The sequence below is a fragment of the Salmo salar genome, chromosome 07 (assembly GCF_965601325.2).
Source record: "Salmo salar chromosome 07, fSalSal1, whole genome shotgun sequence".
NCBI classification, from domain to species: domain Eukaryota; kingdom Metazoa; phylum Chordata; class Actinopteri; order Salmoniformes; family Salmonidae; genus Salmo; species Salmo salar.
In genome coordinates this window covers 928,972-1,150,000 of record NC_138297.1, presented here as the reverse complement: position 1 = coordinate 1,150,000, position 221,029 = coordinate 928,972, and the positions used below count along the sequence as shown (strand labels likewise).

At 39.7% G+C, this 221,029-nt stretch overlaps 1 protein-coding gene and 112 non-coding genes across 113 annotated transcripts in view; 2 read left to right on the top strand and 111 right to left on the bottom strand.

Annotated features, from left to right (window-relative positions):
* asgr1a (asialoglycoprotein receptor 1a) overlaps positions 1 to 14,372 on the top strand; it is a 19,842-nt gene extending 5,470 nt beyond the window's left edge. Inside the window, exons 4-8 of the mRNA XM_045721398.2 lie at positions 2,731 to 2,802; positions 3,034 to 3,126; positions 12,151 to 12,305; positions 12,409 to 12,518; positions 12,932 to 14,372. Coding sequence (XP_045577354.2) covers positions 2,731 to 2,802; positions 3,034 to 3,126; positions 12,151 to 12,305; positions 12,409 to 12,518; positions 12,932 to 13,088 — 587 coding nt within the window. The 3' untranslated portion in view covers positions 13,089 to 14,372. The remainder of the gene's footprint in view (positions 1 to 2,730; positions 2,803 to 3,033; positions 3,127 to 12,150; positions 12,306 to 12,408; positions 12,519 to 12,931) is intronic.
* A 32,288-nt stretch (positions 14,373 to 46,660) lies between these two features.
* trnav-aac (transfer RNA valine (anticodon AAC)) lies at positions 46,661 to 46,733 on the top strand. The gene has a single exon. It is a non-coding gene; the product is annotated as a tRNA-Glu (tRNA).
* Positions 46,734 to 60,834: 14,101 nt separating this feature from the next.
* trnat-cgu (transfer RNA threonine (anticodon CGU)) lies at positions 60,835 to 60,906 on the bottom strand. Its single transcript has one exon. It is a non-coding gene; the product is annotated as a tRNA-Thr (tRNA).
* Positions 60,907 to 61,373: 467 nt separating this feature from the next.
* Positions 61,374 to 61,445, bottom strand: trnaa-cgc (transfer RNA alanine (anticodon CGC)). Its single transcript has one exon. It is a non-coding gene; the product is annotated as a tRNA-Ala (tRNA).
* Positions 61,446 to 62,585: 1,140 nt separating this feature from the next.
* Positions 62,586 to 62,657, bottom strand: trnat-cgu (transfer RNA threonine (anticodon CGU)). The gene has a single exon. It is a non-coding gene; the product is annotated as a tRNA-Thr (tRNA).
* A 467-nt stretch (positions 62,658 to 63,124) lies between these two features.
* Positions 63,125 to 63,196, bottom strand: trnaa-cgc (transfer RNA alanine (anticodon CGC)). The gene has a single exon. It is a non-coding gene; the product is annotated as a tRNA-Ala (tRNA).
* Positions 63,197 to 64,335: 1,139 nt separating this feature from the next.
* On the bottom strand, positions 64,336 to 64,407 carry trnat-ugu (transfer RNA threonine (anticodon UGU)). Its single transcript has one exon. It is a non-coding gene; the product is annotated as a tRNA-Thr (tRNA).
* A 467-nt stretch (positions 64,408 to 64,874) lies between these two features.
* trnaa-agc (transfer RNA alanine (anticodon AGC)) lies at positions 64,875 to 64,946 on the bottom strand. The gene has a single exon. It is a non-coding gene; the product is annotated as a tRNA-Ala (tRNA).
* A 1,679-nt stretch (positions 64,947 to 66,625) lies between these two features.
* On the bottom strand, positions 66,626 to 66,697 carry trnaa-cgc (transfer RNA alanine (anticodon CGC)). The gene has a single exon. It is a non-coding gene; the product is annotated as a tRNA-Ala (tRNA).
* Positions 66,698 to 67,837: 1,140 nt separating this feature from the next.
* trnat-ugu (transfer RNA threonine (anticodon UGU)) lies at positions 67,838 to 67,909 on the bottom strand. Its single transcript has one exon. It is a non-coding gene; the product is annotated as a tRNA-Thr (tRNA).
* A 467-nt stretch (positions 67,910 to 68,376) lies between these two features.
* trnaa-ugc (transfer RNA alanine (anticodon UGC)) lies at positions 68,377 to 68,448 on the bottom strand. The gene has a single exon. It is a non-coding gene; the product is annotated as a tRNA-Ala (tRNA).
* Positions 68,449 to 70,127: 1,679 nt separating this feature from the next.
* trnaa-cgc (transfer RNA alanine (anticodon CGC)) lies at positions 70,128 to 70,199 on the bottom strand. The gene has a single exon. It is a non-coding gene; the product is annotated as a tRNA-Ala (tRNA).
* A 1,140-nt stretch (positions 70,200 to 71,339) lies between these two features.
* On the bottom strand, positions 71,340 to 71,411 carry trnat-ugu (transfer RNA threonine (anticodon UGU)). The gene has a single exon. It is a non-coding gene; the product is annotated as a tRNA-Thr (tRNA).
* Positions 71,412 to 71,878: 467 nt separating this feature from the next.
* trnaa-ugc (transfer RNA alanine (anticodon UGC)) lies at positions 71,879 to 71,950 on the bottom strand. The gene has a single exon. It is a non-coding gene; the product is annotated as a tRNA-Ala (tRNA).
* Positions 71,951 to 73,629: 1,679 nt separating this feature from the next.
* Positions 73,630 to 73,701, bottom strand: trnaa-cgc (transfer RNA alanine (anticodon CGC)). The gene has a single exon. It is a non-coding gene; the product is annotated as a tRNA-Ala (tRNA).
* A 1,140-nt stretch (positions 73,702 to 74,841) lies between these two features.
* trnat-ugu (transfer RNA threonine (anticodon UGU)) lies at positions 74,842 to 74,913 on the bottom strand. Its single transcript has one exon. It is a non-coding gene; the product is annotated as a tRNA-Thr (tRNA).
* Positions 74,914 to 75,380: 467 nt separating this feature from the next.
* On the bottom strand, positions 75,381 to 75,452 carry trnaa-ugc (transfer RNA alanine (anticodon UGC)). The gene has a single exon. It is a non-coding gene; the product is annotated as a tRNA-Ala (tRNA).
* A 1,138-nt stretch (positions 75,453 to 76,590) lies between these two features.
* Positions 76,591 to 76,662, bottom strand: trnat-ugu (transfer RNA threonine (anticodon UGU)). The gene has a single exon. It is a non-coding gene; the product is annotated as a tRNA-Thr (tRNA).
* Positions 76,663 to 77,129: 467 nt separating this feature from the next.
* trnaa-ugc (transfer RNA alanine (anticodon UGC)) lies at positions 77,130 to 77,201 on the bottom strand. The gene has a single exon. It is a non-coding gene; the product is annotated as a tRNA-Ala (tRNA).
* A 3,424-nt stretch (positions 77,202 to 80,625) lies between these two features.
* On the bottom strand, positions 80,626 to 80,697 carry trnaa-ugc (transfer RNA alanine (anticodon UGC)). The gene has a single exon. It is a non-coding gene; the product is annotated as a tRNA-Ala (tRNA).
* A 1,138-nt stretch (positions 80,698 to 81,835) lies between these two features.
* On the bottom strand, positions 81,836 to 81,907 carry trnat-ugu (transfer RNA threonine (anticodon UGU)). The gene has a single exon. It is a non-coding gene; the product is annotated as a tRNA-Thr (tRNA).
* A 467-nt stretch (positions 81,908 to 82,374) lies between these two features.
* On the bottom strand, positions 82,375 to 82,446 carry trnaa-ugc (transfer RNA alanine (anticodon UGC)). The gene has a single exon. It is a non-coding gene; the product is annotated as a tRNA-Ala (tRNA).
* Positions 82,447 to 88,508: 6,062 nt separating this feature from the next.
* On the bottom strand, positions 88,509 to 88,581 carry trnav-cac (transfer RNA valine (anticodon CAC)). Its single transcript has one exon. It is a non-coding gene; the product is annotated as a tRNA-Val (tRNA).
* Positions 88,582 to 88,722: 141 nt separating this feature from the next.
* trnav-uac (transfer RNA valine (anticodon UAC)) lies at positions 88,723 to 88,795 on the bottom strand. The gene has a single exon. It is a non-coding gene; the product is annotated as a tRNA-Val (tRNA).
* A 355-nt stretch (positions 88,796 to 89,150) lies between these two features.
* trnav-uac (transfer RNA valine (anticodon UAC)) lies at positions 89,151 to 89,223 on the bottom strand. Its single transcript has one exon. It is a non-coding gene; the product is annotated as a tRNA-Val (tRNA).
* Positions 89,224 to 89,979: 756 nt separating this feature from the next.
* Positions 89,980 to 90,052, bottom strand: trnav-cac (transfer RNA valine (anticodon CAC)). The gene has a single exon. It is a non-coding gene; the product is annotated as a tRNA-Val (tRNA).
* Positions 90,053 to 90,193: 141 nt separating this feature from the next.
* Positions 90,194 to 90,266, bottom strand: trnav-aac (transfer RNA valine (anticodon AAC)). The gene has a single exon. It is a non-coding gene; the product is annotated as a tRNA-Val (tRNA).
* Positions 90,267 to 90,613: 347 nt separating this feature from the next.
* Positions 90,614 to 90,686, bottom strand: trnav-cac (transfer RNA valine (anticodon CAC)). The gene has a single exon. It is a non-coding gene; the product is annotated as a tRNA-Val (tRNA).
* Positions 90,687 to 90,827: 141 nt separating this feature from the next.
* trnav-uac (transfer RNA valine (anticodon UAC)) lies at positions 90,828 to 90,900 on the bottom strand. The gene has a single exon. It is a non-coding gene; the product is annotated as a tRNA-Val (tRNA).
* Positions 90,901 to 91,889: 989 nt separating this feature from the next.
* trnav-uac (transfer RNA valine (anticodon UAC)) lies at positions 91,890 to 91,962 on the bottom strand. Its single transcript has one exon. It is a non-coding gene; the product is annotated as a tRNA-Val (tRNA).
* A 6,035-nt stretch (positions 91,963 to 97,997) lies between these two features.
* trnav-cac (transfer RNA valine (anticodon CAC)) lies at positions 97,998 to 98,070 on the bottom strand. The gene has a single exon. It is a non-coding gene; the product is annotated as a tRNA-Val (tRNA).
* A 141-nt stretch (positions 98,071 to 98,211) lies between these two features.
* Positions 98,212 to 98,284, bottom strand: trnav-uac (transfer RNA valine (anticodon UAC)). Its single transcript has one exon. It is a non-coding gene; the product is annotated as a tRNA-Val (tRNA).
* Positions 98,285 to 99,273: 989 nt separating this feature from the next.
* On the bottom strand, positions 99,274 to 99,346 carry trnav-aac (transfer RNA valine (anticodon AAC)). Its single transcript has one exon. It is a non-coding gene; the product is annotated as a tRNA-Val (tRNA).
* A 12,952-nt stretch (positions 99,347 to 112,298) lies between these two features.
* Positions 112,299 to 112,371, bottom strand: trnav-cac (transfer RNA valine (anticodon CAC)). Its single transcript has one exon. It is a non-coding gene; the product is annotated as a tRNA-Val (tRNA).
* A 5,800-nt stretch (positions 112,372 to 118,171) lies between these two features.
* trnav-cac (transfer RNA valine (anticodon CAC)) lies at positions 118,172 to 118,244 on the bottom strand. Its single transcript has one exon. It is a non-coding gene; the product is annotated as a tRNA-Val (tRNA).
* A 141-nt stretch (positions 118,245 to 118,385) lies between these two features.
* On the bottom strand, positions 118,386 to 118,458 carry trnav-aac (transfer RNA valine (anticodon AAC)). The gene has a single exon. It is a non-coding gene; the product is annotated as a tRNA-Val (tRNA).
* A 347-nt stretch (positions 118,459 to 118,805) lies between these two features.
* trnav-cac (transfer RNA valine (anticodon CAC)) lies at positions 118,806 to 118,878 on the bottom strand. The gene has a single exon. It is a non-coding gene; the product is annotated as a tRNA-Val (tRNA).
* A 141-nt stretch (positions 118,879 to 119,019) lies between these two features.
* trnav-uac (transfer RNA valine (anticodon UAC)) lies at positions 119,020 to 119,092 on the bottom strand. Its single transcript has one exon. It is a non-coding gene; the product is annotated as a tRNA-Val (tRNA).
* A 355-nt stretch (positions 119,093 to 119,447) lies between these two features.
* On the bottom strand, positions 119,448 to 119,520 carry trnav-uac (transfer RNA valine (anticodon UAC)). Its single transcript has one exon. It is a non-coding gene; the product is annotated as a tRNA-Val (tRNA).
* A 6,258-nt stretch (positions 119,521 to 125,778) lies between these two features.
* On the bottom strand, positions 125,779 to 125,851 carry trnav-uac (transfer RNA valine (anticodon UAC)). Its single transcript has one exon. It is a non-coding gene; the product is annotated as a tRNA-Val (tRNA).
* Positions 125,852 to 125,984: 133 nt separating this feature from the next.
* trnav-cac (transfer RNA valine (anticodon CAC)) lies at positions 125,985 to 126,057 on the bottom strand. The gene has a single exon. It is a non-coding gene; the product is annotated as a tRNA-Val (tRNA).
* Positions 126,058 to 126,198: 141 nt separating this feature from the next.
* trnav-aac (transfer RNA valine (anticodon AAC)) lies at positions 126,199 to 126,271 on the bottom strand. Its single transcript has one exon. It is a non-coding gene; the product is annotated as a tRNA-Val (tRNA).
* Positions 126,272 to 127,260: 989 nt separating this feature from the next.
* trnav-uac (transfer RNA valine (anticodon UAC)) lies at positions 127,261 to 127,333 on the bottom strand. Its single transcript has one exon. It is a non-coding gene; the product is annotated as a tRNA-Val (tRNA).
* Positions 127,334 to 127,466: 133 nt separating this feature from the next.
* Positions 127,467 to 127,539, bottom strand: trnav-cac (transfer RNA valine (anticodon CAC)). Its single transcript has one exon. It is a non-coding gene; the product is annotated as a tRNA-Val (tRNA).
* A 141-nt stretch (positions 127,540 to 127,680) lies between these two features.
* Positions 127,681 to 127,753, bottom strand: trnav-aac (transfer RNA valine (anticodon AAC)). The gene has a single exon. It is a non-coding gene; the product is annotated as a tRNA-Val (tRNA).
* Positions 127,754 to 128,734: 981 nt separating this feature from the next.
* On the bottom strand, positions 128,735 to 128,807 carry trnav-cac (transfer RNA valine (anticodon CAC)). The gene has a single exon. It is a non-coding gene; the product is annotated as a tRNA-Val (tRNA).
* A 355-nt stretch (positions 128,808 to 129,162) lies between these two features.
* On the bottom strand, positions 129,163 to 129,235 carry trnav-uac (transfer RNA valine (anticodon UAC)). Its single transcript has one exon. It is a non-coding gene; the product is annotated as a tRNA-Val (tRNA).
* Positions 129,236 to 135,693: 6,458 nt separating this feature from the next.
* On the bottom strand, positions 135,694 to 135,766 carry trnav-uac (transfer RNA valine (anticodon UAC)). The gene has a single exon. It is a non-coding gene; the product is annotated as a tRNA-Val (tRNA).
* Positions 135,767 to 136,113: 347 nt separating this feature from the next.
* trnav-aac (transfer RNA valine (anticodon AAC)) lies at positions 136,114 to 136,186 on the bottom strand. The gene has a single exon. It is a non-coding gene; the product is annotated as a tRNA-Val (tRNA).
* A 6,689-nt stretch (positions 136,187 to 142,875) lies between these two features.
* trnav-uac (transfer RNA valine (anticodon UAC)) lies at positions 142,876 to 142,948 on the bottom strand. Its single transcript has one exon. It is a non-coding gene; the product is annotated as a tRNA-Val (tRNA).
* Positions 142,949 to 143,295: 347 nt separating this feature from the next.
* trnav-aac (transfer RNA valine (anticodon AAC)) lies at positions 143,296 to 143,368 on the bottom strand. The gene has a single exon. It is a non-coding gene; the product is annotated as a tRNA-Val (tRNA).
* Positions 143,369 to 143,929: 561 nt separating this feature from the next.
* On the bottom strand, positions 143,930 to 144,002 carry trnav-uac (transfer RNA valine (anticodon UAC)). The gene has a single exon. It is a non-coding gene; the product is annotated as a tRNA-Val (tRNA).
* A 347-nt stretch (positions 144,003 to 144,349) lies between these two features.
* On the bottom strand, positions 144,350 to 144,422 carry trnav-cac (transfer RNA valine (anticodon CAC)). Its single transcript has one exon. It is a non-coding gene; the product is annotated as a tRNA-Val (tRNA).
* Positions 144,423 to 144,563: 141 nt separating this feature from the next.
* Positions 144,564 to 144,636, bottom strand: trnav-aac (transfer RNA valine (anticodon AAC)). Its single transcript has one exon. It is a non-coding gene; the product is annotated as a tRNA-Val (tRNA).
* A 989-nt stretch (positions 144,637 to 145,625) lies between these two features.
* Positions 145,626 to 145,698, bottom strand: trnav-uac (transfer RNA valine (anticodon UAC)). Its single transcript has one exon. It is a non-coding gene; the product is annotated as a tRNA-Val (tRNA).
* Positions 145,699 to 145,831: 133 nt separating this feature from the next.
* Positions 145,832 to 145,904, bottom strand: trnav-cac (transfer RNA valine (anticodon CAC)). Its single transcript has one exon. It is a non-coding gene; the product is annotated as a tRNA-Val (tRNA).
* A 141-nt stretch (positions 145,905 to 146,045) lies between these two features.
* trnav-aac (transfer RNA valine (anticodon AAC)) lies at positions 146,046 to 146,118 on the bottom strand. Its single transcript has one exon. It is a non-coding gene; the product is annotated as a tRNA-Val (tRNA).
* Positions 146,119 to 147,108: 990 nt separating this feature from the next.
* trnav-uac (transfer RNA valine (anticodon UAC)) lies at positions 147,109 to 147,181 on the bottom strand. Its single transcript has one exon. It is a non-coding gene; the product is annotated as a tRNA-Val (tRNA).
* A 133-nt stretch (positions 147,182 to 147,314) lies between these two features.
* trnav-cac (transfer RNA valine (anticodon CAC)) lies at positions 147,315 to 147,387 on the bottom strand. Its single transcript has one exon. It is a non-coding gene; the product is annotated as a tRNA-Val (tRNA).
* Positions 147,388 to 147,528: 141 nt separating this feature from the next.
* trnav-aac (transfer RNA valine (anticodon AAC)) lies at positions 147,529 to 147,601 on the bottom strand. Its single transcript has one exon. It is a non-coding gene; the product is annotated as a tRNA-Val (tRNA).
* A 989-nt stretch (positions 147,602 to 148,590) lies between these two features.
* Positions 148,591 to 148,663, bottom strand: trnav-uac (transfer RNA valine (anticodon UAC)). The gene has a single exon. It is a non-coding gene; the product is annotated as a tRNA-Val (tRNA).
* A 133-nt stretch (positions 148,664 to 148,796) lies between these two features.
* trnav-cac (transfer RNA valine (anticodon CAC)) lies at positions 148,797 to 148,869 on the bottom strand. Its single transcript has one exon. It is a non-coding gene; the product is annotated as a tRNA-Val (tRNA).
* Positions 148,870 to 149,010: 141 nt separating this feature from the next.
* Positions 149,011 to 149,083, bottom strand: trnav-aac (transfer RNA valine (anticodon AAC)). Its single transcript has one exon. It is a non-coding gene; the product is annotated as a tRNA-Val (tRNA).
* A 989-nt stretch (positions 149,084 to 150,072) lies between these two features.
* On the bottom strand, positions 150,073 to 150,145 carry trnav-uac (transfer RNA valine (anticodon UAC)). Its single transcript has one exon. It is a non-coding gene; the product is annotated as a tRNA-Val (tRNA).
* A 355-nt stretch (positions 150,146 to 150,500) lies between these two features.
* trnav-uac (transfer RNA valine (anticodon UAC)) lies at positions 150,501 to 150,573 on the bottom strand. Its single transcript has one exon. It is a non-coding gene; the product is annotated as a tRNA-Val (tRNA).
* Positions 150,574 to 150,706: 133 nt separating this feature from the next.
* Positions 150,707 to 150,779, bottom strand: trnav-cac (transfer RNA valine (anticodon CAC)). The gene has a single exon. It is a non-coding gene; the product is annotated as a tRNA-Val (tRNA).
* A 141-nt stretch (positions 150,780 to 150,920) lies between these two features.
* Positions 150,921 to 150,993, bottom strand: trnav-aac (transfer RNA valine (anticodon AAC)). The gene has a single exon. It is a non-coding gene; the product is annotated as a tRNA-Val (tRNA).
* Positions 150,994 to 151,982: 989 nt separating this feature from the next.
* Positions 151,983 to 152,055, bottom strand: trnav-uac (transfer RNA valine (anticodon UAC)). The gene has a single exon. It is a non-coding gene; the product is annotated as a tRNA-Val (tRNA).
* A 756-nt stretch (positions 152,056 to 152,811) lies between these two features.
* Positions 152,812 to 152,884, bottom strand: trnav-cac (transfer RNA valine (anticodon CAC)). The gene has a single exon. It is a non-coding gene; the product is annotated as a tRNA-Val (tRNA).
* Positions 152,885 to 153,025: 141 nt separating this feature from the next.
* Positions 153,026 to 153,098, bottom strand: trnav-aac (transfer RNA valine (anticodon AAC)). The gene has a single exon. It is a non-coding gene; the product is annotated as a tRNA-Val (tRNA).
* Positions 153,099 to 153,445: 347 nt separating this feature from the next.
* Positions 153,446 to 153,518, bottom strand: trnav-cac (transfer RNA valine (anticodon CAC)). Its single transcript has one exon. It is a non-coding gene; the product is annotated as a tRNA-Val (tRNA).
* A 141-nt stretch (positions 153,519 to 153,659) lies between these two features.
* On the bottom strand, positions 153,660 to 153,732 carry trnav-uac (transfer RNA valine (anticodon UAC)). The gene has a single exon. It is a non-coding gene; the product is annotated as a tRNA-Val (tRNA).
* Positions 153,733 to 154,721: 989 nt separating this feature from the next.
* Positions 154,722 to 154,794, bottom strand: trnav-uac (transfer RNA valine (anticodon UAC)). Its single transcript has one exon. It is a non-coding gene; the product is annotated as a tRNA-Val (tRNA).
* Positions 154,795 to 154,927: 133 nt separating this feature from the next.
* trnav-cac (transfer RNA valine (anticodon CAC)) lies at positions 154,928 to 155,000 on the bottom strand. The gene has a single exon. It is a non-coding gene; the product is annotated as a tRNA-Val (tRNA).
* A 141-nt stretch (positions 155,001 to 155,141) lies between these two features.
* trnav-uac (transfer RNA valine (anticodon UAC)) lies at positions 155,142 to 155,214 on the bottom strand. The gene has a single exon. It is a non-coding gene; the product is annotated as a tRNA-Val (tRNA).
* A 989-nt stretch (positions 155,215 to 156,203) lies between these two features.
* trnav-uac (transfer RNA valine (anticodon UAC)) lies at positions 156,204 to 156,276 on the bottom strand. Its single transcript has one exon. It is a non-coding gene; the product is annotated as a tRNA-Val (tRNA).
* A 5,708-nt stretch (positions 156,277 to 161,984) lies between these two features.
* trnav-uac (transfer RNA valine (anticodon UAC)) lies at positions 161,985 to 162,057 on the bottom strand. The gene has a single exon. It is a non-coding gene; the product is annotated as a tRNA-Val (tRNA).
* Positions 162,058 to 162,190: 133 nt separating this feature from the next.
* On the bottom strand, positions 162,191 to 162,263 carry trnav-cac (transfer RNA valine (anticodon CAC)). The gene has a single exon. It is a non-coding gene; the product is annotated as a tRNA-Val (tRNA).
* Positions 162,264 to 162,404: 141 nt separating this feature from the next.
* Positions 162,405 to 162,477, bottom strand: trnav-aac (transfer RNA valine (anticodon AAC)). The gene has a single exon. It is a non-coding gene; the product is annotated as a tRNA-Val (tRNA).
* A 989-nt stretch (positions 162,478 to 163,466) lies between these two features.
* On the bottom strand, positions 163,467 to 163,539 carry trnav-uac (transfer RNA valine (anticodon UAC)). Its single transcript has one exon. It is a non-coding gene; the product is annotated as a tRNA-Val (tRNA).
* Positions 163,540 to 169,954: 6,415 nt separating this feature from the next.
* trnav-uac (transfer RNA valine (anticodon UAC)) lies at positions 169,955 to 170,027 on the bottom strand. Its single transcript has one exon. It is a non-coding gene; the product is annotated as a tRNA-Val (tRNA).
* A 133-nt stretch (positions 170,028 to 170,160) lies between these two features.
* Positions 170,161 to 170,233, bottom strand: trnav-cac (transfer RNA valine (anticodon CAC)). Its single transcript has one exon. It is a non-coding gene; the product is annotated as a tRNA-Val (tRNA).
* Positions 170,234 to 170,374: 141 nt separating this feature from the next.
* trnav-aac (transfer RNA valine (anticodon AAC)) lies at positions 170,375 to 170,447 on the bottom strand. Its single transcript has one exon. It is a non-coding gene; the product is annotated as a tRNA-Val (tRNA).
* A 561-nt stretch (positions 170,448 to 171,008) lies between these two features.
* Positions 171,009 to 171,081, bottom strand: trnai-aau (transfer RNA isoleucine (anticodon AAU)). Its single transcript has one exon. It is a non-coding gene; the product is annotated as a tRNA-Ile (tRNA).
* A 355-nt stretch (positions 171,082 to 171,436) lies between these two features.
* trnav-uac (transfer RNA valine (anticodon UAC)) lies at positions 171,437 to 171,509 on the bottom strand. Its single transcript has one exon. It is a non-coding gene; the product is annotated as a tRNA-Val (tRNA).
* A 5,829-nt stretch (positions 171,510 to 177,338) lies between these two features.
* trnav-uac (transfer RNA valine (anticodon UAC)) lies at positions 177,339 to 177,411 on the bottom strand. The gene has a single exon. It is a non-coding gene; the product is annotated as a tRNA-Val (tRNA).
* A 133-nt stretch (positions 177,412 to 177,544) lies between these two features.
* Positions 177,545 to 177,617, bottom strand: trnav-cac (transfer RNA valine (anticodon CAC)). The gene has a single exon. It is a non-coding gene; the product is annotated as a tRNA-Val (tRNA).
* Positions 177,618 to 177,972: 355 nt separating this feature from the next.
* On the bottom strand, positions 177,973 to 178,045 carry trnav-uac (transfer RNA valine (anticodon UAC)). The gene has a single exon. It is a non-coding gene; the product is annotated as a tRNA-Val (tRNA).
* Positions 178,046 to 178,400: 355 nt separating this feature from the next.
* trnav-aac (transfer RNA valine (anticodon AAC)) lies at positions 178,401 to 178,473 on the bottom strand. The gene has a single exon. It is a non-coding gene; the product is annotated as a tRNA-Val (tRNA).
* Positions 178,474 to 178,614: 141 nt separating this feature from the next.
* Positions 178,615 to 178,687, bottom strand: trnav-aac (transfer RNA valine (anticodon AAC)). Its single transcript has one exon. It is a non-coding gene; the product is annotated as a tRNA-Val (tRNA).
* Positions 178,688 to 178,820: 133 nt separating this feature from the next.
* On the bottom strand, positions 178,821 to 178,893 carry trnav-cac (transfer RNA valine (anticodon CAC)). The gene has a single exon. It is a non-coding gene; the product is annotated as a tRNA-Val (tRNA).
* Positions 178,894 to 179,034: 141 nt separating this feature from the next.
* On the bottom strand, positions 179,035 to 179,107 carry trnav-aac (transfer RNA valine (anticodon AAC)). The gene has a single exon. It is a non-coding gene; the product is annotated as a tRNA-Val (tRNA).
* Positions 179,108 to 179,668: 561 nt separating this feature from the next.
* trnav-uac (transfer RNA valine (anticodon UAC)) lies at positions 179,669 to 179,741 on the bottom strand. The gene has a single exon. It is a non-coding gene; the product is annotated as a tRNA-Val (tRNA).
* A 347-nt stretch (positions 179,742 to 180,088) lies between these two features.
* Positions 180,089 to 180,161, bottom strand: trnav-cac (transfer RNA valine (anticodon CAC)). The gene has a single exon. It is a non-coding gene; the product is annotated as a tRNA-Val (tRNA).
* A 141-nt stretch (positions 180,162 to 180,302) lies between these two features.
* Positions 180,303 to 180,375, bottom strand: trnav-aac (transfer RNA valine (anticodon AAC)). The gene has a single exon. It is a non-coding gene; the product is annotated as a tRNA-Val (tRNA).
* Positions 180,376 to 180,936: 561 nt separating this feature from the next.
* On the bottom strand, positions 180,937 to 181,009 carry trnav-uac (transfer RNA valine (anticodon UAC)). The gene has a single exon. It is a non-coding gene; the product is annotated as a tRNA-Val (tRNA).
* Positions 181,010 to 181,356: 347 nt separating this feature from the next.
* Positions 181,357 to 181,429, bottom strand: trnav-cac (transfer RNA valine (anticodon CAC)). Its single transcript has one exon. It is a non-coding gene; the product is annotated as a tRNA-Val (tRNA).
* A 569-nt stretch (positions 181,430 to 181,998) lies between these two features.
* On the bottom strand, positions 181,999 to 182,071 carry trnav-uac (transfer RNA valine (anticodon UAC)). Its single transcript has one exon. It is a non-coding gene; the product is annotated as a tRNA-Val (tRNA).
* A 5,823-nt stretch (positions 182,072 to 187,894) lies between these two features.
* Positions 187,895 to 187,967, bottom strand: trnav-uac (transfer RNA valine (anticodon UAC)). Its single transcript has one exon. It is a non-coding gene; the product is annotated as a tRNA-Val (tRNA).
* A 347-nt stretch (positions 187,968 to 188,314) lies between these two features.
* Positions 188,315 to 188,387, bottom strand: trnav-aac (transfer RNA valine (anticodon AAC)). Its single transcript has one exon. It is a non-coding gene; the product is annotated as a tRNA-Val (tRNA).
* A 1,623-nt stretch (positions 188,388 to 190,010) lies between these two features.
* trnav-uac (transfer RNA valine (anticodon UAC)) lies at positions 190,011 to 190,083 on the bottom strand. Its single transcript has one exon. It is a non-coding gene; the product is annotated as a tRNA-Val (tRNA).
* Positions 190,084 to 190,216: 133 nt separating this feature from the next.
* Positions 190,217 to 190,289, bottom strand: trnav-cac (transfer RNA valine (anticodon CAC)). The gene has a single exon. It is a non-coding gene; the product is annotated as a tRNA-Val (tRNA).
* A 141-nt stretch (positions 190,290 to 190,430) lies between these two features.
* trnav-aac (transfer RNA valine (anticodon AAC)) lies at positions 190,431 to 190,503 on the bottom strand. Its single transcript has one exon. It is a non-coding gene; the product is annotated as a tRNA-Val (tRNA).
* Positions 190,504 to 196,547: 6,044 nt separating this feature from the next.
* trnav-uac (transfer RNA valine (anticodon UAC)) lies at positions 196,548 to 196,620 on the bottom strand. Its single transcript has one exon. It is a non-coding gene; the product is annotated as a tRNA-Val (tRNA).
* A 133-nt stretch (positions 196,621 to 196,753) lies between these two features.
* Positions 196,754 to 196,826, bottom strand: trnav-cac (transfer RNA valine (anticodon CAC)). The gene has a single exon. It is a non-coding gene; the product is annotated as a tRNA-Val (tRNA).
* Positions 196,827 to 197,181: 355 nt separating this feature from the next.
* Positions 197,182 to 197,254, bottom strand: trnav-uac (transfer RNA valine (anticodon UAC)). The gene has a single exon. It is a non-coding gene; the product is annotated as a tRNA-Val (tRNA).
* Positions 197,255 to 197,609: 355 nt separating this feature from the next.
* Positions 197,610 to 197,682, bottom strand: trnav-aac (transfer RNA valine (anticodon AAC)). The gene has a single exon. It is a non-coding gene; the product is annotated as a tRNA-Val (tRNA).
* A 141-nt stretch (positions 197,683 to 197,823) lies between these two features.
* On the bottom strand, positions 197,824 to 197,896 carry trnav-aac (transfer RNA valine (anticodon AAC)). Its single transcript has one exon. It is a non-coding gene; the product is annotated as a tRNA-Val (tRNA).
* A 133-nt stretch (positions 197,897 to 198,029) lies between these two features.
* trnav-cac (transfer RNA valine (anticodon CAC)) lies at positions 198,030 to 198,102 on the bottom strand. The gene has a single exon. It is a non-coding gene; the product is annotated as a tRNA-Val (tRNA).
* Positions 198,103 to 198,243: 141 nt separating this feature from the next.
* trnav-aac (transfer RNA valine (anticodon AAC)) lies at positions 198,244 to 198,316 on the bottom strand. The gene has a single exon. It is a non-coding gene; the product is annotated as a tRNA-Val (tRNA).
* Positions 198,317 to 198,663: 347 nt separating this feature from the next.
* Positions 198,664 to 198,736, bottom strand: trnav-cac (transfer RNA valine (anticodon CAC)). Its single transcript has one exon. It is a non-coding gene; the product is annotated as a tRNA-Val (tRNA).
* A 1,184-nt stretch (positions 198,737 to 199,920) lies between these two features.
* trnav-aac (transfer RNA valine (anticodon AAC)) lies at positions 199,921 to 199,993 on the bottom strand. Its single transcript has one exon. It is a non-coding gene; the product is annotated as a tRNA-Val (tRNA).
* A 4,100-nt stretch (positions 199,994 to 204,093) lies between these two features.
* Positions 204,094 to 204,166, bottom strand: trnav-cac (transfer RNA valine (anticodon CAC)). The gene has a single exon. It is a non-coding gene; the product is annotated as a tRNA-Val (tRNA).
* Positions 204,167 to 221,029: the final 16,863 nt, after the last annotated feature.

The following is a 221,029-nucleotide window of genomic DNA, read 5'->3' as shown; positions in this document are numbered from 1 at the left end:
GACACATAAACTACTGCAGCATAAATACTGGAGGCTGAGACAGGAGGGGTCAGGAGACACTGTGGCCCCATCTGATGATACCCTCGGACAGGGCCAAACAGGCAGGATATAACCCCACCCACTTTGCCAAAGCACAGCCCCCACACCACTAGAGGGATATCTCCAACCACCAACTTACCATCCTGAGACAAGGCCGAGTATAGCCCACAAAGATCTCCCCCACACCACTAGAGGGATGTCTTCAACCACCAACTTACCATCCTGAGACAATGCCGAGTATAGCCCACAACGATCTCCCCCACCCCACTAGAGGGATGTCTTCAACCACCAACTTACCATCCTGAGACAAGGCCGAGTATAGCCCACAAAGATCTCCCCCACCCCACTAGAGGGATGTCTTCAACCACCAACTTACCATCCTGAGACAAGGCCGAGTATAGCCCACAAAGATCTCCCCCACACCACTAGAGGGATGTCTTCAACCACCAACTTACCATCCTGAGACAAGGCCGAGTTGTGCAGACTCAGGACAACTGAGCTTTGGAGTAATTTGCTTTCTAATGATCATGATCTTTCCCTCAAAGAAGTTCATGAATTCATCACTGCTGAAGTGAAAGCCATCCTCTCTTGGGGAATGCTGCTTTTTAGTTAGCTTTGCGACAGTATCAAAAACACATTTTGGATTGTTCTTATTTTCCTCAATTAAGTTGGACTAATAGGATGATGGAGCAGCAGTGAGGGCTCTTCGATACTGCACGGTACTGTCTTTCCAAGCTAGTCGGAAGACTTCCAGTTTGGTGTAGCGCCATTTCCGTTCCTATTTTCTGGAAGCTTCAGAGCTCGTGTATTTTCTGTATACCAGGGAGCTAGTTTCTTATGACAGATGTTTTTAGTTTTTAGGGGTGCAACTGCATCTAGGGTATTGCACAAGGTTAAATTGAGTTCCTCGGTTAGGTGGTTAACTGATTTTTGTCCTCTGACGTCCTTGGGTAGGCAGAGGGAGTCTGGAAGGGCATCAAGGAATCTTTGGGGTGTCTGAGAATTTATAGCACGACTTTTAATGCTCCTTGGTTGGGGTCTGAGCAGATTATTTGTTGCGATTGCAAACGTAATAAAATGGTGGTCCGATAGTCCAGGATTATGAGGAAAAACATTAAGATCCACAACATTTATTCCACGGGACAAAACTAGGTCCAGAGTATGACTGTGGCAGTGAGTAGGTCCAGAGACATGTTGGACAAAACCCACTGAGTCGATGATGGCTCCGAAAGCCTTTTGGAGTGGGTCTGTGGACTTTTCCATGTGAATATTAAAGTCACCAAAAATTAGAATATTATCTGCTATGACTACAAGGTCAAATAGGAATTCAGGGAACTCAGTGAGGAACACTGCATATGGCCCAGGAGGCCTGTAAACAGGTGCTATAAAAAGTGATTGGCTGCAAAGATTTCATGACTAGAAGCTCAAAAGACGAAAACATCGGGGTTTCTTTGGTAAAATTGAAATTTGCTATCGTAAATGTTAGCAACACCTCTGCCTTTGCGGGATGCGCGGGGGATATGTGCAACCACTAGTGTAACCAGGGGGTGAGGCCTCATTTAACACAGTAAATTCATCAGGCTTAAGCCATGTTTCAGTCAGGCCAATCACATCAAGATTATGATCAGTGATTAGTTCATTGACTATAACTGCCTTGGAAGTGAGGGATCTAACATTAAGTAACCCAATTTTGAGATGTGAGGTATCACAATCTCTTTCAATAATGTCAGGAATGGAGGAGGTCTTTATTCCAGTGAGATTGCTAAGGCGAACACCGCCATGTTTAGTTTTGCCCAACCTAGATCGAGGCACAGACACGGTCTCAATGGGGAAAGCTGAGCTGACTACACTGACTGTGCTAGTGGCAGACTCCACTAAGCTGGCAGGCTGGCTAACAGCCTGCTGCCTGACCTGCACCCTATTTCATTGTGGTGCTAGAGGAGTTAGAGCCCTGTCTATGTTCGTAGATAAGATGAGAGCACCCCTCCAGCTAGGATGGAGTCCGTCACTCCTCAACAGGCCAGGCTTGGTCCTGTTTGTGGGTGAGTCCCAGAAAGAGGGCCAATTATCTACAAATTCTAGATAATTTTGGGAGGGGCAGAAAACAGTTTTCAACCAGCGATTGAGTTGTGAGACTCTGCTGTAGAGCTCATCACTCCCCCTAACTGGGAGGGGGCCAGAGACTCTCTGCTGTAGAGCTCATCACTCCCCCTAACTGGGAGGGGGCCAGAGACAATTACTCGATGCCGACACACACACACCCACATACGATGAATACACACCCACATACATACACACACACCCACATACACACACACCCACATACATACACACCCACATACATACACACCCACATACACACACACCCACATACATACACACCCACATACACACACACACACCCACATACATACACACCCACATACATACACACCCACCCACATACACACCCACATACCACCCTGTTTTCACTGTTAAGGGTTAAACCAATCCCAAAATGCACTAATTATTTACCACTGCACAAATACCATGCACACACACACACACAAACACACCACACACACACCACACAAACACACCACACACACACCACACAAACACACCACACACACAAACACACCACACACACATCACACAAACACACCACACACACACCACACACACACACATTGTATCTCTCTATGCCTCCAGAGGCGGAGTTGCAGAAGGAGATTGTAAGGCAGAAGATCACCATGGAAATGACAGAACGAAAGCTGGATTCAGGTATATATTATATATTATATATAGATATATTGTCTGCTGATCCCTCAAACTGAACTATCACATCATTGATGAGACATGAACAATATGACTGTTAGATACAGCACATCATGTAACATTCATTGGTACGATCTGTGTGGTGTGGTGTGTGTGTGTGTGTGTGTGTGTGTGTGTGTGTGTGTGTGTGTGTGTGTGGTGTATGTGGTGTGTGTGTGTGTGTTCTGTGTGTGATAGTGTCTGAGTCGGTGAAGGAATTGGATCAGGTGGAGTCTCTTCGTTCTGCTGTAGCCGTATTGAAGTGTTCCATAAACAGAGTCCTGCACAATGGTAAACACACTCACTATGTTTACAGACTGGAAGAGTCAACATGGGTTAGGGTTACATGGGTTAGGGTTAGGGTTACATGGGTTACATGGGTTAGGGTTACATGGGTTACATGGGTTAGGGTTACATGGGTTACATGGGTTAGGGTTACATGGGTTACATGGGTTAGGGTTAGGGTTAGGGTTACATGGGTTAGGGTTATATGGGTTACATGGGTTAGGGTTACATGGGTTAGGGTTAGGGTTACATGGGTTAGGGTTACATGGGTTAGGGTTAGGGTTATATGGGTTACATGGGTTAGGGTTACATGGGTTAGGGTTAGGGTTACATGGGTTAGGGTTACATGGGTTACATGGGTTACATGGGTTACATGGGTTACATGGGTTAGGGTTACATGGGTTAGGGTTAGGGTTACATGGGTTACATGGGTTAGGGTTACATGGGTTACATGGGTTAGGGTTACATGGGTTACATGGGTTAGGGTTACATGGGTTAGGGTTACATGGGTTAGGGTTAGGGTTACATGGGTTACATGGGTTAGGGTTACATGGGTTACATGGGTTAGGGTTACATGGGTTACATGGGTTAGGGTTACATGGGTTACATGGGTTAGGGTTACATGGGTTACATGGGTTAGGGTTACATGGGTTACATGGGTTAGGGTTAGATGGGTTAAGGTTAGGGTTACATGGGTTAGGGTTACATGGGTTAGGGTTAAGGTTAGGGTTAGGGTTAGATGGGTTAGGGTTAGGGTTACATGGGTTAGGGTTACATGGGTTACATGGGTTAGGGTTACATGGGTTACATGGGTTAGGGTTACATGGGTTAGGGTTACATGGGTTAGGGTTAGGGTTACATGGGTTACATGGGTTAGGGTTACATGGGTTACATGGGTTAGGGTTACATGGGTTAGGGTTAGATGGGTTACATGGGTTAGGGTTACATGGGTTACATGGGTTAGGGTTACATGGGTTAGGGTTACATGGGTTAGGGTTAGGGTTACATGGGTTAGGGTTACATGGGTTAGGGTTAAGGTTAGGGTTAGGGTTAGATGGGTTAGGGTTAGGGTTACATGGGTTAGGGTTACATGGGTTACATGGGTTAGGGTTAGGGTTACATGGGTTAGGGTTAGGGTTACATGGGTTAGGGTTACATGGGTTACATGGGTTAGGGTTACATGGGTTAGGGTTAGGGTTACATGGGTTAGGGTTACATGGGTTACATGGGTTAGGGTTACATGGGTTAGGGTTACATGGGTTAGGGTTACATGGGTTAGGGTTAGGGTTAGATGGGTTAGGGTTACATGGGTTAGGGTTACATGGGTTAGGGTTACATGGGTTAGGGTTAGGGTTACATGGGTTAGGGTTACATGGGTTAGGGTTACATGGGTTAAGGTTAGGGTTACATGGGTTAAGGTTAGGGTTACATGGGTTAGGGTTACATGGGTTACATGGGTTAGGGTTACATGGGTTAGGGTTACATGGGTTAGGGTTACATGGGTTAGGGTTAGGGTTAGGGTTACATGGGTTAGGGTTAGGGTTACATGGGTTACATGGGTTACATGGGTTAGGGTTAGGGTTACATGGGTTAGGGTTAGGGTTACATGGGTTAGGGTTACATGGGTTAGGGTTACATGGGTTACATGGGTTACATGGGTTAGGGTTAGGGTTACATGGGTTAGGGTTAGGGTTACATGGGTTACATGGGTTACATGGGTTAGGGTTAGGGTTACATGGGTTAGGGTTAGGGTTACATGGGTTACATGGGTTAGGGTTACATGGGTTAGGGTTAGGGTTACATGGGTTAGGGTTAGATGGGTTAGGGTTAGGGTTAAGGTTAGGGTTTCATGGGTTAGGGTTACATGGGTTAGGGTTAGGGTTAAGGTTAGGGTTACATGGGTTAGATGGGTTAGGGTTACATGGGTTAGGGTTAGGGTTAAGGTTAGGGTTACATGGGTTACATGGGTTAGGGTTACATGGGTTAGGGTTACATGGGTTAAGGTTACATGAGTTAGGGTTAGGGTTACATGGGTTAGGGTTAGGGTTACATGGGTTAGGGTTACATGGGTTAGGGTTACATGGGTTAAGGTTACATGAGTTAGGGTTAGGGTTACATGGGTTACATGGGTTAGGGTTACATGGGTTAGGGTTACATGGGTTAGGGTTACATGTATTAAAACTACAGTGGGGGGGAAAAGTATTTGATCCCCTGCTGATTTTGTACGTTTGCCCACTGACAAAGAAAGGATCAGTCTATAATTTTAATGGTTGGTTTATTTGAACAGTGAGAGACAGAATAACAACAAAAAAATCCAGAAAAACACATGTCAAAATTTTTATGAAATGATTTGCATTTTAATGAGGGAAATAAGTATTTGACCCCTTTGCAAAACATGACTAAGTACTTGGTGGCAAAACCCTTGTTGGCAATCACAGAGGTCAGACGTTTCTTGTAGTTGGCCACCAGGTTTGCACACATCTCAGGAGGGATTTTGTCCCACTCCTCTTTGCAGATCTTCTCCAAGTCATTAAGGTTTCGATGCTGACGTTTGGCAACTCGAACCTTCAGCTCCCTCCACAGATTTTCTATGGGATTAAGGTCTGGAGACTAGCTAGGCCACTCCAGGACCTTAATGTGCTTCTTCTTGAGCCACTCCTTTGTTGCCTTGGCCGTGTGTTTTGGGTCATTGTCATGCTGGAATACCCATCCACGACCCATTTTCAATGCCCTGGCTGAGGGAAGGAGGTTCTCACCCAAGATTTGACGGCACATGGCCCCGTCCATCGTCCCTTTGATGCGGTGAAGTTGTCCTGTCCCCTTAGCAGAAAAACCCCCCCAAAGCATAATGTTTCCACCTCCATGTTTGACGGTGGGGATGGTGTTCTTGGGGTCATAGGCAGCATTCCTCCTCCTCCAAACATGGTGAGTTGAGTTGATGCCAAAGAGCTCCACTTTGGTCTCATCTGACCACAACACTTTCACCAGTTGTCCTCTGAATCATTCAGATGTTCATTGGCAAACTTCAGACGGGAATGTATATGTATTCTTGAGCAGGGGGACCTTGCGGGCGCTGCAGGATTTCAGTCCTTCACAGCGTAGTGTGTTACCAATTGTTTTCTTGGTGACTATGGTCCCAGCCGCCTTGAGATCATTGACAAGATCCTCCCGTGTAGTTCTGGGCTGATTCCTCACCGTTCTCATGATCATTGCAACTCCACGAGGTGAGATCTTGCATGGAGCCCCCGGCCGAGGGAGATTGACAGTTCTTTTGTGTTTCTTCCATTTGCGAATAATCGCACCAACTGTTGTCACCTTCTCACCAAGCTGCTTGGCGATGGTCTTGTAGCCCATTCCAGCCTTGTGTAGGTCTACAATCTTGTCCTTGACATCCTTGGAGAGCTCTTTGGTCTTGGCCATGGTGGAGAGTTTGGAATCTGATTGATTGATTGCTTCTGTGAACAGGTGTCTTTTATACAGGTAACAAACTGAGATTAGGAGCACTCCTTTAAGAGTGTGCTCCTAATCTCAGTTTGTTACCTGTATAAAAGACACCTGGGAGCCAGAAATCTTTCTGATTGAGAGGGGGTCAAATACTTATTTCCATCATTAAAATGCAAATCAATTTATAACATTTTTGACATTCGTTTTTCTGGATATTTTTGTTGTTATTCTGTCTCTCACTGTTCAAATAAACCTACCATTAAAATGATAGACTGATCATTTCTTTGTAAGTGGGAAAACGGACAAAATCAGCCCTTTATATCAACACTAGCAAGGGTAAAAAAACTTTACCCTGAGGTGTGTCCCTGTGTCTATGTGTATGGTGTGTCTGTGTGTCTGTGTGTCTATGTGTATGGTGTGTCTGTGTGTCTATGTGTATAGTGTGTCTGTGTGTCTGTGTGTCCCTGTGTATGGTGTGTCTGTGTGTCTGTGTGTCTATGTGTATGGTGTGTCTGTGTGTCTATGTGTATGGTGTGTCTGTGTGTCTATGTGTATGGTGTGTCTGTGTGTCTGTGTGTCTGTGTGTCTATGTGTATGGTGTGTCTGTGTGTCTATGTGTATGGTGTGTCTGTGTGTCTGTGTGTCTATGTGTATGGTGTGTCTGTGTGTCTGTGTGTCTATGTGTATGGTGTGTCTGTGTGTCTATGTGTATGGTGTGTCTGTGTGTCTGTGTGTCCCTGTGTATGGTGTGTCTGTGTGTCTGTGTGTCTATGTGTATGGTGTGTATGGTGTGTATGGTGTGTCTATGTGTATGGTGTGTCTGTGTGTCTGTGTGTCTATGTGTATGGTGTGTCTATGTGTATGGTGTGTATGGTGTGTCTGTGTGTCTATGTGTATGGTGTGTATGTGTGTCTGTGTGTCTGTGTGTCTATGTGTATGGTGTGTATGTGTGTCTGTGTGTCTGTGTGTCTATGTGTATGGTGTGTCTGTGTGTCTGTGTGTCTATGTGTATGGTGTGTCTGTGTGTCTATGTGTATGGTGTGTCTGTGTGTCTGTGTGTCCCTGTGTATGGTGTGTCTGTGTGTCTGGTGTGTATGGTGTGTCTATGTGTATGGTGTGTCTGTGTGTCTGTGTGTCTATGTGTATGGTGTGTCTATGTGTATGGTGTGTATGGTGTGTCTGTGTGTCTATGTGTATGGTGTGTCTGTGTGTCTGTGTGTCTATGTGTATGGTGTGTCTATGTGTATGGTGTGTCTGTGTGTCTGTGTGTCTATGTGTATGGTGTGTCTGTGTGTCTATGTGTATGGTGTGTCTGTGTGTCTATGTGTATGGTGTGTCTGTGTGTCTATGTGTATGGTGTGTCTGTGTGTCCCTGTGTATGGTGTGTCTGTGTGTCTGTGTGTCTATGTGTATGGTGTGTCTGTGTGTCTATGTGTATAGTGTGTCTGTGTGTCTGTGTGTCCCTGTGTATGGTGTGTCTGTGTGTCTATGTGTATGGTGTGTCTGTGTGTCTGTGTGTCTATGTGTATGGTGTGTCTGTGTGTCTATGTGTATGGTGTGTCTGTGTGTCTATGTGTATGGTGTGTCTGTGTGTCTGTGTGTCTGTGTGTCTGTGTGTCTATGTGTATGGTGTGTCTGTGTGTCTGTGTGTCCCTGTGTATGGTGTGTCTGTGTGTCTGTGTGTCTATGTGTATAGTGTGTCTGTGTGTCCCTGTGTATGGTGTGTCTGTGTGTCTGTGTGTCTATGTGTATGGTGTGTCTGTGTGTCTGTGTGTCTATGTGTGTCTATGTGTGTAGTGTGTCTGTCTGTCTATTTGTAGGGTGTGTCTATTGTCCACTAGGCTGGGTGTTGTCTGGTCCCTCATCCTGCTACTATTGTAATCTGTGTTTGTGTAGTCACAGCGTCAGGGTGCTGTCCACTAGGCTGGGTGTTGTCTGGTCCCTCATCCTGCTACTATTGTAATCTGTGTTTGTGTAGTCACAGCGTCAGGGTGCTGTCCACTAGGCTGGGTGTTGTCTGGTCCCTCATCCTGCTACTATTGTAATCTGTGTTTGTGTAGTCACAGCGTCAGGGTGCTGTCCACTAGGCTGGGTGTTGTCTGGTCCCTCATCCTGCTACTATTGTAATCTGTGTTTGTGTAGTCACAGCGTCAGGGTGCTGTCCACTAGGCTGGGTGTTGTCTGGTCCCTCATCCTGCTACTATTGTAATCTGTGTTTGTGTAGTCACAGCGTCAGGGTGCTGTCCACTAGGCTGGGTGTTGTCTGGTCCCTCATCCTGCTACTATTGTAATCTGTGTTTGTGTAGTCACAGCGTCAGGGTGCTGTCCACTAGGCTGGGTGTTGTCTGGTCCCTCATCCTGCTACTATTGTAATCTGTGTTTGTGTAGTCACAGCGTCAGGGTGCTGTCCACTAGGCTGGGTGTTGTCTGGTCCCTCATCCTGCTACTATTGTAATCTGTGTTTGTGTAGTCACAGCGTCAGGGTGCTGTCCACTAGGCTGGGTGTTGTCTGGTCCCTCATCCTGCTACTATTGTAATCTGTGTTTGTGTAGTCACAGCGTCAGGGTGCTGTCCACTAGGCTGGGTGTTGTCTGGTCCCTCATCCTGCTACTATTGTAATCTGTGTTTGTGTAGTCACAGCGTCAGGGTGCTGTCCACTAGGCTGGGTGTTGTCTGGTCCCTCATCCTGCTACTATTGTAATCTGTGTTTGTGTAGTCACAGCGTCAGGGTGCTGTCCACTAGGCTGGGTGTTGTCTGGTCCCTCATCCTGCTACTATTGTAATCTGTGTTTGTGTAGTCACAGCGTCAGGGTGCTGTCCACTAGGCTGGGTGTTGTCTGGTCCCTCATCCTGCTACTATTGTAATCTGTGTTTGTGTAGTCACAGCGTCAGGGTGCTGTCCACTAGGCTGGGTGTTGTCTGGTCCCTCATCCTGCTACTATTGTAATCTGTGTTTGTGTAGTCACAGCGTCAGGGTGCTGTCCACTAGGCTGGGTGTTGTCTGGTCCCTCATCCTGCTACTATTGTAATCTGTGTTTGTGTAGTCACAGCGTCAGGGTGCTGTCCACTAGGCTGGGTGTTGTCTGGTCCCTCATCCTGCTACTATTGTAATCTGTGTTTGTGTAGTCACAGCGTCAGGGTGCTGTCCACTAGGCTGGGTGTTGTCTGGTCCCTCATCCTGCTACTATTGTAATCTGTGTTTGTGTAGTCACAGCGTCAGGGTGCTGTCCACTAGGCTGGGTGTTGTCTGGTCCCTCATCCTGCTACTATTGTAATCTGTGTTTGTGTAGTCACAGCGTCAGGGTGCTGTCCACTAGGCTGGGTGTTGTCTGGTCCCTCATCCTGCTACTATTGTAATCTGTGTTTGTGTAGTCACAGCGTCAGGGTGCTGTCCACTAGGCTGGGTGTTGTCTGGTCCCTCATCCTGCTACTATTGTAATCTGTGTTTGTGTAGTCACAGCGTCAGGGTGCTGTCCACTAGGCTGGGTGTTGTCTGGTCCCTCATCCTGCTACTATTGTAATCTGTGTTTGTGTAGTCACAGCGTCAGGGTGCTGTCCACTAGGCTGGGTGTTGTCTGGTCCCTCATCCTGCTACTATTGTAATCTGTGTTTGTGTAGTCACAGCGTCAGGGTGCTGTCCACTAGGCTGGGTGTTGTCTGGTCCCTCATCCTGCTACTATTGTAATCTGTGTTTGTGTAGTCACAGCGTCAGGGTGCTGTCCACTAGGCTGGGTGTTGTCTGGTCCCTCATCCTGCTACTATTGTAATCTGTGTTTGTGTAGTCACAGCGTCAGGGTGCTGTCCACTAGGCTGGGTGTTGTCTGGTCCCTCATCCTGCTACTATTGTAATCTGTGTTTGTGTAGTCACAGCGTCAGGGTGCTGTCCACTAGGCTGGGTGTTGTCTGGTCCCTCATCCTGCTACTATTGTAATCTGTGTTTGTGTAGTCACAGCGTCAGGGTGCTGTCCACTAGGCTGGGTGTTGTCTGGTCCCTCATCCTGCTACTATTGTAATCTGTGTTTGTGTAGTCACAGCGTCAGGGTGCTGTCCACTAGGCTGGGTGTTGTCTGGTCCCTCATCCTGCTACTATTGTAATCTGTGTTTGTGTAGTCACAGCGTCAGGGTGCTGTCCACTAGGCTGGGTGTTGTCTGGTCCCTCATCCTGCTACTATTGTAATCTGTGTTTGTGTAGTCACAGCGTCAGGGTGCTGTCCACTAGGCTGGGTGTTGTCTGGTCCCTCATCCTGCTACTATTGTAATCTGTGTTTGTGTAGTCACAGCGTCAGGGTGCTGTCCACTAGGCTGGGTGTTGTCTGGTCCCTCATCCTGCTACTATTGTAATCTGTGTTTGTGTAGTCACAGCGTCAGGGTGCTGTCCACTAGGCTGGGTGTTGTCTGGTCCCTCATCCTGCTACTATTGTAATCTGTGTTTGTGTAGTCACAGCGTCAGGGTGCTGTCCACTAGGCTGGGTGTTGTCTGGTCCCTCATCCTGCTACTATTGTAATCTGTGTTTGTGTAGTCACAGCGTCAGGGTGCTGTCCACTAGGCTGGGTGTTGTCTGGTCCCTCATCCTGCTACTATTGTAATCTGTGTTTGTGTAGTCACAGCGTCAGGGTGCTGTCCACTAGGCTGGGTGTTGTCTGGTCCCTCATCCTGCTACTATTGTAATCTGTGTTTGTGTAGTCACAGCGTCAGGGTGCTGTCCACTAGGCTGGGTGTTGTCTGGTCCCTCATCCTGCTACTATTGTAATCTGTGTTTGTGTAGTCACAGCGTCAGGGTGCTGTCCACTAGGCTGGGTGTTGTCTGGTCCCTCATCCTGCTACTATTGTAATCTGTGTTTGTGTAGTCACAGCGTCAGGGTGCTGTCCACTAGGCTGGGTGTTGTCTGGTCCCTCATCCTGCTACTATTGTAATCTGTGTTTGTGTAGTCACAGCGTCAGGGTGCTGTCCACTAGGCTGGGTGTTGTCTGGTCCCTCATCCTGCTACTATTGTAATCTGTGTTTGTGTAGTCACAGCGTCAGGGTGCTGTCCACTAGGCTGGGTGTTGTCTGGTCCCTCATCCTGCTACTATTGTAATCTGTGTTTGTGTAGTCACAGCGTCAGGGTGCTGTCCACTAGGCTGGGTGTTGTCTGGTCCCTCATCCTGCTACTATTGTAATCTGTGTTTGTGTAGTCACAGCGTCAGGGTGCTGTCCACTAGGCTGGGTGTTGTCTGGTCCCTCATCCTGCTACTATTGTAATCTGTGTTTGTGTAGTCACAGCGTCAGGGTGCTGTCCACTAGGCTGGGTGTTGTCTGGTCCCTCATCCTGCTACTATTGTAATCTGTGTTTGTGTAGTCACAGCGTCAGGGTGCTGTCCACTAGGCTGGGTGTTGTCTGGTCCCTCATCCTGCTACTATTGTAATCTGTGTTTGTGTAGTCACAGCGTCAGGGTGCTGTCCACTAGGCTGGGTGTTGTCTGGTCCCTCATCCTGCTACTATTGTAATCTGTGTTTGTGTAGTCACAGCGTCAGGGTGCTGTCCACTAGGCTGGGTGTTGTCTGGTCCCTCATCCTGCTACTATTGTAATCTGTGTTTGTGTAGTCACAGCGTCAGGGTGCTGTCCACTAGGCTGGGTGTTGTCTGGTTCCTCCTCCTGCTACTTCTTCTCCTCTGACGGGTTGCCATGGAACCAGGCTAGAGATTTCTGCACTAACTACAACGCCCATCTGGCTGTACTGAAGACTAAACAGGACTGGGTAAGACACACGTAGGCACATACACAAACACCACACGCGGGCACATGTCCTAACTCTGTGTGTGTGTGTGTGTGTGTGTGTGTGTGTGTGTGTGTGTTGCCAGGACTTTGTGACAGGCGGTACCAAGCCGCTGTTCTTCTGGATTGGACTGTCAGATGAGAGAACAGGAGACTGGGAGTGGGTGGATGGATCACCTTACATCATGGACCGCAGGTACCACCACCACTGTGTTCTGGTAACGTGTGTGTGTTCTGGTAGTGTGTGTGTTCTGGTAGCGTGTGTGTGTTCTGGTAGTGTGTGTGTGTTCTGGTAGTGTGTGTGTGTTCTGGTAGTGTGTGTGTGTTCTGGTAGTGTGTGTGTGTTCTGGTAGTGTGTGTGTGTTCTGGTAGTGTGTGTGTGTTCTGGTAGTGTGTGTGTGTTCTGGTAGTGTGTGTTCTGGTAGTGTGTGTGTGTGTGTATCATAACTCTTTATGGTATGTTTTGGACCCGTAAGTGTCCATTTATCTGTGTTCTTTGAAATGTGTGAATCCTTCTTGACTGTAATGTGATTTGTACAAAGGTCTGTGTGCCTGTGTTTTCTGACCGTGTGTGTGTGTGTGTGTGTGTGTGTGTGTGTGTGTGTTTAGCCAGTGGAAGCCGGGCCAGCCTGATAACTGGAAAGGTCATGGCCTGGGCGGGACAGAGGACTGTGCGATGATACACGCCAACGGACAACTGAATGATGATCACTGTTCCCGTAGTTACCGCTACGTCTGTCAGGGACACACACTCACACACACATAACTCCACACACACACACACTCACACACTGACACACACATAACTCATACACACACACTGATACACACACAACTCACACACTGACACACACATAACTCACACACACACACTGACACACACACACTGATACACACTGACACACACATAACTCACACACACACACTGATACACACACACACTGATACACACACACACTGACACACACACACACACTGATACACACATAACTCACACACTGATACACACTGATACACACACACTGATACACACTCACACACTGATACACACTCACACACACACTGATACACACTCACACACTGATACACACATGACTCACACACACTCACACACTGATACACACATAACTCACACACACACACACACACACACACACACACACACACACCCACACACACACACACTGATACACACATAACTCACACACTGACACACACTCACACACTGATACACACATAACTCACACACACACCCACACACACACACACATAACTCACACACTGATACACACACACACACTGATAGACACATACTCTCACACACACACACACACACACACACACACACACACACACACACACACACACACACACTGATACACACATAACTCACACACTGATACACATACACACACACACTGATACACACACACACTGATACACACACACTGATACATAACTCACACACTGATACACATACACACTGATACACACACACACACACACCTGATACATAACTCACACACTGATACACACACACTGATACACACACACACACTGATACACACACACCTGATACACACATAACTCACACACTGATACACACACACGGATACACACATAACTCACACACTGATACACACACACACACACACACACACTGATACACACATAACTCACACACTGATACACACTGATACACACACACTGATACACACTCACACACTGATACACACTCACACACACACTGATACACACTCACACACTGATACACACTCACACACTGATACACACATGACTCACACACACTCACACACTGATACACACATAACTCACACACACACACACACACACACACACACACACACACACACCCACACACTGATACACACATAACTCACACACTGACACACACTCACACACTGATACACACATAACTCACACACACACCCACACACACACACACACTGATACACACATAACTCACACACTGATACACACACACACACACACACACACACACACACACACACACACACACACACACACACTGATACACACATAACTCACACACTGATACACATACACACACACACTGATACACACACACACTGATACACACACACTGATACATAACTCACACACTGATACACATACACACTGATACACACACACACACACACTGATACACACACACACACACTGATACACACACACACTGATACACACACACACACACACTGATACACACACACACACACACTGATACACACACACACCCACTGATACACACACACACTGATACACACACACTGATACACACATTACTCACACACTGATACACACACACGGATACACACATAACTCACACACTGATACACACACACACACACACACACACTGATATACACATTGTAACTCACACACTGACACACACACACACCAACAAGCTCTCACAGTCTCACTGTAGAATTAGACTTTTATCCACTTTCTCCAAACGTTACATTTCGAAGTGTTTTTGACACCCTGGGTTGACTCCTGCTCAGTATCGTTTAGTTTCACCAAACGTCAAATATATAAGATTAAGGGTTAAAGTTTGGGGTAAAAAAAGATATATACTGAACAAAAATATTAACGCAACATGTAAAGTGTTGGTCCGAGTTTTCATGAGCTGAAATAAAAAATTGTAGAAATGTTCGATAAGCACAAAAAGCTGATTTCTCTCACATTTATTACACAACTGTGTTTTACATCCCTGTTAGTGAGCATTTCTCCTTTGCCAAGATAATTCACCCACCTGACAGGTGTGGCATATCAAGAAGTTAATTACACAGCATGATCATTACACAGGTGCACCTTGTGCTGGGGACAATAAAAGGCACCTAAAATGTGCAGTTTTGTTCCACAATGCAATGCCACAACTCAAGTTTTGAGGGAGCGTGTAATTGGCATGCTGACTGCAGGAATGTCCACCAGAGCTGTTGTCAGAGTGTTGAATGTGAATTTCTATACCATAACCAACATCATTTTTGAGATTTTTGCAGTACATTCCACCGGCCTCATAACCTACACGTGTAACCACGCCAGCTCAGGATCTCCACATCTGGCTTCTTCACCTGCGGGATCATCATCTGCGGATGGGGAGGGGTGCACAGGAGTATTTCTGTGTGTAATAAAACCCTTTTGTGGGGGAAAAATAATTCTGATTGGCTGGGAATGCCTCCCCAGTGGGTAGACCCGGCTCCCAAGTGGGTGGGCCTATGCCCTCCCAGGGCCACTCATTGCTGAGCCCCTGCCCAGTCATGTGAAATCCATAGATTAGGACCTCATTTATTTATTTCAACTGATGGATTTCCTTCTATGAACTGTAACTCAGTAAAATCTTTGATATTGTTGCATGTTGCGTTTATATTTTTGTTCAGTATAAATTAAAAAAATACTGGGATCAGACACCCAACCTTCTGATCCAGAGTAATGCCCATCAACCTGCCCAACCAAAACCCAACCTTCTGATCCAGAGTAATGCCCATCCACCTCCCCAACCAAAACCCAACCTTCTGATCCAGAGTAATGCCCATCAACCTCCCCAACCAAAACCCAACCTTCTGATCCAGAGTAATGCCCATCCACCTCCCCAACCAAAACCCAACCTTCTGATCCAGAGTAATGCCCATCCACCTCCCCAACCAAAACCCAACCTTCTGATCCAGAGTAATGCCCATCCACCTCCCCAACCAAAACCCAACCTTCTGATCCAGAGTAATGCCCATCCACCTCCCCAACCAAAACCCAACCTTCTGATCCAGAGTAATGCCCATCCACCTCCCCAACCAAAACCCAACCTTCTGATCCAGAGTAATGCCCATCCACCTCCCCAACCAAAACCCAACCTTCTGATCCAGAGTAATGCCCATCCACCTCCCCAACCAAAACCCAACCTTCTGATCCAGAGTAATGCCCATCCACCTCCCCAACCAAAACCCAACCTTCTGATCCAGAGTAATGCCCATCCACCTCCCCAACCAAAACCCAACCTTCTGATCCAGAGTAATGCCCATCCACCTCCCCAACCAAAACCCAACCTTCTGATCCAGAGTAATGCCCATCCACCTCCCCAACCAAAACCCAACCTTCTGATCCAGAGTAATGCCCATCCACCTCCCCAACCAAAACCCAACCTTCTGATCCAGAGTAATGCCCATCAACCTCCCCAACCAAAACCCAACCTTCTGATCCAGAGTAATGCCCATCCACCTCCCCAACCAAAACCCAACCTTCTGATCCAGAGTAATGCCCATCCACATATTAACATGTCTGATATTCTGATATTATTAAACCACTACAACACATATTAACATGTCTGATGTTCTGATATTATTAAACCACTACAACACATATTAACATGTCTGATGTTCTGATATTATTAAACCACTACAACACATATTAACATGTCTGATGTTCTGATATTACGTTTACATTTACACATACGTCATTTAGCAGACGCTCTTATCCAGAGCGACTTACAGATTGGTGCATTCACCTTATGATATCCAGTGGAACAACCACTTTACAATAGTGCATCTAAATCTTTTAGGGGGGTGGGGGGTTAGAAGGATTACTTTATCCTATCCCAGGTATTCCTTAAAGAGGTGGGGTTTCAGGTGTCTCCGGGAGGTGGTGATTGACTCCGCTGTCCTGGCGTCGTGAGGGAGCTTGTTCCACCATTGGGGTGCCAGAGCAGCGAACAGTTTTGACTGGGCTGAGCGGGAACTGTGCTTCCTCGGAGGTAGGGAGGCGAGCAGGCCAGAGGTGGATGAACGCAGTGCCCTTGTTTGGGTGTAGGGTCTGATCAGAGCCTGAAGGTACGGAGGTGCCGTTCCCCTCACAGCTCCGTAGGCAAGCACCATGGTCTTGTAGCGGATGCGAGCTTCAACTGGAAGCCAGTGGAGAGAGCGGAGGAGCGGGGTGACGTGAGAGAACTTGGGAAGGTTGAACACCAGACGGGCTGCGGCGTTCTGGATGAGTTGTAGGGTTTAATGGCACAGGCAGGGAGCCCAGCCAACAGCGAGTTGCAGTAATCCAGACGGGAGATGACAAGTGCCTGGATTAGGGTTAGGTTTAAGAGGGTTTATGTTTGTGTTGGTGTCAAACCTTGGGTTGCACGGGCCTATTGCACCCCCTACCGGTCTGGAGAAAGTGGGAGGACATGGGAGACTGAGAGCTCCGAGGGGCCATCCACAACAATTCAAAAGTAGGAGGAGGACAATCATCCAAAAACAACCTGGGAGTAAAATGTTTAACCTTAAACCAAATTTCATATAAAATCACATTAAAACACGCCCACCAGATCAATTAGATAACTAAAAAATAAACATTTGATTTCTTTTAAAAGTTGAATAAATAATCAAGTAAATAAGATGAAGGAATCACCTGTCGTGTTAAAATGTATAATATAGTAAAATTCAGCACCAACTACAAAAAAAGACACCACCAGGTTCAGCAATCAAATGCTTCTTTTTTATTATTTTAACCTCCTCCTCGTTCCAGTGGCCCCTCCAGCCCCCTTAATTAGGTCCCCACCCCCTCCCACTATTAGTGTTTTCTATTATTCTTTCATGTTCATGCCCAGTGGAGCCAAAGCATTACGTTTTGAAATCCACCTGGATTCGGCCGCCTTCCTCTGGCCTGTGGTCCAGGTGGATTTCATCTCCAGACCGGTAATACGGAGGGAGGTGGTTGGGTGGGTTTGAAAATGTTGGACCAGGTGTGTTTGTAAAATTTTTTTTTCAAATGTGTAGAGGTGCTGTTTGAGGCGTGTCAAGACTGTGTGACCGGTTTCTCCTATATAAATGTTATGGCATAGTGTGCATGTTATGGCATAGACAATATTAGTGCTTTGAATGGTCATGAGTTGTGAGATAGGACTGGAGGTTTGTGCATGTGGATTTTGAATGTGTGAGAGTTGTCTATAATACTGTTGTTCAATGGGTAGTTTAGGAGTGGGTTTATTGGAAAATTTTGCAAAAATTAAGAGATCCCTTAAGTTGGGGTTTCTGCGGAAAGCTGATATGGGTCTGAATTCCTGAAGTGGGGGAAATGTGCGTTGTGTTTGGGTGAAAGCGGCTTTCAGTCTAGAGTGAAGGAGTCTGTTTACGTCAGAGAAGGTGCTGATAATTGGTATAATGTGGGGTTCTGTGTCTGTTGGGGGAATGGGAACAGGGGGTCTGGGAAAGGTCTGAGGGTGGAGGACAGGGATAGGATGGGGGGGATAGGGATACGGACCCAGAATCGGGAAAGGGTTAGGGTTAGGGTTAAGGTTAAGGTTCAGGTTAAGGTTAGGTTAAGGGATGGTTAAGGTTAGGTTTAAGGTAAGAGTAGGTGTTAGAGTGGTTAAGGTTAGGGTTAAGGTTAGGTTAAGGGTTAGGGGCTACAGGTTAGCAATGAACCCCGAGTCGGGATTGCTAACAAGGCTGGAAATTCAAAACATCAAAAATCTAATAATTTCAATTTCTCAAACAATCAACTATTTTACACAATTTAAAAGATAAACATCTCCTTAATCTAACCACATTGTTCGATTTTCAAAGAGGCTTTACGGCAAAAGCATAAAGTTAGATTATGTTAGGACAGTACATAGCCACAAAAGTACAAACATCAATTTTCAATTCAAGGTCAGGCGTCACCAAAAGCAGAAACCAGCTAGAATTATGCACTAACCTTTGTCAATCTCCATCAGATGACACTCCTAGGACATTATGTTATACAATAATGCATTTTTTGTTCCATCAAGTTCATATTTATATCCAAAAACAGCATTTTACAGTAGCGTGAAATTCAGATTTTTTTCTTCTCTGAAATGCTTCCGGTGAACATAACAAAATTACTATTCGAAAACATTGGTAAATTATAATATTGTCATTCAAAGAATAATATATTATCATCTCGTAATTGCTACAGAATGGCCAGATCTCAAAATAACTTTACTGGGAAATCACATTTTGCAATAAACGGGGTGCTATGCTAAGAACAATAAGCTATGCTATACAGTTAGCATCATCTAATATCGATAATAACATTGTAAATATCCCCTTACCTTTGATTATCACCATCAGAAGGCACTGCCAGGAATTCCAGGTCCGGAACAAATGTGGTTTCTTTTGACAAAGTTCATAATTTATGTCCAAATAACACCAAGTAGTTAGCGTTCATTATGCTCCCACAAAACGTGGTGGGGGGGTTGTAAAATCACGCCGAAAAGCTAAAAAAACCTAGTAAATAATCTATTTACGTTCGTTCAAACATGTCAAACGTTGTTTAGCATTAATCTTTTGGTCCATTTTTAACGTTAAACATCAGTAATATTTTCACACAACCTATCCTATGTCTTGATAAACAATTAATGACAAACTCACGCTTCTCAGATTTATGCGCAGGCGCAAAAAATTAAGTGACGACATGTCAACTTCCTTGCATTCTAATTTGCTCTCTGTTTATCATAGACGCTTCAAACAACTTTATAAAGATCGTTGACATCTAGTGGAAGCTGTAGGTGTTGCGAAATGAATCCTTTCTCACTATGGTATCTATAAAACAATGACACTAAATAGTACAGTCACAAAATTCACATTTTTTTTAAATCTATTTTTCACAGGTTTTTGCCTGCAATATGAGTTTTGTTATACTTACAGACACCATTCAAACTGTTTTAGAAAATTCAGAGTGTTTTCTATCCGAATGTGTTAATAATATGCATATCCTAGCTTCTGAGTTGGTGTAGGAGGCAGTTATAAATGGGCACATATTTTTTTCAAAATTTCTCAATACTGCCCCCGAGCCCCAACAGGTTAAGGGTTAGGGTAAGGGTTAGGGTTAGGTTAAGGGTATATATATATATATTTTTTTTTTATATATATTTTTTTAATATAACTACGGGTTAGGTTAAGGTGAGTCTTGTCAAGGTCTGTTTGTCCACGGAAGTGGAAAGCATAGTTCAACCTAGGAGTTACTCCCCATCTGATCCTTCTTTTTTTCTCCACGTTGTCTATGTATTTACTTCCGTGTCCGTCTGTCTTTTAGTCCTGGATGTTTTCAATCATTGGTATAATTAAGAGTTATTCCCTTCCAGGATCCTAACTCCCAATCAACCCATGTCTAGTAGAATCCAGCTGGTCTGTTTGGGTATACTCGGCGTAGGATCAGGCAAAGGCCCTTGAGTAGCGTGCCTTAGTAGGTCCGGTCCTCAGTTGGATGCCATGTGTCCCTGTCGAGTGGTAAGTCATGGAACTTCCGATGGTTTGAGCAGACAAAAACCCAAAGGGCAACCCCTCTTTACGGTTGTCATGCATTCGCCCTTGGAGTTCCGTCCAGCGTCCTTGTAGATACATGTCAGGTTAAGGATTAGGCAAAACCCCACAGTGGTATACTGTATGAGGGTCCGGTTTCTCGGATTGGTTGCCATGTTTCCATACCAGTCATGTCACTCTGTCATACTTGTGAGTTTCAGCAGACAAAGAAACCCTCAAGGAGGAAACCTCCCAGTTGTCGTGCATCCGCCTCAAGTGTAGTCCTTGGTCATCCGGTGGTTCGGGTGGCAGTGACCAATTGGGCTACTCCCTTTCAGGATCGTAGTGTGCCAGTGGTATGTCATCCCTAGACAGTGGATTTTGTCGTAGTCCGAGAGGTCAAAAAGTGTTTCGGTTGTCCAGGCTGAGTGCGGCGGGGCGAGGTCTCCCTCAGTGAAAAATTGTTCTGTGGGATGAACTGCTCCGCCAGACATCATCTGGGCACCCCAGGGATCTCCCGGCCCGGGGATAATTCCAGTGGCACCGCCCACCTCCCAAAGCACCATTTTACCTTAACTTAAAAGAACTCACCCACACAAAGTAAACACGCGCTACTGGACATACTACCAATCCAATTCTAAACTGGGGTAGGTAGTCGTCCAGCGCGGTACGTGAGCCCTCATTTGGCGGGGTTGAGATTGTTGGCCTGTCGGTCTGCACAACGGGTCTCGGAGAGGTCCCGAAGGAGTCCAGTCTATCCACTGGACCCTGTGATGTCCTACAGGTAGTGGAAGGGCCTATTTGCTTAGAAGAGCAATAGCTGCGGGGGAGTCCCCAAGGTCGGGGTCCCCAGAGTTGTTGGAGAAAAAATACTTCTCGTCCGTTGGGGGTGTAGGTGGGTATATCCAAAAAGAAGTAAAAATGTTTTCTGAAGATGGTAGGTTGGTGAGAGGATGTTTTTAGGTTAATATTTAACCTATTTATCCAGGGGTCCATGGTCATGGTAACCCCAGGTAGAGAGACTGAAAAGTAATTATATATATATATATAAATAAATAAATTGTGTATATAAATGAATTGTTTTTATAAAGATCCAAGTGATCAATAAGAACTATTCTTTTTGAGAGTCCGTGGTCACGGTAACTCTGGCTATTTACAGATCTGTTGTTATGGTCCTAATGACCCCCTTTCTTTTTTATGAGGTGTGGAGTATGGGTTCTGTAGGTGTAGTGTGTTTCCAGGAGGCTTTGTTGTTTAGGAATTTTTAGGAGGACCCCCCTAGGCCTGTAGGTCCCGGTGAGATTCTTTGGTTTCTTGTCGGAGCTTTAGAGGTGGCTGCCTATATTTGCTGTGGAGTCCTGTTGCCAACTGGGGAGGTCTTTTCTTCTCTCATCCACTTTTTAGATGATGTTGGGATGTTTGTAATAGGATTGCTCAGTCTCATCAGTCTCAGTAGGTTGGTGAAATATTTGTCACCCGGTGAGCTTCTTTGGTTCGTTGTGAGAGCTTTGGAAACGGTTGCGTACCTAGGAGTCCCTTAAGTTGGTATTTCTTTATGAAGGTCAGGATGGGTGTGTGGAGAGGAAGTAGTTGCTATCAGAGTAGCCTCTTCTTAATTCTGTACTTCATCCGGCGGCTTAATGAGTTGTAGGTCATAATGATTGTTATGTTTTTTGTTAGCTTTGAAGAGTATATGGAAGTAGATGGTTGGGGAGTTGAAACCTGCTCCTGCTGATTTTCACTCCATATCATCCTGGTCTGTGATGGAGATGAAAGTTCAGCGGCCACCTTAACATTCAACCTCTGCTCCTCTCCCTCAATCACCCTTGTCAGGGTATGATGTGGGGTAGGTTTAGGAGGGTTTGTTTTTCCCAAAGGGAGCCCTCCCTGTGCCACCCTGGTCGGGGTATGGCCGGGTCTCTGGGTCCCCGGGTATGGTGGGGGTTTGCCGCTTTCTTGGAGAGGTTTCGTTTTGTTGTTGAGATGTTTTTCCATGCTGTGTGTCCCTGTGTAAAACTCAAAGTAAGGGGAGAGAAAAGTACAAAGTAAAATAAGTAGCCAAAAGGAGATACCTCCGACGTCCGTGTGGATCCTGCCTTCCTTACAGCTGCACAACAGATCTAGAGGTATCCCAGCCACGACGCGTTTCTGCCTTACTCGGCTTCATCAGGTAGCAGGGAGGTAAAAAGTAAAAATGTGCCAAAAATGTGCACTCGGTCGTAGTACGGAAAAAAGCCGTTCTTTCGACCGGAAAAATGGTATGTGTGTGTGTGTGTGTGTGTGTGTGTGTGTATGTGGATGAGTGTCTTGGAGGTTGAGACACTATGGTCTGAAGTTCGATGAAGTTCCGTGATGAGTGCAGAAGGGCGTTGATTCGTTGGAATATAGGCTTTGTGATGTAGGGATCCCCCCAAGAGATTGGTGGTCGCAATGATTAAAGCGGGTTGAAGATATCAAAGTTCCAGGTGTAGCATGAGGCTGAGGCTTTGGTGGTTTAGTAAGAAGTGATGGTCCGAAGTGAAGTGTATTCGTTGGAGGTTGAGAGATCGAAGTTGCTTGTTTGTTCAGGTGGAAGTGTCTTCAAGAAGGTTTTCGACCAAATGGTGCTGAGACTGAGAGATTTTTCTTATTTTATAGGGAAGGAGGGGGGTGTGGTCACCAGGTAGGTAGAATCCTATTGGTGCATGCAGTGTGCATGTGAGGGGTATGGCCGTGATCATCCAATGGGATTGCTCTGCTGTTTTTAGATGCAAGGTTTTTTTTACCCATTTGTGTTGGTAGAGGCCTTCTCCATTGATTCCTATGGGGATTTTACATGGGGTGTAGCCCCTTGTATTTTGAGGTACCGTTTGCTTTGATATTCCATGTAGGTTCATCCAATATGCATTTTTCAGGCTCTCCTGGTTAGGCTCGTAATTTGGGTTTGTGTAGTGAGGGTTGGAGTGTTCCTAGGTAATTTGTTTGGTTATGTGTGGTGTAGCGGTGTCGGTAGAGTTAATTTTATTATTTATAATTATTTAATTTTGGTCCTAAGGTGAAGTCCCGATCGCTTGGTGGTTATCTCCCAGGTGTAGAGGGAAAAGAGCTTGTTTTCAGATGGAGTGTAGAGTATTGAAACATTGAGAATTGTCTTGTTAGGTTGTTGAATCAGGGATCCGTGGTGAAGCTTTAAGGTTTGTGTCCGAGGTTTTTAGAATTGGTGAGCTTGAAGAATAGGCAGTGCTTGGAGTTTCATCTGTTGTAGTAGATTTCCCGGTGAGAAGATATATTTTTTTTGTGTGATGTCCTGTAGCGTAGAAAGGAGGTATGTGGTGGTTGACTGAAGGGCCTTTAGTGAAGATGTAGAAATACTGTTTCCAGGGTTTTCGGGAGTAGTGGAGTCTTTGGGAGTAAGTAGATTTTGAAGGTATCATCCGTTGTTGTAGAGTTTCAGGTCAAGAGTAGAGTTGAGGTCAAATCGTTGTGGTGGTTGACTGAAGGGCCTTTAGTGAAGATGTAGAAATACTGTTTTCAAGAGGTTTTGGAGTGGTGAAGGCTTGAGAGTGGGTGGATCCAGAAGTGTCGTCCGCTTTAGTTGATTTCCAGGTTGAAGAAGTAGAGGTTTTTAAGATTCCAGAGGTGATGTCCTGAGGAGTCCGTATGTAGTTATTTTTAGGTTGCCTTTTTTATATGATAAACCTAATGACTAATGAACCTTTTCACCAACCCTTCATTCCTAAAATTGGTGGATAAAAATACACCCTAATAAGACGGTCAGATGAATTTGTCTAAAAGGATAAAAAAGGTTTAAAAAGGTCCCGGATAAAATACCAGGATAAAAAGTCAATGGCTTGATGCGTCCAGACCCAGCGGCCAGCAACGTCACGGTGACTGGCTATGGTTTGGTTTCTATTTATTGTTCAGGTTGATCCACTTCCATCTCTGACACGTGGAAACCGTCATGGGTGCACTCCACTGCTCTGACGCGTCAGCCAGAGGGGTCGAGGCGCACCCGGCCAAAGTTGTAGACCCCATAGTTGCCCACTGGTAGAAGTGCCCTGGGTTGCGTTGGTTGGGCTTAGAACCGTCCGTCGGGTAAGGGATGGTTAAGGTTAGGGTTAAGGTTAGAGTAGGTGTTTAGAGTGGTTAAGGTTAGGGTTAAGGTTAGGTTAAGGGATGGTTAAGATTAGGTTTAAGGTAAGAGTAGGTGTTAGAGTGGTTAGGGTTAGGGTTAGGGTTAGGGTTGAAAAAAAACAGACGAATCTGATATGCACTGGCAAAACTTTAAATAAATGGTAAAAACCTAGTATAAAATACCTTAATTAAGAACAGGGGAGGGAAAAAAGAAAAAAAGAGGGGGGGGGGGAAGAAGGAAAAGAAAAAATATTTATAAACAGATTACCCGGAAGATAAAACCTAGGTTTGCAACCCAAGATGCAATCCCTAAGGGATAGAAGCCAAAACCCAAGGTCAAGACCACCAGTCTGAAATTAGGATGGTCATAGACATACAGGGGTTGAAGTTCGGCACACCAGCTCCAAGAGTTAGGGCCAAACGGGGTGATATAAGGGTCAAGAGGGTATAAGGGTTAGGATTAGATGAGGGGGTATGAAAGTTAGATAAGGGGGTATAAGGGTTAGGGTTAGATAAGAAGGTATAAAGGTTAAGGTTAGATAAAAGGGTATAAGGGTTAAGGTTAGAACTAAGGGGATGTAAATGTTTAATAAAGAAATATAAAGGGTAAACTGAGGGTTAGATAAGGGGATGTAAAGGTTTGGGTAGGTAAGGGGGTATCAAGGTTAGGGTTAGATAAGCAGGTATAAGGGTTAGGGTTAGATAAGGGGTATAAGGTTAAGGTTAAAGCTAAGGGGATATAAAGGTTACATAAAGGGATACAAAAGGTTAAGGTTAGGATTATAAGGGAGTATAAGGGTTAGGGTTAGATAACGGGGTATCAAGGTTAGGATTAGGTAAGCAGGTGTAAAGGTTAGGGTTAGATAAGGGGATATAAAGGTTAAGATTAGAACCAGAGGGGTATGAGGATTAGATAAAGGGATATGAGGGTTCGGGTAGGGGTTAGGTAAGAAAGGTGCAGAGATTGAGGTGAAAATGGAAAAATAAGGGTTGGGACCTAATAACCAGGGGTTGGGGTTAAAGTTAGGATCAATCCAAGAATCAGGTTTAGATCTAGGGTCTAGGGGTTAAGGTTAGGCATGAGGATCTATAAATTAGGGTAGATAATTAGGATTTTAGAATTAGGGTTGAATATAAGGGTCTAGGATAGGGAATCAGGATTTCGAGGAGTAGAATTTCAGGAGTGGGGAACCGCCCGACAAACACACAAATAAAAGGTACCGATACAGGGCAATAATAAGTGCTACTACACAAAGGCAAGACCACAATAGACGGATCAACGTCCCACACTGAGTGTAAAAATAAGTGCTATTGAATTAAGATAAGTGCTCAAAAAATATATACCAAAGAAAGTCAAATAAAACCACGCCACACTAAAAGATGCAGAAAATTAATGTACATAAAATAAATATCATCATAAATGTTAAAAAAACATATAAAAATAAACGTAAATCATAAATAAACAATTAAAAAAAGACGTACATATAAAAATAAGTGCTTTGATAAATAAATAAATAAATAAGATAGATAAACAAACATACCCCACTAAATATGCAAGTGCTTTAAACTCAAAATAAGTGCTATGGGGGTATATATAGAAAGATAAAACCACACCACACTAAATAAATAATAATAACATAAATATAATCCTATGAATAAAATAAGTGCCATAATATTGATCATAAGTGCTAGAAAATATATGTAAAAATAAATAAATTATTAAATTATTTGATAAACGAACATTTATCTTGGGCGGTTCTCCCACAGCCCCCCACCATCCTATCCCTAAGCGAAACCCCACTCATCCAATCCCACTGGAGATGGCACCTCTCATCAGGTAAGTAAGCCAGAATAAATTTAATATTTTTCATTCAGGCCCTTGGGATCTATTGTTTGGAGGCGCCCAATCCAAATTCTTTCCATCCCCTGTCGTTGTTTCCTAGACCAGCCCCCGTTTGTCTCCAGACCAAAGATTTTCAAATTATCACTGGCATGAAGGCTAAAATGTAAATACAACCCCGTGCTCTTATTACCTTTTGCCATATTGTATAGGTGTTGTTTTAGTCTAGCCTGTAGTGCATTCTTGGTTTCTCCTATATACATTTTTTGGCACAATTTGCACTTGATTACATAAATCAAGTTTGTCGTTGACAATTCGATTCTCTGTCTTATAGGAAACCCCAAACCCGAGAAGGCATTAGTAATATATTTTGGTCTCTCCAGGTATTTTTCCAATTTGTTAGGTACCTCTTTCTGCCGGAAGGCAGAGTGGACTAATTTATCCCCAAGGTTTTTATTTTTCCTATATGCTGAGATTATTCTACAATTCAACAGCCCCTCCACCGCTTGTTGCGCTTCCCGGAAGTTAGACCTCAACGTCCTGCTAAGTCCACCCAGACTCCCAGAGTATGTAGCAATAAATGGTATCAGATTATGTGTTTCTGCTGTTTTGTTGTAACCCTCTTCCCTTCCAAATAATTCTCCTACCTCTGCTTTTATCTCCCTAAGGAAACGTTTTGAATATCCCCGTGGCCCCAAAGCTCCAAAGAGAATGGTTGTTGCCTCCTCCACATGCTCACCCAATGTACAAATTCTGTTGAACCGGATCAACTGGGATTTAATTATCCCTCTAAAGGTATGTTTTGGATGATAACTTGCCTTATGTAGCAAAGCATGCCTATCTGTCTCCTTAAAGAAGACTTTAGTAGCCAATGATTTAGTCTGCCCCTCCGAAGGTACAAAGAAAACCTGAGTGTCTAAAAACTCTAGTTTTTCTCTTTGTATATTGTGGGATATTGTAATTGCAGGATGATGTGTATTTAGGGATTCCAAGAAACACTCAAACTCCCTCATAGAATTCACCCAAATCCCAAAGATGTCATCCAAATACCTAAGATACAAAGAGGGAAGGGTCTGACACTTCACAAACACTGTCTCTTCCCAAAAACACATATATAGGTTGGCAAAGGCTGGAGCAAACTTCTTCCCCATGGCCGTTCCATGGATCTGAAGGTAAAACTTATCATTAAAATTAAAATCATTCCTCAATAAACTCAACTCCAGCAACTCTAAGATTTCTTTATCCGGGCGCTGAGGGTCAGGAAACCTATCAAAGGCCCGTTTAACTGCCCGCAGTCCCAAAGGGGTATCAATATTTGTATATAGTGAGTTGATGTCTATTGAAAATAAGAACGCCCCCAATGGTAGTTCAAGACCTTTAAGTTTACCAACAAAATCATATGTGTCTTTTACATAGGAAGCATGCTTCTGTGATAGTGGATTGATGAAATAATCAATATATTCAGCAATTCGGTATGATTCCGATCCACAGTCACTAACAATTGGGCGTCCACTCGGGATCTGAAATGGCACCGACCACTCTTCCAAAGGTTTATGGATTTTTGGGAGGAGATAGAATTGTCGCGGTCTTGGTACATCTGGGCCTAGAAGATAGGTATATTGCTTTGGAATAATAAACTTTTTTTCAAGCAATTCCAACAATATCATCTTAATCATGTTTTTGGTCTCAGATTGAATAGAGTGATCTAATGCGACATAATTTTTGGGGTTATTCAGTTGTCTATTAGCCTCCAATAAGTACTGTACTCTATCCATGATTACAATCTGTGATCCTTTATCTGCCGGCTTAATAACTATATTCCGGTTTGACCCCAACAATTTGATGGTTTCTGACTCCAATACCGTCATATTCCCCCCAGTTACCTGCCCAGGTCAGAAGCACCTAAATGCCTCGAGATCCTTCCTAATCAATGTTTGGATGGATTGAGATATTGATTGTATTCTGGGTTCCCAAACTGAGGGATCTGTAAACGGTACAAAAGGAATGTCAGTATCATAATTAAAATGATCCAACAATTTCAGCCTTCTATGATATGTGTGTAGGTCCCTACGAAGCTCCATCCGGTCTAAAATTCCGGGAGTGGGGATAAAAGACAATCCCCGTTCCAATACATTTCTTTCTATCTCAGAAAGCATATATGAGTGTGAGAGATTAGTAATATTTGAATATGGAGCTGTATCAAAGCACTGTTCTCCCCTTACATGTTTAAATTATCCAACCAAAAGTTTAAGATGGTATTTCCTGTTTCCGGTGTCCAATGTACTGGGTCCCGTGGCAATGTGTGAAACCTAAGTTTACTGATCTCAGGTAAGTAATTACATTGCTCTAAAATCTTTCGATTAAGTTGATCCAAGAGTGACTGTTGCTGTTTTTCCAATCTATCTGAGTAGTTAATAATAGGCACATAGAGTGTAGCATTAGGAAATGTACTTTCTGCCACTTTCAGCAGTTGTTGTAGTTGCTTCCAGGAGGTCAACGCCAGCTGTTTCAACAGGCAGTTGTTTAGCCCTCCTGATAACACCACCTTCTCCACTGTTGGATGTTGTTCTAGTTTTTCTACTACTCCTTTTAGATGGTGGAACGTAGCGCCAGGGAAGCTATCTGCTTGCACTCTAGAATCGGTAAACCCAGGTATCCGTGAAATATTGGAGTCTCCAATTATAACAATTGGTTTTGTAATTGTAAGTTCCCAATCCAAAATTTTCCTGGTAGAATTTGGGTGCCTAACTGTTTCAAGGCAGGTGGATATAGGCCTCCTGACAGGTAAATTAATCACCGGGGTAGAAAAGGAAACCCCCGTGTAGGCCTCAGCTGGTATAAATCCCACTGTTTTACTCCGACCTGAACCAAGAGGGGAAGTCCCACGAAGGGAGTAGCAGCCGGGGAAACTGGAGCGGCGGCAACGTGGGGCCCTCCTGGGGGCTCAGACAAGGACGTATTCAGGAAAAGTTCCGTTTTGTCGTCACTTATCATTTCTCCCCCCCCCCTCTCGGGTCCCAAGGGCAGCCGCACATGGGTCCCGCTCCCCTCCAACTCCGGGTTCCTCCTGGCCAGAGTCAGAAGCAATAGTATTACTACATTGTAGGACAACATTACTGTATAAGGACCTCTTAGGACTATGAACAAGAGCAGGCCTCACCTGTGTTTGTTTCCAAATATCCACCCCCCCTGAGACCAACTCTGTGGTTAATGGATCTCCAGCAAGAGCTTGGGGTCTAGGGGAATGTGTTTCAGCCGTAACCAAAATAGTTTCCCCCCCCCGGGGGACCAAATCCAGCTCTAGAGCTGATAGACTTGGAGACCTCCTAGGGGGGCTCCTCTTAGGTCTGTTTTTAAACCCACCCTTAACTAACCCACTGGCCGGACTGCTGTTTCCCACTCCCACCACATTACTGGGAGCTGGAGACAGGACACCCGACAAGAGCGGGAAAAGCCTCCATGGTCAATTGGCCTGGACCTACCACCTCACTAGCACTTGCCTTTGGAAGCATAGCCTGTAACGTTGCCACTGATGATTGGGTAAACTTACGTCTATATCTTGCCCTTGCCCAAGCAACAGCTCGATCAAAGGAATTAATATCAAATCTCCCCACCTCCTATAACCCTGCTGCCAGAACTGAATCATAGTGGTCCACTAAGATGCACATAGTGTCCATCCAGTGGTCCGTTTTCTGCTTAACCAGCTCCAAAACGGTGGGATTGGGTGAGGAAGGTTTGATAAAAGCCGTAAGTCTCACAACCTGTTTCATCATGCCAGGCGGGAAAGACCTTTTCATTTGCAATTCTGCTAGAATTTCTGCATGGTGAATGGCTTGTAATAATTTGAAGTACTGCTTAGTCAGTTTAAGATCAAGAGGTTTTAGGGCTATCCAAACTTAGTGAGTATATTCCCCCAGGGCTATCGGCTGCACCAAAGGCTCAAACCAATTTTCTCCTGGGAAGCGTCATTTTCTCCTACCATAAAAGAGTTTTAATCCACAATATTATACCAACTGAATCTCCACCGCCCCACAGTCGTTCTGGAGTCAAAAACAAAAAAGAAAGGGGGAGAGAAAGAAGAAATTTAAAAGAAAATCACAACATTTTCATAAAAGACAACATAAACAATTAAAATCATGAAAGTCCCTTAATATTGTCCTACCAAAGAATTATTTGGTGATGGTTCACTAACCAGAACAGTTTGTCCAGTGCATCAGCAATATTCAGGGGTAAGAAAAAAAAATCCTTCACCTTAGTCTTTTTCCAGGCATCTTGTTCTCATTGGAGCTTCTTTGAGTGAGTTTTATAATCCAAGATGCCTTCATATGCTAGATTCCATGGTGTTGTTGCATTCAAATAGTCAGTGAACCAAAAAAAGGGGTTTCAAACAATTTCAAATCCTTCAATCCAAAAAAGGAATTAAAACAGTTTAAGAACCCATTAAGGGAACTTTCAGAAATTTAAAACAAGGAACAAACAAAAGACCTGACGTTTCAGCCTGATAGCTTTCTTCAGAGGTAATGAGTAGTCACTAACACCTGTGTTAATATGGGGAGCTGAGAGGGCGGCTCCATACCTCCCAGAACATGTCTATTGCTCAGTCCTCCGTCAATCTTCCCATTCTCCTCCAATCCACAGTCCCGATAGGGGTTGGTGTTCAATCATTATGTGCTGCTCAACAAACCAGTTAATGAGTAGTCAATGACACCTGTGTTAATCTGGATAATTAAAGGGGCGGAACCATCCTTCCCAAACCATGTCAATTACTTAGTCCTCCATCAGTCCGCTCATTCTCCTCCAACAGTCCCAATTGGGTTTGGTGTTCAATTGTTGTGAACTACTCAACAAACAAATTAAAACAACGAACACACTAAAACAATCAAGTCTAAGAAGTCTTTTAAAACCCAAATACTGTATAAAATGCCAGGCACGGGCTAGGTTAGGTTTGGGGATAACAGATGAATCTGATATGCACTGGCAACTTTTTTAAATAAATGGTAAAACCATGGTATAAAATACCTTAACCTCTTGGGGCTAGGTGGGACGCTAGCGTGCCACCTGTGGTGCACTCCATCAACAGCAGGTGCATTTCAAGAGCGGCAAATTTGAATCCAAATAAATGTCAAAATTCAAATTTTTCAAAAATACAACTATGTTACACCATTTGAAAGATAAACATCTCCTTAATCTAACCACGTTTTACGATTTCAAAAAGGTTTTACGGCGAAAGCATAAATTTAGAGTATGTTAGGACAGTACATTTACAAGAGTTGTGTGTAATGTTTTGTCAAGTCAAAGACAGGGTCACCAAAACCATAAAACCAGCTAAAATGATACACTAACCTTTTACAATCTCCATCAGATGACACTCCTAGGACATTATGTTAGACAATGCATGCATTTTTAGTTCTATCAAGTTCATATTTATATACAAAAACAGCGTTTTACTATGGCATTGATGTTGAGGAAATCGTTTCCCTCCAATAACCGGCAGTCAAGTCAGCGTCACAAATTAAATAATTAAAATTAGAAAACATTGGTAAAATATTATATTGTCATTTAAAGAATTATAGATTTACATCTTTTGAACGCAATCAACTTGCCAGATTTAAAAATAACCTTACTGGGAAATCACACTTTGCAATAATCTGAGCACTGTGCCCAGAAAAATACGCGTTGCGATACAGACTAGACGTCATGTTGGGGAGATCTAAAATCGAAAATACTATGTAAATAATCCATTACCTTTGATTCTCTTCATCAGATGTCACTTCCAGGTATCACAGGTCCATAACGAATGTAGTTTTGTTCAAAAAAGCTCATCATTTATGTCCAAAAATCTCCGTCTCGTTAGCACATGATGTAAGCCAGCCGGACTTCTCGTCATGAACGAGGGGAAAAAATATATTTCCGTTCGTTCAAACATGTCAAACGTTGTATAGCATAAATCATTAGGGCCTTTTTTAACCAGAACATGAATAATATTCAAGGTGGACGAATGCATAGCCTTTTATAACGTATTGGAACGAGGGTACCCAACATGAAGTAGCGCGCCAGGTGTCTAATGGGACATCACCGTTCCATGGCTCTTGTTCGGTCAGATCTCCCTCCAGAAGACTCAAAACACTTTGTAAAGGCTGGTGACATCTAGTGGAAGCAATAGGAAGTGCCAAAATATTCCTAAACCCCTGTGTTTTTCAATGGGATAGGTTTAAAATCAATACAACACATCAGGTATCCACTTCCTGTCAGAAAATGTCTCAGGGTTTTGCCTGCCAAATGAGTTCTGTTATACTCACAGACACCATTCAAACAGTTTTGGAAACTTTAGAGTGTTTTCTATCCATATATAATAAGTATATGCATATTCTAGTTACTGGGTAGGATTAGTAACCAGATTAAATCGGGTACATTTTTTTTATCCAGACGTGCAAATGCTGCCCCCTAGACCCAACAGGTTAATTACTAAAAAAAGAAAAGGGGGGGGGGGGGAGGAATAATAAAAAGAGGACCCGGATCATCATATAAAATATAAACCCTGGGTTAACAACCAGGGATACAATCCAAAGGAATAAAAGCCAGGAGGTCAAAATAATAGACCAGAAATTAGGGTTGGGTATGAGAGTCTAGGGGTGGAGTGAGGTATGTTGGCTCCAAGTGTTAGGGTTAGATAAGGGGGTATGAGGGTTAGATAAGGGGGTATGAGGGTTGGGGTTGGATACGGGGGTATAAGGGTTAGGGTTATGATAAATTCCGTTTGTGGTTTTTCACCTTGCATTGCACTGGCCTATTGTGGTCTCTTATTGTTTCCAGTCTGGTGTTTATTGGGAGGGTTGTGTGTGTGAATATGTGAAATGTATGAATAGTTTCCCTACTTATATTTTGCCATTTAATCCAAGTGGAGCCAGAGATCTAAGGTTGGCTATCCACTTGGATTCTGTGGCCTTTCTCTGGGCTATGGTCCAGGTAGAGTGTCACGGTTGTCGTAGGGTAGAGTGGACAAAAACACAGCAGGAATATGTGCACTCATCTTCTTTTATTAAATGGACAAAGAAGGTAAACCAAAACAAACACATACACAACGACGAATAACAGGCCGGTAAGGCACAAAGCTATACACAGCACAATCTCCCACAAAAAACCCATGAAAACTAACTCCTACTTATAGGACCTTCAATCAGAAGCAACGATAACCAGCTGCTTCCAATTGAAGGTCCAACCCCAGTAAACTAAACATAGAAATAGACTAGACTAGACAGAACATAGAAATACACTAACATAGAACAGTGCCCAAAAACCCTGGAATACATAAATCAAACACCCCTCTACATAGACACACACCCTGAACCACATAAACCAAATACCCCCTGTCACGTCCTGACCAAACTACAATATCAAATAACCCCTATACTGGTCAGGACGTGACATAGAGACAGTTTCTAGCCCAGTGATGTTGAGGTGTATAATATGGTGTGTTTGGAAGTGTGTAACTAAATGTCTGGACAGTTTATTATTGGTAATTGTATATAGATGTTGTTTGAGACATGTTAAAATTGTCGATCCAGTTTCCCCCACATAGATTTTTTTGCATAATGCACAGGTGATTGCATAAACTGTTAGTGCTGTTTATGTTCATCAGTTGTGTGATTTGGCTACCGGTGTGTGCGTATGGGTTGTGTATGTTTGTCAGTTGTCTGTAGTAGTGGCTTTCAGTGGGTACTGGGGGAGAGGGCCTGTTTGAAAATGTTGCATTGACTAGGAGGTCCTTCAGATTGGGGTTCCTCCTGTATGCTGAAATGGGTCGGAATGGTTGTAGTGGGGGGAAGGTATGTTGTGTGTTTAGAAAATGCGCTTTTCAGTCTTGAGTGTATGCGTTGGTTTATGTGGGAATAGGTGCTGATGATTGGTAGCCTCTTGGGTTCCGGCCCCATACCCAATGTGGGAATAGGGTTTCTAGGGAAAGTCTGGAGGTTAGGATTAGGGTTGTGGTTAGGGTTGGGGTTGGGGTTGTGGTTAGGGTTAAGAGAAAATTGCCCTTCAGGAGGACCAAATACACGGGCACATGTTCTCTAATTCTATTTCTCCTATTGATACATCATAATCCTACAGGAAATTGGGAGATGTTATGGTTTGTACCTGGAAAAAGAACAGATAAGAGTAACATTATCCTCTAAGAGGATAAACACCCAGACACTACCCAAACAATACATACTTTCTAATTCCCAGGCTCCTCAGAATACATCTTTACGAAGCCAGGGTTATAATTTAAAGTACCGATTTAAGATTGTCAGTGTCAAGGTTAAAATTAGGCTCTCATACTTTTGTTTCAGGCCTGTGGGATTCCTGATATCCACTTTTTGAGTCCCAGGGGGTTAGGCTTAGGGTTAAGATTAGATTTGAGGCTTGAGTTCAACTTAGGGTTGGTATCGGGGTCAAGGTTCAGGGATTGAGTTGGGGTCAAGGTTCAGGGATTACGGTTGGGTTCAAGGTTCAGGGATTAGGGTTGGGTTAAGGTTCAGGGATTAGGGTTGGGTTGGGTTTGGGGTTAGGTTTCTAGTTTTGAGTCGGTTGATCCACTTCCATCTCTGACACGTGGAAGCCGAAGGGGGGCAAAGGGAATGGGTGCACTCCACAGCATTGACGCGCTGGCCAGAGGGGTCTGGGCGCACCCGGCCAAAGTTGTAGACCACATGGTTGCCCACTTGTAGAAGTGCCCTGGGTTGCGTTGGTTGGGCTTAGAACCGTCCGTCCGTCGGGTTAAGGGATGGTTAAGGTTAGGGTTAAGGTTAGGGTAGGGGTTAGAGTGGTTAAGGTTAGGGTTAAGGTTAGGGTTAAGGTTAGGGTTAAGGTTAGGGTTAGGGTTAGGGTTAGGGTAAGGATAAGGGTTAAGGTTAGGGTTAGTTAAGGTGAGTCTTCAAGGTCTGTTTGTCCACGGAAGTGGAAAGCATAGTTCAACCTAGGAGTTACTCCCCATCTGATCCTTCTTTTTTTCTCCACGTTGTCTATGTATTTACTTCCGTGTCCGTCTGTCTTTTTGTCCTGGATGTTTTCAATCATTGGTATAATTAAGAGTTATTCCCTTCCAGGATCCTCACTCCCAATCAACCCATGTCTAGTCAAATCCAGCTGGTCTGTTTTGGGTATACTCGGTGTAGGATCAGGCAAAGGCCCTCGAGTTGCGTACCTTATGTAGGTCCGGCCCTCAGTTGGTTGCCATGTGTCCCTGTCGAGTGGTAAGTCATTGAACTTCCAATGGTTTGAGCAGACAAAAACCCAAAGGGCAAGCCCTCTTTACGGTTGTCATGCATCCGCCCTTGGAGTTCCGTCCAGCGTCCTTGTAGATACATGATAGGTTAAGGATCAGGCAAAACCCCATAGTCGCGTACTGTATGAGGGTCCGGTTTCTCGGATTGGTTGCCATGTTTCCATACCAGCCATGTCAGTTTGTCATACTTGTGAGTTTCAGCAGACAAAGAAACCCTCAAGGAGGAAACCTCCCAGTTGTCGTGCATCCGCCCCAATTGTAGTCCTGGGTCATCCGGTGGTTCGGGTGGCAGTGACCAATTGGGCTACTCCCTTCCAGGATCGTAGTGTGCCAGTGGTATGTCATCCCTAGACAGTGAATTTTATCGGAGTCAAAAAGGTCAAAAAGTGTTTCGGTTGTCCAGGCTGAGTACGGCGGGGCGAGGTCTCCCCCAGTGAAAAATTGTTTTGTGGGATGAAACGCTCCGCCAGACATCTGGGCACCCCAGGGATCTCCCGGCCCGGGGATAATTCCAGCGGCACCGCCCACCTCCCAAAGCACCATTTTACCTTAACTTCTCTAGGGCCAGTGGGATGATTTCGTCCCACCTACGTAACAGCCAGTGGAATCCCGTGGCGCGTTATTCAAATACCTTAGAAATGCTATTACTTCCATTTCTCAAACATATGACTATTTTACAGCATTTTAAGGACAAGACTCTCGTTAATCTAACCACACTGCCCGATTTCAAAAAGGCTTTACAACGAAAGCAAAACATTAAATTATGTCAGCAGAGTACCAAGCCAGAAATAATCAGACACCCATTTTTCAAGCTAGCATATAATGTCACATAAACCCAGACCACAGCTAAATGCAGCACTAACCTTTGATGATCTTCATCAGATGACAATCTTAGGACATTATGTTATACAATACATGCATGTTTTGTTCAATCAAGTTCATATTTATATCAAAAACCAGCTTTTTACATTAGCATGTGACGTTCAGAACTAGCATACCCCCCCGCAAACTTCCGGTGAATTTACTAAATTACTCACAATAAACGTTCACAAAAAACATAACAATTATTTTAAGAATTATAGATACAGAACTCCTCTATGCACTCGCTATGTCCGATTTTAAAATAGCTTTTCGGTGAAAGCACATTTTGCAATATTCTCAGTAGATAGCCCGGCATCACAGGGCTAGCTATTTAGACACCCAGCAAGTTTAGCACTCACCAAAGTCAGATTTACTATAAGAAAAATGTTATTACCTTTGCTGTTCTTCGTCAGAATGCACTCCCAGGACTTCTACTTCAATAACAAATGTTGGTTTGGTCCCAAATAATCCATTGTTATATCCAAATAGCGGCGTTTTGTTTGTGCGTTCAAGACACTATCCGAAAGGGTAAAGAAGGGTGACGCGCCCGACGCGTTTCGTGACAAGAAATTTCTAAATATTCCATTACCGTACTTCGAAGCATGTCAACTGCTGTTTAAAATCAATTTTTATGCCATTTTTCTCGTAAAAAAAGCGATAATATTCCAACCGGGAATCTGTGTTTTAGTACAAAGAGAGAGAAAATAAAAACATGGGGTCGCCTCGTGCACGCGCCTCAGTCTCATTGTCCTCTGATAGACCACTTACCAAAGGCGCTAATGTTTTTCAGCCAGGGGCTGGAATTACATCATTCAGCTTTTTCCCGGGTTCTGAGAGCCTATGGGAGCCGTAGGAAGTGTCATGTTACAGCAAGGATCCTCAGTTTTCAATAAAGAGAGTCAAGAAGAACAAGAACTTGTCAGACAGGCCACTTCCTGTAAGGAATCTTCTCAGGTTTTTGCCTGCCATAATAGTTCTGTTATACTCAGACACCATTCAAACAGTTTTAGAAACTTTAGGGTGTTTTCTATCCAAAGCCAATAATTATATGCATATTCTAGTTTCTGGGCAGTAGTAATAACCAGATTAAATCGGGTACGTTTTTTTATCCGGCCGTGTAAATACTGCCCCCTAGCCCTAAAAGGTTAACTTAAAAGAACTCTACCCACACGAAGTAAACACGCGCTACTGGACATACTACCAATCAAATTCTAAACTGGGGTAGGTAGTCGTCCAGCGCGGTACGTGAGCCCTCATTTGGCGGGGTTGAGATTGTTGGCCTGTCGGTCTGCACAATGGGTTAGGGTTAGGTTGTAGTTTGGTGGAGCACACAAAGAGACACACACGCACTCGGGAAGGCAGGAGAGAGAAGCTATGAGCAGCAGACTAAGACGTGATTGTGGGTTATGTTCCAAGCTGAAAATCGTGCAGATAGACCGACATTTCAAGTCTGTCCATGCACTTAAGCCTGCTACTATTAAATGGAAGCGTGCCATGCAATCTTGCCGGCTTTCAACTGAGAGACATCAGCCCGAATCATGGCAGTGTATGCAGGCTAACAGCGGTGTTGCACCGCGGCTGGAGCCCTGTGAGAACCCTGTGTATTTGCAGTGTGTTGAAAGTGAGTTGTCCATGGATCAGCAGCTGTTGGACAAGAGTGAGCAGGCGGTGGCGACTGCGCCGGTGCAGTCAACCAGTCAGATCGGTGGTGAACCATACTCGGAACCGAGGGAGCAAGGCTGCGTGGTGGCGACTTCCACGGAGAGCGAGAGTGATGAAGGCGGCGGTGTGGAGTCCAGAATTGAAGGTTGGAGGAATGTAATTTTGACTGAATATGAACACTTTGCTATGGGTAAAAACCCTTCAGTTAAACGAATTGAGAATAGTCGCACCAGTCTATCCCGAATACGGCAATTCCTCCGCTATATGTCAGAGGGCAAGGCCGATGAAGGACTGTGTTCTCTGGATAACTACAGACGTGTGTCTGAGTGGTACGGTCAATGTGAAGACCGTTGTTTGGCACCATCCACATTAAAAATATACCGATCCGATGTTCGAAGTTTCTTGAATTATCTTATTCATTTCCGGCCAAAAGGTCTTTAGGCTAAAGCCAGTGGAATTCGAAAGGTGTTACTCTGCTTGGCAAAGATGGACAGGGATTCGCGGCAGAGCCAGGCAACACACAGGGCAAAATTCCGCAAACGGTGCAGGGACGAGGTGCTCAGCGCTGCGGAGTTAAGCCGGTTTGTTGAGCTAAGTAATCAAGCTATTCCTTCGGTTCTCAGTAGGCTGGAGGTCCGAGCCACCTGCGCTGATAGACGTAGGTTTGCGGCTCTCATGTCCAGCCGGTTGGCCATCTTTAATGGCACTCGACGATCCCCAGTCACCATCTTCAGTGAGAGGGATTTTACTGAAATAACCCTGGAAAGTGGGGGTTATCAGATGTCTATTTCAAGCCACAAAACGAACTATAGCTTCGGTGAGTGCAGAATTGTTCTATCTGGGCAGGAATACACTTGGCTTAAACGATTCCATCAGATCAGGCCTAATCTGAGTGGAATCACCTCAGACACAACACTCTTCTTTTTCACGTCCTGCGGTCAACCGTACGGCAATCTCTGTGAGTATGTGGGCCAGCTATTTGAAGAATTTGACATTGGAAGTAAAGTTACCTTCGGTACAATTCGACAAAGCGTTGCTACATTGAACTTTAATCAAGGCTCGGTTACAGACCGGGGAACTGTGGCTGACCATATGTGTCATTCTCTGGAAACGCAGGCACGGTACTACCGGTACCATAATTTGCCTCGTAACGCCAGCCGAGCGCGGACACTAATTGAGGGACAAATCAACCCATGATTCACTGATAAATAAAGAATTTTTATTTGAAACTCACCCATGTCTTTGTGTGTCATTTGGTCATGGTTGAGAATGTATGATAGAGGGCAGGCAGGTGGGCAGGCAGGGTAGAGAGAGTAAGCCCAGAGGAATGGAGATATGGAGCTCCCCTGGTAACCCAAAAATAAAACAGTGCAATTTCTGAGAAGTGAAACATAGCCGATATTCAGAGATTTTTGGACTTAGTCATTTTACTGAGAATTTTTTTGAACTTCCATAAATCAGCCAGGCCGGCCCCCATTGAGTTGGGCCTGTAGTAGGGTGCTCTCAGGGTGGGTATGTAGGTCTGTATACCCTTTAAGTATTTAAAACAGTTTTTAAAATTTAGACCTGGTAACCCAAAATAAAACCAGGTGCACGTTTGGACTTAGTCTCTGGAGCAAAATGAAAAGTGGGCACTTTGTAACTTTTACGACCAATTTCTGAAATGTTCTAATAATGATTAAAAATACTTCCTGAGGGGCTAGAGTTCCCAAATTTTGGCTCATACCCTCTCTCGTGATGGGTAACAATTAGCCCCTGTTTATAAAATTTTGCATGCATAGGAAATAATTTTTTCGGTTCCGGGAACTCTTTTTCAAAAACTTAACTCGCTTTTCTATTATACATTTTGATGGAAAAACGGTTTAAATTATATGGAAATGTTCATTTATGTGCCCTTTCGTGCAAAAAAAACCCCATCCGGATTGGAGTTGTACTTTTCGATTTATTCAAGTTTTTAGTTTTTTTTTGTGGTCCGGATTTTCATACGGGGGAAAAAATATACTGTGTGAGTAACACAGTGGAGATCGGTAGTTTCTGTATTCCCGTCTTTACACAGTCATGCCCGTGTGGGGCAGACAGGTACCGGCGCGAAATCAGAAACCTGGTTTTTGACAAGAAGACTTCCATGGCCTAGAAGCTCAGGGATAGTGGCAAACTACTAGTCCGATATAATAAATGCGAAACGGACACTTCTGAGTAGTAGTGTGGTAGCATGGTAGTTCGGTCCATATCCCTTCGGCGACCGATTGATGGCTACTACTCATACCGAATAGGGAGAGCTTTATGGACACTTTTGAGGGTTACAATCCCTCCGGCGCCCAATTGGTCCTAAGTATTGCTCCAATTTTCCCAGCTTGGTGGTGGGAGGATATTGAGCTCTGTCCTGGGCAGGTGCTCTATCCCAGCTATCACCTTGTGGGTTTGGGTCCTCCATGACCATGGTTCTTGTCCCAGCTTGCCACACGTTGCGTATCCATGGTTGTCCTCTGTTGTCGAGCCTGTTTTACATCTTCTGACCAATTTGCATTCTATTTCCACCTGGGAGGGCCCCTGTCGGCCGGCCTTTGGTCGGTGTTCAGACGGACGGTTCCTCCCGCCCCACGTGGAATTGCCTCTATCGGGGGAGCCCCTGTCGGAGACGGTTATCCCCGCCTTGATGACAAGCTTCAGCCACGCTCCATTCGTGCGAGATCTAGCCGACCCATCTGTCTCAGTGGCCCTACATTGGTGTCCTGGTTCGGGGAGTGGAGTACCCAGGTAGCGATGCCTGCGGATGACGTTCAACCATGCCGTACCGGCGCCAGAAACGCATGTATTTCTCAAACCCTGTCTTTTATCCACGTTGATGGCGTTCCGAATAAACCCTCCAGCTAAGACAAGATACCTGATTAAGCGGTGCCCCGGCACCTGTGGCTCCGGCCACAGGCAATTCAGGGCCTCCCGCTGGGCGCACGGTGGATTGACCTAGGGCCTCCTCCCCTCACGGGATAGGAGTGGTCCCTGGCTGTTCTCCGCTTAGTGTGCCCGGGTACAACCTCTATGTTGTGAGTGGCTACCTGGTTGATCCTGCCAGTAGCATATGCTTGTCTGCAAGATTAAGCCATGCAAGTCTAAGTACACACGGCCGGTATGGATAGAAAACACTCTAAAGTTTCTAAAACTGTTTGAATGGTGTCTGTGAGTATAACAGAACTCATTTGGCAGGCAAAACCCTGAGACATTTTCTGACAGGAAGTGGATACCTGATGTGTTGTATTGACTTTAAACCTATCCCATTGAAAAACACAGGGGCTGAGGAATATTTTGGCACTTCCTATTGCTTCCACTAGATATCACCAGCCTTTACAAAGTGTTTTGAGTCTTCTGGAGGGAGATCTGACCGAACAAGAGCCATGGAACGATGATGTCCCATTAGACACCTGGCGCGCGAGTTCATGTTGGGTACCCTCGTTCCAATACGTTATAAAAGAGTATGCATTCGTCCACCTTGAATATTATTCATGTTCTGGTTAAAAAAGGCCCTAATGATTTATGCTATACAACGTTTGACATGTTTGAACGAACGTAAATATATTTTTTCCCCTCGTTCATGACGAGAAGTCCGGCTGGCTTAGATCATGTGCAACAAGACGGAGATTTTTGGACATAAATGATGAGCTTTTTTGAACAAAACTACATTCGTTATGGACCTGTGATACCTGGAAGTGACATCTGATGAAGAGAATCAAAGGTAATGGATTATTTACATAGTATTTTCGATTTTAGATCTCCCCAACATGACGTCTAGTCTGTATCGCAACGCGTATTTTTCTGGGCGCAGTGCTCAGATTATTGCAAAGTGTGATTTCCCAGTAAGGTTATTTTTAAATCTGGCAAGTTGATTGCGTTCAAGAGATGTAAATCTATAATTCTTTAAATGACAATATAATATTTTACCAATGTTTTCTAATTTTAATTATTTAATTTGTGACGCTGACTTGACTGCCGGTTATTGGAGGGAAACCATTTCCTCAACATCAATGCCATAGTAAAACGCTGTTTTTGGATATAAATATGAACTTGATAGAACTAAAAATGCATGCATTGTCTAACATAATGTCCTAGGAGTGTCATCTGATGGAGATTGTAAAAGGTTAGTGCATCATTTTAGCTGGTTTTATGGTTTTGGTGACCCTGTCTTTGACTTGACAAAACATTACACACAACTCTTGTAAATGTACTGTCCTAACATACTCTAAATTTATGCTTTCGCCGTAAAACCTTTTTGAAATCGTAAAACGTGGTTAGATTAAGGAGATGTTTATCTTTCAAATGGTGTAAAATAGTTGTATTTTTGAAAAATTTGAATTTTGACATTTATTTGGATTCAAATTTGCCGCTCTTGAAATGCACCTGCTGTTGATGGAGTGCACCACGGGTGGCACGCTAGCGTCCCACCTAGCCCATAGAGGTTAATGACGTCAGACCGAGGCTCTGCATCTGTCCTCGTGCTCCTAGATCTTAGTGCCGCTTTTGATACCATCGATCACCACATTCTTTTGGAGAGATTGGAAACCCAAATTGGTCTACATGGACAAGTTCTGGCCTGGTTTAGATCTTATCTGTCGGAAAGATATCAGTTTGTCTCTGTGAATGGTTTGTCCTCTGACAAATCAATTGTAAATTTCGGTGTTCCTCAAGGTTCCGTTTTAGGACCACTATTGTTTTCACTATATATTTTACCTCTTGGGGATGTCATTCGAAAACATAATGTTAAATTTCACTGCTATGCGGACGACACACAGCTGTACATTTCAATGAAACATGGTGAAGCCCCAAAATTGCCCTCGCTAGAAGCCTGTGTTTCAGACATAAAGAAGTGGATGGCTGCAAACTTTCTACTTTTAACTTCTTGGGGCTATGTGGGACGCTAGCGTGCCACCCGTGGTGCACCCTATCAACAGCAGGTGCATTTCAAGAGCGGCAAATTTGAAACCAAATAAATGTCAAAATTCAAATTTTTCAAACATACAACTATCTTACACCCTTTGAAAGATAAACATCTCCTTAATCTAACCACGTTGTCCGATTTCAAAAAGGTTTTACGGCGAAAGCATAAAGTTAGATTATGTTAGGAGAGTACATTGACAATAGCTGTGTGTAATGTTTTGTCAATTCAAAGACAGGCGTCACCAAAACCATAAAACCAGCTAAAATGATGCACTAACCATTAACAATCTCCATCAGATGACACTCCTAGGACATTATGTTAGACAATAAATGCATTTTTAGTTCTATCAAGTTCATATTTATATCCAAAAACAGCGGTTTACTATGGCATTGATGTTCAGGAAATTGTTTCCCTCCAATAACCGGCAGTCAAGTCAGCACCACAAATTAAATAATTAAAATTAGAAAACATTGGTAAAATATTATATTGTCATTTAAAGAATTATAGATTTACATCTCTTGAACGCAATCAACTTGCCAGATTTAAAAATAACCTTACTGGGAAATCACACTTTGCAATAATCTAAGCACTGCGCCCAGAAAAATACGCTTTGCAATACAGACAAACGGCCATGTTGGAGAGATCTAAAATCGAAAATACTATGTAAATAATCCATTACCTTTGATTCTCTTCATCAGATGTCACTTCCAGGAATCCCAGGTCCATAACGAATGTAGTTTTGTTCAAAAAAGCTCATCATTTATGTCCAAAAAGCTCCGTGTTGTTAGCACATGATCTAAGCCAGCCGGACTTCTCGTCATGAACGAGGGGAAAAAATATATTTACGTTCATTCAAACATGTCAAACGTTGTATAGCATAAATCATTAGTGGCTTTTTTAACCAGAACATGAATAATATTCAAGGTGGACGAATGCATTCTCTTTTATAACGTATTGGAACGAGGGTACCCAACATGAACTCGCGCGCCAAAGTCTAATCGGCCATCACCGTTCCAAGGCTCTTGTTCGGTCAGATCTCACAGTAAAAGACTCAAAACACTTTGTAAAGGCTGGTGACATCTAGTGGAAGCAATAGGAAGTGCCAAAACATTAATCAACCCCTGTGTGTTTCAATGGCATAGGCTTAAAGGTAATTCAACACATCAGGTATCCACTTCCTGTCAGAAAATGTCTCAGGGTTTTGCCTGCCAAATGAGTTCTGTTATACTCACAGACACCATTCAAACAGTTTTAGAAACTTTAGGGTGTTTTCGATCCATATATAATAAGTATATGCATATTCTAGTTACTGGGTAGGATTAGTAACCAGATTAAATCGGGTACGTTTTTTTTATCCAGCCGTGAAAATACTGCCCCCTAGCCCCAACAGGTTAACAGAGAATAGTTATTTTCATAAATGCCTAATTTTGGAAATTTGAACACGTGCCATGAATATCTGTAAAATTCGATTTACTCCTTGCAGATAATTGTTGAAGCAGTTTCTGTAGTGTAGTGGTTATCACGTTCGCTTAACATGCGAAAGGTCCTCGTTTCGAAACCGGGTGGAAACAGTGCTCTTTGACACGTGCAGTAGGTACAGTACTTTTAAAAGAGAATAGTTATTTTCATAAATGCCTAATTTTGGAAATTTGAACACGTGCCATGAATATCAGTAAAATTCGTTTTACTCCTTGCAGTTAAGTGTTACAGCAGTTTCTGTAGTGTAGTGGTTATCAAGTTTGCTTCACACGCGAAAGGTCCCTGGTTCGAAACCAGGCGGAAACAACGCTCATTGACACATTCAAGAACTACCATAGTGTTAACAAAGAATTTCATTAATCCCTTGTTTTGGAAATTTGAATACGTGACATGAATATTTTTAAAATTCGGTTTACTCCTTGCAGCTAATTGTAGCAGTAGTTTCTGATGTGTAGTGGTTATCACGTTCGCTTCACACGCGAAAGGTCCCTGGTTCGAAACCGGGCGGAAACAACGCTCATTGACACATTCTGAAGTACCATAGTGGTAACAGAAAATTTCATGAATGCCTTATTTTGGAAATTCGAATATGTGCCATGAATATCTGTAAAATTCGGTTTACTTCTTGCAAGAAAATCAAGCAGCAGTTTCTGTAGTGTAGTGGTTATCGCTTTACACGTGAAAGGTCCTCAGTTTGAAACCGGGAGGAAACAGTGCTCTTTGACATGTGCAGTAGGTAGTGTACTAATAACAGAGAATAGTTATTTTCATAAATGCCTAATTTTGGAAATTTGAACACGTGCCATGAATATCTGTAAAATTCGATTTATTCCTTGCAGATAATTGTTGAAGCAGTTTCTGTAGTGTAGTGGTTATCACGTACGCTTAACACGCGAAAGGTCCTTGGTTCGAAACCGGGCGGAAACAGTGCTCTTTGACACGTACAGTACTTTTAAAAGAGAATAGTTATTTTCATAAATGCCTAATTTTGGAAATTTGAACACGTCCCATGAATATCAGTAAAATTCGTTTTACTCCTTGCAGATAAGTGTTACAGCAGTTTCTGTAGTGTAGTGGTTATCACGTTCGCTTTACACGTGAAAGGTCCTCAGTTTGAAACCGGGAGGAAACAGTGCGCTTTGACATGTGCGGTGGGTACTGTACTATTAACAGAGAATAGATATTTTCATAAATGCCTAATTTTGGAAATTTGAACACGTGCCATGAATATCTGTAAAATTCGATTTATTCCTTGCAGATAATTGTTGAAGCAGTTTCTGTAGTGTAGTGGTTATCACGTACGCTTAACACGCGAAAGGTCCTTGGTTCGAAACCGGGCGGAAACAGTGCTCTTTGACACGTACAGTACTTTTAAAAGAGAATAGTTATTTTCATAAATGCCTAATTTTGGAAATTTGAACACGTCCCATGAATATCAGTAAAATTCGTTTTACTCCTTGCAGATAAGTGTTACAGCAGTTTCTGTAGTGTAGTGGTTATCACGTTCGCTTTACACGTGAAAGGTCCTCAGTTTGAAACCGGGAGGAAACAGTGCGCTTTGACATGTGCGGTGGGTACTGTACTATTAACAGAGAATAGATATTTTCATAAATGCCTAATTTTGGAAATTTGAACACGTGCCATGAATATCTGTAAAATTCGATTTACTCCTTGCAGATAATTGTTGAAGCAGTGTCTGTAGTGTAGTGGTTATCACGTTCGCTTAACACGCGAAAGGTCCTCGGTTCGAAACCGGGCGGAAACAGTGCTCTTTGACACGTGCAGTAGGTACAGTACTTTTAAAAGAGAATAGTTATTTTCATAAATGCCTAATTTTGGAAATTTGAACACGTGCCATGAATATCAGTAAAATTCGTTTTACTCCTTGCAGATAAGTGTTACAGCAGTTTCTGTAGTGTAGTGGTTATCAAGTTCGCTTCTCACGCGAAAGGTCCCTGGTTCGAAACCAGGCGGAAACAACGCTCATTGACACATTCTGAAGTACCATAGTGGTAACAGAAAATTTAATTAATTCTTTATTTTGGAAATTCGAATACGTGCCATGAATATCGGTAAAATTCGGTTTACTCCTTGCAGAAAAATCAAGCAGCAGTTTCTGTAGTGTAGTGGTTATCACGTTCGCTTTACACGTGAAAGGTCCTCAGTTTGAAACCGGGAGGAAACAGTGCTCTTTGACATGTGCAATAGGTACTGTACTATTAACAGAGAATAGTTATTTTCATAAATGCCTTATTTTGGAAATTCGAACACGTGCCATGAATATCTGTAAAATTCGATTTACTCCTTGCAGATAATTGTGGAAGCAGTTTCTGTAGTGTAGTGGTTATCACGTACGCTTAACACGCGAAAGGTCCTTGGTTCGAAACCGGGCGGAAACAGTGCTCTTTGACACGTACAGTACTTTTAAAAGAGAATAGTTATTTTCATAAATGCCTAATTTTGGAAATTTGAACACGTGCCATGAATATCAGTAAAATTCGTTTTACTCCTTGCAGATAAGTGTTACAGCAGTTTCTGTAGTGTAGTGGTTATCACGTTCGCTTTACACGTGAAAGGTCCTCAGTTTGAAACCGGGAGGAAACAGTGCGCTTTGACATGTGCGTTGGGTACTGTACTATTAACAGAGAATAGATATTTTCATAAATGCCTAATTTTGGAAATTTGAACACGTGCCATGAATATCTGTAAAATTCGATTTACTCCTTGCAGATAATTGTTGAAGCAGTGTCTGTAGTGTAGTGGTTATCACGTTCGCTTAACACGCGAAAGGTCCTCGGTTCGAAACCGGGCGGAAACAGTGCTCTTTGACACGTGCAGTAGGTACAGTACTTTTAAAAGAGAATAGTTATTTTCATAAATGCCTAATTTTGGAAATTTGAACACGTGCCATGAATATCAGTAAAATTCGTTTTACTCCTTGCAGATAAGTGTTACAGCAGTTTCTGTAGTGTAGTGGTTATCAAGTTCGCTTCACACGCGAAAGGTCCCTGGTTCGAAACCAGGCGGAAACAACGCTCATTGACACATTCTGAAGTACCATAGTGGTAACAGAAAATTTAATTAATTCTTTATTTTGGAAATTCGAATACGTGCCATGAATATCGGTAAAATTCGGTTTACTCCTTGCAGAAAAATCAAGCAGCAGTTTCTGTAGTGTAGTGGTTATCACGTTCGCTTTACACGTGAAAGGTCCTCAGTTTGAAACCGGGAGGAAACAGTGCTCTTTGACATGTGCAATAGGTACTGTACTATTAACAGAGAATAGTTATTTTCATAAATGCCTTATTTTGGAAATTCGAACACGTGCCATGAATATCTGTAAAATTCGATTTACTCCTTGCAGATAATTGTTGAAGCAGTTTCTGTAGTGTAGTGGTTATCACGTACGTTTAACACGCGAAAGGTCCTTGGTTCGAAACCGGGCGGAAACAGTGCTCTTTGACACGTACAGTACTTTTAAAAGAGAATAGTTATTTTCATAAATGCCTAATTTTGGAAATTTGAACACGTGACATGAATATCAGTAAAATTCGTTTTACTCCTTGCAGTTAAGTGTTACAGCAGTTTCTTTAGTGTAGTGGTTATCAAGTTCGCTTCACACGCGAAAGGTCCCTGGTACGAAACCAGGCGGAAACAACGCTCATTGACACATTCAAGAAGTACCATAGTGTTAACAAAGAATTTCATTAATCCCTTGTTTTGGAAATTTGAATACGTGACATGAATATTTTTAACATTTGGTTTACTCCTTGCAGCTAATTGTAGCAGTAGTTTCTGATGTGTAGTGGTTATCACGTTCGCTTCACACGCGAAAGGTCCCTGGTTCGAAACCGGGCGGAAACAACGCTCATTGACACATTCTGAAGTACCATAGTGGTAACAGAAAATTTCATGAATGCCTTATTTTGGAAATTCGAATACGTGCCATGAATATCTGTAAAATTCGGTTTACTTCTTGCAGGAAAATCAAGCAGCAGTTTCTGTAGTGTAGTGGTTATCACGTTCGCTTTACACGTGAAAGGTCCTCAGTTTGAAACCGGGAGGAAACAGTGCTCTTTGACATGTGCGGTAGGTACTGTACTATTAACAGAGAATAGTTATTTTCATAAATGCCTAATTTTGGAAATTTGAACACGTGCCATGAATATCTGTAAAATTCGATTTACTCCTTGCAGATAATTGTTGAAGCAGTTTCTGTAGTGTAGTGGTTATCACGTTCGCTTAACACACAAAAGGTCCTCGGTTCGAAACCGGGCGGAAACAGTGCTCTTTGAAACAGTGCTCTTTGACACGTGCAGTAGGTACAGTACTTTTAAAAGAGAATAGTTATTTTCATAAATGCCTAATTTTGGAAATTTGAACACGTGCCATGAATATCAGTAAAATTCGTTTTACTCCTTGCAGATAAGTGTTACGGCAGTTTCTGTAGTGTAGTGGTTATCACGTTCGCTTCACACGCGAAAGGTCCCTTGTTCGAAACCAGTCGGAAACAACGCTCATTGACACATTCAAGAAATACCATAGTGTTAACAAAGAATTTCATTAATCCCTTATTTTGGAAATTCGAATACGTGACATGAATATTTTTAAAATTCGGTTTACTCCTTGCAGCTAATTGTAGCAGTAGTTTCTGTGGTGTAGTGGTTATCACATTCGCTTCACACGCGAAAGGTCCCTCGTTTGAAACCGGGCGGAAACAACGCTTATTGACACATTCTGAAGTACCATAGTGGTAACAGAAAATTTCATGAATTCTTTATTTTGGAAATTCAAATACGTGCCATGAATATCTGTAAAATTCGGTTTACTTCTTGCAGGAAAATCAAGCAGCAGTTTCTGTAGTGTAGTGGTTATCACGTTCGCTTTACACGTGAAAGGTCCTCAGTTTGAAACCGGGAGGAAACAGTGCTCTTTGACATGTGCGGTAGGTACTGTACTATTAACAGAGAATAGTTATTTTCATAAATGCCTAATTTTGGAAATTTGAACACGTGCCATGAATATCTGTAAAATTCGATTTGCTCCTTGCAGATAATTGTTGAAGCAGTTTCTGTAGTGTAGTGGTTATCACGTTCGCTTAACATGCGAAAGGTCCTCGGTTCGAAACTGGGTGGAAACAGTGCTCTTTGACACGTACAGTACTTTTAAAAGAGAATAGTTATTTTCATAAATGCCTAATTTTGGAAATTTGAACACGTGCCATGAATATCAGTAAAATTCGTTTTACTCCTTGCAGATAAGTGTTACAGCAGTTTCTGTAGTGTAGTGGTTATCACATTCGCTTCACACGCGAAAGGTCCCTGGTTCGAAACCAGTCGGAAACAACGCTCATTGACACATTCAAGAAGTACCATAGTGTTAACAAAGAATTTCATTAATCCCTTATTTTGGAAATTCGAATACGTGACATGAATATTTTTAAAATTCGGTTTACTCCTTGCAGCTAATTGTAGCAGTAGGTTCTGTGGTGTAGTGGTTATCACGTTCGCTTCACACGCCCCTTTTTGGAGTTTCAGGAAGTGGAAGAGAAGCAGGTGTCTGAGTGCTTGAGAGAGAATATCGTTTTTTTTGGAGGTCTAGTTGACTTATAAGTTTGAAAGTTTGTGAGTGACTGTAGTGAAGTTTCTGTGAAACGTTTTTGCTATTGTCCCCCATCAGCGTGAGCTGTTTGGGGGATATTGCTTAAAATAACCGGACGGACAACATGGCTTCGACATCAAGAATACAAACGACGACGAGAAAGGACAACAGTGAAATCAGAATGTTAAACGAAGAACTGAAAAAAAGAACATATGAGAAGGAACTGACGGTGAACGTGGAAATAAGTGGAGAAGGGAAAATAACAACGATGGAATTGCTGAGAGGAATAAAGGAAGTTTGCGGAACAATACTGGGATGTCGAATGAAAGACGGGAATAAGTATGAAGTAACAATGTCTCATGTAAATGGAAAAGAAAGACTAATAGACGGGCTAAAGATAAAGAACTGTCAAATCATGGCTAAAGAACTAGGGAACGATGAGCTGGTGGTGTCCTTTTTGAACTTGCCCGCATACATTACGGATGAGGAGATAGAAGAGAAACTAAAAGGCTGGAAGGTGAAGGCGACCACGCCAATCAAGAGGAGGATGTGGCCAGGAACGGACATTGTAGATGGGACAAGATTTTGCAAGGTAAAGTTTACAGACAATGTGCAATCCTTGCCATATTCTACTAAATTTAACACTGTCGAGGGATTTGAATATTTTCGTGTAATCCACGACAATCAAGTGAAGGTATGTAGATTATGTATTCAGCCGGGGCACATACTTAAGGAATGTCCGGAATTCACATGCCACAAATGTAGTGAACAAGGGCATTATGCCAGAGAATGTCGGAACATAGGAAATGTGTGCAAAATGTGTGACAGACCTAAAGTTAGATGTAGCTGTAATAAGGGAGAAAATCACTTACTTTTGCAAACAATGGACCTCACGTCTGAGGAAGAGGGGAGTGTGCCTATGGAGAGGGAGGATGAGAGTGACATGGAGAGTGTGACTCCAGAGACAGTGGCAGATAAGCTTGAAGAGCCTGTAATGTCTCCTGGCAAAGCACGAGACGCCGTTTTAGTCTCTGCTGCTGACAAGGTGGAACAGCAGCACATGATGGGTGAAAGACATACACAGGTAGAGATGGTGCAAGGTGCTTCTCAGGTGCCTGAGCCAGCTTTAAGCCTGTGTAAAAATTACACCAAAGAGTGGGCTGGGTCCACTGAAGTCACGGGCACTGTTAAAGCGCACTTTTCAAAAGGCTTCCCCGCCGCTCCCCCCCAAAAATCCAAATAAAGAGACGGATGATGAAATAGATAGTGAGGATCTTCAGTTGTTTGTAAAAAATAAGAGGTCATTGTCGAAAACCAGGGAGATGATGGGTTTTGGAAAAAAGAAAAAGTAGGATTTTTAAGGACTTGTTTGGCTCTGATTATACTTCTGCACACATTCATAATGATTACAGTCGCATCCCTAAATGGTAACAGTTTGAGAAACATGAGCAAATTTGAGCAGGTATTAGTGTCTGTTAAGGCAGACATGTTGTGTTTTCAAGAGACCAATTGGACAGACTCCAAAATGCAGGAGATTAAGAGTAAATGGTCAGATTTAATTTTTTGTAGTCATGGAGGGGATAAAACATGTGGTGTGGCTATTTTGATAAAAAATGATGTGGTGCAAAATGTAAAATAAATATATGCTGACAATGATGGCAGACTTATTGTAATTGAATTTGAAGTTCAAAATGTAGTTTTTCGTTTAATTAATGTTTATGCTTCAAACATTGAATCTGAAAGGAGAGAAATGTTTCACAAATTAAAAACACTGTGCTCAGAAAACTGTATACTGATAGGAGATTTTAATGTGAGGTGTAGTAGAATGGATGCCTCTAGTTGTGCTAAATTCAGATATGACTCTTCTAGAAATGCATTATGGAAACTTATGAATGAGGAGAATCTAGTAGATATATGGAGGGCTGAAAATCCAAACAGAAGAGTATTCTCTAGAAGGCAGGTGGTTCTAAAGGAATTAAAACAAAGCAGAATTGATTTATGTCTAGCAAAACAAGAATTGGTGCAGAATGTTAAGAAGGTGTCATATACCTTTACAGCATATAGTGATCATGCAGTAATGTCATTTCAAATGGGTTTTGGTGTGGAGAGGAGAGGGGGAGGTGTCTGGTGTTTAAATGCCAGTCTGTTAAAGGAGGAAGGATATAGAAATGAAATTGTTGAATGTATTAATGATGAAATGTCTAATGTACTGTTAAAAGAGAATGTGTGTTTATGGTGGGAGGAAGTGAAAGTAAAAGTAAAAAATAGGAGTATTAGGTATGCAAAAAATCATAACCGTTTAGATAAGCAGAAAGAAATAATGCTTAGGAATAGGATGTTGCATGAACTTGAAAAGGCTGATACGGATCCAGACTATGATGTTGTGAATTATTTGAAAATCCATGCAGAGCTGGGTCCTTATGAAAAAAATAAATGTTTGGGTGCTATTGTTAGGAGCAGGGCACAGTACGCTTTGGAGGGAGAGAAATGTACATCCTTTTTTTGGGGTCTGGAAAAAAGAAAACAAACTAAGAGTTACATTGTAGAGTTGGAAGATGAAAGAGGTGTAAAGGTAAACGATTTTGTTGGGATCTTAGAGACAGTTGAAACCTTTTACAGAAATCTTTACAAAAAGAATGATGTAGATAAAGTGTGTGTTGTAAAAGTGTTGGATACAATTAGTGCCAAAGTATCGCAGGCAGATAGAATGATGTGTGATGAAGAGATTTCGATTATGGAAATCAAGGAAGCAATTGTTAGCACGCAAGGTAATAAAAGTCCGGGTTTGGATGGTTTAACAAATGAGTTCTATAAAGTCTTTGTAGATATTTTGGCACCCATTTTAGTGAGGGTGTTTCATTATATGGAAGAGAATAAGGAAATCCCTGAGTCTATGTCAACTGGAATGTTAACGATCTTATTCAAAAATAGGGGCAGTAGATTAAAGTTAGAAAATTATAGGCCTATTAGCCTTCTAAATTCGGATTATAAGATACTGACTAAAGTGTTAGCGAATAGGATGAAAAAGGTGATTGGGAGTATTATTGAATCAACACAAGCCTACGGCATACCTGGAAGAGATATTTCAGATGTAATTTGTACAATTAGGGATGTTGTTAATCAAATGAAAAATGAAGGTGGTATAGTTTTAAGTTTGGACTTTAACAAAGCTTTCGATAGAGTGGAGCACAGCTTTTTATTACAGACTTTGGAGAGGTTTGGGTTTGGGCCAAAGTTTGTATCTTGGATCAACCTGTTGTATAGTGGGGCTAAAAGTTGTGTTAAATGTAACGGAGTGTTAACAGATACTTTCCCTGTGGAGAGGTCAGTAAGGCAGGGCTGTCCTTTGTCAGCTCTGCTGTACAGTGTTTCTACAGAACCGTTAGCTACATTGATAAATAGTAATAAAGAAGTAAGGGGTGTTGGAATCCCAGGTGGTGGTGTCAGTGTTGTACATCAGTACGCTGATGACACTACTTGTACTGTGAAGGATATAGAAAGTATTGGAAGCATTATGGGGATCATAGATATATATGGCAAGGCATCGGGTGCTAAAGTTAATATAGAGAAGACTGAAATAATGTTTGTTGGGGATATCAATGTAAACGGGTGTGAGATTCCATTCAAGAGCGCAAAGGATTTTATTAAAGTGCTGGGAGTAAACAAAAGTGCTGGGAGTAAACAGCACTAACCTTTGATGATCTTCATCAGATGACAACCCTAGGACATGATGTTATACAATGCATGCATGTTTTGTTCAATCAAGTTCATATTTATATCAAATACCAGCTTTTTACATCTACTGAGAATATTGCAAAATGTGCTTTCACCGAAAAGCTATTTTAAAATCGGACACCTCGATTGCACAAAGGAGTTCTGTATCTATAATTCTTAAAATAATTGTTATGTTTTTTGTGAACGTTTATCGTGAGTCATTTAGTAAATTCACCGGAAGTGTTCGGTGGGAATGCTAGTTCTGAACGTCACATGCTAATGTAAAAAGCTGGTTTTTGATATAAATATGAACTTGATTGAACAAAACATGCATGTATTGTATAACATAATGTCGTAGGCGTGTCATCTGATGAAGATCATCAAAGGTTAGTGCTGCATTTAGCTGTGGTTTTGTTTTATGTGACATTATATGCTAGCTTGAAAAATGGGTGTCTGATTATTTCTGGCTTGGTACTCTGCTGACATAATCTAATGTTTTGCTTTCGCTGTAAAGCCTTGTTGAAATCGGACAGTGTGGTTAGATAAAGGAGAGTCTTGTCTTTAAAATGGTGTAAAATAGTCATATGTTTGAAAAATGGAAGTTTGGTTTTTTTTGAGGAATTTGTAATTCGCGCCACGCCTATCATTGGATATTGGAGCAGGTGTTCCGCTAGCGGAACGTCTAGATGTAAGAGGTTAAGGAAGTAACTCCCGGACCCTGTTGGTACTCGGTTCTTCTCCTAACTCTGTGTGTGATCAGCAGTGCTCATATGTGTACATACCTTCTTGCAGTGGATAACGTGGACCCAAGTGACTCTCTCAGCTTTTCTAATGGCAAAGGCAATGGTTTAACAGAACCTGGTATGGGCCTTCCCAACAGGGCTGCTTCCCGTCTTTTCTCCTCAGGGACTGGATCCACACCCAGTCTCCTGGTTGGATTGAGTGAATCACCTTCTCCTCTAATTCACCTGTTGGACACAAATTCTTGGACATACGGGTTTGGTTAAGAAACAGTATTCTCATGTGTTCTGTTAGTATTACTTCAACGTCTATGTCTACCTGTTCTGGTATCTCTAACTCTGGCATTCTATAGGCTCTACCTGATTAGCTAAAATGTCATCCATCCTTTAAAGAGATAGATCCTAGTAAACCAACTCTAGGGATAATATCTTGACCTAATATTCTAGCTACCATAATCATGTCCACCAAGTAAGTTGGGAATGCTTCTACCCATTTGCTATACTTATCTATTATTGTTAAACACCCCTTCTTCCCCTCAATTTGGAATAGTTCACTAAGTCCATTTCCAAATATTGGAATGGATATTCTACAAAAAATGTTTTTGTTTAAGTAATTATCCTAACATGTTCTATCGTCTGCTCTACCATACTCCCCCTATTTATACATGGCTCAAGCCATGTATCAATATTGCTGCATATCTAAACAAATTATCCTTATGTCAGCCCTTCTCTTGTAGGATTGCCCCCTTTTATTTTCCACATGTCCAATTCTCCCTGGGGCCTTCATCCTCGGCTATTCTGTAACAATTCTCTGTCAAGTGTTTTATCTTCTTTAAGATGTATCTGTGCTGTTTTGTATGGTTTTAAATGTCTATGTGCTTGTCTGTGTAAATAGTAACTTTTCTCTCCTTTCTTATTTCACCGGTTCGAGTCAATGCTACTATTTCGGCCTACTGTGCAGAATAGTGTCTGGGCAATGGTTCAGTGTCTAACACCTGAAACCAACTAAGCTTTCATTGTCCTTTTAGTTAGGGTAACAATTACTTTCAACAAAATGATCATATCTCCTCCTAGCGAATTTACCAAACATAAACTTAAAATCAAAACTAAAATACATGCCTGCCAACGGAGCCGATAGTCTCTCCATGAATTAATATCCTAAAGCTAAGTGAACCAAATTCTCTTCCTATCTACTCCTGCTGGCCCCCCTTCTTTCTTCCTGCTACTCCCCAACACTCAAGGTTTCAGCAGTGCAGGGGAGGATCTCTCCGTCTGCCCTTCTATCTGTCTCCAGCTTTTTCTCATAACAGAAAGTATCAAATCTGGGTTGTTTCCAAATATTGACTAAATGTCTCATTGTCTCCTTGGTTGCACTCCTGAACTTTAGAAAAATCTACCTGTCTAGATATTGCATATCTACTTAAATGTATCACAATACCCTCAATGATCCTAGATCACCTACAGATGTCATATATCCCTGTCCTGTTGACCTAAGTCTACCATTATTAAACTTATTCACAACAAAATATAATACTATTATATCAATTCCACAGCCTTGTTTTGTTAAATCTCTTACACTGCTTTCAACCACAGCTGACTTCCTAAGGAAAAATAAACGTATCTAGATCATGTAAATAATACCCCTGCTACTGGTCAAAATATTTTCAAATAACATAATCAGATCAAAATGACTAATCTGATTTACTCCACCAAGAAACATTATTGTACCCTTATTGTTCTACGGAAATAGACTTAAGGAAGCCTACCCTTAGTCTAAGGCTTTGCCCTTTTAGTCTTCTCATTGGTTCAAATGATCAATTGTGTCTAAGAACTTTAACTCCATCATAATTATCAGTTCTACAAATTCCCTTACAATCAATATCACCAATGACCTTAAATTCACCATCCAAATGGCTTTTCAATGTGGCTGATCAGACCACACAGGAAAAGTCACCAGAGGGGTCAAAAGTCATACCACCCTTTCAGAACCGTGTTTCTTACTACATTAAACAAATTAAAGCTAAGAACTGTATCTACATTTTGTATCCCAGGTTCCCAGAACATTCCCTATCAAAATAATTTCATGTGTTTATTAAAACTCAGAAAACCAAACTTCCAAAATGCCATGTGTGTATACCCCTTTAAGATATCCTGTCCCTAGGTATTTTTCCCAAAAAGCTAAGCGCTCCTTTTTCCATAAAATAACCACGAACATTTGGTCATCATTCCTTATACTACACCGATTCAGAAACCCAAACGTTAGCCACAAACAAAACCTAATAATAACTCCACTGTACTTCCTCAAATCATTAATAATTTGTTTTAAACTTCCTCAACGGTTCTGGGTACTTTAATTGAACATACACTACCCTTGGATAAAATATTTTACTTCCAATCTATGAAACCCCATATTTTAATGTACTATTTGACTAATTTGACCCAAGATTGCTTAAAACCTTAAAACCCCTTCAGTTTGTCTGCAAACAGGCCCATTCTGTTTGCTAGGAATACCCTGCCATTATACACAACTGTGTTTAATGTGCATCGTCCCTGTAAAATAAAATTAACTCCATGTATCGCTCATCTCCCGTAAATTCCTGCACCTCCTTTACGCGCTTCCCCCTCCTGCTTCCACTCGGAACAGGTTGTGTATGTTTTTCGTTTTAGCGTTTCCAATATTCTACCGGGCTCCCCGTCGACTGGGAGTCCATTGGGTGCATTAATACTACCTTATTTTAGCCATCCCTTATATCATTTTTTGCCTCTCCTCTTCCATTCTTTCCCATCGCGACCACCATTCCTTTCGAGAGTCGCTTTCAAAGTTTTCAACACCTGTTCTGGTTCAATATCCCCCATTCTCACGTTACCTTTTCCACAGAGGAATTATGTCTCCCTTCCTATGATCTATTTTACCCCGCTAATTTCTAGACCTGTTTTAACAATGTATTATGCCCACCCGGTAAAACCCAATATAACCTGGAACCTAGCCTAGAACCTAGCCCATACCCTTTTTGTATAGGACCTCGTAAAGGACCTCGTCCAGGGAATCAAAATACACTCACACGGTAAACCCCCAAATATAACCTGGAACCTAGCCTAAAACCTAGCCTATACCTCTTTGTATAGGAGCTCGTAAAGGACCTCGTCCTGGGAATCGAACTAATCCTGAACCTTCTCTATAAGATGATCAACCCTGTAAAGCATTACTGGATAACCGATATATTAAACACTCAAACCAGATATTCAGACCGCTGTCTAATATCCAATGTACTACATTCACACGATTGGGTTGGCCTCCCAAACTTCACATAGTCCCGTTGATAGTCAGATTTATCAACCACATTCAAACCGATACCTAGTATCTAGTACCCGAACCCTAGCCTGAAATATGATCAATATCTACAGGTCCTCGTAAGGGTCCTTGTAAGAGGTTAACCACACACACACATCATATTACCTAATACATATCATTCATCACAGTTCTTAATAGGTCACGTGCATTACTGTTTAACCGGTTGTCAACAATGCATTTATCACTTAATCAAACTCCAAATGTTTAATACATACTTCAACCAATTTGTATATGTTAAAATAAAAATTGGTCACTTACATCAAACAGGTGTCTCACAAAAATAAATTTGGAAATAGCCAATGTGCAGAACTTCAGTTATTCACAATAGGTGTCTGCTTACCTTTTTAGTTGACCGGTCAGGATTTGTGAAACACACCGTCCGACGACAGCGATGGCCAATTGGCCGGACAAGTTCCAGCGAAGTCCCTACAGCAGATCACGTCGGGGTCATCATGTTAGGTTGCGTCAATTCGAATCTGGTGTCAGGACAAAGAGAAACTCTGGTCTCTAGTACTGTTTCACAGCTGTTTATTAAGCTAAGTAAATAGTGATAAATGCAATGTTCGTATATACGGGTTTACTGTAACACCTCGCAGGGCAGACAGAGAACTGAAATGACATCATAAGTTCTTCCTTAAATACTTCTTGACAGACATAGTTCCCTCTCCCTGAGGGCCTGTCATAGTAGAGGCTTGGGTGTGGTTTAGACTTACTCCAGCCTATTGTTGGCGTGCAGGCTGGTCCCAGCCTCTAGACGCATCTTTGTTGCCAAGCATAGTTGTCTTCTAGCTTATCTTCGTGTGTGTACCCGAGAGTCAAACACCCAAGGACAGTGCCTGTTCTTGTGCCACAGCCATTCTCCCCTCTATCAGTTCCTCACATGTCCATGAGCGGCCCCACAACCAGGCATTGTGTGTGTGTGTCACGAGTCTACTCAGCCTACACTACTAGCCAGCAACCCTCCAGTTAGTCATGTCTATTATATGTCGCTCAATCTATGTTAATACAATATAAACCTCTCATGTTTAGCATTAGTATTCATAAGTTATGCACCACAACTAATTTTATTATATAGGTTATGCAAACAAATAGTTGGTTAAACCCTAACAATATTTTGCATGCACTCCCCCTCTGAGCTTCCATCCCATTTCATTTGCAGATAAAATGCAATATCAATACAATGTACTTTTTAGATACACCACTCCATTGAAACTACAATGAAATGATAGCAGCAATTCTTAAACCAGGTACAGACAGGGATCGAACCCATGAACTTCAGTTTTTGAAAATGACGCTATAAAAGTTGGCAACAATGCCACTTCTGTTCTATAAATGTACGAACAGGGATTGAACGCATGTTCTTCAGATAACAAGACCAAATTATTTAGCACATCTCTGTTTCCTGCTTAGAATTTCAACATTCTGTAAAGTAGGAGTTGGGTCAGTGCAAAAATGTCAAATGGAGATGCTGGGGATTGAACCAAGGACCTCATACATGTGAAGCATGCACTCTACCACTGAGCTCCATCCCTGTTCTGGGAGAGAGAAAAAAAAAATCTTATTTTATTTTATTTCACCTTTATTTAACCGGGTAAGCAAGTGGAGAACAAGTTCTCATTGAGAACTGCAACCTGGCCAAGATAAAGCAAAGCAGTGCAACACAAACAACAACACAGAGTTACAAATGGAATAAACAAGCATACAGTCAATAACACAATAGAAAAAAAGAAAGTCAAAATACAATGTGTGCAAATGGCATGAGGAGGTAAGGTAATAAATAGGCCATGGTAGTGAGGTAATTACAATTTAGCAAATTAACACTGGAGTGACAGATGAGCAGATGATGATGTGCAAGTACAAATACTGGTGTGCAAAAGAGCAGAAAGTAAATAAAAACAATATGGGGATGAGGTAGGTAGATTGGGTGGGCTATTTACAGATGGCCTATGTACAGCTGCAGCGATCGGTTAGCTGCTCAGATAGCTGATGTTTAAAGATAGTGAGGGAAATATAAGTGTCCAGGTTCAGCGATTTTTGCAATTCGTTCCAGTCATTGGCAGCAGAGAACTGGAAGGAAAGATGGCCAAAGGAGGTGTTGGCTTTGAGGATGACCAGTGAGATATTATCTGCTGGAGTGCGTGCTATGGGTGGGTTTTGTTATCGTGACCAGTGAGCTGAGATAAGACGAAGCTTTACCTAGCATAGACTTATAGATGACCTGGAGCCAGTGGGTCTGGTGACGAATAGGTAGCGAGGGCCAGCCGACTAGAGCATACAGGTCGCAGTGGTCATATCAATACAATTGACCTTTTCTTTACACTGTTCTAATGAAAGTACATTTACATAATATCAGCTATCTTCCATAAACGTCGAACAAGGATTGAACCCATGCGCTTCAGTTTACAGAAACAGATGATTTAGCATATCTATTTCCTTCTTAGAATGTCAACATTCTGGAAAGTGGGAGTTGTGCAAAAGCTAATTTAACAAGTAAATACAGTCAACAGAGAAGTTGAGGATTAACGTTGGACCGCATACATGTAAAGTACTGGCTCTACCATAGAGATACATCCCCTTACTATAATAACTGTGTTGCCATATTGACACAACTTGCTTTTTCTGCAAAGTCCTCCAATAAGAACACAGGTCCATGATATCCGATGTCTGTCATAAAGGCACGGATGGGATTTGAACCCATGATCTTCGGTTTACGAGCCCGACACCTTACCACTTGGCCACCATGCCACTCTACACTGTTAATGATATATCAACATTCTGGAAAGTAGTAGTTGTGTAAATGTGAATTTGGCACACAAATAAACTCAGTGGAGAATCTTGGGATTGAACCGAGGACCTCATACATATTTTGCATGCACTCCCCCTCTGAGCTTCCATCCCATTTCATTTGCAGATAAAATGCAATATCAATACAATGTACTTTTTATATACACCACTCCATTGAAACTACAAGGAAATGATAGCAGCAATTCTTAAACCAGGTACAGACTGGGATCGAACCCATAAACTTCAGTTTTTGAAAATGACGCCATAAAAGATGGCAATCCTGCCACTTCTGTTCTATAATTGTACGAACAGGGATTGAAGGAATGTTCTTCAGATTACAAAACCAAATTATTTAGCAGGTCTCTTTTTCCTGCTTAGAATTACAACATTCTGTAAAGTAGGAGTTGGGTCAATGCAATAATTTTAAATGGAGAAGCTGGGGATTGAACCCAGGACCTCATACATGCGAAGCATGCGCTCTACCACTGAGCTACATCCCCGTTATGGGAGAGATAAAAAATGTTTCTTATTTTATTTTATTTCACCTTTATTTAACCAGGTAAGTTAGTGGAGAACAAGTTCTCATTGAGAACTGCAACCTGGCCAAGATAAAGCAAAGCAGTGCGACACAAACAACAACATAGAGTTACAAATGGAATAAACAAGCGTACAGTCAATAACACAATAGAAAAAAAGAAAGTCTATATTCAGTGTGTGCAAATGGCATGAGGAGGTAAGGTAATAAATAGGACATGGTAGTGAGGTAATTACAATTTAGCAAATTAACACTGGAGTGATAGATGAGCAGATGATGATGTGCAAGTACAAATACTGGTGTGCAAAAGAGCAGAAAGTAAATAAAAACAATATGGGGATGAGGTAGGTAGATTGGGTGGGCTATTTACAGATGGCCTATGTACAGCTGCAGCGATCGGTTAGCTGCTCAGATAGCTGATGTTTAAAGTTAGTGAGGGAAATATAAGTGTCCAGGTTCAGCGATTTTTGCAATTCGTTCCAGTCATTGGCAGCAGAGAACTGGAAGGAAAGATGGCCAAAGGAGGTGTTGGCTTTGAGGATGACCAGTGAGATATATCTGCTGGAGTGCATGCTACGGGTGGGTTTTGTTATCGTGACCAGTGAGCTGAGATAAGACGAAGCTTTACCTAGCATAGACTTATAGATGACCTGGAGCCAGTGGGTCTGGTGACGAATAGGTAGCGAGGGCCAGCCGACTAGAGCATACAGGTCGCAGCGGTCATATCAATACAATTTACCTTTTCTTTACACTGTTTTAATGAAAGTACATTTACATAATATCAGCTATCTTCCATAAACGTCGAACAAGGATTGAACCCATGCGCTTCAGTTTACAGAAACAGATGATTTAGCATATCTATTTCCTTCTTAGAATGTCAACATTCTGGAAAGTGGGAGTTGTGCAAAAGCTAATTTAACAAGTAAATACAGTCAACAGAGAAGTTGAGGATTAACGTTGGACCGCATACATGTAAAGTACTGGCTCTACCATAGAGATACATCCCCTTACTATAATAACTGTGTTGCCATATTGACACAACTTGCTTTTTCTGCAAAGTCCTCCAATAAGAACACAGGTCCATGATATCCGATGTCTGTCATAAAGGCACGGATGGGATTTGAACCCATGATCTTCGGTTTACGAGCCCGACACCTTACCACTTGGCCACCATGCCACTCTACACTGTTAATGATATATCAACATTCTGGAAAGTAGTAGTTGTGTAAATGTGAATTTGGCACACAAATAAACTCAGTGGAGAATCTTGGGATTGAACCGAGGACCTCATACATATTTTGCATGCACTCCCCCTCTGAGCTTCCATCCCATTTCATTTGCAGATAAAATGCAATATCAATACAATGTACTTTTTATATACACCACTCCATTGAAACTACAAGGAAATGATAGCAGCAATTCTTAAACCAGGTACAGACTGGGATCGAACCCATAAACTTCAGTTTTTGAAAATGACGCCATAAAAGATGGCAATCCTGCCACTTCTGTTCTATAATTGTACGAACAGGGATTGAAGGAATGTTCTTCAGATTACAAAACCAAATTATTTAGCAGGTCTCTTTTTCCTGCTTAGAATTACAACATTCTGTAAAGTAGGAGTTGGGTCAATGCAATAATTTTAAATGGAGAAGCTGGGGATTGAACCCAGGACCTCATACATGCGAAGCATGCGCTCTACCACTGAGCTACATCCCCGTTATGGGAGACATAAAAAATGTTTCTTATTTTATTTTATTTCACCTTTATTTAACCAGGTAAGTTAGTGGAGAACAAGTTCTCATTGAGAACTGCAACCTGGCCATGATAAAGCAAAGCAGTGCGACACAAACAACAACATAGAGTTACAAATGGAATAAACAAGCGTACAGTCAATAACACAATAGAAAAAAAGAAAGTCTATATTCAGTGTGTGCAAATGGCATGAGGAGGTAAGGTAATAAATAGGCCATGGTAGTGAGGTAATTACAATTTAGCAAATTAACACTGGAGTGATAGATGAGCAGATGATGATGTGCAAGTACAAATACTGGTGTGCAAAAGAGCAGAAAGTCAATAAAAACAATATGGGGATGAGGTAGGTAGATTGGGTGGGCTATTTACAGATGGCCTATGTACAGCTGCAGCGATCGGTTAGCTGCTCAGATAGCTGATGTTTAAAGTTAGTGAGGGAAATATAAGTGTCCAGGTTCAGCGATTTTTGCAATTCGTTCCAGTCATTGGCAGCAGAGAACTGGAAGGAAAGGCAGCCAAAGGAGGTGTTGGCTTTGGGGATGACCAGTGAGATATACCTGCTGGAGCGCGTGCTACGGGTGGGTGTTGTTATCGTGACCAGTGAGCTGAGATAAGACGAAGCTTTACCTAGCATAGACTTATAGATGACCTGGAGCCAGTGGGTCTGGTGACGAATAGGTAGCGAGGGCCTGCCGACTAGACCATACAGGTCGCAGTGGTCATATCAATACAATTTACCTTTTCTTTACACTGTTCTAATGAAAGTACATTTACATAATATCAGCTATCTTCCATAAACGTCGAACAAGGATTGAACCCATGTGCTTCAGTTTACAGAAACAGATGATTTAGCATATCTATTTCCTTCTTAGAATGTCAACATTCTGGAAAGTGGGAGTTGTGCAAAAGCTAATTTAACAACTAATTACACTCAACAGAGAAGTTGGGGATGAACGTTGGACCGCATTCATGTAAAGTACTGGCTCTACCATAGAGATTCATCCACTTACTATAATAGCTGTGTTGCAATATTGATACAACTTGATTTTCTGCAAAGTCCTCCAATTAATGCACAGGTCCATGATATCAGATGTCTTTCATAAAGGTACAGAAGGGATTTGAACCCATGATCTTCGGTTTACAAGACCAACGCCTTACCACTTGGCCACCATGCCACTCTACGTTCTGAATTATATATCAACATTCAGGAAAGTAGTAGTTGTGTAAATGTGAATTTGGCACACAAATAAACTCAGTGGAGAATCTTGGGATTGAACCGAGGACCTCATCCATATTTTGCATGCACTCCCCCTCTGAGCTTCCATCCCATTTCATTTGCAGATAAAATGCAATATCAATACAATGTACTTTTTATATACACCACTCCATTGAAACTACAAGGAAATGATAGCAGCAATTCTTAAACCAGGTACAGACTGGGATCGAACCCATAAACTTCAGTTTTTGAAAATGACGCCATAAAAGATGGCAATCATGCCACTTCTGTTCTATAATTGTACGAACAGGGATTGAAGGAATGTTCTTCAGATTACAAAACCAAATTATTTAGCACGTCTCTGTTTCCTGCTTAGAATTACAACATTCTGTAAAGTAGGAGTTGGGTCAATGCAATAATTTTAAATGGAGATGCTGGGGATTGAACCCAGGACCTCATACATGCTAAGCATGCGCTCTACCACTGAGCTACATCCCCGTTCTGGGAAAGATTAAAAATGTATCTTATTTTATTTTATTTAACCTTTATTTAACCAGGTAAGCTAGTGGAGAACAAGTTCTCATTGAGAACTGCAACCTGGCCAAGATAAAGCAAAGCAGTGCGACACAAACAACAACATAGAGTTACAAATGGAATAAACAAGCGTACAGTCAATAACACAATAGAAAAAAAGAAAGTCTATATTCAGTGTGTGCAAATGGCATGAGGAGGTAAGGTAATAAATAGGCCATGGTAGTGAGGTAATTACAATTTTGCAAATTAACACTGGAGTGATAGATGAGCAGATGATGATGTGCAAGTACAAATACTGGTGTGCAAAAGAGCAGAAAGTAAATAAAAACAATATGGGGATGAGGTAGGTAGATTGGGTGGGCTATTTACAGATGGCCTATATACAGCTGCAGCGATCGGTTAGCAGCTCAGATAGCTGATGTTTAAAGTTAGTAAGGGAAATATAAGTGTCCAGCTTCAGCGATTTTTGCAATTCGTTCCAGTCATTGGCGGCAGAGAACTGGAAGGAAAGGCAGCCAAAGGAGGTGTTGGCTTTGGGGATGACCAGTGAGATATATCTGCTGGAGCGAGTGCTACGGGTGGGTGTTTTTATCGTGACCAGTGAGCTGAGATAAGGCGGAGCTTTACCTAGCATAGACTTATAGATGACCTGGAGCCAGTGGGTCTGGTGACGAATAGGTAGCGAGGGCCAGCCGACAAGAGCATACAGGTCGCAGTGGTCATATCAATACAATTTACCTTTTCTTTATACTGTTCTAATGAAAGTACATTTCCATAATATCAGCTATCTTCCATAAACGTCAAACAAGGTTTGAACCCATGTGCTTCAGTTTACAGAAACAGATGATTTAGCATATCTATTTCCTTCTTAGAATGTCAACATTCTGGAAAGTGGGAGTTGTGCAAAAGCTAATTTAACAACTAATTACACTCAACAGAGAAGTTGGGGATTAACGTTGGACCGCATTCATGTAAAGTACTGGCTCTTCCATAGAGATTCATCCCCTTACTATAATAGCTGTGTTGCAATATTGATACAACTTGCTTTTTCTGCAATGTCCTCCAAAAAAAGCACAGGTCTATGATATCAGATGTCTTTCATAAAGGCACAGAAGGGATTTGAACCCATGATCTTCGGTTTACAAGACCAACACCTTACCACTTGGACACCATGCCACTCTACATTCTGAATTATATATCAACATTCTGGAAAGTAGTAGTTGTGTAAATGTGAATTTGGCGCACAAATAAACTCAGTGGAGAATCTTGGGATTGAACCGAGGACCTCATACATATTTTGCATGCACTCCCCCTCTGAGCTTCCATCGCATTTCATTTGCAGATAAAATGCAACATCAATACAATGTACTTTTTATATACACCACTCCATTGAAACAACAATGAAATGATAGCAGCAATTCTTAAACCAGGTACAGACTGGGATCGAACCCATGAACTTCAGTTTTTGAAAATGACGCCATAAAAGATGGCAACCATGCCACTTCTGTTCTATAATTGTACGAACAGGGATTGAAGGAATGTTCTTCAGATTACAAAACCAAATTATTTAGCACGTCTCTGTTTCCTGCTTAGAATTACAACATTCTGTAAAGTAGGAGTTGGGTCAATGCAATAATTTTAAATGGAGATGCTGGGGATTGAACCCAGGACCTCATACATGCGAAGCATGCGCTCTACCACTGAGCTACATCCCCGTTCTGGGAGAGATAAAAAATGTTTCTTATTTGATTTTATTTCACCTTTATTTAACCAGGTAAGCAAGTGGAGAACAAGTTCTCATTGAGAACTGCAACCTGGCCAAGATAAAGCAAAGCAGTGCGACACAAACAACAACATAGAGTTACAAATGGAATAAACAAGCGTACAGTCAATAACACAATAGAAAAAAAGAAAGTCTATATTCAGTGTGTGCAAATGGCATGAGGAGGTAAGGTAATAAATAGGCCATGGTAGTGAGGTAATTACAATTTAGCAAATTAACACTGGAGTGATAGATGAGCAGATGATGATGTGCAAGTACAAATACTGGTGTGCAAAAGAGCAGAAAGTAAATAAAAACAATATGGGGATGAGGTAGGTAGATTGGGTGGGCTATTTACAGATGGCCTATGTACAGCTGCAGCGATCGGTTAGCTGCTCAGATAGCTGATGTTTAAAGTTAGTGAGGGAAATATAAGTGTCCAGGTTCAGCGATTTTTGCAATTCGTTCCAGTCATTGGCAGCAGAGAACTGGAAGGAAAGGCAGCCAAAGGAGGTGTTGGCTTTGGGGATGACCAGTGAGATATATCTGCTGGAGCGAGTGCTACGGGTGGGTGTTTTTATCGTGACCAGTGAGCTGAGATAAGGCGGAGCTTTACCTAGCATAGACTTATAGATGACCTGGAGCCAGTGGGTCTGGTGACGAATAGGTAGCGAGGGCCAGCCGACAAGAGCATACAGGTCGCAGTGGTCATATCAATACAATTTACCTTTTCTTTACACTGTTCTAATGAAAGTACATTTCCATAATATCAGCTATCTTCCATAAACGTCAAACAAGGTTTGAACCCATGTGCTTCAGTTTACAGAAACAGATGATTTAGCATATCTATTTCCTTCTTAGAATGTCAACATTCTGGAAAGTGGGAGTTGTGCAAAAGCTAATTTAACAACTAATTACACTCAACAGAGAAGTTGGGGATTAACGTTGGACCGCATTCATGTAAAGTACTGGCTCTACCATAGAGATTCATCCCCTTACTATAATAGCTGAGTTGCCATAATGATACAACTTGCTTTTTCTGCAAAGTCCTCCAAAAAAAGCTGAGGTCTATGATATCAGATGTCTTTCATAAAGGCACAGAAGGGATTTGAACCCATGATCTTCGGTTTACAAGACCAACACCTTACCACTTGGCCACCATGCCACTCTACATTCTGAATTATATATCAACATTCTGGAAAGTAGTAGTTGTGTAAATGTGAATTTGGCGCACAAATAAACTCAGTGGAGAATCTTGGGATTGAACCGAGGACCTCATACATATTTTGCATGCACTCCCCCTCTGAGCTTCCATCGCATTTCATTTGCAGATAAAATGCAACATCAATACAATGTACTTTTTATATACACCACTCCATTGAAACTACAAGGAAATGATAGCAGCAATTCTTAAACCAGGTACAGACTGGGATCGAACCCATGAACTTCAGTTTTTGAAAATGACGCCATAAAAGATGGCAACCATGCCACTTCTGTTCTATAATTGTACGAACAGGGATTGAACGCATGTTCTTCAGATAACAAGACCAAATTATTTAGCACATCTCTGTTTCCTGCTTAGAATTTCAACAGTCTGTAAAGTAGGAGTTGGGTCAATGCAATAATTATAAATGGAGAAGCTGGGGTTTGAACCCAGGACCTCATACATGCAAAGCATGCGCTCTACCACTGAGCTACATCCCCGTTCCAGAAAAGATAAAAAATGTTTCTTATTTCATTTTATTTCACCTATATTTAACCAGGTAAGCTAATGGAGAACAAGTTCTCATTGAGAACTGCGACCTGGCCAAGATAAAGCAAAGCAGTGCGACACAAACAACAACACAGAGTTACAAATGGAATAAACAAGCGTACAGTCAATAACACAATAGAAAAAAAGAAAGTCTATATTCAGTGTGTGCAAATGGCATGAGGAGGTAAGGTAATAAATAGGCCATGGTAGTGAGGTAATTACAATTTTGCAAATTAACACTGGAGTGATAGATGAGCAGATGATGATGTGCAAGTACAAATACTGGTGTGCAAAAGAGCAGAAAGTAAATAAAAACAATATGGGGATGAGGTAGGTAGATTGGGTGGGCTATTTACAGATGGCCTATATACAGCTGCAGCGATCGGTTAGCAGCTCAGATAGCTGATGTTTAAAGTTAGTAAGGGAAATATAAGTGTCCAGCTTCAGCGATTTTTGCAATTCGTTCCAGTCATTGGCGGCAGAGAACTGGAAGGAAAGGCAGCCAAAGGAGGTGTTGGCTTTGGGGATGACCAGTGAGATATATCTGCTGGAGCGAGTGCTACGGGTGGGTGTTTTTATCGTGACCAGTGAGCTGAGATAAGGCGGAGCTTTACCTAGCATAGACTTATAGATGACCTGGAGCCAGTGGGTCTGGTGACGAATAGGTAGCGAGGGCCAGCCGACAAGAGCATACAGGTCGCAGTGGTCATATCAATACAATTTACCTTTTCTTTATACTGTTCTAATGAAAGTACATTTCCATAATATCAGCTATCTTCCATAAACGTCAAACAAGGTTTGAACCCATGTGCTTCAGTTTACAGAAACAGATGATTTAGCATATCTATTTCCTTCTTAGAATGTCAACATTCTGGAAAGTGGGAGTTGTGCAAAAGCTAATTTAACAACTAATTACACTCAACAGAGAAGTTGGGGATTAACGTTGGACCGCATTCATGTAAAGTACTGGCTCTTCCATAGAGATTCATCCCCTTACTATAATAGCTGTGTTGCAATATTGATACAACTTGCTTTTTCTGCAATGTCCTCCAAAAAAAGCACAGGTCTATGATATCAGATGTCTTTCATAAAGGCACAGAAGGGATTTGAACCCATGATCTTCGGTTTACAAGACCAACACCTTACCACTTGGACACCATGCCACTCTACATTCTGAATTATATATCAACATTCTGGAAAGTAGTAGTTGTGTAAATGTGAATTTGGCGCACAAATAAACTCAGTGGAGAATCTTGGGATTGAACCGAGGACCTCATACATATTTTGCATGCACTCCCCCTCTGAGCTTCCATCGCATTTCATTTGCAGATAAAATGCAACATCAATACAATGTACTTTTTATATACACCACTCCATTGAAACAACAATGAAATGATAGCAGCAATTCTTAAACCAGGTACAGACTGGGATCGAACCCATGAACTTCAGTTTTTGAAAATGACGCCATAAAAGATGGCAACCATGCCACTTCTGTTCTATAATTGTACGAACAGGGATTGAAGGAATGTTCTTCAGATTACAAAACCAAATTATTTAGCACGTCTCTGTTTCCTGCTTAGAATTACAACATTCTGTAAAGTAGGAGTTGGGTCAATGCAATAATTTTAAATGGAGATGCTGGGGATTGAACCCAGGACCTCATACATGCGAAGCATGCGCTCTACCACTGAGCTACATCCCCGTTCTGGGAGAGATAAAAAATGTTTCTTATTTGATTTTATTTCACCTTTATTTAACCAGGTAAGCAAGTGGAGAACAAGTTCTCATTGAGAACTGCAACCTGGCCAAGATAAAGCAAAGCAGTGCGACACAAACAACAACATAGAGTTACAAATGGAATAAACAAGCGTACAGTCAATAACACAATAGAAAAAAAGAAAGTCTATATTCAGTGTGTGCAAATGGCATGAGGAGGTAAGGTAATAAATAGGCCATGGTAGTGAGGTAATTACAATTTAGCAAATTAACACTGGAGTGATAGATGAGCAGATGATGATGTGCAAGTACAAATACTGGTGTGCAAAAGAGCAGAAAGTAAATAAAAACAATATGGGGATGAGGTAGGTAGATTGGGTGGGCTATTTACAGATGGCCTATGTACAGCTGCAGCGATCGGTTAGCTGCTCAGATAGCTGATGTTTAAAGTTAGTGAGGGAAATATAAGTGTCCAGGTTCAGCGATTTTTGCAATTCGTTCCAGTCATTGGCAGCAGAGAACTGGAAGGAAAGGCAGCCAAAGGAGGTGTTGGCTTTGGGGATGACCAGTGAGATATATCTGCTGGAGCGAGTGCTACGGGTGGGTGTTTTTATCGTGACCAGTGAGCTGAGATAAGGCGGAGCTTTACCTAGCATAGACTTATAGATGACCTGGAGCCAGTGGGTCTGGTGACGAATAGGTAGCGAGGGCCAGCCGACAAGAGCATACAGGTCGCAGTGGTCATATCAATACAATTTACCTTTTCTTTACACTGTTCTAATGAAAGTACATTTCCATAATATCAGCTATCTTCCATAAACGTCAAACAAGGTTTGAACCCATGTGCTTCAGTTTACAGAAACAGATGATTTAGCATATCTATTTCCTTCTTAGAATGTCAACATTCTGGAAAGTGGGAGTTGTGCAAAAGCTAATTTAACAACTAATTACACTCAACAGAGAAGTTGGGGATTAACGTTGGACCGCATTCATGTAAAGTACTGGCTCTACCATAGAGATTCATCCCCTTACTATAATAGCTGAGTTGCCATAATGATACAACTTGCTTTTTCTGCAAAGTCCTCCAAAAAAAGCTGAGGTCTATGATATCAGATGTCTTTCATAAAGGCACAGAAGGGATTTGAACCCATGATCTTCGGTTTACAAGACCAACACCTTACCACTTGGCCACCATGCCACTCTACATTCTGAATTATATATCAACATTCTGGAAAGTAGTAGTTGTGTAAATGTGAATTTGGCGCACAAATAAACTCAGTGGAGAATCTTGGGATTGAACCGAGGACCTCATACATATTTTGCATGCACTCCCCCTCTGAGCTTCCATCGCATTTCATTTGCAGATAAAATGCAACATCAATACAATGTACTTTTTATATACACCACTCCATTGAAACTACAAGGAAATGATAGCAGCAATTCTTAAACCAGGTACAGACTGGGATCGAACCCATGAACTTCAGTTTTTGAAAATGACGCCATAAAAGATGGCAACCATGCCACTTCTGTTCTATAATTGTACGAACAGGGATTGAACGCATGTTCTTCAGATAACAAGACCAAATTATTTAGCACATCTCTGTTTCCTGCTTAGAATTTCAACAGTCTGTAAAGTAGGAGTTGGGTCAATGCAATAATTATAAATGGAGAAGCTGGGGTTTGAACCCAGGACCTCATACATGCAAAGCATGCGCTCTACCACTGAGCTACATCCCCGTTCCAGAAAAGATAAAAAATGTTTCTTATTTCATTTTATTTCACCTATATTTAACCAGGTAAGCTAATGGAGAACAAGTTCTCATTGAGAACTGCGACCTGGCCAAGATAAAGCAAAGCAGTGCGACACAAACAACAACACAGAGTTACAAATGGAATAAACAAGCATACAGTCAATAACACAATAGAAAAAAAGAAAGTCTATATTCAGTGTGTGCAAATGGCATGAGGAGGTAAGGTAATAAATAGGCCATGGTAGTGAGGTAATTACAATTTTGCAAATTAACACTGGAGTGATAGATGAGCAGATGATGATGTGCAAGTACAAATACTGGTGTGCAAAAGAGCAGAAAGTAAATAAAAACAATATGGGGATGAGGTAGGTAGATTGGGTGGGCTATTTACAGATGGCCTATATACAGCTGCAGCGATCGGTTAGCAGCTCAGATAGCTGATGTTTAAAGTTAGTAAGGGAAATATAAGTGTCCAGCTTCAGCGATTTTTGCAATTCGTTCCAGTCATTGGCGGCAGAGAACTGGAAGGAAAGGCAGCCAAAGGAGGTGTTGGCTTTGGGGATGACCAGTGAGATATATCTGCTGGAGCGAGTGCTACGGGTGGGTGTTTTTATCGTGACCAGTGAGCTGAGATAAGGCGGAGCTTTACCTAGCATAGACTTATAGATGACCTGGAGCCAGTGGGTCTGGTGACGAATAGGTAGCGAGGGCCAGCCGACAAGAGCATACAGGTCGCAGTGGTCATATCAATACAATTTACCTTTTCTTTATACTGTTCTAATGAAAGTACATTTCCATAATATCAGCTATCTTCCATAAACGTCAAACAAGGTTTGAACCCATGTGCTTCAGTTTACAGAAACAGATGATTTAGCATATCTATTTCCTTCTTAGAATGTCAACATTCTGGAAAGTGGGAGTTGTGCAAAAGCTAATTTAACAACTAATTACACTCAACAGAGAAGTTGGGGATTAACGTTGGACCGCATTCATGTAAAGTACTGGCTCTTCCATAGAGATTCATCCCCTTACTATAATAGCTGTGTTGCAATATTGATACAACTTGCTTTTTCTGCAATGTCCTCCAAAAAAAGCACAGGTCTATGATATCAGATGTCTTTCATAAAGGCACAGAAGGGATTTGAACCCATGATCTTCGGTTTACAAGACCAACACCTTACCACTTGGACACCATGCCACTCTACATTCTGAATTATATATCAACATTCTGGAAAGTAGTAGTTGTGTAAATGTGAATTTGGCGCACAAATAAACTCAGTGGAGAATCTTGGGATTGAACCGAGGACCTCATACATATTTTGCATGCACTCCCCCTCTGAGCTTCCATCGCATTTCATTTGCAGATAAAATGCAACATCAATACAATGTACTTTTTATATACACCACTCCATTGAAACAACAATGAAATGATAGCAGCAATTCTTAAACCAGGTACAGACTGGGATCGAACCCATGAACTTCAGTTTTTGAAAATGACGCCATAAAAGATGGCAACCATGCCACTTCTGTTCTATAATTGTACGAACAGGGATTGAAGGAATGTTCTTCAGATTACAAAACCAAATTATTTAGCACGTCTCTGTTTCCTGCTTAGAATTACAACATTCTGTAAAGTAGGAGTTGGGTCAATGCAATAATTTTAAATGGAGATGCTGGGGATTGAACCCAGGACCTCATACATGCGAAGCATGCGCTCTACCACTGAGCTACATCCCCGTTCTGGGAGAGATAAAAAATGTTTCTTATTTGATTTTATTTCACCTTTATTTAACCAGGTAAGCAAGTGGAGAACAAGTTCTCATTGAGAACTGCAACCTGGCCAAGATAAAGCAAAGCAGTGCGACACAAACAACAACATAGAGTTACAAATGGAATAAACAAGCGTACAGTCAATAACACAATAGAAAAAAAGAAAGTCTATATTCAGTGTGTGCAAATGGCATGAGGAGGTAAGGTAATAAATAGGCCATGGTAGTGAGGTAATTACAATTTAGCAAATTAACACTGGAGTGATAGATGAGCAGATGATGATGTGCAAGTACAAATACTGGTGTGCAAAAGAGCAGAAAGTAAATAAAAACAATATGGGGATGAGGTAGGTAGATTGGGTGGGCTATTTACAGATGGCCTATGTACAGCTGCAGCGATCGGTTAGCTGCTCAGATAGCTGATGTTTAAAGTTAGTGAGGGAAATATAAGTGTCCAGGTTCAGCGATTTTTGCAATTCGTTCCAGTCATTGGCAGCAGAGAACTGGAAGGAAAGGCAGCCAAAGGAGGTGTTGGCTTTGGGGATGACCAGTGAGATATATCTGCTGGAGCGAGTGCTACGGGTGGGTGTTTTTATCGTGACCAGTGAGCTGAGATAAGGCGGAGCTTTACCTAGCATAGACTTATAGATGACCTGGAGCCAGTGGGTCTGGTGACGAATAGGTAGCGAGGGCCAGCCGACAAGAGCATACAGGTCGCAGTGGTCATATCAATACAATTTACCTTTTCTTTACACTGTTCTAATGAAAGTACATTTCCATAATATCAGCTATCTTCCATAAACGTCAAACAAGGTTTGAACCCATGTGCTTCAGTTTACAGAAACAGATGATTTAGCATATCTATTTCCTTCTTAGAATGTCAACATTCTGGAAAGTGGGAGTTGTGCAAAAGCTAATTTAACAACTAATTACACTCAACAGAGAAGTTGGGGATTAACGTTGGACCGCATTCATGTAAAGTACTGGCTCTACCATAGAGATTCATCCCCTTACTATAATAGCTGAGTTGCCATAATGATACAACTTGCTTTTTCTGCAAAGTCCTCCAAAAAAAGCTGAGGTCTATGATATCAGATGTCTTTCATAAAGGCACAGAAGGGATTTGAACCCATGATCTTCGGTTTACAAGACCAACACCTTACCACTTGGCCACCATGCCACTCTACATTCTGAATTATATATCAACATTCTGGAAAGTAGTAGTTGTGTAAATGTGAATTTGGCGCACAAATAAACTCAGTGGAGAATCTTGGGATTGAACCGAGGACCTCATACATATTTTGCATGCACTCCCCCTCTGAGCTTCCATCGCATTTCATTTGCAGATAAAATGCAACATCAATACAATGTACTTTTTATATACACCACTCCATTGAAACTACAAGGAAATGATAGCAGCAATTCTTAAACCAGGTACAGACTGGGATCGAACCCATGAACTTCAGTTTTTGAAAATGACGCCATAAAAGATGGCAACCATGCCACTTCTGTTCTATAATTGTACGAACAGGGATTGAACGCATGTTCTTCAGATAACAAGACCAAATTATTTAGCACATCTCTGTTTCCTGCTTAGAATTTCAACAGTCTGTAAAGTAGGAGTTGGGTCAATGCAATAATTATAAATGGAGAAGCTGGGGTTTGAACCCAGGACCTCATACATGCAAAGCATGCGCTCTACCACTGAGCTACATCCCCGTTCCAGAAAAGATAAAAAATGTTTCTTATTTCATTTTATTTCACCTATATTTAACCAGGTAAGCTAATGGAGAACAAGTTCTCATTGAGAACTGCGACCTGGCCAAGATAAAGCAAAGCAGTGCGACACAAACAACAACACAGAGTTACAAATGGAATAAACAAGCATACAGTCAATAACACAATAGAAAAAAAGAAAGTCTATATTCAGTGTGTGCAAATGGCATGAGGAGGTAAGGCAATAAATAGGCCATAGTAGCGAAGTAATTACAATTTAGCAAATTAACACTGGAGTGATAGATGAGCAGATGGTGATGTGCAAGTACAAATACTGGTGTGCAAAAGAGCAGAAAGTAAATAAAAACAATATGGGGATGAGGTAGGTAGATTGGGTGGGCTATTTACAGATGGCCTATGTACAGCTGCAGCGATCGGTTAGCTGCTCAGATAGCTGATGTTTAAAGTTAGTTAGGGAAATATAAGTGTCCAGGTTCAGCGATTTTTGCAATTCGTTCCAGTCATTGGCAGCAGAGAACTGGAAGGAAAGGTGGCCAAAGGAGGTGTTGGCTTTGAGGATGACCAGTGAGATATATCTGCTGGAGCGAGTGCTACGGGTGGGTGTTTTTATCGTGACCAGTGAGTTGAGATAAGGCGGAGCTTTACCTAGCATAGACTTATAGATGACCTGGAGCCAGTGGGTCTGGTGACGAATAGGTAGCGAGGGCCAGCGGACTAGAGCATACAGGTCGCAGTGGTCATATCAATACAATTTACCTTTTCTTTACACTGTTCTAATGAAAGTACATTTCCATAATATCAGCTATCTTCCATAAACGTCGAACAAGGATGAACCCATGTGCTTCAGTTTACAGAAACAGATGATTTAGCATATCTATTTCCTTCTTAGAATGTCAACATTCTGGAAAGTGGGAGTTGTACAAAAGCTAATTTAACAACTAATTACAATCAACAGAGAAGTTGGGGATTAACGTTGGACCGCATTCATGTAAAATACTGGCTCTAGCATAGAGATTCATCCCCTTACTATAATAGCTGTGTTGCAATATTGATAGAACTTAATTTTCTGCAAAGTCCTCCAATTAATGCACAGGTCCATGATATCAGATGTTTTTCATAAAGGGACAGAAGGGATTTGAACCCATGATCTTCGGTTTACAAGACCAACGCCTTACCACTTGGCCACCATGCCACTCTACGTTCTGAATTATATATCAACATTCAGGAAAGTAGTAGTTGTGTAAATGTGAATTTGGAACACAAATAAACTCAGTGGAGAATCTTGGGATTGAACCGAGGACCTCATACATATTTTGCATGCACTCCCCCTCTGAGCTTCCATCCCATTTCATTTGCAGATAAAATGCAATATCAATACAATGTACTTTTTATATACACCACTCCATTGAAACTACAAGGAAATGATAGCAGCAATTCTTAAACCAGGTACAGACTGGGATCGAACCCATAAACTTCAGTTTTTGAAAATGACGCCATAAAAGATGGCAATCATGCCACTTCTGTTCTATAATTGTACGAACAGGGATTGAAGGAATGTTCGTCAGATTACAAAACCAAATTTTTTAGCACCCCTCTGTTTCCTGCTTAGAATTACAACATTCTGTAAAGTAGGAGTTGGGTCAACGCAATAATTTTAAATGGAGAAGCTGGGGATTGAACCCAGGACCTCATACATGCAAAGCATGCGCTCTACCACTGAGCTACATCCCCGTTCTGGGAGAGATAAAAAATGTTTCTTATTTTATTTTATTTCACCTTTATTTAACCAGGTAAGCAAGTGGAGAACAAGTTCTCATTGAGAACTGCAACCTGGCCAAGATAAAGCAAAGCAGTGCGACACAAACAACAACATAGAGTTACAAATGGAATAAACAAGCGTACAGTCAATAACACAATAGAAAAAAAGAAAGTCTATATTCAGTGTGTGCAAATGGCATGAGGAGGTAAGGTAATAAATAGGCCATGGTAGTGAGGTAATTACAATTTAGCAAATTAACACTGGAGTGATAGATGAGCAGATGATGATGTGCAAGTACAAATACTGGTGTGCAAAAGAGCAGAAAGTAAATAAAAACAATATGGGGATGAGGTAGGTAGATTGGGTGGGCTATTTACAGATGGCCTATGTACAGCTGCAGCGATCGGTTAGCTGCTCAGATAGCTGATGTTTAAAGTTAGTGAGGGAAATATAAGTGTCCAGGTTCAGCGATTTTTGCAATTCGTTCCAGTCATTGGCAGCAGAGAACTGGAAGGAAAGGCAGCCAAAGGAGGTGTTGGCTTTGGGGATGACCAGTGAGATATATCTGCTGGAGCGAGTGCTACGGGTGGGTGTTTTTATCGTGACCAGTGAGCTGAGATAAGGCGGAGCTTTACCTAGCATAGACTTATAGATGACCTGGAGCCAGTGGGTCTGGTGACGAATAGGTAGCGAGGGCCAGCCGACTAGAGCATACAGGTCGCAGCGGTCATATCAATACAATTTACCTTTTCTTTACACTGTTCTAATGAAAGTACATTTCCATAATATCAGCTATCTTCCATAAACGTCAAACAAGGATTGAACCCATGTGCTTCAGTTTACAGAAACAGATGATTTAGCATATCTATTTCCTTCTTAGAATGTCAACATTCTGGAAAGTGGGAGTTGTGCAAAAGCTAATTTAACAACTAATTACACTCAACAGAAAGTTGGGGATTAACGTTGGACCGCATTCATGTAAAGTACTGGCTCTACCATAGAGATTCATCCCCTTACTATAATAGCTGAGTTGCCATAATGATACAACCTGATTTTCTGCAAAGTCCTCCAAGTAAAGCACAGGTCCATGATATCAGATGTCTTTCATAAAGGCACAGAAGGGATTTGAACCCATGATCTTCTTTTTACAAGACCAACACCTTACCACTTGGCCACCATGCCACTCTACGTTCTGAATTATATATCAACATTCAGGAAAGTAGTAGTTGTGTAAATGTGAATTTGGCACACAAATAAACTCAGTGGAGAATCTTGGGATTGAACCGAGGACCTCATACATATTTTGCATGCACTCCCCCTCTGAGCTTCCATCCCATTTCATTTGCAGATAAAATGCAATATCAATACAATGTACTTTTTATATACACCACTCCATTGAAACTACAAGGAAATGATAGCAGCAATTCTTAAACCAGGTACAGACTGGGATCGAACCCATAAACTTCAGTTTTTGAAAATGACGCCATAAAAGATGGCAATAATGCCACTTCTGTTCTATAATTGTACGAACAGGGATTGAAGGAATGTTCTTCAGATTACAAAACCAAATTATTTAGCACGTCTCTGTTTCCTGCTTAGAATTACAACATTCTGTAAAGTAGGAGTTGGGTCAATGCAATAATTTTAAATGGAGAAGCTGGGGAATGAACCCAGGACCTCATACATGCAAAGCATGCACTCTACCACTGAGCTACATCCCCGTTCTGGGAGAGATAAAAAATGTTTCTTATTTTATTTTATTTCACCTTTATTTAACCAGGTAAGCAAGTGGAGAACAAGTTCTCATTGAGAACTGCAACCTGGCCAAGATAAAGCAAAGCAGTGCGACACAAACAACAACATAGAGTTACAAATGGAATAAACAAGCATACAGTCAATAACACAATAGAAAGCAAGAAAGTCTATATTCAGTGTGTGCAAATGGCATGAGGAGGTAAGGTAATAAATAGGCCATGGTAGTGAGGTAATTACAATTTAGCAAATTAACACTGGAGTGATAGATGACCGGTTGATGATGTGCAAGTACAAATACTGGTGTGCAAAAGAGCAGAAAGTAAATAAAAACAATATGGGGATGAGGTAGGTAGATTGGGTGGGCTATTTACAGATGGCCTATGTACAGCTGCAGCGATCGGTTAGCTGCTCAGATAGCTGATGTTTAAAGTTAGTGAGGGAAATATAAGTGTCCAGGTTCAGCGATTTTTGCAATTCGTTCCAGTCATTGGCATCAGAGAACTGGAAGGAAAGGCAGCCAAAGGAGGTGTTGGCTTTGGGGATGACCAGTGAGATATATCTGCTGGAGCGCGTGCTACGGGTGGGTGTTTTTATCGTGACCAGTGAGTTGAGATAAGGCGGAGCTTTACCTAGCATAGACTTATAGATGACCTGGAGCCAGTGGGTCTGGTGACGAATAGGTAGCGAGGGCCAGCCGACTAGAGCATACAGGTCGCAGTGGTCATATCAATACAATTTACCTTTTCTTTACACTGTTCTAATGAAAGTACATTTCCATAATATCAGCTATCTTCCATAAACGTCAAACAAGGATTGAACCCATGTGCTTCAGTTTACAGAAACAGATGATTTAGCATATCTATTTCCTTCTTAGAATGTCAACATTCTGGAAAGTGGGAGTTGTGCAAAAGCTAATTTAACAACTAATTACACTCAACAGAGAAGTTGGGGATTAACGTTGGACCGCATTCATGTAATGTACTGGCTCTACCATAGAGATTCATCCCCTTACTATAATAGCTGAGTTGCCATAATGATACAACTTGATTTTCTGCAAAGTCCTCCAATTAAAGCACAGGTCCATGATATCAGATGTCATTCATAAAGGGACAGAAGGGATTTGAACCCATGATGTTCAGTTTACAAGACCAACACCTTACCACTTGGCCACTATGCCACTGTACACTCTGAACTATATATCAACATTCAGGAAAGTAGTAGTGTAAATGTGAATTTGGCACACAAATAAACTCAGTGGAGAATCTTGGGATTGAACCGAGGACCTCATACATATTTTGCATGCACTCCCCCTCTGAGCTTCCATCCCATTTCATTTGCAGATAAAATGCAATATCAATACAATGTACATTTTATATACACCACTCCATTGAAACTACAAGGAAATGATAGCAGCAATTCTTAAACCAGGTACAGAATGGGATCGAACTCATAAACTTCAGTTTTTGAAAATGACGCCATAAAAGATGGCAATCATGCCACTTCTGTTCTATAATTGTACGAACAGGGATTGAAGGAATGTTCTTCAGATTACAAAACCAAATTATTTAGCACATCTCTGTTTCCTGCTTAGAATTTCAACATTCTGGAAAGTAGGAGTTGGGTCAATGCAATAATTTTAAATGGAGAAGCTGGGGATTGAACCCAGGACCTCATACATGCAAAGCATGCGCTCTACCACTGAGCTACATCCCCGTTCTAGGAGAGATAAAAAATGTTTCTTATTTTATTTTATTTCACCTTTATTTAACCAGGTAAGCTGGTGGAGAACAAGTTCTCATTGAGAACTGCAACCTGGCCAAGATAAAGCAAAGCAGTGCGACACAAACAACAACATAGAGTTACAAATGGAATAAACAAGCGTACAGTCAATAACACAATAGAAAAAAAGAAAGTCTATATTCAGTGTGTGCAAATGGCATGAGGAGGTAAGGTAATAAATAGGCCATGGTAGTGAGGTAATTACAATTTAGCAAATTAACACTGGAGTGACAGATGAGCAGATGATGATGTGCAAGTACAAATACTGGTGTGCAAAAGAGCAGAAAGTAAATAAAAACAATATGGGGATGAGGTAGGTAGATTGGGTGGGCTATTTACAGATGGCCTATGTACAGCTGCAGCGATCGGTTAGCTGCTCAGATAGCTGATGTTTAAAGTTAGTGAGGGAAATATAAGTGTCCAGGTTCAGCGATTTTTTCAATTCGTTCCAGTCATTGGCAGCAGAGAACTGGAAGGAAAGGCAGCCAAAGGAGGTGTTGGCTTTGGGGATGACCAGTGAGATATATCTGCTGGAGCGAGTGCTACGGGTGGGTGTTTTTATCGTGACCAGTGAGTTGAGATAAGGCGGAGCTTTACCTAGCATAGACTTATAGATGACCTGGAGCCAGTGGGTCTGGTGACGAATAGGTAGCGAGGGCCTGCCGACTAGAGCATACAGGTCGCAGTGGTCATATCAATACAATTGACCTTTTCTTTACACTGTTCTAATGAAAGTACATTTCCATAATATCAGCTATCTTCCATAATCGTCGAACAAGGATGAACCCATGTGCTTCAGTTTACAGAAACAGATGATTTAGCATATCTATTTCCTTCTTAGAATGTCAACATTCTGGAAAGTGGGAGTTGTGCAAAAGCTAATTTAACAACTAATTACACTCAACAGAGAAGTTGGGGATTAACGTTGGACCGCATTCATATAAAATACTGGCTCTAGCATAGAGATTCATCCCCTTACTATAATAGCTGAGTTGCAATATTGATACAACTTGATTTTCTGCAAAGTCCTCCAATTAATACACAGGTCCATGATATCAGATGTCTTTCATAAAGGCACAGAAGGGATTTGAACCCATGATCTTCGGTTTACAAGACCAACGCCTTACCACTTAGCCACCATGCCACTCTACGTTCTGAATTATATATCAACATTCAGGAAAGTAGTAGTTGTGTAAATGTGAATTTGGCACACAAATAAACTCAGTGGAGAATCTTGGGATTGAACCGAGGACCTCATCCATATTTTGCATGCACTCCCCCACTGAGCTTCCATCCCATTTCATTTGCAGATAAAATGCAATATCAATACAATGTACTTTTTATATACACCACTCCATTGAAACTACAAGGAAATGATAGCAGCAATTCTTAAACCAGGTACAGACTGGGATCAAACCCATAAACTTCAGTTTTTGAAAATGACGCCATAAAAGATGGCAATCATGCCACTTCTGTTCTATAATTGTACGAACAGGGATTGAAGGAATGTTCTTCAGATTACAAAACCAAATTATTTAGCACGTCTCTGTTTCCTGCTTAGAATTACAACATTCTGTAAAGTAGGAGTTTGGTCAATGCAGTAATTTCAAACGGAGATGCTGGGGATTGAACCCAGGACCTCATACATGCAAAGCATTCGCTCTACCACTGAGCTACATCCCCGTTCTGGGAAAGACTAAAAATGTATCTTATTTCATTTTATTTCACCTTTATTTAACCAGGTAAGCAAGTGGAGAACAAGTTCTCATTGAGAACTGCAACCTGGCCAAGATAAAGCAAAGCAGTTCGACACAAACAACAACATAGAGTTACAAATGGAATAAACAAGCGTACAGTCAATAACACAATAGAAAAAAAGAAAGTCTATATTCAGTGTGTGCAAATGGCATGAGGAGGTAAGGTAATAAATAGGCCATAGTAGTGAGGTAATTACAATTTAGCAAATTAACACTGGAGTGACAGATGAGCAGATGATGATGTGCAAGTACAAATACTGGTGTGCAAAAGAGCAGAAAGTAAATAAAAACAATATGGGGATGAGGTAGGTAGATTGGGTGGGCTATTTACAGATGGCCTATGTACAGCTGCAGCGATCGGTTAGCTGCTCAGATAGCTGATGTTTAAAGTTATTGAGGGAAATATAAATATAAGATATTCATGGCTCGTATTCGAATTTCCAAAATAATGCATTTATGAAAATAACTATTCTCTGTTAATAGTACAGTACCTACTGCACATGTCAAAGAGCTCTGTTTCCTCCCGGTTTCAAACCGAAGACCTTTCGCGTGTTAAGCGAACGTGATGACCACTACACTACAGAAACTGCTTCAAGAGTTATCTGCAAGGAGTAAACCGAATTTTACGAATTTTAGTTTCTACATAACATTTCCTTAACTTTACAAAAAAAATATTTTAAATCCTCACATTCTATAAACAAATGCATAAGAGTTTCCGGGAAACGTCCACATACGTCGCATTCCCTTTCTATCTCACAATTAATTTTCTTTAGCACCACCTTTGTAAATATTCTATTATGTCTTAGTTTGAAATCATTATTTTCACACTCCTTACTATTATATTTTACATTTAAATTTCCCCATATCTTTTTTTCATCCAATTCCGGAAAAACTACTTTCCAAAATTTCTCAGCAGCCGGCCTTCTACACACTTTTCCTACCATTATTCTATACAATCTTTTCACTGGTATACTAGATAAATGTACTTTCTTCTTACTGCTACCAATGAACAAATTAGGAAATACAAATAAATCTTCTCTTTCAACTTCACTATTTATTAAATCAACCCATGCTCTTGGTATACTATTCTTTATCTTGTCATACATATTATTCACTGTTCCCCTTCCCACCTCTTCATCCCATTCATTGATTATGTCAAAAATAGCTTCCCCAGGTAAAAACCCTGGAATTACCTCATATGTATAATCTTTTATTTGCCGTAGACCTGCACTCATAAATACTTTATTATACAAAACTTTTTCTTTGTTCTTGATTTTCTCATTCAGAAATATAGGTTGATTCATAATCAGGTCAATATGTCCACATTCATAATATACATTAGGCAACAACTCTGCCCATGCATTTAGCACCTCTTTATAAAAATCTGGTACCTTTTCAAACATTGCCCTTTTAAGCCCCATCAATAAACCATTATCCTCACAAGCAACACTCTCCTCTAAGTAGACTCTAAAGAAGTGTTTCCAGCCATAATCTTCACTGTCATACAAATATTTCTTTACTGTTTTTATCCTAATAGCTTTTCTTTTGACACCTAAATCTACAAGTTTTAAACCTCCATCCACATAGTCAGCAATCAATGTTTTCTGAGATATTCTCACTCCTTTACCATCCCATATAAAATTTGACACCACATTATTCAATTCATTTAGGACCCACTCCGGCATGTCCAGGACTCCCAAAACATACACAAATTTGGATAATACCAAAGCATTTGCAACAATTACTTTCCCTTGTAACTTTAGTTTTCTATTTTTCCAGAAATTCAACGTTAGCTTGACTTTATTAAGGATCCCAGTCCAAGTTATATCTTTTGCCTCTTTCTCCTTTACACCAATGTTTACTCCCAGCACTTTAATAAAATCCTTTGCGCTCTTGAATGGAATCTCACACCCGTTTACATTGATATCCCCAACAAACATTATTTCAGTCTTCTCTATATTAACTTTAGCACCCGATGCCTTGCCATATATATCTATGATCCCCATAATGCTTCCAATACTTTCTATATCCTTCACAGTACAAGTAGTGTCATCAGCGTACTGATGTACAACACTGACACCACCACCTGGGATTCCAACACCCCTTACTTCTTTATTACTATTTATCAATGTAGCTAACGGTTCTGTAGAAACACTGTACAGCAGAGCTGACAAAGGACAGCCCTGCCTTACTGACCTCTCCACAGGGAAAGTATCTGTTAACACTCCGTTACATTTAACACAACTTTTAGCCCCACTATACAACAGGTTGATCCAAGATACAAACTTTGGCCCAAACCCAAACCTCTCCAAAGTCTGTAATAAAAAGCTGTGCTCCACTCTATCGAAAGCTTTGTTAAAGTCCAAACTTAAAACTATACCACCTTCATTTTTCATTTGATTAACAACATCCCTAATTGTACAAATGACATCTGCAATATCTCTTCCAGGTATGCCGTAGGCTTGTGTTGATTCAATAATACTCCCAATCACCTTTTTCATCCTATTCGCTAACACTTTAGTCAGTATCTTATAATCCGAATTTAGAAGGCTAATAGGCCTATAATTTTCTAACTTTAATCTACTGCCCCTATTTTTGAATAAGATCGTTAACATTCCAGTTGACATAGACTCAGGGATTTCCTTATTCTCTTCCATATAATGAAACACCCTCACTAAAATGGGTGCCAAAATATCTACAAAGACTTTATAGAACTCATTTGTTAAACCATCCAAACCCGGACTTTTATTACCTTGCGTGCTAACAATTGCTTCCTTGATTTCCATAATCGAAATCTCTTCATCACACATCATTCTATCTGCCTGCGATACTTTGGCACTAATTGTATCCAACACTTTTACAACACACACTTTATCTACATCATTCTTTTTGTAAAGATTTCTGTAAAAGGTTTCAACTGTCTCTAAGATCCCAACAAAATCGTTTACCTTTACACCTCTTTCATCTTCCAACTCTACAATGTAACTCTTAGTTTGTTTTCTTTTTTCCAGACCCCAAAAAAAGGATGTACATTTCTCTCCCTCCAAAGCGTACTGTGCCCTGCTCCTAACAATAGCACCCAAACATTTATTTTTTTCATAACGACCCAGCTCTGCATGGATTTTCAAATAATTCACAACATCATAGTCTGGATCCGTATCAGCCTTTTCAAGTTCATGCAACATCCTATTCCTAAGCATTATTTCTTTCTGCTTATCTAAACGGTTATGATTTTTTGCGTACCTAATACTCCTATTTTTTACTTTTACTTTCACTTCCTCCCACCATAAACACACATTCTCTTTTAACAGTACATTAGACATTTCATCATTAATACATTCAACAATTTCATTTCTATATCCTTCCTCCTTTAACAGACTGGCATTTAAACACCAGACACCTCCCCCTCTCCTCTCCACACCAAAACCCATTTGAAATGACATTACTGCATGATCACTATATGCTGTAAAGGTATATGACACCTTCTTAACATTCTGCACCAATTCTTGTTTTGCTAGACATAAATCAATTCTGCTTTGTTTTAATTCCTTTAGAACCACCTGCCTTCTAGAGAATACTCTTCTGTTTGGATTTTCAGCCCTCCATATATCTACTAGATTCTCCTCATTCATAAGTTTCCATAATGCATTTCTAGAAGAGTCATATCTGAATTTAGCACAACTAGAGGCATCCATTCTACTACACCTCACATTAAAATCTCCTATCAGTATACAGTTTTCTGAGCACAGTGTTTTTAATTTGTGAAACATTTCTCTCCTTTCAGATTCAATGTTTGAAGCATAAACATTAATTAAACGAAAAACTACATTTTGAACTTCAAATTCAATTACAATAAGTCTGCCATCATTGTCAGCATATATTTCTTTTACATTTTGCACCACATCATTTTTTATCAAAATTGCCACACCACATGTTTTATCCCCTCCATGACTACAAAAAATTAAATCTGACCATTTACTCTTAATCTCCTGCATTTTGGAGTCTGTCCAATTGGTCTCTTGAAAACACAACATGTCTGCCTTAACAGACACTAATACCTGCTCAAATTTGCTCATGTTTCTCAAACTGTTACCATTTAGGGATGCGACTGTAATCATTATGAATGTGTGCAGAAGTATAATCAGAGCCAAACAAGTCCTTAAAAATCCTACTTTTTCTTTTTTCCAAAACCCATCATCTCCCTGGTTTTCGACAATGACCTCTTATTTTTTACAAACAACTGAAGATCCTCACTATCTATTTCATCATCCGTCTCTTTATTTGGATTTTTGGGGGGATCGGCGGGGAAGCCTTTTGAAAAGTGCGCTTTAACAGTGCCCGTGACTTCAGTGGACCCAGCCCACTCTTTGGTGTAATTTTTACACAGGCTTAAAGCTGGCTCAGGCACCTGAGAAGCACCTTGCACCATCTCTACCTGTGTATGTCTTTCACCCATCATGTGCTGCTGTTCCACCTTGTCAGCAGCAGAGACTAAAACGGCGTCTCGTGCTTTGCCAGGAGACATTACAGGCTCTTCAAGCTTATCTGCCACTGTCTCTGGAGTCACACTCTCCATGTCACTCTCATCCTCCCTCTCCATAGGCACACTCCCCTCTTCCTCAGACGTGAGGTCCATTGTTTGCAAAAGTAAGTGATTTTCTCCCTTATTACAGCTACATCTAACTTTAGGTCTGTCACACATTTTGCACACATTTCCTATGTTCCGACATTCTCTGGCATAATGCCCTTGTTCACTACATTTGTGGCATGTGAATTCCGGACATTCCTTAAGTATGTGCCCCGGCTGAATACATAATCTACATACCTTCACTTGATTGTCGTGGATTACACGAAAATATTCAAATCCCTCGACAGTGTTAAATTTAGTAGAATATGGCAAGGATTGCACATTGTCTGTAAACTTTACCTTGCAAAATCTTGTCCCATCTACAATGTCCGTTCCTGGCCACATCCTCCTCTTGATTGGCGTGGTCGCCTTCACCTTCCAGCCTTTTAGTTTCTCTTCTATCTCCTCATCCGTAATGTATGCGGGCAAGTTCAAAAAGGACACCACCAGCTCATCGTTCCCTAGTTCTTTAGCCATGATTTGACAGTTCTTTATCTTTAGCCCGTCTATTAGTCTTTCTTTTCCATTTACATGAGACATTGTTACTTCATACTTATTCCCGTCTTTCATTCGACATCCCAGTATTGTTCCGCAAACTTCCTTTATTCCTCTCAGCAATTCCATCGTTGTTATTTTCCCTTCTCCACTTATTTCCACGTTCACCGTCAGTTCCTTCTCATATGTTCTTTTTTTCAGTTCTTCGTTTAACATTCTGATTTCACTGTTGTCCTTTCTCGTCGTCGTTTGTATTCTTGATGTCGAAGCCATGTTGTCCGTCCGGTTATTTTAAGCAATATCCCCCAAACAGCTCACGCTGATGGGGGACAATAGCAAAAACGTTTCACAGAAACTTCACTACAGTCACTCACAAACTTTCAAACTTATAAGTCAACTAGACCTCCAAAAAAAACGATATTCTCTCTCAAGCACTCAGACACCTGCTTCTCTTCCACTTCCTGAAACTCCAAAAAGGGGCGTGTGAAGCGAACGTGATAACCACTACACTACAGAAACTTCTGCAACAATTATCTGCAAGGAGTAAACCGAATTTTACAGATATTCATGGCACGTGTTCAAATTTCCAAAATTAGGCATTTATGAAAATAACTATTCTCTGTTAATAGTAGAGTACCTACTGCACGTGTCAAAGAGCACTGTTTCCGCCCGGTTTCGAACCGAGGACCTTTTGCGTGTAAAGCGAACGCGATAGCCACTACACTACAGAAACTGCTGCTTGATTTTCCTGCAAGGAGTAAACCGAATTTTAAAAATATTCATGGCACGTATTCGAATTTCCAAAATAAAGAATTCATGAAATTTTCTGTTACCACTATGGTACTTCAGAATGTGTCAATGAGTGTTGTTTCCGCCCGGTTTCGAACCAGGGACCTTTCGCGTGTGAAGCAAACGTGATAACCACTACACCACAGAAACTACTGCTACAATTAGCTGCAAGGAGTAAACCGAATTTTAAAAATATTCATGGCACGTATTCGAATTTCCAAAATACAGAATTCATGAAAATAACAATTCTTTGTTGAAAGTACAGTACCTACTGCACTTGTCAAAGAGTACTGTTTCCGCCCGGTTTCGAACCGAGGACCTTTCGCGTGTAAAGCGAACGCGATAACCACTACACTACAGAAACTGCTGCTTGATTTTCCTGCAAGAAGTAAACCGAATTTTACAGATATTCATGGCACGTGTTCAAATTTCCAAAAGTAGGCATTTATGAAAATAACTATTCTCTGTTAATAGTACAGTACCTACTGCACGTGTCAAAGAGCACTGTTTCCTCCCAGTTTCAAACTGAGGACCTTTCACGTGTAAAGCGAAGGTGATAACCACTACACTACAGACACTGCTGCTACATTCAGCTGCAAGGAGTAAACCGAATTTTACAGATATTCATGGCACGTGTTGAAATTTCCAAATTTAGGCATTTATGAAAATAACTATTCTCTTTTAAAAGTTCTGTACCTACTGCAGGTGTCAAAGAGCACTGTTTCCGCCCGGTTTCGAACCGAGGACCTTTCGCGTGTAAAGCGAACGTGATAACCACTACACTACAGAAACTTCTGCTTGATTTTCCTGCAAGAAGTAAACCGAATTTTACAGATATTCAGGGCACGTATTCGAATTTCCAAAAGTAGGCATTTATGAAAATAACTATTCTCTGTTAATAGTACAGTACCTACTGCACATGTCAAAGAGCAGTGTTTCCTCCTGGTTTCAAACTGAGGACTTTTCACGTGTAAAGCTAACGTGATAACCACTACACTACAGAAACTGCTGCTACATTTAGCTGCAAGGAGTAAACCGAATTTTACAGATATTCATGGCACGTGTTGAAATTTCCAAATTTAGGCATTTATGAAAATAACTATTCTCTTTTAAAAGTACTGTACCTACTGCAGGTGTCAAAGAGCACTGTTTCCGCCCGAGGACCTTTCGCGTGTAAAGCGAACGTGATAACCACTACACTACAGAAACTTCTGCTTGATTTTCCTGCAAGAAGTAAACCGAATTTTAAAAATATTCATGGCACGTATTCGAATTTCCAAAATAAAGAATTCATGAAATTTTCTGTTACCACTATGGTACTTCAGAATGTGTCAATGAGTTTTGTTTCCGCCCGGTTTCGAACCAGGGACCTTTCGCGTGTGAAGCAAACGTGATAACCACTAGACCACAGAAACTACTGCTTGATTTTCCTGCAACAAGTAAACCGAATTTTACAGATATTCAGGGCACGTATTCGAATTTCCAAAATAAAGAATTCATGAAATTTTCTGTTACCACTACGGTAAATCAGAACATGTCAATGAGCGTTGTTTCCGCCCGGTTTCGAACCAGGGATCTTTCGCGTGTGAAGCAAACGTGATAACCACTACACTACAGAAACTGCTGCTACATTTCGCAGCGAGGAGTAAACAAAATTTTACAGATATTCATGGCACGTATTCGAATTTCCAAAATACAGAATTCATGAAAATAACAATTCTTTGTTGAAAGTACAGGACCTACTGCATGTGTCAAAGAGCGCTGTTTCCGCCCGGTTTTGAACCGAGGACCTTTCGCGTGTTAAGCGAACGTGATAACCACTACACTACAGAAACTTCTGCAACAATTATCTGCAAGGAGTAAACCGAATTTTACAGATATTCATGGCACGTGTTCAAATTTCCAAAATTAGGCATTTATGAAAATAACTATTCTCTGTTAATAGTAGAGTACCTACTGCACGTGTCAAAGAGCACTGTTTCCGCCCGGTTTCGAACCGAGGACCTTTTGCGTGTAAAGCGAACGCGATAGCCACTACACTACAGAAACTGCTGCTTGATTTTCCTGCAAGGAGTAAACCGAATTTTAAAAATATTCATGGCACGTATTCGAATTTCCAAAATAAAGAATTCATGAAATTTTCTGTTACCACTATGGTACTTCAGAATGTGTCAATGAGTGTTGTTTCCGCCCGGTTTCGAACCAGGGACCTTTCGCGTGTGAAGCAAACGTGATAACCACTACACCACAGAAACTACTGCTACAATTAGCTGCAAGGAGTAAACCGAATTTTAAAAATATTCATGGCACGTATTCGAATTTCCAAAATACAGAATTCATGAAAATAACAATTCTTTGTTGAAAGTACAGTACCTACTGCACTTGTCAAAGAGTACTGTTTCCGCCCGGTTTCGAACCGAGGACCTTTCGCGTGTAAAGCGAACGCGATAACCACTACACTACAGAAACTGCTGCTTGATTTTCCTGCAAGAAGTAAACCGAATTTTACAGATATTCATGGCACGTGTTCAAATTTCCAAAAGTAGGCATTTATGAAAATAACTATTCTCTGTTAATAGTACAGTACCTACTGCACGTGTCAAAGAGCACTGTTTCCTCCCAGTTTCAAACTGAGGACCTTTCACGTGTAAAGCTAACGTGATAACGACTACACTACAGAAACTGCTGCTTGATTTTTCTGCAAGGAGTAAACCGAATTTTAAAAATATTCATGGCACGTATTCGAATTTCCAAAATAAAGAATTCATGAAATTTTCTGTTACCACTATGGTACTTCAGAATGTGTCAATGAGCGTTGTTTCCGCCCGGTTTCGAACCAGGGACCTTTCGCGTGTGAAGCAAACGTGATAACCACTAGACCACAGAAACTACTGCTACAATTAGCTGCGAGGAGTAAATCGAATTTTACAGATATTCATGGCACGTATTCGAATTTCCAAAATACAGAATTCATGAAAATAACAATTCTTTGTTGAAAGTACAGTACCTACTGCACGTGTCAAAGAGCTCTGTTTCCGCCCGGTTTCAAACCGAGGACCTTTCGCGTGTTAAGCAAACGTGATAACCGCTACACTACAGAAACTGCTTCAACAATTATCTGCAAGGAGTAAACCGAATTTTACAGATATTCATGGCACGTGTTCAAATTTCCAAAATTAGGCATTTATGAAAATAACTATTCTCTGTTAATAGTACAGTACCTACTGCACATGTCAAAGAGCACTGTTTCCTCCCGGTTTCAAACTGAGGACCTTTCACGTGTAAAGCGAACGTGATAACCACTACACTACAGACACTGCTGCTACATTCAGCTGCAAGGAGTAAACTGAATTTTACAGATATTCATGGCACGTGTTGAAATTTCCAAATTTAGGCATTTATGAAAATAACTATTCTCTTTTAAAAGTACTGTACCTACTGCAGGTGTCAAAGAGCACTGTTTCCGCCCGGTTTCGAACCGAGGACCTTTCGCGTGTAAAGCGAACGTGATAACCACTACACTACAGAAACTTCTGCTTGATTTTCCTGCAAGAAGTAAACCGAATTTTACAGATATTCAGGGCACGTATTCGAATTTCCAAAATAAAGAATTCATGAAATTTTCTGTTACCACTACGGTAAATCACAATGTGTCAATGAGTGTTGTTTCCGCCCGGTTTCGAACCAGGGACCTTTCGCGTGTGAAGCAAACGTGATTTTTTTTTTTTTTTTTTTTTTTTTTATTATCAAAAATGTTTGTTTACAATATTTACAGTACAATCTACTGTTTACAGTACAATCCACAGAGAACAATACAGAAGACACTAGACTAACAGAGGCAGGTGAACAATTCACCCCCTATCAAATTATCAACAAAGAAAATATCAAAACAGTGCTTTCAAAAATTATAAGTGATACCTCCACTCTCCTCTCGTGAAATTAACCCACTCCCTTCAACAAAAGACTCATCAAAATGTTCCATCCCATAATTAAACAACATATCTATGTGTTTACTGAACAGTGCTATAAAGATACTCCACACCTGAACCCTCTTTCTGTCAAAAGAAACATAATTCCTCCTACAAAAAATAGCATACCTCACAAAACTCAAAACCATATTCAACAAACACACATTAGCACCCTCACATTTACCAGACACTCCAAATAACAAAAGTTCCTCCCACGCATACTTTTTCACGAAATCTCCCCCCCAGTTTCTACATAACATTTCCTTAACTTTACAAAAAAAATATTTTAAATCCTCACATTCTATAAACAAATGCATAAGAGTTTCCGGGAAACGTCCACATACGTCGCATTCCCTTTCTATCTCACAATTAATTTTCTTTAGCACCACCTTTGTAAATATTCTATTATGTCTTAGTTTGAAATCATTATTTTCACACTCCTTACTATTATATTTTACATTTAAATTTCCCCATATCTTTTTTTCATCCAATTCCGGAAAAACTACTTTCCAAAATTTCTCAGCAGCCGGCCTTCTACACACTTTTCCTACCATTATTCTATACAATCTTTTCACTGGTATACTAGATAAATGTACTTTCTTCTTACTGCTACCAATGAACAAATTAGGAAATACAAATAAATCTTCTCTTTCAACTTCACTATTTATTAAATCAACCCATGCTCTTGGTATACTATTCTTTATCTTGTCATACATATTATTCACTGTTCCCCTTCCCACCTCTTCATCCCATTCATTGATTATGTCAAAAATAGCTTCCCCAGGTAAAAACCCTGGAATTACCTCATATGTATAATCTTTTATTTGCCGTAGACCTGCACTCATAAATACTTTATTATACAAAACTTTTTCTTTGTTCTTGATTTTCTCATTCAGAAATATAGGTTGATTCATAATCAGGTCAATATGTCCACATTCATAATATACATTAGGCAACAACTCTGCCCATGCATTTAGCACCTCTTTATAAAAATCTGGTACCTTTTCAAACATTGCCCTTTTAAGCCCCATCAATAAACCATTATCCTCACAACCACCACTCTCCTCTAAGTAGACTCTAAAGAAGTGTTTCCAGCCATAATCTTCACTGTCATACAAATATTTCTTTACTGTTTTTATCCTAATAGCTTTTCTTTTGACATCTAAATCTACAAGTTTTAAACCTCCATCCACATAGTCAGCAATCAATGTTTTCTGAGATATTCTCACTCCTTTACCATCCCATATAAAATTTGACACCACATTATTCAATTCATTTAGGACCCACTCCGGCATGTCCAGGACTCCCAAAACATACACAAATTTGGATAATACCAAAGCATTTGCAACAATTACTTTCCCTTGTAACTTTAGTTTTCTATTTTTCCAGAAATTCAACGTTAGCTTGACTTTATTAAGGATCCCAGTCCAAGTTATATCTTTTGCCTCTTTCTCCTTTACACCAATGTTTACTCCCAGCACTTTAATAAAATCCTTTGCGCTCTTGAATGGAATCTCACACCCGTTTACATTGATATCCCCAACAAACATTATTTCAGTCTTCTCTATATTAACTTTAGCACCCGATGCCTTGCCATATATATCTATGATCCCCATAATGCTTCCAATACTTTCTATATCCTTCACAGTACAAGTAGTGTCATCAGCGTACTGATGTACAACACTGACACCACCACCTGGGATTCCAACACCCCTTACTTCTTTATTACTATTTATCAATGTAGCTAACGGTTCTGTAGAAACACTGTACAGCAGAGCTGACAAAGGACAGCCCTGCCTTACTGACCTCTCCACAGGGAAAGTATCTGTTAACACTCCGTTACATTTAACACAACTTTTAGCCCCACTATACAACAGGTTGATCCAAGATACAAACTTTGGCCCAAACCCAAACCTCTCCAAAGTCTGTAATAAAAAGCTGTGCTCCACTCTATCGAAAGCTTTGTTAAAGTCCAAACTTAAAACTATACCACCTTCATTTTTCATTTGATTAACAACATCCCTAATTGTACAAATTACATCTGCAATATCTCTTCCAGGTATGCCGTAGGCTTGTGTTGATTCAATAATGCTCCCAATCACCTTTTTCATCCTATTCGCTAACACTTTAGTCAGTATCTTATAATCCGAATTTAGAAGGCTAATAGGCCTATAATTTTCTAACTTTAATCTACTGCCCCTATTTTTGAATAAGATCGTTAACATTCCAGTTGACATAGACTCAGGGATTTCCTTATTCTCTTCCATATAATGAAACACCCTCACTAAAATGGGTGCCAAAATATCTACAAAGACTTTATAGAACTCATTTGTTAAACCATCCAAACCCGGACTTTTATTACCTTGCGTGCTAACAATTGCTTCCTTGATTTCCATAATCGAAATCTCTTCATCACACATCATTCTATCTGCCTGCGATACTTTGGCACTAATTGTATCCAACACTTTTACAACACACACTTTATCTACATCATTCTTTTTGTAAAGATTTCTGTAAAAGGTTTCAACTGTCTCTAAGATCCCAACAAAATCGTTTACCTTTACACCTCTTTCATCTTCCAACTCTACAATGTAACTCTTAGTTTGTTTTCTTTTTTCCAGACCCAAAAAAAAGGATGTACATTTCTCTCCCTCCAAAGCGTACTGTGCCCTGCTCCTAACAATAGCACCCAAACATTTATTTTTTTCATAACGACCAAGCTCTGCATGGATTTTCAAATAATTCACAACATCATAGTCTGGATCCGTATCAGCCTTTTCAAGTTCATGCAACATCCTATTCCTAAGCATTATTTCTTTCTGCTTATCTAAACGGTTATGATTTTTTGCGTACCTAATACTCCTATTTTTTACTTTTACTTTCACTTCCTCCCACCATAAACACACATTCTCTTTTAACAGTACATTAGACATTTCATCATTAATACATTCAACAATTTCATTTCTATATCCTTCCTCCTTTAACAGACTGGCATTTAAACACCAGACACCTCCCCCTCTCCTCTCCACACCAAAACCCATTTGAAATGACATTACTGCATGATCACTATATGCTGTAAAGGTATATGCCACCTTCTTAACATTCTGCACCAATTCTTGTTTTGCTAGACATAAATCAATTCTGCTTTGTTTTAATTCCTTTAGAACCACCTGCCTTCTAGAGAATACTCTTCTGTTTGGATTTTCAGCCCTCCATATATCTACTAGATTCTCCTCATTCATAAGTTTCCATAATGCATTTCTAGAAGAGTCATATCTGAATTTAGCACAACTAGAGGCATCCATTCTACTACACCTCACATTAAAATCTCCTATCAGTATACAGTTTTCTGAGCACAGTGTTTTTAATTTGTGAAACATTTCTCTCCTTTCAGATTCAATGTTTGAAGCATAAACATTAATTAAACGAAAAACTACATTTTGAACTTCAAATTCAATTACAATAAGTCTGCCATCATTGTCAGCATATATTTCTTTTACATTTTGCACCACATCATTTTTTATCAAAATAGCCACACCACATGTTTTATCCCCTCCATGACTACAAAAAATTAAATCTGACCATTTACTCTTAATCTCCTGCATTTTGGAGTCTGTCCAATTGGTCTCTTGAAAACACAACATGTCTGCCTTAACAGACACTAATACCTGCTCAAATTTGCTCATGTTTCTCAAACTGTTACCATTTAGGGATGCGACTGTAATCATTATGAATGTGTGCAGAAGTATAATCAGAGCCAAACAAGTCCTTAAAAATCCTACTTTTTCTTTTTTCCAAAACCCATCATCTCCCTGGTTTTCGACAATGACCTCTTATTTTTTACAAACAACTGAAGATCCTCACTATCTATTTCATCATCCGTCTCTTTATTTGGATTTTTGGGGGGATCGGCGGGGAAGCCTTTTGAAAAGTGCGCTTTAACAGTGCCCGTGACTTCAGTGGACCCAGCCCACTCTTTGGTGTAATTTTTACACAGGCTTAAAGCTGGCTCAGGCACCTGAGAAGCACCTTGCACCATCTCTACCTGTGTATGTCTTTCACCCATCATGTGCTGCTGTTCCACCTTGTCAGCAGCAGAGACTAAAACGGCGTCTCGTGCTTTGCCAGGAGACATTACAGGCTCTTCAAGCTTATCTGCCACTGTCTCTGGAGTCACACTCTCCATGTCACTCTCATCCTCCCTCTCCATAGGCACACTCCCCTCTTCCTCAGACGTGAGGTCCATTGTTTGCAAAAGTAAGTGATTTTCTCCCTTATTACAGCTACATCTAACTTTAGGTCTGTCACACATTTTGCACACATTTCCTATGTTCCGACATTCTCTGGCATAATGCCCTTGTTCACTACATTTGTGGCATGTGAATTCCGGACATTCCTTAAGTATGTGCCCCGGCTGAATACATAATCTACATACCTTCACTTGATTGTCGTGGATTACACGAAAATATTCAAATCCCTCGACAGTGTTAAATTTTGTAGAATATGGCAAGGATTGCACATTGTCTGTAAACTTTACCTTGCAAAATCTTGTCCCATCTACAATGTCCGTTCCTGGCCACATCCTCCTCTTGATTGGCGTGGTCGCCTTCACCTTCCAGCCTTTTAGTTTCTCTTCTATCTCCTCATCCGTAATGTATGCGGGCAAGTTCAAAAAGGACACCACCAGCTCATCGTTCCCTAGTTCTTTAGCCATGATTTGACAGTTCTTTATCTTTAGCCCGTCTATTAGTCTTTCTTTTCCATTTACATGAGACATTGTTACTTCATACTTATTCCCGTCTTTCATTCGACATCCCAGTATTGTTCCGCAAACTTCCTTTATTCCTCTCAGCAATTCCATCGTTGTTATTTTCCCTTCTCCACTTATTTCCACGTTCACCGTCAGTTCCTTCTCATATGTTCTTTTTTTCAGTTCTTCGTTTAACATTCTGATTTCACTGTTGTCCTTTCTCGTCGTCGTTTGTATTCTTGATGTCGAAGCCATGTTGTCCGTCCGGTTATTTTAAGCAATATCCCCCAAACAGCTCACGCTGATGGGGGACAATAGCAAAAACGTTTCACAGAAACTTCACTACAGTCACTCACAAACTTTCAAACTTATAAGTCAACTAGACCTCCAAAAAAAACGATATTCTCTCTCAAGCACTCAGACACCTGCTTCTCTTCCACTTCCTGAAACTCCAAAAAGGGGCGTGTGAAGCGAACGTGATAACCACTACACTACAGAAACTTCTGCAACAATTATCTGCAAGGAGTAAACCGAATTTTACAGATATTCATGGCACGTGTTCAAATTTCCAAAATTAGGCATTTATGAAAATAACTATTCTCTGTTAATAGTAGAGTACCTACTGCACGTGTCAAAGAGCACTGTTTCCGCCCGGTTTCGAACCGAGGACCTTTTGCGTGTAAAGCGAACGCGATAGCCACTACACTACAGAAACTGCTGCTTGATTTTCCTGCAAGGAGTAAACCGAATTTAAAAAATATTCATGGCACGTATTCGAATTTCCAAAATAAAGAATTCATGAAATTTTCTGTTACCACTATGGTACTTCAGAATGTGTCAATGAGTGTTGTTTCCGCCCGGTTTCGAACCAGGGACCTTTCGCGTGTGAAGCAAACGTGATAACCACTACACCACAGAAACTACTGCTACAATTAGCTGCAAGGAGTAAACCGAATTTTAAAAATATTCATGGCACGTATTCGAATTTCCAAAATACAGAATTCATGAAAATAACAATTCTTTGTTGAAAGTACAGTACCTACTGCACTTGTCAAAGAGTACTGTTTCCGCCCGGTTTCGAACCGAGGACCTTTCGCGTGTAAAGCGAACGCGATAACCACTACACTACAGAAACTGCTGCTTGATTTTCCTGCAAGAAGTAAACCGAATTTTACAGATATTCATGGCACGTGTTCAAATTTCCAAAAGTAGGCATTTATGAAAATAACTATTCTCTGTTAATAGTACAGTACCTACTGCACGTGTCAAAGAGCACTGTTTCCTCCCAGTTTCAAACTGAGGACCTTTCACGTGTAAAGCTAACGTGATAACGACTACACTACAGAAACTGCTGCTTGATTTTTCTGCAAGGAGTAAACCGAATTTTAAAAATATTCATGGCACGTATTCGAATTTCCAAAATAAAGAATTCATGAAATTTTCTGTTACCACTATGGTACTTCAGAATGTGTCAATGAGCGTTGTTTCCGCCCGGTTTCGAACCAGGGACCTTTCGCGTGTGAAGCAAACGTGATAACCACTAGACCACAGAAACTACTGCTACAATTAGCTGCGAGGAGTAAATCGAATTTTACAGATATTCATGGCACGTATTCGAATTTCCAAAATACAGAATTCATGAAAATAACAATTCTTTGTTGAAAGTACAGTACCTACTGCACGTGTCAAAGAGCTCTGTTTCCGCCCGGTTTCAAACCGAGGACCTTTCGCGTGTTAAGCAAACGTGATAACCGCTACACTACAGAAACTGCTTCAACAATTATCTGCAAGGAGTAAACCGAATTTTACAGATATTCATGGCACGTGTTCAAATTTCCAAAATTAGGCATTTATGAAAATAACTATTCTCTGTTAATAGTACAGTACCTACTGCACATGTCAAAGAGCACTGTTTCCTCCCGGTTTCAAACTGAGGACCTTTCACGTGTAAAGCGAACGTGATAACCACTACACTACAGACACTGCTGCTACATTCAGCTGCAAGGAGTAAACCGAATTTTACAGATATTCATGGCACGTGTTGAAATTTCCAAATTTAGGCATTTATGAAAATAACTATTCTCTTTTAAAAGTACTGTACCTACTGCAGGTGTCAAAGAGCACTGTTTCCGCCCGGTTTCGAACCGAGGACCTTTCGCTTGTTAAGCGAACGTGATAACCACTACACTACAGAAACTTCTGCTTGATTTTCCTGCAAGAAGTAAACCGAATTTTACAGATATTCAGGGCACGTATTCGAATTTCCAAAATAAAGAATTCATGAAATTTTCTGTTACCACTACGGTAAATCACAATGTGTCAATGAGTGTTGTTTCCGCCCGGTTTCGAACCAGGGACCTTTCGCGTGTGAAGCGAACCTGATAACCACTACACTACAGAAACTGCTGCTTGATTTTCCTGCAAGAAGTAAACAGAATTTTACAGATATTCATGGCACGTGTTCAAATTTCCAAAAGTAGGCATTTATGAAAATAACTATTCTCTGTTAATAGTACAGTACCTACTGCACATGTCAAAGAGCAGTGTTTCCTCCTGGTTTCAAACTGAGGACCTTTCACGTGTAAAGCTAACGTGATAACCACTACACTACAGAAACTGCTGCTACATTTAGCTGCAAGGAGTAAACCGAATTTTACAGATATTCATGGCACGTGTTGAAATTTCCAAATTTAGGCATTTATGAAAATAACTATTCTCTTTTAAAAGTACTGTACCTACTGCAGGTGTCAAAGAGCACTGTTTCCGCCCGAGGACCTTTCGCGTGTAAAGCGAACGTGATAACCACTACACTACAGAAACTTCTGCTTGATTTTCCTGCAAGAAGTAAACCGAATTTTACAGATATTCATGGCACGTATTCGAATTTCCAAAATAAAGAATTCATGAAATTTTCTGTTACCACTATGGTACTTCAGAATGTGTCAATGAGTTTTGTTTCCGCCCGGTTTCGAACCAGGGACCTTTCGCGTGTGAAGCAAACGTGATTTTTTTTATTTTTTTTTTTTTTTATTATCAAAAATGTTTGTTTACAATATTTACAGTACAATCTACTGTTTACAGTACAATCCACAGAGAACAATACAGAAGACACTAGACTAACAGAGGCAGGTGAACAATTCACCCCCTATCAAATTATCAAAACAGTGCTTTCAAAAATTATAAGTGATACCTCCACTCTCCTCTCGTGAAATTAACCCACTCCCTTCAACAAAAGACTCATCAAAATGTTCCATCCCATAATTAAACAACATATCTATGTGTTTACTGAACAGTGCTATAAAGATACTCCACACCTGAACCCTCTTTCTGTCAAAAGAAACATAATTCCTCCTACAAAAAATAGCATACCTCACAAAACTCAAAACCATATTCAACAAACACACATTAGCACCCTCACATTTACCAGACACTCCAAATAACAAAAGTTCCTCCCACGCATACTTTTTCACGAAATCTCCCCCCCAGTTTCTACATAACATTTCCTTAACTTTACAAAAAAAATATTTTAAATCCTCACATTCTATAAACAAATGCATAAGAGTTTCCGGGAAACGTCCACATACGTCGCATTCCCTTTCTATCTCACAATTAATTTTCTTTAGCACCACCTTTGTAAATATTCTATTATGTCTTAGTTTGAAATCATTATTTTCACACTCCTTACTATTATATTTTACATTTAAATTTCCCCATATCTTTTTTTCATCCAATTCCGGAAAAACTACTTTCCAAAATTTCTCAGCAGCCGGCCTTCTACACACTTTTCCTACCATTATTCTATACAATCTTTTCACTGGTATACTAGATAAATGTACTTTCTTCTTACTGCTACCAATGAACAAATTAGGAAATACAAATAAATCTTCTCTTTCAACTTCACTATTTATTAAATCAACCCATGCTCTTGGTATACTATTCTTTATCTTGTCATACATATTATTCACTGTTCCCCTTCCCACCTCTTCATCCCATTCATTGATTATGTCAAAAATAGCTTCCCCAGGTAAAAACCCTGGAATTACCTCATAAGTATAATCTTTTATTTGCCGTAGACCTGCACTCATAAATACTTTATTATACAAAACTTTTTCTTTGTTCTTGATTTTCTCATTCAGAAATATAGGTTGATTCATAATCAGGTCAATATGTCCACATTTATAATATACATTAGGCAACAACTCTGCCCATGCATTTAGCACCTCTTTATAAAAATCTGGTACCTTTTCAAACATTGCCCTTTTAAGCCCCATCAATAAACCATTATCCTCACAACCACCACTCTCCTCTAAGTAGACTCTAAAGAAGTGTTTCCAGCCATAATCTTCACTGTCATACAAATATTTCTTTACTGTTTTTATCCTAATAGCTTTTCTTTTGACATCTAAATCTACAAGTTTTAAACCTCCATCCACATAGTCAGCAATCAATGTTTTCTGAGATATTCTCACTCCTTTACCATCCCAAATAAAATTTGACACCACATTATTCAATTCATTTAGGACCCACTCCGGCATGTCCAGGACTCCCAAAACATACACAAATTTGGATAATACCAAAGCATTTGCAACAATTACTTTCCCTTGTAACTTTAGTTTTCTATTTTTCCAGAAATTCAACGTTAGCTTGACTTTATTAAGTATCCCAGTCCAAGTTATATCTTTTGCCTCTTTCTCCTTTACACCAATGTTTACTCCCAGCACTTTAATAAAATCCTTTGCGCTCTTGAATGGAATCTCACACCCGTTTACATTGATATCCCCAACAAACATTATTTCAGTCTTCTCTATATTAACTTTAGCACCCGATGCCTTGCCATATATATCTATGATCCCCATAATGCTTCCAATACTTTCTATATCCTTCACAGTACAAGTAGTGTCATCAGCGTACTGATGTACAACACTGACACCACCACCTGGGATTCCAACACCCCTTACTTCTTTATTACTATTTATCAATGTAGCTAACGGTTCTGTAGAAACACTGTACAGCAGAGCTGACAAAGGACAGCCCTGCCTTACTGACCTCTCCACAGGGAAAGTATCTGTTAACACTCCGTTACATTTAACACAACTTTTAGCCCCACTATACAACAGGTTGATCCAAGATACAAACTTTGGCCCAAACCCAAACCTCTCCAAAGTCTGTAATAAAAAGCTGTGCTCCACTCTATCGAAAGCTTTGTTAAAGTCCAAACTTAAAACTATACCACCTTCATTTTTCATTTGATTAACAACATCCCTAATTGTACAAATTACATCTGAAATATCTCTTCCAGGTATGCCGTAGGCTTGTGTTGATTCAATAATACTCCCAATCACCTTTTTCATCCTATTCGCTAACACTTTAGTCAGTATCTTATAATCCGAATTTAGAAGGCTAATAGGCCTATAATTTTCTAACTTTAATCTACTGCCCCTATTTTTGAATAAGATCGTTAACATTCCAGTTGACATAGACTCAGGGATTTCCTTATTCTCTTCCATATAATGAAACACCCTCACTAAAATGGGTGCCAAAATATCTACAAAGACTTTATAGAACTCATTTGTTAAACCATCCAAACCCGGACTTTTATTACCTTGCGTGCTAACAATTGCTTCCTTGATTTCCATAATCGAAATCTCTTCATCACACATCATTCTATCTGCCTGCGATACTTTGGCACTAATTGTATCCAACACTTTTACAACACACACTTTATCTACATCATTCTTTTTGTAAAGATTTCTGTAAAAGGTTTCAACTGTCTCTAAGATCCCAACAAAATCGTTTACCTTTACACCTCTTTCATCTTCCAACTCTACAATGTAACTCTTAGTTTGTTTTCTTTTTTCCAGACCCCAAAAAAAGGATGTACATTTCTCTCCCTCCAAAGCGTACTGTGCCCTGCTCCTAACAATAGCACCCAAACATTTATTTTTTTCATAACGACCCAGCTCTGCATGGATTTTCAAATAATTCACAACATCATAGTCTGGATCCGTATCAGCCTTTTCAAGTTCATGCAACATCCTATTCCTAAGCATTATTTCTTTCTGCTTATCTAAACGGTTATGATTTTTTGCGTACCTAATACTCCTATTTTTTACTTTTACTTTCACTTCCTCCCACCATAAACACACATTCTCTTTTAACAGTACATTAGACATTTCATCATTAATACATTCAACAATTTCATTTCTATATCCTTCCTCCTTTAACAGACTGGCATTTAAACACCAGACACCTCCCCCTCTCCTCTCCACACCAAAACCCATTTGAAATGACATTACTGCATGATCACTATATGCTGTAAAGGTATATGACACCTTCTTAACATTCTGCACCAATTCTTGTTTTGCTAGACATAAATCAATTCTGCTTTGTTTTAATTCCTTTAGAACCACCTGCCTTCTAGAGAATACTCTTCTGTTTGGATTTTCAGCCCTCCATATATCTACTAGATTCTCCTCATTCATAAGTTTCCATAATGCATTTCTAGAAGAGTCATATCTGAATTTAGCACAACTAGAGGCATCCATTCTACTACACCTCACATTAAAATCTCCTATCAGTATACAGTTTTCTGAGCACAGTGTTTTTAATTTGTGAAACATTTCTCTCCTTTCAGATTCAATGTTTGAAGCATAAACATTAATTAAACGAAAAACTACATTTTGAACTTCAAATTCAATTACAATAAGTCTGCCATCATTGTCAGCATATATTTCTTTTACATTTTGCACCACATCATTTTTTATCAAAATAGCCACACCACATGTTTTATCCCCTCCATGACTACAAAAAATTTAATCTGACCATTTACTCTTAATCTCCTGCATTTTGGAGTCTGTCCAATTGGTCTCTTGAAAACACAACATGTCTGCCTTAACAGACACTAATACCTGCTCAAATTTGCTCATGTTTCTCAAACTGTTACCATTTAGGGATGCGACTGTAATCATTATGAATGTGTGCAGAAGTATAATCAGAGCCAAACAAGTCCTTAAAAATCCTACTTTTTCTTTTTTCCAAAACCCATCATCTCCCTGGTTTTCGACAATGACCTCTTATTTTTTACAAACAACTGAAGATCCTCACTATCTATTTCATCATCCGTCTCTTTATTTGGATTTTTGGGGGGATCGGCGGGGAAGCCTTTTGAAAAGTGCGCTTTAACAGTGCCCGTGACTTCAGTGGACCCAGCCCACTCTTTGGTGTAATTTTTACACAGGCTTAAAGCTGGCTCAGGCACCTGAGAAGCACCTTGCACCATCTCTACCTGTGTATGTCTTTCACCCATCATGTGCTGCTGTTCCACCTTGTCAGCAGCAGAGACTAAAACGGCGTCTCGTGCTTTGCCAGGAGACATTACAGGCTCTTCAAGCTTATCTGCCACTGTCTCTGGAGTCACACTCTCCATGTCACTCTCATCCTCCCTCTCCATAGGCACACTCCCCTCTTCCTCAGACGTGAGGTCCATTGTTTGCAAAAGTAAGTGATTTTCTCCCTTATTACAGCTACATCTAACTTTAGGTCTGTCACACATTTTGCACACATTTCCTATGTTCCGACATTCTCTGGCATAATGCCCTTGTTCACTACATTTGTGGCATGTGAATTCCGGACATTCCTTAAGTATGTGCCCCGGCTGAATACATAATCTACATACCTTCACTTGATTGTCGTGGATTACACGAAAATATTCAAATCCCTCGACAGTGTTAAATTTTGTAGAATATGGCAAGGATTGCACATTGTCTGTAAACTTTACCTTGCAAAATCTTGTCCCATCTACAATGTCCGTTCCTGGCCACATCCTCCTCTTGATTGGCGTGGTCGCCTTCACCTTCCAGCCTTTTAGTTTCTCTTCTATCTCCTCATCCGTAATGTATGCGGGCAAGTTCAAAAAGGACACCACCAGCTCATCGTTCCCTAGTTCTTTAGCCATGATTTGACAGTTCTTTATCTTTAGCCCGTCTATTAGTCTTTCTTTTCCATTTACATGAGACATTGTTACTTCATACTTATTCCCGTCTTTCATTCGACATCCCAGTATTGTTCCGCAAACTTCCTTTATTCCTCTCAGCAATTCCATCGTTGTTATTTTCCCTTCTCCACTTATTTCCACGTTCACCGTCAGTTCCTTCTCATATGTTCTTTTTTTCAGTTCTTCGTTTAACATTCTGATTTCACTGTTGTCCTTTCTCGTCGTCGTTTGTATTCTTGATGTCGAAGCCATGTTGTCCGTCCGGTTATTTTAAGCAATATCCCCCAAACAGCTCACGCTGATGGGGGACAATAGCAAAAACGTTTCACAGAAACTTCACTACAGTCACTCACAAACTTTCAAACTTATAAGTCAACTAGACCTCCAAAAAAAACGATATTCTCTCTCAAGCACTCAGACGCCTGCTTCTCTTCCACTTCCTGAAACTCCAAAAAGGGGCGTGTGAAGCAAACGTGATAACCACTAGACCACAGAAACTACTGCTTGATTTTCCTGCAAGAAGTAAACCGAATTTTACAGATATTCAGGGCACGTATTCGAATTTCCAAAATAAAGAATTCATGAAATTTTCTGTTACCACTACGGTAAATCAGAACATGTCAATGAGCGTTGTTTCCGCCCGGTTTCGAACCAGGGATCTTTCGCGTCTGAAGCAAACGTGATTTTTTTTTTTTTTTTTTTTTTTTTTATCAAAAATGTTTGTTTACAATATTTACAGTACAATCTACTGTTTACAGTACAATCCACAGAGAACAATACAGAAGACACTAGACTAACAGAGGCAGGTGAACAATTCACCCCCTATCAAATTATCAACAAAGAAAATATCAAAACAGTGCTTTCAAAAATTATAAGTGATACCTCCACTCTCCTCTCGTGAAATTAACCCACTCCCTTCAACAAAAGACTCATCAAAATGTTCCATCCCATAATTAAACAACATATCTATGTGTTTACTGAACAGTGCTATAAAGATACTCCACACCTGAACCCTCTTTCTGTCAAAAGAAACATAATTCCTCCTACAAAAAATAGCATACCTCACAAAACTCAAAACCATATTCAACAAACACACATTAGCACCCTCACATTTACCAGACACTCCAAATAACAAAAGTTCCTCCCACGCATACTTTTTCACTAAATCTCCCCCCCAGTTTCTACATAACATTCCCTTAACTTTACAAAAAAAATATTTTAAATCCTCACATTCTATAAACAAATGCATAAGAGTTTCCGGGAAACGTCCACATACGTCGCATTCCCTTTCTATCTCACAATTAATTTTCTTTAGCACCACCTTTGTAAATATTCTATTATGTCTTAGTTTGAAATCATTATTTTCACACTCCTTACTATTATATTTTACATTCAAATTTCCCCATATCTTTTTTTCATCCAATTCCGGAAAAACTACTTTCCAAAATTTCTCAGCAGCCGGCCTTCTACACACTTTTCCTACCATTATTCTATACAATCTTTTCACTGGTATACTAGATAAATGTACTTTCTTTTTACTGCTACCAATGAACAAATTAGGAAATACAAATAAATCTTCTCTTTCAACTTCACTATTTATTAAATCAACCCATGCTCTTGGTATACTATTCTTTATCTTGTCATACATATTATTCACTGTTCCCCTTCCCACCTCTTCATCCCATTCATTGATTATGTCAAAAATAGCTTCCCCAGGTAAAAACCCTGGAATTACCTCATATGTATAATCTTTTATTTGACGTAGACCTGCACTCATAAATACTTTATTATACAAAACTTTTTCTTTGTTCTTGATTTTCTCATTCAGAAATATAGGTTGATTCATAATCAGGTCAATATGTCCACATTCATAATATACATTAGGCAACAACTCTGCCCATGCATTTAGCACCTCTTTATAAAAATCTGGTACCTTTTCAAACATTGCCCTTTTAAGCCCCATCAATAAACCATTATCCTCACAACCACCACTCTCCTCTAAGTAGACTCTAAAGAAGTGTTTCCAGCCATAATCTTCACTGTCATACAAATATTTCTTTACTGTTTTTATCCTAATAGCTTTTCTTTTGACACCTAAATCTACAAGTTTTAAACCTCCATCCACATAGTCAGCAATCAATGTTTTCTGAGATATTCTCACTCCTTTACCATCCCATATAAAATTTGACACCACATTATTCAATTCATTTAGGACCCACTCCGGCATGTCCAGGACTCCCAAAACATACACAAATTTGGATAATACCAAAGCATTTGCAACAATTACTTTCCCTTGTAACTTTAGTTTTCTATTTTTCCAGAAATTCAACGTTAGCTTGACTTTATTAAGGATCCCAGTCCAAGTTATATCTTTTGCCTCTTTCTCCTTTACACCAATGTTTACTCCCAGCACTTTAATAAAATCCTTTGCGCTCTTGAATGGAATCTCACACCCGTTTACATTGATATCCCCAACAAACATTATTTCAGTCTTCTCTATATTAACTTTAGCACCCGATGCCTTGCCATATATATCTATGATCCCCATAATGCTTCCAATACTTTCTATATCCTTCACAGTACAAGTAGTGTCATCAGCGTACTGATGTACAACACTGACACCACCACCTGGGATTCCAACACCCCTTACTTCTTCTTTATTACTATTTATCAATGTAGCTAACGGTTCTGTAGAAACACTGTACAGCAGAGCTGACAAAGGACAGCCCTGCCTTACTGACCTCTCCACAGGGAAAGTATCTGTTAACACTCCGTTACATTTAACACAACTTTTAGCCCCACTATACAACAGGTTGATCCAAGATACAAACTTTGGCCCAAACCCAAACCTCTCCAAAGTCTGTAATAAAAAGCTGTGCTCCACTCTATCGAAAGCTTTGTTAAAGTCCAAACTTAAAACTATACCACCTTCATTTTTCATTTGATTAACAACATCCCTAATTGTACAAATTACATCTGCAATATCTCTTCCAGGTATGCCGTAGGCTTGTGTTGATTCAATAATGCTCCCAATCACCTTTTTCATCCTATTCGCTAACACTTTAGTCAGTATCTTATAATCCGAATTTAGAAGGCTAATAGGCCTATAATTTTCTAACTTTAATCTACTGCCCCTATTTTTGAATAAGATCGTTAACATTCCAGTTGACATAGACTCAGGGATTTCCTTATTCTCTTCCATATAATGAAACACCCTCACTAAAATGGGTGCCAAAATATCTACAAAGACTTTATAGAACTCATTTGTTAAACCATCCAAACCCGGACTTTTATTACCTTGCGTGCTAACAATTGCTTCCTTGATTTCCATAATCGAAATCTCTTCATCACACATCATTCTATCTGCCTGCGATACTTTGGCACTAATTGTATCCAACACTTTTACAACACAGACTTTATCTACATCATTCTTTTTGTAAAGATTTCTGTAAAAGGTTTCAACTGTCTCTAAGATCCCAACAAAATCGTTTACCTTTACACCTCTTTCATCTTCCAACTCTACAATGTAACTCTTAGTTTGTTTTCTTTTTTCCAGACCCAAAAAAAAGGATGTACATTTCTCTCCCTCCAAAGCGTACTGTGCCCTGCTCCTAACAATAGCACCCAAACATTTATTTTTTTCATAACGACCAAGCTCTGCATGGATTTTCAAATAATTCACAACATCATAGTCTGGATCCGTATCAGCCTTTTCAAGTTCATGCAACATCCTATTCCTAAGCATTATTTCTTTCTGCTTATCTAAACGGTTATGATTTTTTGCGTACCTAATACTCCTATTTTTTACTTTTACTTTCACTTCCTCCCACCATAAACACACATTCTCTTTTAACAGTACATTAGACATTTCATCATTAATACATTCAACAATTTCATTTCTATATCCTTCCTCCTTTAACAGACTGGCATTTAAACACCAGACACCTCCCCCTCTCCTCTCCACACCAAAACCCATTTGAAATGACATTACTGCATGATCACTATATGCTGTAAAGGTATATGACACCTTCTTAACATTCTGCACCAATTCTTGTTTTGCTAGACATAAATCAATTCTGCTTTGTTTTAATTCCTTTAGAACCACCTGCCTTCTAGAGAATACTCTTCTGTTTGGATTTTCAGCCCTCCATATATCTACTAGATTCTCCTCATTCATAAGTTTCCATAATGCATTTCTAGAAGAGTCATATCTGAATTTAGCACAACTAGAGGCATCCATTCTACTACACCTCACATTAAAATCTCCTATCAGTATACAGTTTTCTGAGCACAGTGTTTTTAATTTGTGAAACATTTCTCTCCTTTCAGATTCAATGTTTGAAGCATAAACATTAATTAAACGAAAAACTACATTTTGAACTTCAAATTCAATTACAATAAGTCTGCCATCATTGTCAGCATATATTTCTTTTACATTTTGCACCACATCATTTTTTATCAAAATAGCCACACCACATGTTTTATCCCCTCCATGACTACAAAAAATTAAATCTGACCATTTACTCTTAATCTCCTGCATTTTGGAGTCTGTCCAATTGGTCTCTTGAAAACACAACATGTCTGCCTTAACAGACACTAATACCTGCTCAAATTTGCTCATGTTTCTCAAACTGTTACCATTTAGGGATGCGACTGTAATCATTATGAATGTGTGCAGAAGTATAATCAGAGCCAAACAAGTCCTTAAAAATCCTACTTTTTCTTTTTTCCAAAACCCATCATCTCCCTGGTTTTCGACAATGACCTCTTATTTTTTACAAACAACTGAAGATCCTCACTATCTATTTCATCATCCGTCTCTTTATTTGGATTTTTGGGGGGATCGGCGGGGAAGCCTTTTGAAAAGTGCGCTTTAACAGTGCCCGTGACTTCAGTGGACCCAGCCCACTCTTTGGTGTAATTTTTACACAGGCTTAAAGCTGGCTCAGGCACCTGAGAAGCACCTTGCACCATCTCTACCTGTGTATGTCTTTCACCCATCATGTGCTGCTGTTCCACCTTGTCAGCAGCAGAGACTAAAACGGCGTCTCGTGCTTTGCCAGGAGACATTACAGGCTCTTCAAGCTTATCTGCCACTGTCTCTGGAGTCACACTCTCCATGTCACTCTCATCCTCCCTCTCCATAGGCACACTCCCCTCTTCCTCAGACGTGAGGTCCATTGTTTGCAAAAGTAAGTGATTTTCTCCCTTATTACAGCTACATCTAACTTTAGGTCTGTCACACATTTTGCACACATTTCCTATGTTCCGACATTCTCTGGCATAATGCCCTTGTTCACTACATTTGTGGCATGTGAATTCCGGACATTCCTTAAGTATGTGCCCCGGCTGAATACATAATCTACATACCTTCACTTGATTGTCGTGGATTACACGAAAATATTCAAATCCCTCGACAGTGTTAAATTTAGTAGAATATGGCAAGGATTGCACATTGTCTGTAAACTTTACCTTGCAAAATCTTGTCCCATCTACAATGTCCGTTCCTGGCCACATCCTCCTCTTGATTGGCGTGGTCGCCTTCACCTTCCAGCCTTTTAGTTTCTCTTCTATCTCCTCATCCGTAATGTATGCGGGCAACTTCAAAAAGGACACCACCAGCTCATCGTTCCCTAGTTCTTTAGCCATGATTTGACAGTTCTTTATCTTTAGCCCGTCTATTAGTCTTTCTTTTCCATTTACATGAGACATTGTTACTTCATACTTATTCCCGTCTTTCATTCGACATCCCAGAATTGTTCCGCAAACTTCCTTTATTCCTCTCAGCAATTCCATCGTTGTTATTTTCCCTTCTCCACTTATTTCCACGTTCACCGTCAGTTCCTTCTCATATGTTCTTTTTTTCAGTTCTTCGTTTAACATTCTGATTTCACTGTTGTCCTTTCTCGTCGTCGTTTGTATTCTTGATGTCGAAGCCATGTTGTCCGTCCGGTTATTTTAAGCAATATCCCCCAAACAGCTCACGCTGATGGGGGACAATAGCAAAAACGTTTCACAGAAACTTCACTACAGTCACTCACAAACTTTCAAACTTATAAGTCAACTAGACCTCCAAAAACAACGATATTCTCTCTCAAGCACTCAGACACCTGCTTCTCTTACACTTCCTGAAACTCCAAAAAAGGGCGTGTGAAGCAAACGTGATAACCACTACACTACAGAAACTGCTGCTACATTTCGCAGCGAGGAGTAAACCGAATTTTACAGATATTCATGGCACGTATTCGAATTTCCAAAATACAGAATTCATGAAAATAACAATTCTTTGTTGAAAGTACAGGACCTACTGCATGTGTCAAAGAGCTCTGTTTCCGCCCGGTTTTGAGCCGAAGACCTTTCGCGTGTTAAGCGAACGTGATAACCACTACACTACAGAAACTTCTGCAACAATTATCTGCAAGGAGTAAACCGAATTTTACAGATATTCATGGCACGTGTTCAAATTTCCAAAATTAGGCATTTATGAAAATAACTATTCTCTGTTAATAGTAGAGTACCTACTGCACGTGTCAAAGAGCACTGTTTCCGCCCGGTTTCAAACTGAGGACCTTTCACGTGTAAAGCTAACGTGATAACCACTACACTACAGAAACTGCTGCTACATTTAGCTGCAAGGAGTAAACCGAATTTTACAGATATTCATGGCACGTGTTGAAATTTCCAAATTTAGGCATTTATGAAAATAACTATTCTCTTTTAAAAGTACTGTACCTACTGCAGGTGTCAAAGAGCACTGTTTCCGCCCGAGGACCTTTCGCGTGTAAAGCGAACGTGATAACCACTACACTACAGAAACTTCTGCTTGATTTTCCTGCAAGAAGTAAACCGAATTTTAAAAATATTCATGGCACGTATTCGAATTTCCAAAATAAAGAATTCATGAAATTTTCTGTTACCACTATGGTACTTCAGAATGTGTCAATGAGTTTTGTTTCCGCCCGGTTTCGAACCAGGGACCTTTCGCGTGTGAAGCAAACGTGATAACCACTAGACCACAGAAACTACTGCTTGATTTTCCTGCAAGAAGTAAACCGAATTTTACAGATATTCAGGGCACGTATTCGAATTTCCAAAATAAAGAATTCATGAAATTTTCTGTTACCACTACGGTAAATCAGAACATGTCAATGAGCGTTGTTTCCGCCCGGTTTCGAACCAGGGATCTTTCGCGTGTGAAGCAAACGTGATAACCACTACACTACAGAAACTGCTGCTACATTTCGCAGCGAGGAGTAAACAAAATTTTACAGATATTCATGGCACGTATTCGAATTTCCAAAATACAGAATTCATGAAAATAACAATTCTTTGTTGAAAGTACAGGACCTACTGCATGTGTCAAAGAGCTCTGTTTCCGCCCGGTTTTGAACCGAGGACCTTTCGCGTGTTAAGCGAACGTGATTTTTTTTTTTTTTTTATTATCAAAAATGTTTGTTTACAATATTTACAGTACAATCCACAGAGAACAATACAGAAGACACTAGACTAACAGAGGCAGGTGAACAATTCACCCCCTATCAAATTATCAACAAAGAAAATATCAAAACAGTGCTTTCAAAAATTATAAGTGATACCTCCACTCTCCTCTCGTGAAATTAACCCACTCCCTTCAACAAAAGACTCATCAAAATGTTCCATCCCATAATTAAACAACATATCTATGTGTTTACTGAACAGTGCTATAAAGATACTCCACACCTGAACCCTCTTTCTGTCAAAAGAAACATAATTCCTCCTACAAAAAATAGCATACCTCACAAAACTCAAAACCATATTCAACAAACACACATTAGCACCCTCACATTTACCAGACACTCCAAATAACAAAAGTTCCTCCCACGCATACTTTTTCACGAAATCTCCCCCCCAGTTTCTACATAACATTTCCTTAACTTTACAAAAAAAATATTTTAAATCCTCACATTCTATAAACAAATGCATAAGAGTTTCCGGGAAACGTCCACATACGTCGCATTCCCTTTCTATCTCACAATTAATTTTCTTTAGCACCACCTTTGTAAATATTCTATTATGTCTTAGTTTGAAATCATTATTTTCACACTCCTTACTATTATATTTTACATTTAAATTTCCCCATATCTTTTTTTCATCCAATTCCGGAAAAACTACTTTCCAAAATTTCTCAGCAGCCGGCCTTCTACACACTTTTCCTACCATTATTCTATACAATCTTTTCACTGGTATACTAGATAAATGTACTTTCTTCTTACTGCTACCAATGAACAAATTAGGAAATACAAATAAATCTTCTCTTTCAACTTCACTATTTATTAAATCAACCCATGCTCTTGGTATACTATTCTTTATCTTGTCATACATATTATTCACTGTTCCCCTTCCCACCTCTTCATCCCATTCATTGATTATGTCAAAAATAGCTTCCCCAGGTAAAAACCCTGGAATTACCTCATAAGTATAATCTTTTATTTGCCGTAGACCTGCACTCATAAATACTTTATTATACAAAACTTTTTCTTTGTTCTTGATTTTCTCATTCAGAAATATAGGTTGATTCATAATCAGGTCAATATGTCCACATTCATAATATACATTAGGCAACAACTCTGCCCATGCATTTAGCACCTCTTTATAAAAATCTGGTACCTTTTCAAACATTGCCCTTTTAAGCCCCATCAATAAACCATTATCCTCACAACCACCACTCTCCTCTAAGTAGACTCTAAAGAAGTGTTTCCAGCCATAATCTTCACTGTCATACAAATATTTCTTTACTGTTTTTATCCTAATAGCTTTTCTTTTGACATCTAAATCTACAAGTTTTAAACCTCCATCCACATAGTCAGCAATCAATGTTTTCTGAGATATTCTCACTCCTTTACCATCCCAAATAAAATTTGACACCACATTATTCAATTCATTTAGGACCCACTCCGGCATGTCCAGGACTCCCAAAACATACACAAATTTGGATAATACCAAAGCATTTGCAACAATTACTTTCCCTTGTAACTTTAGTTTTCTATTTTTCCAGAAATTCAACGTTAGCTTGACTTTATTAAGTATCCCAGTCCAAGTTATATCTTTTGCCTCTTTCTCCTTTACACCAATGTTTACTCCCAGCACTTTAATAAAATCCTTTGCGCTCTTGAATGGAATCTCACACCCGTTTACATTGATATCCCCAACAAACATTATTTCAGTCTTCTCTATATTAACTTTAGCACCCGATGCCTTGCCATATATATCTATGATCCCCATAATGCTTCCAATACTTTCTATATCCTTCACAGTACAAGTAGTGTCATCAGCGTACTGATGTACAACACTGACACCACCACCTGGGATTCCAACACCCCTTACTTCTTTATTACTATTTATCAATGTAGCTAACGGTTCTGTAGAAACACTGTACAGCAGAGCTGACAAAGGACAGCCCTGCCTTACTGACCTCTCCACAGGGAAAGTATCTGTTAACACTCCGTTACATTTAACACAACTTTTAGCCCCACTATACAACAGGTTGATCCAAGATACAAACTTTGGCCCAAACCCAAACCTCTCCAAAGTCTGTAATAAAAAGCTGTGCTCCACTCTATCGAAAGCTTTGTTAAAGTCCAAACTTAAAACTATACCACCTTCATTTTTCATTTGATTAACAACATCCCTAATTGTACAAATTACATCTGCAATATCTCTTCCAGGTATGCCGTAGGCTTGTGTTGATTCAATAATACTCCCAATCACCTTTTTCATCCTATTCGCTAACACTTTAGTCAGTATCTTATAATCCGAATTTAGAAGGCTAATAGGCCTATAATTTTCTAACTTTAATCTACTGCCCCTATTTTTGAATAAGATCGTTAACATTCCAGTTGACATAGACTCAGGGATTTCCTTATTCTCTTCCATATAATGAAACACCCTCACTAAAATGGGTGCCAAAATATCTACAAAGACTTTATAGAACTCATTTGTTAAACCATCCAAACCCGGACTTTTATTACCTTGCGTGCTAACAATTGCTTCCTTGATTTCCATAATCGAAATCTCTTCATCACACATCATTCTATCTGCCTGCGATACTTTGGCACTAATTGTATCCAACACTTTTACAACACACACTTTATCTACATCATTCTTTTTGTAAAGATTTCTGTAAAAGGTTTCAACTGTCTCTAAGATCCCAACAAAATCGTTTACCTTTACACCTCTTTCATCTTCCAACTCTACAATGTAACTCTTAGTTTGTTTTCTTTTTTCCAGACCCAAAAAAAAGGATGTACATTTCTCTCCCTCCAAAGCGTACTGTGCCCTGCTCCTAACAATAGCACCCAAACATTTATTTTTTTCATAACGACCCAGCTCTGCATGGATTTTCAAATAATTCACAACATCATAGTCTGGATCCGTATCAGCCTTTTCAAGTTCATGCAACATCCTATTCCTAAGCATTATTTCTTTCTGCTTATCTAAACGGTTATGATTTTTTGCGTACCTAATACTCCTATTTTTTACTTTTACTTTCACTTCCTCCCACCATAAACACACATTCTCTTTTAACAGTACATTAGACATTTCATCATTAATACATTCAACAATTTCATTTCTATATCCTTCCTCCTTTAACAGACTGGCATTTAAACACCAGACACCTCCCCCTCTCCTCTCCACACCAAAACCCATTTGAAATGACATTACTGCATGATCACTATATGCTGTAAAGGTATATGACACCTTCTTAACATTCTGCACCAATTCTTGTTTTGCTAGACATAAATCAATTCTGCTTTGTTTTAATTCCTTTAGAACCACCTGCCTTCTAGAGAATACTCTTCTGTTTGGATTTTCAGCCCTCCATATATCTACTAGATTCTCCTCATTCATAAGTTTCCATAATGCATTTCTAGAAGAGTCATATCTGAATTTAGCACAACTAGAGGCATCCATTCTACTACACCTCACATTAAAATCTCCTATCAGTATACAGTTTTCTGAGCACAGTGTTTTTAATTTGTGAAACATTTCTCTCCTTTCAGATTCAATGTTTGAAGCATAAACATTAATTAAACGAAAAACTACATTTTGAACTTCAAATTCAATTACAATAAGTCTGCCATCATTGTCAGCATATATTTCTTTTACATTTTGCACCACATCATTTTTTATCAAAATAGCCACACCACATGTTTTATCCCCTCCATGACTACAAAAAATTAAATCTGACCATTTACTCTTAATCTCCTGCATTTTGGAGTCTGTCCAATTGGTCTCTTGAAAACACAACATGTCTGCCTTAACAGACACTAATACCTGCTCAAATTTGCTCATGTTTCTCAAACTGTTACCATTTAGGGATGCGACTGTAATCATTATGAATGTGTGCAGAAGTATAATCAGAGCCAAACAAGTCCTTAAAAATCCTACTTTTTCTTTTTTCCAAAACCCATCATCTCCCTGGTTTTCGACAATGACCTCTTATTTTTTACAAACAACTGAAGATCCTCACTATCTATTTCATCATCCGTCTCTTTATTTGGATTTTTGGGGGGATCGGCGGGGAAGCCTTTTGAAAAGTGCGCTTTAACAGTGCCCGTGACTTCAGTGGACCCAGCCCACTCTTTGGTGTAATTTTTACACAGGCTTAAAGCTGGCTCAGGCACCTGAGAAGCACCTTGCACCATCTCTACCTGTGTATGTCTTTCACCCATCATGTGCTGCTGTTCCACCTTGTCAGCAGCAGAGACTAAAACGGCGTCTCGTGCTTTGCCAGGAGACATTACAGGCTCTTCAAGCTTATCTGCCACTGTCTCTGGAGTCACACTCTCCATGTCACTCTCATCCTCCCTCTCCATAGGCACACTCCCCTCTTCCTCAGACGTGAGGTCCATTGTTTGCAAAAGTAAGTGATTTTCTCCCTTATTACAGCTACATCTAACTTTAGGTCTGTCACACATTTTGCACACATTTCCTATGTTCCGACATTCTCTGGCATAATGCCCTTGTTCACTACATTTGTGGCATGTGAATTCCGGACATTCCTTAAGTATGTGCCCCGGCTGAATACATAATCTACATACCTTCACTTGATTGTCGTGGATTACACGAAAATATTCAAATCCCTCGACAGTGTTAAATTTTGTAGAATATGGCAAGGATTGCACATTGTCTGTAAACTTTACCTTGCAAAATCTTGTCCCATCTACAATGTCCGTTCCTGGCCACATCCTCCTCTTGATTGGCGTGGTCGCCTTCACCTTCCAGCCTTTTAGTTTCTCTTCTATCTCCTCATCCGTAATGTATGCGGGCAAGTTCAAAAAGGACACCACCAGCTCATCGTTCCCTAGTTCTTTAGCCATGATTTGACAGTTCTTTATCTTTAGCCCGTCTATTAGTCTTTCTTTTCCATTTACATGAGACATTGTTACTTCATACTTATTCCCGTCTTTCATTCGACATCCCAGTATTGTTCCGCAAACTTCCTTTATTCCTCTCAGCAATTCCATCGTTGTTATTTTCCCTTCTCCACTTATTTCCACGTTCACCGTCAGTTCCTTCTCATATGTTCTTTTTTTCAGTTCTTCGTTTAACATTCTGATTTCACTGTTGTCCTTTCTCGTCGTCGTTTGTATTCTTGATGTCGAAGCCATGTTGTCCGTCCGGTTATTTTAAGCAATATCCCCCAAACAGCTCACGCTGATGGGGGACAATAGCAAAAACGTTTCACAGAAACTTCACTACAGTCACTCACAAACTTTCAAACTTATAAGTCAACTAGACCTCCAAAAAAAACGATATTCTCTCTCAAGCACTCAGACGCCTGCTTCTCTTCCACTTCCTGAAACTCCAAAAAGGGGCGTGTGAAGCAAACGTGATAACCACTAGACCACAGAAACTACTGCTTGATTTTCCTGCAAGAAGTAAACCGAATTTTACAGATATTCAGGGCACGTATTCGAATTTCCAAAATAAAGAATTCATGAAATTTTCTGTTACCACTACGGTAAATCAGAACATGTCAATGAGCGTTGTTTCCGCCCGGTTTCGAACCAGGGATCTTTCGCGTGTGAAGCAAACGTGATAACCACTACACTACAGAAACTGCTGCTACATTTCGCAGCGAGGAGTAAACAAAATTTTACAGATATTCATGGCACGTATTCGAATTTCCAAAATACAGAATTCATGAAAATAACAATTCTTTGTTGAAAGTACAGGACCTACTGCATGTGTCAAAGAGCTCTGTTTCCGCCCGGTTTTGAACCGAGGACCTTTCGCGTGTTAAGCGAACGTGATAACCACTACACTACAGAAACTTCTGCAACAATTATCTGCAAGGAGTAAACCGAATTTTACAGATATTCATGGCACGTGTTCAAATTTCCAAAATTAGGCATTTATGAAAATAACTATTCTCTGTTAATAGTAGAGTACCTACTGCACGTGTCAAAGAGCACTGTTTCCGCCCGGTTTCGAACCGAGGACCTTTTGCGTGTAAAGCGAACGCGATAGCCACTACACTACAGAAACTGCTGCTTAATTTTCCTGCAAGGAGTAAACCGAATTTTAAAAATATTCATGGCACGTATTCGAATTTCCAAAATAAAGAATTCATGAAATTTTCTGTTACCACTATGGTACTTCAGAATGTGTCAATGAGTGTTGTTTCCGCCCGGTTTCGAACCAGGGACCTTTCGCGTGTGAAGCAAACGTGATAACCACTACACCACAGAAACTACTGCTACAATTAGCTGCAAGGAGTAAACCGAATTTTAAAAATATTCATGGCACGTATTCGAATTTCCAAAATACAGAATTCATGAAAATAACAATTCTTTGTTGAAAGTACAGTACCTACTGCACTTGTCAAAGAGTACTGTTTCCGCCCGGTTTCGAACCGAGGACCTTTCGCGTGTAAAGCAAACGCGATAACCACTACACTACAGAAACTGCTGCTTGATTTTCCTGCAAGAAGTAAACCGAATTTTACAGATATTCATGGCACGTGTTCAAATTTCCAAAATTAGGCATTTATGAAAATAACTATTCTCTGTTAATAGTACAGTACCTACTGCACATGTCAAAGAGCACTGTTTCCTCCCAGTTTCAAACTGAGGACCTTTCACGTGTAAAGCGAACGTGATAACCACTACACTACAGACACTGCTGCTACATTCAGCTGCAAGGAGTAAACCGAATTTTACAGATATTCATGGCACGTGTTGAAATTTCCAAATTTAAGCATTTATGAAAATAACTATTCTCTTTTAAAAGTACTGTACCTACTGCAGGTGTCAAAGAGCACTGTTTCCGCCCGGTTTCGAACCGAGGACCTTTCGCGTGTAAAGCGAACGTGATAACCACTACACTACAGAAACTTCTGCTTGATTTTCCTGCAAGAAGTAAACCGAATTTTACAGATATTCAGGGCACGTATTCGAATTTCCAAAATAAAGAATTCATGAAATTTTCTGTTACCACTACGGTAAATCACAATGTGTCAATGAGTGTTGTTTCCGCCCGGTTTCGAACCAGGGACCTTTCGCGTGTGAAGCAAACGTGATTTTTTTTTTTTTTTTTTTTTTTTTTATTATCAAAAATGTTTGTTTACAATATTTACAGTACAATCTACTGTTTACAGTACAATCCACAGAGAACAATACAGAAGACACTAGACTAACAGAGGCAGGTGAACAATTCACCCCCTATCAAATTATCAACAAAGAAAATATCAAAACAGTGCTTTCAAAAATTATAAGTGATACCTCCACTCTCCTCTCGTGAAATTAACCCACTCCCTTCAACAAAAGACTCATCAAAATGTTCCATCCCATAATTAAACAACATATCTATGTGTTTACTGAACAGTGCTATAAAGATACTCCACACCTGAACCCTCTTTCTGTCAAAAGAAACATAATTACTCCTACAAAAAATAGCATACCTCACAAAACTCAAAACCATATTCAACAAACACACATTAGCACCCTCACATTTACCAGACACTCCAAATAACAAAAGTTCCTCCCACGCATACTTTTTCACGAAATCTCCCCCCCAGTTTCTACATAACATTTCCTTAACTTTACAAAAAAAATATTTTAAATCCTCACATTCTATAAACAAATGCATAAGAGTTTCCGGGAAACGTCCACATACGTCGCATTCCCTTTCTATCTCACAATTAATTTTCTTTAGCACCACCTTTGTAAATATTCTATTATGTCTTAGTTTGAAATCATTATTTTCACACTCCTTACTATTATATTTTACATTTAAATTTCCCCATATCTTTTTTTCATCCAATTCCGGAAAAACTACTTTCCAAAATTTCTCAGCAGCCGGCCTTCTACACACTTTTCCTACCATTATTCTATACAATCTTTTCACTGGTATACTAGATAAATGTACTTTCTTCTTACTGCTACCAATGAACAAATTAGGAAATACAAATAAATCTTCTCTTTCAACTTCACTATTTATTAAATCAACCCATGCTCTTGGTATACTATTCTTTATCTTGTCATACATATTATTCACTGTTCCCCTTCCCACCTCTTCATCCCATTCATTGATTATGTCAAAAATAGCTTCCCCAGGTAAAAACCCTGGAATTACCTCATAAGTATAATCTTTTATTTGCCGTAGACCTGCACTCATAAATACTTTATTATACAAAACTTTTTCTTTGTTCTTGATTTTCTCATTCAGAAATATAGGTTGATTCATAATCAGGTCAATATGTCCACATTCATAATATACATTAGGCAACAACTCTGCCCATGCATTTAGCACCTCTTTATAAAAATCTGGTACCTTTTCAAACATTGCCCTTTTAAGCCCCATCAATAAACCATTATCCTCACAACCACCACTCTCCTCTAAGTAGACTCTAAAGAAGTGTTTCCAGCCATAATCTTCACTGTCATACAAATATTTCTTTACTGTTTTTATCCTAATAGCTTTTCTTTTGACATCTAAATCTACAAGTTTTAAACCTCCATCCACATAGTCAGCAATCAATGTTTTCTGAGATATTCTCACTCCTTTACCATCCCATATAAAATTTGACACCACATTATTCAATTCATTTAGGACCCACTCCGGCATGTCCAGGACTCCCAAAACATACACAAATTTGGATAATACCAAAGCATTTGCAACAATTACTTTCCCTTGTAACTTTAGTTTTCTATTTTTCCAGAAATTCAACGTTAGCTTGACTTTATTAAGGATCCCAGTCCAAGTTATATATTTTGCCTCTTTCTCCTTTACACCAATGTTTACTCCCAGCACTTTAATAAAATCCTTTGCGCTCTTGAATGGAATCTCACACCCGTTTACATTGATATCCCCAACAAACATTATTTCAGTCTTCTCTATATTAACTTTAGCACCCGATGCCTTGCCATATATATCTATGATCCCCATAATGCTTCCAATACTTTCTATATCCTTCACAGTACAAGTAGTGTCATCAGCGTACTGATGTACAACACTGACACCACCACCTGGGATTCCAACACACCTTACTTCTTTATTACTATTTATCAATGTAGCTAACGGTTCTGTAGAAACACTGTACAGCAGAGCTGACAAAGGACAGCCCTGCCTTACTGACCTCTCCACAGGGAAAGTATCTGTTAACACTCCGTTACATTTAACACAACTTTTAGCCCCACTATACAACAGGTTGATCCAAGATACAAACTTTGGCCCAAACCCAAACCTCTCCAAAGTCTGTAATAAAAAGCTGTGCTCCACTCTATCGAAAGCTTTGTTAAAGTCCAAACTTAAAACTATACCACCTTCATTTTTCATTTGATTAACAACATCCCTAATTGTACAAATTACATCTGCAATATCTCTTCCAGGTATGCCGTAGGCTTGTGTTGATTCAATAATGCTCCCAATCACCTTTTTCATCCTATTCGCTAACACTTTAGTCAGTATTTTATAATCCGAATTTAGAAGGCTAATAGGCCTATAATTTTCTAACTTTAATCTACTGCCCCTATTTTTGAATAAGATCGTTAACATTCCAGTTGACATAGACTCAGGGATTTCCTTATTCTCTTCCATATAATGAAACACCCTCACTAAAATGGGTGCCAAAATATCTACAAAGACTTTATAGAACTCATTTGTTAAACCATCCAAACCCGGACTTTTATTACCTTGCGTGCTAACAATTGCTTCCTTGATTTCCATAATCGAAATCTCTTCATCACACATCATTCTATCTGCCTGCGATACTTTGGCACTAATTGTATCCAACACTTTTACAACACACACTTTATCTACATCATTCTTTTTGTAAAGATTTCTGTAAAAGGTTTCAACTGTCTCTAAGATCCCAACAAAATCGTTTACCTTTACACCTCTTTCATCTTCCAACTCTACAATGTAACTCTTAGTTTGTTTTCTTTTTTCCAGACCCAAAAAAAAGGATGTACATTTCTCTCCCTCCAAAGCGTACTGTGCCCTGCTCCTAACAATAGCACCCAAACATTTATTTTTTTCATAACGACCAAGCTCTGCATGGATTTTCAAATAATTCACAACATCATAGTCTGGATCCGTATCAGCCTTTTCAAGTTCATGCAACATCCTATTCCTAAGCATTATTTCTTTCTGCTTATCTAAACGGTTATGATTTTTTGCGTACCTAATACTCCTATTTTTTACTTTTACTTTCACTTCCTCCCACCATAAACACACATTCTCTTTTAACAGTACATTAGACATTTCATCATTAATACATTCAACAATTTCATTTCTATATCCTTCCTCCTTTAACAGACTGGCATTTAAACACCAGACACCTCCCCCTCTCCTCTCCACACCAAAACCCATTTGAAATGACATTACTGCATGATCACTATATGCTGTAAAGGTATATGCCACCTTCTTAACATTCTGCACCAATTCTTGTTTTGCTAGACATAAATCAATTCTGCTTTGTTTTAATTCCTTTAGAACCACCTGCCTTCTAGAGAATACTCTTCTGTTTGGATTTTCAGCCCTCCATATATCTACTAGATTCTCCTCATTCATAAGTTTCCATAATGCATTTCTAGAAGAGTCATATCTGAATTTAGCACAACTAGAGGCATCCATTCTACTACACCTCACATTAAAATCTCCTATCAGTATACAGTTTTCTGAGCACAGTGTTTTTAATTTGTGAAACATTTCTCTCCTTTCAGATTCAATGTTTGAAGCATAAACATTAATTAAACGAAAAACTACATTTTGAACTTCAAATTCAATTACAATAAGTCTGCCATCATTGTCAGCATATATTTCTTTTACATTTTGCACCACATCATTTTTTATCAAAATAGCCACACCACATGTTTTATCCCCTCCATGACTACAAAAAATTTAATCTGACCATTTACTCTTAATCTCCTGCATTTTGGAGTCTGTCCAATTGGTCTCTTGAAAACACAACATGTCTGCCTTAACAGACACTAATACCTGCTCAAATTTGCTCATGTTTCTCAAACTGTTACCATTTAGGGATGCGACTGTAATCATTATGAATGTGTGCAGAAGTATAATCAGAGCCAAACAAGTCCTTAAAAATCCTACTTTTTCTTTTTTCCAAAACCCATCATCTCCCTGGTTTTCGACAATGACCTCTTATTTTTTACAAACAACTGAAGATCCTCACTATCTATTTCATCATCCGTCTCTTTATTTGGATTTTTGGGGGGATCGGCGGGGAAGCCTTTTGAAAAGTGCGCTTTAACAGTGCCCGTGACTTCAGTGGACCCAGCCCACTCTTTGGTGTAATTTTTACACAGGCTTAAAGCTGGCTCAGGCACCTGAGAAGCACCTTGCACCATCTCTACCTGTGTATGTCTTTCACCCATCATGTGCTGCTGTTCCACCTTGTCAGCAGCAGAGACTAAAACGGCGTCTCGTGCTTTGCCAGGAGACATTACAGGCTCTTCAAGCTTATCTGCCACTGTCTCTGGAGTCACACTCTCCATGTCACTCTCATCCTCCCTCTCCATAGGCACACTCCCCTCTTCCTCAGACGTGAGGTCCATTGTTTGCAAAAGTAAGTGATTTTCTCCCTTATTACAGCTACATCTAACTTTAGGTCTGTCACACATTTTGCACACATTTCCTATGTTCCGACATTCTCTGGCATAATGCCCTTGTTCACTACATTTGTGGCATGTGAATTCCGGACATTCCTTAAGTATGTGCCCCGGCTGAATACATAATCTACATACCTTCACTTGATTGTCGTGGATTACACGAAAATATTCAAATCCCTCGACAGTGTTAAATTTTGTAGAATATGGCAAGGATTGCACATTGTCTGTAAACTTTACCTTGCAAAATCTTGTCCCATCTACAATGTCCGTTCCTGGCCACATCCTCCTCTTGATTGGCGTGGTCGCCTTCACCTTCCAGCCTTTTAGTTTCTCTTCTATCTCCTCATCCGTAATGTATGCGGGCAAGTTCAAAAAGGACACCACCAGCTCATCGTTCCCTAGTTCTTTAGCCATGATTTGACAGTTCTTTATCTTTAGCCCGTCTATTAGTCTTTCTTTTCCATTTACATGAGACATTGTTACTTCATACTTATTCCCGTCTTTCATTCGACATCCCAGTATTGTTCCGCAAACTTCCTTTATTCCTCTCAGCAATTCCATCGTTGTTATTTTCCCTTCTCCACTTATTTCCACGTTCACCGTCAGTTCCTTCTCATATGTTCTTTTTTTCAGTTCTTCGTTTAACATTCTGATTTCACTGTTGTCCTTTCTCGTCGTCGTTTGTATTCTTGATGTCGAAGCCATGTTGTCCGTCCGGTTATTTTAAGCAATATCCCCCAAACAGCTCACGCTGATGGGGGACAATAGCAAAAACGTTTCACAGAAACTTCACTACAGTCACTCACAAACTTTCAAACTTATAAGTCAACTAGACCTCCAAAAAAAACGATATTCTCTCTCAAGCACTCAGACGCCTGCTTCTCTTCCACTTCCTGAAACTCCAAAAAGGGGCGTGTGAAGCAAACGTGATAACCACTAGACCACAGAAACTACTGCTACAATTAGCTGCGAGGAGTAAATCGAATTTTACAGATATTCATGGCACGTATTCGAATTTCCAAAATACAGAATTCATGAAAAGAACAATTCTTTGTTGAAAGTACAGTACCTACTGCACGTGTCAAAGAGCTCTGTTTCCGCCCGGTTTCAAACCGAGGACCTTTCGCGTGTTAAGCAAACATGATAACCGCTACACTACAGAAACTGCTTCAACAATTATCTGCAAGGAGTAAACCGAATTTTACAGATATTCATGGCACGTGTTCAAATTTCCAAAATTAGGCATTTATGAAAATAACTATTCTCTGTTAATAGTACAGTACCTACTGCACATGTCAAAGAGCACTGTTTCCTCCCGGTTTCAAACTGAGGACCTTTCACGTGTAAAGCGAACGTGATAACCACTACACTACAGACACTGCTGCTACATTCAGCTGCAAGGAGTAAACCGAATTTTACAGATATTCATGGCACGTGTTGAAATTTCCAAATTTTATGCATTTATGAAAATAACTATTCTCTTTTAAAAGTACTGTACCTACTGCAGGTGTCAAAGAGCACTGTTTCCGCCCGGTTTCGAACCGAGGACCTTTCGCGTGTAAAGCGAACGTGATAACCACTACACTACAGAAACTTCTGCTTGATTTTCCTGCAAGAAGTAAACCGAATTTTACAGATATTCAGGGCACGTATTCGAATTTCCAAAATAAAGAATTCATGAAATTTTCTGTTACCACTACGGTAAATCACAATGTGTCAATGAGTGTTGTTTCCGCCCGGTTTCGAACCAGGGACCTTTCGCGTGTGAAGCAAACGTGATAACCACTACACTACAGAAACTGCTGCTACATTTAGCTGCGAGGAGTAAACCGAATTTTACAGATATTCATGGCACGTATTCGAATTTCCAAAATACAGAATTCATGAAAATAACAATTCTTTGTTGAAAGTACAGTACCTACTGCACGTGTCAAAGAGCTCTGTTTCCGCCCGGTTTCGAACCGAGGACCTTTCGCGTGTTAAGCGAACGTGATAACCACTACACTACAGAAACTTCTGCGACAATTATCTGCAAGGAGTAAACCGAATTTTACAGATATTCATGGCACGCGTTCAAATTTCCAAAATTAGGCATTTATGAAAATAACTATTCTCTGTTAATAGTACAGTACCTACTGCACGTGTCAAAGAGCACTGTTTCCTCCCAGTTTCAAACTGAGGACCTTTCACGTGTAAAGAGAACGTGATAACCACTACACTACAGAAACTGCTGCTTGATTTTTCTGCAAGGAGTAAACCGAATTTTAAAAATATTCATGGCACGTATTCGAATTTCCAAAATAAAGAATTCATGAAATTTTCTGTTACCACTATGGTACTTCAGAATGTGTCAATGAGCGTTGTTTCCGCCCGGTTTCGAACCAGGGACCTTTCGCGTGTGAAGCAAACGTGATAACCACTAGACCACAGAAACTACTGCTACAATTAGCTGCGAGGAGTAAATCGAATTTTACAGATATTCATGGCACATATTCGAATTTCCAAAATACAGAATTCATGAAAATAACAATTCTTTGTTGAAAGTACAGTACCTACTGCACGTGTCAAAGAGCTCTGTTTCCGCCCGGTTTCAAACCGAGGACCTTTCGCGTGTTAAGCAAACGTGATAACCGCTACACTACAGAAACTGCTTCAACAATTATCTGCAAGGAGTAAACCGAATTTTACAGATATTCATGGCACGTGTTCAAATTTCCAAAATTAGGCATTTATGAAAATAACTATTCTCTGTTAATAGTACAGTACCTACTGCACATGTCAAAGAGCACTGTTTCCTCCCGGTTTCAAACTGAGGACCTTTCACGTGTAAAGCGAACGTGATAACCACTACACTACAGACACTGCTGCTACATTCCGCTGCAAGGAGTAAACCGAATTTTACAGATATTCATGGCACGTGTTGAAATTTCCAAATTTAGGCATTTATGAAAATAACTATTCTCTTTTAAAAGTTCTGTACCTACTGCAGATGTCAAAGAGCACTGTTTCCGCCCGGTTTCGAACCGAGGACCTTTCGCGTGTAAAGCGAACGTGATAACCACTACACTACAGAAACTTCTGCTTGATTTTCCTGCAAGAAGTAAACCGAATTTTACAGATATTCAGGGCACGTATTCGAATTTCCAAAATAAAGAATTCATGAAATTTTCTGTTACCACTACGGTAAATCACAATGTGTCAATGAGTGTTGTTTCCGCCCGGTTTCGAACCAGGGACCTTTCGCGTGTGAAGCAAACGTGATAACCACTACACTACAGAAACTGCTGCTACATTTAGCTGCGAGGAGTAAACCGAATTTTACAGATATTCATGGCACGTATTCGAATTTCCAAAATACAGAATTCATGAAAATAACAATTCTTTGTTGAAAGTACAGTACCTACTGCACGTGTCAAAGAGCTCTGTTTCCGCCCGGTTTCGAACCGAGGACCTTTCGCGTGTTAAGCGAACGTGATAACCACTACACTACAGAAACTTCTGCAACAATTATCTGCAAGGAGTAAACCGAATTTTACAGATATTCATGGCACGCGTTCAAATTTCCAAAATTAGGCATTTATGAAAATAACTATTCTCTGTTAATAGTACAGTACCTACTGCACGTGTCAAAGAGCACTGTTTCCTCCCAGTTTCAAACTGAGGACCTTTCACGTGTAAAGAGAACGTGATAACCACTACACTACAGAAACTGCTGCTTGATTTTTCTGCAAGGAGTAAACCGAATTTTAAAAATATTCATGGCACGTATTCGAATTTCCAAAATAAAGAATTCATGAAATTTTCTGTTACCACTATGGTACTTCAGAATGTGTCAATGAGCGTTGTTTCCGCCCGGTTTCGAACCAGGGACCTTTCGCGTGTGAAGCAAACGTGATAACCACTAGACCACAGAAACTACTGCTACAATTAGCTGCGAGGAGTAAATCGAATTTTACAGATATTCATGGCACGTATTCAAATTTCCAAAATACAGAATTCATGAAAATAACAATTCTTTGTTGAAAGTACAGTACCTACTGCACGTGTCAAAGAGCTCTGTTTCCGCCCGGTTTCAAACCGAGGACCTTTCGCGTGTTAAGCAAACGTGATAACCGCTACACTACAGAAACTGCTTCAACAATTATCTGCAAGGAGTAAACCGAATTTTACAGATATTCATGGCACGTGTTCAAATTTCCAAAATTAGGCATTTATGAAAATAACTATTCTCTGTTAATAGTACAGTACCTACTGCACATGTCAAAGAGCACTGTTTCCTCCCGGTTTCAAACTGAGGACCTTTCACGTGTAAAGCGAACGTGATAACCACTACACTACAGAAACTTCTGCTTGATTTTCCTGCAAGAAGTAAACCGAATTTTACAGATATTCAGGGCACGTATTCGAATTTCCAAAATAAAGAATTCATGAAATTTTCTGTTACCACTACGGTAAATCACAATGTGTCAATGAGTGTTGTTTCCGCCCGGTTTCGAACCAGGGACCTTTCGCGTGTGAAGCAAACGTGATAACCACTACACTACAGAAACTGCTGCTACATTTAGCTGCGAGGAGTAAACCGAATTTTACAGATATTCATGGCACGTATTCGAATTTCCAAAATACAGAATTCATGAAAATAACAATTCTTTGTTGAAAGTACAGTACCTACTGCACGTGTCAAAGAGCTCTGTTTCCGCCGGGTTTCGAACCGAGGACCTTTCGCGTGTTAAGCGAACCTGATAACCACTACACTACAGAAACTTCTGCAACAATTATCTGCAAGGAGTAAACCGAATTTTACAGATATTCATGGCACGTGATCAAATTTCCAAAATTAGGCATTTATGAAAAAAACTATTCTCTGTTAATAGTAGAGTACCTACTGCACTTGTCAAAGAGCACTGTTTCCGCCCGGTTTCGAACCGAGGACCTTTCGCGTGTAAAGCGAACGCGATAACCACTACACTACAGAATCTGCTGCTTGATTTTCCTGCAAGAAGTAAACAGAATTTTACAGATATTCATGGCACGTGTTCAAATTTCCAAAAGTAGGCATTTATGAAAATAACTATTCTCTGTTAATAGTACAGTACCTACTGCACATGTCAAAGAGCAGTGTTTCCTCCTGGTTTCAAACTGAGGACCTTTCACGTGTAAAGCTAACGTGATAACCACTACACTACAGAAACTGCTGCTACATTTAGCTGCAAGGTGTAAACCGAATTATTCAGATATTCATGGCACGTGTTGAAATTTCCAAATTTAGGCATTTATGAAAATAACTATTCTCTTTTAAAAGTACTGTACCTACTGCAGGTGTCAAAGAGCACTGTTTCCGCCCGAGGACCTTTCGCGTGTAAAGCGAACGTGATAACCACTACACTACAGAAACTTCTGCTTGATTTTCCTGCAAGAAGTAAACCGAATTTTAAAAATATTCATGGCACGTATTCGAATTTCCAAAATAAAGAATTCATGAAATTTTCTGTTACCACTATGGTACTTCAGAATGTGTCAATGAGTTTTGTTTCCGCCCGGTTTCGAACCAGGGACCTTTCGCGTGTGAAGCAAACGTGATAACCACTAGACCACAGAAACTACTGCTTGATTTTCCTGCAAGAAGTAAACCGAATTTTACAGATATTCAGGGCACGTATTCGAATTTCCAAAATAAAGAATTCATGAAATTTTCTGTTACCACTACGGTAAATCAGAACATGTCAATGAGCGTTGTTTCCGCCCGGTTTCGAACCAGGGATCTTTTGCGTGTGAAGCAAACGTGATTTTTTTTTTTTTTTTTATTATTATTTTTATTATCAAAAATGTTTGTTTACAATATTTACAGTACAATCTACTGTTTACAGTACAATCCACAGAGAACAATACAGAAGACACTAGACTAACAGAGGCAGGTGAACAATTCACCCCCTATCAAATTATCAACAAAGAAAATATCAAAACAGTGCTTTCAAAAATTATAAGTGATACCTCCACTCTCCTCTCGTGAAATTAACCCACTCCCTTCAACAAAAGACTCATCAAAATGTTCCATCCCATAATTAAACAACATATCTATGTGTTTACTGAACAGTGCTATAAAGATACTCCACACCTGAACCCTCTTTCTGTCAAAAGAAACATAATTCCTCCTACAAAAAATAGCATACCTCACAAAACTCAAAACCATATTCAACAAACACACATTAGCACCCTCACATTTACCAGACACTCCAAATAACAAAAGTTCCTCCCACGCATACTTTTTCACAAAATCTCCCCCCCAGTTTCTACATAACATTTCCTTAACTTTACAAAAAAAATATTTTAAATCCTCACATTCTATAAACAAATGCATAAGAGTTTCCGGGAAACGTCCACATACGTCGCATTCCCTTTCTATCTCACAATTAATTTTCTTTAGCACCACCTTTGTAAATATTCTATTATGTCTTAGTTTGAAATCATTATTTTCACACTCCTTACTATTATATTTTACATTTAAATTTCCCCATATCTTTTTTTCATCCAATTCCGGAAAAACTACTTTCCAAAATTTCTCAGCAGCCGGCCTTCTACACACTTTTCCTACCATTATTCTATACAATCTTTTCACTGGTATACTAGATAATTGTACTTTCTTCTTACTGCTACCAATGAACAAATTAGGAAATACAAATAAATCTTCTCTTTCAACTTCACTATTTATTAAATCAACCCATGCTCTTGGTATACTATTCTTTATCTTGTCATACATATTATTCACTGTTCCCCTTCCCACCTCTTCATCCCATTCATTGATTATGTCAAAAATAGCTTCCCCAGGTAAAAACCCTGGAATTACCTCATAAGTATAATCTTTTATTTGCCGTAGACCTGCACTCATAAATACTTTATTATACAAAACTTTTTCTTTGTTCTTGATTTTCTCATTCAGAAATATAGGTTGATTCATAATCAGGTCAATATGTCCACATTCATAATATACATTAGGCAACAACTCTGCCCATGCATTTAGCACCTCTTTATAAAAATCTGGTACCTTTTCAAACATTGCCCTTTTAAGCCCCATCAATAAACCATTATCCTCACAACCACCACTCTCCTCTAAGTAGACTCTAAAGAAGTGTTTCCAGCCATAATCTTCACTGTCATACAAATATTTCTTTACTGTTTTTATCCTAATAGCTTTTCTTTTGACATCTAAATCTACAAGTTTTAAACCTCCATCCACATAGTCAGCAATCAATGTTTTCTGAGATATTCTCACTCCTTTACCATCCCAAATAAAATTTGACACCACATTATTCAATTCATTTAGGACCCACTCCGGCATGTCCAGGACTCCCAAAACATACACAAATTTGGATAATACCAAAGCATTTGCAACAATTACTTTCCCTTGTAACTTTAGTTTTCTATTTTTCCAGAAATTCAACGTTAGCTTGACTTTATTAAGGATCCCAGTCCAAGTTATATCTTTTGCCTCTTTCTCCTTTACACCAATGTTTACTCCCAGCACTTTAATAAAATCCTTTGCGCTCTTGAATGGAATCTCACACCCGTTTACATTGATATCCCCAACAAACATTATTTCAGTCTTCTCTATATTAACTTTAGCACCCGATGCCTTGCCATATATATCTATGATCCCCATAATGCTTCCAATACTTTCTATATCCTTCACAGTACAAGTAGTGTCATCAGCGTACTGATGTACAACACTGACACCACCACCTGGGATTCCAACACCCCTTACTTCTTTATTACTATTTATCAATGTAGCTAACGGTTCTGTAGAAACACTGTACAGCAGAGCTGACAAAGGACAGCCCTGCCTTACTGACCTCTCCACAGGGAAAGTATCTGTTAACACTCCGTTACATTTAACACAACTTTTAGCCCCACTATACAACAGGTTGATCCAAGATACAAACTTTGGCCCAAACCCAAACCTCTCCAAAGTCTGTAATAAAAAGCTGTGCTCCACTCTATCGAAAGCTTTGTTAAAGTCCAAACTTAAAACTATACCACCTTCATTTTTCATTTGATTAACAACATCCCTAATTGTACAAATTACATCTGCAATATCTCTTCCAGGTATGCCGTAGGCTTGTGTTGATTCAATAATGCTCCCAATCACCTTTTTCATCCTATTCGCTAACACTTTAGTCAGTATCTTATAATCCGAATTTAGAAGGCTAATAGGCCTATAATTTTCTAACTTTAATCTACTGCCCCTATTTTTGAATAAGATCGTTAACATTCCAGTTGACATAGACTCAGGGATTTCCTTATTCTCTTCCATATAATGAAACACCCTCACTAAAATGGGTGCCAAAATATCTACAAAGACTTTATAGAACTCATTTGTTAAAGCATCCAAACCCGGACTTTTATTACCTTGCGTGCTAACAATTGCTTCCTTGATTTCCATAATCGAAATCTCTTCATCACACATCATTCTATCTGCCTGCGATACTTTGGCACTAATTGTATCCAACACTTTTACAACACACACTTTATCTACATCATTCTTTTTGTAAAGATTTCTGTAAAAGGTTTCAACTGTCTCTAAGATCCCAACAAAATCGTTTACCTTTACACCTCTTTCATCTTCCAACTCTACAATGTAACTCTTAGTTTGTTTTCTTTTTTCCAGACCCAAAAAAAAGGATGTACATTTCTCTCCCTCCAAAGCATACTGTGCCCTGCTCCTAACAATAGCACCCAAACATTTATTTTTTTCATAACGACCAAGCTCTGCATGGATTTTCAAATAATTCACAACATCATAGTCTGGATCCGTATCAGCCTTTTCAAGTTCATGCAACATCCTATTCCTAAGCATTATTTCTTTCTGCTTATCTAAACGGTTATGATTTTTTGCGTACCTAATACTCCTATTTTTTACTTTTACTTTCACTTCCTCCCACCATAAACACACATTCTCTTTTAACAGTACATTAGACATTTCATCATTAATACATTCAACAATTTCATTTCTATATCCTTCCTCCTTTAACAGACTGGCATTTAAACACCAGACACCTCCCCCTCTCCTCTCCACACCAAAACCCATTTGAAATGACATTACTGCATGATCACTATATGCTGTAAAGGTATATGCCACCTTCTTAACATTCTGCACCAATTCTTGTTTTGCTAGACATAAATCAATTCTGCTTTGTTTTAATTCCTTTAGAACCACCTGCCTTCTAGAGAATACTCTTCTGTTTGGATTTTCAGCCCTCCATATATCTACTAGATTCTCCTCATTCATAAGTTTCCATAATGCATTTCTAGAAGAGTCATATCTGAATTTAGCACAACTAGAGGCATCCATTCTACTACACCTCACATTAAAATCTCCTATCAGTATACAGTTTTCTGAGCACAGTGTTTTTAATTTGTGAAACATTTCTCTCCTTTCAGATTCAATGTTTGAAGCATAAACATTAATTAAACGAAAAACTACATTTTGAACTTCAAATTCAATTACAATAAGTCTGCCATCATTGTCAGCATATATTTCTTTTACATTTTGCACCACATCATTTTTTTTATCAAAATAGCCACACCACATGTTTTATCCCCTCCATGACTACAAAAAATTAAATCTGACCATTTACTCTTAATCTCCTGCATTTTGGAGTCTGTCCAATTGGTCTCTTGAAAACACAACATGTCTGCCTTAACAGACACTAATACCTGCTCAAATTTGCTCATGTTTCTCAAACTGTTACCATTTAGGGATGCGACTGTAATCATTATGAATGTGTGCAGAAGTATAATCAGAGCCAAACAAGTCCTTAAAAATCCTACTTTTTCTTTTTTCCAAAACCCATCATCTCCCTGGTTTTCGACAATGACCTCTTATTTTTTACAAACAACTGAAGATCCTCACTATCTATTTCATCATCCGTCTCTTTATTTGGATTTTTGGGGGGAGCGGCGGGGAAGCCTTTTGAAAAGTGCGCTTTAACAGTGCCCGTGACTTCAGTGGACCCAGCCCACTCTTTGGTGTAATTTTTACACAGGCTTAAAGCTGGCTCAGGCACCTGAGAAGCACCTTGCACCATCTCTACCTGTGTATGTCTTTCACCCATCATGTGCTGCTGTTCCACCTTGTCAGCAGCAGAGACTAAAACGGCGTCTCGTGCTTTGCCAGGAGACATTACAGGCTCTTCAAGCTTATCTGCCACTGTCTCTGGAGTCACACTCTCCATGTCACTCTCATCCTCCCTCTCCATAGGCACACTCCCCTCTTCCTCAGACGTGAGGTCCATTGTTTGCAAAAGTAAGTGATTTTCTCCCTTATTACAGCTACATCTAACTTTAGGTCTGTCACACATTTTGCACACATTTCCTATGTTCCGACATTCTCTGGCATAATGCCCTTGTTCACTACATTTGTGGCATGTGAATTCCGGACATTCCTTAAGTATGTGCCCCGGCTGAATACATAATCTACATACCTTCACTTGATTGTCGTGGATTACACGAAAATATTCAAATCCCTCGACAGTGTTAAATTTTGTAGAATATGGCAAGGATTGCACATTGTCTGTAAACTTTACCTTGCAAAATCTTGTCCCATCTACAATGTCCGTTCCTGGCCACATCCTCCTCTTGATTGGCGTGGTCGCCTTCACCTTCCAGCCTTTTAGTTTCTCTTCTATCTCCTCATCCGTAATGTATGCGGGCAAGTTCAAAAAGGACACCACCAGCTCATCGTTCCCTAGTTCTTTAGCCATGATTTGACAGTTCTTTATCTTTAGCCCGTCTATTAGTCTTTCTTTTCCATTTACATGAGACATTGTTACTTCATACTTATTCCCGTCTTTCATTCGACATCCCAGTATTGTTCCGCAAACTTCCTTTATTCCTCTCAGCAATTCCATCGTTGTTATTTTCCCTTCTCCACTTATTTCCACGTTCACCGTCAGTTCCTTCTCATATGTTCTTTTTTTCAGTTCTTCGTTTAACATTCTGATTTCACTGTTGTCCTTTCTCGTCGTCGTTTGTATTCTTGATGTCGAAGCCATGTTGTCCGTCCGGTTATTTTAAGCAATATCCCCCAAACAGCTCACGCTGATGGGGGACAATAGCAAAAACGTTTCACAGAAACTTCACTACAGTCACTCACAAACTTTCAAACTTATAAGTCAACTAGACCTCCAAAAAAAAACGATATTCTCTCTCAAGCACTCAGACACCTGCTTCTCTTCCACTTCCTGAAACTCCAAAAAGGGGCGTGTAAAGCGAACGTGATAACCGCTACACTACAGAAACTGCTTCAACAATTATCTTCAAGGAGTAAACCGAATTTTACAGATATTCATGGCACGTGTTGAAATTTCCAAATTTAGGAATTTATGAAAATAACTATTCTCTTTTAAAAGTACTGTACCTACTGCACGTGTTTAAGAGCACTGTTTCAGCCCGGTTTCGAACCAAGGACCTTTCGCGTGTAAAGCGAACGTGATATCCACTACACTATAGAAACTGCTGCTTGATTTTCCTGCAAGAAGTAAACCGAATTTTACAGATATTCAGGGCACGTATTCGAATTTCCAAAATAAAGAATTCATGAAATTTTTTGTTACCACTATGGTACTTCAGAATGTGTCAATGAGCGTTGTTTCCGCCCGGTTTCGAACCAGGGACCTTTCGCGTGTGAAGCAAAAGTGATAACCACTATACCACAGAAACTACTGCTACAATTAGCTGCGAGGAGTAAACCGAATTTTACAGATATTCATGGCACGTATTCGAATTTCCAAAATACAGAATTCATGAAAATAACAATTCTTTGTTGAAAGTACAGTACCTACTGCACGTGTCAAAGAGCTCTGTTTCCGCCCGGTTTCGAACCGAGGACCTTTCGCGTGTTAAGCGAACGTGATAACCGCTACACTACAGAAACTGCTTCAACAATTATCTGCTAGGAGTAAACCGAATTTTACAGATATTCATGGCACGTGTTCAAATTTCCAAAATTAGGCATTTATGAAAATAACTATTCTCTGTTAATAGTACAGTACCTACTGCACGTGTCAAAGAGCACTGTTTCCTCCCAGTTTCAAACTGAGGACCTTTCACGTGTAAAGAGAACGTGATAACCACTACACTACAGAAACTGCTGCTTGATTTTTCTGCAAGGAGTAAACCGAATTTTAAAAATATTCATGGCACGTATTCGAATTTCCAAAATAAAGAATTCATGAAATTTTCTGTTACCACTATGGTACTTCAGAATGTGTCAATGAGCGTTGTTTCCGCCCGGTTTCGAACCAGGGACCTTTCGCGTGTGAAGCAAACGTGATAACCACTAGACCACAGAAACTACTGCTACAATTAGCTGCGAGGAGTAAATCGAATTTTACAGATATTCATGGCACGTATTCGAATTTCCAAAATACAGAATTCATGAAAATAACAATTCTTTGTTGAAAGTACAGTACCTACTGCACGTGTCAAAGAGCTCTGTTTCCGCCCGGTTTCAAACCGAGGACCTTTCGCATGTTAAGCAAACGTGATAACCGCTACACTACAGAAACTGCTTCAACAATTATCTGCAAGGAGTAAACCGAATTTTACAGATATTCATGGCACGTGTTCAAATTTCCAAAATTAGGCATTTATGAAAGTAACTATTCTCTGTTAATAGTACAGTACCTACTGCACATGTCAAAGAGCACTGTTTCCTCCCGGTTTCAAACTGAGGACCTTTCACGTGTAAAGCGAACGTGATAACCACTACACTACAGACACTGCTGCTACATTCAGCTGCAAGGAGTAAACCGAATTTTACAGATATTCATGGCACGTGTTGAAATTTCCAAATTTAGGCATTTATGAAAATAACTATTCTCTTTTAAAAGTACTGTACCTACTGCAGGTGTCAAAGAGCACTGTTTCCGCCCGGTTTCGAACCGAGGACCTTTCGCGTGTGAAGCAAACGTGATTTTTTTTTTTGTTTTTTTTATTTTTTATTATCAAAAATGTTTGTTTACAATATTTACAGTACAATCTACTGTTTACAGTACAATCCACAGAGAACAATACAGAAGACACTAGACTAACAGAGGCAGGTGAACAATTCACCCCCTATCAAATTATCAACAAAGAAAATATCAAAACAGTGCTTTCAAAAATTATAAGTGATACCTCCACTCTCCTCTCGTGAAATTAACCCACTCCCTTCAACAAAAGACTCATCAAAATGTTCCATCCCATAATTAAACAACATATCTATGTGTTTACTGAACAGTGCTATAAAGATACTCCACACCTGAACCCTCTTTCTGTCAAAAGAAACATAATTCCTCCTACAAAAAATAGCATACCTCACAAAACTCAAAACCATATTCAACAAACACACATTAGCACCCTCACATTTACCAGACACTCCAAATAACAAAAGTTCCTCCCACGCATACTTTTTCACGAAATCTCCCCCCCAGTTTCTACATAACATTTCCTTAACTTTACAAAAAAAATATTTTAAATCCTCACATTCTATAAACAAATGCATAAGAGTTTCCGGGAAACGTCCACATACGTCGCATTCCCTTTCTATCTCACAATTAATTTTCTTTAGCACCACCTTTGTAAATATTCTATTATGTCTTAGTTTGAAATCATTATTTTCACACTCCTTACTATTATATTTTACATTTAAATTTCCCCATATCTTTTTTTCATCCAATTCCGGAAAAACTACTTTCCAAAATTTCTCAGCAGCCGGCCTTCTACACACTTTTCCTACAATTATTCTATACAATCTTTTCACTGGTATACTAGATAAATGTACTTTCTTCTTACTGCTACCAATGAACAAATTAGGAAATACAAATAAATCTTCTCTTTCAACTTCACTATTTATTAAATCAACCCATGCTCTTGGTATACTATTCTTTATCTTGTCATACATATTATTCACTGTTCCCCTTCCCACCTCTTCATCCCATTCATTGATTATGTCAAAAATAGCTTCCCCAGGTAAAAACCCTGGAATTACCTCATATGTATAATCTTTTATTTGCCGTAGACCTGCACTCATAAATACTTTATTATACAAAACTTTTTCTTTGTTCTTGATTTTCTCATTCAGAAATATAGGTTGATTCATAATCAGGTCAATATGTCCACATTCATAATATACATTAGGCAACAACTCTGCCCATGCATTTAGCACCTCTTTATAAAAATCTGGTACCTTTTCAAACATTGCCCTTTTAAGCCCCATCAATAAACCATTATCCTCACAACCACCACTCTCCTCTAAGTAGACTCTAAAGAAGTGTTTCCAGCCATAATCTTCACTGTCATACAAATATTTCTTTACTGTTTTTATCCTAATAGCTTTTCTTTTGACACCTAAATCTACAAGTTTTAAACCTCCATCCACATAGTCAGCAATCAATGTTTTCTGAGATATTCTCACTCCTTTACCATCCCAAATAAAATTTGACACCACATTATTCAATTCATTTAGGACCCACTCCGGCATGTCCAGGACTCCCAAAACATACACAAATTTGGATAATACCAAAGCATTTGCAACAATTACTTTCCCTTGTAACTTTAGTTTTCTATTTTTCCAGAAATTCAACGTTAGCTTGACTTTATTAAGGATCCCAGTCCAAGTTATATCTTTTGCCTCTTTCTCCTTTACACCAATGTTTACTCCCAGCACTTTAATAAAATCCTTTGCGCTCTTGAATGGAATCTCACACCCGTTTACATTGATATCCCCAACAAACATTATTTCAGTCTTCTCTATATTAACTTTAGCACCCGATGCCTTGCCATATATATCTATGATCCCCATAATGCTTCCAATACTTTCTATATCCTTCACAGTACAAGTAGTGTCATCAGCGTACTGATGTACAACACTGACACCACCACCTGGGATTCCAACACCCCTTACTTCTTTATTACTATTTATCAATGTAGCTAACGGTTCTGTAGAAACACTGTACAGCAGAGCTGACAAAGGACAGCCCTGCCTTACTGACCTCTCCACAGGGAAAGTATCTGTTAACACTCCGTTACATTTAACACAACTTTTAGCCCCACTATACAACAGGTTGATCCAAGATACAAACTTTGGCCCAAACCCAAACCTCTCCAAAGTCTGTAATAAAAAGCTGTGCTCCACTCTATCGAAAGCTTTGTTAAAGTCCAAACTTAAAACTATACCACCTTCATTTTTCATTTGATTAACAACATCCCTAATTGTACAAATTACATCTGAAATATCTCTTCCAGGTATGCCGTAGGCTTGTGTTGATTCAATAATACTCCCAATCACCTTTTTCATCCTATTCGCTAACACTTTAGTCAGTATCTTATAATCCGAATTTAGAAGGCTAATAGGCCTATAATTTTCTAACTTTAATCTACTGCCCCTATTTTTGAATAAGATCGTTAACATTCCAGTTGACATAGACTCAGGGATTTCCTTATTCTCTTCCATATAATGAAACACCCTCACTAAAATGGGTGCCAAAATATCTACAAAGACTTTATAGAACTCATTTGTTAAACCATCCAAACCCGGACTTTTATTACCTTGCGTGCTAACAATTGCTTCCTTGATTTCCATAATCGAAATCTCTTCATCACACATCATTCTATCTGCCTGCGATACTTTGGCACTAATTGTATCCAACACTTTTACAACACACACTTTATCTACATCATTCTTTTTGTAAAGATTTCTGTAAAAGGTTTCAACTGTCTCTAAGATCCCAACAAAATCGTTTACCTTTACACCTCTTTCATCTTCCAACTCTACAATGTAACTCTTAGTTTGTTTTCTTTTTTCCAGACCCCAAAAAAAGGATGTACATTTCTCTCCCTCCAAAGCGTACTGTGCCCTGCTCCTAACAATAGCACCCAAACATTTATTTTTTTCATAACGACCCAGCTCTGCATGGATTTTCAAATAATTCACAACATCATAGTCTGGATCCGTATCAGCCTTTTCAAGTTCATGCAACATCCTATTCCTAAGCATTATTTCTTTCTGCTTATCTAAACGGTTATGATTTTTTGCGTACCTAATACTCCTATTTTTTACTTTTACTTTCACTTCCTCCCACCATAAACACACATTCTCTTTTAACAGTACATTAGACATTTCATCATTAATACATTCAACAATTTCATTTCTATATCCTTCCTCCTTTAACAGACTGGCATTTAAACACCAGACACCTCCCCCTCTCCTCTCCACACCAAAACCCATTTGAAATGACATTACTGCATGATCACTATATGCTGTAAAGGTATATGACACCTTCTTAACATTCTGCACCAATTCTTGTTTTGCTAGACATAAATCAATTCTGCTTTGTTTTAATTCCTTTAGAACCACCTGCCTTCTAGAGAATACTCTTCTGTTTGGATTTTCAGCCCTCCATATATCTACTAGATTCTCCTCATTCATAAGTTTCCATAATGCATTTCTAGAAGAGTCATATCTGAATTTAGCACAACTAGAGGCATCCATTCTACTACACCTCACATTAAAATCTCCTATCAGTATACAGTTTTCTGAGCACAGTGTTTTTAATTTGTGAAACATTTCTCTCCTTTCAGATTCAATGTTTGAAGCATAAACATTAATTAAACGAAAAACTACATTTTGAACTTCAAATTCAATTACAATAAGTCTGCCATCATTGTCAGCATATATTTCTTTTACATTTTGCACCACATCATTTTTTTTATCAAAATAGCCACACCACATGTTTTATCCCCTCCATGACTACAAAAAATTAAATCTGACCATTTACTCTTAATCTCCTGCATTTTGGAGTCTGTCCAATTGGTCTCTTGAAAACACAACATGTCTGCCTTAACAGACACTAATACCTGCTCAAATTTGCTCATGTTTCTCAAACTGTTACCATTTAGGGATGCGACTGTAATCATTATGAATGTGTGCAGAAGTATAATCAGAGCCAAACAAGTCCTTAAAAATCCTACTTTTTCTTTTTTCCAAAACCCATCATCTCCCTGGTTTTCGACAATGACCTCTTATTTTTTACAAACAACTGAAGATCCTCACTATCTATTTCATCATCCGTCTCTTTATTTGGATTTTTGGGGGGAGCGGCGGGGAAGCCTTTTGAAAAGTGCGCTTTAACAGTGCCCGTGACTTCAGTGGACCCAGCCCACTCTTTGGTGTAATTTTTACACAGGCTTAAAGCTGGCTCAGGCACCTGAGAAGCACCTTGCACCATCTCTACCTGTGTATGTCTTTCACCCATCATGTGCTGCTGTTCCACCTTGTCAGCAGCAGAGACTAAAACGGCGTCTCGTGCTTTGCCAGGAGACATTACAGGCTCTTCAAGCTTATCTGCCACTGTCTCTGGAGTCACACTCTCCATGTCACTCTCATCCTCCCTCTCCATAGGCACACTCCCCTCTTCCTCAGACGTGAGGTCCATTGTTTGCAAAAGTAAGTGATTTTCTCCCTTATTACAGCTACATCTAACTTTAGGTCTGTCACACATTTTGCACACATTTCCTATGTTCCGACATTCTCTGGCATAATGCCCTTGTTCACTACATTTGTGGCATGTGAATTCCGGACATTCCTTAAGTATGTGCCCCGGCTGAATACATAATCTACATACCTTCACTTGATTGTCGTGGATTACACGAAAATATTCAAATCCCTCGACAGTGTTAAATTTTGTAGAATATGGCAAGGATTGCACATTGTCTGTAAACTTTACCTTGCAAAATCTTGTTCCATCTACAATGTCCGTTCCTGGCCACATCCTCCTCTTGATTGGCGTGGTCGCCTTCACCTTCCAGCCTTTTAGTTTCTCTTCTATCTCCTCATCCGTAATGTATGCGGGCAAGTTCAAAAAGGACACCACCAGCTCATCGTTCCCTAGTTCTTTAGCCATGATTTGACAGTTCTTTATCTTTAGCCCGTCTATTAGTCTTTCTTTTCCATTTACATGAGACATTGTTACTTCGTACTTATTCCCGTCTTTCATTCGACATCCCAGTATTGTTCCGCAAACTTCCTTTATTCCTCTCAGCAATTCCATCGTTGTTATTTTCCCTTCTCCACTTATTTCCACGTTCACCGTCAGTTCCTTCTCATATGTTCTTTTTTTCAGTTCTTCGTTTAACATTCTGATTTCACTGTTGTCCTTTCTCGTCGTCGTTTGTATTCTTGATGTCGAAGCCATGTTGTCCGTCCGGTTATTTTAAGCAATATCCCCCAAACAGCTCACGCTGATGGGGGACAATAGCAAAAACGTTTCACAGAAACTTCACTACAGTCACTCACAAACTTTCAAACTTATAAGTCAACTAGACCTCCAAAAAAAAACGATATTCTCTCTCAAGCACTCAGACACCTGCTTCTCTTCCACTTCCTGAAACTCCAAAAAGGGGCGTGTGAAGCGAACGTGATAACCACTACACTACAGAAACTGCTTCAACAATTATCTTCAAGGAGTAAACCGAATTTTACAGATATTCATGGCACGTGTTGAAATTTCCAAATTTAGGAATTTATGAAAATAACTATTCTCTTTTAAAAGTACTGTACCTACTGCACGTGTTTAAGAGCACTGTTTCAGCCCGGTTTCGAACCAAGGACCTTTCGCGTGTAAAGCGAACGTGATATCCACTACACTATAGAAACTGCTGCTTGATTTTCCTGCAAGAAGTAAACCGAATTTTACAGATATTCAGGGCACGTATTCGAATTTCCAAAATAAAGAATTCATGAAATTTTTTGTTACCACTATGGTACTTCAGAATGTGTCAATGAGCGTTGTTTCCGCCCGGTTTCGAACCAGGGACCTTTCGCGTGTGAAGCAAAAGTGATAACCACTATACCACAGAAACTACTGCTACAATTAGCTGCGAGGAGTAAACCGAATTTTACAGATATTCATGGCACGTATTCGAATTTCCAAAATACAGAATTCATGAAAATAACAATTCTTTGTTGAAAGTACAGTACATACTGCACGTGTCAAAGAGCTCTGTTTCCGCCCGGTTTCGAACCGAGGACCTTTCGCGTGTTAAGCGAACGTGATAACCGCTACACTACAGAAACTGCTTCAACAATTATCTGCTAGGAGTAAACCGAATTTTACAGATATTCATGGCACGTGTTCAAATTTCCAAAATTAGGCATTTATGAAAATAACTATTCTCTGTTAATAGTACAGTACCTACTGCACGTGTCAAAGAGCACTGTTTCCTCCCAGTTTCAAACTGAGGACCTTTCACGTGTAAAGAGAACGTGATAACCACTACACTACAGAAACTGCTGCTTGATTTTTCTGCAAGGAGTAAACCGAATTTTAAAAATATTCATGGCACGTATTCGAATTTCCAAAATAAAGAATTCATGAAATTTTCTGTTACCACTATGGTACTTCAGAATGTGTCAATGAGTGTTGTTTCCGCCCGGTTTCGAACCAGGGACCTTTCGCGTGTGAAGCAATCGTGATAACCACTAGACCACAGAAACTACTGCTACAATTAGCTGCAAGGAGTAAACCGAATTTTAAAAATATTCATGGCACGTATTCGAATTTCCAAAATACAGAATTCATGAAAATAACAATTCTTTGTTGAAAGTACAGTACCTACTGCACTTGTCAAAGAGCACTGTTTCCGCCCGGTTTCGAACCGAGGACCTTTCGCGTGTAAAGCGAACGCGATAACAACTACACTACAGAAACTGCTGCTTGATTTTCCTGCAAGAAGTAAACCGAATTTTACAGATATTCATGGCACGTGTTCAAATTTCCAAAAGTAGGCATTTATGAAAATAACTATTCTCTGTTAATAGTACAGTACCTACTGCACGTGTCAAAGAGCACTGTTTCCTCCCAGTTTCAAACTGAGGACCTTTCACGTGTAAAGCTAACGTGATAACCACTACACTACAGAAACTGCTGCTTGATTTTTCTGCAAGGAGTAAACCGAATTTTAAAAATATTCATGGCACGTATTCGAATTTCCAAAATAAAGAATTCATGAAATTTTCTGTTACCACTACGGTAAATCAGAATGTGTCAATGAGCGTTGTTTCCGCCCGGTTTCGAACCAGGGACCTTTCGCGTGTGAAGCAAACGTGATAACCACTACACTACAGAAACTGCTGCTACATTTAGCTGCGAGGAATAAACCGAATTTTACAGATATTCATGGCACGTATTCGAATTTCCAAAAAACAGAATTCAATAAAATAACAATTCTTTGTTGAAAGTACAGTACCTACTGCACGTGTCAAAGAGCTCTGTTTCCGCCCGGTTTCGAACCGAGGACCTTTCGCGTGTTAAGCGAACGTGATAACCACTACACTACAGAAACTTCTGCAACAATTATCTGCAAGGAGTAAACCGAATTTTACAGATATTCATGGCACGCGTTCAAATTTCCAAAATTAGGCATTTATGAAAATAACTATTCTCTGTTAATAGTACAGTACCTACTGCACGTGTCAAAGAGCACTGTTTCCTCCCAGTTTCAAACTGAGGACCTTTCACGTGTAAAGAGAACGTGATAACCACTACACTACAGAAACTGCTGCTTGATTTTTCTGCAAGGAGTAAACCGAATTTTAAAAATATTCATGGCACGTATTCGAATTTCCAAAATAAAGAATTCATGAAATTTTCTGTTACCACTATGGTACTTCAGAATGTGTCAATGAGCGTTGTTTCCGCCCGGTTTCGAACCAGGGACCTTTCGCGTGTGAAGCAAACGTGATAACCACTAGACCACAGAAACTACTGCTACAATTAGCTGCGAGGAGTAAATCGAATTTTACAGATATTCATGGCACGTATTCGAATTTCCAAAATACAGAATTCATGAAAATAACAATTCTTTGTTGAAAGTACAGTACCTACTGCACGTGTCAAAGAGCTCTGTTTCCGCCCGGTTTCAAACCGAGGACCTTTCGCGTGTTAAGCAAACGTGATAACCGCTACACTACAGAAACTGCTTCAACAATTATCTGCAAGGAGTAAACCGAATTTTACAGATATTCATGGCACGTGTTCAAATTTCCAAAATTAGGCATTTATGAAAATAACTATTCTCTGTTAATAGTACAGTACCTACTGCACATGTCAAAGAGCACTGTTTCCTCCCGGTTTCAAACTGAGGACCTTTCACGTGTAAAGCGAACGTGATAACCACTACACTACAGACACTGCTGCTACATTCCGCTGCAAGGAGTAAACCGAATTTTACAGATATTCATGGCACGTGTTGAAATTTCCAAATTTAGGCATTTATGAAAATAACTATTCTCTTTTAAAAGTTCTGTACCTACTGCAGGTGTCAAAGAGCACTGTTTCCGCCCGGTTTCGAACCGAGGACCTTTCGCGTGTAAAGCGAACGTGATAACCACTACACTACAGAAACTTCTGCTTGATTTTCCTGCAAGAAGTAAACCGAATTTTACAGATATTCAGGGCACGTATTCGAATTTCCAAAATAAAGAATTCATGAAATTTTCTGTTACCACTACGGTAAATCACAATGTGTCAATGAGTGTTGTTTCCGCCCGGTTTCGAACCAGGGACCTTTCGCGTGTGAAGCAAACGTGATAACCACTACACTACAGAAACTGCTGCTACATTTAGCTGCGAGGAGTAAACCGAATTTTACAGATATTCATGGCACGTATTCGAATTTCCAAAATACAGAATTCATGAAAATAACAATTCTTTGTTGAAAGTACAGTACCTACTGCACGTGTCAAAGAGCTCTGTTTCCGCCCGGTTTCGAACCGAGGACCTTTCGCGTGTTAAGCGAAAGTGATAACCACTACACTACAGAAACTTCTGCAACAATTATCTGCAAGGAGTAAACCGAATTTTACAGATATTCATGGCACGCGTTCAAATTTCCAAAATTAGGCATTTATGAAAATAACTATTCTCTGTTAATAGTACAGTACCTACTGCACGTGTCAAAGAGCACTGTTTCCTCCCAGTTTCAAACTGAGGACCTTTCACGTGTAAAGAGAACGTGATAACCACTACACTACAGAAACTGCTGCTTGATTTTTCTGCAAGGAGTAAACCGAATTTTAAAAATATTCATGGCACGTATTCGAATTTCCAAAATAAAGAATTCATGAAATTTTCTGTTACCACTATGGTACTTCAGAATGTGTCAATGAGCGTTGTTTCCGCCCGGTTTCGAACCAGGGACCTTTCGCGTGTGAAGCAAACGTGATAACCACTAGACCACAGAAACTACTGCTACAATTAGCTGCGAGGAGTAAATCGAATTTTACAGATATTCATGGCACGTATTCGAATTTCCAAAATACAGAATTCATGAAAATAACAATTCTTTGTTGAAAGTACAGTACCTACTGCACGTGTCAAAGAGCTCTGTTTCCGCCCGGTTTCAAACCGAGGACCTTTCGCGTGTTAAGCAAACGTGATAACCGCTACACTACAGAAACTGCTTCAACAATTATCTGCAAGGAGTAAACCGAATTTTACAGATATTCATGGCACGTGTTCAAATTTCCAAAATTAGGCATTTATGAAAATAACTATTCTCTGTTAATAGTACAGTACCTACTGCACATGTCAAAGAGCACTGTTTCCTCCCGGTTTCAAACTGAGGACCTTTCACGTGTAAAGCGAACGTGATAACCACTACACCTACAGACACTGCTGCTACATTCCGCTGCAAGGAGTAAACCGAATTTTACAGATATTCATGGCACGTGTTGAAATTTCCAAATTTAGGCATTTATGAAAATAACTATTCTCTTTTAAAAGTACTGTACCTACTGCAGGTGTCAAAGAGCACTGTTTCCGCCCGGTTTCGAACCGAGGACCTTTCGCGTGTAAAGCGAACGTGATAACCACTACACTACAGAAACTTCTGCTTGATTTTCCTGCAAGAAGTAAACCGAATTTTACAGATATTCAGGGCACGTATTCGAATTTCCAAAATAAAGAATTCATGAAATTTTCTGTTACCACTACGGTAAATCACAATGTGTCAATGAGTGTTGTTTCCGCCCGGTTTCGAACCAGGGACCTTTCGCGTGTGAAGCAAACGTGATAACCACTACACTACAGAAACTGCTGCTACATTTAGCTGCGAGGAGTAAACCGAATTTTACAGATATTCATGGCACGTATTCGAATTTCCAAAATACAGAATTCATGAAAATAACAATTCTTTGTTGAAAGTACAGTACCTACTGCACGTGTCAAAGAGCTCTGTTTCCGCCCGGTTTCGAACCGAGGACCTTTCGCGTGTTAAGCGAACGTGATAACCACTACACTACAGAAACTTCTGCAACAATTATCTGCAAGGAGTAAACCGAATTTTACAGATATTCATGGCACGAGTTCAAATTTCCAAAATTAGGCATTTATGAAAATAACTATTCTCTGTTAATAGTACAGTACCTACTGCACGTGTCAAAGAGCACTGTTTCCTCCCAGTTTCAAACTGAGGACCTTTCACGTGTAAAGAGAACGTGATAACCACTACACTACAGAAACTGCTGCTTGATTTTTCTGCAAGGAGTAAACCGAATTTTAAAAATATTCATGGCACGTATTCGAATTTCCAAAATAAAGAATTCATGAATTTTTCTGTTACCACTATGGTACTTCAGAATGTGTCAATGAGCGTTGTTTCCGCCCGGTTTCGAACCAGGGACCTTTCGCGTGTGAAGCAAACGTGATAACCACTAGACCACAGAAACTACTGCTACAATTAGCTGCGAGGAGTAAATCGAATTTTACAGATATTCATGGCACGTATTCGAATTTCCAAAATACAGAATTCATGAAAATAACAATTCTTTGTTGAAAGTACAGTACCTACTGCACGTGTCAAAGAGCTCTGTTTCCGCCCGGTTTCAAACCGAGGACCTTTCGCGTGTTAAGCAAACGTGATAACCGCTACACTACAGAAACTGCTTCAACAATTATCTGCAAGGAGTAAACCGAATTTTACAGATATTCATGGCACGTGTTCAAATTTCCAAAATTAGGCATTTATGAAAATAACTATTCTCTGTTAATAGTACAGTACCTACTGCACATGTCAAAGAGCACTGTTTCCTCCCGGTTTCAAACTGAGGACCTTTCACGTGTAAAGCGAAGGTGATAACCACTACACTACAGACACTGCTGCTACATTCAGCTGCAAGGAGTAAACCGAATTTTACAGATATTCATGGCACGTGTTGAAATTTCCAAATTTAGGCATTTATGAAAATAACTATTCTTTTTTAAAAGTTCTGTACCTACTGCAGGTGTCAAAGAGCACTGTTTCCGCCCGGTTTCGAACCGAGGACCTTTCGCGTGTAAAGCGAACGTGATAACCACTACACTACAGAAACTTCTGCTTGATTTTCCTGCAAGAAGTAAACCGAATTTTACAGATATTCAGGGCACGTATTCGAATTTCCAAAATAAAGAATTCATGAAATTTTCTGTTACCACTACGGTAAATCACAATGTGTCAATGAGTGTTGTTTCCGCCCGGTTTCGAACCAGGGACCTTTCGCGTGTGAAGCAAACGTGATAACCACTACACTACAGAAACTGCTGCTACATTTAGCTGCGAGGAGTAAACCGAATTTTACAGATATTCATGGCACGTATTCGAATTTCCAAAATACAGAATTCATGAAAATAACAATTCTTTGTTGAAAGTACAGTACCTACTGCACGTGTCAAAGAGCTCTGTTTCCGCCCGGTTTCGAACCGAGGACCTTTCGCGTGTTAAGCGAACGTGATAACCACTACACTACAGAAACTTCTGCAACAATTATCTGCAAGGAGTAAACCGAATTTTACAGATATTCATGGCACGCGTTCAAATTTCCAAAATTAGGCATTTATGAAAATAACTATTCTCTGTTAATAGTACAGTACCTACTGCACGTGTCAAAGAGCACTGTTTCCTCCCAGTTTCAAACTGAGGACCTTTCACGTGTAAAGAGAACGTGATAACCACTACACTACAGAAACTGCTGCTTGATTTTTCTGCAAGGAGTAAACCGAATTTTAAAAATATTCATGGCACGTATTCGAATTTCCAAAATAAAGAATTCATGAAATTTTCTGTTACCACTATGGTACTTCAGAATGTGTCAATGAGCGTTGTTTCCGCCCGGTTTCGAACCAGGGACCTTTCGCGTGTGAAGCAAACGTGATAACCACTAGACCACAGAAACTACTGCTACAATTAGCTGCGAGGAGTAAATCGAATTTTACAGATATTCATGGCACGTATTCGAATTTCCAAAATACAGAATTCATGAAAATAACAATTCTTTGTTGAAAGTACAGTACCTACTGCACGTGTCAAAGAGCTCTGTTTCCGCCCGGTTTCAAACCGAGGACCTTTCGCGTGTTAAGCAAACGTGATAACCGCTACACTACAGAAACTGCTTCAACAATTATCTGCAAGGAGTAAACCGAATTTTACAGATATTCATGGCACGTGTTCAAATTTCCAAAATTAGGCATTTATGAAAATAACTATTCTCTGTTAATAGTACAGTACCTACTGCACATGTCAAAGAGCACTGTTTCCTCCCGGTTTCAAACTGAGGACCTTTCACGTGTAAAGCGAAGGTGATAACCACTACACTACAGACACTGCTGCTACATTCAGCTGCAAGGAGTAAACCGAATTTTACAGATATTCATGGCACGTGTTGAAATTTCCAAATTTAGGCATTTATGAAAATAACAATTCTTTTTTAAAAGTTCTGTACCTACTGCAGGTGTCAAAGAGCACTGTTTCCGCCCGGTTTCGAACCGAGGACCTTCCGCGTGTAAAGCGAACGTGATAACCACTACACTACAGAAACTTCTGCTTGATTTTCCTGCAAGAAGTAAACCGAATTTTACAGATATTCAGGGCACGTATTCGAATTTCCAAAAGTAGGCATTTATGAAAATAACTATTCTCTGTTAATAGTACAGTACCTACTGCACATGTCAAAGAGCAGTGTTTCCTCCTGGTTTCAAACTGAGGACCTTTCACGTGTAAAGCTAACGTGATAACCACTACACTACAGAAACTGCTGCTACATTTAGCTGCAAGGAGTAAACCGAATTTTACAGATATTCATGGCACGTGTTGAAATTTCCAAATTTAGGCATTTATGAAAATAACTATTCTTTTTTAAAAGTTCTGTACCTACTGCAGGTGTCAAAGAGCACTGTTTCCGCCCGGTTTCGAACCGAGGACCTTTCGCGTGTAAAGCGAACGTGATAACCACTACACTACAGAAACTTCTGCTTGATTTTCCTGCAAGAAGTAAACCGAATTTTACAGATATTCAGGGCACGTATTCGAATTTCCAAAATAAAGAATTCATGAAATTTTCTGTTACCACTACGGTAAATCACAATGTGTCAATGAGTGTTGTTTCCGCCCGGTTTCGAACCAGGGACCTTTCGCGTGTGAAGCAAACGTGATAACCACTACACTACAGAAACTGCTGCTACATTTAGCTGCGAGGAGTAAACCGAATTTTACAGATATTCATGGCACGTATTCGAATTTCCAAAATACAGAATTCATGAAAATAACAATTCTTTGTTGAAAGTACAGTACCTACTGCACGTGTCAAAGAGCTCTGTTTCCGCCCGGTTTCGAACCGAGGACCTTTCGCGTGTTAAGCGAACGTGATAACCACTACACTACAGAAACTTCTGCAACAATTATCTGCAAGGAGTAAACCGAATTTTACAGATATTCATGGCACGCGTTCAAATTTCCAAAATTAGGCATTTATGAAAATAACTATTCTCTGTTAATAGTACAGTACCTACTGCACGTGTCAAAGAGCACTGTTTCCTCCCAGTTTCAAACTGAGGACCTTTCACGTGTAAAGAGAACGTGATAACCACTACACTACAGAAACTGCTGCTTGATTTTTCTGCAAGGAGTAAACCGAATTTTAAAAATATTCATGGCACGTATTCGAATTTCCAAAATAAAGAATTCATGAAATTTTCTGTTACCACTATGGTACTTCAGAATGTGTCAATGAGCGTTGTTTCCGCCCGGTTTCGAACCAGGGACCTTTCGCGTGTGAAGCAAACGTGATAACCACTAGACCACAGAAACTACTGCTACAATTAGCTGCGAGGAGTAAATCGAATTTTACAGATATTCATGGCACGTATTCGAATTTCCAAAATACAGAATTCATGAAAATAACAATTCTTTGTTGAAAGTACAGTACCTACTGCACGTGTCAAAGAGCTCTGTTTCCGCCCGGTTTCAAACCGAGGACCTTTCGCGTGTTAAGCAAACGTGATAACCGCTACACTACAGAAACTGCTTCAACAATTATCTGCAAGGAGTAAACCGAATTTTACAGATATTCATGGCACGTGTTCAAATTTCCAAAATTAGGCATTTATGAAAATAACTATTCTCTGTTAATAGTACAGTACCTACTGCACATGTCAAAGAGCACTGTTTCCTCCCGGTTTCAAACTGAGGACCTTTCACGTGTAAAGCGAAGGTGATAACCACTACACTACAGACACTGCTGCTACATTCAGCTGCAAGGAGTAAACCGAATTTTACAGATATTCATGGCACGTGTTGAAATTTCCAAATTTAGGCATTTATGAAAATAACAATTCTTTTTTAAAAGTTCTGTACCTACTGCAGGTGTCAAAGAGCACTGTTTCCGCCCGGTTTCGAACCGAGGACCTTCCGCGTGTAAAGCGAACGTGATAACCACTACACTACAGAAACTTCTGCTTGATTTTCCTGCAAGAAGTAAACCGAATTTTACAGATATTCAGGGCACGTATTCGAATTTCCAAAAGTAGGCATTTATGAAAATAACTATTCTCTGTTAATAGTACAGTACCTACTGCACATGTCAAAGAGCAGTGTTTCCTCCTGGTTTCAAACTGAGGACCTTTCACGTGTAAAGCTAACGTGATAACCACTACACTACAGAAACTGCTGCTACATTTAGCTGCAAGGAGTAAACCGAATTTTACAGATATTCATGGCACGTGTTGAAATTTCCAAATTTAGGCATTTATGAAAATAACTATTCTCTTTTAAAAGTACTGTACCTACTGCAGGTGTCAAAGAGCACTGTTTCCGCCCGAGGACCTTTCGCGTGTAAAGCGAACGTGATAACCACTACACTACAGAAACTTGTGCTTGATTTTCCTGCAAGAAGTAAACCGAATTTTAAAAATATTCATGGCACGTATTCGAATTTCCAAAATAAAGAATTCATGAAATTTTCTGTTACCACTATGGTACTTCAGAATGTGTCAATGAGTTTTGTTTCCGCCCGGTTTCGAACCAGGGACCTTTCGCGTGTGAAGCAAACGTGATAACCACTAGACCACAGAAACTACTGCTTGATTTTCCTGCAAGAAGTAAACCGAATTTTACAGATATTCAGGGCACGTATTCGAATTTCCAAAATAAAGAATTCATGAAATTTTCTGTTACCACTACGGTAAATCAGAACATGTCAATGAGCGTTGTTTCCGCCCGGTTTCGAACCAGGGATCTTTCGCGTGTGAAGCAAACGTGATAACCACTACACTACAGAAACTGCTGCTACATTTCGCAGCGAGGAGTAAACAAAATTTTACAGATATTCATGGCACGTATTCGAATTTCCAAAATACAGAATTCATGAAAATAACAATTCTTTGTTGAAAGTACAGGACCTACTGCATGTGTCAAAGAGCTCTGTTTCCGCCCGGTTTTGAACCGAGGACCTTTCGCGTGTTAAGCGAACGTGATAACCACTACACTACAGAAACTTCTGCAACAATTATCTGCAAGGAGTAAACCGAATTTTACAGATATTCATGGCACGTGTTCAAATTTCCAAAATTAGGCATTTATGAAAATAACTATTCTCTGTTAATAGTAGAGTACCTACTGCACGTGTCAAAGAGCACTGTTTCCGCCCGGTTTCGAACCGAGGACCTTTTGCGTGTAAAGCGAACGCGATAGCCACTACACTACAGAAACTGCTGCTTGATTTTCCTGCAAGGAGTAAACCGAATTTTAAAAATATTCATGGCACGTATTCGAATTTCCAAAATAAAGAATTCATGAAATTTTCTGTTACCACTATGGTACTTCAGAATGTGTCAATGAGTGTTGTTTCCGCCCGGTTTCGAACCAGGGACCTTTCGCGTGTGAAGCAAACGTGATAACCACTACACCACAGAAACTACTGCTACAATTAGCTGCAAGGAGTAAACCGAATTTTAAAAATATTCATGGCACGTATTCGAATTTCCAAAATACAGAATTCATGAAAATAACAATTCTTTGTTGAAAGTACAGTACCTACTGCACTTGTCAAAGAGCACTGTTTCCGCCCGGTTTCGAACCGAGGACCTTTCGCGTGTAAAGCGAACGCGATAACCACTACACTACAGAAACTGCTGCTTGATTTTCCTGCAAGAAGTAAACCGAATTTTACAGATATTCATGGCACGTGTTCAAATTTCCAAAAGTAGGCATTTATGAAAATAACTATTCTCTGTTAATAGTACAGTACCTACTGCACGTGTCAAAGAGCACTGTTTCCTCCCAGTTTCAAACTGAGGACCTTTCACGTGTAAAGCTAACGTGATAACGACTACACTACAGAAACTGCTGCTTGATTTTTCTGCAAGGAGTAAACCGAATTTTAAAAATATTCATGGCACGTATTCGAATTTCCAAAATAAAGAATTCATGAAATTTTCTGTTACCACTATGGTACTTCAGAATGTGTCAATGAGCGTTGTTTCCGCCCGGTTTCGAACCAGGGACCTTTCGCGTGTGAAGCAAACGTGATAACCACTAGACCACAGAAACTACTGCTACAATTAGCTGCGAGGAGTAAATCGAATTTTACAGATATTCATGGCACGTATTCGAATTTCCAAAATACAGAATTCATGAAAATAACAATTCTTTGTTGAAAGTACAGTACCTACTGCACGTGTCAAAGAGCTCTGTTTCCGCCCGGTTTCAAACCGAGGACCTTTCGCGTGTTAAGCAAACGTGATAACCGCTACACTACAGAAACTGCTTCAACAATTATCTGCAAGGAGTAAACCGAATTTTACAGATATTCATGGCACGTGTTCAAATTTCCAAAATTAGGCATTTATGAAAATAACTATTCTCTGTTAATAGTACAGTACCTACTGCACATGTCAAAGAGCACTGTTTCCTCCCGGTTTCAAACTGAGGACCTTTCACGTGTAAAGCGAACGTGATAACCACTACACTACAGACACTGCTGCTACATTCAGCTGCAAGGAGTAAACCGAATTTTACAGATATTCATGGCACGTGTTGAAATGTCCAAATTTAAGCATTTATGAAAATAACTATTCTCTTTTAAAAGTACTGTACCTACTGCAGGTGTCAAAGAGCACTGTTTCCGCCCGGTTTCGAACCGAGGACCTTTCGCGTGTAAAGCGAACGTGATAACCACTACACTACAGAAACTTCTGCTTGATTTTGCTGCAAGAAGTAAACCGAATTTTACAGATATTCAGGGCACGTATTCGAATTTCCAAAATAAAGAATTCATGAAATTTTCTGTTACCACTATGGTACTTCAGAATGTGTCAATGAGTGTTGTTTCCGCCCGGTTTCGAACCAGGGACCTTTCGCGTGTGAAGCAAACGTGATAACCACTACACCACAGAAACTACTGCTACAATTAGCTGCAAGGAGTAAACCGAATTTTAAAAATATTCATGGCACGTATTCGAATTTCCAAAATACAGAATTCATGAAAATAACAATTCTTTGTTGAAAGTACAGTACCTACTGCACTTGTCAAAGAGTACTGTTTCCGCCCGGTTTCGAACCGAGGACCTTTCGCGTGTAAAGCGAACGCGATAACCACTACACTACAGAAACTGCTGCTTGATTTTCCTGCAAGAAGTAAACCGAATTTTACAGATATTCATGGCACGTGTTCAAATTTCCAAAAGTAGGCATTTATGAAAATAACTATTCTCTGTTAATAGTACAGTACCTACTGCACGTGTCAAAGAGCACTGTTTCCTCCCAGTTTCAAACTGAGGACCTTTCACGTGTAAAGCTAACGTGATAACGACTACACTACAGAAACTGCTGCTTGATTTTTCTGCAAGGAGTAAACCGAATTTTAAAAATATTCATGGCACGTATTCGAATTTCCAAAATAAAGAATTCATGAAATTTTCTGTTACCACTATGGTACTTCAGAATGTGTCAATGAGCGTTGTTTCCGCCCGGTTTCGAACCAGGGACCTTTCGCGTGTGAAGCAAACGTGATAACCACTAGACCACAGAAACTACTGCTACAATTAGCTGCGAGGAGTAAATCGAATTTTACAGATATTCATGGCACGTATTCGAATTTCCAAAATACAGAATTCATGAAAATAACAATTCTTTGTTGAAAGTACAGTACCTACTGCACGTGTCAAAGAGCTCTGTTTCCGCCCGGTTTCAAACCGAGGACCTTTCGCGTGTTAAGCAAACGTGATAACCGCTACACTACAGAAACTGCTTCAACAATTATCTGCAAGGAGTAAACCGAATTTTACAGATATTCATGGCACGTGTTCAAATTTCCAAAATTAGGCATTTATGAAAATAACTATTCTCTGTTAATAGTACAGTACCTACTGCACATGTCAAAGAGCACTGTTTCCTCCCGGTTTCAAACTGAGGACCTTTCACGTGTAAAGCGAACGTGATAACCACTACACTACAGACACTGCTGCTACATTCAGCTGCAAGGAGTAAACCGAATTTTACAGATATTCATGGCACGTGTTGAAATTTCCAAATTTAAGCATTTATGAAAATAACTATTCTCTTTTAAAAGTACTGTACCTACTGCAGGTGTCAAAGAGCACTGTTTCCGCCCGGTTTCGAACCGAGGACCTTTCGCGTGTAAAGCGAACGTGATAACCACTACACTACAGAAACTTCTGCTTGAAGCATACCTCACAAAACTCAAAACCATATTCAACAAACACACATTAGCACCCTCACATTTACCAGACACTCCAAATAACAAAAGTTCCTCCCACGCATACTTTTTCACGAAATCTCCCCCCCAGTTTCTACATAACATTTCCTTAACTTTACAAAAAAAATATTTTAAATCCTCACATTCTATAAACAAATGCATAAGAGTTTCCGGGAAACGTCCACATACGTCGCATTCCCTTTCTATCTCACAATTAATTTTCTTTAGCACCACCTTTGTGAATATTCTATTATGTCTTAGTTTGAAATCATTATTTTCACACTCCTTACTATTATATTTTACATTTAAATTTCCCCATATCTTTTTTTCATCCAATTCCGGAAAAACTACTTTCCAAAATTTCTCAGCAGCCGGCCTTCTACACACTTTTCCTACCATTATTCTATACAATCTTTTCACTGGTATACTAGATAAATGTACTTTCTTCTTACTGCTACCAATGAACAAATTAGGAAATACAAATAAATCTTCTCTTTCAACTTCACTATTTATTAAATCAACCCATGCTCTTGGTATACTATTCTTTATCTTGTCATACATATTATTCACTGTTCCCCTTCCCACCTCTTCATCCCATTCATTGATTATGTCAAAAATAGCTTCCCCAGGTAAAAACCCTGGAATTACCTCATATGTATAATCTTATATTTGCCGTAGACCTGCACTCATAAATACTTTATTATACAAAACTTTTTCTTTGTTCTTGATTTTCTCATTCAGAAATATAGGTTGATTCATAATCAGGTCAATATGTCCACATTCATAATATACATTAGGCAACAACTCTGCCCATGCATTTAGCACCTCTTTATAAAAATCTGGTACCTTTTCAAACATTGCCCTTTTAAGCGCCGTCAATAAACCATTATCCTCACAACCACCACTCTCCTCTAAGTAGACTCTAAAGAAGTGTTTCCAGCCATAATCTTCACTGTCATACAAATATTTCTTTACTGTTTTTATCCTAATAGCTTTTCTTTTGACATCTAAATCTACAAGTTTTAAACCTCCATCCACATAGTCAGCAATCAATGTTTTCTGAGATATTCTCACTCCTTTACCATCCCATATAAAATTTGACACCACATTATTCAATTCATTTAGGACCCACTCCGGCATGTCCAGGACTCCCAAAACATACACAAATTTGGATAATACCAAAGCATTTGCAACAATTACTTTCCCTTGTAACTTTAGTTTTCTATTTTTCCAGAAATTCAACGTTAGCTTGACTTTATTAAGGATCCCAGTCCAAGTTATATCTTTTGCCTCTTTCTCCTTTACACCAATGTTTACTCCCAGCACTTTAATAAAATCCTTTGCGCTCTTGAATGGAATCTCACACCCGTTTACATTGATATCCCCAACAAACATTATTTCAGTCTTCTCTATATTAACTTTAGCACCCGATGCCTTGCCATATATATCTATGATCCCCATAATGCTTCCAATACTTTCTATATCCTTCACAGTACAAGTAGTGTCATCAGCGTACTGATGTACAACACTGACACCACCACCTGGGATTCCAACACCCCTTACTTCTTTATTACTATTTATCAATGTAGCTAACGGTTCTGTAGAAACACTGTACAGCAGAGCTGACAAAGGACAGCCCTGCCTTACTGACCTCTCCACAGGGAAAGTATCTGTTAACACTCCGTTACATTTAACACAACTTTTAGCCCCACTATACAACAGGTTGATCCAAGATACAAACTTTGGCCCAAACCCAAACCTCTCCAAAGTCTGTAATAAAAAGCTGTGCTCCACTCTATCGAAAGCTTTGTTAAAGTCCAAACTTAAAACTATACCACCTTCATTTTTCATTTGATTAACAACATCCCTAATTGTACAAATTACATCTGAAATATCTCTTCCAGGTATGCCGTAGGCTTGTGTTGATTCAATAATACTCCCAATCACCTTTTTCATCCTATTCGCTAACACTTTAGTCAGTATCTTATAATCCGAATTTAGAAGGCTAATAGGCCTATAATTTTCTAACTTTAATCTACTGCCCCTATTTTTGAATAAGATCGTTAACATTCCAGTTGACATAGACTCAGGGATTTCCTTATTCTCTTCCATACAATGAAACACCCTCACTAAAATGGGTGCCAAAATATCTACAAAGACTTTATAGAACTCATTTGTTAAACCATCCAAACCCGGACTTTTATTACCTTGCGTGCTAACAATTGCTTCCTTGATTTCCATAATCGAAATCTCTTCATCACACATCATTCTATCTGCCTGCGATACTTTGGCACTAATTGTATCCAACACTTTTACAACACACACTTTATCTACATCATTCTTTTTGTAAAGATTTCTGTAAAAGGTTTCAACTGTCTCTAAGATCCCAACAAAATCGTTTACCTTTACACCTCTTTCATCTTCCAACTCTACAATGTAACTCTTAGTTTGTTTTCTTTTTTCCAGACCCAAAAAAAAGGATGTACATTTCTCTCCCTCCAAAGCGTACTGTGCCCTGCTCCTAACAATAGCACCCAAACATTTATTTTTTTCATAACGACCAAGCTCTGCATGGATTTTCAAATAATTCACAACATCATAGTCTGGATCCGTATCAGCCTTTTCAAGTTCATGCAACATCCTATTCCTAAGCATTATTTCTTTCTGCTTATCTAAACGGTTATGATTTTTTGCGTACCTAATACTCCTATTTTTTACTTTTACTTTCACTTCCTCCCACCATAAACACACATTCTCTTTTAACAGTACATTAGACATTTCATCATTAATACATTCAACAATTTCATTTCTATATCCTTCCTCCTTTAACAGACTGGCATTTAAACACCAGACACCTCCCCCTCTCCTCTCCACACCAAAACCCATTTGAAATGACATTACTGCATGATCACTATATGCTGTAAAGGTATATGCCACCTTCTTAACATTCTGCACCAATTCTTGTTTTGCTAGACATAAATCAATTCTGCTTTGTTTTAATTCCTTTAGAACCACCTGCCTTCTAGAGAATACTCTTCTGTTTGGATTTTCAGCCCTCCATATATCTACTAGATTCTCCTCATTCATAAGTTTCCATAATGCATTTCTAGAAGAGTCATATCTGAATTTAGCACAACTAGAGGCATCCATTCTACTACACCTCACATTAAAATCTCCTATCAGTATACAGTTTTCTGAGCACAGTGTTTTTAATTTGTGAAACATTTCTCTCCTTTCAGATTCAATGTTTGAAGCATAAACATTAATTAAACGAAAAACTACATTTTGAACTTCAAATTCAATTACAATAAGTCTGCCATCATTGTCAGCATATATTTCTTTTACATTTTGCACCACATCATTTTTTATCAAAATAGCCACACCACATGTTTTATCCCCTCCATGACTACAAAAAATTAAATCTGACCATTTACTCTTAATCTCCTGCATTTTGGAGTCTGTCCAATTGGTCTCTTGAAAACACAACATGTCTGCCTTAACAGACACTAATACCTGCTCAAATTTGCTCATGTTTCTCAAACTGTTACCATTTAGGGATGCGACTGTAATCATTATGAATGTGTGCAGAAGTATAATCAGAGCCAAACAAGTCCTTAAAAATCCTACTTTTTCTTTTTTCCAAAACCCATCATCTCCCTGGTTTTCGACAATGACCTCTTATTTTTTACAAACAACTGAAGATCCTCACTATCTATTTCATCATCCGTCTCTTTATTTGGATTTTTGGGGGGATCGGCGGGGAAGCCTTTTGAAAAGTGCGCTTTAACAGTGCCCGTGACTTCAGTGGACCCAGCCCACTCTTTGGTGTAATTTTTACACAGGCTTAAAGCTGGCTCAGGCACCTGAGAAGCACCTTGCACCATCTCTACCTGTGTATGTCTTTCACCCATCATGTGCTGCTGTTCCACCTTGTCAGCAGCAGAGACTAAAACGGCGTCTCGTGCTTTGCCAGGAGACATTACAGGCTCTTCAAGCTTATCTGCCACTGTCTCTGGAGTCACACTCTCCATGTCACTCTCATCCTCCCTCTCCATAGGCACACTCCCCTCTTCCTCAGACGTGAGGTCCATTGTTTGCAAAAGTAAGTGATTTTCTCCCTTATTACAGCTACATCTAACTTTAGGTCTGTCACACATTTTGCACACATTTCCTATGTTCCGACATTCTCTGGCATAATGCCCTTGTTCACTACATTTGTGGCATGTGAATTCCGGACATTCCTTAAGTATGTGCCCCGGCTGAATACATAATCTACATACCTTCACTTGATTGTCGTGGATTACACGAAAATATTCAAATCCCTCGACAGTGTTAAATTTTGTAGAATATGGCAAGGATTGCACATTGTCTGTAAACTTTACCTTGCAAAATCTTGTCCCATCTACAATGTCCGTTCCTGGCCACATCCTCCTCTTGATTGGCGTGGTCGCCTTCACCTTCCAGCCTTTTAGTTTCTCTTCTATCTCCTCATCCGTAATGTATGCGGGCAAGTTCAAAAAGGACACCACCAGCTCATCGTTCCCTAGTTCTTTAGCCATGATTTGACAGTTCTTTATCTTTAGCCCGTCTATTAGTCTTTCTTTTCCATTTACATGAGACATTGTTACTTCATACTTATTCCCGTCTTTCATTCGACATCCCAGTATTGTTCCGCAAACTTCCTTTATTCCTCTCAGCAATTCCATCGTTGTTATTTTCCCTTCTCCACTTATTTCCACGTTCACCGTCAGTTCCTTCTCATATGTTCTTTTTTTCAGTTCTTCGTTTAACATTCTGATTTCACTGTTGTCCTTTCTCGTCGTCGTTTGTATTCTTGATGTCGAAGCCATGTTGTCCGTCCGGTTATTTTAAGCAATATCCCCCAAACAGCTCACGCTGATGGGGGACAATAGCAAAAACGTTTCACAGAAACTTCACTACAGTCACTCACAAACTTTCAAACTTATAAGTCAACTAGACCTCCAAAAAAAACGATATTCTCTCTCAAGCACTCAGACGCCTGCTTCTCTTCCACTTCCTGAAACTCCAAAAAGGGGCGTGTGAAGCAAACGTGATAACCACTAGACCACAGAAACTACTGCTACAATTAGCTGCGAGGAGTAAATCGAATTTTACAGATATTCATGGCACGTATTCGAATTTCCAAAATACAGAATTCATGAAAATAACAATTCTTTGTTGAAAGTACAGTACCTACTGCACGTGTCAAAGAGCTCTGTTTCCGCCCGGTTTCAAACCGAGGACCTTTCGCGTGTTAAGCAAACATGATAACCGCTACACTACAGAAACTGCTTCAACAATTATCTGCAAGGAGTAAACCGAATTTTACAGATATTCATGGCACGTGTTCAAATTTCCAAAATTAGGCATTTATGAAAATAACTATTCTCTGTTAATAGTACAGTACCTACTGCACATGTCAAAGAGCACTGTTTCCTCCCGGTTTCAAACTGAGGACCTTTCACGTGTAAAGCGAACGTGATAACCACTACACTACAGACACTGCTGCTACATTCAGCTGCAAGGAGTAAACCGAATTTTACAGATATTCATGGCACGTGTTGAAATTTCCAAATTTAGGCATTTATGAAAATAACTATTCTCTTTTAAAAGTACTGTACCTACTGCAGGTGTCAAAGAGCACTGTTTCCGCCCGGTTTCGAACCGAGGACCTTTCGCGTGTAAAGCGAACGTGATAACCACTACACTACAGAAACTTCTGCTTGATTTTCCTGCAAGAAGTAAACCGAATTTTACAGATATTCAGGGCACGTATTCGAATTTCCAAAATAAAGAATTCATGAAATTTTCTGTTACCACTACGGTAAATCACAATGTGTCAATGAGTGTTGTTTCCGCCCGGTTTCGAACCAGGGACCTTTCGCGTGTGAAGCAAACGTGATAACCACTACACTACAGAAACTGCTGCTACTTTTAGCTGCGAGGAGTAAACCGAATTTTACAGATATTCATGGCACGTATTCGAATTTCCAAAATACAGAATTCATGAAAATAACAATTCTTTGTTGAAAGTACAGTACCTACTGCACGTGTCAAAGAGCTCTGTTTCCGCCCGGTTTCGAACCGAGGACCTTTCGCGTGTTAAGCGAACGTGATAACCACTACACTACAGAAACTTCTGCAACAATTATCTGCAAGGAGTAAACCGAATTTTACAGATATTCATGGCACGCGTTCAAATTTCCAAAATTAGGCATTTATGAAAATAACTATTCTCTGTTAATAGTACAGTACCTACTGCACGTGTCAAAGAGCACTGTTTCCTCCCAGTTTCAAACTGAGGACCTTTCACGTGTAAAGAGAACGTGATAACCACTACACTACAGAAACTGCTGCTTGATTTTTCTGCAAGGAGTAAACCGAATTTTAAAAATATTCATGGCACGTATTCGAATTTCCAAAATAAAGAATTCATGAAATTTTCTGTTACCACTATGGTACTTCAGAATGTGTCAATGAGCGTTGTTTCCGCCCGGTTTCGAACCAGGGACCTTTCGCGTGTGAAGCAAACGTGATAACCACTAGACCACAGAAACTACTGCTACAATTAGCTGCGAGGAGTAAATCGAATTTTACAGATATTCATGGCACGTATTCGAATTTCCAAAATACAGAATTCATGAAAATAACAATTCTTTGTTGAAAGTACAGTACCTACTGCACGTGTCAAAGAGCTCTGTTTCCGCCCGGTTTCAAACCGAGGACCTTTCGCGTGTTAAGCAAACGTGATAACCGCTACACTACAGAAACTGCTTCAACAATTATCTGCAAGGAGTAAACCGAATTTTACAGATATTCATGGCACGTGTTCAAATTTCCAAAATTAGGCATTTATGAAAATAACTATTCTCTGTTAATAGTACAGTACCTACTGCACATGTCAAAGAGCACTGTTTCCTCCCGGTTTCAAACTGAGGACCTTTCACGTGTAAAGCGAAGGTGATAACCACTACACTACAGACACTGCTGCTACATTCAGCTGCAAGGAGTAAACCGAATTTTACAGATATTCATGGCACGTGTTGAAATTTCCAAATTTAGGCATTTATGAAAATAACTATTCTCTTTTAAAAGTTCTGTACCTACTGCAGATGTCAAAGAGCACTGTTTCCGCCCGGTTTCGAACCGAGGACCTTTCGCGTGTAAAGCGAACGTGATAACCACTACACTACAGAAACTTCTGCTTGATTTTCCTGCAAGAAGTAAACCGAATTTTACAGATATTCAGGGCACGTATTCGAATTTCCAAAATAAAGAATTCATGAAATTTTCTGTTACCACTACGGTAAATCACAATGTGTCAATGAGTGTTGTTTCCGCCCGGTTATCGATCCAGGGCACGTATTCGCGTGTGACGCAAACGTGATAACCACGAACTTCATGAAACTCTGCTTCATGTTACCTGCTATGAGTAAACCGAATTTTACAGAATGTGTCAATGCACGTTTTCGAATTTCCAAAAGCCCGGTTTCTGAACCAGGGACCTTTCGCGTGTTGAAGTCGACCACTCACGTGTCAATTTTTTTTTTTTTTTTTTTTTTTTTTTTATTATCAAAAATGTTTGTTTACAATATTTACAGTACAATCTACTGTTTACAGTACAATCCACAGAGAACAATACAGAAGACACTAGACTAACAGAGGCAGGTGAACAATTCACCCCCTATCAAATTATCAACAAAGAAAATATCAAAACAGTGCTTTCAAAAATTATAAGTGATACCTCCACTCTCCTCTCGTGAAATTAACCCACTCCCTTCAACAAAAGACTCATCAAAATGTTCCATCCCATAATTAAACAACATATCTATGTGTTTACTGAACAGTGCTATAAAGATACTCCACACCTGAACCCTCTTTCTGTCAAAAGAAACATAATTCCTCCTACAAAAAATAGCATACCTCACAAAACTCAAAACCATATTCAACAAACACACATTAGCACCCTCACATTTACCAGACACTCCAAATAACAAAAGTTCCTCCCACGCATACTTTTTCACGAAATCTCCCCCCCAGTTTCTACATAACATTTCCTTAACTTTACAAAAAAAATATTTTAAATCCTCACATTCTATAAACAAATGCATAAGAGTTTCCGGGAAACGTCCACATACGTCGCATTCCCTTTCTATCTCACAATTAATTTTCTTTAGCACCACCTTTGTAAATATTCTATTATGTCTTAGTTTGAAATCATTATTTTCACACTCCTTACTATTATATTTTACATTTAAATTTCCCCATATCTTTTTTTCATCCAATTCCGGAAAAACTACTTTCCAAAATTTCTCAGCAGCCGGCCTTCTACACACTTTTCCTACCATTATTCTATACAATCTTTTCACTGGTATACTAGATAAATGTACTTTCTTCTTACTGCTACCAATGAACAAATTAGGAAATACAAATAAATCTTCTCTTTCAACTTCACTATTTATTAAATCAACCCATGCTCTTGGTATACTATTCTTTATCTTGTCATACATATTATTCACTGTTCCCCTTCCCACCTCTTCATCCCATTCATTGATTATGTCAAAAATAGCTTCCCCAGGTAAAAACCCTGGAATTACCTCATATGTATAATCTTTTATTTGCCGTAGACCTGCACTCATAAATACTTTATTATACAAAACTTTTTCTTTGTTCTTGATTTTCTCATTCAGAAATATAGGTTGATTCATAATCAGGTCAATATGTCCACATTCATAATATACATTAGGCAACAACTCTGCCCATGCATTTAGCACCTCTTTATAAAAATCTGGTACCTTTTCAAACATTGCCCTTTTAAGCCCCATCAATAAACCATTATCCTCACAACCACCACTCTCCTCTAAGTAGACTCTAAAGAAGTGTTTCCAGCCATAATCTTCACTGTCATACAAATATTTCTTTACTGTTTTTATCCTAATAGCTTTTCTTTTGACATCTAAATCTACAAGTTTTAAACCTCCATCCACATAGTCAGCAATCAATGTTTTCTGAGATATTCTCACTCCTTTACCATCCCATATAAAATTTGACACCACATTATTCAATTCATTTAGGACCCACTCCGGCATGTCCAGGACTCCCAAAACATACACAAATTTGGATAATACCAAAGCATTTGCAACAATTACTTTCCCTTGTAACTTTAGTTTTCTATTTTTCCAGAAATTCAACGTTAGCTTGACTTTATTAAGGATCCCAGTCCAAGTTATATCTTTTGCCTCTTTCTCCTTTACACCAATGTTTACTCCCAGCACTTTAATAAAATCCTTTGCGCTCTTGAATGGAATCTCACACCCGTTTACATTGATATCCCCAACAAACATTATTTCAGTCTTCTCTATATTAACTTTAGCACCCGATGCCTTGCCATATATATCTATGATCCCCATAATGCTTCCAATACTTTCTATATCCTTCACAGTACAAGTAGTGTCATCAGCGTACTGATGTACAACACTGACACCACCACCTGGGATTCCAACACCCCTTACTTCTTTATTACTATTTATCAATGTAGCTAACGGTTCTGTAGAAACACTGTACAGCAGAGCTGACAAAGGACAGCCCTGCCTTACTGACCTCTCCACAGGGAAAGTATCTGTTAACACTCCGTTACATTTAACACAACTTTTAGCCCCACTATACAACAGGTTGATCCAAGATACAAACTTTGGCCCAAACCCAAACCTCTCCAAAGTCTGTAATAAAAAGCTGTGCTCCACTCTATCGAAAGCTTTGTTAAAGTCCAAACTTAAAACTATACCACCTTCATTTTTCATTTGATTAACAACATCCCTAATTGTACAAATTACATCTGAAATATCTCTTCCAGGTATGCCGTAGGCTTGTGTTGATTCAATAATACTCCCAATCACCTTTTTCATCCTATTCGCTAACACTTTAGTCAGTATCTTATAATCCGAATTTAGAAGGCTAATAGGCCTATAATTTTCTAACTTTAATCTACTGCCCCTATTTTTGAATAAGATCGTTAACATTCCAGTTGACATAGACTCAGGGATTTCCTTATTCTCTTCCATATAATGAAACACCCTCACTAAAATGGGTGCCAAAATATCTACAAAGACTTTATAGAACTCATTTGTTAAACCATCCAAACCCGGACTTTTATTACCTTGCGTGCTAACAATTGCTTCCTTGATTTCCATAATCGAAATCTCTTCATCACACATCATTCTATCTGCCTGCGATACTTTGGCACTAATTGTATCCAACACTTTTACAACACACACTTTATCTACATCATTCTTTTTGTAAAGATTTCTGTAAAAGGTTTCAACTGTCTCTAAGATCCCAACAAAATCGTTTACCTTTACACCTCTTTCATCTTCCAACTCTACAATGTAACTCTTAGTTTGTTTTCTTTTTTCCAGACCCAAAAAAAAGGATGTACATTTCTCTCCCTCCAAAGCGTACTGTGCCCTGCTCCTAACAATAGCACCCAAACATTTATTTTTTTCATAACGACCCAGCTCTGCATGGATTTTCAAATAATTCACAACATCATAGTCTGGATCCGTATCAGCCTTTTCAAGTTCATGCAACATCCTATTCCTAAGCATTATTTCTTTCTGCTTATCTAAACGGTTATGATTTTTTGCGTACCTAATACTCCTATTTTTTACTTTTACTTTCACTTCCTCCCACCATAAACACACATTCTCTTTTAACAGTACATTAGACATTTCATCATTAATACATTCAACAATTTCATTTCTATATCCTTCCTCCTTTAACAGACTGGCATTTAAACACCAGACACCTCCCCCTCTCCTCTCCACACCAAAACCCATTTGAAATGACATTACTGCATGATCACTATATGCTGTAAAGGTATATGACACCTTCTTAACATTCTGCACCAATTCTTGTTTTGCTAGACATAAATCAATTCTGCTTTGTTTTAATTCCTTTAGAACCACCTGCCTTCTAGAGAATACTCTTCTGTTTGGATTTTCAGCCCTCCATATATCTACTAGATTCTCCTCATTCATAAGTTTCCATAATGCATTTCTAGAAGAGTCATATCTGAATTTAGCACAACTAGAGGCATCCATTCTACTACACCTCACATTAAAATCTCCTATCAGTATACAGTTTTCTGAGCACAGTGTTTTTAATTTGTGAAACATTTCTCTCCTTTCAGATTCAATGTTTGAAGCATAAACATTAATTAAACGAAAAACTACATTTTGAACTTCAAATTCAATTACAATAAGTCTGCCATCATTGTCAGCATATATTTCTTTTACATTTTGCACCACATCATTTTTTATCAAAATAGCCACACCACATGTTTTATCCCCTCCATGACTACAAAAAATTAAATCTGACCATTTACTCTTAATCTCCTGCATTTTGGAGTCTGTCCAATTGGTCTCTTGAAAACACAACATGTCTGCCTTAACAGACACTAATACCTGCTCAAATTTGCTCATGTTTCTCAAACTGTTACCATTTAGGGATGCGACTGTAATCATTATGAATGTGTGCAGAAGTATAATCAGAGCCAAACAAGTCCTTAAAAATCCTACTTTTTCTTTTTTCCAAAACCCATCATCTCCCTGGTTTTCGACAATGACCTCTTATTTTTTACAAACAACTGAAGATCCTCACTATCTATTTCATCATCCGTCTCTTTATTTGGATTTTTGGGGGGATCGGCGGGGAAGCCTTTTGAAAAGTGCGCTTTAACAGTGCCCGTGACTTCAGTGGACCCAGCCCACTCTTTGGTGTAATTTTTACACAGGCTTAAAGCTGGCTCAGGCACCTGAGAAGCACCTTGCACCATCTCTACCTGTGTATGTCTTTCACCCATCATGTGCTGCTGTTCCACCTTGTCAGCAGCAGAGACTAAAACGGCGTCTCGTGCTTTGCCAGGAGACATTACAGGCTCTTCAAGCTTATCTGCCACTGTCTCTGGAGTCACACTCTCCATGTCACTCTCATCCTCCCTCTCCATAGGCACACTCCCCTCTTCCTCAGACGTGAGGTCCATTGTTTGCAAAAGTAAGTGATTTTCTCCCTTATTACAGCTACATCTAACTTTAGGTCTGTCACACATTTTGCACACATTTCCTATGTTCCGACATTCTCTGGCATAATGCCCTTGTTCACTACATTTGTGGCATGTGAATTCCGGACATTCCTTAAGTATGTGCCCCGGCTGAATACATAATCTACATACCTTCACTTGATTGTCGTGGATTACACGAAAATATTCAAATCCCTCGACAGTGTTAAATTTTGTAGAATATGGCAAGGATTGCACATTGTCTGTAAACTTTACCTTGCAAAATCTTGTCCCATCTACAATGTCCGTTCCTGGCCACATCCTCCTCTTGATTGGCGTGGTCGCCTTCACCTTCCAGCCTTTTAGTTTCTCTTCTATCTCCTCATCCGTAATGTATGCGGGCAAGTTCAAAAAGGACACCACCAGCTCATCGTTCCCTAGTTCTTTAGCCATGATTTGACAGTTCTTTATCTTTAGCCCGTCTATTAGTCTTTCTTTTCCATTTACATGAGACATTGTTACTTCATACTTATTCCCGTCTTTCATTCGACATCCCAGTATTGTTCCGCAAACTTCCTTTATTCCTCTCAGCAATTCCATCGTTGTTATTTTCCCTTCTCCACTTATTTCCACGTTCACCGTCAGTTCCTTCTCATATGTTCTTTTTTTCAGTTCTTCGTTTAACATTCTGATTTCACTGTTGTCCTTTCTCGTCGTCGTTTGTATTCTTGATGTCGAAGCCATGTTGTCCGTCCGGTTATTTTAAGCAATATCCCCCAAACAGCTCACGCTGATGGGGGACAATAGCAAAAACGTTTCACAGAAACTTCACTACAGTCACTCACAAACTTTCAAACTTATAAGTCAACTAGACCTCCAAAAAAAACGATATTCTCTCTCAAGCACTCAGACGCCTGCTTCTCTTCCACTTCCTGAAACTCCAAAAAGGGGCGTGTGAAGCAAACGTGATAACCACTAGACCACAGAAACTACTGCTACAATTAGCTGCGAGGAGTAAATCGAATTTTACAGATATTCATGGCACGTATTCGAATTTCCAAAATACAGAATTCATGAAAATAACAATTCTTTGTTGAAAGTACAGTACCTACTGCACGTGTCAAAGAGCTCTGTTTCCGCCCGGTTTCAAACCGAGGACCTTTCGCGTGTTAAGCAAACGTGATAACCGCTACACTACAGAAACTGCTTCAACAATTATCTGCAAGGAGTAAACCGAATTTTACAGATATTCATGGCACGTGTTCAAATTTCCAAAATTAGGCATTTATGAAAATAACTATTCTCTGTTAATAGTACAGTACCTACTGCACATGTCAAAGAGCACTGTTTCCTCCCGGTTTCAAACTGAGGACCTTTCACGTGTAAAGCGAACGTGATAACCACTACACTACAGACACTGCTGCTACATTCAGCTGCAAGGAGTAAACCGAATTTTACAGATATTCATGGCACGTGTTGAAATTTCCAAATTTAGGCATTTATGAAAATAACTATTCTCTTTTAAAAGTACTGTACCTACTGCAGGTGTCAAAGAGCACTGTTTCCGCCCGGTTTCGAACCGAGGACCTTTCGCGTGTAAAGCGAACGTGATAACCACTACACTACAGAAACTTCTGCTTGATTTTCCTGCAAGAAGTAAACCGAATTTTACAGATATTCAGGGCACGTATTCGAATTTCCAAAATAAAGAATTCATGAAATTTTCTGTTACCACTACGGTAAATCACAATGTGTCAATGAGTGTTGTTTCCGCCCGGTTTCGAACCAGGGACCTTTCGCGTGTGAAGCAAACGTGATAACCACTACACTACAGAAACTGCTGCTACATTTAGCTGCGAGGAGTAAACCGAATTTTACAGATATTCATGGCACGTATTCGAATTTCCAAAATACAGAATTCATGAAAATAACAATTCTTTGTTGAAAGTACAGTACCTACTGCACGTGTCAAAGAGCTCTGTTTCCGCCCGGTTTCGAACCGAGGACCTTTCGCGTGTTAAGCGAACGTGATAACCACTACACTACAGAAACTTCTGCAACAATTATCTGCAAGGAGTAAACCGAATTTTACAGATATTCATGGCACGCGTTCAAATTTCCAAAATTAGGCATTTATGAAAATAACTATTCTCTGTTAATAGTACAGTACCTACTGCACGTGTCAAAGAGCACTGTTTCCTCCCAGTTTCAAACTGAGGACCTTTCACGTGTAAAGAGAACGTGATAACCACTACACTACAGAAACTGCTGCTTGATTTTTCTGCAAGGAGTAAACCGAATTTTAAAAATATTCATGGCACGTATTCGAATTTCCAAAATAAAGAATTCATGAAATTTTCTGTTACCACTATGGTACTTCAGAATGTGTCAATGAGCGTTGTTTCCGCCCGGTTTCGAACCAGGGACCTTTCGCGTGTGAAGCAAACGTGATAACCACTAGACCACAGAAACTACTGCTACAATTAGCTGCGAGGAGTAAATCGAATTTTACAGATATTCATGGCACGTATTCGAATTTCCAAAATACAGAATTCATGAAAATAACAATTCTTTGTTGAAAGTACAGTACCTACTGCACGTGTCAAAGAGCTCTGTTTCCGCCCGGTTTCAAACCGAGGACCTTTCGCATATTAAGCAAACGTGATAACCGCTACACTACAGAAACTGCTTCAACAATTATCTGCAAGGAGTAAACCGAATTTTACAGATATTCATGGCACGTGTTCAAATTTCCAAAATTAGGCATTTATGAAAGTAACTATTCTCTGTTAATAGTACAGTACCTACTGCACATGTCAAAGAGCACTGTTTCCTCCCGGTTTCAAACTGAGGACCTTTCACGTGTAAAGCGAACGTGATAACCACTACACTACAGACACTGCTGCTACATTCAGCTGCAAGGAGTAAACCGAATTTTACAGATATTCATGGCACGTGTTGAAATTTCCAAATTTAGGCATTTATGAAAATAACTATTCTCTTTTAAAAGTACTGTACCTACTGCAGGTGTCAAAGAGCACTGTTTCCGCCCGGTTTCGAACCGAGGACCTTTCGCGTGTAAAGCGAACGTGATAACCACTACACTACAGAAACTTCTGCTTGATTTTCCTGCAAGAAGTAAACCGAATTTTACAGATATTCAGGGCACGTATTCGAATTTCCAAAATAAAGAATTCATGAAATTTTCTGTTACCACTACGGTAAATCACAATGTGTCAATGAGTGTTGTTTCCGCCCGGTTTCGAACCAGGGACCTTTCGCGTGTGAAGCAAACGTGATTTATTTTTTTTATTTTTTTTTTATTATCAAAAATGTTTGTTTACAATATTTACAGTACAATCTACTGTTTACAGTACAATCCACAGAGAACAATACAGAAGACACTAGACTAACAGAGGCAGGTGAACAATTCACCCCCTATCAAATTATCAACAAAGAAAATATCAAAACAGTGCTTTCAAAAATTATAAGTGATACCTCCACTCTCCTCTCGTGAAATTAACCCACTCCCTTCAACAAAAGACTCATCAAAATGTTCCATCCCATAATTAAACAACATATCTATGTGTTTACTGAACAGTGCTATAAAGATACTCCACACCTGAACCCTCTTTCTGTCAAAAGAAACATAATTCCTCCTACAAAAAATAGCATACCTCACAAAACTCAAAACCATATTCAACAAACACACATTAGCACCCTCACATTTACCAGACACTCCAAATAACAAAAGTTCCTCCCACGCATACTTTTTCACGAAATCTCCCCCCCAGTTTCTACATAACATTTCCTTAACTTTACAAAAAAAATATTTTAAATCCTCACATTCTATAAACAAATGCATAAGAGTTTCCGGGAAACGTCCACATACGTCGCATTCCCTTTCTATCTCACAATTAATTTTCTTTAGCACCACCTTTGTAAATATTCTATTATGTCTTAGTTTGAAATCATTATTTTCACACTCCTTACTATTATATTTTACATTTAAATTTCCCCATATCTTTTTTTCATCCAATTCCGGAAAAACTACTTTCCAAAATTTCTCAGCAGCCGGCCTTCTACACACTTTTCCTACCATTATTCTATACAATCTTTTCACTGGTATACTAGATAAATGTACTTTCTTCTTACTGCTACCAATGAACAAATTAGGAAATACAAATAAATCTTCTCTTTCAACTTCACTATTTATTAAATCAACCCATGCTCTTGGTATACTATTCTTTATCTTGTCATACATATTATTCACTGTTCCCCTTCCCACCTCTTCATCCCATTCATTGATTATGTCAAAAATAGCTTCCCCAGGTAAAAACCCTGGAATTACCTCATATGTATAATCTTTTATTTGCCGTAGACCTGCACTCATAAATACTTTATTATACAAAACTTTTTCTTTGTTCTTGATTTTCTCATTCAGAAATATAGGTTGATTCATAATCAGGTCAATATGTCCACATTCATAATATACATTAGGCAACAACTCTGCCCATGCATTTAGCACCTCTTTATAAAAATCTGGTACCTTTTCAAACATTGCCCTTTTAAGCCCCATCAATAAACCATTATCCTCACAACCACCACTCTCCTCTAAGTAGACTCTAAAGAAGTGTTTCCAGCCATAATCTTCACTGTCATACAAATATTTCTTTACTGTTTTTATCCTAATAGCTTTTCTTTTGACACCTAAATCTACAAGTTTTAAACCTCCATCCACATAGTCAGCAATCAATGTTTTCTGAGATATTCTCACTCCTTTACCATCCCATATAAAATTTGACACCACATTATTCAATTCATTTAGGACCCACTCCGGCATGTCCAGGACTCCCAAAACATACACAAATTTGGATAATACCAAAGCATTTGCAACAATTACTTTCCCTTGTAACTTTAGTTTTCTATTTTTCCAGAAATTCAACGTTAGCTTGACTTTATTAAGGATCCCAGTCCAAGTTATATCTTTTGCCTCTTTCTCCTTTACACCAATGTTTACTCCCAGCACTTTAATAAAATCCTTTGCGCTCTTGAATGGAATCTCACACCCGTTTACATTGATATCCCCAACAAACATTATTTCAGTCTTCTCTATATTAACTTTAGCACCCGATGCCTTGCCATATATATCTATGATCCCCATAATGCTTCCAATACTTTCTATATCCTTCACAGTACAAGTAGTGTCATCAGCGTACTGATGTACAACACTGACACCACCACCTGGGATTCCAACACCCCTTACTTCTTTATTACTATTTATCAATGTAGCTAACGGTTCTGTAGAAACACTGTACAGCAGAGCTGACAAAGGACAGCCCTGCCTTACTGACCTCTCCACAGGGAAAGTATCTGTTAACACTCCGTTACATTTAACACAACTTTTAGCCCCACTATACAACAGGTTGATCCAAGATACAAACTTTGGCCCAAACCCAAACCTCTCCAAAGTCTGTAATAAAAAGCTGTGCTCCACTCTATCGAAAGCTTTGTTAAAGTCCAAACTTAAAACTATACCACCTTCATTTTTCATTTGATTAACAACATCCCTAATTGTACAAATGACATCTGCAATATCTCTTCCAGGTATGCCGTAGGCTTGTGTTGATTCAATAATACTCCCAATCACCTTTTTCATCCTATTCGCTAACACTTTAGTCAGTATCTTATAATCCGAATTTAGAAGGCTAATAGGCCTATAATTTTCTAACTTTAATCTACTGCCCCTATTTTTGAATAAGATCGTTAACATTCCAGTTGACATAGACTCAGGGATTTCCTTATTCTCTTCCATATAATGAAACACCCTCACTAAAATGGGTGCCAAAATATCTACAAAGACTTTATAGAACTCATTTGTTAAACCATCCAAACCCGGACTTTTATTACCTTGCGTGCTAACAATTGCTTCCTTGATTTCCATAATCGAAATCTCTTCATCACACATCATTCTATCTGCCTGCGATACTTTGGCACTAATTGTATCCAACACTTTTACAACACACACTTTATCTACATCATTCTTTTTGTAAAGATTTCTGTAAAAGGTTTCAACTGTCTCTAAGATCCCAACAAAATCGTTTACCTTTACACCTCTTTCATCTTCCAACTCTACAATGTAACTCTTAGTTTGTTTTCTTTTTTCCAGACCCCAAAAAAAGGATGTACATTTCTCTCCCTCCAAAGCGTACTGTGCCCTGCTCCTAACAATAGCACCCAAACATTTATTTTTTTCATAACGACCCAGCTCTGCATGGATTTTCAAATAATTCACAACATCATAGTCTGGATCCGTATCAGCCTTTTCAAGTTCATGCAACATCCTATTCCTAAGCATTATTTCTTTCTGCTTATCTAAACGGTTATGATTTTTTGCGTACCTAATACTCCTATTTTTTACTTTTACTTTCACTTCCTCCCACCATAAACACACATTCTCTTTTAACAGTACATTAGACATTTCATCATTAATACATTCAACAATTTCATTTCTATATCCTTCCTCCTTTAACAGACTGGCATTTAAACACCAGACACCTCCCCCTCTCCTCTCCACACCAAAACCCATTTGAAATGACATTACTGCATGATCACTATATGCTGTAAAGGTATATGACACCTTCTTAACATTCTGCACCAATTCTTGTTTTGCTAGACATAAATCAATTCTGCTTTGTTTTAATTCCTTTAGAACCACCTGCCTTCTAGAGAATACTCTTCTGTTTGGATTTTCAGCCCTCCATATATCTACTAGATTCTCCTCATTCATAAGTTTCCATAATGCATTTCTAGAAGAGTCATATCTGAATTTAGCACAACTAGAGGCATCCATTCTACTACACCTCACATTAAAATCTCCTATCAGTATACAGTTTTCTGAGCACAGTGTTTTTAATTTGTGAAACATTTCTCTCCTTTCAGATTCAATGTTTGAAGCATAAACATTAATTAAACGAAAAACTACATTTTGAACTTCAAATTCAATTACAATAAGTCTGCCATCATTGTCAGCATATATTTCTTTTACATTTTGCACCACATCATTTTTTTTATCAAAATAGCCACACCACATGTTTTATCCCCTCCATGACTACAAAAAATTTAATCTGACCATTTACTCTTAATCTCCTGCATTTTGGAGTCTGTCCAATTGGTCTCTTGAAAACACAACATGTCTGCCTTAACAGACACTAATACCTGCTCAAATTTGCTCATGTTTCTCAAACTGTTACCATTTAGGGATGCGACTGTAATCATTATGAATGTGTGCAGAAGTATAATCAGAGCCAAACAAGTCCTTAAAAATCCTACTTTTTCTTTTTTCCAAAACCCATCATCTCCCTGGTTTTCGACAATGACCTCTTATTTTTTACAAACAACTGAAGATCCTCACTATCTATTTCATCATCCGTCTCTTTATTTGGATTTTTGGGGGGATCGGCGGGGAAGCCTTTTGAAAAGTGCGCTTTAACAGTGCCCGTGACTTCAGTGGACCCAGCCCACTCTTTGGTGTAATTTTTACACAGGCTTAAAGCTGGCTCAGGCACCTGAGAAGCACCTTGCACCATCTCTACCTGTGTATGTCTTTCACCCATCATGTGCTGCTGTTCCACCTTGTCAGCAGCAGAGACTAAAACGGCGTCTCGTGCTTTGCCAGGAGACATTACAGGCTCTTCAAGCTTATCTGCCACTGTCTCTGGAGTCACACTCTCCATGTCACTCTCATCCTCCCTCTCCATAGGCACACTCCCCTCTTCCTCAGACGTGAGGTCCATTGTTTGCAAAAGTAAGTGATTTTCTCCCTTATTACAGCTACATCTAACTTTAGGTCTGTCACACATTTTGCACACATTTCCTATGTTCCGACATTCTCTGGCATAATGCCCTTGTTCACTACATTTGTGGCATGTGAATTCCGGACATTCCTTAAGTATGTGCCCCGGCTGAATACATAATCTACATACCTTCACTTGATTGTCGTGGATTACACGAAAATATTCAAATCCCTCGACAGTGTTAAATTTTGTAGAATATGGCAAGGATTGCACATTGTCTGTAAACTTTACCTTGCAAAATCTTGTCCCATCTACAATGTCCGTTCCTGGCCACATCCTCCTCTTGATTGGCGTGGTCGCCTTCACCTTCCAGCCTTTTAGTTTCTCTTCTATCTCCTCATCCGTAATGTATGCGGGCAAGTTCAAAAAGGACACCACCAGCTCATCGTTCCCTAGTTCTTTAGCCATGATTTGACAGTTCTTTATCTTTAGCCCGTCTATTAGTCTTTCTTTTCCATTTACATGAGACATTGTTACTTCATACTTATTCCCGTCTTTCATTCGACATCCCAGTATTGTTCCGCAAACTTCCTTTATTCCTCTCAGCAATTCCATCGTTGTTATTTTCCCTTCTCCACTTATTTCCACGTTCACCGTCAGTTCCTTCTCATATGTTCTTTTTTTCAGTTCTTCGTTTAACATTCTGATTTCACTGTTGTCCTTTCTCGTCGTCGTTTGTATTCTTGATGTCGAAGCCATGTTGTCCGTCCGGTTATTTTAAGCAATATCCCCCAAACAGCTCACGCTGATGGGGGACAATAGCAAAAACGTTTCACAGAAACTTCACTACAGTCACTCACAAACTTTCAAACTTATAAGTCAACTAGACCTCCAAAAAAAAACGATATTCTCTCTCAAGCACTCAGACACCTGCTTCTCTTCCACTTCCTGAAACTCCAAAAAGGGGCGTGTAAAGCGAACGTGATAACCACTACACTACAGAAACTGCTTCAACAATTATCTTCAAGGAGTAAACCGAATTTTACAGATATTCATGGCACGTGTTGAAATTTCCAAATTTAGGAATTTATGAAAATAACTATTCTCTTTTAAAAGTACTGTACCTACTGCACGTGTTTAAGAGCACTGTTTCAGCCCGGTTTCGAACCAAGGACCTTTCGCGTGTAAAGCGAACGTGATATCCACTACACTATAGAAACTGCTGCTTGATTTTCCTGCAAGAAGTAAACCGAATTTTACAGATATTCAGGGCACGTATTCGAATTTCCAAAATAAAGAATTCATGAAATTTTTTGTTACCACTATGGTACTTCAGAATGTGTCAATGAGCGTTGTTTCCGCCCGGTTTCGAACCAGGGACCTTTCGCGTGTGAAGCAAAAGTGATAACCACTACACTACAGAAACTGCTGCTACATTTAGCTGCGAGGAGTAAACCGAATTTTACAGATATTCATGGCACGTATTCGAATTTCCAAAATACAGAATTCATGAAAATAACAATTCTTTGTTGAAAGTACAGTACCTACTGCACGTGTCAAAGAGCTCTGTTTCCGCCCGGTTTCGAACCGAGGACCTTTCGCGTGTTAAGCGAACCTGATAACCACTACACTACAGAAACTTCTGCAACAATTATCTGCAAGGAGTAAACCGAATTTTACAGATATTCATGGCACGTGATCAAATTTCCAAAATTAGGCATTTATGAAAAAAACTATTCTCTGTTAATAGTAGAGTACCTACTGCACTTGTCAAAGAGCACTGTTTCCGCCCGGTTTCGAACCGAGGACCTTTCGCGTGTAAAGCGAACGCGATAACCACTACACTACAGAAACTGCTGCTTGATTTTCCTGCAAGAAGTAAACAGAATTTTACAGATATTCAGGGCACGTGTTCAAATTTCCAAAAGTAGGCATTTATGAAAATAACTATTCTCTGTTAATAGTACAGTACCTACTGCACATGTCAAAGAGCAGTGTTTCCTCCTGGTTTCAAACTGAGGACCTTTCACGTGTAAAGCTAACGTGATAACCACTACACTACAGAAACTGCTGCTACATTTAGCTGCAAGGAGTAAACCGAATTATTCAGATATTCATGGCACGTGTTGAAATTTCCAAATTTAGGCATTTATGAAAATAACTATTCTCTTTTAAAAGTACTGTACCTACTGCATGTGTCAAAGAGCTCTGTTTCCGCCCGGTTTTGAACCGAGGACCTTTCGCGTGTTAAGCGAACGTGATAACCACTACACTACAGAAACTTCTGCAACAATTATCTGCAAGGAGTAAACCGAATTTTACAGATATTCATGGCACGTGTTCAAATTTCCAAAATTAGGCATTTATGAAAATAACTATTCTCTGTTAATAGTAGAGTACCTACTGCAGGTGTCAAAGAGCACTGTTTCCGCCCGGTTTCGAACCGAGGACCTTTCGCTTGTTAAGCGAACGTGATAACCACTACACTACAGAAACTTCTGCTTGATGTTCCTGCAAGAAGTAAACCGAATTTTACAGATATTCAGGGCACGTATTCGAATTTCCAAAATAAAGAATTCATGAAATTTTCTGTTACCACTACGGTAAATCACAATGTGTCAATGAGTGTTGTTTCCGCCCGGTTTCGAACCAGGGACCTTTCGCGTGTGAAGCAAACGTGATAACCACTACACTACAGAAACTGCTGCTACATTTAGCTGCGAGGAGTAAACCGAATTTTACAGATATTCATGGCACGTATTCGAATTTCCAAAATACAGAATTCATGAAAATAACAATTCTTTGTTGAAAGTACAGTACCTACTGCACGTGTCAAAGAGCTCTGTTTCCGCCCGGTTTCGAACCGAGGACCTTTCGCGTGTTAAGCGAACGTGATAACCACTACACTACAGAAACTTCTGCAACAATTATCTGCAAGGAGTAAACCGAATTTTACAGATATTCATGGCACGCGTTCAAATTTCCAAAATTAGGCATTTATGAAAATAACTATTCTCTGTTAATAGTACAGTACCTACTGCACGTGTCAAAGAGCACTGTTTCCTCCCAGGTTCAAACTGAGGACCTTTCACGTGTAAAGAGAACGTGATAACCACTACACTACAGAAACTGCTGCTTGATTTTTCTGCAAGGAGTAAACCGAATTTTAAAAATATTCATGGCACGTATTCGAATTTCCAAAATAAAGAATTCATGAAATTTTCTGTTACCACTATGGTACTTCAGAATGTGTCAATGAGTGTTGTTTCCGCCCGGTTTCGAACCAGGGACCTTTCGCGTGTGAAGCAATCGTGATAACCACTAGACCACAGAAACTACTGCTACAATTAGCTGCAAGGAGTAAACCGAATTTTAAAAATATTCATGGCACGTATTCGAATTTCCAAAATACAGAATTCATGAAAATAACAATTCTTTGTTGAAAGTACAGTACCTACTGCACTTGTCAAAGAGCACTGTTTCCGCCCGGTTTCGAACCGAGGACCTTTCGCGTGTAAAGCGAACGCGATAACAACTACACTACAGAAACTGCTGCTTGATTTTCCTGCAAGAAGTAAACCGAATTTTACAGATATTCATGGCACGTGTTCAAATTTCCAAAAGTAGGCATTTATGAAAATAACTATTCTCTGTTAATAGTACAGTACCTACTGCACGTGTCAAAGAGCACTGTTTCCTCCCAGTTTCAAACTGAGGACCTTTCACGTGTAAAGCTAACGTGATAACCACTACACTACAGAAACTGCTGCTTGATTTTTCTGCAAGGAGTAAACCGAATTTTAAAAATATTCATGGCACGTATTCGAATTTCCAAAATAAAGAATTCATGAAATTTTCTGTTACCACTACGGTAAATCAGAATGTGTCAATGAGCGTTGTTTCCGCCCGGTTTCGAACCAGGGACCTTTCGCGTGTGAAGCAAACGTGATAACCACTACACTACAGAAACTGCTGCTACATTTAGCTGCGAGGAATAAACCGAATTTTACAGATATTCATGGCACGTATTCGAATTTCCAAAAAACAGAATTCAATAAAATAACAATTCTTTGTTGAAAGTACAGTACCTACTGCACGTGTCAAAGAGCTCTGTTTCCGCCCGGTTTCGAACCGAGGACCTTTCGCGTGTTAAGCGAACGTGATAACCACTACACTACAGAAACTTCTGCAACAATTATCTGCAAGGAGTAAACCGAATTTTACAGATATTCATGGCACGCGTTCAAATTTCCAAAATTAGGCATTTATGAAAATAACTATTCTCTGTTAATAGTACAGTACCTACTGCACGTGTCAAAGAGCACTGTTTCCTCCCAGTTTCAAACTGAGGACCTTTCACGTGTAAAGAGAACGTGATAACCACTACACTACAGAAACTGCTGCTTGATTTTTCTGCAAGGAGTAAACCGAATTTTAAAAATATTCATGGCACGTATTCGAATTTCCAAAATAAAGAATTCATGAAATTTTCTGTTACCACTATGGTACTTCAGAATGTGTCAATGAGCGTTGTTTCCGCCCGGTTTCGAACCAGGGACCTTTCGCGTGTGAAGCAATCGTGATAACCACTAGACCACAGAAACTACTGCTACAATTAGCTGCAAGGAGTAAACCGAATTTTAAAAATATTCATGGCACGTATTCGAATTTCCAAAATACAGAATTCATGAAAATAACAATTCTTTGTTGAAAGTACAGTACCTACTGCACTTGTCAAAGAGCACTGTTTCCGCCCGGTTTCGAACCGAGGACCTTTCGCGTGTAAAGCGAACGCGATAACAACTACACTACAGAAACTGCTGCTTGATTTTCCTGCAAGAAGTAAACCGAATTTTACAGATATTCATGGCACGTGTTCAAATTTCCAAAAGTAGGCATTTATGAAAATAACTATTCTCTGTTAATAGTACAGTACCTACTGCACGTGTCAAAGAGCACTGTTTCCTCCCAGTTTCAAACTGAGGACCTTTCACGTGTAAAGCTAACGTGATAACCACTACACTACAGAAACTGCTGCTTGATTTTTCTGCAAGGAGTAAACCGAATTTTAAAAATATTCATGGCACGTATTCGAATTTCCAAAATAAAGAATTCATGAAATTTTCTGTTACCACTACGGTAAATCAGAATGTGTCAATGAGCGTTGTTTCCGCCCGGTTTCGAACCAGGGACCTTTCGCGTGTGAAGCAAACGTGATAACCACTACACTACAGAAACTGCTGCTACATTTAGCTGCGAGGAATAAACCGAATTTTACAGATATTCATGGCACGTATTCGAATTTCCAAAAAACAGAATTCAATAAAATAACAATTCTTTGTTGAAAGTACAGTACCTACTGCACTTGTCAAAGAGCACTGTTTCCGCCCGGTTTCGAACCGAGGACCTTTCGCGTGTTAAGCAAACGTGATAACCGCTACACTACAGAAACTGCTTCAACAATTATCTGCAAGGAGTAAACCGAAGTTTACAGATATTCATGGCACGTGTTCAAATTTCCAAAATTAGGCATTTATGAAAATAACTATTCTCTGTTAATAGTACAGTACCTACTGCACATGTCAAAGAGCACTGTTTCCTCCCGGTTTCAAACTGAGGACCTTTCACGTGTAAAGCGAACGTGATAACCACTACACTACAGACACTGCTGCTACATTCCGCTGCAAGGAGTAAACCGAATTTTACAGATATTCATGGCACATGTTGAAATTTCCAAATTTAGGCATTTATGAAAATAACTATTCTCTTTTAAAAGTTCTGTACCTACTGCAGGTGTCAAAGAGCACTGTTTCCGCCCGGTTTCGAACCGAGGACCTTTCGCGTGTAAAGCGAACGTGATAACCACTACACTACAGAAACTTCTGCTTGATTTTCCTGCAAGAAGTAAACCGAATTTTACAGATATTCAGGGCACGTATTCGAATTTCCAAAATAAAGAATTCATGAAATTTTCTGTTACCACTACGGTAAATCACAATGTGTCAATGAGTGTTGTTTCCGCCCGGTTTCGAACCAGGGACCTTTCGCGTGTGAAGCAAACGTGATTTTTTTTTTTTTTTTTTTTTTTTTTATTATCAAAAATGTTTGTTTACAATATTTACAGTACAATCTACTGTTTACAGTACAATCCACAGAGAACAATACAGAAGACACTAGACTAACAGAGGCAGGTGAACAATTCACCCCCTATCAAATTATCAACAAAGAAAATATCAAAACAGTGCTTTCAAAAATTATAAGTGATACCTCCACTCTCCTCTCGTGAAATTAACCCACTCCCTTCAACAAAAGACTCATCAAAATGTTCCATCCCATAATTAAACAACATATCTATGTGTTTACTGAACAGTGCTATAAAGATACTCCACACCTGAACCCTCTTTCTGTCAAAAGAAACATAATTCCTCCTACAAAAAATAGCATACCTCACAAAACTCAAAACCATATTCAACAAACACACATTAGCACCCTCACATTTACCAGACACTCCAAATAACAAAAGTTCCTCCCACGCATACTTTTTCACGAAATCTCCCCCCCAGTTTCTACATAACATTTCCTTAACTTTACAAAAAAAATATTTTAAATCCTCACATTCTATAAACAAATGCATAAGAGTTTCCGGGAAACGTCCACATACGTCGCATTCCCTTTCTATCTCACAATTAATTTTCTTTAGCACCACCTTTGTAAATATTCTATTATGTCTTAGTTTGAAATCATTATTTTCACACTCCTTACTATTATATTTTACATTTAAATTTCCCCATATCTTTTTTTCATCCAATTCCGGAAAAACTACTTTCCAAAATTTCTCAGCAGCCGGCCTTCTACACACTTTTCCTACCATTATTCTATACAATCTTTTCACTGGTATACTAGATAAATGTACTTTCTTCTTACTGCTACCAATGAACAAATTAGGAAATACAAATAAATCTTCTCTTTCAACTTCACTATTTATTAAATCAACCCATGCTCTTGGTATACTATTCTTTATCTTGTCATACATATTATTCACTGTTCCCCTTCCCACCTCTTCATCCCATTCATTGATTATGTCAAAAATAGCTTCCCCAGGTAAAAACAATGGAATTACCTCATATGTATAATCTTTTATTTGCCGTAGACCTGCACTCATAAATACTTTATTATACAAAACTTTTTCTTTGTTCTTGATTTTCTCATTCAGAAATATAGGTTGATTCATAATCAGGTCAATATGTCCACATTCATAATATACATTAGGCAACAACTCTGCCCATGCATTTAGCACCTCTTTATAAAAATCTGGTACCTTTTCAAACATTGCCCTTTTAAGCCCCATCAATAAACCATTATCCTCACAACCACCACTCTCCTCTAAGTAGACTCTAAAGAAGTGTTTCCAGCCATAATCTTCACTGTCATACAAATATTTCTTTACTGTTTTTATCCTAATAGCTTTTCTTTTGACATCTAAATCTACAAGTTTTAAACCTCCATCCACATAGTCAGCAATCAATGTTTTCTGAGATATTCTCACTCCTTTACCATCCCATATAAAATTTGACACCACATTATTCAATTCATTTAGGACCCACTCCGGCATGTCCAGGACTCCCAAAACATACACAAATTTGGATAATACCAAAGCATTTGCAACAATTACTTTCCCTTGTAACTTTAGTTTTCTATTTTTCCAGAAATTCAACGTTAGCTTGACTTTATTAAGGATCCCAGTCCAAGTTATATCTTTTGCCTCTTTCTCCTTTACACCAATGTTTACTCCCAGCACTTTAATAAAATCCTTTGCGCTCTTGAATGGAATCTCACACCCGTTTACATTGATATCCCCAACAAACATTATTTCAGTCTTCTCTATATTAACTTTAGCACCCGATGCCTTGCCATATATATCTATGATCCCCATAATGCTTCCAATACTTTCTATATCCTTCACAGTACAAGTAGTGTCATCAGCGTACTGATGTACAACACTGACACCACCACCTGGGATTCCAACACCCCTTACTTCTTTATTACTATTTATCAATGTAGCTAACGGTTCTGTAGAAACACTGTACAGCAGAGCTGACAAAGGACAGCCCTGCCTTACTGACCTCTCCACAGGGAAAGTATCTGTTAACACTCCGTTACATTTAACACAACTTTTAGCCCCACTATACAACAGGTTGATCCAAGATACAAACTTTGGCCCAAACCCAAACCTCTCCAAAGTCTGTAATAAAAAGCTGTGCTCCACTCTATCGAAAGCTTTGTTAAAGTCCAAACTTAAAACTATACCACCTTCATTTTTCATTTGATTAACAACATCCCTAATTGTACAAATTACATCTGCAATATCTCTTCCAGGTATGCCGTAGGCTTGTGTTGATTCAATAATGCTCCCAATCACCTTTTTCATCCTATTCGCTAACACTTTAGTCAGTATCTTATAATCCGAATTTAGAAGGCTAATAGGCCTATAATTTTCTAACTTTAATCTACTGCCCCTATTTTTGAATAAGATCGTTAACATTCCAGTTGACATAGACTCAGGGATTTCCTTATTCTCTTCCATATAATGAAACACCCTCACTAAAATGGGTGCCAAAATATCTACAAAGACTTTATAGAACTCATTTGTTAAACCATCCAAACCCGGACTTTTATTACCTTGCGTGCTAACAATTGCTTCCTTGATTTCCATAATCGAAATCTCTTGATCACACATCATTCTATCTGCCTGCGATACTTTGGCACTAATTGTATCCAACACTTTTACAACACACACTTTATCTACATCATTCTTTTTGTAAAGATTTCTGTAAAAGGTTTCAACTGTCTCTAAGATCCCAACAAAATCGTTTACCTTTACACCTCTTTCATCTTCCAACTCTACAATGTAACTCTTAGTTTGTTTTCTTTTTTCCAGACCCCAAAAAAAGGATGTACATTTCTCTCCCTCCAAAGCGTACTGTGCCCTGCTCCTAACAATAGCACCCAAACATTTATTTTTTTCATAACGACCCAGCTCTGCATGGATTTTCAAATAATTCACAACATCATAGTCTGGATCCGTATCAGCCTTTTCAAGTTCATGCAACATCCTATTCCTAAGCATTATTTCTTTCTGCTTATCTAAACGGTTATGATTTTTTGCGTACCTAATACTCCTATTTTTTACTTTCACTTCCTCCCACCATAAACACACATTCTCTTTTAACAGTACATTAGACATTTCATCATTAATACATTCAACAATTTCATTTCTATATCCTTCCTCCTTTAACAGACTGGCATTTAAACACCAGACACCTCCCCCTCTCCTCTCCACACCAAAACCCATTTGAAATGACATTACTGCATGATCACTATATGCTGTAAAGGTATATGACACCTTCTTAACATTCTGCACCAATTCTTGTTTTGCTAGACATAAATCAATTCTGCTTTGTTTTAATTCCTTTAGAACCACCTGCCTTCTAGAGAATACTCTTCTGTTTGGATTTTCAGCCCTCCATATATCTACTAGATTCTCCTCATTCATAAGTTTCCATAATGCATTTCTAGAAGAGTCATATCTGAATTTAGCACAACTAGAGGCATCCATTCTACTACACCTCACATTAAAATCTCCTATCAGTATACAGTTTTCTGAGCACAGTGTTTTTAATTTGTGAAACATTTCTCTCCTTTCAGATTCAATGTTTGAAGCATAAACATTAATTAAACGAAAAACTACATTTTGAACTTCAAATTCAATTACAATAAGTCTGCCATCATTGTCAGCATATATTTCTTTTACATTTTGCACCACATCATTTTTTATCAAAATAGCCACACCACATGTTTTATCCCCTCCATGACTACAAAAAATTTAATCTGACCATTTACTCTTAATCTCCTGCATTTTGGAGTCTGTCCAATTGGTCTCTTGAAAACACAACATGTCTGCCTTAACAGACACTAATACCTGCTCAAATTTGCTCATGTTTCTCAAACTGTTACCATTTAGGGATGCGACTGTAATCATTATGAATGTGTGCAGAAGTATAATCAGAGCCAAACAAGTCCTTAAAAATCCTACTTTTTCTTTTTTCCTAAACCCATCATCTCCCTGGTTTTCGACAATGACCTCTTATTTTTTACAAACAACTGAAGATCCTCACTATCTATTTCATCATCCGTCTCTTTATTTGGATTTTTGGGGGGATCGGCGGGGAAGCCTTTTGAAAAGTGCGCTTTAACAGTGCCCGTGACTTCAGTGGACCCAGCCCACTCTTTGGTGTAATTTTTACACAGGCTTAAAGCTGGCTCAGGCACCTGAGAAGCACCTTGCACCATCTCTACCTGTGTATGTCTTTCACCCATCATGTGCTGCTGTTCCACCTTGTCAGCAGCAGAGACTAAAACGGCGTCTCGTGCTTGCCAGGAGACATTACAGGCTCTTCAAGCTTATCTGCCACTGTCTCTGGAGTCACACTCTCCATGTCACTCTCATCCTCCCTCTCCATAGGCACACTCCCCTCTTCCTCAGACGTGAGGTCCATTGTTTGCAAAAGTAAGTGATTTTCTCCCTTATTACAGCTACATCTAACTTTAGGTCTGTCACACATTTTGCACACATTTCCTATGTTCCGACATTCTCTGGCATAATGCCCTTGTTCACTACATTTGTGGCATGTGAATTCCGGACATTCCTTAAGTATGTGCCCCGGCTGAATACATAATCTACATACCTTCACTTGATTGTTGTGGATTACACGAAAATATTCAAATCCCTCGACAGTGTTAAATTTTGTAGAATATGGCAAGGATTGCACATTGTCTGTAAACTTTACCTTGCAAAATCTTGTCCCATCTACAATGTCCGTTCCTGGCCACATCCTCCTCTTGATTGGCGTGGTCGCCTTCACCTTCCAGCCTTTTAGTTTCTCTTCTATCTCCTCATCCGTAATGTATGCGGGCAAGTTCAAAAAGGACACCACCAGCTCATCGTTCCCTAGTTCTTTAGCCATGATTTGACAGTTCTTTATCTTTAGCCCGTCTATTAGTCTTTCTTTTCCATTTACATGAGACATTGTTACTTCATACTTATTCCCGTCTTTCATTCGACATCCCAGTATTGTTCCGCAAACTTCCTTTATTCCTCTCAGCAATTCCATCGTTGTTATTTTCCCTTCTCCACTTATTTCCACGTTCACCGTCAGTTCCTTCTCATATGTTCTTTTTTTCAGTTCTTCGTTTAACATTCTGATTTCACTGTTGTCCTTTCTCGTCGTCGTTTGTATTCTTGATGTCGAAGCCATGTTGTCCGTCCGGTTATTTTAAGCAATATCCCCCAAACAGCTCACGCTGATGGGGGACAATAGCAAAAACGTTTCACAGAAACTTCACTACAGTCACTCACAAACTTTCAAACTTATAAGTCAACTAGACCTCCAAAAAAAAACGATATTCTCTCTCAAGCACTCAGACACCTGCTTCTCTTCCACTTCCTGAAACTCCAAAAAGGGGCGTGTAAAGCGAACGTGATAACCGCTACACTACAGAAACTGCTTCAACAATTATCTTCAAGGAGTAAACCGAATTTTACAGATATTCATGGCACGTGTTGAAATTTCCAAATTTAGGAATTTATGAAAATAACTATTCTCTTTTAAAAGTACTGTACCTACTGCACGTGTTTAAGAGCACTGTTTCAGCCCGGTTTCGAACCAAGGACCTTTCGCGTGTAAAGCGAACGTGATATCCACTACACTATAGAAACTGCTGCTTGATTTTCCTGCAAGAAGTAAACCGAATTTTACAGATATTCAGGGCACGTATTCGAATTTCCAAAATAAAGAATTCATGAAATTTTTTGTTACCACTATGGTACTTCAGAATGTGTCAATGAGCGTTGTTTCCGCCCGGTTTCGAACCAGGGACCTTTCGCGTGTGAAGCAAAAGTGATAACCACTATACCACAGAAACTACTGCTACAATTAGCTGCGAGGAGTAAACCGAATTTTACAGATATTCATGGCACGTATTCGAATTTCCAAAATACAGAATTCATGAAAATAACAATTCTTTGTTGAAAGTACAGTACCTACTGCACGTGTCAAAGAGCTCTGTTTCCGCCCGGTTTCGAACCGAGGACCTTTCGCGTGTTAAGCGAACGTGATAACCGCTACACTACAGAAACTGCTTCAACAATTATCTGCTAGGAGTAAACCGAATTTTACAGATATTCATGGCACGTGTTCAAATTTCCAAAATTAGGCATTTATGAAAATAACTATTCTCTGTTAATAGTACAGTACCTACTGCACGTGTCAAAGAGCACTGTTTCCTCCCAGTTTCAAACTGAGGACCTTTCACGTGTAAAGAGAACGTGATAACCACTACACTACAGAAACTGCTGCTTGATTTTTCTGCAAGGAGTAAACCGAATTTTAAAAATATTCATGGCACGTATTCGAATTTCCAAAATAAAGAATTCATGAAATTTTCTGTTACCACTATGGTAGTTCAGAATGTGTCAATGAGTGTTGTTTCCGCCCGGTTTCGAACCAGGGACCTTTCGCGTGTGAAGCAATCGTGATAACCACTAGACCACAGAAACTACTGCTACAATTAGCTGCAAGGAGTAAACCGAATTTTAAAAATATTCATGGCACGTATTCGAATTTCCAAAATACAGAATTCATGAAAATAACAATTCTTTGTTGAAAGTACAGTACCTACTGCACTTGTCAAAGAGCACTGTTTCCGCCCGGTTTCGAACCGAGGACCTTTCGAGTGTAAAGCGAACGCGATAACAACTACACTACAGAAACTGCTGCTTGATTTTCCTGCAAGAAGTAAACCGAATTTTACAGATATTCATGGCACGTGTTCAAATTTCCAAAAGTAGGCATTTATGAAAATAACTATTCTCTGTTAATAGTACAGTACCTACTGCACGTGTCAAAGAGCACTGTTTCCTCCCAGTTTCAAACTGAGGACCTTTCACGTGTAAAGCTAACGTGATAACCACTACACTACAGAAACTGCTGCTTGATTTTTCTGCAAGGAGTAAACCGAATTTTAAAAATATTCATGGCACGTATTCGAATTTCCAAAATAAAGAATTCATGAAATTTTCTGTTACCACTACGGTAAATCAGAATGTGTCAATGAGCGTTGTTTCCGCCCGGTTTCGAACCAGGGACCTTTCGCGTGTGAAGCAAACGTGATAACCACTAGACCACAGAAACTACTGCTACAATTAGCTGCGAGGAGTAAATCGAATTTTACAGATATTCATGGCACGTATTCGAATTTCCAAAATACAGAATTCATGAAAATAACAATTCTTTGTTGAAAGTACAGTACCTACTGCACGTGTCAAAGAGCTCTGTTTCCGCCCGGTTTCAAACCGAGGACCTTTCGCGTGTTAAGCAAACGTGATAACCGCTACACTACAGAAACTGCTTCAACAATTATCTGCAAGGAGTAAACCGAATTTTACAGATATTCATGGCACGTGTTCAAATTTCCAAAATTAGGCATTTATGAAAATAACTATTCTCTGTTAATAGTACAGTACCTACTGCACATGTCAAAGAGCACTGTTTCCTCCCGGTTTCAAACTGAGGACCTTTCACGTGTAAAGCGAACGTGATAACCACTACACTACAGACACTGCTGCTACATTCCGCTGCAAGGAGTAAACCGAATTTTACAGATATTCATGGCACGTGTTGAAATTTCCAAATTTAGGCATTTATGAAAATAACTATTCTCTTTTAAAAGTACTGTACCTACTGCAGGTGTCAAAGAGCACTGTTTCCGCCCGGTTTCGAACCGAGGACCTTTCGCGTGTAAAGCGAACGGGATAACCACTACACTACAGAAACTTCTGCTTGATTTTCCTGCAAGAAGTAAACCGAATTTTACAGATATTCAGGGCACGTATTCGAATTTCCAAAATAAAGAATTCATGAAATTTTCTGTTACCACTACGGTAAATCACAATGTGTCAATGAGTGTTGTTTCCGCCCGGTTTCGAACCAGGGACCTTTCGCGTGTGAAGCAAACGTGATAACCACTACACTACAGAAACTGCTGCTACATTTAGCTGCGAGAAGTAAACCGAATTTTACAGATATTCATGGCACGTATTCGAATTTCCAAAATACAGAATTCATGAAAATAACAATTCTTTGTTGAAAGTACAGTACCTACTGCACGTGTCAAAGAGCTCTGTTTCCGCCCGGTTTCGAACCGAGGACCTTTCGCGTGTTAAGCGAACGTGATAACCACTACACTACAGAAACTTCTGCAACAATTATCTGCAAGGAGTAAACCGAATTTTACAGATATTCATGGCACGCGTTCAAATTTCCAAAATTAGGCATTTATGAAAATAACTATTCTCTGTTAATAGTACAGTACCTACTGCACGTGTCAAAGAGCACTGTTTCCTCCCAGTTTCAAACTGAGGACCTTTCACGTGTAAAGAGAACGTGATAACCACTACACTACAGAAACTGCTGCTTGATTTTTCTGCAAGGAGTAAACCGAATTTTAAAAATATTCATGGCACGTATTCGAATTTCCAAAATAAAGAATTCATGAAATTTTCTGTTACCACTATGGTACTTCAGAATGTGTCAATGAGCGTTGTTTCCGCCCGGTTTCGAACCAGGGACCTTTCGCGTGTGAAGCAAACGTGATTTTTTTTTTTTTTTTTTTTTTTTTTATTATCAAAAATGTTTGTTTACAATATTTACAGTACAATCTACTGTTTACAGTACAATCCACAGAGAACAATACAGAAGACACTAGACTAACAGAGGCAGGTGAACAATTCACCCCCTATCAAATTATCAACAAAGAAAATATCAAAACAGTGCTTTCAAAAATTATAAGTGATACCTCCACTCTCCTCTCGTGAAATTAACCCACTCCCTTCAACAAAAGACTCATCAAAATGTTCCATCCCATAATTAAACAACATATCTATGTGTTTACTGAACAGTGCTATAAAGATACTCCACACCTGAACCCTCTTTCTGTCAAAAGAAACATAATTCCTCCTACAAAAAATAGCATACCTCACAAAACTCAAAACCATATTCAACAAACACACATTAGCACCCTCACATTTACCAGACACTCCAAATAACAAAAGTTCCTCCCACGCATACTTTTTCACAAAATCTCCCCCCCAGTTTCTACATAACATTTCCTTAACTTTACAAAAAAAATATTTTAAATCCTCACATTCTATAAACAAATGCATAAGAGTTTCCGGGAAACGTCCACATACGTCGCATTCCCTTTCTATCTCACAATTAATTTTCTTTAGCACCACCTTTGTAAATATTCTATTATGTCTTAGTTTGAAATCATTATTTTCACACTCCTTACTATTATATTTTACATTTAAATTTCCCCATATCTTTTTTTCATCCAATTCCGGAAAAACTACTTTCCAAAATTTCTCAGCAGCCGGCCTTCTACACACTTTTCCTACCATTATTCTATACAATCTTTTCACTGGTATACTAGATAAATGTACTTTCTTCTTACTGCTACCAATGAACAAATTAGGAAATACAAATAAATCTTCTCTTTCAACTTCACTATTTATTAAATCAACCCATGCTCTTGGTATACTATTCTTTATCTTGTCATACATATTATTCACTGTTCCCCTTCCCACCTCTTCATCCCATTCATTGATTATGTCAAAAATAGCTTCCCCAGGTAAAAACCCTGGAATTACCTCATAAGTATAATCTTTTATTTGCCGTAGACCTGCACTCATAAATACTTTATTATACAAAACTTTTTCTTTGTTCTTGATTTTCTCATTCAGAAATATAGGTTGATTCATAATCAGGTCAATATGTCCACATTCATAATATACATTAGGCAACAACTCTGCCCATGCATTTAGCACCTCTTTATAAAAATCTGGTACCTTTTCAAACATTGCCCTTTTAAGCCCCATCAATAAACCATTATCCTCACAACCACCACTCTCCTCTAAGTAGACTCTAAAGAAGTGTTTCCAGCCATAATCTTCACTGTCATACAAATATTTCTTTACTGTTTTTATCCTAATAGCTTTTCTTTTGACATCTAAATCTACAAGTTTTAAACCTCCATCCACATAGTCAGCAATCAATGTTTTCTGAGATATTCTCACTCCTTTACCATCCCAAATAAAATTTGACACCACATTATTCAATTCATTTAGGACCCACTCCGGCATGTCCAGGACTCCCAAAACATACACAAATTTGGATAATACCAAAGCATTTGCAACAATTACTTTCCCTTGTAACTTTAGTTTTCTATTTTTCCAGAAATTCAACGTTAGCTTGACTTTATTAAGGATCCCAGTCCAAGTTATATCTTTTGCCTCTTTCTCCTTTACACCAATGTTTACTCCCAGCACTTTAATAAAATCCGTTGCGCTCTTGAATGGAATCTCACACCCGTTTACATTGATATCCCCAACAAACATTATTTCAGTCTTCTCTATATTAACTTTAGCACCCGATGCCTTGCCATATATATCTATGATCCCCATAATGCTTCCAATACTTTCTATATCCTTCACAGTACAAGTAGTGTCATCAGCGTACTGATGTACAACACTGACACCACCACCTGGGATTCCAACACCCCTTACTTCTTTATTACTATTTATCAATGTAGCTAACGGTTCTGTAGAAACACTGTACAGCAGAGCTGACAAAGGACAGCCCTGCCTTACTGACCTCTCCACAGGGAAAGTATCTGTTAACACTCCGTTACATTTAACACAACTTTTAGCCCCACTATACAACAGGTTGATCCAAGATACAAACTTTGGCCCAAACCCAAACCTCTCCAAAGTCTGTAATAAAAAGCTGTGCTCCACTCTATCGAAAGCTTTGTTAAAGTCCAAACTTAAAACTATACCACCTTCATTTTTCATTTGATTAACAACATCCCTAATTGTACAAATTACATCTGCAATATCTCTTCCAGGTATGCCGTAGGCTTGTGTTGATTCAATAATACTCCCAATCACCTTTTTCATCCTATTCGCTAACACTTTAGTCAGTATCTTATAATCCGAATTTAGAAGGCTAATAGGCCTATAATTTTCTAACTTTAATCTACTGCCCCTATTTTTGAATAAGATCGTTAACATTCCAGTTGACATAGACTCAGGGATTTCCTTATTCTCTTCCATATAATGAAACACCCTCACTAAAATGGGTGCCAAAATATCTACAAAGACTTTATAGAACTCATTTGTTAAACCATCCAAACCCGGACTTTTATTACCTTGCGTGCTAACAATTGCTTCCTTGATTTCCATAATCGAAATCTCTTCATCACACATCATTCTATCTGCCTGCGATACTTTGGCACTAATTGTATCCAACACTTTTACAACACACACTTTATCTACATCATTCTTTTTGTAAAGATTTCTGTAAAAGGTTTCAACTGTCTCTAAGATCCCAACAAAATCGTTTACCTTTACACCTCTTTCATCTTCCAACTCTACAATGTAACTCTTAGTTTGTTTTCTTTTTTCCAGACCCAAAAAAAAGGATGTACATTTCTCTCCCTCCAAAGCGTACTGTGCCCTGCTCCTAACAATAGCACCCAAACATTTATTTTTTTCATAACGACCCAGCTCTGCATGGATTTTCAAATAATTCACAACATCATAGTCTGGATCCGTATCAGCCTTTTCAAGTTCATGCAACATCCTATTCCTAAGCATTATTTCTTTCTGCTTATCTAAACGGTTATGATTTTTTGCGTACCTAATACTCCTATTTTTTACTTTTACTTTCACTTCCTCCCACCATAAACACACATTCTCTTTTAACAGTACATTAGACATTTCATCATTAATACATTCAACAATTTCATTTCTATATCCTTCCTCCTTTAACAGACTGGCATTTAAACACCAGACACCTCCCCCTCTCCTCTCCACACCAAAACCCATTTGAAATGACATTACTGCATGATCACTATATGCTGTAAAGGTATATGACACCTTCTTAACATTCTGCACCAATTCTTGTTTTGCTAGACATAAATCAATTCTGCTTTGTTTTAATTCCTTTAGAACCACCTGCCTTCTAGAGAATACTCTTCTGTTTGGATTTTCAGCCCTCCATATATCTACTAGATTCTCCTCATTCATAAGTTTCCATAATGCATTTCTAGAAGAGTCATATCTGAATTTAGCACAACTAGAGGCATCCATTCTACTACACCTCACATTAAAATCTCCTATCAGTATACAGTTTTCTGAGCACAGTGTTTTTAATTTGTGAAACATTTCTCTCCTTTCAGATTCAATGTTTGAAGCATAAACATTAATTAAACGAAAAACTACATTTTGAACTTCAAATTCAATTACAATAAGTCTGCCATCATTGTCAGCATATATTTCTTTTACATTTTGCACCACATCATTTTTTATCAAAATAGCCACACCACATGTTTTATCCCCTCCATGACTACAAAAAATTAAATCTGACCATTTACTCTTAATCTCCTGCATTTTGGAGTCTGTCCAATTGGTCTCTTGAAAACACAACATGTCTGCCTTAACAGACACTAATACCTGCTCAAATTTGCTCATGTTTCTCAAACTGTTACCATTTAGGGATGCGACTGTAATCATTATGAATGTGTGCAGAAGTATAATCAGAGCCAAACAAGTCCTTAAAAATCCTACTTTTTCTTTTTTCCAAAACCCATCATCTCCCTGGTTTTCGACAATGACCTCTTATTTTTTACAAACAACTGAAGATCCTCACTATCTATTTCATCATCCGTCTCTTTATTTGGATTTTTGGGGGGATCGGCGGGGAAGCCTTTTGAAAAGTGCGCTTTAACAGTGCCCGTGACTTCAGTGGACCCAGCCCACTCTTTGGTGTAATTTTTACACAGGCTTAAAGCTGGCTCAGGCACCTGAGAAGCACCTTGCACCATCTCTACCTGTGTATGTCTTTCACCCATCATGTGCTGCTGTTCCACCTTGTCAGCAGCAGAGACTAAAACGGCGTCTCGTGCTTTGCCAGGAGACATTACAGGCTCTTCAAGCTTATCTGCCACTGTCTCTGGAGTCACACTCTCCATGTCACTCTCATCCTCCCTCTCCATAGGCACACTCCCCTCTTCCTCAGACGTGAGGTCCATTGTTTGCAAAAGTAAGTGATTTTCTCCCTTATTACAGCTACATCTAACTTTAGGTCTGTCACACATTTTGCACACATTTCCTATGTTCCGACATTCTCTGGCATAATGCCCTTGTTCACTACATTTGTGGCATGTGAATTCCGGACATTCCTTAAGTATGTGCCCCGGCTGAATACATAATCTACATACCTTCACTTGATTGTCGTGGATTACACGAAAATATTCAAATCCCTCGACAGTGTTAAATTTTGTAGAATATGGCAAGGATTGCACATTGTCTGTAAACTTTACCTTGCAAAATCTTGTCCCATCTACAATGTCCGTTCCTGGCCACATCCTCCTCTTGATTGGCGTGGTCGCCTTCACCTTCCAGCCTTTTAGTTTCTCTTCTATCTCCTCATCCGTAATGTATGCGGGCAAGTTCAAAAAGGACACCACCAGCTCATCGTTCCCTAGTTCTTTAGCCATGATTTGACAGTTCTTTATCTTTAGCCCGTCTATTAGTCTTTCTTTTCCATTTACATGAGACATTGTTACTTCATACTTATTCCCGTCTTTCATTCGACATCCCAGTATTGTTCCGCAAACTTCCTTTATTCCTCTCAGCAATTCCATCGTTGTTATTTTCCCTTCTCCACTTATTTCCACGTTCACCGTCAGTTCCTTCTCATATGTTCTTTTTTTCAGTTCTTCGTTTAACATTCTGATTTCACTGTTGTCCTTTCTCGTCGTCGTTTGTATTCTTGATGTCGAAGCCATGTTGTCCGTCCGGTTATTTTAAGCAATATCCCCCAAACAGCTCACGCTGATGGGGGACAATAGCAAAAACGTTTCACAGAAACTTCACTACAGTCACTCACAAACTTTCAAACTTATAAGTCAACTAGACCTCCAAAAAAAAACGATATTCTCTCTCAAGCACTCAGACACCTGCTTCTCTTCCACTTCCTGAAACTCCAAAAAGGGGCGTGTAAAGCGAACGTGATAACCACTACACTACAGAAACTGCTTCAACAATTATCTTCAAGGAGTAAACCGAATTTTACAGATATTCATGGCACGTGTTGAAATTTCCAAATTTAGGAATTTATGAAAATAACTATTCTCTTTTAAAAGTACTGTACCTACTGCACGTGTTTAAGAGCACTGTTTCAGCCCGGTTTCGAACCAAGGACCTTTCGCGTGTAAAGCGAACGTGATATCCACTACACTATAGAAACTGCTGCTTGATTTTCCTGCAAGAAGTAAACCGAATTTTACAGATATTCAGGGCACGTATTCGAATTTCCAAAATAAAGAATTCATGAAATTTTTTGTTACCACTATGGTACTTCAGAATGTGTCAATGAGCGTTGTTTCCGCCCGGTTTCGAACCAGGGACCTTTCGCGTGTGAAGCAAAAGTGATAACCACTACACTACAGAAACTGCTGCTACATTTAGCTGCGAGGAGTAAACCGAATTTTACAGATATTCATGGCACGTATTCGAATTTCCAAAATACAGAATTCATGAAAATAACAATTCTTTGTTGAAAGTACAGTACCTACTGCACGTGTCAAAGAGCTCTGTTTCCGCCCGGTTTCGAACCGAGGACCTTTCGCGTGTTAAGCGAACCTGATAACCACTACACTACAGAAACTTCTGCAACAATTATCTGCAAGGAGTAAACCGAATTTTACAGATATTCATGGCACGTGATCAAATTTCCAAAATTAGGCATTTATGAAAAAAACTATTCTCTGTTAATAGTAGAGTACCTACTGCACTTGTCAAAGAGCACTGTTTCCGCCCGGTTTCGAACCGAGGACCTTTCGCGTGTAAAGCCAACGCGATAACCACTACACTACAGAAACTGCTGCTTGATTTTCCTGCAAGAAGTAAACAGAATTTTACAGATATTCAGGGCACGTGTTCAAATTTCCAAAAGTAGGCATTTATGAAAATAACTATTCTCTGTTAATAGTACAGTACCTACTGCACATGTCAAAGAGCAGTGTTTCCTCCTGGTTTCAAACTGAGGACCTTTCACGTGTAAAGCTAACGTGATAACCACTACACTACAGAAACTGCTGCTACATTTAGCTGCAAGGAGTAAACCGAATTATTCAGATATTCATGGCACGTGTTGAAATTTCCAAATTTAGGCATTTATGAAAATAACTATTCTCTTTTAAAAGTATTGTACCTACTGCATGTGTCAAAGAGCTCTGTTTCCGCCCGGTTTTGAACCGAGGACCTTTCGCGTGTTAAGCGAACGTGATAACCACTACACTACAGAAACTTCTGCAACAATTATCTGCAAGGAGTAAACCGAATTTTACAGATATTCATGGCACGTGTTCAAATTTCCAAAATTAGGCATTTATGAAAATAACTATTCTCTGTTAATAGTAGAGTACCTACTGCAGGTGTCAAAGAGCACTGTTTCCGCCCGGTTTCGAACCGAGGACCTTTCGCTTGTTAAGCGAACGTGATAACCACTACACTACAGAAACTTCTGCTTGATGTTCCTGCAAGAAGTAAACCGAATTTTACAGATATTCAGGGCACGTATTCGAATTTCCAAAATAAAGAATTCATGAAATTTTCTGTTACCACTACGGTAAATCACAATGAGTCAATGAGTGTTGTTTCCGCCCGGTTTCGAACCAGGGACCTTTCGCGTGTGAAGCAAACGTGATAACCACTACACTACAGAAACTGCTGCTACATTTAGCTGCGAGGAGTAAACCGAATTTTACAGATATTCATGGCACGTATTCGAATTTCCAAAATACAGAATTCATGAAAATAACAATTCTTTGTTGAAAGTACAGTACCTACTGCACGTGTCAAAGAGCTCTGTTTCCGCCCGGTTTCGAACCGAGGACCTTTCGCGTGTTAAGCGAACGTGATAACCACTACACTACAGAAACTTCTGCAACAATTATCTGCAAGGAGTAAACCGAATTTTACAGATATTCATGGCACGCGTTCAAATTTCCAAAATTAGGCATTTATGAAAATAACTATTCTCTGTTAATAGTACAGTACCTACTGCACGTGTCAAAGAGCACTGTTTCCTCCCAGTTTCAAACTGAGGACCTTTCACGTGTAAAGAGAACGTGATAACCACTACACTACAGAAACTGCTGCTTGATTTTTCTGCAAGGAGTAAACCGAATTTTAAAAATATTCATGGCACGTATTCGAATTTCCAAAATAAAGAATTCATGAAATTTTCTGTTACCACTATGGTACTTCAGAATGTGTCAATGAGCGTTGTTTCCGCCCGGTTTCGAACCAGGGACCTTTCGCGTGTGAAGCAAACGTGATAACCACTACACCACAGAAACTACTGCTACAATTAGCTGCGAGGAGTAAATCGAATTTTACAGATATTCATGGCACGTATTCGAATTTCCAAAATACAGAATTCATGAAAATAACAATTCTTTGTTGAAAGTACAGTACCTACTGCACGTGTCAAAGAGCTCTGTTTCCGCCCGGTTTCAAACCGAGGACCTTTCGCGTGTTAAGCAAACGTGATAACCGCTACACTACAGAAACTGCTTCAACAATTATCTGCAAGGAGTAAACCGAATTTTACAGATATTCATGGCACGTGTTCAAATTTCCAAAATTAGGCATTTATGAAAATAACTATTCTCTGTTAATAGTACAGTACCTACTGCACATGTCAAAGAGCACTGTTTCCTCCCGGTTTCAAACTGAGGACCTTTCACGTGTAAAGCGAACGTGATAACCACTACACTACAGACACTGCTGCTACATTCAGCTGCAAGGAGTAAACCGAATTTTACAGATATTCATGGCAAGTGTTGAAATTTCCAAATTTAGGCATTTATGAAAATAACTATTCTCTTTTAAAAGTACTGTACCTACTGCAGGTGTCAAAGAGCACTGTTTCCGCCCGAGGACCTTTCGCGTGTAAAGCGAACGTGATAACCACTACACTACAGAAACTTCTGCTTGATTTTCCTGCAAGAAGTAAACCGAATTTTAAAAATATTCATGGCACGTATTCGAATTTCCAAAATAAAGAATTCATGAAATTTTCTGTTACCACTATGGTACTTCAGAATGTGTCAATGAGTTTTGTTTCCGCCCGGTTTCGAACCAGGGACCTTTCGCGTGTGAAGCAAACGTGATAACCACTAGACCACAGAAACTACTGCTTGATTTTCCTGCAAGAAGTAAACCGAATTTTACAGATATTCAGGGCACGTATTCGAATTTCCAAAATAAAGAATTCATGAAATTTTCTGTTACCACTACGGTAAATCAGAACATGTCAATGAGCGTTGTTTCCGCCCGGTTTCGAACTAGGGATCTTTCGCGTGTGAAGCAAACGTGATAACCACTACACTACAGAAACTGCTGCTACATTTCGCAGCGAGGAGTAAACAAAATTTTACAGATATTCATGGCACGTATTCGAATTTCCAAAATACAGAATATATGAAAATAACAATTCTTTGTTGAAAGTACAGGACCTACTGCATGTGTCAAAGAGCTCTGTTTCCGCCCGGTTTTGAACCGAGGACCTTTCGCGTGTTAAGCGAACGTGATAACCACTACACTACAGAAACTTCTGCAACAATTATCTGCAAGGAGTAAACCGAATTTTACAGATATTCATGGCACGTGTTCAAATTTCCAAAATTAGGCATTTATGAAAATAACTATTCTCTGTTAATAGTAGAGTATAGTAGAGATAATTGTGTAGTTTGAGTTTGAGTATTATCGAGGTGTGCTAGCCAGCCGCGACGCGGCGCCAGACTTACTCAACACACCTAGTCATCATTAACCCACTGCCAGATAGCCATCCGTTACCGACTAGCAGCGCTGTAGTTACTAATACTTCACAACGGAACGATTTGACTAGTGCAGTGTTACCTACCGAGCTACCTAGTTGTCTTTGTCATAGCTTGATAATTGTTAATTGATAATTGTTAGCTAGCCAGCCATCGAGGTTAGCTAGCCAGCTATTTCCGTCCCCCGCGACGCCATTTTTCCTAACCTAGCCAACTATTACCGACGAGCAGCATTGTTGAAACTAAATACACTACAAGGAACGTCTTGATTAGTGTTATGTTAGCTAGCTAGCTACAAAGTTGCTTTGTATCATGACAAGGTGTAGTACTGAAACTACCGAGGTTACCTAGCCAGCTACACGTTCAAAGTCAACAACGCAGCCACTGCTAGCTAGCCTACTCCACCAGCCAGCAGTACTGTATCATTTTAGTCAATAACATTTTTGCAACGTAAGCTTAACTTCCTGAACATTCGAGACGTGTAGTCCACTTGTCACTCCAATCTCATTTGCATTAGCGTAGCCTCTTCTGTAGCTTGTCTACTATGTGTCTGCCTATCCCTGTTCTCTCTCCTCTGCACAGGCCATACAAACGCTCCACACCGCGTGGCCGCTGCCGCTCTAACCTGGTGGTCCCAGCGCGCACGACCCACGTGGAGTTCCAGGTCTCCGGCAGCCTCTGGAACTGCCGGTCTGCGGCCAACAAGGCTGAGTTCATCTCAGCCTATGCTACCCTCCAGTCCCTAGACTTCCTGGCGCTGACGGAAACATGGATCACCACAGATAACACTGCTACTCCTACTGCTCTCTCCTCGTCTGACTACGTGTTCTCGCATACCCCTAGAGCATCGAGCCAGCGGGGTGGTGGCACTGGAATCCTCATCTCTCCCAAGTGGACATTCTCTCTTTCTCCCCTGACCCATCTGTCTATCTCCTCATTTGAATTCCATGCTGTCACAGTTACCAGCCCTTTCAAGCTTAACATCCTTATCATTTATCGCCCTCCAGGTTCCCTTGGAGAGTTCATCAATGAGCTTGACGCCTTGATAAGTTCCTTTCCTGAGGATGGCTCACCTCTCACAGTTCTGGGTGACTTTAACCTCCCCACGTCTACCTTCGACTCATTCCTCTCTGCCTCCTTCTTTCCACTCCTCTCCTCTTTCGACCTCACCCTCTCACCTTCCCCCCCTACTCACAAGGCAGGCAATACGCTTGACCTCATCTTTACTAGATGCTGTTCTTCCACTAATCTCATTGCAACTCCCCTCCAAGTCTCCGACCACTACCTTGTATCCTTTTCCCTCTCGCTCTCATCCAACACTTCTCACTCTCCCCCTACTCGGATGGTATTGCGCCGTCCCAACCTTCGCTCTCTCTCTCCCGCTACTCTCTCCTCCTCCATCCTATCATCTCTTCCCTCTGCTCAAACCTTCTCCAACCTATCTCCTGATTCTGCCTCCTCAACCCTCCTCTCCTCCCTCTCTGCATCCTTTGATTTCCTCTGTCCCCTATCCTCCAGGCCGGCTCGGTCCTCCCCTCCTGCTCCGTGGCTCGACGACTCACTGCGAGCTCACAGAACAGGGCTCCGGGCAGCCGAGCGGAAATGGAGGAAAACTCGCCTCCCTGCGGACCTGGCATCCTTTCACTCCCTCCTCTCTACATTTTCCTCTTCTGTCTCTGCTGCTAAAGCCACTTTCTACCACTCTAAACTCCAAGCATCTGCCTCTAACCCTAGGAAGCTCTTTGCTACCTTCTCCTCCCTCCTTAATCCTCCTCCCCCTCCCCCCCCCCCTCCTCCCTCTCTGCGGATGACTTCGTCAACCATTTTGAAAAGAAGGTTGACGACATCCGATCCTCGTTTGCTAAGTCAAACGACACTGCTGGTCCTGCTCACACTGCCCTACCCTGTGCTTTGACCTCTTTCTCCCCTCTCTCTCCAGATGAACTCTCGCGTCTTGTGACGGCCGGCCGCCCAACAACCTGCCCACTTGACCCTATCCCCTCCTCTCTTCTCCAGACCATTTCCGGAGACCTTCTCCCCTACCTCACCTCGCTCATCAACGCATCCTTGACCGCTGGCTACGTCCCTTCCGTCTTCAAGAGAGCGAGAGTTGCACCCCTTCTGAAAAAACCTACACTCGATCCCTCCGATGTCAACAACTACAGGCCAGTATCCCTTCTTTCCTTTCTCTCCAAAACTCTTGAACGCGCCGTGCTTGGCCAGCTCTCTTGCTATCTCTCTCAGAATGACCTTCTTGATCCTAATCAGTCAGGTTTCAAGACTGGGCATTCAACTGAGACTGCTCTTCTCTGTGTCACGGAGGCTCTCCGCACTGCTAAAGCGAACTCTCTCTCCTCTGCTCTCATCCTTCTAGACCTATCTGCTGCCTTTGATACCGTGAACCATCAGATCCTCCTCTCCACCCTCTCCGAGCTGGGCATCTCCGGCACCGCGCACGCTTGGATTGCGTCCTACCTGACAGGTCGCTCCTACCAGGTGGCGTGGCGAGAATCTGTCTCCGCACCACGTGCTCTCACCACTGGTGTCCCCCAGGGCTCTGTTCTTGGCCCACTCCTATTCTCGCTATACACCAAGTCACTTGGCTCTGTCATATCCTCACATGGTCTCTCATATCATTGCTATGCAGATGACACACAATTAATCTTCTCCTTTCCCCCTTCTGACAACCAGGTGGAGAATCGCATCTCTGCATGTCTGGCAGACATATCAGTGTGGATGACGGATCACCACCTCAAGCTGAACCTCGGCAAGACGGAGCTGCTCTTCCTCCCGGGGAAGGACTGCCCGTTCCATGATCTCGCCATCACGGTTGACAACTCCCTTGTGTCCTCCTCCCAGAGTGCTAAGAGCCTTGGCGTGACCCTGGACAACACCCTGTCGTTCTCCACCAACATCAAGGCGGTGACCCGATCCTGTAGGTTCATGCTCTACAACATTCGCAGAGTACGACCCTGCCTCACACAGGAAGCGGCGCAGGTCCTAATCCAGGCACTTGTCATCTCCCGTCTGGATTACTGCAACTCGCTGTTGGCTGGGCTCCCTGCCTGTGCCATTAAACCCCTACAACTCATCCAGAACGCCGCAGCCCGTCTGGTGTTCAACCTTCCCAAGTTCTCTCACGTCACCCCGCTCCTCCGCTCTCTCCACTGGCTTCCAGTCGAAGCTCGCATCCGCTACAAGACCATGGTGCTTGCCTACGGAGCTGTGAGGGGAACGGCACCTCCGTACCTTCAGGCTCTGATCAGGCCCTACACCCAAACAAGGGCACTCCGTTCATCCACCTCTGGCCTGCTCGCCTCCCTACCTCTGAGGAAGCACAGTTCCCGCTCAGCCCAGTCAAAACTGTTCGCTGCTCTGGCACCCCAATGGTGGAACAAGCTCCCTCACGACGCCAGGACAGCGGAGTCAATCACGACCTTCCGGAGACACCTGAAACCCCACCTCTTCAAGGAATACCTGGGATAGGATAAAGTAATCCTTCTAACCCCCCCCCTTAAAAGATTTAGATGCACTATTGTAAAGTGGTTGTTCCACTGGATATTATAGGTGAATGCACCAATTTGTAAGTCGCTCTGGATAAGAGCGTCTGCTAAATGACTAAAATGTAAAAAAAATGTAGAGTACCTACTGCACGTGTCAAAGAGCACTGTTTCCGCCAGGGTTTGGAACCGAGGACCTTTTGCGTGTAAAGCGAACGCGATAGCCACTACACTACAGAAACTGCTGCTTGATTTTCCTGCAAGGAGTAAACCGAATTTTAAAAATATTCATGGCACGTATTCGAATTTCCAAAATAAAGAATTCATGAAATTTTCTGTTACCACTATGGTACTTCAGAATGTGTCAATGAGTGTTGTTTCCGCCCGGTTTCGAACCAGGGACCTTTCGCGTGTGAAGCAAACGTGATAACCACTACACCACAGAAACTACTGCTACAATTAGCTGCAAGGAGTAAACCGAATTTTAAAAATATTCATGGCACGTATTGGAATTTCCAAAATACAGAATTCATGAAAATAACAATTCTTTGTTGAAAGTACAGTACCTACTGCACGTGTCAAAGAGCTCTGTTTCCGCCCGGTTTCAAACCGAGGACCTTTCGCGTGTTAAGCAAACGTGATAACCGCTACACTACAGAAACTGCTTCAACAATTATCTGCAAGGAGTAAACCGAATTTTACAGATATTCATGGCACGTGTTCAAATTTCCAAAATTAGGCATTTATGAAAATAACTATTCTCTGTTAATAGTACAGTACCTACTGCACATGTCAAAGAGCACTGTTTCCTCCCGGTTTCAAACTGAGGACCTTTCACGTGTAAAGCGAACGTGATAACCACTACACTACAGACACTGCTGCTACATTCAGCTGCAAGGAGTAAACCGAATTTTACAGATATTCATGGCACGTGTTGAAATTTCCAAATTTAGGCATTTATGAAAATAACTATTCTCTTTTAAAAGTACTGTACCTACTGCAGGTGTCAAAGAGCACTGTTTCCGCCCGGTTTCGAACCGAGGACCTTTCGCTTGTTAAGCGAACGTGATTTTTTATTTTTTATTTTTTTTTTATTATCAAAAATGTTTGTTTACAATATTTACAGTACAATCTACTGTTTACAGTACAATCCACAGAGAACAATACAGAAGACACTAGACTAACAGAGGCAGGTGAACAATTCACCCCCTATCAAATTATCAACAAAGAAAATATCAAAACAGTGCTTTCAAAAATTATAAGTGATACCTCCACTCTCCTCTCGTGAAATTAACCCACTCCCTTCAACAAAAGACTCATCAAAATGTTCCATCCCATAATTAAACAACATATCTATGTGTTTACTGAACAGTGCTATAAAGATACTCCACACCTGAACCCTCTTTCTGTCAAAAGAAACATAATTCCTCCTACAAAAAATAGCATACCTCACAAAACTCAAAACCATATTCAACAAACACACATTAGCACCCTCACATTTACCAGACACTCCAAATAACAAAAGTTCCTCCCACGCATACTTTTTCACGAAATCTCCCCCCCAGTTTCTACATAACATTTCCTTAACTTTACAAAAAAAATATTTTAAATCCTCACATTCTATAAACAAATGCATAAGAGTTTCCGGGAAACGTCCACATACGTCGCATTCCCTTTCTATCTCACAATTAATTTTCTTTAGCACCACCTTTGTAAATATTCCTAAGCATTATTTCTTTCTGCTTATCTAAACGGTTATGATTTTTTGCGTACCTAATACTCCTATTTTTTACTTTTACTTTCACTTCCTCCCACCATAAACACACATTCTCTTTTAACAGTACATTAGACATTTCATCATTAATACATTCAACAATTTCATTTCTATATCCTTCCTCCTTTAACAGACTGGCATTTAAACACCAGACACCTCCCCCTCTCCTCTCCACACCAAAACCCATTTGAAATGACATTACTGCATGATCACTATATGCTGTAAAGGTATATGCCACCTTCTTAACATTCTGCACCAATTCTTGTTTTGCTAGACATAAATCAATTCTGCTTTGTTTTAATTCCTTTAGAACCACCTGCCTTCTAGAGAATACTCTTCTGTTTGGATTTTCAGCCCTCCATATATCTACTAGATTCTCCTCATTCATAAGTTTCCATAATGCATTTCTAGAAGAGTCATATCTGAATTTAGCACAACTAGAGGCATCCATTCTACTACACCTCACATTAAAATCTCCTATCAGTATACAGTTTTCTGAGCACAGTGTTTTTAATTTGTGAAACATTTCTCTCCTTTCAGATTCAATGTTTGAAGCATAAACATTAATTAAACGAAAAACTACATTTTGAACTTCAAATTCAATTACAATAAGTCTGCCATCATTGTCAGCATATATTTCTTTTACATTTTGCACCACATCATTTTTTATCAAAATAGCCACACCACATGTTTTATCCCCTCCATGACTACAAAAAATTTAATCTGACCATTTACTCTTAATCTCCTGCATTTTGGAGTCTGTCCAATTGGTCTCTTGAAAACACAACATGTCTGCCTTAACAGACACTAATACCTGCTCAAATTTGCTCATGTTTCTCAAACTGTTACCATTTAGGGATGCGACTGTAATCATTATGAATGTGTGCAGAAGTATAATCAGAGCCAAACAAGTCCTTAAAAATCCAACTTTTTCTTTTTTCCAAAACCCATCATCTCCCTGGTTTTCGACAATGACCTCTTATTTTTTACAAACAACTGAAGATCCTCACTATCTATTTCATCATCCGTCTCTTTATTTGGATTTTTGGGGGGATCGGCGGGGAAGCCTTTTGAAAAGTGCGCTTTAACAGTGCCCGTGACTTCAGTGGACCCAGCCCACTCTTTGGTGTAATTTTTACACAGGCTTAAAGCTGGCTCAGGCACCTGAGAAGCACCTTGCACCATCTCTACCTGTGTATGTCTTTCACCCATCATGTGCTGCTGTTCCACCTTGTCAGCAGCAGAGACTAAAACGGCGTCTCGTGCTTTGCCAGGAGACATTACAGGCTCTTCAAGCTTATCTGCCACTGTCTCTGGAGTCACACTCTCCATGTCACTCTCATCCTCCCTCTCCATAGGCACACTCCCCTCTTCCTCAGACGTGAGGTCCATTGTTTGCAAAAGTAAGTGATTTTCTCCCTTATTACAGCTACATCTAACTTTAGGTCTGTCACACATTTTGCACACATTTCCTATGTTCCGACATTCTCTGGCATAATGCCCTTGTTCACTACATTTGTGGCATGTGAATTCCGGACATTCCTTAAGTATGTGCCCCGGCTGAATACATAATCTACATACCTTCACTTGATTGTCGTGGATTACACGAAAATATTCAAATCCCTCGACAGTGTTAAATTTTGTAGAATATGGCAAGGATTGCACATTGTCTGTAAACTTTACCTTGCAAAATCTTGTCCCATCTACAATGTCCGTTCCTGGCCACATCCTCCTCTTGATTGGCGTGGTCGCCTTCACCTTCCAGCCTTTTAGTTTCTCTTCTATCTCCTCATCCGTAATGTATGCGGGCAAGTTCAAAAAGGACACCACCAGCTCATCGTTCCCTAGTTCTTTAGCCATGATTTGACAGTTCTTTATCTTTAGCCCGTCTATTAGTCTTTCTTTTCCATTTACATGAGACATTGTTACTTCATACTTATTCCCGTCTTTCATTCGACATCCCAGTATTGTTCCGCAAACTTCCTTTATTCCTCTCAGCAATTCCATCGTTGTTATTTTCCCTTCTCCACTTATTTCCACGTTCACCGTCAGTTCCTTCTCATATGTTCTTTTTTTCAGTTCTTCGTTTAACATTCTGATTTCACTGTTGTCCTTTCTCGTCGTCGTTTGTATTCTTGATGTCGAAGCCATGTTGTCCGTCCGGTTATTTTAAGCAATATCCCCCAAACAGCTCACGCTGATGGGGGACAATAGCAAAAACGTTTCACAGAAACTTCACTACAGTCACTCACAAACTTTCAAACTTATAAGTCAACTAGACCTCCAAAAAAAACGATATTCTCTCTCAAGCACTCAGACACCTGCTTCTCTTCCACTTCCTGAAACTCCAAAAAGGGGCGTGTGAAGCGAACGTGATAACCACTACACTACAGAAACTTCTGCAACAATTATCTGCAAGGAGTAAACCGAATTTTACAGATATTCATGGCACGTGTTCAAATTTCCTAAATTAGGCATTTATGAAAATAACTATTCTCTGTTAATAGTAGAGTACCTACTGCACGTGTCAAAGAGCTCTGTTTCCGCCCGGTTTTGAACCGAGGACCTTTCGCGTGTTAAGCGAACGTGATTTTATTTTTTTTTATTTTTTATTTTTTTATTTTTTTTTATTATCAAAAATGTTTGTTTACAATATTTACAGTACAATCTACTGTTTACAGTACAATCCACAGAGAACAATACAGAAGACACTAGACTAACAGAGGCAGGTGAACAATTCACCCCCTATCAAATTATCAACAAAGAAAATATCAAAACAGTGCTTTCAAAAATTATAAGTGATACCTCCACTCTCCTCTCGTGAAATTAACCCACTCCCTTCAACAAAAGACTCATCAAAATGTTCCATCCCATAATTAAACAACATATCTATGTGTTTACTGAACAGTGCTATAAAGATACTCCACACCTGAACCCTCTTTCTGTCAAAAGAAACATAATTCCTCCTACAAAAAATAGCATACCTCACAAAACTCAAAACCATATTCAACAAACACACATTAGCACCCTCACATTTACCAGACACTCCAAATAACAAAAGTTCCTCCCACGCATACTTTTTCACGAAATCTCCCCCCCAGTTTCTACATAACATTTCCTTAACTTTACAAAAAAAATATTTTAAATCCTCACATTCTATAAACAAATGCATAAGAGTTTCCGGGAAACGTCCACATACGTCGCATTCCCTTTCTATCTCACAATTAATTTTCTTTAGCACCACCTTTGTAAATATTCTATTATGTCTTAGTTTGAAATCATTATTTTCACACTCCTTACTATTATATTTTACATTTAAATTTCCCCATATCTTTTTTTCATCCAATTCCGGAAAAACTACTTTCCAAAATTTCTCAGCAGCCGGCCTTCTACACACTTTTCCTACCATTATTCTATACAATCTTTTCACTGGTATACTAGATAAATGTACTTTCTTCTTACTGCTACCAATGAACAAATTAGGAAATACAAATAAATCTTCTCTTTCAACTTCACTATTTATTAAATCAACCCATGCTCTTGGTATACTATTCTTTATCTTGTCATACATATTATTCACTGTTCCCCTTCCCACCTCTTCATCCCATTCATTGATTATGTCAAAAATAGCTTCCCCAGGTAAAAACCCTGGAATTACCTCATATGTATAATCTTTTATTTGCCGTAGACCTGCACTCATAAATACTTTATTATACAAAACTTTTTCTTTGTTCTTGATTTTCTCATTCAGAAATATAGGTTGATTCATAATCAGGTCAATATGTCCACATTCATAATATACATTAGGCAACAACTCTGCCCATGCATTTAGCACCTCTTTATAAAAATCTGGTACCTTTTCAAACATTGCCCTTTTAAGCCCCATCAATAAACCATTATCCTCACAACCACCACTCTCCTCTAAGTAGACTAAAGAAGTGTTTCCAGCCATAATCTTCACTGTCATACAAATATTTCTTTACTGTTTTTATCCTAATAGCTTTTCTTTTGACATCTAAATCTACAAGTTTTAAACCTCCATCCACATAGTCAGCAATCAATGTTTTCTGAGATATTCTCACTCCTTTACCATCCCATATAAAATTTGACACCACATTATTCAATTCATTTAGGACCCACTCCGGCATGTCCAGGACTCCCAAAACATACACAAATTTGGATAATACCAAAGCATTTGCAACAATTACTTTCCCTTGTAACTTTAGTTTTCTATTTTTCCAGAAATTCAACGTTAGCTTGACTTTATTAAGGATCCCAGTCCAAGTTATATCTTTTGCCTCTTTCTCCTTTACACCAATGTTTACTCCCAGCACTTTAATAAAATCCTTTGCGCTCTTGAATGGAATCTCACACCCGTTTACATTGATATCCCCAACAAACATTATTTCAGTCTTCTCTATATTAACTTTAGCACCCGATGCCTTGCCATATATATCTATGATCCCCATAATGCTTCCAATACTTTCTATATCCTTCACAGTACAAGTAGTGTCATCAGCGTACTGATGTACAACACTGACACCACCACCTGGGATTCCAACACCCCTTACTTCTTTATTACTATTTATCAATGTAGCTAACGGTTCTGTAGAAACACTGTACAGCAGAGCTGACAAAGGACAGCCCTGCCTTACTGACCTCTCCACAGGGAAAGTATCTGTTAACACTCCGTTACATTTAACACAACTTTTAGCCCCACTATACAACAGGTTGATCCAAGATACAAACTTTGGCCCAAACCCAAACCTCTCCAAAGTCTGTAATAAAAAGCTGTGCTCCACTCTATCGAAAGCTTTGTTAAAGTCCAAACTTAAAACTATACCACCTTCATTTTTCATTTGATTAACAACATCCCTAATTGTACAAATTACATCTGCAATATCTCTTCCAGGTATGCCGTAGGCTTGTGTTGATTCAATAATACTCCCAATCACCTTTTTCATCCTATTCGCTAACACTTTAGTCAGTATCTTATAATCCGAATTTAGAAGGCTAATAGGCCTATAATTTTCTAACTTTAATCTACTGCCCCTATTTTTGAATAAGATCGTTAACATTCCAGTTGACATAGACTCAGGGATTTCCTTATTCTCTTCCATATAATGAAACACCCTCACTAAAATGGGTGCCAAAATATCTACAAAGACTTTATAGAACTCATTTGTTAAACCATCCAAACCCGGACTTTTATTACCTTGCGTGCTAACAATTGCTTCCTTGATTTCCATAATCGAAATCTCTTCATCACACATCATTCTATCTGCCTGCGATACTTTGGCACTAATTGTATCCAACACTTTTACAACACACACTTTATCTACATCATTCTTTTTGTAAAGATTTCTGTAAAAGGTTTCAACTGTCTCTAAGATCCCAACAAAATCGTTTACCTTTACACCTCTTTCATCTTCCAACTCTACAATGTAACTCTTAGTTTGTTTTCTTTTTTCCAGACCCCAAAAAAAGGATGTACATTTCTCTCCCTCCAAAGCGTACTGTGCCCTGCTCCTAACAATAGCACCCAAACATTTATTTTTTTCATAACGACCCAGCTCTGCATGGATTTTCAAATAATTCACAACATCATAGTCTGGATCCGTATCAGCCTTTTCAAGTTCATGCAACATCCTATTCCTAAGCATTATTTCTTTCTGCTTATCTAAACGGTTATGATTTTTGGCGTACCTAATACTCCTATTTTTTACTTTTACTTTCACTTCCTCCCACCATAAACACACATTCTCTTTTAACAGTACATTAGACATTTCATCATTAATACATTCAACAATTTCATTTCTATATCCTTCCTCCTTTAACAGACTGGCATTTAAACACCAGACACCTCCCCCTCTCCTCTCCACACCAAAACCCATTTGAAATGACATTACTGCATGATCACTATATGCTGTAAAGGTATATGACACCTTCTTAACATTCTGCACCAATTCTTGTTTTGCTAGACATAAATCAATTCTGCTTTGTTTTAATTCCTTTAGAACCACCTGCCTTCTAGAGAATACTCTTCTGTTTGGATTTTCAGCCCTCCATATATCTACTAGATTCTCCTCATTCATAAGTTTCCATAATGCATTTCTAGAAGAGTCATATCTGAATTTAGCACAACTAGAGGCATCCATTCTACTACACCTCACATTAAAATCTCCTATCAGTATACAGTTTTCTGAGCACAGTGTTTTTAATTTGTGAAACATTTCTCTCCTTTCAGATTCAATGTTTGAAGCATAAACATTAATTAAACGAAAAACTACATTTTGAACTTCAAATTCAATTACAATAAGTCTGCCATCATTGTCAGCATATATTTCTTTTACATTTTGCACCACATCATTTTTTATCAAAATAGCCACACCACATGTTTTATCCCCTCCATGACTACAAAAAATTAAATCTGACCATTTACTCTTAATCTCCTGCATTTTGGAGTCTGTCCAATTGGTCTCTTGAAAACACAACATGTCTGCCTTAACAGACACTAATACCTGCTCAAATTTGCTCATGTTTCTCAAACTGTTACCATTTAGGGATGCGACTGTAATCATTATGAATGTGTGCAGAAGTATAATCAGAGCCAAACAAGTCCTTAAAAATCCTACTTTTTCTTTTTTCCAAAACCCATCATCTCCCTGGTTTTCGACAATGACCTCTTATTTTTTACAAACAACTGAAGATCCTCACTATCTATTTCATCATCCGTCTCTTTATTTGGATTTTTGGGGGGATCGGCGGGGAAGCCTTTTGAAAAGTGCGCTTTAACAGTGCCCGTGACTTCAGTGGACCCAGCCCACTCTTTGGTGTAATTTTTACACAGGCTTAAAGCTGGCTCAGGCACCTGAGAAGCACCTTGCACCATCTCTACCTGTGTATGTCTTTCACCCATCATGTGCTGCTGTTCCACCTTGTCAGCAGCAGAGACTAAAACGGCGTCTCGTGCTTTGCCAGGAGACATTACAGGCTCTTCAAGCTTATCTGCCACTGTCTCTGGAGTCACACTCTCCATGTCACTCTCATCCTCCCTCTCCATAGGCACACTCCCCTCTTCCTCAGACGTGAGGTCCATTGTTTGCAAAAGTAAGTGATTTTCTCCCTTATTACAGCTACATCTAACTTTAGGTCTGTCACACATTTTGCACACATTTCCTATGTTCCGACATTCTCTGGCATAATGCCCTTGTTCACTACATTTGTGGCATGTGAATTCCGGACATTCCTTAAGTATGTGCCCCGGCTGAATACATAATCTACATACCTTCACTTGATTGTCGTGGATTACACGAAAATATTCAAATCCCTCGACAGTGTTAAATTTTGTAGAATATGGCAAGGATTGCACATTGTCTGTAAACTTTACCTTGCAAAATCTTGTCCCATCTACAATGTCCGTTCCTGGCCACATCCTCCTCTTGATTGGCGTGGTCGCCTTCACCTTCCAGCCTTTTAGTTTCTCTTCTATCTCCTCATCCGTAATGTATGCGGGCAAGTTCAAAAAGGACACCACCAGCTCATCGTTCCCTAGTTCTTTAGCCATGATTTGACAGTTCTTTATCTTTAGCCCGTCTATTAGTCTTTCTTTTCCATTTACATGAGACATTGTTACTTCATACTTATTCCCGTCTTTCATTCGACATCCCAGTATTGTTCCGCAAACTTCCTTTATTCCTCTCAGCAATTCCATCGTTGTTATTTTCCCTTCTCCACTTATTTCCACGTTCACCGTCAGTTCCTTCTCATATGTTCTTTTTTTCAGTTCTTCGTTTAACATTCTGATTTCACTGTTGTCCTTTCTCGTCGTCGTTTGTATTCTTGATGTCGAAGCCATGTTGTCCGTCCGGTTATTTTAAGCAATATCCCCCAAACAGCTCACGCTGATGGGGGACAATAGCAAAAACGTTTCACAGAAACTTCACTACAGTCACTCACAAACTTTCAAACTTATAAGTCAACTAGACCTCCAAAAAAAACGATATTCTCTCTCAAGCACTCAGACACCTGCTTCTCTTCCACTTCCTGAAACTCCAAAAAGGGGCGTGTGAAGCGAACGTGATAACCACTACACTACAGAAACTTCTGCAACAATTATCTGCAAGGAGTAAACCGAATTTTACAGATATTCATGGCACGTGTTCAAATTTCCTAAATTAGGCATTTATGAAAATAACTATTCTCTGTTAATAGTAGAGTACCTACTGCACGTGTCAAAGAGCTCTGTTTCCGCCCGGTTTTGAACCGAGGACCTTTCGCGTGTTAAGCGAACGTGATTTTATTTTTTTTTATTTTTTATTTTTTTATTTTTTTTTATTATCAAAAATGTTTGTTTACAATATTTACAGTACAATCTACTGTTTACAGTACAATCCACAGAGAACAATACAGAAGACACTAGACTAACAGAGGCAGGTGAACAATTCACCCCCTATCAAATTATCAACAAAGAAAATATCAAAACAGTGCTTTCAAAAATTATAAGTGATACCTCCACTCTCCTCTCGTGAAATTAACCCACTCCCTTCAACAAAAGACTCATCAAAATGTTCCATCCCATAATTAAACAACATATCTATGTGTTTACTGAACAGTGCTATAAAGATACTCCACACCTGAACCCTCTTTCTGTCAAAAGAAACATAATTCCTCCTACAAAAAATAGCATACCTCACAAAACTCAAAACCATATTCAACAAACACACATTAGCACCCTCACATTTACCAGACACTCCAAATAACAAAAGTTCCTCCCACGCATACTTTTTCACGAAATCTCCCCCCCAGTTTCTACATAACATTTCCTTAACTTTACAAAAAAAATATTTTAAATCCTCACATTCTATAAACAAATGCATAAGAGTTTCCGGGAAACGTCCACATACGTCGCATTCCCTTTCTATCTCACAATTAATTTTCTTTAGCACCACCTTTGTAAATATTCTATTATGTCTTAGTTTGAAATCATTATTTTCACACTCCTTACTATTATATTTTACATTTAAATTTCCCCATATCTTTTTTTCATCCAATTCCGGAAAAACTACTTTCCAAAATTTCTCAGCAGCCGGCCTTCTACACACTTTTCCTACCATTATTCTATACAATCTTTTCACTGGTATACTAGATAAATGTACTTTCTTCTTACTGCTACCAATGAACAAATTAGGAAATACAAATAAATCTTCTCTTTCAACTTCACTATTTATTAAATCAACCCATGCTCTTGGTATACTATTCTTTATCTTGTCATACATATTATTCACTGTTCCCCTTCCCACCTCTTCATCCCATTCATTGATTATGTCAAAAATAGCTTCCCCAGGTAAAAACCCTGGAATTACCTCATATGTATAATCTTTTATTTGCCGTAGACCTGCACTCATAAATACTTTATTATACAAAACTTTTTCTTTGTTCTTGATTTTCTCATTCAGAAATATAGGTTGATTCATAATCAGGTCAATATGTCCACATTCATAATATACATTAGGCAACAACTCTGCCCATGCATTTAGCACCTCTTTATAAAAATCTGGTACCTTTTCAAACATTGCCCTTTTAAGCCCCATCAATAAACCATTATCCTCACAACCACCACTCTCCTCTAAGTAGACTCTAAAGAAGTGTTTCCAGCCATAATCTTCACTGTCATACAAATATTTCTTTACTGTTTTTATCCTAATAGCTTTTCTTTTGACACCTAAATCTACAAGTTTTAAACCTCCATCCACATAGTCAGCAATCAATGTTTTCTGAGATATTCTCACTCCTTTACCATCCCATATAAAATTTGACACCACATTATTCAATTCATTTAGGACCCACTCCGGCATGTCCAGGACTCCCAAAACATACACAAATTTGGATAATACCAAAGCATTTGCAACAATTACTTTCCCTTGTAACTTTAGTTTTCTATTTTTCCAGAAATTCAACGTTAGCTTGACTTTATTAAGGATCCCAGTCCAAGTTATATCTTTTGCCTCTTTCTCCTTTACACCAATGTTTACTCCCAGCACTTTAATAAAATCCGTTGCGCTCTTGAATGGAATCTCACACCCGTTTACATTGATATCCCCAACAAACATTATTTCAGTCTTCTCTATATTAACTTTAGCACCCGATGCCTTGCCATATATATCTATGATCCCCATAATGCTTCCAATACTTTCTATATCCTTCACAGTACAAGTAGTGTCATCAGCGTACTGATGTACAACACTGACACCACCACCTGGGATTCCAACACCCCTTACTTCTTTATTACTATTTATCAATGTAGCTAACGGTTCTGTAGAAACACTGTACAGCAGAGCTGACAAAGGACAGCCCTGCCTTACTGACCTCTCCACAGGGAAAGTATCTGTTAACACTCCGTTACATTTAACACAACTTTTAGCCCCACTATACAACAGGTTGATCCAAGATACAAACTTTGGCCCAAACCCAAACCTCTCCAAAGTCTGTAATAAAAAGCTGTGCTCCACTCTATCGAAAGCTTTGTTAAAGTCCAAACTTAAAACTATACCACCTTCATTTTTCATTTGATTAACAACATCCCTAATTGTACAAATTACATCTGCAATATCTCTTCCAGGTATGCCGTAGGCTTGTGTTGATTCAATAATACTCCCAATCACCTTTTTCATCCTATTCGCTAACACTTTAGTCAGTATCTTATAATCCGAATTTAGAAGGCTAATAGGCCTATAATTTTCTAACTTTAATCTACTGCCCCTATTTTTGAATAAGATCGTTAACATTCCAGTTGACATAGACTCAGGGATTTCCTTATTCTCTTCCATATAATGAAACACCCTCACTAAAATGGGTGCCAAAATATCTACAAAGACTTTATAGAACTCATTTGTTAAACCATCCAAACCCGGACTTTTATTACCTTGCGTGCTAACAATTGCTTCCTTGATTTCCATAATCGAAATCTCTTCATCACACATCATTCTATCTGCCTGCGATACTTTGGCACTAATTGTATCCAACACTTTTACAACACACACTTTATCTACATCATTCTTTTTGTAAAGATTTCTGTAAAAGGTTTCAACTGTCTCTAAGATCCCAACAAAATCGTTTACCTTTACACCTCTTTCATCTTCCAACTCTACAATGTAACTCTTAGTTTGTTTTCTTTTTTCCAGACCCCCCAAAAAAGGATGTACATTTCTCTCCCTCCAAAGCGTACTGTGCCCTGCTCCTAACAATAGCACCCAAACATTTATTTTTTTCATAACGACCCAGCTCTGCATGGATTTTCAAATAATTCACAACATCATAGTCTGGATCCGTATCAGCCTTTTCAAGTTCATGCAACATCCTATTCCTAAGCATTATTTCTTTCTGCTTATCTAAACGGTTATGATTTTTGGCATACCTAATACTCCTATTTTTTACTTTTACTTTCACTTCCTCCCACCATAAACACACATTCTCTTTTAACAGTACATTAGACATTTCATCATTAATACATTCAACAATTTCATTTCTATATCCTTCCTCCTTTAACAGACTGGCATTTAAACACCAGACACCTCCCCCTCTCCTCTCCACACCAAAACCCATTTGAAATGACATTACTGCATGATCACTATATGCTGTAAAGGTATATGACACCTTCTTAACATTCTGCACCAATTCTTGTTTTGCTAGACATAAATCAATTCTGCTTTGTTTTAATTCCTTTAGAACCACCTGCCTTCTAGAGAATACTCTTCTGTTTGGATTTTCAGCCCTCCATATATCTACTAGATTCTCCTCATTCATAAGTTTCCATAATGCATTTCTAGAAGAGTCATATCTGAATTTAGCACAACTAGAGGCATCCATTCTACTACACCTCACATTAAAATCTCCTATCAGTATACAGTTTTCTGAGCACAGTGTTTTTAATTTGTGAAACATTTCTCTCCTTTCAGATTCAATGTTTGAAGCATAAACATTAATTAAACGAAAAACTACATTTTGAACTTCAAATTCAATTACAATAAGTCTGCCATCATTGTCAGCATATATTTCTTTTACATTTTGCACCACATCATTTTTTATCAAAATAGCCACACCACATGTTTTATCCCCTCCATGACTACAAAAAATTTAATCTGACCATTTACTCTTAATCTCCTGCATTTTGGAGTCTGTCCAATTGGTCTCTTGAAAACACAACATGTCTGCCTTAACAGACACTAATACCTGCTCAAATTTGCTCATGTTTCTCAAACTGTTACCATTTAGGGATGCGACTGTAATCATTATGAATGTGTGCAGAAGTATAATCAGAGCCAAACAAGTCCTTAAAAATCCAACTTTTTCTTTTTTCCAAAACCCATCATCTCCCTGGTTTTCGACAATGACCTCTTATTTTTTACAAACAACTGAAGATCCTCACTATCTATTTCATCATCCGTCTCTTTATTTGGATTTTTGGGGGGATCGGCGGGGAAGCCTTTTGAAAAGTGCGCTTTAACAGTGCCCGTGACTTCAGTGGACCCAGCCCACTCTTTGGTGTAATTTTTACACAGGCTTAAAGCTGGCTCAGGCACCTGAGAAGCACCTTGCACCATCTCTACCTGTGTATGTCTTTCACCCATCATGTGCTGCTGTTCCACCTTGTCAGCAGCAGAGACTAAAACGGCGTCTCGTGCTTTGCCAGGAGACATTACAGGCTCTTCAAGCTTATCTGCCACTGTCTCTGGAGTCACACTCTCCATGTCACTCTCATCCTCCCTCTCCATAGGCACACTCCCCTCTTCCTCAGACGTGAGGTCCATTGTTTGCAAAAGTAAGTGATTTTCTCCCTTATTACAGCTACATCTAACTTTAGGTCTGTCACACATTTTGCACACATTTCCTATGTTCCGACATTCTCTGGCATAATGCCCTTGTTCACTACATTTGTGGCATGTGAATTCCGGACATTCCTTAAGTATGTGCCCCGGCTGAATACATAATCTACATACCTTCACTTGATTGTCGTGGATTACACGAAAATATTCAAATCCCTCGACAGTGTTAAATTTTGTAGAATATGGCAAGGATTGCACATTGTCTGTAAACTTTACCTTGCAAAATCTTGTCCCATCTACAATGTCCGTTCCTGGCCACATCCTCCTCTTGATTGGCGTGGTCGCCTTCACCTTCCAGCCTTTTAGTTTCTCTTCTATCTCCTCATCCGTAATGTATGCGGGCAAGTTCAAAAAGGACACCACCAGCTCATCGTTCCCTAGTTCTTTAGCCATGATTTGACAGTTCTTTATCTTTAGCCCGTCTATTAGTCTTTCTTTTCCATTTACATGAGACATTGTTACTTCATACTTATTCCCGTCTTTCATTCGACATCCCAGTATTGTTCCGCAAACTTCCTTTATTCCTCTCAGCAATTCCATCGTTGTTATTTTCCCTTCTCCACTTATTTCCACGTTCACCGTCAGTTCCTTCTCATATGTTCTTTTTTTCAGTTCTTCGTTTAACATTCTGATTTCACTGTTGTCCTTTCTCGTCGTCGTTTGTATTCTTGATGTCGAAGCCATGTTGTCCGTCCGGTTATTTTAAGCAATATCCCCCAAACAGCTCACGCTGATGGGGGACAATAGCAAAAACGTTTCACAGAAACTTCACTACAGTCACTCACAAACTTTCAAACTTATAAGTCAACTAGACCTCCAAAAAAAACGATATTCTCTCTCAAGCACTCAGACACCTGCTTCTCTTCCACTTCCTGAAACTCCAAAAAGGGGCGTGTGAAGCGAACGTGATAACCACTACACTACAGAAACTTCTGCAACAATTATCTGCAAGGAGTAAACCGAATTTTACAGATATTCATGGCACGTGTTCAAATTTCCTAAATTAGGCATTTATGAAAATAACTATTCTCTGTTAATAGTAGAGTACCTACTGCACGTGTCAAAGAGCTCTGTTTCCGCCCGGTTTTGAACCGAGGACCTTTCGCGTGTTAAGCGAACGTGATTTTTTTTTTTTTTATTTTTTATTTTTTTATTTTTTTTTATTATCAAAAATGTTTGTTTACAATATTTACAGTACAATCTACTGTTTACAGTACAATCCACAGAGAACAATACAGAAGACACTAGACTAACAGAGGCAGGTGAACAATTCACCCCCTATCAAATTATCAACAAAGAAAATATCAAAACAGTGCTTTCAAAAATTATAAGTGATACCTCCACTCTCCTCTCGTGAAATTAACCCACTCCCTTCAACAAAAGACTCATCAAAATGTTCCATCCCATAATTAAACAACATATCTATGTGTTTACTGAACAGTGCTATAAAGATACTCCACACCTGAACCCTCTTTCTGTCAAAAGAAACATAATTCCTCCTACAAAAAATAGCATACCTCACAAAACTCAAAACCATATTCAACAAACACACATTAGCACCCTCACATTTACCAGACACTCCAAATAACAAAAGTTCCTCCCACGCATACTTTTTCACGAAATCTCCCCCCCAGTTTCTACATAACATTTCCTTAACTTTACAAAAAAAATATTTTAAATCCTCACATTCTATAAACAAATGCATAAGAGTTTCCGGGAAACGTCCACATACGTCGCATTCCCTTTCTATCTCACAATTAATTTTCTTTAGCACCACCTTTGTAAATATTCTATTATGTCTTAGTTTGAAATCATTATTTTCACACTCCTTACTATTATATTTTACATTTAAATTTCCCCATATCTTTTTTTCATCCAATTCCGGAAAAACTACTTTCCAAAATTTCTCAGCAGCCGGCCTTCTACACACTTTTCCTACCATTATTCTATACAATCTTTTCACTGGTATACTAGATAAATGTACTTTCTTCTTACTGCTACCAATGAACAAATTAGGAAATACAAATAAATCTTCTCTTTCAACTTCACTATTTATTAAATCAACCCATGCTCTTGGTATACTATTCTTTATCTTGTCATACATATTATTCACTGTTCCCCTTCCCACCTCTTCATCCCATTCATTGATTATGTCAAAAATAGCTTCCCCAGGTAAAAACCCTGGAATTACCTCATATGTATAATCTTTTATTTGCCGTAGACCTGCACTCATAAATACTTTATTATACAAAACTTTTTCTTTGTTCTTGATTTTCTCATTCAGAAATATAGGTTGATTCATAATCAGGTCAATATGTCCACATTCATAATATACATTAGGCAACAACTCTGCCCATGCATTTAGCACCTCTTTATAAAAATCTGGTACCTTTTCAAACATTGCCCTTTTAAGCCCCATCAATAAACCATTATCCTCACAACCACCACTCTCCTCTAAGTAGACTAAAGAAGTGTTTCCAGCCATAATCTTCACTGTCATACAAATATTTCTTTACTGTTTTTATCCTAATAGCTTTTCTTTTGACATCTAAATCTACAAGTTTTAAACCTCCATCCACATAGTCAGCAATCAATGTTTTCTGAGATATTCTCACTCCTTTACCATCCCATATAAAATTTGACACCACATTAT